Below are 243,358 nucleotides of genomic sequence, written 5' to 3'. Positions count from 1 at the left end.
TGCTTGAGTGTGCACACACGTGTAGGTGTGTGGGCAGATGTATTTGTTGTTCATGTGGAGGTTCATGTGCAGACCTCAGGTGCCTTTTTATTTTCTACTTTGTTTGTTTTGAGACAGGGTTTCTCTGTGCAGCCCTGGCTGTCCTGGAACTCACGCTGTAGACCAGGTAGTCCTCAAACCCAGAGATCTGCCTGTCTCTGCCGTGCTGGGATTAAAGGTGTGCACCACCACCAGCAGCACCTCTTCTCCATGGTCTCTCACTGAACCCAGAACTTGTGGATTCCTGCAAGTCTAGTTACTTGCTTCCCCTGGGGACCCCCTGCATGCCTCCTGAATACAGAGATGACAAGTGGGCAGCCAAGCCTGCTGGGTCGTTATGTGGATACTGGACATCCAAACTCAGGTCTTCAAGCTTTCATAGGATTTTACCTGCTGAACTATCTCCTCAGCCCTTTTATTTCTTGTTAAGGCTCAATAGTAATCCATCTCTAGGCATTTAACATCTCTTTCCATTCATTGGCTGGTGGGCACTTGGGTGGCTTTCAGTTTGGGCTGTTGTGAATGTCATTGCAACAGACACAGATTACAGACACTGGCTGGAGGCTTTGCTTTCTATAAAACTGTTTTTAGCTGGGTGGTGGCAGCGCACAACTTTAGTCCCAGCACTTGGGAGGCAAAGGCAGTCTGATCTCTGTGAGTTCGAGGCCAACCTGATCTATAGAGCTAGTTCCAGGATAGCTAGAGCTGTTTGTTACACAGAGAAACCCTGTCTTGAAAAACAAAAAACAAACAAACAAAAACAAACTTCATTTGATTCTGTTCTCTCAAGGAATGCTAATCTCCAGAAATATGAGCCATGCTTAAAATCCCATCGCTGGGGAAGCTAAGGCAGGAGGATTGCTGTGAATTCCAGGTCACCCTGGGCCACAGTGTGAGACCCTGTCTCAAGAGACCCCCTAAGCCACAACTCCTAGTGCACCTATATTCTTTTCTGACTCCACACCGACCCACTGAACCACTCTCTAAATGGGACACCACAGCTGCTATGCTCAGCTGGGAACCACATCACTGCTTTGCTCAGCCCACATCAGAGAAGCTTCTCCTTGCAGTAGATGGGAATTAACACAGAGACCACAACTGGACAGTGTACAGAGAGTGAGAGACTTTGGAGCACTCACCACTAAATGGAGCGTCAAACCCCTCTCCCCAAGGCTTGGGGAGTCTATGTGGAAGGGGATAGAAAGACTGGAAGAGCCAGAGGTGGAGGATGACTCCAAGGAAACAGCAGCATCCAGACACCACAGGACTGATGCACACATAAACTCACGGAGAGTGGCAGCAAGCACAAGACCTGCGCAGGTTCAAACCATTAACCAAGAAGCTATCTGCAATGAATAGCCGGGAAAGTGAAAATTGGTTTTCTCTAGGAGTGTCACTGGATCTATCAGCCACACCTCAGGGCAGGCTCCATACCCAGGAGCAACAGGCCAACACAAAACAGACTCAACGTGTGTGTGTGTGTGTGTGTGTGTGTGTGTGTGTGTGTGTGTGTGTGTGTGTGTGTGTGTGTGTAGCCCTGGCTGTCCTGGAACTTGCTCTGTAGACTAGGATGGCCTCAAACTCACAGAGATCCATCCACCTTTGCCTCCCAAGTGCTGGGATAAAAGGTGTGCACCACTACCGCCTGCAGATTCAATGTTTCCTGTGTGCTTTTTGTTGTCATTGTTATGGTTTGGTGGTTTTGTATTTTTTGTTTTTCTTTTCTTTTCTTTTTTTTTTTTTTTGAGACAGGGTTTCCCTGTAGTTTTGGAACCTGTCCTGAAACTAGCAGGCTGGTCTTGAACTCACGGGGATCCTCCTGCCTCTGCCTTGGGAGTGCTGGGATTAAAGGCGTGCACCACCACCTCCCAGCTGTAGTTTTTGTTTTTCTTTTGTAGTTGTGTAATTAGACTTTCTTGTCAGACTTCTCTGGGCTGCCAGCCCTCAAATAATGTCACAGAACCTTTTTATTAATTACAAAAGCTTGGCCTTTAGCTTAGGCTTATTCCCAACTAGTTTTTATAACTTAAATTAACCTGTTTCTATTAATCTACATTCCGCCACATGACTTACCTCTCCGCTATTCTGTATGTCCAACTTGCTTCATGTTTTGCTGGCATCTCCTAGCTCACCTAGATTCATCCCCTGTTCCTCCCTCCACCTGACAGTCCCACATAACCTCTCCTGCCTAACTAGTGGCCCATTCAGATTTTATTAAGCCACTTACATCTTCACACATCTTTGTGTAAACAAATATCCCATAACATGATTGTTTGGGGATTTTGGTTGTTTGTTTATAATTTATTTATTCTTATTTTATGCACATTGGTGTTTTGCCTGCTTGTATGTCTGTGTGAGAGTGTCAGATCTTGGCCTTACAGATAGCTGTGAGCTTCCATGTGAGTGCTGGGAATCGAACCCAGATCTTCTGGAAGAGCATTCAGTACTCTTAATTGCTGAGCCATCTCTTCAGTACTTGTTTGTTTTTTGAGAGAGAAAGAATATGAAGTTCAGTGGGTAGGGAGGAGGTACCCAGCGCTCACCTAAGAGCCAGGCATGATGAAAGGCCATGCCTGCCATCCCAGTGCTGAGGAGATGGAGACAGGAGGATGCCAAGTGTAGCAAAAAACCTTGCATCAAAAGACAAGATGGACCAGGCAGTGGTGGTGCATGCATTTATTCCCAGCACTTGGAAGGTAGAGAGGCAGGTGGATATCTATGAGTTGCCTGGTCGACAGAAAGAGTTCCAGTTCAGCCAGGGCAGCACAGTGAAACCCTGCCTCATAAAACAAAACCAAACAAAACCCCAGAAAAACAATCAAAGGGAAAAATGCGGAAGAAAGATTTAGGGGTGGGGAGCAAGGCCTTAATTCAACTTGGAGTGGATCTGGTCCTTTCCTCCTCCTCTTTCCTGCAGTCACAGAGTTAGAATTTTCTTTGGAAGCTTTACATTTTTCCTGTTTCATGGCAGCCTTGTTCTGGTGAAGCATTCATTGTTCTTCTCCCTGACAACAGGGCCAGGAGCAAGCCAAGCACAACAGTCAGGCTGCAGCACAGAAAACAGTGTTCCCAGGAGGCCCCTGGCCAGGCCTAGAACCCCTGTGACCGCCTCACTCACTGCAGATACACTCACTCACAGTATAGCACACACATTGGGCCAGAGAGATGGCTCAGTGAGTAAAAACACTTACCATGTGAAGCTGGTGCCTTGGCTTTAATCCCTAAAGCCCACAGTGGAAGGAGAGAACTGACTCCCAGACAGTCCTCTAAACCCCCCACACACTGTGGCACCAGTGTGCCTGAATTCAGACTCATGTGTGCCACCACACCAGGCCTTCTTTGGATTTGAGCTGGGTCTCACGTCATATGTCTGGTGGCCTGGAGTTCACTGTATAGCTCAACCTCTGCACGCTCCCCCCCCCCCAAGTGTGGACACTGCAGATGCATGACACAATAGCCCTGCGTGCCATTTATTCATCTTCTGCACAAGTCAGTGGCTTAGATGCCCCAAGAATAAAACCCCTGAGGTCTAGGTCTATGCTGACCCTGTGGCTCCTAAAATATTGCCAGACTGCAGGATATAATCATAGATGACCTTTATCATGCCCGGGTTGTTGCTTTTCTGGTTTTTCTTGTTCGCCACTTTTTCCAAAACGCTCAGGGCTCAAGGCCTGGGCTGAGGAGGTTTCCTGAGCCATCTTCCAAAGTCTAAAGGAAAAATAGATGGCCTGCTAGAGAGGCCTCTCAGCAGACCAGGCTAGATAGGTGGAAGAGAAGTGCAAATTCCTCTTTCAGACCCTGAGGCTGGGGGTGTTCAGACCGCGGCTTGTTTGCAAAGACAGAGTAAAAAAGGCACTAGGAGAACAAGGATGAACCTCCAGACGTCACAAGTCCCAGCAGACCAACACAGGAAGTTAGCTGCAAGCAATCTCCTAAAAACAAAAAGATTTGTTTTTATTTTATGTATGAATGTCTGTATTCATGTATGCGGACCATGTACATGCTTGGTGTCCAAGTAGGTGAGAAGAGGACCTTAGATCCCCCCCCCAACTGAAATTTGGAACACACATGGGTGCTGGGAATGGGGGAGGGGCTGCAGGTCACTGGAAGAGCAGCGGGAGCTCTTAACCAATGAGCTACCTTGCCAGTCCCCCCTCTGAAACCCCACCTCTTTTTTGCAGGTCTCATGTAGCCTAGCTTTGCCCTAACTGCATATGCAGCCAAGGATGACCTCAAACTCATCCACCTGCCTCCATTTTTCAAGTACTTCCATCATAGGTGTGTGACACCATGCTGGGCATAAGGGATATTCTGACTTGGCTTGTATCTGCCAACCACTTGGTCCAGAGGAATGCCCCCTCCTTCTTTTGGCTTTGGCATGTGTCAATTAAAAGATTTTCTATTTTAAACCCAGAAGTGGTGGTGCACGCCTTTAACCCCAGCACTCGGGAGGCAGAGGCAGGTGGAGCCCTCAGTTTGAGGCCAGCCTGGTCTACAGAGCAAGTTCCAGGATAGCCAGAGCTACACAGAGAAACCCTGTTTACTTTTGTTTTGTTGAGGAAGGAACTTGCCCTGGCTAGTCTACTTGCTGCATAGAGTAGGCCAGACTTTAGCTTGTGCTAACCCTCATGCCTTTGCCTCCTGGGGTCTGGAGTTATAGACATGCATTTTGTGTCTGGGAAAGGATGTTTTACTGAGTATTTTCTGTTTGACCCCTTTATATGCAACAAGCCAAGGGTACATACACCAACCACAGGACTCATTTCATGGGACAGTTGGGTGGACATTAAAAGGAGTAGGAAACTCCATAACCAGTTAATCAAAATGAGAGCAGGGGAACTGGTAAGATGGTTCAGTGGCTAAAGACACTTGCCTCCAAGCTTGAAACCTGAATTTGATACTGGACCTCACACGGTGGAAGGAAGAACAGAATCAAGCAAGTTATTTTCTAATCTCGCTACACAAGGCGTGATAAATGTTGGCACACACACACACACACACACACAGAGAGAGAGAGAGAGAGAGAGAGAGAGAGAGAGAGAGAGATTTGGTTTTCTGAGACAAGGCTTCTCTATATAACGAACAGTCCTGGCTGTCCTGGAACTCACTTTGTGGACCAGGCTGTCCTCAAACTCACAGAAATCCATCTTCCTCTGCCTCCTGAGTGCTTGAATTAAAGGCAAATGTAATTCAAAAAATTATTCAAAGCTGGATGTGGTGGTGTTCTGGAACCTTAGTACTTCAGAATGTTGGGAGGTGGAGACAGGAGATGTGAAATACTCCTTTACACGGTGTGAAGATGTCACTGTGGTTGGTTTAATAAAGAGCTAAATGACTAATAGCTACGTAGGATTTTCAGGGCAGAGAGAATGCTGAGAAGAAGTCAAAGTTGCCAGCTGGATGTGGAGGAAGCATGACATGTAGGAGACAAGGTGACAAACCATGAGCCATGTGGCAGCACATGAGTTAATAGAAGCGGGTTAATTTAAGTTATAAGAGCTGGTAAGAAACAAGCCTAAGCTATTGGCTGAGATCTTATAATTAATAAGAAATTTCCATGTCCTTTATTTGGGAGATGGCTGGTGGGACAAAGACTCAATACAAGGAGGATATACTTGAAGCACCAGGGCCAGCTAGCCTAGAGTATGTATGCAGTGTGTCAGAAACATAAGGGAGAGGCTGCCTCTAAAGGTAAAAAGAGCTGACTCCAAAAAGTTGTCCTCTGATCCCCACATGTGTGCCTTAGCACAAGTATGACCCCTCTCCCAGTAATAAAACTGAAATAAAATAAAGAAAACCAGGTTCAAGAGTTTATTGAACATAACAAATTGAGAAAAGGATATGATGGTGTTACCTGCCCTCATAAGGAGGAGGACACTAGCCATCTAGTGCTTTGGTGACATTCAAGTTTGCTTTCCTGTTACTGTGATAGCACACTAGGACCAAAAACAACATGAGTAGAAAAGGGTCCATTTGGTTTACACTTTGGGACCATAATCCAATATTGAGGAATGTCAGGGCAGGAACCGAAGCAGACAACAGGGAGGACTGTTGCTTACTGTCTGCATCACTAGCTTTCTTGTATAACTAGACCCATCTGCCCAAGGGACGGTGCCACTCCCAGTGGGTGGGGCCCTCCCACATCAATCAGAACACTTTCTTCAGACATGGCCACAGACCAATCTGATCTGGGCAGTTTTTCAAATGAGGTTCTCTCCTCCCAGATGACTCTAGGTTGTGTCAATTGAGAATAAAAATTAACCAGTATAGTTGACAACCCATCAGCTGACCATTGTCAAGGGTTCCATAGGCAGAGAGCTCCCTACTTTTCCAAGGGCTTCGGTTTTAATTAGTCCCCATTGTTGATGGGCTATCAATCTGATATCTCATTTATCCATCTGGATCCATCTGGACAAGGTCTAGACTGTTGCAGAAAGTTTTCTTGCCCTGCCAGGTCCTGCCACCCTTTTCAACCCCAAATAAACACATGGAGACTATATTAGTTATTAAACTGTTGGCCAGTGACTAGTGCTTCTTATTGGCTAGCTCTGTCTTAATTATTAATCCATTTTTATTAATCTATGTATTTCCACATGGTCTTGGCTTACCAGAGAATGCCTGGACCTTCTACTGCTTTGTCAACTACATGGCAACTGCCTCTGGTGGGCTCTTTCTGCCTACCTTGTCCAGAATTCCCCTCGCCCTAGTTCCACTATCTTCTTGCCTCATTGGCCAGACAGTGTATTATTCATCATCCAATAAGAGAAACATACATACAGAAGGGCATTCCCCCATCATCTCCTCTTTTTTGTCTAAATAAAATTATATATAACTAAACAGCTATGAAGCAAGATCTATAGTTAACAATATTTAGTCCACTAACATTTGGCAAAATTTTTAGAAAATATCCTATCATCTGTTCTATCTTTGTGAGTTTACAGTTTTATGTGTAACTTACCTGTTATGGTAACTAAGAAAAACAGTAACTGTAACTATCTGTCATCAACTGCATCAAAGACCTCAGAAGGATAGTATAAAAACACTAAACCTGAAGTTCTTCTGTAAAGTTGGAGCATCCATCTTCAGCCCATAGGCCATAATGTGTATGGCAGATTTCTTAGTGAAGCAAGAAATTTTAAACTGTCCACCTGAATTGGCAGTTTGTCAGTCATTTTTCTCTGTGTCCTGCAGGATGTTTGGCAGATTCTACATGATGTAGGAACCTTGTAGGACTGTTGCATTTTGTTTTGTAAGTTCAGCAGTCACTTTCCTGTGGGTCCTGCATGTCCAGTTTATACAGCATACAGTCAAACAGTAGAGGCAAGAGCTGTTTCTTGCCCAAATGGCTAGTCTTGCTATTTCAGAAACAAACTCCATAATGAGATTCTTTGATAGATATCCATCTTCCTCTCTGAAGTAATTGGTGTTGCTAGGAGCAGTTGTATGTCACTGTTATGAAGACCCTAAACCATTTTAAATGCCATATCCTGTAGGTCTTTGAAAGGTTTGAAGAATATCTACCCATTTGAAATACATCTCTATATATATAGAAACTCTACTCTCATAACTATAAGTTTTGACTATTACAGTGACTATAATCTATATTTAATTATACATCACATTTTTAAAGAGCTGTATAAACACAATACCTAAACCAGAGTAGAATTATACATATAACAAGATTGACTTTAAATTTGTATTAATAGGAGTGGAAGAGGTAGGAACCGAATTCCAGAAGCAGCTGGGTGGGCACCATGGCCGGGATCACCATCATCGAGGCGGTGAAGGGCAAGATCCAGGTTCTGCAGCAGCAGGTGGATGATGCCAAGGAGAGGGCCGAGCACCTCCAGCGGGATGTGGAGGGAGAATGGCAGGCCGGGAGCAGGCCGAAGCTGAGGTGGCCTGTTTGAACCGTAGGATCCAGCTGATTGAAGAGGATCTGGACGGTGCTCAGGAGCGCCTTGCCATTGCCCTGCAGAAGCTAGAGGAAGCAGAAAAGGCTGCTGATGAGAGTGAAAGAGGTATGAAGGTGATTGAAAACCGAACTCTAAAAGATGAAGGAAAGATGGAACCCCAGGAAATCCAGCTAAAGGAAGCCAAGCACATCGCAGAAGAGGCAGATAGAAGTATGAAGAGGTGGCTCGTAAGTTGGTGATTATTGAAGGAGACCTGGAACGCACAGAGGAACGAGCCAAGCTGTCAGAGTTCCGTTGCCGAGAGATGGATGAGCAGATCAGACTGATGGACCAGAACCTGAAGTGTCTGAGTGCTGCTGAAGAAAAGTATTCTCAAAAAGAAGACAAGTATGAAGAGGAGATAAAGATTCTTACTGACAAACTCAAGGAGGCAAAGACTCGTGCCGAGTTTGCCAAAAGATCGGTAGCCAAACTGGAAAAGATCATTGGTGACTTGGAAGATAAGCTGACGTGCACCAAAGAGGAGCACCTCTGTACACAAAGGATGCTGGATCAGACTCTGCTGGACCAGACTGAGATGCAGAGCACCCCCAGCCCCTGCCCTGCGACTGCTCCTCCCTCGGACCCTGACTCCGCCTGAGGTCAGCCTGCCTGAAGCTGACCTTGAAACCGAGGGCTGATCTTTTTAACTGAAGGCTGCTTTCCCCTTCATGCCCCCCCACCCCCTCATGTCTTTTTCTTTTTTTTTTTTTTTAAACTTTATTCATTTAATTCTAACAGTATTTGACCTTCATGGATGTCTGTGTGAGGGAGTTAGATCCATTGGAATTAGAATTATAGGCAGATATTAGCTGCCATGTGGGTGCTGGGAATTGAACCTGGGTTCTTTGGAAGAGCAGCCAATGCTCTTAACCACTGAGCCATCTTTCCAGCCCCCCTCATGTCTTTTTCATAAAACTGTGTCAGCCTCTTCCCTGAGTTCCAGCTGGAGGGGCTGAGCACGTTTGGGAACAATTTTTAAGGGAATGTGAGCACAATGCAGTGTCTTCAGTGCACTTGTGATATGCACATTGTGATTACTTTTTGTAATCCAAGCACTTCCACAGCTTGGAGCAGCAACCCAACTCCTTTTCACCGATGAAAGGTGACATTTCAGCCTAATGGACTCCACTCTCTCCATAGAGGAGGAGTACAGGACTGGGCCTGCCTCGCTGACTGCCAGCAGAGCCCAGGCAGGCTCCCCTGTTCTCAGTTCTCCTCACCAAGTCCTAGCCAAACAACAGGGGATCTAGAAGTTCGCCAAAATCAAAAAACTCTGCTGGTCTGTGAAGGTTTTCAGCTTTGATATCTTTGAATAACTTTAACCTTGTTTTTATTTTTATTTTTTTTTTTACTTTTTTCCATCAGAAGTGACCAAATAAGATGGTGAGCTGTCTGAGACATCCCCACTTCCCAGGGCCATGTGCATGCTAGGCGAGCACACTACTGTGCTGCCCAGCCCCGAGACCAAGCTTGTCTCATTTCTACCCCTTTCCTAATTGCTCACAGAATGGACCATGTTGTCCCTTGATGTTGAGGTGACCACTTATTGTTTCCATGTCCTCCCCCCGCAAAAGGAAAATTATGTTTGTGCCACTGATTTAGTCACATGGGAGTCATCTCATCACCGTTCCCGAAGCTGCTGTCTCTAAAGTGCCATCTCATTGTGCTTTGTATCAGCCCTTGATGGAGGAAACTTGAATAGCTTATGTAAAGAAAACTTTTTAAATTTTATATTACTTTGAAATTTTGCTTTTGGAGATTGGGTTGTCTTGATCAACCCAAGAATTCTTTGCAGTCTATGGGCTGGTGGTGTGCTGATTCTCAAATTGTCCCCACCCAATTGCCATGTTCAAGCGGTCTCTTCGAGGCCTGTTAGGTGAGCACGCTGCAGCTTGCTGGCTTATTTGTACTCCCCTCTGTGGGGAGAAAGAACCCCATAGTGCAACTGTTTTGATACTGAATATCAACAAGCAACATTTTGAAATAAAGAACCAGTCCCTCAAAAAAATTTTTTTTGTATCAATAAACCAAAATCCATATCAAGGAATGCATTCATTTCTATATCATATTCCCTTTTTTTTTCTTTAGAAAGAGATTGGCTGTGATCATTAACCATTATAACCAGCCCCATTTAAATGAAAACGAACATTTATAAACAATATTTGGGAATTTGGGATTGTTCTCTCCCAACTGCTTCCTGCTGTTTGGGGGTGCTGTCAAAACCATGGGGATCATAAGAAAACCCAGAAACCTTTCCAAATCCTGGCTGTAGTAATCTGCAAGGGTGCATTATCCAGCTGTCTTAGATGTTGGATCAACTGGGTCACTGCTTCAGGGAGTCTTGCTTGATCAAACCATGTTAGTCTGGAAGGAATTTACACCCTTTTGTCTTCTGTGGAAGTTCTGCAGACCCGAGGATGGCTCAAACCTGTGACCCCTAGGCTTGACTCCACAGCAGCATCTCTAACGGGACTCTGCCTTAGCTGACAGCCACCTCAACATCTCTATCGCTCCTTCCTTTTGCCTCCTTTTAATCCTTTGAACTCTGTTGTGCCCTTTTTGACTCTCTGCAGTCATTCCGTGTGATGCGTCACCTGAGTTGATATTAGTAACTAAGGTCAGAAAAAAAGGCTGTAGTCAGCTGTGAAGGGAGTCAGGACCTATAAGCAAACCACTGCCAAGAAAGCCACAGTTCCTTGTGCTTTATCATTCCAACATTGTGTAGGATGATTGGCTTTCATGTCAGCTTGTCACAAATTAGAGTCACCTGAGTTGGGTGCATCCAAGCAATTGTCCCAATTGCCTTAATTTATGTGGGAAGACCCACCCCAATGTGTGGGTAGCACCTTCTGCTCACAGGCCAGGTAAAAAGTGTGCCAAGGTAGGCATGGTGGTGCTCACCTTTAATCCCACCACTTAGGAGGCAGGGGCAGGCAGATCTCTGTGAGTTAGAGACCAGTCTGCTCTACAGAGTGAGTTCCAGGTCAGCCAGGGCTACACAGAGAAGCTGTCTTGAAAAAGAAAGAAAGAAAGAAAGAAAGAAAGAAAGAAAGAAAGAAAGAAAGAAAGAAAGGAAGGAAGAAAGAAGTGTGTGACAATGGCTATTCTTTGACTTTTGCTCTATCGGCCTTCTCACTTGCCACCACTTCAGTGTTAGGTTGGGATCTCTGATACGCCTAGTCTTGTAGACTGATAAACTATGGTGTTGTCAGCCTGTTCAGTGAGGCTTTGTAGCCATTGAAGGATTCCTCCAACTGCTGAGGCATCCTCTGTCAAGCACCAAGTGTCTATCAGTTCTCAGCCTCTCAGCTGGGATGAAGTTGCCGTTGCTTTGTTTTGTTTTTTTTTTTAATATTTATTATTTTAATTGTATGTATATGAATATTTTGTCTGCATGTATGTATGTGTGTCGTGTGCTGGTGGAGGTCTGCAGGAGATATTGAATCTCCTAAAACTGGAGTTACTGGTGGCTGTGAGCTATCGTGTGAGTGCTGGGAACCTAATCCAGGTCCTCTGCAAGAGCAGTAGTGCTGTTAACTGCCAAGCCATACCTCTAGCCCCTGATGTATTTTAACACAAGCTGACTTAATGCATTCTGAACATGACACTGAACGTGGTAAGAGGGTGGGTTCTCTGGCAGCCTGTTAGCATAGGCATCACCAGCAGTGCCAAGGGCTGGGCTCCAAACTGAGAGAGTGGGTCTGATTGCTTTTCTTATGTGGCCTCAGTCTGACTCCAAAAAGCTTCATTCAGCGAAGCTCCCACAAAACTCCCACAAAGGAAGGAGGTCCTTCTGTCCTGGCTTCTGTCCAGCTTCATCCTCTGCAGCTAGAGAGTTGGAAGTGAGAGTAGATGTGCTCCAAAGAAGATCTGGTGGGAGTGAGGCCCAGGCAAGTAACAGCCTGCAAGAGAGGAAAGGAAGCTGGCAGCGGCGGCTTACACTTTGAAGACAGCACTCATGAGGCAGAGGCAGGTGGATCTCTATGAGTATAAGGCCAGCCTAGTCTATAGAGTGAGTTTTTAAAAACAGGAGGTCAAGACAAAACACTCTTATAAAGGTACTTAGGAGGCTGGCTCAAGATCACAAGTTCAAAGTTGGCCTGGACTGCAGAGTAAGTTCAAGTCCAGCCTTAATGACTTAGTAAGACCCCTCTTTCAAAATAAAGTTAAAAAAAAAGAAAAAGAAATGTGGGGTGGGGTTATACTTCAATGATAGCGCACTAGCCATTGTATGCAAGTGTACAGTCTATGCCTGATACTGGGAAATGTGTATAAAGTATAGTTTTCAGAAACAAAACAAAACACAAACCAGCCACACTTGTGTTAAAGACTCATTAGGCTGATTAACTGATTAGAATATCATGGTTATGGGGAGTTGAAGTATTGCAGGTCCAAGGCCACATTTGGAGGGGGTCTCTATAGACCCTTAGTAGTGATTCCTTGGCCAACCCGATGCACAGCTGTGATTCTGGTGTAAATCCTTTTCGGATGTCTTAACTAAGAGCTTCCTATCTCAAGAGCTTCCTATCTCCACCCGCCTCAAAGCTGGGAATACGGTCAGATCACATCTGAATGCTGCACCGGGGACTTGCCTGATTGGCACTAACTAACCCACCTACTGGTGTTTCCACTGATACATTGTGGTTGCTTTTATTTGGCTATTTTGGCTATCTTGTATGTTCTTCTGTGAGAGCTGTGTTTTTTTTGAGGAGGTGATGATGTGTGGGAGTGCACAGAGGCCCTGGAAGAGGACCATTTATACCAACACTTTATTGGGCGGGGGGAGTGAGGCTTGGGAGACATTAGGGAGCTTACATGGCTGGTGAGTGACCGAGACTCCCTCAGGAGGACACATGAGATCCTGGTTCTACCAGGTGGGCACATTCAAAAAGCATCCACAAATTCCCATGAAGGTTCTGTGTGCTTGAATCTGGGTGGCTTGTGTCTGCTTCTGCCAACACAGCAGATAGGATGTGACCTTTGTCAAAAATGAGGATATAAAGACTGCAGTGTTCCAGGGAGCCTTCCACATCTTTGTCCTTGGTGAGTGGCTAGGCCAGGCCACATGAAGAAGCCACAGAGAGATTTCAGTGAACTACCTAGCTAAGATGACCCTTAGCTCCGTCTCAGCTCATTCTAGAAGCCTCCATGTGATTCCTGTCCCCTAGGTACTGGAGCTGGCCCTGACCTTTGGCATATTGCCAGGTGGATATGTAGACGCCAAGGATGAGACAAGCCTTTCCCTGTGGGCTCCATCAGAATTTCTTTTCCTACAATTTTTTTTTAATCTAATAGCTGGGCAGCTTTTTGGAGGCAGTGACAACATTTTGTTTTGTTTTTTTGAGACAGGGTTTCTCCATGAAACCCTGGCTGTCCCAGAATTCAGTCTGTAGACCACACTGGCCTTGAACTCAGAGATCCTCCTGCCTCTGACTCCCAAGTGCTGGGATTAAAAGCATAAGCCACCATGTCCAGTTTTTAAAAATATATATATTTTATTTATTTTTATATGTGGGTATCCGTGTCCCTGTCTGTATGCACACCCCATGTATACATTGCCTATGGAACCCAGAAGAGGTCCCCTGGAACTGGAGTTACAAGTGGCTATAAGCCACCATGTGGGTGCTGGGAATCAAACCCCAATTCTTAGGAAGAGCAGCCTGTGCTCTTAATCACTGAGCCATGTTTCCAGCCCCACTTTTTAAAAATTGAGTCAAATAAATGAATGGGATTGCTTATCTTTCTATGAAGAATTTCTTTTTGTGGATGAAATTATATGATTCTTTGTGAGCAGTGTTATTTGGGTTTAGAGATGAGGGCTCACTCAGTTAAACTGGAGGCCATCAACCCTTCCAGCTGACAGTAAGCATGGCTGGTTGTGAACACCCTGACAATGATGCCTTTAGGGACATTAGCATTAGCCTTGTAGTAAATTTTGGTATTACTGTATATGTAGGAAGCTTTTTTGACTCTCAGTCCCCTTAGATACCCCCATATATCAGCCTGGCCATGCAACACCCTTTAAACTTTTTTACCTTGATGCATTATTCTGTCTGTCTGTCTGTCTGTCTGTCTGTCTGTCTCTCTCTGTGTATTTAAGAGTTGGTTCTCTCCTTTCACCATACATGTTTCTAGATTGAATCCGGCAAGATCTTTGTGGCAAGATCTGAATCAGGTGTCTACAACCTTTCTGACCATTCATGGAATCTCTTAGGGGTGGGAACCTACAGTGTGTCTGTCTGTCTGTCTATCTATCTACACATAGACATTCACACCACACACACTCATACATACACAACACACACATACCATACACATCACATACTCACACCCCCACAATATACCCACAAGCACACCACACACATACTACATACAACACACACACACCATACACACCACATACACTCCACACACACAATTCACACATCATACTCACACACCCCACATACATACCACACACATACATTACATATCCCCTCTCCCCACACACAGACTGTCAGTCTTTGGAGCCTCTGACCTTTACCAACACACAAACCCCCACCACCACCACCACACACACACACACACACACACACACACACACACACACACAATCTTGCTCTATAGCCTAGGGTAGACAAACTTGTTATTCTCTTGTCTCCCTTCTCAAGTGCCAAAATTTCAGAGGTGATGCTTTGGAGGCTGTCCTGGAACTAGGTCTGTAGATCAGGCTGGCCTCGAACTCACAGAGATCTGCCTGCCTCTGCCTCCCAAGTGCTGGAATCAAACACATGTACCACCAACACCAGGCCCATTTTTACCTTTCATGTTTCACTTGCCATCAAGTCTTCGTGAACCAGCTGTCATTAGAACACCTCTCCTTCTGTAAATTATGTATTGACTTTATTTTGCAGGAATATTGGTGTATCATGTGCATGCAAGTGCTCACAGAGGCCGGAAGAGAGCACCAGACACCCCACCCCCCAGAACTGCAGTTACAGACAGTTGTGAGCAACCATGTGGGTGCTGGGACCCCAATCTGCATCCTTGGGGAGAGAATCCGCGTTCACAACCATCTCTCTAGTCCTGTCCTTCCCCCATCGGTGCTGAATGTAATCCAGGAGTGGTTGTATCCATCCCTGCAATCCCAGCAGTCAGGGCTGAGGCATGAGGACCATCATTCCAGGCAAGCCTAGGCTATATGGTGAGAGCCTGTCTGAAAACACAAAAACATTTCAACACAATGATAATTGCCAGGGTTTCATTTATGCTGGCCAGTTTCACATTTGGTTACTGTGAACTATGCTGCTGTGGACATGGGTGTGTGGACTTACAGAAGCCATTGTTATGGGGGGGAACACAAACCATAACTTCCTCCAACTGCCCCCATTGGCTTCCTTTTCCCTTCCTTCTTTCCTCTCTTATTCCCTTGTCTCTTTCCTTCACTACACACACACACACACACACACACACACACACACACACACTATTTGCCTGCATGTATGAGTGTACATCACATGCGTGCAGTGCCCACTGAGGCCAGAAGAGGGCACCAGGTTCCCTGGGACTGGAGAAACAGATGGCTGTGAGCCATGTGGGTGCTGGGAACTGAACCCAGGTCCTCTGCTAGAGCAGCCAGTGTTCTTAAGCACTGAGCCCACCTCTCCAGTCTCCTCTTTCATGTTTTTGAGACAGGGTCTCCTGTAGGGCAGGCTGGCCTGGAACTCCCAGTCCTCCTCATGCTTGAATGTTGAGATCACAAATGTGAGCCATCAGGCCTGGCTGTCAATGGCTTCTTGTTGGTTTGGAGAGTCTCTGGTTAGTAAAAATCTTATCACGTCCCAGCTTATAGATGAGGAAGTAAAGCTCAGAGAGGCTGAGCAGTGTACCTGAAGTCACGCAGCTTGGAAGAGGAGCAGTTAAGATTGGATCCCAGAGCGAGCTGCTTCATGGAGCTCTGGGGTCCAGCTAGCCCAAGCCCTCTCCTCAGGTACACAGTACACAACTGCAACCCACATTGGGGCCCACTCAGCGACAGGCCTGACAGTGACCGAAGCCATCCTGGAGACTTCAGCTCCTTAGCGTTGTGTGGCTGGCTGGCTGGGGAAATCCAAGGCCTACTTCATTCTTTGCAAATGAACAGCAGAGATATGATTGCTTTGGCTACCAAGGTTGGGTGGAGCAGGGCCACATGGAGCAGTCACACCAAATATAACTTAGTATTTAGGAGTGATTGGAGGCAGACAGGCTGAAACATTGTGCAGGGAAGGGCTCCTGCAATCTGCCTGAGAGCGCAAAATCACTTTCCGCAGCTCAGCGGCAGATTCACATTTAGGGCAATTTCCCTCACGGTAGCTCGCCTCTGCAACTAGGCTGAGCTTGTGCACTGGCTGTTTCCAAGATGAACAAATTCTGGATGCAGAGCAGAACTCAGGGTTCTGTGGGGGACTGGCATCCTCTGCCCCTGTGCTGGCCACTGAGGTATTTTCCTTAAAGTGGCTCCTGGGCATTGGAGACAGCATCCCAGGACCCAGGCTCAGAGAGGTTCTGTTTGTACTCAGAGTCACACAGCTTTTACCCTGCTAGGGGCCCATAGGTGTTAGGAAGGTATGGCTGGGGGGGGGGTGCAGTGCTGTGTGACACTGAGGCTCTGCACAGAGATCTACAAGAAGGAAGTAGTGGAGTGATCCAGGGGTCTCTGTGGCAGGTGTCTCATGTCCTTCTGCCTTATGACTGAGGCCAGGCTAAGAAGGAACTTGGCTGAGAGGCTGAGTGTCCCCAACAGGAGGCTGACAAGAACCCTGGCCCCCAGAGCCTGGAGATTGGCGTGGGAACCCTGAACAAAGGCAGGCAAAGGTGGACAGGGCTCCACTGACATGTATGTGTGTATATGTGTGTGTGTACGTGTGTACAGGTCTACATATGCAGGTGTATATGCATGTAAGTGGAGGCCAGAGGACAACCTTAAATATGATTCTTCAGCCATCTTTTTTTTTTGACAGTGTTTCCCATTAACATGGAACTGAATAAGTAGGCAAGGTCAGGCTGGCCAGCAGGACTCAAGGATCCCCCTGTTTCCATCTCCTATGTTGGAATTTGCCACCATGATCAGCTTTAAAATAAAAATTGGGGGAAGGGTATTGTTTTGAGACAGGGTTTCTCTGTGTGGCCATAACTATCTTGTAGACCAAACTGGCTTTGAACTCACAGAGATCCACCTGCCTCTGTCTTCTAAGTGCTGGGATTAAAGGCGTGTGCCATCACCACCCCCATAATTTGTTTTTAATGTGGGTTCTCGGGATCCAACTAAGGTTTGTAAGTCTGCAAGGCACACTTTTTTTTTTTTTTTTTTTACTAATATAGCTATCTTCCTACTTCTCAACCAGACATTTCTTGAGCAACCCATAGGTGCAAGATGATCTAGAGTCACCAAAAAGGCAAGCTTCTGGGTATCTCTGTGAGAGATTATGTAGATTCGGTCAACCACCATGGGAAGACTCGCACTATTTATTCCAAGGGCTGCAGTCTCAGACCACATACAAAGAGAAAGGTGACCAAACACCAGCACTCATCTCTCTCTGCTTCCTGGCTGTGGGTCCAGTGTGAGCAGCTACCTCACACTCCTCCCATGGTGGCTTCCCTACCATGATGGACACCCTTAAACCATGAGCCAGAATGAACCTTGTCTTCTTCAGGTTGCTTTTGCCGGTATTTTTGCTGCAGCCATAAGAAAAGCAGGACTGTGAAGCAGGGCTGTTACTGTGTAAATCTGACAGTGTAGTTTGAAGGTCTTTGGAGCTGATTTGCAGATAAAATGTGAAAGACTTTGGAGCCAGAGCTTCTGGACCATTCTGGTGGAAGTTGGGAAGATAAGAATGCTGAGAGCAATGTGCACAGTGATGTGCCCAACCGACTTTGGAGCTTCAGAGGGAAAGCAAGACTGTATTGAAAACCAGGCTAGAGGTCATTCCTGTGATGATGGCAAATAACCTGGCTGCATTCCATCTGCATCCTCAGAACACGAGTGAGGCTGAATTGAAAAGCAATGGACTAATTTGTTTGGCAGAGGAAAATTCAAGACAAGAGTGCATTCAGGCTGAGGCATGGCTGCTACTCTTTGCCAGGACTATGTGAAAAACAGCAAAAAGTTGGGCAGAAAGAAAATGTGCAGTTTGGGCTGGGTGGTGGCGGCACACACCCTTAATCCCAGTGCCCGAGAAGCAGAGTTTGAGGCCAGCCTGGTCTATAGAATGAGTTCCAGGACAGCTAGGGCTACACAGAGAAACCCTGTCTTGAAAAACCAAAATAAAGAGGGACGGTGCTAGAGATTTGGCTCAGTGGTTAAGAGCACTGACTGCTATTCTAGGGGATCCAAGTTTAATTCCCAGCATCTACATGGCAGTTCACAACTGTCTGTAATTCCAGTTCCAGGGGACCTGGTAGCCTCACACAGATGTACACACAGGCAAAAAATACCAATGCACATAAAAACAATTTTTTTTCATATGTACAGTTTGACACATAAGCAGTTGAAAGCTGTTAACAAGATGGGTGCTGAAAAAGACAGGAGGTTTGTTTGTATTTTTGTTGTTTTGAGTCGAGGAAGGTCTTACTCTGCAGCCCTGGCTGTCCTGGAACTCACTATATAGAACAGGCTGGCCTCAAACTTACAAGAGATCCACTTGGCTCTGCTTCCTAGGTGCTGGGATTAAAGGTGTGAGCCACCACACCTTGTGAGACAGTAGTTTGTTTGTTTTTAAATAGACTTTGAAAGAAAATAGTCTAGGAGATGTGGCCTTGTTGGAGGAAGTGTGTCACTGTGGAGGTGGGCTTTGAAGTCTCATATGCTCAAGCTAAGCCCAGTGTCATAGACTCCTTCTGCTGACTGGAGATCAAGATGTAGAACTGTCAGCTACCTCTCCAGCATCATGTCTGCCTGCACGTTGCCATATTCTGGACTAAATCTCTGAAACTATAAGCTAGCCCCAATTAAATGTTTCCCTTATAAGAGTTGTTGTGGCTGGGCAGTGGTGGTGCATGCCTTCAATCCCAGCACTCAGGAGGCAGAGACAGTTGGATCTCTGTGAGTTCGAGGCTAGCCTGGTCTACAGAGCAAGTTCCAGGACAGCCAAGGCTACATAGAGAAATCCTGTCTTTAAAAAAACAGAGTTGCTATGATCATGGTATTTCTTCATAATAATAGAAACCCTCAAGTAAGACACTTAATTTTTCTTATTTTTTAAAATATACTTGTTTATTTTTATTTTATGTGCATTGGTGTTTTACCTGCTTGTACATCTATGTGAGTGTGTCAGATCCCCTGGATCTGGAGTTATAGACAGTTGTGAGCTGCCATGTGGGTGCTGGGAATTGAACCCAGGATCTCTGGAAGAGCAGCCAGTGCCTTAAGTGGGGAGCTATGTCAGCTATCCCTCCAGGTAGAGACAGTAGTTTTGTTTTTGTTTTTTGTTTTTGAGACAGGGTTTCTCTGTAGTCCTGGGACTCACTCTGAAGATCAAACTGTCCTCAAACTCACAGAGATCCACCTGCCTCTGCCTCCCGAGTGCTGGGATCAAAGGTGTGGGCCACCACTGCTGGGCCGAGACAGTAGTTTTTAAAGCAGTAACTTCTCACACAATATCTGGAGTTAAAGTTCTTGAGAAGGATATCCTCAAATTCCTTGCTTCAGGAACCCATGTAGGTAGCACCACCCTTGACCTCCAGACAGAACAACACATCTACAAAAGGCACAGAGATAGGTTCCAGATCTGACAGCATCATCTCCAGAGACACTGACCTGAACTGTCTTTTGTTTATTTTGTTTTTGTTTTTCAAGACAGGGTTTCTCTGTGTAGCCCTGGCTGTCCTGGAACTCACTCTGTAGACCAGGCTGGCCTCGAACTCACAGAGATCCACTTGCCTCTGTCTCCCAAGTGCTGAGATTAAAGGCATGTGCTACCATGGCCATCCCAGAGCTATGTCTTCAACCCAATTTAGGAGGCAGTCACTGGCTAGATCTCAGGTGCACCCAAATAAAGCTTATTTCAAATTTGTCTCAAAGATTGTGGTAGTGGTCTTATTCTTGCCTGGTGGAATCAGCACTGTCTTCCCACTGGCCTGAAAGTAATGTCTCTAGCTGACCCTGGACCTCTCCTCTTAGGTTCTTTCATCAGGTGTCTTGTCATAGTGAAGAAAAGCTACTGGACACACAGTATTGCTCATCTAGTATTCAGCCCACAGTGTGTGGGAGGGAATCTTCCAGGTAAGGATCTGCTCTAGAGTGCAAAGACTGAGGTCTAGGGGCAGGAAGTTTTAGGAGGCAAGACTAGAGTTGGTGACTGTTGAAAAATTTAAGTGCTTGTCCCTTACAGCTCTCTTCCTCCCCACCCAGATGTAGAACTTCCGTGCAAACAAGGTTGAACAAACAAGGTTGTTTTCAGAACTTTCGGGTGCACAGTGCCGGTACCTTGACCCCAGGTGTGGGTGGTGCATGACTTCTTCCTATGCTTAACCCATCCCCTGTCTTGGGTATATTAGCTCTTTACTCTCTGTAATAAACGGTGGTGGCAGCAGCTTCTTCTTAACCTCTGGTGGTTGTCTGTTAAGTGTTTCAATCCCGACACCCTCCACCAAGCTGGCTGTGCAGGCGCGGCAGGTGACACCACTTCCTCTTTGTATTCTATTGATCAATACATAGGAATAGGATGTTCATTGTTGTTTGGGAGTACAGGAAAAATGTTGGATAACATACATTGTCACTAATGGGGAAAGTTAGCGTTTAGGTTTCTCAGGTGAGGAACAGGTATGAAGCAGTCAAGTTGGAAGCAGGGAGAGCTGAGGCTCAGGCTTGCAGTTACACCTTAAACAGCAGGCCATGCTGCCTCTCAGGATGCTGAGTGTTACATTGGACACATAGGGGCAGAAATAGGTGGGAGAGTGAACATTCTGGTCCACGCTTCCTGGGTTTAGCTCCTGAGTCTGCCTCTTACTAGCAGTGTGACTTAGGGTAGATCATGTGACTGCTCTGTGCCTCAGTTTCCCCTTCTGACAAGTAGGGACAATCAGTGCCTGTCACCTAAGACCCCTATGAGAGCCTTGTCAGTTCATGTAGAACACTAGAGTAGGAGGCTAGCAGATGGCAAGGAAGTCATTCTCTGTAAGATGTCATGCAGGAGGCTGGGGAGACCTTAGTCACCCAGTCTACCCCAGCCTGGGTTGGAGGGAGCTGCTGGCTCTGAGACCCCAGTTCTCCAGTTTGCCACACTGTAGCATCGCTGTACAGGTTCCATGGAGATGACCCTGTCCCCTCCTGGGATCTTTGGGAAGGAAGACAGGACAACCCAGACAACCAAACAGTTCTCTGAGAGCTAGGATGGGCTTTGGAAGAAGAGGGACCCAGCCCTGGCTCATCTAGGAGAGTCCTTGTTTAGTGATATGTCACTTGTCCAGCAACCTCTGGTCCAGTGTGATCTCATTATCACATGATAACCCATCTCCCAACACCTTCTTGAGGTGCAGGCGTGCTTGACTACTCCAACCAGCCCTGGGCAGGTGTTCTGTATTCTAGAGTGCTCTATGATGGCAGTTACCCACAGACATTACAGGGAGAAGGGAGAAGCTGGGGGCAAGTCAGGTGTGTGTGTGTGTGTGTGTGTGTGTGCGTGTGTGTGTATTGGCTAGTTTTAGGTCAACCTGACACTAGCTAAAATTGTGTTGAAAGAGGGAACCTCCACTGAGAAAAATGTCTTCAACTGGTTGGACTGTGGACAATTGCACTTGTGGTACATATTTTTGATTGATGATTGATGTAGCAGGGCCCAGCTCACTGTGGGTGGTGCTATCCCGAGCAAGTGGTCCTGGGTGCTATAAGAAAAAAGGCTGAAGCCAGGTGCCTTGAAGCCAGCACTAGGGAGGAAGAGACAGGCAGATCTCCGTGAGTTCCAGGCTAGCCTAGTCTACAGAATTAGTTCTAGGACAGCTAAGGCTACACAAAGAAACAAAACATAAAACAAACAAAAAAGTAGTCTGAGAAAGCCATAAGGAACAAGTCAGTAAGCAGCATTCATCTGTGGCCTCTGCATCAGTCCCTGCCTTGAGTTCCTGCCCTGATTTCCCTAATGAACTACAGACTATGAGATGAAATAAATCCTTTCCTCCCCAAACTTCTTTTAGTCACTGTGCTTTATTGTAACAGAAACTCTAAGTAAGTCAGTACACGATGTGTGTGCATGTGGGGGTGGGTGTTTGTGCCGTGGCATGCCTGTGGCGCTCAGAGGACAACTTGCAGGAGTCAGTTCTCTCCTTCCACCACGGGGATCCTCAGGATCAATCTCAAGCCATCAGACTTGGTGGCAAACCCACTGAGCTGCCTCTCTGGCCTTTCCCATTTTCCTATTCTAACAAAGCATCAGGGACCAGGCACTAAACTAATTAACCAGTCTCTCACTTACTGATTTTGGTGCTGGGGATTGATCTAGGACCTTGGGCATTCGGTACACTGTGTGAGCACTCTAGCACTGATCTCCATCTCTGACTCATTTTGTTGTTGTTGTTTGTTTGTTTGTTTTGGGGACAGGGTTTCTCTGTATAACAATTCTGGCTGTCCTGGAACCCACTCTTGTAGACCAGAGATCTGCCTGCCTCTGCCTCCTGAGTGCTGGGTTTAAAGGCATACACCACCACCACCCAGCTCCAACTCATTTTTTTAAAAAAAAAACTTTATTTTGAGACAGGGTCTCATTAAATTGCCCAGGTAGTTCCTAAACGTATGATCCTCCTGCCTCAACCTTCCTAGTACTGGGATTACAGGCCTTTGTCACCAGTGCCACTCAGGTAACTTATAAAGAAGAGTTTAGGAATAACACAGCAGCTCAGCTGCTAAAGTACTTGCCTAACACACACAGATCCCTAGGCTCTATCCTCAGCACCACATACCACCAGTCATCCCAACACTTCGGAGGCAGAGGCAGGGTTCATAGTCCAGCCTTGGAAACTGGAAGCTAACTTTGATTTGGGAATCAGAGAGAATGAGAAGGAGCTAGGGAGGGGGGAGGGGGAGGGAGGGAAGATTTTAGGAAGCTAAAGATAGAAATGATAGCAGATGGGAAAGGTGACTCCAGGTGAGGTGCAGCTTGTCCCCTCTGGCCTTCCTCACACATGGACCAGGTCTCTGAGGAACCTCACACTCCATGTTCTGTTTGGCTGTGAATTTTCCTCTGTGTGTGGCCAGTGCAGGAGGATGGTGGGAATCGGAGCCTGGGGTGGTGTGGGGGGAGGGGGAGAGACATAAGGACCTGGCCCTCCAGCCTTCCACAGAAGCTAACCCAGTCCTTAAACACTCCCACCAACACACTGACGATGTAAATTTGGTTTTGAAATAATAGCAATAATGAGAAATAAAAAGAGTGAGTGGGTGCCTGTGGGAAGGGTAGGGGTTCAACCAGGTCCCTTCTCAGTATACTGAGGGGGAAGCGCAGGGGGAAAATGAAATTAGTTGTGACAGCTGAAATCCTCTACAGAGGACATTTGACAGGGTACTTAAAAAATAATAAGAAAAGGGAAAGTGGTTTGGGTCGCACAGAGAGGGGGGGACGGGGGATTTCAAGTGACACAAGACGCATAATCAAGCTTCTTAGCCTGCAAGCTCTTCTTACCTAAGGGGCCCGCTGCCTTTATTTTTATCCAAATGGCTCAATTACCGCAAAGCCCCACAGAGAAAATTACGGATGTTTGCCTCTATTTTTCTTCTCTTGTCTCGACAACTGTAGATATTTTGTTTTCCTTCTTTCTCTCTCGCTCTCTCTTGATCTCCTTTTTTTTTTTTTTTTTTTTTTTTTTGATGGGATGGGGGGTAGAGAGAAAGGGTTGTTCAGATGGATTGAGGGACTTGAGTCCTTGAAATTACTCCTCAAAGCTCATATCATGCAGACCCACATGGACAGCACAAACATACACAGACACACAGACTTATACAGTCATACAAACATAAACACAAACACATAGACACTTAGAAACACATACAAGTATACACAGACACACACAAACACCCACAGACTTGGTCATACATGAAAACACAGACACATACAAACATATAGACATACAGACATACATGAACATACACAGATATACAGACATATACAGATACACAGACACAAATACATATAGACACAGACACACATAGGCACAGGTATACACAGACAGACAGCAGACACACACAGACAGACCCCCAGGCCTTGGACCATGACCGGCTTCCTTGTAGGTGTCCATTTTGACATTTGCAAGTCCAATCTCCCAGACATGTTCCTGTGGACCCTCTCCTCTCCTGGGGTACCCCTCCCCTGGCTTTTTGCAGTAGCAGATCCCAGTACTCCCATGGGCCTTCATTTGCCCGGTGGGCACCCCTCCCAGAGGCTCTCCCCTGAGCTCAGCTATTTCCAAACCCTGCAATAGACGCAGGGAGGCTCAGAGGTACCCATTTTCCAACCTTTTTCTCTTGTCTCCGTTTGTCATTTTCGGAATTGGCGCTCCAGGGAGCCAGGGCTGGCGGTGGCTGCTCTCAGCACTTGCCCATCCTGCCAGGCATGTGACGTGCTGTGCAGTCAGTGGCAAGCTCCATAAAATGTGTCTGTGTGACTCTGTGGAGTGGCCTGTGCCTGGGACCCTGTGGGAGAAAGCCTCTATCCCTCCCCATGGCATCTACTTCCCTCTGTTGCTCTCCCCGCTGTCTCTGTCCATTTGAGCAATTTCAAAATCCTGAGCGTCCCATGGAAAGGGAACAGCCATCAGTACAGATTTTGGCTCAGTCTAGGACCTGAAGACCACAGCAAAATGCATACTTGATGATGGGAATGCTTACAGAAACATTTTGTCCACTATGGCTGCTAGTGAGTGGGCCTTTGCCACTAGCTGTTTGTGTTGTGTTGACCATCACCTCCACTAGTCTGTAGACCCCCTCCCTACTCCACCATAGAGGACACCATATCATGGGAGACAGAGCACAAGACCCTTGGGATCAGTCCCTTTGAGGAGACCACTGAATTTGTATGTACAGTGTGTGTGCACATGTGTGTTTGGATATGTTCAGAGGTCAAAGGTCAATGCTAAGTGTTTCCTGTTGCTTTCCACTCTACTTTTTAAAGACTGTCTTACCAGACTCAGGGCTTACCAATTCTTGGCTAATTATCTAGCTATCGAGCTCCAGGGAGTCTCCAGTGTCTGCTTTCCCGTCCTTCCGTGTGGAGGTTACAGGCTCATGCTGTTGTGCCCAGCTCTTTACCCCCGTGTAAGCACTTTACCTCCTGAGCTATCGCCCCAGCTCCATAAACTGTTGTGCTCTCTGGCCTGCCCCCCCCACCCCACCCCATGCCTGTACCTTTGGGCACCTTACTGTATTAAGCTGTAAATTGACCCAAGTGCATCTGGTAGGGCATGTGCCATCATGGTTGATCCCAGAGGCTTCAGACTCAAATGCTGTGGATGTTAATTTAAGGCTCAGAACTCATGCCGTGGGTGGACAACTGACTGGGCCTCAGTGTCCTTGTCTGTTAGTGTGAGAACAAGGGAGACTTGATGGGACTAATGCATGGAAATTGCTAGCCCACTGTGATTAGCAGCTGAGTGCTTGCGATCACCCTCTTCCCACCATCCACTCAGTAAGGGACACTTATTTGAATCTCAGTGGAAGACGCTGGGTTCAGCTTCATTCCACAACTGGAGAACCTATACTCAGAGAAGTTGAGCAACTTGCTCAAACCCTTAAGCCATGGATAGATCTAGAACTAGAACTTTTGGATCCCAGCTCCTGAACTTTTCACAGCTCATCAGTAATGCTTTTCTGAAAAGGATGTGTGTGTGCTTCTGTGGCATGTGCGCCGATGTGTAGTGTGTATGTGCACATTCATGTGTGTGTTTCTGTAGCCTCCATGTTAAATGTGTCCCCCAGGGTCTCCTCCCCAGAGCCCATGTCAGACCACAAGGCTGCTCTCACTAGTGCTGCGGCTGCCCTGGAGAGCAATGGCTCCTGGCTGCTCTGAGAGGTGCAGGATAGAGATCCCAGTGCCTGCTAAGGATCTCAGGATGGGTGAGGTGGAGGCAGAGCTGAGGAGAGAGGGTGGAGTCTTTGGGTATGGGGAAGAGCACTGGGTGGGGTTCTCAACTCAAAGCCCAGTGTGCAATGTGAGCACCAGGTGAGGCAAGAGCGGAATCCCCTTTGGAAGTGCTAGTGTGAAGCAAGGGGGAGTCACACCCTGGCACAAATCATGAGTGAAAGTCCCGGAGTCAGTCTCCCCTCCTCTTCAGTTCCGGCATTCTGGCAGTTTCTAGTGTCAGGTCCAGGGAGGGGAGTGACCAGTCACAGTACAGGAACTCGGCTGTGGATACCATCAGGTGAGACAGAGAGCTGGGGTGGAGGGAAAGAGGGTCTCAGTGTGGAGCCCTAGTCCTGTGGCAACCAGAGCAGTGCCGTCCATCTGAGCATCTCTCCTTGCAGACCCCAGCTTCCTTCCCAACACAGCTGAACCAGGAGAGTGGGAAGCAGGATTGATAGCACCTCAGTCCCTACACAATCCTCAGGCTGGCAGCACAACCTCTCCCCTTCCCTTAGAAACATCTCCAGGTTGGGGGCTGGGGGTGTATTTCCACTGGTAGAGTTTACTGGGCAACATTGCCATCAGTTTGGCATGGGAAGTGGGCACAGGAGGATCAGTAGTTTAATGACATCTTTGGCTACACATTCAAGTTCAAGGACTGCCTTAGCTAAATGAGACCCTGTCTCAAAATCTAAAAGGGGGCAGGGAAGATGCTCAGCAGGTAAAGGTGTTTGCTGCCAAGCCTGCTGACCTGAGTTTGATCCTCAGGGCCGATATGGTGGAAAAAAAGAACTGATCTCCACAAGTTTTCTCTGATCATATGCACACTATGGCATGTCTGTGCATGCATATGCAATAAATAAATTAATTAATTAATCAATTACGTGCCTCTATTTCTCAATGGTGGGTGGCACTCACAGCCATTTCCCCTTCTCTAGAGCATGAAGACAGAAGGCCTCAGACATGAGAAGGGAGGACCTTGTATAGCTAGCAGGGGTGGCTGTTGTGGTCGCTTTGTTGATACTTGAAAAGGCTCTGCTCTAGCCACTCATAGCCCTCCAGGAGCTAGAGTCCATCTTGAACAGAACAAACTGACATTAAGATTGTATCCTGTCTAGGGCCACCACCTGGATCGTATTGAAGATCAAGGCCCAGAATTCCAAAATGCAGCAACAGGGAGCTCTGTGCAGTTATCCAGATAGGACTGTCACAGATAGGGCTGGGGCTAGGATGCAAGAGTCTGGAGCTTAGGCCTAGAGAACAGGGAAGGCCTGAGGCAGAATAGGCTGAACACGCTGTCCCCAGAACTCAGGGCAGGGAGGGTGGCAGATAGGGCTCACCCAAAGCCTTAAAAGAAAGGAATCTCACTATGCCTCTCCTGGCTCTGGGCTTCCTCAGCCTGCAGGGGCAATTTCAGACATGCTTGCTTTGAATCCCTTCCAGTGAGATTGCAGGAACTATGACCAAACTGCCAACAAGGAGCAGCTAGCTCCTGCTTCTACCCCTGACTGAGGCTGGGGCGGGGCAGCACAGCACAGCAGCTGGCCCACAGCCACCCTTGATTTGGCCCTCCTTTGGGTTTCCCTGTTGTCGACATAGGGACAGAAGCTCAAACCCAAGTGCCCGATAAGGTATACAAGGCTCACCGTGTTGCAGCCAGCTGGCCACTCACTGTTCTCTCCTCCCAGCCATGTCCCATGTGTTCCTCCCACCTAGAGCAGCCTGGAGTGCCCCACCCAGGGTGGTTCACAGCTGGGGCCCCAGCGCACAGGTTGCTTGATCCTTTGCTGGCACTGTCCACCTCTTTACAGTGGACTGATTCTTACCTATCCCTAGATAACATTGTCTCCTCCAGGGAGCCTTCCCAAGTCCCTGCAGTGATGCCACGTGTGTCCAGGTGGCTGGATCTCCACGTTGGCCTAAAGTAAAAGTTTGATAATGCTTGTCAGAATGAAAAAAAAATTGTCTTTTCATTCCATCACTATGGAGACAGGACCTTGAAGATAACTGTAAGTTTGAGGTCAACCACTATAGTGAGTTTGAAGCCAAACTGGGCTACACATTGTTCCATAAATAAATACTAAATTAAAAACAGGGTGAGTTAATAAGGGGTTGTTAACACTGGGTTAGCTTGGCGAAATGTCTTGGAAAGACTGTTAATTGACAGAGGAAGACACAGACCACTGAGTGTGGCATTATTCTCTAGGCAGATGGTCCAGAATGGCATAAGAGAAGAGAAAACCAGCTCAGAGCAAGCAAACAGGTAAGAATGTATGTATTCATTTTTCTCTGCACTTGACTATGGATGTCATATGACCTGCTTCATCTCCGTGCCTTGACTTCCCCTCAGTGGTGGACAGTGATCTGGAACTGTGAGTTTTTGTTGTTGTTGTTGTCGTCAGAGTATTTGTCACAGTACCAGAAATGAAAGTAGAACCTCAGGGATGTCACTCTGTTGGTAGAGCACACGCCTAGTGTGCATGGAGCCCTGTTTCCTATCCCAGCACCATATCAAACTGGAAGTGGTGGCATAAGCCTGCAATCCTAGTGCTCAGTGGATGCAGAGGCATCAGAACTTCAAGGTTATCTTTTCAAGTGTGGTGTTAGCCCGGGCTACATGAGACTCTGTCTCCCAGAGGAGAGGAAATTGCCAGTCTGGTGGCAGGTAGAAAGCATCCCGGTCTTCCAAGAGGGACCCCCTCATCCGAACTCTCTGTAAAGAGCAAAGCAATTAAGCTATTCTCATTTGCAAGATTTTGTTTTTGTTTTGTTTTTAAGACAGGGTTTCACTGAAAAGTTTTGGTTGTCCTGTAGACCAGGCTGTCCTTGAACTCACAGAGATTTGCCTGCGTCTGCGTCCTGAGTGCTGGTATTAAAGACTTGTATCACTACTGCTTGGCTCATTTGCAAGATTAAAAAAAAAAAAAAAAATAGGGGCTGGAGAGATGGCTCAGCATTTAAGAGCACAGGCTGTTCTTCCAGAGGACCTGGTTCAATTCCTAGCGTGTGTGTGTGTGTACACGCACGCGCATGCACACATGTGTATGTTTGAGCACACATGTGCATGTGCATATGAGTGTCTTCCTCTCTGTATATGTGTGTTTGTGTGTGCCTCTCTTTCTGTGTTGTGTGTATGTGTCTTTATGTGTATGGTGTGTGTATGTGTGTGTGTGATGGAGGTCACAAGTTGATGTCAGATGTCTTTCTCAATTGTTCTCCACTCTATATTAAAACAAGGTCTTTCCCTCACCCTCCCTGGGGAGTAGATGGGGGATGGGATGGGGGTGGTGTGGTGGGGCATGGGAGAATGGAAGGGTGAGGGAACTGGGATCGATATGTAAAATAAGAAAAAATAGTAAAAATAAAAATAAAAACAACAAAAAACAAAAACCCAGGGTCTTTCTCTTAAACCTAGAGGTCACCAGTTTGGCTACTCTAGCTAGTCACAGAGTGCCCTGTTTCAGCCTGAGTGCTGGGGTTCTGGGTCAGCCTGCTGGGCGCTAATGTGTGTGCTGGGAATCCAAACTCAGGTGGTCCTGCTTGCTTAGAGAGCTCTTTAAGGCATCTCCCCAGCAGCCTCTTGGGCTTTTCTTGCCTGTGTCTGATGTCTGGAAATGGGAAGTGGCAGTTATCCAGGTTTCACACCTGGATAACTCAGACTCCTGAACCCACAAGTATCATCATTGACCAAGCCCACAGCTATATCATCCCATAGAAGGGCAGCTTGTCCTCTGAGGCCCTGGCTGGTGGCAGAGCCATCCCCAAGTGCAGTTGCAGGGGTGAGAGCTTGCTTTCGCGAAGGCTGCCAGCTTGACAGCTGCAAGCCACCATGAGGGCTTCTCTAATGGAGTCCTGAGACAGTACGTAGCAGTGACAGTTGAGCCCGGAGATAGCAGGGTGCGTGACAGAAGGGACAAGCCACTACAAACCTGTAATCCTCTGATTCCTTTGCAGCTGTAGCATTTAACTCTTGCTTCTCCAAGGAAGGGGACAGCCTCCCTTCCTCAAGGGAGGGAACAGCCACTCACCTTAAACTATTCATCTGCTTCTGCTTTAAAAACAGAACAAAAACTCTGCATTTATTTACTTACTCAGTATACCATGTGGGTGTTTGTGTTATGGGTTTTCACCAGTGACGAAAGGTCAGCCTGAGGTGGGTTCTCCCCTCTGCCATGTTGGTCCTCGGGCTGGAGCTTGGCAGCAAACACATATCTCCATTGAGCCATCTCTGCAGGTCCCTGCTCCTGCTTTCAGCACCAAACCCACCTCGACTTCTTCCCCTAGAGACTAAGGAGGGATTGTTGTGACAATGACAACAACAAAGATGGTGATGGTGATTGACATAGAGTCTTACGTAGCTCAGGCTAGCCTTAAATTCAAGATGACCCTCAATTCTTGAAATGCTTGCTGCCACCTCTCCAGCTGCTAGGACCCCTGGTGTACACAGCCATGTCTTGCCAGGAAGGGCTTTGACAGAGATCTAGTAAGGTGTCTTGTTGGTGTCTGTCCCTTTTGGCTCCCTGGTGACCTCAGGATAAAGAAGGAAATGACCTCAGCCTTCAGGAGCATTCTAGCAATGCCTTTAGAATGTCTCCAGTCCTCCTGTATGTGTTTGCCACACTGACATCCTCTTTTGGCCCTCTAGCTAGCCTAACCTCAGGACCTTTGCATAGTTTTTAGTCTATCTAGCCCCAGATTCTGCCCATACCCTAGGCTGGCCAGTTTATCTTTCAGACCTCAGCTTCACCCACCCTAGTCTGCAAAGTGGAGTCAAGGTGACCTGCTTTAAGCCCCAGCAACCTTCTACTCTTCAGACATGCGCTTTCCGAAGCAGGGGGAAGACATGTGCCTAGTGTCAGTCAGATACCTACAGACCCCAGGCATTCTCATAACCCCTGCAGGTAGGTGCAGACACTGACCTCATTCTAGAGACAAGGAGGCTGTGGCTCTTCAAGTCCCAAGGGCAGTTTGTAGCAGAATCAGGATTTGAACCAGGTCTGTCCAAATCTCATGGTACTCACTACCAGACAGCCTCTGGGGGACAGAAGAGACCCTAGCAACCTCATGAGGCAGAGGGGAAACTGAGGAAACTGGGCATGGGGCAGAAACTCCTCAAGGTCCTGTAGGCCTGAGTTCGTCCTTGCCTCCCTCCCGTAGGCACAGCTGCTCTCCCCAACAAAAGCTTTGCTGGCACAGAGGCCTGGGAGGGAGGCCATGCTGCAGCTGGGATAAGCAACTTTTGGGGCTGGGTTGTGGCTAGGGACAGAAGGCTCCTTCCAGAAGGCTCTGGAATGATTTGAGGCCTCCTCCCAACCCACTCTGTCCCCAGCCCCAAACAGCTGCTGACCACAATTAGCCAACAAGTGGCTGTCTTGTGGAGTTACTGCTGATGTGCTCTGAGTGGCTCTCTGAGTGGGAAATGGGGTAGGAGAGGCCAGCAGACAAAACAGGGTGAGTGCATTAGGCTGACATCACTGTTTTAAGTAAGTTCTGTTAGGCCCTGGAGGAGGATAAAGACACAAGAGGGAGAGAGTGCAGGCTGCCAGACACATGCTCTCTCACTCGCGCTGGCTTGTACACACACGCACGCACGCACACACACACACACACACACACACACACACACACCATCTAGTCTAGAGTGGAGGCATAATGGCCAGAGACACTGGAGCAAACTGTCCGACAGATGGGGCCCGCCCTGCTTCAACAGGAGGCTCGAGCTACAGATGAAGGTCTTCAGGTGAAATAGAATGTCTGAATTAGCCAACTATTGTGTGGTGAGAGGGTAATGCGTCTGCCTCCTCCTAATGGCTGCCCAGTTACCAGAGAATGAAACCACTTCCACATCGCAGACATCCAAGGACAAAAGTCATCTGGAGAAATGGCAGAGGGGGCCCTCAACCCTGGGCTTGGACAAAGAGCCCTCTCCTCATCTCTTCACTCTCAGGGCTCCTGCTGCAGATTTGGCAGAAAGAGTAATGGGGAAGGTAGCTGTCAATGGAGGGGTGCCCCAGAGGAGGGAGGCAGCGGCTGAGAGGCTGCAGTATGAGGTGGATGGTCACAGCGGGAGGGACGCTTGGCCAGGGGCCTCAGGTCAGTCCAGCCCTCCCTTTCAGTTCCCTCACCCCTTCCACCCTTCTCCACAGGCTGTTTCTGCTCCTTTAAAAAGAGATTAAATTCAAGGGTGTGGTGGTATATACCCGTGATTCCAGCACACAGGAGGCAGAGGCAGAGGCAGAGGCAGAAGGATTGCCACAAGTTGGAAGGTCAGCCTGGGCTACATAGAGAGCTCCATGCCACCTTGTCTCAAAGAAAAGTCACAACTGCATGTGTGGCTCACACCTTTAATCCTAGCACTTGGGAGGCCAAGACAGGCAGATCTCTGTGAGTTTGAGGCCAGCCTGGTCTACATAGTGAACTCCAGGCCAGACAAGGCTATATGGGGACTAATTAATTATGTGAGTTTGGCCTTATCTTAGGCTTTCCCCCAATTAGCTCTTATAACTTAATTAACCCATATTTTTAAGCCCACATTCTGCCTCATGGCTCAATTACCTCTGATCTATACTGTATGTCTGACTTCTTTAGAGTCTCATTGGCGTCTCTCTGCCTCTCTTCTTCCCAGAGTCCTCTCTGTCCCCGGAAATTCCCCCTAACCTCTTCCTGCCTAGCTATTGTCCATTCAGCTCTTTATTAAACCAACCACAGCAATATATCTTCACACAGTGTAAAGATATTCTGTCCCTTCTCCCTTGAAAACAGATGCATGAACCAAGGAGCTCACTGTGAGAAAACCAGAGACTCCCGACCTTTCTCCATGACCTGAGCAGCCTACCAGCCTTGATTTCCCCTTCTGAACCCCAGTTTTTCTAGATCTGTGCCTGAGATATTTCTGGGCAGCAATGGGCAAGCCTGGTGGCATCTGAGGCTGCTCATACAGGAGGCTCTCAGTTTATGGCTGTGAGGATTTCTGATGGAGGAGGGGGTCCCGTTGCTGTCCCACCCTGCCCACATGGGGCTCTTTTCATGCCACCATCGATTCGGCTGAACCCAGGGAGATGTGTTACATCTCTGAGGTCAGGGGTCCTGAAGTCCAGCTGGTAAACTGCCTGGGGGCTGTGTTTGAGAGCAGAGCCCCATGTTTTGGCTTCTTGAGGCTGGGGAGAACTTGCTGAAGTTTGATATGGCTCTGGGGGCTGCTGGGAGGCAAAAGGCTCCTGTCCAGGGAGGGACAAATAGATCGATAGGAAACTGCCTGACCTTCAAGATGGTTTCAAACCACATGGTTAATGTGGCCTAGTAAATCTGGGATGGATCTCCCTCCCCTGGGACATTGGTGACAGTAAAGACAGACTGGGGAGCTAGGCAAGATCTTCTCTATCCTGGCCCTTTCCTAGGGTGGGACAAAGTCAGAGTAGGAACAATTCTCCTCTTTCCTGGGATCCACTGTCCTCCCAGGACCTGGGTGGGCCCTGGGGTGAGGCGCATGAAGAGGGAGGTGGCCCTACGTCCAGCCCAGGTTTGCCTTTTCTCTAAGCCTTGGTTTCCCATGTACACCAGGCCAGCATGCACTGGGCACACCCAGCAGATGGAGTAGAAGTAGTGGGTGTGCCCTGCTCTGATAAATGGATGCTTCGAATCCTCGGTCTCGTCTCGCTGTGTTAAGGAAACACGGACATGTGTGAAACCCTTGGTTCCATCCCCAAGCTGCATCAAAAACTGAGTGGTGGCTCATGACTGTGATCTCAGCACCTGGAGGTGGAGGCAAAAACTTCAGAAGTTCAAGGTCAGGCCCTGTGGTGAGATGGTTTGACAGATAAATGTGTTTATCTTGCAAGCCTGAGAACTGGAGTTTGATCCTCAGAACCCAGGGTGAAAGTGGGAACCAGCTCCCTAAAATTACCCTCTGACCTGCACATGCATGCACTCTACTCTCTCACACACAACAGCATGAATAAAACACAAAATTTAAAGCAGTGCGAGGTCAGCCTAGTAAATTCTGTTGATATAAAATTTAGCATCATTACCAAAACAAATCTACAAATCTTTTTTTGTTTGTTTGTTTGTTTGTTTGTTTGTTTTTTTGATAGAGGGTCTCATGTATTCCAGGCTGGCCTCGAACTTGATAATGAGCTGAAGCTGACATTGAACCTCTTGCTACACCCTCCCAAATCCTGAGATGACAGATACATTTTAAAATAATTTTGTTTTATGTGTATGGGTGTTTTTCCTGCATGTATTTGTGTGCATCACATGCAGAGGTCAGAAGAGGGCATCGGAGCCTCTGGAACTGAAAATATAGATGGTTGTGAGTGGCCATGTGTCTGCCGGGTCCTCTGGAAGAGCAACTTGTCATTCTTAACCCCTGAGCCATCTCCAGCTCCAAGGGACTGCAGGTAACCACTGCATGTCTTACTCTCCTAACTCCCATCTGGACTTACAATGGGACAGTCGTGGGTTTTCTGAGCATACAAGCTTCTGGCAGACAAGAAGACCTGACTGAGCCAGAAGGCCCAGAGTTCAGAGCCTAGGTTTGGCCAACAGGCATTCTGGGCTGATTCTGGTTTTGCCTCATAGCTGGGCAGCATCCAGGAAGGTTGTTTAACTTCTCTGTGCCTCTATGACTACCTGTGTATGAGACCGGTACTCTCTGCTCCATAGGATCCCCATGGACTTCAGATAATCCATCAGGGACATCATTGTGGCCATTGTCCACATTAATGGGGTTAAGCAGGGTGACCAGGAGGCCCAGCTTCCCACGACCCCAGAAAGATGTGGCTGTGGTGTCATGAACCCTTGGGACATTTCTTCTTGCTTTTCTTTCCCTCTGCTGCCTTCAGAGCATCTCTTCCACTGGCAAAGTGAGCCCTCTTCCACAAACACCCCCCCTCCTGATGCTTCCCAGGACAGAGACAGAAAGTAGCTCAGGAGATCCCATTACAGGAATCCCAGCCGTACCTGCTTGCTGCTCCCTCGGGACAGAGGCTGTACAAAGGGGCATGTTACTGACCACTGCGATCGAGTGACTAGATTGTGGGGGTGGGATTGCAGGGCACCTGTGTAGTTCTCTTGTCTCCCTCCGGAGGGGGCTTGGACTGCCCACCCCCATGGCTTTGTCCTTACTTTTCTCTGTCTGTTGCCCCAGGAGTCAGGGCCTTGCCTGCTGCCTGTCCTGTGGGCCAGCCCCAGCCACTGGCTTCCCAGCCATCAGGCCTGAGACACACATAAAGCCTCTTTTCAGAGTCCTGTGCAGGCTGCCCCAGGGGAGGGGGGGCTGAGGAGGAGCACCGGGGTCCTCAGAACTGCCAGACAAAGCTGCCTTGTTGGGAGGGCCTGGAGAAGCAGGAACCCCATTCCCCAGGCGACCTTTCCCTTAGGGGCTCACCAGGGTGCATGGGGCCAGCTGCTCCAGGAGCAAGGCCATTAGCCTCACTGAGCTCCCCTGATCCCTGGGCACATGAGGGCAGAGGGGGTGGGCTAAGGAGCCTGGGATCCTGAGTGGCAGGACTCCCGGGTGTGTGTTTGGGGGATGACTTTCCTCAAACACCAGAGGTATCCCTGGCTTCTTTCACTGTGGAGTAAACCTAGAGCCTCGCCTTCTAGGCCTGTGGTCTCTTTCCTAAGCCATTGTTCAGTTTAGTTCCTGGGGCTCCCAGCCTCTGTACATGCTGCCCCCCCCCCTTTAAACAGGGCCTCACTATGTAGCCTTGCTGGCCTGGAGCTCAATCTATAGACAACAAAGTCAGTAGAGCCCTCAGGAGACGTATCCCAGAAGTTCCCAGACCTCGGCATCTCTTGTCCACAGCTCTAGCATGACACCCTCGGGCCACTTCCAGGCAGTAAAGGGGACCCTGTGCCCCACCTCTGGTCTCTTCCCATTGTCACAGTCTTTGTTGGGACTGCTCATGTACAGTTCTGTCTCAGGATGTCTGTCTTTTTGAGCAGAGCCTTGGCAGGGTGTAGTGGGACAGAAGTGAAAATGAACAGAATGTGAGAGAGACCCTCAAGTGGTGACAGGGACACAACTGAATCTCACCAGGGAAGGACTCCTGCAGCTCAGGCAGGGAGGGGCCAGAGGCCAGTTGCAAAGGCCTCATAGTCACCGCTTCCTTATTCTTTACCCAGGTGGCCTATGGGTTTCTGTGAGCCCTCTCGAGGGCTCAGAGGGACACTAATGTCACAATTAGTCACAGTTCATGCTTGATCTCTTCCCAGGATCTGGGTGCGAGGGAGAAGACATGTGTATGGAGTGCTGACAGGGAGAAGATAGCCAACATAGCTTGTCAGTAGTTCTCATAGGGCAGGTTCATGTGTTTACTCCATTGAAAGCCTTTGTTACACACTTTCCTACTAAGCAAGCCGGTAAAATCAGCATTGTATTAGGTCCATTTTACAGATGGGAAGAGTGAGTTTAGACCAGAAAGCATTCAGTTGCTCCAATTCTGCCTGGATTCTAACTAGGAACTCCTCACTCGTGATTCCATGGCTCGTCTGTGGCTCCTCAGAGAGTTCTCAGGCTCTGATCCCAGGAGACTGGTGAACAGACTTACTGGCTGTCGTGGGGGTGTAGGCAGGTGTAGGGGACTCTACCAACTTCCCTCTGGATTCTAGTTACACCTGCAGGCTGTGAGCCTGCCTTGAAATCACTCTGGACCTTGCCTACCAGGCCTCTACCTCCCCAAGGCTCATTGGCATCCTGCTCACCAGTCCTGTGGCCCTAGAGCCACATACAAACTGGTGGCTTAGCCTCGCTGATCCTTACAGCATCTCATTCTGCAGCAGTTACTTATAAACTGCCAGGATTTGCAAAAAAAAAAAAAAAAAAAAAAAAAAAAGGCTGTTTTACTTGTTTCAGGGCAAATTGAATCCCAGTCCTTTGTTTCATATTTTGGTAAACTGAGACCCAGAATGGTTAAGGGTCCTGCCTGGGGTCATATAGTGTCTTAGTCAGGGTTTGTATTGCTGTGATGAAAAACCATGACCAAAAAGCAAGTTGTGGGGGAAAGGGTTTATTTGGCTTCTACTTCAGCATTGCTGTTCATCTCTGAAGGAAATCAGGACAGGAGTTCAAACAGGGCAGGATCCCAGAGGCAGGAGATGATGCAGAGGCCATGGAGGGAAGCTGCTTTCTGGCTTGCTCCTTATGGCTTGCTTAGCCCACCTACTTATAGAACCCAAGACTAGCAGCTCAGAGATGGCCCCACCCACCATGAACTGGGCCCTCCTCCAAAGACCACTAAATGAGAAAATGCCTTCCGGCTGGATCTCATGAAGGCATTTCCTCAGCTGAGGCTCCTTCCTCTCTGACTCTAGTTGTGTCCCATTGACACACAAAACCAGCCAGCACATGTAGTAAGTCTGTGACAGCTCTGTTCAACAACTTCTGTGTGATATCATGCTGCAGGAACAGGTGTCTGGGAGCTTTACAGCCAAAAGCTGAGGTCCTCCAGGCTCTGAAAAGAAGCCATAAGGGCATTGGAAAAAAGCACTATGTGCTGGTAGGGCCCAGGGCCAGCTGTTCAGACTGCATCTGTGCAGTGGACCCATTACAGCAAGAGAGGATGGGTCAGCTTTCCCCAGCCCTGGCTCTGCAGAGGAGGCAAGCACACTTCCTCCAGGCCCCCCACACAGAAGGGTCAGGCAGGTGACCAGAGGGGTGACACTGGCTGAGCCAGACATTAGGAAGTGGTTAACGACTGTGGCAGTGTTGATGAGGATGTTTGAACCCTATTTATTTATTGTTTGTTCAAGCCAATACTAGCTCCTGGGTCACAAGTAAGGGTCAGGTTTAACCTAGGGTGGAGATGTTCTTAGAGTCATGTTCTGGATGGGACTCCGGAGTTGGGCTATTCTCTCTTTCTTTCTCTCCTTTTTGGAGACAGGATCTCTCTACATAGCCCTGGCTGTTCTGGGTCTCGCTATGTAGACCAGGCTGGATTGAAATTCACAAAGACCCGCCTGCCTCTGCCTCCCAAGTGTTGGGACTAAAAGTGTGTACTTCGATCCTGCTGAGTGCTGAGCTCTGGGAGAAAGCTGGCCTCAGTTTCCCTGATTGTGCTTGGGAGGGTGAGTCAGGTTTTGTACCTGGAGGCCTGGGTGGATGCCAGCATGCACAGAGGCCGCTGTGGCTTTAAAAGTGCTGGGACCACCCCAGTAACAGCAGTGAGGCACTGAGCTGAGTCTGCTGGTGTGTTGGCCACCTGCAGAGCCCTCCACAGCTGGGAAGATTAGTCTCTTCCACTAGACAACACCCATTACCCTGTTCCAATAGCCATCACTTCCGCTAGGAGAGCTGCAGATGAGATATCGATTGCACTGACCCCAGGCGAGCCCTTTCCCCAGCCTGAGAGGCCTGCAGATCAGCTCTGTGCCTGGCCACCCCAGCCTCAAGGCCCTGGGCCTGCTGCCCTCAGCTGTGTGGAGTCTGGGGCCCTGAATGAAGCTGACTGGCTGTGCAGGTGGCCTGCCCTGGGCTGGGCAGGCTCTATGCTGTTTTCAATTCACTGTCCTTTCTTCTCTCTCCTCCCTCTGCTCCTTTATCTCTTTCCTCCCTCTTTCCTACTTTCTCATCTTTCTTCCTTCTCTGTCTTCTGTTCAATCGGTTCCTCCATCCCTCCTTTTCTCCTTCTCTCTCTTGTTCTACAACTTATTTTTTCTTCTCCCACCCTTCCTCATTTCTCTCCTCCCTCTCTCCCTCCCTCTCCCTCCCTCTCTTCCTCCCTTCCACCCTCCCTCCCTCCTTCCATCCTTCCCTTCCCTCCCTTCCCTTTCAGTCTCAAGCAGGCTTCAAATTTGCTGTGTAGCCAAAATGGCCTTAAACTCCTGATCCCTCTGCCTCCACCTTCTCAGTGCTGGAGTTATGGATGTGTGCCTGCACCCGTCTGTGCAATGCCAGTGTGGAACCCAGAACGCTACATGCCAGGCAAATGCTGTAGCAGAGAGCCACAGTCCAGCCCCCCATGTTCACTCTAGTTTCAGAAGGGAGGTAGGGTGAGCTTTAGGTGAGGTAGGACAGGACAGATCTGCCGTGGAAAGCTGTGGTCAGTGGGGAGGGAGAACAGCCTGGTGCTAGAACTTGGGTGGTGGGGCCTTGTCCTTTGGGGTGTCCCCCCAGGCCTGTGTAGCCTACTGGGTCCTGGGCAGAGGTGAGTTCACAAGTCATGTCTATTGTGCTCCCTGCCATCATCCAGAAGGTAGTGTCTTTGCTTCAACCAGTGGAAAAGACAAGAATATATTTTCCTTTCGTGCTTGCCTGGTTTCAATTACATGGCTTCTGTTCAACATCCAGGCACTGACCCTGAGGACAGGATGCTCTGGGAGCCTGCTCTACTAGCAGGTACATGAGAACAAGACTGTCTGTATCTCCTTGCTTGCCTGCTCTACCCCAGTGAGTCGCCACACAAGTTCACTCTCTAGTACAGTTGAGGAGAGCAGAGGTGGGCACAGTTGCCTTCCTTTATTCATTCACCAAGCACCGCACATTCATTCATGCATTCGCCGAGCCCTGTAACCTCTATCTGATAGGCAAGAGGTCCTGCCACAGGCATGCTGGGCTCTGTCCACTGTCCCACCTACTTTGTGTGCCTTTCTGCATCTCTGAAAGGAGGAAGTGTTTTCATTTTCTCTTTCTTTGATCAGTTGGTGTCAAAAATACTCCATGACACCAGGGAACTCATGGGGCACTGGAGAGGTCCTGGGTGCTGATTCCACCAGCTGGACCAAGTCCTATGCATGCTGCTGTACATGTGAATATGTGTATATGTGCATATATTATACATGTGCAGGTATGTCTGTGCTTGTGTGCACACAGATTTACATGTGTGCTATGTATGTGGAAATGTGTGCTTATGTACATGTTTGCACATGTATTTTGGGTACATATAGGTGAATAAAACTAAGCCTATTTTCTGGCTGACATAGGGATGTTGTTGATTCCCAGGAGTAACAGGGGCTGGAGGAGGAATCTGATTGTTGGCTTGGACACAGATGCCTAGACAGATCCAGAGTGTGACTCTTTCTCTCCCTGTGTGATTCCTCCTCTTCCTGTGTGACTCCTCCTCTTCCTGAGTGACTCCCCTCTTCCTGTGTGACTGCTCCTCTTCCACTTTGTGATCCTTCAGCCAATGCTTTATCTTTCAGAATTTCAATTCTTTGTGGGGAAAACTGAGCTGGGTATAGTGGTGCACACCTTTAATCTTAGCATTCAGGAGGCAGAGGCAGGTGGATCTCTGTGAATTTTAGGTCAGCCTTGTCCACAAAGCAAGTTTTAGGACAGCTAGAGCTACACAGAGAAACCCTGACTTGAAAAACAAAAGCAATCAATCAATCAAACAAAAAACCCAACCCAAAACCAAGCCAACAACAACAACAACAACAAAAATAATCAAAACAAACAAAGCCAGGTTTGGTAGTGCTTGGCTTTAATTCTAGCAATAAGGGAGCTGAAGGGGGGGTCCTTGAGAGTCTGAGGCTGGTGAGGCAGCTACATAGTGAAACCCTGTCTCAAAAGCAAATTAATAACTTAATTAAAATTATGAACTGGAGAGATGGCTCAGTGTTTAAGGGCATATATTGCTCTTAAAGAGGACCAAGTTTACTTCCTAGCGTTCTTGTCTAGTGACTCGCAAAAGCATGTAACTCTAGTTCCAGGTGATCTGGGACCTCTGATTTCAGGTTCCTGCAGTCATGTACACACACACACACACACACACACACACACACACACACACACACACACACACACAAAATTTAAAATAAGAAGGTAGATTTTAAAAATAAAGCAAAATCAGGAAAAAATTTAACAGAATATATGTGAGACTTGCACTTTGAAAATTATGTAGTATTGCCAAGTGATAGTGGCACGTGCCACTCAGGAGGCAGAGGTGGATAGACCTCTGTGAGTTCAAGGCTGAGTCCCAGGACAGCCAGAGCTGTTGTAAAGAGAAACCTTGCCTTGAAAAAAGAGAAAGAAAAGAAAAAGAAAGTCATGTAGTATAAAAGAGAGTTTCTAATGAAGTATACCATGTTCATGGATTGGGAAACTAACAAAGATGGCAAATGTCCTCAAATTGAACATTATTTGAATGCAATGCCAAAAAAAATACCAGTAGAAATTTTGATAAAATTGGCAGTATATTTTTAACATTTACATGGAAAAACTAAGAATCTGTAATAATAAAAATTTCTTGACAAAAAATAAGGTTGGAGCTGTATATGACCTAACTTCAGTATTTACCATAAAACTACAATAACCCAGTCAGAGTGCTTTTTGTCAAGGATTGCAATATAAATCAATGAAGGGAATCCAAAAGTGGACCTGTTACTTTTCTGTATATGCACTCTGTATGTGTTAGTGGGTAGGGCTGGGCATGTAGCTCAGTGCTTGAGTTTAGATGTGTAAGAGATTCTGAATTCAATGTCCAGCAACCCTAGAAATGTGTTTATCTTTTAACTGGGTGATGTAAGCTAGTGTCTAAATTTTACAAGATGGAGGAGTGAGCCAGGCTCTGGTGTACAACTGAGCAGTCTTTGGCAAATCATTTTCTCTGCCTTGTAGTTCCTTCCCTGCAGAGCAGAGATGAGAGCGCCTAGTTCACGATGCCACAAGGCAGTGCAGTGAGGTCATGTTGAGTGGCTTGCCTCTGTCTCCCGAGCAATTGAGCACCTGGATTGCCGGCATGCACCACCACACCTAGCCATGTGCGCGCGCGTGGGTGGGGGTGGGGGTGCAAAAGCGGTGCATCATAGTGATGGGATCGTTCATTATTAACATGGACATTTGCAATAAGAGGCAAGGCGGCAGTGTGGAGAATCCCAAGGCCCAGAACCAGGCTGGCTTCAGAGCAGCTGGTGTTTGAGTCTTCCCAATGAAGATGCTTTGGGAGCTGATGAGATGGCTCAGTGGGTAAAGGTACCTGCTGCCAAGCCTCACAGGTTGAGTTTGATTGACTCCTGTAAACTGTCTTCTGGTTTCCGCTTGCACACTGTGATGTGAGTGCATCTCCTCATAATAAATCAATGTAAACTTTTGAGAGAACTCAGGAATGACTAATATCTGGTGCAGGAAGTCCCACCAGTTTACTTAGAAGATGAACCAGCAAGCCCCATGGGTCCTCCTTTCTCCACCTCCCCAGTGCTGGATGCAGGCAGGCTCTCAGGCTGCCAGGCTTTTTACCTGGCCTCTGGGGATTCAAACTACATGCCAAGCACTGTATGCACTAAGCCATCTCCCCAGGCCTCTCTCTCCATGCTTTTTCTGGCACCCATTGTACCTCCTGTCTTCACTTTTGACAGACTGTGCAGGCTAACTCCAGTGGCTAAGATTCAGCCCAGGTGTCTAGCCACTTTGGGATGTGGCTCATGGGCTAGCTCTCTAGAGAACCACATAACCTGGATTCTGAACCTTCGTCTCTTTCCAGGCTTATTTGAAGCCACTCCTCTGTGCTGGGGATGTTCGATGTGGTGTCACCACCATACACAGGGTTACAAGTGAAAGGGGTGGCAACATGCTCTCATATATATCAACTAAAGTAAATGTGACAGAACCTCAGGTGGCTTGGGTAGTCTGCCCCGGGTGGGGGGGGCACTGTGTGCTCCTGATTTTTGCTGGAGGAAAGAGGGGACCCATCCTCATCCCACAGATAAGCAGACTCTCTGGCAAAGGTGAACTTCCACCACACTTAGAAAATAGAAAAATTGGGGGGTGTATGGACAGAGATCTGATGCTTGTGCAAAGGACCAAGTCTGGTCCCACATCTGATGGCTCACAATGTCCCGAAACTCCAGCACCAGGAGATTCAATGCTCCAGAGATCTCTGGGTACCGGCACTCATGTGTGTCCCCCCCACCCCAGCATGTGTGTGTGAGAGTGTATGTGTTCATTCATGTGTGGCATAAAACATTGTTTAAAGGAAAACACAAAAGTTGGGCTAGGCGTGAGCACACATGCACACAGGCAGAGACAAATAAAAGACTAATGTAACTTCTTTTAATTGTCATTCTATGTTCTCCGCAGCTGCCCCCACCCTCCCCTTCTCTTGGATGACCACTTTTGTAGGCTACAGGGGACTAGGGAACAAAGCCTGGGGGGGGGCATGCAGCAGCCCCAGTCAGGTGGTAGGGGAACAAGCCACAATTACAAATTCATCACAACAATTAACGCTGAAGCCTGGGAGAGCTGCAGAGAGGGGAGGCTCCTCTTTGTCAGGGTCTATTTGCCGGTGACCTTGCTCTGAAGGCGATGGTATTCCTTCAGCCTGTAAACCAGATGGAAAACAAAGAAAAATGTAATTTCACAATAACAACATGAGCTCTGTTCAATTAATTCAGGCAGGATGGGGGTGGTGGGGGCAGCTGTTTGTTAAGATGTGTGTGAAGTTGTCTTTCTTCAGTCCCCTCTCCTGCCCTAGCCTCCCATGGCTCCTCCAATCAGGATAATGTAATTAATTTATCAGAAAGGGAAAACATTGTTTGTCATTGTTGAAGATAAAGCATTTAACAGGCAATAGGAGAAGAAGAGGCCATTATGTTCTGGGCCATTTCAAAAGGTTTATGAGGTTATAAACCACAGACAGCAGGAGGCAGAAGGTGGAGAGGCTGCAGAGAGGAGGTCTCTGCAGATCTGGGGTGGCTCCAGGGAACCCAAGACATGCTGTCAGAGCAAGGAGAGGCCACCTCTGTCTTCCTGACACAGCCCCGAGAGTCAGGAGTTAGCAATGGAAAACCCAGAGTTGGTCTTCCCAGCTCGGCACCACTGACTCTGTGACTCCAGCTAAGCTACTTAACCATTCTGGGCCTGTTTCTGGGGAATTCAGAATCTCTGTAAGAATTAAGATAAGCTAGGGTCTGGCAAGATGGCTCAGTAGGTAAAGGTGTTTGCTGCCAAGCCTGAAGGCCCGAGTTTGATCCTCAGGGCCCACATGGTAGTAGGGGAGAACTCACCTTAGAAAGTGCTCTCTGACTTCCACATACAAAAACATACACACAAACATAACAAAAATCTAAAAATTAAAACGAACTAGAAAAGAACCTAGGAGCTGCCATAATGGTGACCTTGCTTGTGTCTTTGAGCATACTGGCCCTGGCCAGAGGACTAGCTGCTGGGCACTGCTGTATAGCAGAACCTTTAGCTGTGAGCTTGATCCCCATAGGCTCCTACGGTAGCTTCACTGAACCTGTGCAGCGGGGCACCTCACCCTCCCTTGATCCACCTGGAGAGTGGGGAGGTGTTGCATATAACCCCCAGGCCTCAGTGACTTGCTGCCTTGATCTCCAGCTAAGGGACAGCCGCATAAAGATTCTTTTGCCCTTCAGGCCATTCCCCCATCTGGTCTGTCCAGTCTAGGAGCTCACAGTGTCCTTGTAGCTAGAGGCAGTAGGGCAATTGTTAGAGGCCAGGGCAGAATGCAGGTATCAAATGTCCAGGCCCCTCAGATTCTGTTGGCTATCAGGCCCTGCTGAGCAAGGGAGCTGGCCGGTGGAGGAGCTACAAGTGGATGGACAGGAACATGGTGTGTGAAGGGTCAACATCACGTCAGACCCTGCTGCCCAAAGCTGGAGAGTTCTGATGATCAGCATGGCCCAGAGTTTCTCACCTGAGAGAGTTGATATTGATGAAGCCAGTAGCATCAATGGGCTCATAATCGCCCTGCACGTTCATGCTGCAAGGAGAGAGCAGAGCTTAGCAACACAGGCCACTCCCCCCTGCCAAGTCCCTCCTCCAGTCAGACTAATTCCTGAAGCTCTGTACTGGGTCAGGTACCATGCCAGCAGCTGCTGGCCAGGTAGCACCCAGAAGCCTCTATCCTAAGTGCAAAGAGGTATCAGGTTGGGTCCCGGCTTGGCTGACTCTGGTCCTGTGAATTCCTCCTGACATTTGAAAACAGGTCCTCCACAGAGCCAGGGTCTGAAATGGCCTATGACATCCAATGCTTACAAACTGGAGCAAATGATATAGGCTTCCTGGAGCTGAGGGAGGCTGGGAAGCATGGCAGCATGGAGTCCCACAGAGTCACCTCCACCCTACTTGTCCAACCACACAGGCCTTACAGTACCATCCTGATACTCAGACATCAATGGTCTCAGTAAAGCTGCCCTCCCCTCTGCAGCTTCCTTCCCAGCAGCTAGAAGGCAGCCATCCAGGTCTGGCGACTACGCCTGCAGCCATCTCAGAGAACCTAGGGAAGCATGCAGGTTCCCGGGGCTGAATATGCACCTTGGGAATGTACGTGACATCCCATTCATTCATTCATTCACTCTTTTGTAGGCAGATTTTTCAGTTGTTCTGCTGATCAGCTCTGTCCTGCCAGCCATTCCCAAATAACTCATTCATTCATTCAGGCATTTATTAGGCACTTTTGGACAATCTGGGCCAGGGCAGAGGAAGCAAGAATAAGAGTTATCACGTGTGCCAGGTGGTGGTGGTGCTGGTGGTGGCAGCAGCGGCACACACCTTTAATCCCAGCACTGAGGAGCTGAGGCAGGAGGATCTCTTTGAATTCCAGGTCAGCCTGGTCTACAGAGTGAGTTCCAGGACAGCCAGGGCTACACAGAGAAACCCTGTCTCAGAAAAACAAAACAAAACAAAAACAAAAACACAAAAACCAAAGCAAAACAGAAAGAGTGAGACATGCCACAGGTGCCAACATCACTGTCGCCCAGCACCTGGACAAGTTCAGCTTTGGGTCCCTGCAGTCTCAACCACCCCCAACTTCCAAGCTGCTCTTAATCAGGCCCTTGTCTTTAGTCTCACAACAAAGCAATCTCAAGGCTCTTGAGGACAAGGAGGTGGCCTGTCCCCTCAGGAGCCCTCTCCATGAGGTAAGAGTGGGAAGCAGGTGAGAAGTTCCCGTCACCATGCCACTGAGGCCATGCCTCTGGCTCTCTTGAGCACCTACCCCCCTATTTCTGATGGCCCTGGGGGGGTGAACCCAAGACTTTGCACACTCGAGGCAAGTGTTAATCACCAAGCTACACCTCAGCTCAGCTGTGGGCCTTTTCTAAGAATGAATAGGAGCCAGGAATGGTGGCACTCACCTATAACCCTAGCACCACAGTGGAGAGGTGAAAGCTAGCCTGGGCTACATGCATAGTAAAGCCCTGTTTCTCTACCTTCATCTCCCCCTGAAAAACAGTGTCTACACAAGCCCCACTGTGGGTGGGGGTGAGTGGGGTACGGGTGGGGGGGTTAAGTTTGACCTTGATGTTTTCCAGGTACCAAAGTCGCTCCATGCTCTGCCTTTCAGGACCTCCTGGTTATCCCCTTTTTCTCCAGAGTTCCCTGTGGGGTTTGGGACCTGATGACAAGTGACCAGTGACGGGTGTGCTCCCTCAGTGGGAGAGATGCCAGGCTTGCACTGGGCTGCTGTCATTGTGTCTATATAGTCAGGAATGGCTGGTCTAAACTACCAACTTGTGCAATATTCAACAAACCTTGCTTGCCTGGGTGCATGTGAGGGTTCTGGAGACACAAGCTTTACCATCTCTTGCTCTCTATCTCTTTCTGTAAAGCAGGCTTTGGAAACACGCCTCGCCTCTGCCGCAAGCCCTCACCTTTAGAAGCACCCTGTACACAGTTGTGGGAGCAGGCTGATGGCTGAGCCCTTTCCTCACCTAGGCCATAGGGTCTTCCTTTCCTTCACCTACAGGTCTCCCAAGTCAAAACAAACTCTACATCACAATCCTAGCACTTTGCGGAGGGACAGGAGTTCAAGGTTACCCTTTTATACTGAATCAGTGGGGACCTCATCTTAAAAACAAACAAAAACAACAAAACCCTCCCTCATGCCTGTTTCCAAGACAAGCTGGACAAACAGCTCCAGGAGTCCAGCAGAGAGGGCCCCTTCAAGGACAGACCTGCCCCATGAGGCTGCCTGGAGTCCTGATCGAGAGAGTGGTGCTTGTTTGGGAAGGAAAAACCTCTTTTTCAAATAGTGCTTTGGTGTGGGGGGGTGGGGTGTAGAAACAGAGTTTACAATGGTTTTTTTTACTGCCTCTGACGGTCTACAGAAAAACCTCTGTGCTTTTATTTTTGCTCATTCGAGTGGCTCTGACCTGCTCTATAATTACATTACTTTCTACCTACTGCGCCCGGCATTTCCAGCTCTGCTACCTCTTGCAGCTTCCTCGCTGGTCCCTGTGACGCTGTCACTCAAGGGCTTTCAAGTCAGCGATGTAGAAATCAAAAAGAAAAGGGAAATGGTCGGAGACGCAGTGAGAATAACTGCTTCTGCTTTTCTCTTTTTTCCCCCCTTTCCCTTTTTACTTTATTCATTTAATCTCCCTGAGTGAGACTGTAAGGTTTAATGAAGGGTTGGGCAGATTATTAGAGGCTGTTCATTTGGAGGGGGAGGGGAGAAAGAGCCAGAGAGAGAAAGAGAGAAGATAATTTGACATTTACCCCGACTGATCTAAACTGATTCGGTTATATTTATGGCTTATAAAGTGTTTAGAAAGATTGAAGTGGGGGGAAGGAACTCAACATGGCAGAGAGAGGGGAAGGAGAAAAATAATATTGACTGCCAAACAAAACTCGTACTTTAATTCCAAGTGGTCCCCGGGAGGGCAGGGCAGGGCAGGCCTTGCCTGAGCCAGCTGGGGCTGGGGATGGTCCTCCTCAGGTAGTTCTGCCTGTCCCTGTGGGTTTATTCCCATCCACAGCCTGGCCAAGTGATGTTCAGGGGAGATGGCTGGGCTTCTCAGGGCAGGCTACCATCTGACACAAGAAAATCTTGTGTCTCCCTTGTCTCCCAAGTCAAAACAAACTCTAGACATGGATATGAAGGATGTTTAGAACACACCAGCTTAGCTAGCTCACTGTCACAGGTTCCCCTCTGCTTGGTTCTCCCAGAAGGAAGCTCCTGGAAACTCCATCTGAGTTTCCTGCTCATCTCCCTGGTGGTCCCTTCTGTCCAGGACCTCAGAAAACAACAGGCTTGAGAGATCCTCCATTCTGTACTCATTGCCCCAAAGCAGACAAGATGGTTCTCCTGGGCTATCTCAGACAAGATTTGTACTAAAGGTACTTACACTTAAATCTGAGCCTCCCTCAGCATTTACTGTCTTACAGCTGGGATGTGGATCAGTGGCTGAGCACTTGCCTAGTGAGTGTGAAGCCTCATGTTCTATTGGCACCACTGAAGGAAAATGCAGCCTCCCCCTCTCTCATGCCCCTTCATCCCCAGGGTGTTCCTGCACCCTGGCATCCCCCTCCACATCCAGTGTGACTCCTAAAGATGGGTTGACTCAATCTGTTTTTCTGAGATTACCAACCCAGGGCAGCCTGCCAGCATTTCTCATGGGCACCCTTATGACCACCTCTGCCGGTGTCTACCCTCGCTAGAGTGCCCGGCATGAAAACCCATTCTGCATCCTGCTTCTCCTTACTGTCTGGCTCAGTCTCACAGCTTGGTTCTTAGTTTCCTCTCTCCCAGATGTCCTTGTATGTCTGAATTCTTACAAGCCTTTCCTGGGCTGAGAACCAGAGGTGCTGCCCCTGGAATCCACCAAACCCTCCAGGCAACTATCAAGGAAGCGATTCCACAGCCTAACTTTTATACCCAGCCAGACTATCGCCCTCTTTTCTAATTCTGCAATTTTTTTCTAATTCCACATTTCAGTGTGCCTGCTTCCTTTTTTTTTTTTTTTTTTTTTTTTTTTTGTTTTGTTTTGTTTTTTGAGACTGTATCTTGTGGCCCAGGATGACTTTACCATGCATCAGAAATTCTCCTGCTTCTACCTCCGGCTTCAATCTACCTAGTTTGTAGAGTGCTGGGACTGGGACCCAGGACTCCATGCATGGTAGGCAGGTACTCTACCAACTGAGCCACATCCCTAGCTCACATTTGGTACCTTTCTTCCCAAATGGCCTGTTGTAGGATCCAAGATGTTACAGATGTGTGTTCATCCTAACTATCTCCCAGGTCCCCCACATAAGAGTTTGACATGATAGTAACAAAAATGAGCAGGAAAAGCTGCCCAGACAAGACCAGATAGGCTGAGGCACCAGAAACCTACCTCACCAGCTCTTCATTGTACAGTGAGAGTGGAGACTCCCGGCCAAGGATGTACACCTGGCCCTTGAAGACAGACACCTGCACCTTCCCTTCTACCCGCTCCTGGGACTTGTCAATGCAGTGGCGGACAAATTCACACTCGGGGCTGTGCCAGAAACCTGTGGGGAGGAAACAATGAAGGTGTTGTGGAGGGCTCCTGCTGGGCCTCAGGCCAGTGCACAGGGATGGTGGGAATACAGAAGGGGAACCCCAGGCCTTGTCCTGTGATGGCCTGGGGCTCATGTCTGCCTCACTCACTTGTGAGCACTGGTATGTGACACTTAAAGGATTGAGGAACCCACTCTTAAGTCCCCATCCCTTAATCCTGTAGGAGATACGTGGGTCAAGAAGTGACCTCCTTGTCCCCCAAAGGCAATTGCTGCTAAGGAGGAGGAAACTCCTGATTCCTGCACAGACAAGCATAGGGATCACAGAAAGACTGTTGTCCATGAGTACTCCACTTTTGCTGAGGAAGATAGGAGTCCTCAGATAGGGCTCAGAGGCACATATCATGGAGCTAAGCAATGAGGGTATCTAGGACTTGTCACCCTGTTTTGTGGTCAGACAGACCATGAGGCTCTGTGGTCTTCAGCTGTTCCCCTTCCTGCAAAGTAGGAATAACAGAGCAGTACTGAATGTGGAGCCCTTCCACCTAGCAAGCACAGGTTTGAGTGGTGTCCTGGGAAGGCCCCTGGACTGTCCTCTCTGCTCTGTGAAGATTTACATCAAGTTGGTTCACAGACAACCTTACAGCCTGAGAACAACAACTCAGAGGCCCCCCTATTCCCACAGAAGGAGAGGAAGAGGCTCAAGACAGCAAGCAGCTTGTCCAAGCTGACAGAGGCAGTGAGTGGGAACTGGATTTGGCTAGGGGGTACTGACTGTTTCCTGTGATGATAGGTGTTTTCCTCTCTGACTAGAGTGTCCACTATTTGCACATGGTGTTAAGGGTACCCGAGAAATACACTTCCTCCCCTTAGAACCCACTGTCCTTAGATAGCCATTCCTTTAGGAGAGAGCAGGGGGCCCAGAACCAAGAGACAGCAGGTGGCTGTAGTCAGGGTTGGGGGAGGGGCAGGCTAGTCACAAGGTTTTCTGAAAGAGCCAGGAAGGTGAACCCACCTGGGCAGCTGTAGGACCAGATGGCCTGTGATCTCCTGCCCTGATAAGACAATAGGTCAGCAGGGCCCAGCTACTGTTAGAGGTCTAGAGGGGCACCACGGGGAAGATGGGAAGAGGTATGTGTATGTATCAGAGAGAGAGAGAGAATGAATGTGTGTGTGTGTGTGTGTGTGTGTGTGTGCGCGCGCTAACTTGCAGAAGTTGAGGAGAGCCAGGCAGGGAGATAAGGTGTTAGTTAGATCTTTAGTCTCCACCATCTGGCCATGTTCACATTCCACTTCTACCCCCACCCAGGATACACCTCCTCAGGACTGTTTCCCCTGGTATATAGCAAGACATGATTACTTAACTGCTCTTCATGGATGTGTGGATTCAGTGAGAACTTAACTCTGCTATTTAAACACTCTCTGTACATAGGGAGACAGGCTCAGAGAAGGAAAGGACCTATCTAAAGTCACACAGCAGGATCATGGCAGATTCCAGGTCTGATGGAGAACTTCTGAACCAGGGACTTTTAAAGCACATCACTGGATTCTTTGGGAGGGAACATCCCTCCCACCCCTCATCTCTGTATCCTGCCTGCTGTCTGTTTTTCTCAGTTGGGATAATTAGCCCATTATGCTCCCAGGCTGGAGGCAAGTGGAGATGGAGCTGTAGATAGAAAGGGCAGAGAGCCGGTAGGAGCCAGTGGCCCTGCTTTATCTTGGGATCTATGTCTATAGCCCACAGGAGTCTTTGGCTCAAGTTTCTTTTTCTGGGCCACTGAGCAAGGGGGATCCTGCATGCCCAGGCTTGTGATGTACAGTGGGAGGGGCTTGGGGCTGAGCTGCAAAAAGCTCCCCTCTCCTTAGGCCTAGTATACAGGGTCTTTTCTGATGGGAACAAGTGTCTCTTAAAGTTGTACATTATACCCGTTTTCATGTTGAGGATAGGCGAGGGGGCCCCATGTCTGCTAAGTGAACAACAGCCACTAAATAAGATGCTCCACCAGGTTGACCTGGAAGAAGAAAGCATCTCTGTAACCCATGTAGCCAGTAGGGAAATCTGGAAATGGAGAATATAGAGGGAAATGGCCAGGCAGACCCAGGCACTCAGATGGGGACAGTGGTCCTGGAATCCTGTGAATGCAGTAGCAGGATTTCCTATGTCTGTCCTAGCCTCCCCACTTGTGCCCTGAGGCCACAGAAAGTGAAGTGTGTGTGTGTGTGTGTGTGTGTGTGTGTGTGTGTGTGTGTGTGTGTGTGGTGGTGCTGTGAACCAGGGATGATTGGTGGGAGGGGAAGAGATCCCAGCAAGTCTTAGACCTGGAATCTTTGAAATTTATAGGAAGGGAAACTGAGGCTCAGGGAATAAGACCATAAGACCAACTTAAGGCAAAGCCTCTCAGCTCCCACACTAAAAATCCTTAGTTATGTAGCACTTGCTGGCACTATTCCAGATGCATGCATGCCCTTGGCCCTTGGAGTGGCTATTCTTACCCTTCAGATAAGAAAGTTGAAGAGCAGAGAGGGTGAGCGACAGCATTCAGCTGAGCTGGGTCTACAGCATATCTCCCTCCAGGGAGGGACCAATCAAGCAGCACTCAGGGCTGCCAGAGGGCTGGCTTTGACCTCTGTGGACACCTGGACATCACAGAACTCAGGCAGAGTTAATATTAGCAGTAAGGACCTGGTCTAAGCCCTGCTCCCTGCCTTGCTCCTCTTTCCACTCCAAGATTTGTTTCCTTTGAAAGCTCCTAATCGCTCAGCCTCATTTTGGGATTTACAGGACTCATTGCTGGCTGGCAGAGAAGGGACTCAGCCAAGGCACTGTGCCTGCAATCAGGGCTTCCTGTGCGTGTCACAGTACTCGACTCATTCCTTGCTAACAGCTTCCTAGGTCTTATGGGAGCAACCCTGAACCTGGCTTTTGAAGCCAGCCTATCTCAGGCTCAACCATTGTAAATTATCAGCTATAAAACCTTTGATCAAATATCTTTGTCTGCCTGGGCCTCAGTTTCCCCACCTCTTGCAGCCAAGATTAGGTAATATTCATCAGGTGCCTAGCCCAGTGCTAGCAGGACAGAACAGATGCTGACACAGTGGGACCCGGAAGCTCTCTCTCTCTCTCTCTCTCTCTCTCTCATGCCTGCCCCAGCCCTCAGGGATGCCTCCCGGGTACTCAGGCCAGGTGTTCTCTGTTCTCCCTCACACCCTGCCACGTCTTAATGTCAATCCCACTTTGTAACCAAAATCCACATCTAAGCACTGAAATCCTGCCGAGCCAGTAGGAAACAATGATATTTAAACACCTGTCTGTACCTGGAGAGCGGGAGACTGAACTCCAGAGCCGCAGAGAACAATGACAGCAAGAAGGAATGCCAGCCAATCAAGCTAGTGTGCTCTCCTGAGACCCTGGTATGAATTCCAGCAGGCCTGGGAAGATGGGGATGGGGACAGGCCAGAGGTAGCTATGACTGACACACACTATCCAGACACCCAGACTTCTGGTCTTCAGAGCTGCCAAGGTTGGATGTAGGTAGCAGCCTGTCTTCTAAAACTAGCCTGATAGGAACCCCCAAGCTAGAGGGGTGCAAATGTTATAGACAAGATCAGAAAATGTCTCCTATAAATGAGTGTGTGTGTGTGTGTGCAAGCGCGCACAAGCGCGCATAAGCTTGGAGTATAGGTGTACAACAGCACACTCAGCCCTGTTTTGGTCTTTTTAAAGACAGGATCTCACTGTGTAGCCCAGGCTTGCCTCAAACTTGTAAATTAGGAGTGCTGGGATGACAGGCTTGTGTCACCATGCCCAGTACCAATGTCATTATTATAGTTGCATGTGCCTTCAGGCCTCTGCTGAATGAATTCAACTCTGCCACTGCAGCTCAAATAGCTGTCATAGACCACAGGGACATGAACCCTATTTATGGTTGACTTTCATATGATTTCTATATGTCATGAAAGTTTTTCCATTCTGACCACTTAAAAGTTTAAAAAAACAATCTTAAAATGGCCCCTAGTTTACAAGTTGCAGAAAAGTGGGCAGCAGGCTGGGGCTGACAGGGACTATGGCTTAGGACCCCTCAGTTTCTGTTATAAAGACTGGAGTCTGGAGGTGTGGGTTCCACAGCGCACTGCTTGTCTGGAAGATATGGCCATCCATGCTGGGTAGTCACGTCACCCTCTGCTTGTCCCACATTGGAGGTTTAGTAAGGAGCATCTCCCTGTATCCCCTACCAGCTCACTCTCTGCAGACTATCTGGGAGACTTGTTCGAACAATGTAGGTTGTCCATACATCTTGCCAATACCTGGTACCTGTTGGATTCAGGCTGGCTAACATTGGGAATGATGCATAGTCCTTCTCTGATACTGTAATGGATACAATGCATGTCTCCCTTGGCACCCATGAAAAGACCAATCCCTCACCCTGGGTCCAACTTGACACCCTTCCATTTGTACTTCTGAAGATGGTGGTGGGTGGGGCTAGATGGGAGGTAGGTATGGTTGATGAGAAAGAAAGTCTGAGTCTGAGGGGGAGTTGGGGTGGGGCTCCAGGGATAGCTGTGATTTGTACATACCCGTGTACACAAGCTCTGCGAATTTGAGGCCCAGGCCCTGCTTGATTTTGCGCACTTCTCGATCCATGGTGAAGGCTTCTATGTCTAAATGAGCATGGTAAAGGATGGTCCCTGCTGGGGTCTCGTAGATACCTAGCCATTTTTCCAGGCAGGGGGAAAGAGAGAAAAAAAGAATGAAACACATGAAACCCAAACTGTCAGCAAATGACAAAAAAAAAAAAAAAAAAAAAAAAAAAAAAAAAAAAATAATGACTCGTCTGACAGGAGACAAGCCAGTCGGACCCATTCACTCCCAGCTTGCTGCAAAATGCGTCTGTCATTATGTTCATGCTGGGGCCACGACAGTCCACTCTGCAGCTTGTGGAGAAAATGTCTAGATGCCCCCCTTTGAAGAGGCCCTCAGACTCGGGAAAATGACAGGGTTTCTGAGCAGCGCACCCCCTCCCCAATGCATGCCCACCGGCCTGCAGTTGAAAACCTGTAATTAAACCAACTACGGTGGAGCCCAGGGCCCCAAATATCCCTTCCTCTTTTCTACCAGGGAGTCAGGGGAGGGAGGACTGCTACATGCGCGTGCGTGTGCACACACACACATACACACACATAAACATGTAAGTTCACACATGTTGTGGGCAGCTCTATCACTCCAGAGATCACTGAGGTTGCTTAGAACCTGAGCAGTGACTCCACTGTACAGATGGAGACACTGAGCCACTGGAAATGGACTTGAGGGAAAGGGAATGGGACCCAGACCCCTGGATCCCTGTTCGGTGCAGCCTGTTGTCTTGTGGGTCAGCTGGCCACAGAAAACAAATCCCAGGTCAGGGGAGAGGAGGCTGCTCAAATCCCCTCCTATCATCTCACCTAGTTGGCCTATTTGCAAAGCCATCTGATGGTTTCCAATGTCACAGGGAGATCCTAGCTGAGCTGTGAGCTAGAAGAAGGTCCCCTCAGTGGCACCATGCTGTATCTGAAGCGCAGAGGCACCAAGAGGCAGGACTGTACGTGTGCTGGTGCCGGGCCCTGTCCTAGTATGGCCTTGAACAAAACCTATGCCCACTGTCCTGATGGAGGAGGGACAGGAGCAGTACCATCCCCATGAATTTGATCCAGAAGCTCCTTTTTTTCTCACCACAGGATGCTGAAGAGGCAGCTTTCCAGTTGTCCTGGCAACTCGCCACCATCTTTCCACACTGAGACTCTGTGCACACGGGTGTACCAGCACCGTTCACAAAAGCCCAAAGTGACTCAGGCTGTCTCCTGCCTGGCCTGTGTACCCAGCCATGTTCCACCAGGAACACTGAACTCAAGACTAGCTTGGGCTCCATAATGAGACCCTAATTCACAGACAATAACCAGAGCTGGGGCTGGGGCTCCATGTACAGTGTTTGCCTAACACACCTAAGGCTCTGATCCTGGATTCCACCCCAGCACCGTATAAACCTGTATATATAATAGAACAAGATTGTAATCCAAGTACTTGGGAGGTAGAGGCAGGAGGATCAGAAGTTCAAGGTCATCCGCAGGTACTGAGCAAACTCTTGATGTCCTCACGTTAGTGCACAACACCCCAGCATCATCATTCCCATAGCAAAGTCCACAGAGTCAGAAAGGCAGATGGAGGCAGCAACAGGTGGGATGACCAAGAAAAGCCAGCCTAAGAGCAGGGAGCCCACGGCCTTAGCAGGGAAGAGCAGGTCCTGGTGGCACTAGCTGATAAATCCAGCACCAGGAAGGTAGAGTCAGGTGTTGGGGGCTGTTAGTTGGAGACCTGCCTGGGCTACAGAGCATGACAGTGTCTAAAAACAGCAATGACTACTGAACTGAACAACAGAGAAAACCAACAACAAAGTGGTAGGCGATTGCCTGGCACACACTTCTCAGTACTGTAACACCCTCCCCAACAATTCCTGTAACTTTTTGAACTGAGGTGCTATTTCCACCCCTGTAATCCCAACACTCAGAAGGCCTGGAGGTAGAGGCCAGAGGACTAGGAGTTCAAGGCTGCCTGGGTTACCTGAGATTCTGTTTCAAAAAAACAAGACCCAACCCAACCAAAACCCAACAACACAATCTTCAGCACAAAGGCTGAAGCCACTCTCCGGGGCAGGGTGGCTCTGCCTATCAGTGCCTTGGATGCTCCAAGTCACCAGGAAAGGCCCAGGGGTCCAGCAGCTGTTTAGAAAGACAGATAGATGCAGGAAGTACCTACCTCCAAACAGCAGGGATAAAGATAAGGTTCAAGGCAGATTTTGCCACTCTGGAACACCAACAACATGACAAAGCCATTTCCTGCGGGTCACCTCTGGACACAGAGCAGGTGCTAACACTAAGTCAGTAGGGGCCTTGTGTTGGTCCATTTCTGTGTAGCTTGGAGAACCCTGTCCTCACACTGGCTATAGATAGTAAAGGTGGCAGCCTCCCAGGCCTTGCATTTCTCTCCTTCCCAAGCCACAAGGGACACAGCCAAACTGTCTGTCCAGAGCTGGAGTTGGAACCAGAAGTCTTAGCCACTTGACACTGCATTTGGCTTCATTGTGTGGCCTTGGTCCTTCTCAGCACCCTGAGTCCCAGACAGGGACAACAGGAAGTTACTAAGTAACTGTGGTTTTACACACTGCCCTCTGACACACATCCCAAGAGCAAGCATCTAGATTTACAACCTGTCCTGGCATCTGGAGAGAAACACCAATGTGTCTCTACAGCTCCCACAACAGTTCAGGGGGAAGAACACAGGTGGTGTCTAGGGTTCCAGAAAGAGCCACTAATTGCCCAAGGTACAACAAGTACTGCCCATTGCAGGTGTCCCCTGGGAAAATGAGGCCAGGGGCACCAGCAGCAAAGAGTGGACGGAAGGGCGGGCAGAACCCATCACCCCTAGAGCTCTCAGCACCAGCTTCATGGTTGTCAGCCGGTAGCCGGAGGGTCACAGGCCTACAGCAAAGTCCCAGTCAAGAGATATCAGAATAATTAATATTCCTGATCCCATCTCAGGCGGTGTTAAAGTTAACTGTGAATGATCAAAAGGCTTGGTTTTAGCTACGTGTGTGTGTGTGTGTGTGTGTGTGTGTGTGTGTGTGTCCATGTCTTTTAAAGCTCTTCCCTCTCTTGGCAGGGGTAGGGGGTACAGATGCTTTCTGTGTATTTCTTCAGAAAAAAAAAAAAATCAGTGACAGAAACCTGATTCTAAAAGACCATGGATTTGGGGCTTTTGACAGTCGGCATACAAACCGCCTTGCAAAGAGGAGGAAATGACAGCTGAGCCGGCGCTGCTGTGGACTAGACAACAGACATCTTCAGAATGACATGCACTGCAGCTCCAAGTGTCTATTTCCATCTCCCTGTGTTTACGGGAAAGACAGAGGTGTCAGCAGCCCTCTGTGGAGCAGCTTCAATCACACCCTAATTACTGCTAGGAGAGGGCGGGTGGCTAGGGAGGCCAAGAAGCTGGGGTGGTGGGAGGCAGAGAGTGGACCAAGAGGAGAAGGTGGGGACCACAGCTGCAGCAGCTCGAATTCCTATCGGTTCTCAAGACTGCTGCTTGGCCAGGACTTAGAAAGGTGGTGGAAATGAACCTGCAGGAGCCAGGCTGAGGGCTAGGGTTCCTGGACCTGAGGCTCTGGCACTCAGTGGAAGGGGTTTGAGGAGGTGGATGGGATAGAAGGACGATAGAGGATAGATTGACTGGAGCCCCAGGGCTTTCTTAGGTACCAGGGCCAAAGCTGGAGGTGGTTGCCATGGTGATGAGAGGCAAGTCAGGGTGGGAGTGTAGCTATTCTCTAGGCTCTTGTGCCCAGGTGGCCCATCCTGTGGATCAGATTGGGTCTCTGAGACTAGCCATTCCTTCCCTGCTGGGCTGATTCCCCTGCTTCACAAGTCTCCTCTTGCTGTCCATCTGTAATGTTCCATAGGAGCACAGCTCTGGGAGGGCTGGACCAACAGGCAGGGAGGCTGGATAAAAGAGCAAGTGTGCTACTTTCTTGGAAATGAAGTTCAGGGGGTGAGTGGGAGAGAGAATAGGAAGATGAAAGAAAGAAGCGTGCAAAAAGAAGAAAGCTGACCAGGTCCAGTGGGGAATTGGGGGCCCACAGTGAGGGAAGGAAAAGCCAGCATGGTGATGGGGGAGGGGGTTGAGCAGCCATGAAGTGAAGGTCAGGCCAGGTGGGACAAGGCAGAAGGGGAGAGGGCACTTGAGAGCCAGGCCAGAGAGGCTGAGGTAAAGGACACACAGAGGCAGGCAAGAGGGACAGACACAGCCAGGATCCTGGGATCCCTCCTCCTTCTCCTCCCACTGATTTCATTTACTTCACTTAATTAGCCCCCTCTAGAGTTAAAAAGATAATGTGATATCAAGACATGAATAGCCACAATAAAGCCAAGCCACTCATTCTGAGGCTACCCCAGCCCTCACTCCCTGACCCTGTGGTTGCCCACAAAGGCCTTCCAGCCAGAGCACCCAGACCCAGGGTGCTGATGCTGCTTGATTCCCTGTGCTCCTGTCCCCTAAGAAAAAATCAGGCTCTTAATTAATGTCAGTTACCAGCTTTGTAAAATCAATACAAATGACATTTCCCCCACATACACCAAGATCCGGAAAACTCCAGCTCTGCTCTGGGCATAATCAATGATTAACGGCATCGCTGTCACTGTACACCTAATAAACTCCTCAAGGGGAGTCCATAGTACCCTCATTAATTGTCTGTTTGGAGTGCAGAAATAAAAACAGGATACCCTAAAATTATCAAGCATAAAACTGGCAAGGGAGGACTCCTGGAGAGCTCTCCTAGGCTGGCCCCTTCCTTTTGAAGATCCGAGTTTCAGAGACAGAAGCAACTTGCCTAAGGTTACACAGCAATTTCCCTCCCTGAGACTGTAAAATCCTGTGCTTTCAGGGATAACTGCTCAGAGGCACACACACAATGTCTAGGCAGAGCTGAGGGCTGAGCTCCAGGCTTTTCTGTGGGTGACAAGGAGTCTACCAGGTTGGGACACACTTGACTTCTTCTGTAGCTCTTTGAGGCTAAGCTGATTCTCACTGGAGAGAATCAGGGTCAGGACTCAGGCTGGGTACCAAAGCCTTGTCCTTCAACATCAGACCTTCAGAGATGCACCCGTAATTGGGAGCTATTCTACTGGCATCTTCAGGTTGTCTGCCCTGATTGTTGCAGTCTAGGCCTTTATTACCTTCCACTCATTTTCACATCTCCACCCAGAAGGATGGCACTTCAGAGTCGGGTGTGGCCAACCCTTATCTCCCCAGGAAAGGACATCAGGATCTACTCGTTAAAGTAGCGGTACCCACCAGTAGCACTGAGCCTGCATCTGGAGTCAATTGGACAATGCCACAAACCATTAATGATATCCACCATGGGTATAGGAAGGGTATGATTGGTATCTGACATATCTGAGTTGCACTGGGCCCCAGAAGGCCTATGGCTGCCTTTGTGCTCCCCCAGAATTCCCCTGGGGAATGGAAGTCATTCATGAAATACTTCCACAGAAGCTGCTCATACTATTGTGGGTGGGTTTGAACCTGGATATGTCCATCTCCACTGCCCAGACTTAGACCTCCTCCCTATGCCTCCCTGGGCAGATGCCCCTGTGAGTCCTGCCTGTGACTTGCAATGAGCCCTTGCCCCTTTACTTAGGGCCTTGGTTTCCCCATATGTAAAACTAGGTGCTAGTTTCTCCCAAGGCCCCTTGAGCTGCCTGGGAGGAATTGCTTTGTGTGGCTCCCAAGGGCAGGTGGAGACAAAGGGACATTTCATCAGATGTTAAATAGGTAAGAGACAAAGGTAGACCGGAATGAAGGGAGACACTCATTAGTGCATTGTTCTTTACAAGGCCTCAAGAGAGCTGCAGTTGTGCACATTCTCATGGGGTGTTCTCACGGTGATCAATCTGGGAAGAGGCAACTCCAGCTCTGCCAGCCCCAACTATCAGAGGCAGGACACACTAGGGGAAACTGAGGCCCAGAAATCACCAGTCCAAGCCAGGTCCTGGGATCTTCATCTCCTCTAACAGCTGACATCTGCCCACTTAGGACTTAGAATCTTAATTTTAAAATGTCTCCAAGGACCAAGGCTGGGATTGAACCTTAGTCTGGTTTTATTTGGCTATTATCATCTCCAATCAACACCAAAGCACCCTACCAGTGTGTCACTGGTATTTAAACATTCAGGTGCCCAGTTCAGGGGCCCTAAGTGCCAAAATAATGAGAGTCCCTTCAAAACACGGCAGCATCGGTCTCACACGCATGCATGACCAGGCATGTGCATTCGCGTGTGTGCGCGTGCGCACACACACACCACACCCTCACACACACCACACACACGCGCACACAGGACTGCCAGGGATCTAGGATGGAGATGCTCAATTGATGGGGAAACTAAGGAGGAAGAGGGTAGACAGTAAAATCACACATGAATGACAGGGAGTCATGAAAAAACAGAGCCACCTATGTGGGGACCAGCCCCACTAACCCTGGGATCAACTCTCCATCCCCCAGCCAAGAAGGGGATCTGATGGCCCCACGGTGGCAGCCTACACCAGCCAAAGCAGCAGGCATGCCACAAAAAAGTAGGGCCTATCTGTCCCTGGCAAAAAGGCCTTGGAGACATGCCAGAACTGGTCTGGCCTGTCAGAGTCCCTGTGTGCAGCTCACAGCGCCCTCCCTGGCAGTAGTCCCACTCTGCTGCCTGCCTGGTGTTGGAGAAATGCCTTAATGACCACGAAATTGGCCCTGCATGGTCTGCCTCTTAACCTGGCTGGCCCGCCTGTGACACAAGACAGCCTGACCTGTAGGCCGACCTCTCTCCTACATCCCTCCCAGCCCTAGAGGCAGCTCCTCTCACAGCACACTAGGAAGTCAGGGGCAAAGGCCACAGTCCCGACTTCATCACAGCCCTCACTTCATCAGGGTATAAGAAAAAGAAGAGGAAGCTATGGTGCCATGGGGTGAATGGTGACATCCAAATGGTACAGGTGTTTTGGGAGGTGCCAAAACAGGCCCCAGGGGGTGCTGAGCACACTCACCCCGGGACTTCATTCCAATGAAGCGGTTCTCCACGATGTCAATGCGACCCACTCCGTGCTTGCCCCTGGGAAGGAACAGATCACGTGGACTCAGGTGCTGCCACAAGGCTCCAGGACAGAGGCACCCACTGAGCAAGTGGCTTTGGCTCGTCTAAAGCGCATACCAGCTCTGTCTAAGGCTCTAAAACTCAACTTAGAGAATACCTGAGCCAGGAAAAAGGCCCAAGTGAACAGGTGGGGTAAACTAAGGCCCCGAAAGAAAAGGGAATATCTGGTTCAGGCTGGGTACCACCTGATTCACCTGTTACCTCTGAACTGGGACTTGCTTGGCCCTAGCCATCACTAAGATTTATCTTTCTTTGTGTCCTGATAGCTGGCTCAGCCAAAGGCCTGGAGCCCCAGCTGAGCAGACCATAGGAGGTAGTGGTAGACTTAGAGCTTTTATCTTCATGGGTTGTGGGTTTAAATAGACTACCAGGATTCACCTGCCAAACCAACATGGTCCAGGAGACTCTCTGTCTACAGGGCCAAAATAGCCAGACCTTCAGGTCGTGAACCTCAGCTGTGACATTAGTCACACCAATCCAAGCCAGCTCTTGCTGGAGGTGGCAGCCCTGGGAGACTAGACAGTCTGTGGACACTCACGCAACTTCGTTCAGGTACAGGAAGAGCTCCAAGGAAGTGCGATGGGTAGTGCCATCTTTGATGTTGGTCACCTTCACAGGGACCCCTGGGGCAGAAAGGGAGAGCATTAGGTCTCCAGGCTGGGGCTCAGCAGAGCAGCCTGTGCCCACCACCCCGCCCTCTCCCTCCACCCACATCGCCTTAAATGGATGTGACAGATATGGAGTCCCAATGACTCCTTCAAAGCCCTGTGCTGGGGGGAGAGAAGGGGCGAGAAAGCCCCCCAGAATGAAAGGGAAAATGCAATAAAACGCTCGCCCCCTCCCTCCCATTCTCTCTGCCCCTTTAGCATTTAGGGGCTGTGAAATTGGAACCAGGCCCTGAACTAATTGAATTTCACGCTTCGCCATTGTCTTACCAGTGAGCACCTTCTGTCCCCACCAGCTACCCGGGGGCCGCCTGGCCGAGGTGCAGCCCAACCCTATGAGTACGCACAGGCGTGTGTGTGCACACGCGCGCACACACACATGCATCTAAGCAGTGCTCTGCCACACTTGCCAGGTGGACAGGGACCTCTCGGCACCAGCCTTGCACCCCAGACCTTCAGAAAGCCACCTGATGGATGTAATGGGGTGGTGCCCATTCCAGCAGACACCCATGAATTCTGAAATGTGTTGTCTGGGGTGGCAGGAGGGAGACAGCCGAGGCTCAGCCAAGGAAGGGCCATGTTGAGGGGGATGGTGGGGAGGGGGCAGTGGGTGGGTTTGGGGTTGACTTTGAATAGCAAGGGGCACTTTCTCGAGCGGTGTGAAATGGGTAATAAATGTATTAGGGGGCTAACAAGAGAGCCGTAACAGTGACAAAGAAAAGCTGTTCAAAGTTGGCGGCTAATCCCCCACCCATCTGCCTGGCTCATTACCATGTAGCGAGCCATCGGGTGCCAATCAGGGCTCAATAGCGGCTTTGGAGTCTTTATTAGCCAGGCGCCGTTTGGAGGGGCTCTGCTCAGAGCGCTGACAGCCTCACCATTCTTAACCCCCATTTCCAGGGGTTTTATAACTTGGTTGTAAATTGCTATTAAATGTAAGTCTGCCCAATAATGAACCTTAAGCCCCCTCACCACCCCCTACCCCTCGCCTCCCTCTTTCTCTCCATCCCTGGCCCTATTATCACCCAGCGCTGGGGCCTTGGATGGGGCCTGCCTTGGAGAGGTTGACATTGTTGGTGCTGCCGCCAGAGAAAGCCTCTTAGCTTTTAAAATAGTTAATAATTAGATTAAAACTTCAAATAAATTAACTAGAGAGTGAATGAGGTCTAGGCAAGGGAGGGTGCCTCCCTCTTTTTCTCAGATAGCCATCTCTTCTTCAACTCCGCCTGGGGCTGCCCTGCTCCTCCAGGATGGGCTGTAGGAGGCTTGTGCCTGGGACCCTCTGCCTCTCCTGCTTACCTCCCACCCTTCACTCTCCCAGATCCCAGGGGTTGGAGGGCCCTGTGAGAGAAGCCCGCAGTGTGGCGTGGCACATCCTACCATCTGCTCAGAGCAAAGCTCCAGGGAGGCCCCTTGCTTCCAACACAAGGCTTTAAAGGGAGCTGAGGGTTCCACTGTGCTTAGGAGTCCAACCAAGGTCTCTTTGGTCTCTGGGTAGTGTGAGATTCAAGTGACATTGTTGAAGAGTCACAGAGAAGGTGCCCACAGGAAGGTCAGGCAGCTCCCTGGGAGGGGCTGGAGGGAGTAGCTGGCCCATCACGCCCTTGCTCTACTGTATCCACATGTTCTCCTGGATACCTGCAAGGAGCCTTACCACAGCCTGTTTTACAGGCATGTACAACTCAGCCCCAGAGAGGTGAAGTCACAGCAGTCAGGGGACACCTGGAGCTGATCTCCAGCCTCCCCCATCACCCTGTCCCCCGATTCTGAGGTACCTTGGAGAGAGTCTGAGCATCAGAGACATCTTGTTTGTGCTCCAGCCTGGGGGACACTGTGGATGGCTAGCTTCCTTTCTTAAACTGTGTTGCCTCCTACCTCCCTAACTCCTGCTAGGCACCATCTCCTTCAGAAAGCCTTTCTAGAAATGTCTTCTCCTTGTATCCCTATACCCTCTCTCAGCTGGACTCTTTTCCAATCATGTCTATGCTCAATTCCTTCCCCCAGGGCAAGAGGGGAACCAGAGGGGCAGTAACTGGAGAACCCAGACAGCTAAGCTAAGATGAGCCAAGCTTTCTGAGCCTCAGTGGCATCTTCAGGGTCCCTGAGGCCAGCTCTGTGTCTTACTTGCTACTACTAAGTCTGGTGGCAGCACCTGGCTGGATGCCCTCCTTATAGACCTCCTTCCACACTAGAAAAATAGTAGGTACTCCCACCCCCATTTATAGATGGGGAAACTGAGGCTCAAGGACATAGAGAGTGACTTGCCCAAAGCCAGCTACTTTGGGACAGAAAGTTCTCTGACAGGATCTGATGTCAGAGCACTGGACTACAGCCAGGGGACCTTCCTCCTAAGCTTGGAGGAACCTTCAGATCCCTTACTTGTGATCTAGTTTCCAGGAATGCAGGGAGTTAGAGGGCCTGGGCCCCAGGCAGCCGTGAAAGCAGCTGGGTCAGTTAAAGTTCACCCCCTTTCATTCGTGATGGGTGGACACATACCTTTCTTGAATTCTATCTCAAGAACATCTGGGGTGTTGGGTGCTTTGGCAGGATCCTGGGTCTTTGTGTAGAGACCTGGAGGGGCTTGGTTCTAAAAGAGAGAGGGAGGAAGCTGGAACATCGAGAGCCATACCAAGCACACACATCTGCTCTCCACTTCCTGCAGGCACCTGTACCTCCTTGTCCTTGTCTGGGACTGCTGGCCCTGGGCACTCCCCCACCAGCCAGTGAGTCCAGTGGACTCCCAGCTCCCAGCCAGCCCCGCCTGCCAGGGGCCTGAGAAACAAAGGGCTCAAGAAATCAGACAATTTTTCCCCTCAACTTGATCTCATCTTTTTCTTTGACGCCCCCACAGCTGGAGGCAGAATAGCAGGAGAGAAACAAGTCAGGCAGGAAAGAACGGGACTTCACAGGGCTGGAGCATACAGGCTTCCTGGGAGCCTCATGCACGCTCAGCTCACTCGCTTTCCCTCGCTCACGTCAGCTCCTGGAATTGGGGTTTATTCTGCACTGACCGCAAAGCTAATGACTGCACATGACCCCAGCAGGTGCTCTAGCGGGCCAAGCCGTCCCTGGGGTCCCCGAGGTTAATACTCACGGGGAGAAAAGAGAAGAACAAAGCAAAAACGATTTGAAAACACATCAACCTTTATGTATATTTTTTCTTGGGTGCGTTAGAAAATGGGCCCCTCTTCCTTAGGAGGAGGCGGAGGGGCTGCTTGCTGCCCAGGACTATCTTGAAATTCCCTCTTGCCTCTAGAGGCTCCAGGCCCCCTACAACCTAAGCCTGAAGCCTGGATACTTGAAGCCTGGATACTTGCCACCACGAGGCCAGTGGGCCTGACTGCTCAAGTTTGTCCCGGGGGGCATCCTGTGCCCAGCTGTTCTGTCCACCTGCTGATGTCTGGGAATCACAGCCGTCAGCTTTTCCTTTCACAACCTTGAGCTCATTCACACACCATTGCTCATTTTGGAGTTCTGAACAGCCTTGCCTGGCAGAAACAAATGCTGTCCCATCTACAGGGGCAGAAATGGAGGCTGCAGGGAGCACTGTCAACTGCTATGTTTTTTGTGCAAACCATGCTTATGTAACCACGAACAGTTTAAGTTTTGGCCACCTAGCATGTGGGAAGGGAAGCCATTCTAGACATTAGGATGGTGGCAATGTCAGGTTATGGTGTCTTCAGAAGATGGTTGTAATTCTTTGAACCTCAGTTTCCATATGCAGAAAGGATACATGCCCTTGACTGTCTTCAAGTTCAGATGAAACACATGAAGTGTTGAGCAAGGGCTGGTGGATACTAACTCTGAAGGTGGATGTCAGCTTGGAACGGCACCCTGGGACACCTACGGTGGATCCCTTACCCATCAGCTCTGTGCTGAAGGACCAATAACCTTATTTCCCTGAGCCACCCTAGATTTAATATCTCAAGTGTCATACTTCAAGACTCCTTGGTGCCACACAGTGGCAAGGCTTATCTTTCCCACTTTACTACTGAGCTCCAAGGGACCCTGGGCTGGTAGCCAGAGCCTCCCTAAAGTGCTATCTGTATGGTTGGACACAGGATGGCCTTAAAGTAGACCCAGGGAGGTATGCAGGGTCTACAAGACCCCACCACCACCACCACTGCAGTAAGAGACCTCCAGAAATCAGAGGGAAAAGTAAGGCCTGGAGAAGTTGCTGGTCCAAATCACACCTTAGGGCTCTTCAGCATCTCATGCTGCTTCCCAGCTGCTATGGCAACCTGGGCTGAGAAACAGTTTGATGCCTGTGGTTGAGTGTCACACCATTTATCATGGAGCAGAGAAATGCCATGTTCCCAGACTTGCTTTCGGCAGTGCAAAGACCACGATTCCTTGGGCATACAAAAGGCCTGGAGCTCAGCTCAGAGGTTAAGGGAACTGAGGGTGATTGGCACAGCAGTCACCTTCCTACATCCAGAGCTCTAAGCCCTGGCTTAACTCAAACCTTTCCACCCACCCCTGTCTGTAGTGACTGCAGCCACTTCAGTTTTGAACCTGTCCTTTCTCTGGCCACACAGCCTAGCAGTAGAGGACAGATGCCTTAGGAAAGACAAGAGACAGGCAGGTCCTTGCAACGGGACAAGTTCACATCCTCTACTACAGCAGTCAGGGTAAGGATGGGCAGCTGACAACCCAGTTCTATCAAATAACTAAATAGAAATAAACTGATGTTTACTTTGCATTCTGAGCTCATAGGCCGCTGCCTTCTTTTTAAGTCTCCTTCCTAAAAGCCCAGTTCAAATGACAAATAGTTCATTGCTGAGTATGTGGCGCCATTTATCCACCCCAGCGGGAGGGCTCACTTCCAATGTCATCTGGGTCAGGTGGGGGGAAGAGGAGAGAGAGAGAGAGAGAGAGAGAGAGAGAGAGAGAGAGAGAGAGAGAGAGAAAGGGAGAGAGAGAGGAGTTGGGGTGGGGATGGAAAGAAAGCATGAAACAGGGCCTGCGAAGGAGGGATTGCAGCAAATGGCCCATGAACTAACCCATGATGTAGAGGCATGATGGATGTGGGGGTGGCTTATTCACCCATCAGATATGGCGGCCGGTGGCTGAATGAACTCTTTCACTGTGGGCCGTATGAAGTTAAAGCAAGTAAATTTCTATCTTTCTTCGTATTAGCTGCCTCATTGCCCTTCAATCAGCCCTGGCGGAGGCAGAAAATGGCTCAGCCATCTGCCTCAAACCCTCCCTTCCGCAGGCGCAGATCTCAGGTCTTTTTTGGGGAGGGGGAGGGGCCCCTTGAAGCTCTCAGTGGTCCTTCCCGAGGGTGGGGGTCGGCTGGGGGGGGATGCTGCATGGAGTAGGGGGACACAGAAGCAAAAGCATCTGGGTGCTGTAGGGTGGGGGGGAGCCTCCATGGCCAAGACAACACAGAGGACAATGTCAGGCCAGAGTGGGGGGAGTGTGAGCAGCCATGCTGTCACCTCTGCCCTCTACTGGGCCCAGCCCATTCCTATTGCTTCATGAGGGGACAGTGGTTGGAGACCGCAGCAGTGAGATGCAGAGATCTGGGTTCTGATGCAGGGTTCTTACTTATCCCTGGGACCTGACAGTGACAGTACCTTTGATGGGGACATGTCAGCCCTGGGACCTAGATCTATTCCTAGTGACATGATAACCACACTAAATCTCAGGCTCCACGCTGCTCACAAGGCTTTCAGCTCGGCTTCCCCAGTTCTGAGGTGACCAATTCAGGGGTTCTGCTTCTCTATGAGGTTAGGTTGATCACAGGCTGCTGAGAGAAGGCTTGGAGTTTCCCCCAGTGTACCTGGGCCCACAGGAGCTAGTCTGGAAGTACCTAGGAATGCCTGCTCAGTTCTGGGCCCCCCTTGGTGTGACTGACTGGCTAATGAGCAGTGGTTGGCCTGAATATCATGGGGTCAGCAGAGCATGAACTGGAAAAACCTGTGGCCAGCAGGCAGCAGCCCCATGGGCCCATCAGTCCCCAGGGTGAGTGGGGTGGGGGCAAGGGCAGCAGCTTTCCCTAGTGACAAGTGTGGGCTCAGCCATGCCATTGCCTCTGCCCAGCCTGTCCTCACTGTTGATGAGGGGCACTCTGAGCAGACCTAGGACACTTAGTCTTAACTGTGGCCTGAAGAGAGGGCAAGACCCTCATGTTCCTGTCTCAGACCTTGTCCCATGCCATGCTAAGCACTTTCTATTTCTGCTTTGTGTAAGAGGAATTGGAGGTTCAGACAGAGTGGGTACCTGTGGGGAGGTGTGGGGAGAGCAGCTCTGGGCCTCAGTTCCCCCCCATAAAACGAGACTGAACAGTCAAAATCCAAGGGAATCAAAGCAGGAAAGTGTGAGAGCCAGGGCTGGGCCCATATATCTTAGGTTGGCCATCACAGCCTGGTGCTGCCAGGGTAGGGAACACAGGAATGGGGTCAGTGGAGTGTAGACCTGGGCAAGGTGGTACCCTGAGACCTAGACATGGGGCTCCTGACCCAAACCACATGGCTGATTCTCCTCCAGCCAGTTCGGATCCCTTAGGCCCAGCTGCCCAAATTCTCCAATGTCTTCCAAGCAGACCAACCCCCCAAAGCAGCCAGCCAGGGTGTGGGGCCGGGCTAGGAACTGGAATCATTCCCTTGTGGACAAAGAGATTTTTTTCTTCTTCCCATGATAGGTTTCACCCTGCCTCCCCCACTTCCCACAGTGGGCAGGAGGAAACAACCAAGCCCCTAGGGACAGAAATCTTACATTTAAAATGGGTTTACAGGCCCACCCTGGTCAACCCAGGAGGACAAGCCAGGATGGGTGTGAACAGAGACCCAGACAAATGGCTCTTTGGGCTCCAGCCCTCACGCCCCAATCCAGTCAGTGGCCCAGCGCCTGCCCATAGCTGGTGGGCACAAGCTGCATCCTCCCCCGAGTGTCATCTGCTTAATCACCTCTGTATTGTCTTTGAATCACATTCTCTCTCTGCTCCCCTGAAATGGTTCCTACCACTATTCATCTCTACAGCAATTAGGAGAAGAATACCAGGAAAGTGGGGTGTGTGAGGCCCGCAGGGGCGGGGAACGGGACTCAAAGCACAGCATGGAGAGGACAGGCAGATTGGCCCATGGGGAGAGTTTGGGACATTGGCATGCATAGCTACACTGGCCCCTCATGAAATTTCCAGTTAGGCCTCACATACAAGAGTGTCGAGGACTACCACCACGGGCAGCCAGCTCCCAGGCAAAGGGGCTTACCTTGGGGTTTTCCAGGATTCCAGCCTCGTAGCTGTAGGGGAGAGGTGAGTTGAGTATACATAGTAATGTCATGTACACTGCCACCATCCTGTGAATTACCCACAAGTCCAGTGTGCCTTTTCTCTCCATCAATGCATATGCTCCTAACCCTACCCAGGACATTCTGAGCCACCCCAGGCTGCAAGGAAGGATTGGGGTTTTCCCCATTCCATCTTGTGGGTGCAGCCTGGGACGCCACTCATAGGGACCTCTGCCTTCAATACTACTCCTTTTTTATCCTTGAGGTTTTAACCTTAGAGACCACTTCCCAATACCCTAGGAAACCAGGCCTGCCAGGTCAATATAGGGCTTACCTGCACAGAGTGGAAGAGAACTTGGCAAAGTCAACCCTGGGAACAGAGGGGCCATGCTTTCTCATTCTCTCTGATTTATTTATATATTATGTGTATGAGTATTTGCCTGCATGTAGGTATGTGTACCACATGTGTGCAGTGTCCATGAATGCCAGAGAGGGCGCTGGATTCCCTGGAGTTACAGGGAACCAAACCCAGGTCTTCTGCGAGAGCAGCCAGTGCTCTTAACCACTGGGCCATCTCCTCAGTACCAGGAGGGGCTGAACTTACCTGATGTGCATAAGGTTCTCATCCATACTCCAGGGGCTCTTGGGTGTAACGGGGATGGGGATTCCATGTTGCTACATATGAAGACAAAATGGTCATGATGAGGCTCCTGGAAGGGCACGTGAAGGTCATGCTCCACTGCCTGGGATCCCTCAAGGTGCCAGTTAGCCCCCAACTCATGTCCCTTTCTCCTCCCCAGGCTACCTAGGGAGGTGGGGAGAGTCTTAACCACTTGAGTGCTCTCATTAATCAGAAGACAGCAGACCTTGGAGTCCTTTCCAGAAGAAATCATGAGCCCTTACTCCCAAGACCCCTAGAAGCGCTTAGTGGCAAGTACTGGCTTAGCATTTCTTGGCACCTGCTACTGATACCTTCCATATCCTAAGAGCTGGAGGCTATAATAGCCTAAGTATCTACCATGCAGCCTCAAGTGGACCACACAGGCATCCATCCTGAGCCGGCTTCATGTGGACCTCAGGAAAGGAGGAGCACCTAGAGCAGCCTCCATTGCAAGGCATGCCCTGGGAGCCATCCATCCAAGCCACACAATCACTCTGCAGACCCTAAAGTAGAGCCACCCAGCTTTGGCCTCCATTATTTGTGGTTGGATGCTATTTGATTTCCAAATGAGCCTCACCATTGCTGAAGGACATCTAACCAGACCCCAGGCTAGGCAGTGGCTGGCCACCCTTGGAGGTTACCTTGCTCAGTTTCCAGAGGAAAGAGGAGGTGGCTGCCCTAGTCACCTTGTGCACAGACACCTGACTGTGACCCCGCATGCACTCTCAACTTCAGCTCAGGAATCACTGTACCTTTCAGCTCTAGTGGACATGGAGTTCAGGATAGATGGCCAGGTCAATGGCCCCTGAAGCGTATGAGGCCAGACAGGCCCCTCAGCCCGATGGTCACAGTGGAAACAGTTTCCACTGGCACTGCTCAGGGCCTGTCATCCAGCTCACAGGCTGGTACCTAGGATTCTAGAGCCCTCTGACAGGCGTGGGCTGCTGGCAGTCCTTCACTGTAGTCCTAAGCTTTAAGTGATGCTAAAAGAAAAGAGAGGAAGCCCCTTGGGTTGCTCATTTAGTAAACTTGAAAAAGAAAGGCATTGCAGGGCTGCTCATGGGGGAATCTCAGCACTCGGGAGGCTGAAGCAGGAAGATGGCTTGGAATCTGGTGGCAGCCCAGAGAGTCCTAGGCCCAAGCCGCAGGGTGAGACCAACACAAACAAAACAGCAAGCCCCAAACACAAAGCCACACCGCCCCTGGAATCTTTGTCCTTTGATTTAAACAGTACAGGCAACCCGAATACTTCACTTCTCAGCTGCTCAGTGCAGATCCAGTGCACACACTTGTACTATGCTCTCTCCAGGTGGAGCTGTCAGGCTGGGGACCTGGACTTTGCAGATAGTGCTAGTGACATCTGAGGGCACATTGCTGGGTAGCTGAGAAAAGCAGCTGGCCAGGTTCCCTGGGGTCTTTGGGGGAAGGGCTCCCCTGGGCTCCATCACAGAACAAGGGGAGCACTGTGGGAAGGACAGCAGGGAGGAGCAGGGCAGGTGGCTATGCTCAGCAGAGCCACAGATGCTGACTAGGGCAGCGCTCAGGAATGGTAGGTTCTAGCCTCGACTCTTGTGTGCCCTCACTCCAACCCTAAAGATGTGCAGGTTGACTAAGGATAGAGAATAACCTCAGCAAGGGGCAGGTGGGGGGCACAGGAGGCAGGTGGGGGGGCAGGAGGCAGGTGGGGGCACAGGAGGCAGGTGGGGGGCAGGCAGGAGGCAGGTGGGGGGCAGGCAGGAGGCAGGTGGGGGGCAGGCAGGAGGCAGGTGGGGGGCAGGAGGCAGGTGGGGGCAGGCAGGAGGCAGGTGGGGGCACAGGAGGCAGGTGGGGGGGCAGGAGGCAGGTGGGGCACAGGAGGCAGGTGGGGGGCACAGGAGGCAGGGGGGGCACAGGAGGCAGGTGGGGGGCAGGAGGCAGGTGGGGGCGCAGGAGGCAGGTGGGGGCGCAGGAGGCAGGTGGGGGCGCAGGAGGCAGGGGGGGCACAGGAGGCAGGTGGCAGAGATGGGGCCAAGGGGCAGGTGCTGTTTTTTGAGGTTCTGGAGCTCAAACCCAGGTACTCCCCCATGCTGAATGAGCACCTACTCCAGCCCTTCTTCTGTCACTAACTTACTCAGGCTGATCCCGAACCTGAGATCCTCCTGTCTCAGTGTTCTCAGTCCTGGCATTGTAGGCCTGCACCCTCAGGTTGTTATTATTTCTAATCAGCTTTGATAACGACGATGATGGGGTGGTTTTGAGCCTTGGGAAGTGGTCTGGGGAGGGGCAGAAGCCAAGCAGAGGCTTCCCTGCATCTCCTTCCAAGCACCCTTTGACCCTGGCTACTTAAGAGTTTTGAAAGCAGAGATTTTCAAGGCCCCATTGATTTTCCCCCACCTCATCTGTCTCAGATCCTGCCTGACTGTGAATCTCACACAAAGCCACCGGCTTCTTGGCACTCCTGCTCATTTCCTGGGTGCCGTCTCCTTTTCTGGCTGGATGTGCTAAAGCTTTTCCATAACCCCATCCTGAACCTAGTACCCAGGAAGGGGACGGTGTGCAGTTCTTCCTAGACAAACTTTTCCTATTCTAAAGGTTATTGGAGATGGAAGCTAAGTGCCTGCTCCCCAGAGTCCAGAAAAAAGGGACCACAAATTCAGCTATGCTAGGCTGTGATTGCCGTCCAGTGGGGCTGGAGGGAGAGTGCATGCAGCTGCAGGTTGGCCTGGCTCTTGCTTCTGACTGGACTAGGGGAGGGAGTGAGGCCAAGCACAGGGCTTGTAATTCATTATCCCTAAAGACGGGGCCTGCTTCATATTCTTCTTCATCAAGGAGACAAGGGGGGGAGGAAAAAAGACGCCTCGCCAACCTCCACTCCCTTAATAGCACCACTATTTGACGATTTGTTTGGCAACATATGGGTTTGCTCTTGTAAACTCCACTCTTAATAATAAAACAACAGATGGTGGAGGACGCCTTTCCTCCCAGCCCTCGGGGGCCTAATGGGATGCTGGCTGCTGGGGCAGGGCTGCGTTCCCTGCAGCCCTGTGTTTCCCGCAGCGTCCCCTACCAAGCCGCACCTTGACTGCAGCGAGCTCGCACAGCCAGCCCCAGCGACTGCTATTTAAAAACCTGAGCAATTTTCTGGTGTGTGCACCGACTAGCTTTTCCCCCTGTCTGATTGATTGAGGCTGTTTGTCAAGTGCTGCCATCGAGTCGCTAAAAAGAAAGGTGCCCTGGGGCGCAGCTAAGGATCGTGATGCAAAACTTCTAATATGTTTTATTGCAACTTGTATTTCAAAAAAAGGCTGGCGCCACAAAAGGCTTTGTCTGACACTGGCCTGGGAGTGTCTACTTGTGCCAGGGAAAGCACTGGGGACAATTAGTGACCAGGTAATTGAGGTGCAGAGAACAGCTTCTCTGCTCTCCCTTCCTGGCAGCCCCCTGGGGACCTACACCTACACACTGTAGAAGGGGCTCACAGGACTCAGCAGACAACCAACCCAATGCCTCGACACTCAGAGATATCCACCTGGGAAATGGACTATGCTTATACCAGGCTGAAATGGGAGATGGATGCTACAGGAGGGGTCCCCTTTTATGTGTGGGGATCAGGTTGGCCTGAAGCTACTGGCTTCCACAGACCAGCAGCTTAGCTGAGGCAGAGAGACCTACCTTTGCATACTCCATCAAATCATTTCGACCCTTGAAACGGTTGTAAAACTCAGGCATCCTCCAGGGGGCGATGACCTAGAGGCAGGACAAAGGGGTCAGAACGTGGGTAAGGAGTTTCCTGCTGTGTCCCTCAGAAGTCTTAATCCCTGGGGAGTGTGCAGGGAGACTAGGGAAGGAATACTGAGGGTGGTGAGGCCTGGGTTCGGTGGCCAAAGGACTGTGCATCCCTCTGGACTTTGGTTTTTCCAGCTGAGACCTGAGTGTCTGAGGTAGGCGAGCTTCATGGTTCCGTGGCCCCTGGTGAACTGAACTGGGGTGGGAGGGAGATAGCATCAGCATACTTTGCCCCCCCCCAATAAAACTGTGGTGGGTCAGAGAGGGAGGGGATCATGGAAGAGTCCCAGCTACACTTATTCACTTGGGCCCTGCTGTACTTCAGGGTTAAGGATGGGTCCCAAAGAAGTAGAATTTGGTACATAACCCAGTGCGATGTCACTGGTGTTGAACACACTGAGCTGTGGCAGTACCAGGGTATGCTCCTCAACCCCCAGCCCTAGGCACAGTAGCCCTTAATCAGGCTCAACCCTGAGAAACTCCATGATCAGCTGGGCTCCACCACAGCCCCTGGGCTTCACCTCTGTAAATAAAGTTACTCCAGCCCCCCAGTGGTTGTGGGAACTAGAGGCAGAGGTTGCAGGATGGGCTCTGGCGTCAGAGGCCCTGCAGCACAGCTACTATGCTGGGCGCCTTTGGAGGCCTGGCCTGCAGAGGTCAAATGTATCAGAACTCATTACCGCTCACTTCCAGGCCAGCTCAGTCCTCAGGCTGGAGACAGCTGGCAGTCCATGCAAGGAACAGGGAAAGACATGCCATAGAGAGGAAGAAGCCCAGGGGGATGGAGAAGGATTAGGTCCCCTGGGGCTACCAAGGAGCTCAAATGGAGGTTGTATAATGCAGAATACAGCCACAGTCCAAAGACTGGGTCTGGAGGCACAGCACCAGAAAGGATATAAAACCCTCTTTGACAATTTGGGAAATGCTGATTCCATAACTTTTGGATAAATGGAGTTCAATAAAATATTAAATGATTATATCACCTTTTAAAGACTGAAGCAACTAGAAAAAAATTGGCAACGTTCCCTTGGGTCTGCGTATGAGGCCTGCATCATATTACCACCCAGCAAATACTGAAAGAATGAGTGAGTGAAGAAATGAATGGATGGAAGGATGAGTAGACAGAGGCCCAGGTCAGTCAGGCTGGAGGGGCACAGGTGACTGAACGGCACAGTCAGGTCCATACTCATGCATACATCCCAGGTGACAATCACTGAGACCCTGGGGAAGGGTCTGAGACATGGAGGGGGTCAGCCACAAACATCCAGAAACAGGTTGGAATGTAGCAACAAGAGACTGCTCTGATCTGTGACCAGATACATTAATGCCTGGACTACCCCTCCAGGAAGAGAGGGTGGCTATGAAGATTGCCACCTCCCGTCTACTGGTGTACTTTACAGGCGCCAGGAGCACCATGGAGTGACAGAGAAGAGATCAACAGCACAAGGACTCTGCCCTTGTCATTTCCTGGACCTCCGAGTCTTGCCCTCCTTCTCCACTCTGTAGGGGGAGCAGCAACATCTTACCTTAATCTGGGGTGCCAGTGAATAGCAGGTGAGCTCAAAGCGGACCTGGTCATTGCCCTGGAACAGAGAGCAGGGTTCATGAGCCACAGTATGGCATCTGGGGATGGGAGGCAAAATGGCAGAGGGCTCCCTTCTCACCCATGTGCCAGCCTGTGACACGTGCAGCCTGTTTTAAGGGCAGGACCAAAGATGCAGATGCTGTTCCAGGGGAGGGGCCAGGCCTGGACCTCGGGTCTTTCCCCAGGATGTGTAAGATGCAGGGCTTACGTAAGATGTGTGTGGTTGAAGGGGGGTACATAAAGAGACAAGTCTGTGATTATGTGCACTGTTGGGGACATAGTGGGGGCCCAGAGGAAGACATGTGTGTGCACGTGTGCACAGTCTAGGGTGTACGTGTAGGACTGTGCTGCTCTTCTGGGGCTGCAGACCTGAATCACAGACTCCAACAGGAAAACATGGGCCCCCAAGTTGCCCCAGGCTCATGTTTCCATCTTTCACACTCCCAAAGTGGTGATTCCTGTCACCCTCTAAGCCTCAATTTCCCCGACTCTTCGTGGTTATCTTGAGTGGGTCGGAGAACAAAGTGGCCTGGGAGGGCCTCCTTTCAGCCTCTTTCTACACAAACAGGGAGACTGAGGCCCAGAGGGGCATGGTACTATAAGGCGAACAGATGAGTGTCCTCCTGGGATAGGGACAGACCCCCAACCACAGGTCTCCAACACCCTGGCACGTGTCCCACCGCCTGTAGATGGTCATCCTGATTATTCCATGAGACAAGAGAAAGGGGTAGAGTGAGCACAGGCTACCAGGGATGCTGTCTCCGCGTTGCCTGCTCTGCCACTCACAGAGAGGGAGGCTCAGGCACTGTGAAATAATAGAGGCCCCTTTCGCCTACTGTGAAAACTGCACGGACGCAGCCGGCAGCAGTGGGAATAACATGTTATTTTCCAGAGTCTTGTCAGGTGGTGTGGAAAGCCTGGCTCCAGCCCCTCCCCACAGAGCCGGGAGCTGCAGGGAGCTGCTGAGCCTCTCGGACACTGGGCTCCACAGCCAGCCTCAGTCTCCGTTCAGTCCCCACACTGTACACTAGGACAGCCACAGGGGCCAGTGGGCCTTCGACTGTGCTTGATAGATGAGCACATTGACGGCCAGAGATGGGGAACCAGGGTCACAAAGGCAACACATCCATCTTGAGAGCTCTCAGCTGGGGAGGTGCAGTGAGCCCGTTGGCTCCACACCCATGGGATGGGGCCGTACTCCCCGTTAGGGTGGAGACACCGAGACAAGGCGAGGAGGGCAGCATTTTTCCCTGGGACCTACACGGAGCACCCTTAGGAAGCCAGGACATTCTAACACAGAGCTGACACAGCTTAGCTTTGCACTGTGCATGGCCAAGCGCTACCTAGCCCGGCCACTCTTTCCCCAAGGCTTCATGTTTCACCACACAAAAGGCAGCCTGTGCTTTCCGAGCCAGGCCCAGACATGGCAGGGGACGGACACCCATCTGTTCAGAAGCTCAGAGTCTTGGAAAAGCTGGACAAACAGGCTTTCCTGGTCCCAAGTCTGTCCTGGGCAAGAGTCGAGGGCCCTGCACTCCCTTCACTGATCTGGGACTTCCAGTGCTGGGACACTGTTAGTAGCATCCCTAAGGGGAGTGGGGGCGGAGGAGGCAGACAGTGTCACATCACACACATGTCCACATACTGGTGCATGTGCACATGCGTGTACCATGCTGAGTGCCCATGGGAATGGGAGGGCAGGGAAGGGGAATGCCTCCCATCTGTCCTGGGATAGCCCTGCAGATGGTGCCATTTACAAAACTACCTCCCTGCACCCCCAGAGTCTTAGGCTCATATTTCCTGGCTTTTCTTTCAAATCCAGGGGCTCGAGCTCTGTGCATTTCTCTGCATAGACAGGATCCCTCTCAGTGCAGCAACCAAGGATAAGAAATGTTGCCTTTCTAAGCAGTGCTCTTCCATTTGGGCTGCTGGCGGGAGAGCCACCTTGTCCTGGGCCTTTGCGCAGGCCCTGTCTGCAGCCTGGGCTGCACTTCTTTCAATGTCCCTGGCTAACTCCTGCTCTTCTGGGCTATTTGGACTCATCCTGCCAGTGCTCCTGCTGGCTTAGTGTCTCTCAGTCCCACAGCGCCTCCATATGGCTGTACAGCTGCTATCTGCAGAGGTGAAGAGCAATGTAGTACTTGTAAAATCTCAGTGCTGGGGTGGGGTGGGGGGAGCAACTCCGCAGCTAAGAGCACTTGCTGCTCTTACAGAAGACAAAGGTTAGGTTCCCAGCACCTACGGGGGGGGGGGGGTTACGACTACCCGTAACTCCAGTTCCAAGGGATCCAGTACCTTCTTCTGACCTCTGTAGGTTAATTCACACATGTGCTGCATATATATGCACCCATGCACACACATGACCACACAAATAAAAAAAAAATGTACAAACTCTCAGTGGTGGGGGCTGAGTCAGAAAGATGGCAAGTTCAAGACCAGCCTGGATCTATAGTGAGACTACTAAAACAACAAGGAGCTTGGAACGCCTTTAAGCCCCAGCACTCAGGAGACAGAGACATGGGTATCTGGACTCAAGGCCAGGCTAGTCTACACAGCAAGTGCCAGGCTAGAACAGTGACCTCAGGCCATGGCTCCCAGAACCACCCAGATCAAGATGAGACAGCAATAGGCTTGAAACACTGCAGCCAAGTGCTAAGCGCCAGCCTGGTCCCAGGACCTTCCCAGGCCTCCTCTCCATTCTCTAGTTCTTAGAAATTGTCTCCGAAGGCTATGGGCTGGGGGAGGAGGTGAGGTGTGTGTCCCTAGGTATATGTGTGGAGACAGGCATAGGAGTAAACCTGTGAACACTCAGACAGGGACAGCAGAGCCAAAGTGGCACTGGCTCCCCAGAAGTCTCCCTGGCCTTCTGGTTGCTGGTCTCAGGGGCCCTGAGATGTTTCAGATCGGACCATCTCCCCTGTGAACAGTGGAGACAACCCAAGCTCAATCAAAGCAGCTGTAGAAGCCCCAAAAAACCACAGCGGTGAACTCAAGCCCTGGGTCACAGTCCCCACTATCTCTGCACCCTGTGCCCATAGTATCCTCAAACCTAAGCCTCAGGTGCCCTCTGGTGGCCACATGCATGTAGTACAGCATGTGGTCACTCCCCAGCAGCTAGCTGTCTGCCTTACTCAAGACAGAACCAAAAGGAGATGCAGCCCTTGTTCTACCAGTCTGAATGATACCTGGCTGATTCTGCATGGGATGGATGGACCGAGAGTCCTGATCCCAGCTTCAGCCTGAGAGCCTCCCTAGGAGTTCACTGCCTGCTCACTTCATGTGGAAGATGCCCAAGATGCTGTGGCTTGGGGCTTCATGGGGCCTTTGCCTGTGCTCACTCATCTCTCCAAATGGCCCCGACAGGCAGGAAAGCAGAGACCCACAGGGAAAGTGTACAATGTGGAAACTATGGTGCTTGATCTGAATTGAGTGTGCAGTTCTGAGCCCCACCTTTGCTAAGATGGCTCTCAGGGAAGATGGCATGCATGGGCTGCCCAGGTAGCCTCCATCACCTCCCTCTCCTCATGTGGTTCCCTAATGTCCAGCTAAACAGACTAGGTGCCAGTGAAAACTAGGACCCTCTGGGGTGCTCGCCACTTCATGGCTACTACCCAGGAGGGTTGTTCTCCATGTCTTTTGTGGAGAATTGTCTGAGTTGGGCTCAGACCCTGTAGCCTCTTCTCTAACTACTCTGTGTCCCCAGACACAGGCCATTTGTTATCACAGCCTCTCATCCCTGGTTCTACAATGTGTCTACCTGTGTGAATAGCCTGAGTACAAACGTCATGAAGACAGGAAGTAATCTTCCTCCTGACTTCTGACCATCAACAGCCTTATCAGCATCGTTCTCCTCTCTCTAAGTTTCCTAAGGACAGGCAATAAACTTGAAGGACTGAACTATGCCTGTACCCACCAGGTACCCTATCCTTGACATGCCAGACACAAGCCAGCTCAACCGGTATCCAAGGCAACAAAGGAGCATCTAAACTTTCACAAACACCCAGTGCTACCCTGGTGGTCAGCTGTTTCCAGAGCCTTAGCTGCCTGTCTCCTGTACCCTTAGCATCACCAGCCCCATGTCAGCAAGGTGGCAAGCCTCGGGAATTATGGACAGCAGAGTGCTTTGGCAGCTGTGTCCTGTCCTAGGCTATTGTCATGGCATACACTGTTTAAGAGCTGTCTTTTTGTTTGATTTTTATTTTTTTGAGACATGGTTTCTCTGTATAGCCTTGGCTGTCCTAGAATTTGCTTTATGGACTAGGCTGGCCTCTGCCTCCTGAGTGTTAGACCACCACCCAACAGGAACGCTGGTCTTAGGAGTCATCCATGCTGTTAAGAGCCCTGACTCTTGAGTGCCACCATCTGGGGACAGAACTGGGAACTCTTTAGTCTGTGCTGCACCTGCAGGCGAATGTGCTCCTCAAAGCCAGGGGACACGACACATCCTTTTACCTCCAGCTCTGGGAGGAGGCAGAGGCAGGCAGGTCTCTGTGAGTTCAAGGCCAGCCTGGTCTACACAGAGAGTTCCAGGACAGCCAGGAGAAACCATGTCTCAGAAAAAAGAAAGGAGGAGGAGAAGCCAGGTGCCAGGTCTAAATCCCCAGATCTCTGATGTGACCTCATTTGGTCTTCACAGAGGAGCTGAGTTTCAATAAGGCCATTAGGGTGTCTGTTATTCAGGAAGACCAGTTCCCCAGAGAAAGGGTACAGAAACAGACACCTCACAGGCACAGGAACACCACTGAGGCCTCTGTGAGGCAAGGAATGAATGCCTGGGGTGCTGGGCAGGGGCAGTCTCGAACACAGTTCCCTGGGCCTTAGGAAGGAACATGTCTTTATATTGCATCCTTGAAGTTCTGGCCTTCAGAACCCACCCTGCTCTCCAATTCTTCCTACCCTTTCTATTACATCAATGGTGACTGTGATGTATACTGTGATTTTTGTCTGGGGCTGATGTGTGAAACCTTGTGTGAGGTCCACCAAGTAGGTGAAAATGCTCCCATTGGAAAGCTGAGCACACACAGACTGAAGGGATGGACACTGCAGGTCAGGGACCCCAGCCCTTCACCTGACCAGCTCTGTATTCCTCAGCAGCCTGCCTTCCCTTCCTCCTTCCAGTCACCAGCTCCATCTGCCCATCCCTAGCCTTACCTTTCCCGTGGCGCCATGAGACACATACTTGGCTCCCTCACGCTGAGCAATTTCCACCTGTTTTCGAGCTATGCAGGGCCTGGCCAGAGAGGTACCCAGGAGATAACGGTCTTCATAGAGCGCACTGGACTGGATAGCTGGCCAGATGAATTCCTCCACAAACTCCTTGCTCACATCTTCAATGAACACCTAAAGGGAGAGGGAGCGGCTGTGAGAGGGAGCCTAGCAAGGATTGGTGTCCAATATAAACACAGGGCCCTGGGAGCCCATGGCTATGCCAGTAGCCACGCGAGATCAGAGCGGACCACATCCTGCTTTTCCTTTTGCCCTGTAGCATGTATCACTAATCAGTTCCAGCCGACCATCCTGTCAGTCTCCCTTCTGCACTCATGGCAGACATTACTAATTGATCCCAATATACCATGTAACATCCTTCACAACAGACTGGAACTCTGTTGTGCCCTAGGATCTGGAACAGAAATTATCAACTGGAGGTGAGCCTCCCTAGAAGGAACTGGGCAATCCCAGGAGATGTTGTCAGTCGTCACAATTGCTGGATTAGGTGAGGGAACAGACCTCGGAACAGCTAGTGAAAGCCAGGGATCTGCTGAACATTCCTAATGGCCAAGCAGCCATGTGTGAACTATTGAGATCCCAGTCCTGAGGAATGAAGACCTTTCCAGAGAGACCAGTGAAAACAAATTGTATTGAGGGCTGAAGAGATGGCTCAGTTGCTAAGAGCACCAACTGATCTTGTAGAGGACCTGGGTTTGATTCCCAGCACCCACATGATGGCTCACAACCATCTGTAACTACAGTTCTAGGGGATCCAACATCGTCTTCTGATATCTGCAGGCATTAGGTATACACATGGTGCACAGACATACATGCACCCACACACGATAAAATTTAAAATATATAACAGTTGCATCATGTACTAAAATGCTATTGGCTGTTTTGTTACGGCAGCTATTATATTGGTAACACCAATTAGCGATGGGTGAACCTAAATGTTCCAAGCAAGCAAACTCAATAGAGGAACACAAAGGGTTCTGAAGAGTGCGGGCACTGCACACCAGTCCCTGTGCAGACACTGGCTGAGGGTCACGCTCCTCCCGAGTGCTTTCCCTTCTGCCTAGATAAGGGTGAAGCAGCCCCACCCTCTTGTTCCCCCCTCTCCCTCCTCTGGGTAGCCCTGAACAGAGGGAAATTCTCATGCCAGGCTTTGGTCAGATGTGAGTCTTGATCCCTGAGTGTTCTTTCTGACCTGCTTGTGGAGCTCTGCAGTGCCAAGCAACTGACAAAGAATCCTATAGAGGGATCAGTTCTGACCAGACAGGAGGCTGGAATGTCTCCTCTTCAATCCCCAAGGAAAAAGGTTCAAGGGCAAGGTCACCCACTAGGAGCAGCTCATAGATGGCACGGAGTGGACTATCCACATTGCCTACATCCAACACAGGCACATCTGTCAAAGGTTAGAGGCGCAGCCAACACTGAGCCCAGCTGTTGTTTCCTGACTCTGTGGAAAGGGTGGAAGGATAGGTAGATGGACAGATAGTTGAGAGAGAGACGGGCAGATAGATGATGGAGGAGTAGATGGAAAAGAGGACAGAGAGAGAGAGAGAGAGAGAGAGAGAGAGAGAGAGAAGAGGGGTGGATAAACCAACATATAAGTGGGGAGTTGAATGGATGGACCGATGGATGGCCCCATGGATGGAAAGGTTAGTAGGTAAGTAGGTGGATGGATGGATAAGTAGATGGACAGATGGCAGGTGGTGTCCATATACTGAAAGTGGCACATTTGCTCTCAGCCTCCTGGAAGCAAGAGGGCAAACTGGAAGGGACAGATGTAGGGGACAAGGGTCCTGCTGTCCCTCCTGCCACAAACCCACTCCGGCCCCGAACCTTGCCTCTCACGTGTACCTTTTTGGCTCCAAGCTTCAGTGCCTTCTTCCTGGCTTCCTCAAAGTCTTCCTTCTGGCCAATGTTGGCCTGTGGAGCAGACAGAGGCCAGTAAGCCGAGGGACAAGCATATTGTGAACCCGGCCAGCCACCACCCACACGCAGCTGTCCTCAGCCATCACCGAAGGGGTGTCTCAGGATGGTCAGGTGGCAGAGGAAAGGAAAGGGCCGGCAGCGGGACTTGAGAGGCTGGGGCCCCCCAGCAGCTCATACTTGACCCTGTGTGACTGGGTGTGCGCGGCACTGGTTTCCTCAGGCTGAGAAGGCTAGCAAAGTTCTCGGGACACCCAAATAGTTGGGACACAGATGTGTTTTGTAATCACCCATACAAGCTGAGGCTTCCTCTGAGCCCAGGCAATACTTCCCTGGCCCACCTCCCTGGCCAGACAGGGACCAGCTTATCCAAATGCCCTAGTGGGCAGCAGGCCTGCGTTCAGAGGCATTCAGTTTGCATATGGGAAGGTCTGCCTGTGCACTTGGGCCCACGGCCTGTCCCCACCAGAATCCACAGACTCTGCTCTCTCTCAAGGCCCAGCTGTAAGTCCCTGTCTGGGATTACCCAGCTTTCAATCTGCCAGGTGCCAAGTCTGGGGTCTGTAAGGCTAGGACCGCCCTGCCGGACATGCATACACCTACCACTCACAGGGTGGCTTTGAGCACAGGGCTTTCCCATACACACCCTTACCCTCAAAGCCCTGTGTAGCGGGTCAGTGGGCCGAGGCCAACTGTTCAAAGCAGCAGTCTCACTTCCTCAGAGGGTCTCTCATCTGCTTGTTTCACTGGGAGGACCCTTCCCCAGGGATGGCAGGAGGCATTATCTTCCCCCACCCCCCAGACCTACGTCCCAAAGGTGCAGCACAGAGCAGAATTCCTGGAAAGCCTGAATCCAGCCAATGGGAGGAGCCTTGGGCTCTACTACCGGGGTGTGAGCCTGAAACAGCTGGGTTATCATTGTTTTGCTTGTTTCGGAGAGGCCAAATGAAGTCAAGACAGCTCAGGACAGTGCCCAGATCTAGTTCTGCTCGAAGCCTTCCTACTCTATGAGAGGCCAGAACTGCTTTTCCATTTTTGCTCTGTTCTTTTGCTTTCAGCCGCTGTGGGCTGAGTTCCAGGGATTCTAACCCAGAGTCTTAACTAGCACAGCTGTGGAGTGGGTTCCAAGACTGCTGAGGATCCTGAGTGCAGCTGACTCAATTAGTGATGCCTGTGCTAGGTCCTGGGCGGGGAAGTAGCATCAGGCACCAACTCCTCTCTGATGGTCCATTTGCCATCCTAGAACTAAAGGCCACTTGGAGGGAGGCCACATGAAGAGGCTAGGACTGTGTGCCATGTGGAAGCCCAAGGACCCTCTCCAGTAAGAACAGAGGCATAAAGGTATGCTGTGCTCCTGCCATTTTGTCACCTTCCTGAGAGCCAGCCTTCTCTGGCTTTGAGGGGCATCTCAAGGCCAAAGAAATGGAGGCAGCTCAGCAAGTGAGAGCTCGTTTTCCTTCTGGCTCAGGACGGTTGCAGAGAGAAAGGCAAGGCTTGGAGGAGGGATGGATGACATGTGGGCAGCAGGGAAAGAAAGCAGCAAAGGGCAGGCTGGAAGGGTGGAGGGACCCACAGGTATGCCAGGCACCTCCTCACCAGGTAAGCGATGACATCATAGCCTTGTTCCTTCAGCCACACAAGGATGCAGGAGGTATCCAGGCCGCCACTGTAGGCCAGAACCACAGAGCCCTTGCTGGACATCTTGTCTGGAGGAGCATGAAGGAATGTGAGTGTAATGTGGCAGGTCAACCCTGCAAAGTCCCTACTGGCTCTGGTCCCACCCGGGGGAGGTGGGGAGGCCTTGGGCAGCTTATCCCTTGGACAATAAACCACTGGGAACATAATGTCCACCTTCCTGCATACACCCCTCCTGGGAGACCCTGACCTGACTTCTGCACATGTCCCACATTGGATCCAAGAATGCTGTTGGCAGGGGTTGGGGCCAGTGATAAGGAGGCAGATCTGGGAGCCAGTCCCTACCAGCTAGAGAGAGGCTGAGTGGCTGGACCAAAGCCAACATCTGAGGGATGTGTGTGTCAGGAGGCAGCGAAGGGGCTTGAGCTGGATCCACAGGCAGCTGACATGCCCCCTTTAGAACTATTCCTTGCCAAGCAAGATGTGTCAGACAGGGCCCTGGGAGACTTCACAAGGACCCCAGAAGTAGGTGGACACTGGGGCTTCAGGGACGTCAATGGTCAAGGCCATAGAACAACAGTTCGAGGTCAAAGAGGAAGCCTGGCTTTGGAACTTGGCTTTTTGCCTCTTAAGTGATGCTGCCTCCCACATTTGGGTGGAAAAGAAGTCACAGGATAGGCCATCTGAGCCCAGGCTCCTCTCCTTTCTTCACTCATTGGAATTCAAGGTGGCCTGTCACCCTGTCTGTTTTCAAGGGCTGATAACTCTGAGGGACCTGAGAGACCCCCCAGTATCTGATCTGTCAAATTAAATCCACAGGGGCTCAAAGTCTCCTGTGTGCAGACAGAGAAATAGGCCCAGAGAGTGGAAAGGCAGAGTACCTGTCTATAGCCTACCACAATACAACCTATTCTTAACTAACAGAACCTTCCAGAAAGTACTATGATTGTCTTGCCTCCTGACCATCACAGCTGTTTCCTCTGTCTAGAAGGCTCTTCAAGAGCCCTTGGGCTACATTCCAGTATGCCAGTAGGCAGCAGGACCAGATTTGGACCCAGGGCCTCAGTGGCTCACATTTCCAAGAGGGCAGTTGTTCTCAACTGGGAGTTACATCTCAGGTATCCTACACATCAGGTATTTATATTATGAGTCATAATAGTAGCAAAGTCGGCTAAGGTCCTTATTAGATGTCAGCTGGGAAGGGTGACAGATGACAGCCCTGCACAAGCCTAGGGAATTCAGCAGGCTCACCTGGTTGCCACCACTACCATGAAGACTGCTGAGTGCTGCCTCTTGGGCTCCAGTGCTGCATGTGGACTTTGGATCTTGAGCCAAGACTATACAGTTCCCCATACATCCCCCAGGCCCAATCTGTAGTCAGCCCCAGGTCTCCTGAAAGCCCTAATGCGCTTTGGACTTAAGGAAGCAAACTCCTCAGGAACAACATGGTTGGTTCAGGAGTCAATTCTCCTTGCTGCCTACAGTCTCCAGTAGACAGCGCCTGCCTGCCCATGCACAGCCAGCTGTCCTGGGCCTGGGCTGCCGGTGACTCAGCAGGCCCTGACCATGGGACTAGAAGATGGTGCCCATGGCAACTGCAGCTAGGCAACTGGCCATAACGGATGGAAGAAGGGAGGGAGAAGGGAGGCAGGAAGGGTCAAGTTGGGAAATACCTAGGATTGCAGGTACAGGTTCCTGGAGTCCGTAGTCTGTCTTTCTGGTCTGGTGAATGACTCTGTAAAAGCAAATGTGATGTTGAGACCCTGAATCTAGCCCCCGTGGCCACTTGATGCTGTGAGTGGTCTGCTTGAGTCAAGACACATGGTGCCAAGGATGGAATCTACAGTCTTGTGTCTACTAAGCATGCCCTCTACCACTGAGCTGTACCCCAGCCCCAAGATGCATGTATGTAAATCATCCAGTTTGTCAAGTTTTGTATGCATCACCTGGGAAGCCATTGTCACAATCCAGATAATAAACACACGAAAAGAGGTAATTTAGCTGACAATGTACCTGCTGCACAAGCCTGAGACCTGAGTTCAGATCCCTGGCAACCATTTCAAAATATGGATATGGCTATAACCCCAGAGGTAGAGACAGGCAGATGCCTGGTCTAGCCAAATCTGTAAGCTCTGGGTTTAGTGGGAGATTATGTCTCAAAAAACAAGGTAGAGAAGGCCAGAGAGCACACACACACACACACACACACACACACACACACACACAGAGTGAGAGAGAGAGAGAGAGAGAGAGAGAGAGAGAGAGAGAGAGAGTCTACAACTCCAGTTGCAGGGGATTTGGCGTCCTCTTTTGGCCTCTGTGAGCGCTACACACACTGGCTATTCAGGCATACAGGCAGTCAAAACACCACACCCATAACACATGGACAGCCTTCTGGGGAGTGCCAGAGGGAAGAGCTAGGCAAAGGGTGGTAAGGGAGGACTCACACGTCTTAGGGTATCACAGGGAATGGATGCTGCCCAAGCTCCAACTAAATCTTTAATGGTGATTTTTTTTTTTCCCTTCCCTTCCATGAGCACCTGGGTCCAAGAAGGGTGAAAGGGGGGTAGGGCTCCATAGGGACAGATCAAACATCTGCACTGCCCTTCCCTGCCTCAGTGGTCCCACGGAGCATTTCCTCCCATCAGGGCACACACCCACTGAATTCTATTCTGCTTCCGCCATGAGCTGCATGGAACAGATAGGCACTGAGCACTTCAATGCAGATATACTCTTTGCAGTCAGCTCCTTGTTGGGGGAAAAAGGACTAGGATGTCCTGAAATGTGGCTTCTATATCCACCTCTACCTGCCAGGCTGTGTGGGTCCAGACTCTGGGAGCCTAACCTGGGGCTGCATAGTGTGAAGGGCTGTGCCCAGCAAGGACTGTGTTCTTCAAAGCACACATGCAGGCTTGTCATGTGTGTATCACACTTGTGTGTATCTTTGGCTACCTGACGTTGGGAACCTGAGAAATTGTCCCTATGTACATTAGGGGTATGTACCTGAGTGTGTGTGTGTGTGTGTGTGTGTGTGTGTGTGTGTGTGTGTGTGTACGCCTGTCTGCGTGCCTTCCTGCCTAGGAATTAGTTAGCACCTTGGTTAAGGAACTTACAGCCTTAAAAGCTAAATGAAGCTATGACATTGACTTGGGGAGGAGACAAGATGAGGCATAGGGCAACCATGTGTACTCTGGACATGGGTTTGAGTTGCTTTAGTGCCCCAATCATGGTCACTCATCTGCTAGGCAGGGGTGACAGCATCTTATCCCTCACATTTGATCTGAGGGGTTAAAGGGCATGTTGGAGATGGAATTCAAGTGTGGGGCTTCCCAAATACTCCACACCACTTCTGAAGATAACCTCAGCTTACCCTGACTCTCTGAGACTCAGTTCCCCATCTGCACAATCTAAAAAGCCCTTTGTGCAGGACTCTGAGCTTCCTTCCCAGGAAAGGCATGGGGCGAGGCTGGCTGGACAGAGAAAAAGTACAGAACCCACATTTCCAACTCCCAAGCTCTCAAAGCCAGGATAGGCAGTCCTCACTGTGACAGACACTGGCAAGAGGATGAGTGACCACACGTCACATTGGCTGCTAGCTTGTGTAAGTTGGCAAGGTAGGTGACGTTTTCTGTGGCTTCAGCCAGAGTCAAGTGGCCAGTGTCCAGGAAACACATATCAGGCCAGTCAGGGTATTCAACAAAAAGGAAACTTGTGCGGCTTTAAAATACCAGAGCTAGAGTGACAAGAGCAAACACATAATTCACATGTATGTCGTCTTCAGTTACAGATCTGGCATTGTCACCTATTCAGATGGGGACCCAAGACGGGATGCATGCAGCTCACAGGCTTGTGGCTTCAAGCCCAGGCTAACTGCAGGCTGCCCTCCACTCCCTGGATGCTAGGATGTTTTCCCCTTCGCTTCCTGTCCTGACAGCTTGTCACAAGACTGCAGCTACCTGGACTGTTTCTCCACCCTCTGTTCAACTGATGACATCCTTATTCATTTCAAATTGGTTTGTCATTCCTTTCCTTTTAAAAGCTTCCCGAGATGAGTCTAAGTTCACCTCTCCCTCTTTGTGTTTGAGAAAGCTAGTCTGCAATCCCAGTAATAATTAGCAGGAGGCGCACTGTCCTCCTATGGCAGTGGTACTCACCCTGGGGGTCATGACCCATTTTGGGGGGTGTCCAATGACCCTTTCATAGAAGGCTAATATCAGATATCTTGCATATCAGACATTTACATTACAATCCATAACTAGGAAAATTACAGTTATAAAGTAGCAATGAAAATAATGTTAGGATTGGGGTCACCATAACACAAGGAATTGTATTTAAAGGGTCTCAGCATTAGGAAAGTTTACTGTCTTATAGGATCCAGCCTAAGTTTTCATTTGATAGACTTAGGTTTCTGATCTTCATGCTCCAAGCAAGCAAATAGGGAGACTAAGAAGGTTTTTACCAATCTCTGGTGAGAGGCACTCAAACCTTATTATCTAGTCTAACTGTCCTCGCAGGCATGAAGACACTAATATCCATCCCTTTGACTTCCGGACTACTGAAACAATGGACCCCAAGGAATTAGAATTTCCCAGGAATCTCAAGCTACAGGAATAGAAAAGCTGAAGCACTTCTGAGAGCCAGAGGAGAAACTTTTCTCCCAAGAGGCCAGGCATGGTGGTGCGTGCACACCTTTAATCTCAGTACTTGAAGGCAGAGGCAGGGGGATCTCTGTACGATTTCGACCAGCCTGATTCCAGAACAGCCAGGGCCACATAGTGACACTGTCTCAAAAATAAACACACAGAGAGAAAATATCACACAGTTCTGACCACTTATCTAGAGCTCAGGTAATGATGGCCAGGCCACACCCTGAACAGAATTGCTCAGTATGCAATGCCTCTTGCCTGCAATGCTTCTTGCCCTGTTTAAAACTAAACCTGTGTCAGGATGGCAAAGACAGACTGGGGGGGGGGGTCACTGGATCTCTTTATTTCTCTTCCTAGTGTGGCTACATTGAGTAGACCTCCATCATTTGCCTTTTACTAATTTATTTTTGGCAGGAGGAGGGTTTTTTTTTCATTTTCTTTTTTGAGACAGGGTTTCTCTGGCTGTCCTGGAACTCACTCTGTAGACTGGACTGGCCTCTACCTCAGAGATCCACCTGCCTCTGCTTCCTGAGTGCAGAGACCAAGGGCATGCACCACCACTGCCCAGCTTGCCTTTTACTATTAACTGTCTCTTTAATTGGCTTATGGGGAAAAGCTGGCAAAGCTTAGGTTTTCAGGGGCAGGCAGGGCCCATGTTCTGACCCTGATAGCTCCAGTTACACTTGAAGAGCACATTGATCCATTCATTAATGCTATCAACAAAGTGTCTCTGGGCGCTCCAGGTCTAGCAAGGAACCAGCCTCGAAGGAGGCAGGGAGCCTGGTCCTGGGAAATCCACTCTGCCTAAACCCTTCAGCAAAAGTTGGTGCTTCAGACCCAGAGTTCAGCAAGGCATCTCTTTCTACATGGGTGCCCACAAGCAAGCCACTCACTCCAGGAGCTGTGTGTTCACAGCTGGACAAAGGCATCTGGCTGGTGGAGGGGCATCCAAGGTAAAGATGAGATGGGCCGTGAGAAAATGCTGATGCAGCAGGTGGGCCGGATTTGCTCGAGAGTGCTGGGGTGGGGGTGGGGCATATATAACCCAGGGCTAAGACTGAAGGCTTCCAGTCCTGATCTACCTGTGCTTGGCCCCTGCATAGAGGTTGGGGGGGCGGGTGGAAGACACCCTCTATTCTGATGCTTCCTAACCTTGGCTGGAATGTGATGGGAGACTTTGGGGGAGAGCGTGGGGGGGGGGAGTTTGAAAAGTAGACTATTCCTGTCTCTACCCAGCTCAACTCTTGGTTCCCTCTGCTGTCTCCCTCCTTCAGAAGGCCTTGTTCCAGAGGACAGGGAACCTGTCTTTTCAGGTCTACATCCCAGACCCAGCAAGGGAGTGAGCAGACCCAGGACACAGGTTTCAGCAGTTTTACTGAACTCTTGGACAGCATGAGTCCCAGCACAAGGCTGGCAGCTCCTGGCGGGAGGATGACGTCAGGCATCACCTGCCAGGTCACTGGCCAGGTGGAGGAGATGCAAGGGGAGGGATCAAAGGAAGGATTTTTCTGGTCTACCCCTGGGGAAAAGGCAAGTCTGCTCCTGCCACTGCACTGGCAGACTGCCTGAAAACCCCATTTCACAGAGGAGAATACTGAGAACACAGATAGCTCTCCTGGAGATTTCCCTACATATGAGAGTGATTCTGCCTCCCTGGAGAGGGCCCAAGGCAGTAACAGCCCTGAAGCAGACATTTCCTGTGGAGGGGCTCCTCCCAAAGAGCCAGCCAGCCAGCCATCAGGAAATCTCACCAGGAGAAGCCCCACCCAGACTGAGCCTTGCATTGCACCCCCACCGGGAAGGGACACCAGTCAAAGCCTAGGACCGGGCCAGACTTGGGAGAAAGTCACACACTCAAGCCCCTAAGGGAAAGGAGGGACTGGACCTCTTGCGTCACTCTGAGAAACAGGCCTGGGGATAGACGGAGAGTCCGATCCAAGGAGAGGGACTCAGAAGCCCCCAACCCTCTGGACTCCCCAGGTCTTTACTTGGAGCCTTCGCAGCACACAGGATCCAAGAGGAAGATCCAGAAGGGACTCCATACTCCATCTGTCTCCTCAGACCCTGTGACTTGTGCCCTTCGCTGGGTTCCCTAGGCAAGAGGAACGTGTGCGTCACAGAAACCCGGGCATCAGCCTCCTTCTTTCCACCGACTGCGCGGTCACTCCGGGGCCGCCCTGTGCCCACCCCTTGCAGCTGCTCGCTCCCTTTGGGATTCCTCGGACGTGACCCATGACAGCGAGTGGGGCTCGGAATTTCTTACCAGTAAGCCCAGGAAGCTGTGGCAGACGACGGAGCAGGGCCGGGGCAGGCGCGCATCTCGGGTTATAAGCACAGGGCCTGGGGGGGCAGGAACCTGGGACACGTGGGGACAGGCGCGCGACAGGCCCCGCCCTCGGGCCCGGCCCCCGCCGGGAGCCTCTCAGAGGTCGTGGCCACCTGTGGGTGGGCGTGGCCCGCCGTTCTCGCCCTTCTGGCCCCTCCCTCTTCCCTTGGCGCCAGCACAGCCTCCCGGGGGCGCACGGGCGTGGGCGTTTGCAGCTTGGGTCCCCAGATCCTGGCCGGCGAGTGGCGCCTCGGAGGACGGCAGAGGTTGGAACCCGCGTGACTAGCAGGCTGCTAGCAGCCTTCTTGCAAGAACCCTTGAAAGCGCTTCAAGTGAACCTGCTTAGGCTCAGAGGCTGTGTACACACTTCATTTAGTGACTGAAGCATCTGCCTCCAGAGACCCTCGCTTCCCCTAACGACAGCTCCGGAAGCCAGAGCCAAGGGTACGCAGGAGAAAACCCAAAGGAGTAGGCTGAGGAAGACTGGGGATTCCATTTTAAGGTCCTGACTGTCTCCCCTAAGCCTGGCACCTGACCAGATTGCCCTGAGCTCGCAGTAAATGGTGAATCAAAGCCTGGCTGTCTGCTGACCCATCAGAAGATGGGGAAGGTTCACAGAGGTGAAGCTGCTGGCTTGTAAAATAAAACTGGGGGTTGTAGCAGTTGACCTGGGGGCACTCACTGGACCAGCTCTGGGCCTTCCACACTGACAGCAGACCAGTGAGGGTCACCAAAGAGAACACACCAGCAGCTTTTGAGCTACTTTGAGGCTATTCTTTCCCACTTGCAGACTCAGTTTCTTCTCTGTAGAGGCGACCCAGGGCAGGACAAACGTCTATGTTAACCTCCTGTTTCTATCTTCACCTCTACCCTTTATTAAATAAATAATTTTTATCTGAATTCTACAGTCAGGAACTGCAGCACAGAGAGGGGTTGTGTCTTTCCCAAGGCCACACAGCATGCTGCGGCAAGCACAGCAGAATTAGAATCCAGTGGCGGAAGCTCTGGTCCAAACCCTTAGCTCTAAGGTTGAGCTGATGGTAGAGGGAGGAGCTGTGATCCCCTAGTCACAGGCATCAGGGACCTTACTCCTTGTTACCGAAATGACTGCAGCCCAGGGGACTGACACATAGGTACTGGGGACGTGAGGGGCAGTGAGAAGAAAATAGGAGGCCACAGGGCCAGCATTCGATGTATGAGCGCCAGGAGGCAGAGGTCAAGTGCAGGGGCCTGGCTGGCTCCCGGGACAGCCATGTTCTCTTCACTCAGTACAGCCCACCTTCACTCTGCAAACTAGCCAGTACAGCCCACCTTCACTCTGCAAACTAGCTCTGGAATTTGGGTGTGGCATGACCTAAAGAATTCACCCCTGGAAATGAGTTGCCATGAGCTTTGTTTGACCTTCAACTTTCTCCCTTCCCACACCAACATCATGACTCCTCAAGGATCTAGATAAGAAAGAAAGAAAAAAAGAAAGAAAGAAAGAAAGAGAGGAAGGGAGGGAGGGAGGGAGGGAGGAAAGGAAGGAAGGAGGGAAGGAAGGAAGGAAGGAGGAAAGCAAAGAAACAAAGAAAGACAGACAGGATCTTACTATGTATCCCTGGCTGGCCTAGAACTTGCTGTGTAGCTCCTCCTGGCCTTGAACTCGAGGAGACTCACCAGCTTCTGCCTCCTATGTATCTCCACCTCCTCCACACAGACCACCGGATCTTTCTTGCTCCAATCTCCATGCTCAGCTCCCTGCTTGACTAGATGGTCCCCTAGCCCTTCCTCTACCCAGCAGCCAGAGGCTTCCTGAAAACATGCTCTTCTTAGAACTCTTTGATGGGCCAGCAAGATGGTTCAACAGGGACTGGTTACCAAGCCTAATGACCTGAATTTGACCCAAGGGATCCACATAGTGAAGGGACAGAACCACCTATTCCTTTGTCCTTCAGCATCCACATGTACGTCAAGGCACACACGCAAGCCCCAAAAGAAAAGTAAATAAAAAAGAAAAGAACAGATTCTTTGATGATCAGCCACTCCCTCCTTCGTGTTCCTTTACCACTGTTCTTAAGCGATTGTGTAAGTGTGGGTCTGTTTCTTGCATCCATGTTCTGTTGTGTTGGTTTATTTATTTGTTGTCATGAGTCTATGCTGTCTTGATTCTTGTAGCTTTACAGTGAGTCTTGGAGTATAGGAAATGACCTTTTGGCTATTTTCATGTTCTTGACATTTCCATATGATAACTGAAACAGCCTACCACTGTCTGTAAAAAAGCGTTTTGGTGTTGGGGCTGGAGCTGGGGCTGGAGCTGGAGTTGGTGCTGGGCTTAGTTGGTAGAGCGGTCACCTAGCTTGTACAAAACCCTGGGTGCCAGCCTCAGCACCACACATGTCATCTAGTACTTGGGAGGCAAAGGCAGGCAGATCAGAAGTTCAAGGTCATCCTTGGTTACATAGTGACTTTGAGGCCAGCCTGAGCTACATGAGAACCTGATTCCTACCTGTTGGGATTTGTGTGTGGTTCTGGCAAACACATCCAGGGCTACCCCACAAACCTATACACATAAATCTATATACCCACCTAGGAAGGCAGACAATACTGCATTTCCCAGGACATGAACATAGTACATCTCTATATCTCTTTGTAACTTCTTAGTTCTTTTTAACATAAAGAAGCCCTGGAAATATTAACAAAATGTTAATTGCTGTATGAATAACAAGGAAGGTATAAAAACACGAGTTAGGTCAATCTGTGGGAGGTGACATCCTGATGTGACCTTCACTATGGGGGAATTCAGGTCTCTAGTTTAAACTAGAGATGTATCCAAGAAACCATGGGCGTACACACTCTTTTGGGAGATGAGGTTGAGATGTGGTCTATTATGCAGCTGTGGGCTAGCCTGGCACTCTCCATGGAGTGCAGGCTGGTCTCAAATTTGCACTGATCCTCTTCCCTTTGTTGTGAGTGTTGGGGTGCAGCCTGGGTCACTGCATCCAGATACACTTCTTTTGTTTATTATTTATTTGTTAGCGACAGGGATTGAACTCAAGGCTTTGTACATGCTGGACAAGCACATTATAGCCTGAGCTATAGCTCAGGCCTTGGCGTATTCATTCAGGGCTCTGTTGAGAGTCAGGGCTCTGTCCCTTGTGGGATGTGGACTCCTGGGCAAGAATATTTTAAATGTATAGACTACGGTGGGATCAGTGGCACAGTCTATAATCCCCATTTTTTGGGAAGTGGAGACTAGAGAATGTTGAGTTTGGGCCCAGCCAGACTACAGTGAAACCTCATTTCAAAACACAAAGAGAAATGCTGTCTAGATAGCAAAACCCAGTGCTGGAAGAGATGGGATTCCTCAAGAAGCCTTCAGCTGCAGGCCTGAGGATGTACCTCAGGTAGCGTGCTCAACTAGTGTGCAAGGAGCCCTGGGTTCAGTTCCCAGCACTGCATAAACCAAGCATGGTGGCTCATACTTGTAATCTTGGCTCTCGGAAGATGGAGGCGAGAGGATTAGGAGTTCAAAGTCATCCTCAGTTTTATAATGTGCTATCTATCTATATATATATATATACACTTGTGAGTGCTGATGCAGAGTCCAGAAGAGAGTGGTGGGTGTCCTCTATCATTGGGTGTCCTCTGTCACCCTTCACCCCTGCCTTGGAGCTGGGGCTACAGTCAGGGGACCCTTGGCTTGTTATGTGGGTGCTGGGATCCAAACTTTGATCCTTGTGACTGCACTGTAACAGGTGCAGAGTCATCTCTCCATCCGCTGAATGGATAGAAAGATTTCCTAAAAAGACTGACAGCCACCGTCTCTCCTAGGATCAGCATGAGATCCTTTACTCCTCTTGGCCATTGTCTGTTGTACTCCTGTGGATCCCTGGGTTTGTTTTCATGTGTGAGGCCCTTTTCTGCAATGTGTTCTTTGCACACGACAGAGGGCCTTTGGTACTTTCTGATTCCTCCCCTCTAACCATATACTGTCAAGTTAGCACGTGGCAGAGGCCTGATGTCTCTACCATCGTGATTCAAAGAACATGAGGCTCTGGTCCCTTCCCCTTATCCCTCTGCTGTGATCTTAACCTCTACTACCATCAGCTCTTCCCCTCTGCCTCACCTCTGGCCCCAACCTGTGCTCACCATGCCCTCCAAGGCATGCTCTGCATTGCAGCCAGGTGGTCTCTTGAGGTGCAGGCCTGGACTGTTGTGACCACTTGCTCTGAAGAACAATCTCAGTATGTGATCTCACAGACTCTCCTATATACACCTATATACACTTAGCTTATGCACATAGCTGTGGAGAGACCTTCTCTCTTCTGTCCTCTGTCACCCAAGGGCTCTGTAGCTGCTGGTGTCAGAGGAGCCTGAGAGTGTATTCAAGGTCCTTGCTCTGTAGTTCCTTATGATTGGCACCAGAAGCCACTGTGTCACTGCCCCAATTTGGGCAGAATGGCCACAACAGAGAATGACCTCCAGGCCAGACCTCGGTTTGCCCCTCCCATCCAGAGGAACACAGCGTCCAGTTGTTGGCTTCTTGGAAACCCTGCATCAGGAAGTTTAATGAGTGACCTACCAGGCAGAGCTGTTTTCCACCACAGATGGTGGGAAGAGCCTCCAAGGTCAGGTGTTCCAGGGGCTGGGTGGCTAGATGGGGCTGTGACCAATGACAGCTGGTAGTGACAGGGCAGAAGTTGAAAACACCTCTTGTGGGTTTGGGTTTAGCTACAGCTCCATCAGAGACACCTCTGGAGGCCTCTATATGAGCCAACAGCCCCTAGGGGTGCGCTGGGACAAGCTAAGCCCCACTCACTGGCTGAAGGATGCTCTGGGAGACTCACTTTTCTCACTAGCTTGCTTCGCAGCCTCAGACAAGAGGAGAAAGAGCAGGGAGGGTTCCTGGGGAAGGGACACTCCTCACTCCCTTCCTCTCCATCTAACTCTGGCCTCTCTCCTCAATCTCACTATTCATATAGCATGGAGACCGACAGAAGCCAAGAGCCTTGTAGGAAGGGCTGGAAGGGCATGTGGGTTTAGGCATAGTGCTCTCCTCTGAGCCTCCATTCCCGCGTCTGTGAAAAGCGGAGATTCCTTCTTGCCTTCAGAGCCTCAGGGAAAGTAAACAGGTTCAGGAAGGGGTGGCTGAAGATTCACCAGACAGTAGCTTTACAATCCAGGGCATTTGGGTGAGATTTCAGAAGGATGGGCAAGAGAGCATGGTGGGGAGGGCTGTACCCAGCTTGCAAGAATGACCCTGCTGGTCCTCAGCCCCAGAGTGAGGCCCTGTCCTCCTTAGAGCTACAAAGTCCATAAAAAATTAACAGCCCAGCAGAAAGACAGCTCAGGCTCTGATTCCTGACCTGTGTTTGCAGCAGGAGGATTATTCATCCCAAGTAGACTCTTATGGGTGGGCCTAAGATAAATGGAATGTGGGAGGCTTGGGACGCCCCTTCCTTGGTGTGTCTTCTCCCACGCTTTTCCTCCTCCAGCCAGGACTTCCAGGGGTCAGGCTTTTTACAACTTTCATGTCCTAAGTGTCTGAAAGAAGAAAATGTCATGGTGTGGAAATAAACTTGAAATGTAAGTATCGGGAAGTGCGTCCCCACCCCTGAGGGGGCGGGCTGGGGACCCAGCCCAGGGCCTTGGACTTGCTGGGGTTCTACCACTGAGCTAACTCAGCCCCCACCAGTGAAGTTTGTTTGGAGTGGCACACACATAGATGCCTGTGTTGTCTCTGGCAGCTTTGGCACTTCAAAAGGCACAGGGAGTGAACTGCAACAGAAATGAGATGTCCTGAAAAGCCAAAAAATATTTACTCTTCCACACTTTAGAGAAGTGTGCAGAATCCTTGCTTAGCTGTTTGAAAAGTAGGCTAAATAGGACATGGAGACATGTACCTGTAACCCCAGCGCTGAGGGCTATCCTATCATCAGCTACATAGTGAGTTTGGGGTCATGCTGACTACATGAGACTGTTTCAAAAAACAACAACAACAAAACCCCCAAAATCCAACAAAATAAACAAATAAAAATAAAAAAGAAAGTAGATGTGCCCTGAAGAAATTCTGTTGGCTCTCATGATAGCTTCTGGTCTAGAGGTTGGAGAGCTGCTCAGGGTTGAGAACACTGGCTGCTCTTGCAGATGACCTGAGTTCGATTCCTGGCATTCATACAGTGGCTCACAGTTACCTATACCTCCAGTTATGGCCTAGATATCTGGGGGGGGGGCACCTCTGTAGCCCACTAGGAAGGCTGAGGGAGGATTGTGGTGAGTTCAAGGTCAGCCTGGGCTACAGAATAATGTCCTGCATAACTGCTTTCTTTGGGTCCTAGATGGGAAAAAAAAAAAGAAAATGCGGGGAGAGATAGCTGTGGAGTTAAGCCAGGGAGGCAGGGAGAAGTGAATCATCCCTAAAACCTGCACAAAAGATAAGTTTTGCACAGCTATGTCTGGGGGCAGCTGGTAAAAAGGCAGGCCACTGAGGCAGGGGCTTGCCCACCTAGAAAGAAGAGCGGGGCTGTGGGGAAAGCAGGGCCTGGGCCAGCACACAGGAGTAAACACCTCCGGCCCTCCAGGGCACAAAGGCACATTCCTGACCCAGCCCAAAGAACCCACTTCCCAAGCACACCCACTTTTCTGATGGACTCTGTTCCCTTACCCCCTCTCCTCAGCAATCCCTACTGCTAGACCCTCCCCTCTCAGGACCTGAACCCCCTGCTGCTCCCTGGGCAGTACACCCCTCCCTATAGTTCCCTCCCTTTATCACATAGCTGCTCAAAGGTCAGTGCTCAGTGAGGTCTGCCCCATCAGGCTATTAGGAACTGCCTCAGAGAGGCTGGGCTGTAGCTCAACCAGTCAGATATGGAGGCTGACTCTGCTTACACATAGTGAAATATCTATCTATCTATCTATCTATCTATCTATCTGTCCCTCTCCTGGGGGGGGATGCAAGAGCATCTGGAATCTATTCAGTCTCAATCCTGTTATATATTACATTAGCTCTGCAGGCATTTATGTACGACCATATCTCTACAGCCTCTACCTTATGTCTCCCCATTTCTTGCCTCTCCTCTTCTCTGTTTCCATGCATTGCCTTGCATGTGTATGTACATGTTTGTATGTGTGCACATACTCAGGCACACTGACTACTTTTAAAAGTAATTTGTTATTTGTGTGTGTGGTGTTTGGGTGCCTCAGCCCAGGTGTAGCATTCAGGGGATAATTCTTGGGGGGTGGGGTGGGTTCTCCCCTTCTACCATGGGATATAGACACCAAACTCAGGCTATCAGGTGTGCATAACACACACTTTCACCCGCTGAGCCATCTACCTTGTCTTGAAACAAAGCCTTCCTTGGCTTTGAGGGCCCATCTGGCTGGCAGGGAGCCACTTGTCTCTGCCTTCTCAGTACTGGGATTACAAAGTTGGGCCGCCATGCCAGTACGGGAATCAAACTTCTCCTTGCCAGAAAACTTTACCAATGCTGCCATCCCCTCATCCTGTTTCCCCCAAAACTTTCCACATACACAAAATCTCTCGGTCTTTTTTTTTTTTTCTTTATGTAGCTGATTTGTTAATTACTTAACATTTGAACAGATTTGTTTTAAGTAAGCTAATTTATTCGCTCATTTAGGTGAGCCAGAAGTGATTGTAAAACCTACCCTGTGCTCAAGGTCTCATGTTCCAGTGACAAGATTCACAAACAACAGAGGAAGGGAGCCAAGTGTGTGCCTGCCAAATAGGCAAGGGTACTAGGGAGAAAAGAGTCAAGATGGCTGTGGTTGCTAGGAGCAGGTTTTCCTGCTGTCATTGATTTGAGGCAGGGTTTCTCTTATAGTCCAGGCTAATCTGGAGCTCACAATACAGATGAGGATAACCTTAAGCTCTCCATCCTTCTGCCTCTACCGCCCTAGTACTGGGGCTAAGGGTGTGTGCCATCATCTCTAGAGATTTAAAATTGTTGTTGAGAATTAGTATAAGATAGTTTTTTTGTTTTGTTTTGTTTTGAGACAAGGTTTCTTGTATTGCTTTGGAGCCTGTACTTTGGAGCTCTATAGACCAGGCTGTCCTCTAACTCACAGAGATCCACCTGCCTCTGCCTCCCGAATGCTGGGACTAAAGGCGTGCCCCACCAACAGCTACGATGTTTTTGCTACCACAGATTGGTGTCTATGGAGAACATTTAAGTCTCATTAATTTCCCTGTAGCTCTCCTACAGAACTGCTCTATTTTACAGCATACATTCTAGCTAGCGATCGGGGTCTTGTGATTCCTAAGGACACAGACCTGCTGGACCCAGCAACCAGGATCACAGCAGCGGCTGGTCACCTCCCTCCCAATACCCTCCTCAGCAAGGTAAAATAACTTGACAAAGATATCAAGTCAATAAAAAAATGTTTTTATAGTATGCACCCTTCCCGTGGCCACATCAGTGCCAGTTGCTGCCACCCCGACTGGGTCCTGGACCCCTGAGATCTTGCTGAGCTCCCCCCCCCCCATTGAGGTTTGAGGCAGGATTCAGACCTGCCCAAAAAGCTCTGCCACCGAGGGATAGTCGTCCCTGCCCTGGGGTCAAGGTCCTGCGCGCAGCAGTGTTTACTGAAGGTCTCGCTGACGCACGGGTCGGGAGAAGAGGATGTTCCTCTTGTCACTGCAGGTGTCATGGACAGGGGCCGCCCTGTTCCTCCCTGTGATGTCACCGTGGACCTGCAACTCTGGCCTTGCTTGCTCAGTACGGATAGGGGGACACTGCGATTAGCAGGATGTAGACGCTCTGGTGTTGAGGTGCTGCTGCGCGCACTGTCATGCGGTAGAGCCCTGCACGTGTGAGCGCTCGGCGGGTGTAGACTGCGCCTTGTCCGGCTCGCAGCTGGCGCAGAGCAAAGGGGCTGCGCGGGTCGGCCTCCAGCACAGTGAGCTCCGTACGGTTGGCAGGGACACCGGCCTCAGAGAAGGCGGCCAGGCGCGCCACATCGTGGTGGGCGCGCACACCAAGGGGCAGCGGCAGCAGGCGGTACTGCAGTGTGGACGGTCCGCTGACACTGCAGTCCTGCGAGCAGCGTCGGAAGCAGGTCCTATGGATGGCAGACATGCCCGCTCATTGGATTGCTATCCAGCACAACACAGCCCATCCCCAAGTGTGCCCCTAATACCTTGCCTACAGATGCCACAGTTAGCCCATTTCAGAGATTAGCAAACTGAGGCCCAGATAAACCAGATAGGGGCCTTCTCCCCTCTAGCATATCCTCCCTCTTCTCCTTCCTGGCCCAAAGCCCAGAGCAGCTCAGTGAGCATACAGCAGTGGTAAAACTCAGCTACTCAGGTTCACTCAGAGACACCCAAGCCAAGGAGCCTGGGGGTTGAATCACCGTCTGGACTTTAGAGGTAGTAGGGGCTCAAAGACACGTGGTTAGCCTTATGGCAGCCTCCTCCACAGCCTGCCTCATTTCCCCTTTGGAGGGTCCAAAACAAGTCACATGCCCCAGGGGTTCAAGCCACCTGACCCATGAACATAATGAGCTGAGTCCTGGAGATCTTGAGATTTCTCTAATTTCTATGTTTGGGGGTACTTTCTGTCTGAGGCTATGTATGTAAAAGGGGAGGGTGCATCTCTGTTCCAGAGAGCGTACTATGTAGGGCTTTCTGGATCACCATGCAGGGAGCACAACATGGAGGCAAACTTGTCTCTGCCTGGGTACGGGTTCACCAGGAGCGCCAGCATTTACACCAGCCGTAGCCCTGCTCAGATTTCTGGCAGGGCACTAACCCTAGCCTCAGAAAGCCTTCCTGGAGGCGGGGGTCCAAGCATAGGCAAGCTGTAGAAGCCCTGTGATCACGTGTGTCCCTTGCCTCCTGTACCTCTGCCAGCTAGGCCCTTCCTTACCCGGGGCTGGAGCCCTGCCGGTAGGCTGTAGGACAGGGTGTGTCCACACACTGGTAGCTGCCTCGGGTGTTGAAGCACATCTGGCCAGGCCCGCACTCGATACCATCTTCCTCACACTCGTTGATGTCTAGGAGAAGGGTGTGGTGGGAGATAAATTGATAGAACCTGGGAGGGGGATGAGAGCAGGGGAGGCAGGGAGACCAGCCTTCTGTGGGTGGGCTCCCGAGGGCAGACCCGTCCCCACACCTCTCATCTCCCCATCCGCGTCTGTACAGGGCGTGGCTTGTGGGGACGCCCATCATGCTGGAGGACCTGGAGGGCTTGTGGCACTGGCTTCCCCTCTGTGTCTTTACCAGTGGCTGCCTCACCTGCCTGCTCTCTGCGCGGCAGAGAGCAAGGGTGAACAGGGAGGACCACCTTCCACAGGTTTGAGAGGCAGTGGGGCCAACCCCAGGCCCTGTGCATCCTGGAAGGTGTGCTCCACTTGAGCTAACTTTAGAGGCCATCGTAACACCCACCAGTGGCTATACCACCCTCTTTCTGTCCCATTCCAGCCATCACAAGGGTGAGGTTCAGAGATGTGAAGAAAGTAGCCCAGGGACACACAGCACAGCTTCTGGAGGGGTTTGGACTGGCCCTGACCAGCTCACCCTGGCAGTTCTTCCCGCTGGGGAGGAGGCGGTAGCCCGATGGGCAGAGGCAATAGTAGCTGCCCTCCGTGTTTTGGCAGGCGTGCTGGCACAGGCTCCTTACACGGCACTCATCAAGGTCTGGTCCAGGTGGGGACAAAGAGAACAGAGATGCTGAGTCAGATTGCCAGGTGGCCCTATGCTCTGAGACCAGTCAGGGAAGCTCCCTGCTCCAGGCAACTCCTCCCCTGCCTGCCCCACCCAGGCCTGCTGCAGGAAGCCTCACTCTGTCTCCATCAATGAGGCAAGGAGGGGGGCCATTCCATTGAGAGTCCTGTCCTAGGCAGAGGCACACAGCCCCTCTGTGCAGCCAGGGCCCCTTGCACAGTGTACATGGACTACAGGCTGTGGTCTCTGCTCCCACAGTCCCTCTTTATAGCTTCATATCTAAGAGGAGTGTTTCTCAAAGTGGATTTTTTTCAGGCGTCTTTTTAGGAGAGACCTCCTTCTGGACAAAGACCACCCTAGTACCCCCTTGGAATCAATCACTTTTGCCCATCAGTGTAGTCACAGCTCTGTCCCCCACAGAATCTCCCCCATCCCCATCTTACTCTATCTATGAATGCTGGGTTTCTGAGTTTGCCCAGCCCCGTGCCCAGCCTAGGAACCCAGGCCCACCTTACCTGTACACATGCCATTCTGCCTTATGAAGCCAGGTGGGCACCAGGCCCGCCCCACACTACTCAGAGCTCCAGAACCAGGCTGGAGGGAGACCCAAGCATGGTAGGAACCTCTGGGCCTTGGTATCCGAGACCGAAGCCAGGGCACAAATGGGTTCCGAAGGCTGACAGTGGTAATGCTTTGATTGTTTTGTTCCAGAGGGGTACAGGTCCTGCCATCCCGTAGGAGGGTCTGGCCAGGCGGGCACAAGCATTGGTAGCTACCCTGGAGGTTGTGACACTGGTAGACACAGGGTGTGGGCAGCTGTAGACACTCATTGATATCTGTGGAAGAGGCCAGGTGGGATGTGAGGAGGCATAGTGCTCTGTGGCCTGCCTTTGCTTCAGCTGCTGTGTGTGTGTGTGCTTGTGTGTGTGTGTGTGTGTGTGTGTGTGTGTGTGTGTGTGTGTGTTTTGAGACAGAGTCTTGCTCAGTGCTCCTGAACCCATGATCCTCCTGCCTCTGTCTCCTGAGTCTTGAGATGAGAGACATGTACCTCCATGCTTGGCTCCAGCTGTCTCTTCCTATTATCTTCCCAGAATTCAATGCCTTACACACTCCACAGGGCTGGCTTCCCGAGGATCCCACTACCAGCATACCCTCTGACCCTAGGGCTGTAGTCATGGGCCACCTCTCAGCTCTAAGCACCACCCCAGGCTATAGAGTTCCATAGCTCTTAGTGACAATTATGCATGCAGCCCCCTATGCCTCTCTGGCCCTGCCCTGGTCTGCACCTCCTCCCTTCTGTAGTCCACTGGCTCTGGTGAGTGACCTCAGCTGCTTCTGTTATTTCCAGACTCACCAGACCATAAACACTCCTTGTCCTGAGCCAGGGCTGAGTGAGACATAGGGCCCAGACAGGGGCTGGCTGTCCCCTTACCTAGGCAAGGAAGGCCTTGGCCTTGTTGGCGGTACCCTCTGGGGCAGCTGCAGTGGTGGCCACCAGGAGTGTTCTTACAGAGTTGATTGTAGTGACACTCATCCAGCTGCTCTAGACATTCATCCACATCTGGAGCGGCAGGGGTGTGGTCATAGGCATGGCCATGGAAGTGGTTTGGCTCCGAGGCCTCCTCCAAGGCTGTACCCTCCCACTCCACAGCAAGGCCTCGTCTGTCCCTTTTTCTGATCGGGACTACACAAGGCTGCACGCTGGCACTTTACATTCTGCCTGCAGCACAGGTTAGAAGGCAACGGAGCCCAGGCGCCAAAGGAAGGAAGGGGCTTAGAACTGGGTTCCAGCTGAACTGTGACACATTCTAGGGCCTGGGTGGGCAGCACTCCTTCCCTGAGTCTCAAGTGCCTCATGTGTGAGGGGTAAGAAGAAGCCCTCTTCCTGTCGTGTTGGGAGGGAGTCATGTGTGTAGAAGGACCATATGTATAGGAAGACATGAAGGAAGGAAGGAAGGAAGGAGGGAGGGAGGAGGAAGGGAGGGAGATGGGAAGAAGGGGAGGAGGGAGGGAGGGGAAAGGACTCTCTTAAGACCCAGAAAGTTACTGAAACTTAAAGATTCACAAATCTCTCCCTCAGGAATATATACACAATAACGGTCACCAAGGAAGAGGAGGCCCTGCAAGTGACACTCAGGCTGGGGTGGGCTTCTCTGTGATGCAGCTGCCTTTGACTCCCTGTGTTCTTGCAAGTAGCCCCTCATCCTTACTCTGTAAGTAGCTCCTAAACTCCCTGGTTCACTATGCTAGATTTGATGGGATTGTTCCCAGTCTCTGGTGTCTGATCTGGGATGAATAGATGTTTGTTCCAGTCTGCCCAGGGAAACGTCACATGATATAGATGGACCCCGTGCCATGGAACCGTAGAATGCATAGGGTCCCCCATCCAGGGACGGCACTTTGGAGTCAATGCAGAGGCCATTTGCCACTGATGCACAGTGGCTGCCTGGAGGCTGTGTTGAGGCCTCAGGGGCTGTGTGGGGTTAGGGGTGGAGGGAAATGGTCTATTTGCTGTCTCTGGCTTACTCCCTCCTTCATCCAGCATAGGTGGGCAGAGGTCAAGAATGGAAAAGGCAGGAAACTCCATATCTTGGCTTCTGCCAAGAGATTTCCAGATGCCCCGAATCCCAGTGATACACTCTAGGCTCCTGGGAGAATGGTCAGCCCCCCCCCGCCCCCCCCCCCGTGCCCGTGCCCTATCACCTTCACAGCTGTTTCCGTCAGCAGACACCCGGAAGCCAGGCCTACAATCAGGGAGGCAGTTATAGGTTCCGAGCAGGTTCACACAGCGCTGTCCCTCCTGGCAGAGGTGGGTGTCTCCCACACACTCATCCACATCTGGGGACAGAGCATGCAGGGTGTTATGTGAACATGTGCCCTCCCTGAAGCCATCCTTACACCCTGGTCCAGCCTACTCACACAGCCTAGAAGTCCCTGGCATGACGGTTCCCTCAACCTGTAGTTGCAATGGAAGGTTGTAGACCATGTCCCCTTGGAGCCCAACTAGAAAACCAAGGGAGACCTGCTAGGGCCGGGCCTCACTACTGGGAGTGACAGGTGAAGACACAGGTTAGTGTCAGGGTGTGACCCGTTATTCAATTACTACTCAGAAAATTAGGAGAATGGGGCTACAAGACTTGAAGCTGCTGTAGGGAGACCGGGGCTGGATTGTCCCAAATACACAGGGACCACATGTTTGTCTCTGGGGTTCCTCACCACTCCACCACCTGAGCCTCAATATCTTCTGGAAAGACAATGCTCCCTCTATAGTATCTGCTTCCCTCTGGGGTTCAGGCCCTGAGGAGCTTACTGTGCACTGTCCCTGGGGCTGCTCACCTCGACAATTCCTGCGATCCCAGGCCAGGGTAAAGCCAGTGGGGCAGGAGCAGGAGAAATGGCCAGGAGCATTGCGGCAGGTGTGGGAGCAGGGGCTGGGGCCTGCTGAGCATTCGTTCTTGTCTGGGTTGGGAGACATGAGAGTATGTCCACAGGCTCTCCTGACAGCTGGCTGGGGTGGGCTGTCCGCCTCAGGAGAGGTCACCTTTGTTCATACCAGGGGGTGGAAGGACTCACCCACACAAAATGCTCCCTGGGTGTCCATCTCAAAGCCCTCAGGACAGCCAACCTCATTTTCTTCTGTAAGACAAAAGGGAGAGCCCTCAGGAAGCCAGTTCCTGTGGGGGGTGGGGGGTGGGGGGTGAGGGGGTGGGGAGATGGGGGGGCTTGCTCCTTGGGCTGGTATAGGCAGTGGGCCCCTGGCTGGCAGCTCAGCCCCAGCCTTGAACCAGACATGTGACAGTGACACAGCAAGCTGGCTCCAGGCCCAGGTTTGTTGGAGGTGGTGGCTGTGGGACATGCCTGGTCTTGCAGATGTGCCCTGGGGGCTCTCAAGGGAGGCTAGGCAGAGATCCAGGCAAACTCAAGAGAAACTATTAGAGAAAAATAGACTGTTCAAGGTCACATATCCAAAACTGTGCAGGAGAAGCCAGCAGCCATGTGCAGAGAGAGGGTCATCATAGCCATCAACAGTCAGCAAGAGATGAGGGAGACGATGGGACTGCCTTGGCAACTGTAGGGATAGCCACCCTTAGTAAGGAGGTCACTGGGGCCTGTTAGGGACGGAGCCTTTACTGCTTGTCTAGCGCCCCTGGAAAGCCAGCAGTACCTTGCTCACAGTGTAGCTGGGCATTTCCCTCAGGTCCAGGGCTGGAAAGTAGTGCTGATAGGATCTAAATCAGAGGGTGTAGCCTCACAGCCCTGTTTTTCCCAGCATTCCTTGTTCAGTGGTAAACCCCTCGTGAACTTAAGCAATGATAAGGTACTTTTGGCATGCTCAGGTAGGTTACCGTGGGGCCTTTGGTGCAGGCACCTTGGGAGAAGGGAGTGGGGTGTGGTCTAGGATTGGAGTGTGGAGAGCATCTTGGGTCTAGGGAAAGGCTTCAAAGGTCTGGGTGGGAGTGGCCTGAGGGGGGCAATAGTCTCTGCTAGAGTGGGAGGGGCCAGGCTGGAAAGGGCAGAGGAGGAAGTAAGGTGTTGCTCAAGCACACCCCTGTCCCCAGCCCGTGCTTAGTGCAAACAACCATTTGAATTCGGGGCCCTGGCAGGTCTTAGCTGATGCAGTAGAGTAGGACAGTGGGGCCTCACCAGCTTGCAGGGCTGTGGTGAGCTGGAAGCGCAGGGCCTCTGCCTCAGGGTCGAAGGTAGAGCTGATAGATGAGGCCCGAAGGTGTTGCACCAGCTGGGGCTGGGGGCCCCGGGCCTCATCATACTGGATGCTGTGATTGCAACGCAGAGAGGCTGGGAGACTGTCATGGAGGAAGCGCTGTGTGGAGCCCACAAACAGCTGGCCAGGCCCTGTCTGCACATAGTGCTCCTGGAAATCCTGGAGGAGGGAGTGGGGAGGGTTCCACTTTAGAGCAGCCAAGAGGTAGCTAGGGTGCTGCATGGAGAACACTGGGCAAGCCTCCTCTGCCTCTTCTGCCAAGCAGCTGGCAGCCAGGGGCAGCACCGTGCCTGGGATGCTTTTGTCAAGGGAGTGGGAGGAGCGCTGGCACATGAGTGACAGCGCCTACTTGAGGCTCTGAGGAAGGAAAGTGGGCCTGTCTGCTCAGGGCAGGAGGGTGGAGCAGCCCAGAGCTAGTACCTGCATGTGCAGATCTGCATCGGCCAGGCTCTCCGGGATCATGCCATTGATTGTCACCTCCAGGAGTAGAAGTCCATCAGGATCCAGGCCCCGAGCCACCTGGGTCATTGTGAGCAGCTCCCCTGCAAACCATCCCCACCCAGCCTGGAGTCATCTCAGAAGCAGTCCTGGGCTCTCTCAGGCCCTGCCTCCAGCCACCTTCAGGGAGACCATGCTCACCTGTAGAAAATTCCATGTGTGACTCCTGCTGGAAGCTGCCACCCGTCAGGGAATAGCCATTTAAGGCCCCTCCACTCTCTCTAGCCAGGGCCCAGTAGATGGGGGCAATGGTGACCACCAGCACCCGCATTAGAGGCCCTGGATACAGCAGAATGCAAAGGCTATGTTATGACTGGAGCCTTGGGACAGCCACTCTCATGATCAAGATCCCTCTGTGGCTCCCCTATGCTTCAGAAGGCACAGTCTCTCCTTCTCTGCTCATACTCACTCTAGTGACACCCAGGGTATTTAGCAGACCCTGGGAGATAGCAAAATCAAACATACACTTTATGGTGCAGGCACAAAAGCAAATAAGGAAATGCATGGGGTGTGATATTTAACCAGGTTCAGCACAGGTCCTATAGTGACAGCTATAGGCTGTCACTACACCTGGTTGGGACAAGCAGGTGATCAACCAAGTTTCCTGTGTTGTAGACAACTTCTGTAAGAGCTCAGGAGAAGAAGGAGTGTTCTGAGCTACTGACTGCCCTGGGTGTGGCTTGTTAGAAGCTCATGTGACATCTGGACCTCTTTGGGCTAGCAGAGGCCACAGGCTGGGCCAGGGGAAGATTGCCCACTCAATCTTCCTCAGGGCCAGGGACAGTGGCAGCAGGTGATGGGCTGACAGGATGGGGCTAGATTCCTTCCAACTACTTTCCACTGATCTCAAGCTCACAGGGCCTGGGCATAGATGTTTCTCCCTAGCTTCTGCAGCTGGAAGCAATGGTCATACCTAGGCAGCCATCTGGCTTAATTTGGTTTCTGCTGACAGTGGCTCAGAGTCTGGTCACTAAAGGGCTGGAGAGATGTCTCCAATTAAGAACAGAGAATCTGGGTTCAATTTCCAGCACCCACATGGTGGCTCACAACCACCTGTAGTTTCAGCTCCAGGGGATCTGACGCCTTTTCTGGCCTCTGCAGGCACTATCAGCAAGCACATGATTGTACACTCATATATACAGCAAAACATTCATATACATAAAATGAAACAAATGATTCTAAAAATGAATAAATAATTTAGAAAGAAAGAGCCAAACCAAAACCAACAACTGAGCCACAGGTGGCTTCTGAACAGCTGCTCCTACTGAGAACTTAGCTCGACCTTTCCCTGTACTGGGTTCCCAGAAGGGGCCTCAGGTCCCCTGTGTGAGCCTCCTGGACTTTCTCTGGTCAGAACACACTGCTTGCTGGATCTGTGAGCAAGTGCATGCCTTCTGTTTCTTTAGACGATGGAATGCTCCATCTTCCCTTCTGTCTGTCCCCTCCAGCTCATGTCTGTTAATCATTGCTGGTGATTCTTCACTTTTCTGCCAGCTTTCATGGGGGAACCAAAAAATGTCCCCAAGAATAAGTGGCGTCACCCACCCATCCTTCTCTGAGCTCCTGAGGCAGTACTCTGCTCCGATCACTCTCTCCCTGTGCGATTTCACATGCAGTGGCTTTGTTTCCTGACTGTGGGAAGGGGTGGGAACCTGTGAGCAGGAGAGGGACCTGGCTCTCAGAGGCAGTCCTATCTCCCGGTATCAGGCCTGGAACAAGCCTCAGAATAGCCATTCCTGGTCTGTGGCTCCAGCATGTGTCCCAGGGCCCCCACATACCCACACTTGCTGGGACGTGGCTGATGCTGCTCCAGATGGTTGGGACCCCAGAACTGCTCTCCTGTTGCACACTGGTGTTGAGAGTAGCCATACCAAATTCCTGGCCATTGATGACCCCGATCATGCTTCCCCAGCTGCCCCGGGGCTCCCCTGTGAGGCAGGAGACAAATAACAGTGACACATACTATCTATTCTGAATCCTCCATGCAAAGTGCCCGTTCCCATCTCATTAAAGAGGAAACTGAGGTTCATAGAGGTACTGTAACTTATCCAAAGACACACAGCTAATAAGTAATACAAGGCAAAGAAGATTTTGGCTCTAAAATAAAGGAGACTGAGTCTGGGGAGATGACTCAGCTGGTAAATAAAGCTGCAACCTTGATGACTTGAGTTTGATCCCCAGAACCCACGTTCAAATGTCAGCCATCATGGTATATACTCATAATCCCGGTGCTTGGGGGTGGCAGAGATGGCAGGGGTGGCTCCCTGGGGCTCACTGGCTGGCTGGCATAGCCGAAGGGGTTCAGTGAAATATGCTGTCTCAAAAATAAGGTGGACAGTTCCCGGGATGTGACACAAGTTGTCATCTGGCCCACATATGCACCTACATACACATGTACCCCCTACACAATGCACCTGCACGCATGTTTGCACACATGCACACAAAGCCAGGCAAGTTAGGTCCCTAGGTTGCATCAAATTGGTTTGTCTATAAAATGAGGAGGTGGGTCCACAGTCCCCCAGAAGGCCTACTGGTCTCAAAATTGCCAGGAGTTCTGATGACAGGGATTGGCACACTTGCTGTAGGGACAGGGCACCATGCCAAGACCTGAGTGCCATCATCAGTGTATCTTCATTCCATCAGTGGCCCTGGTTCCAGCTGGAGTGGGCCAGCTGCCCAGAGGCTGCCAGGCAGTCCTAGCAGATGCTCTCCTGCACAAATTCAATGGATGACACAGGCCCATGGGGCTCTGCTTCCTCTGCTTAATGAACCAGCTGCCTCCTTTGGGCAGATGGCCTTCCAGGGGGCACAAGACAGAGGGAGCCTGGCTCTCCACTCATCAGCCCTCAGGGGAAATTAACAACAAATTGCAGATGAGCTGTAAAAAAAAAAAACAAAACACACACACACACACACACACACACACACACACACACACACACACAGACCATTCCATGGCCAGGATCTTGAATGGCCAATTAGGACTGGCTAATGCTGGTTCTAGGAAGTGCAGCCCTCAGGCTGGGGTCTGGTGATGCCTGCCTGGAATGTTTCTCATCAGTATCTGTTTCATAATGGGCAGTGGGGTTGGGGGAGCTGGCACCTGCAGGAGGAAGATGGGAGCATGACCCAGGTCCCTGAGGCCAGGAAGCCTGGAGCCCTGGAAGGAAAGGCCACTTTTCAGACCTGAGGAGTCTCAGCCGCCTCTTGTCATCAGGTCAATTCTCTCCCCCACCCCCACCAGCCAGGGCTAGGACACACACCCATGCTGAAAGCAGCAGGGAGGAGAGGCAGATTTGTAGTCAGGGGCCTCAAACCCTTGAACTGTAGTTAGTGCAGGGACAACTCAGTGCTTGCCTGGCTGGTTCCACCCCCAGGACTCCAAAACTAAAACCAATCAAACAAATGAAACCACAACAAACAAACAAACAAAGCAGGGGCTGGAGAGATGGCTCAGTGGATAAAGTACCTGATGGGCAAGGATGAAAACCTAAGCCAGGACACACTGACATAAAACCCCAGCATAGTAACACACACCTGTAACCCTATACTGTGGGGAGAAAGAGGAGCAAGAAGGGCAGACACAGTCTCTGGTGAACCGAGTCAGTGAGAGACCCTGCCTCAAACAAAAAATAAGGAGGAAGCCTGGAGAGATGACTATGTAGAGCACGTCATTCTTTTCCTGAGGATCCAGGTTCAGTTCCCAGAACCCACATCAGGCAACTCACTATCATCTGTAACTCCAGTCCCAAGGAATCTAACACTCTCTTTGGGCTCCTGCAGGCACCTGTGCTCACATGGGGCACATCCACTCACACAGGCATACAGGCGCATGCGCGCACACACACACACACACACACACACACACACACACACACACGTAAAAACAGCTAAAATCTTAAAGGGTTGGAGAGCACTAGAGGAAGACACTCAGAGTCATCCTCTGTTTCTTCACCTGTGTGCATGTACACACACACACACACACACACACACACACACACACACACAACCAAATAAAAGAACTTCAAAATCCTTTGCACAGCAAACTCCTTGAAGGAACTTCAATCAGAGAAACCCTAAAGTCCCCACACGGAGAAGGTGGGAGGGAGGCTGAAACAGGAATCTATAGTTTGTCTCTCACATCTGGAAGGGTGGATGGAAACACCTTGTGCAATGAGATGAAGCCAATAAAGATGTGTCTCTAGGCGGATTATCACAGAATGTCCTCTGAGACAGTCAAAGGGGCAACTTTAAAGCCAGCCTATACATGTTACAGGAAGAGCACAGCCATTTACAATTGGAGAGAAACTGACAAAACATTGGAGCCAGACATGGTGGCTTGTGCCTGTAATACCAGCACTGGGGAGGCTGAGGCAGGGGGATTGTTGTGAGTTCCAGGGCCAGCCTGGGCTCCAGAGTGAGAGTCACAAAGCTAAGCTAAAATAAATCACCAAGAGTTACCTAAGAATGATCAAAGAGCCAACTGAACAAAATTGTCCTGTGACTTCTGTTCATGTGCTGACATTCATACCACCCCCTACACAAATACATAAAAAAATGTAAAAAGAATCATGTAAGCACTTTCTGATAAATGAATTATGGTCAATAACTACTTATCTGATTTCAGATTCTGTATTATCTGGCCTTTCTGTAATTAGCATATATGAAGGAAACCAGTTGTTTCCACTAAATAAAGAACTCCACCTCCCTTTTAACCTCTTGGTCTAACCCTGGGATCTCACTCAGAAATGGGGTCTTCACAGAGGACGTGGGAATGAGGACATCAGGGTGAGCCCTGGTCCAGGTTGCCTGGTGGTTTTATAAAAACCAGGAAAATAGAGGCTCTCTTCAGTCACTGTTCTATTGTTGTGAAGAGACACCATGACCAAGGCAATTCTAACAAAAGAAAGCATTTACTTGGGGGCCTCACTTACAGTTTTAGAGGCTTAGTTCATGATTATCATGGCAGGACACACACAGGCATGGCCCTGGAGCAGTAGCTGAGAGCTTTACATCATGATCCACAGGCAGCAGGAAGAGAGAGGGAGGGAGGAAAGGAGAGAGAGAGAGAGAGAGAGAGAGAGAGAGAGAGAGAGAGAGAGAGAGAGAGACTAGGCCTGGTGTGGGCTTTTGAAACCTCAAAGCCTGCCCTTCAGTGAAGCACCTCCTCCAACAAGGCCACACCTCTTAATCCTTCCCAAACAGTTCATCAACTGGGGATGAGCCTGTGGGGCCCACTCTCATTCAAAGTACCACATACACAGACCCAGGGAGACTGCCACATGCTAATAAAGGCAGAGAGAGACTGGGCAATTCTTCTAGCAGCCAAGGAATGCCAATGATAGCCAGAAGCCTCCAGAAGCTAGGGGCAGTCTCCTGCATAGGCTCAGGATGAAGCAGCCCTCCCAAGGCCCCAGTCAGACTAGCAACCTCTAGAATTGTGACAGTGTCTGTTAGTTACGCCCCAGTCTGCGGAACTTTATATGTCCACCTCAGAAACCAACACAGAGAATATACACAGAGCTTTGTAGTTTGAACTGGGAGCTTGTCACCAGGAGACAGGAGGAGCTGGGACCAAGCTCTGAAATAGAGGGAAGTTCTTCAGACCATTGAGCCAGCAACTTCCTCTGGGTGTCCAAGAACTACTGAGATATCTGGACACATTTGTGAGCATCTTGCTTCTGTTTACAGATGAGGAAACTAGAGACCAGAAAGGTTCCCATGTTTGCTTGAAAAATGTCAAATCCCCATTTCTTAAGAGGTCCTAGCTAGAAAAGGGATCTATGGAGAGAAATTGTGACACTGGGTGGAGATTAATTGATTGGTGATGTCTACCATGGACAGGGTTAAAAAAGGGTCCTGCGGAAAGAGATTCTGGTGTGTGTGTGTGGATAGATCAATGATGTGTCATTGACAGAGAAGAGATATAAACCCATATACCTTGGGTATTTGGTACAGAGAAAGACAACCCAGAAACAACATCCTGTGACTTTTCTTTTTGTTGGTCTGAATTGTTTTACTGTGGTTTCTCAGGACACCCCTTTTCAATGTTTTGTTTTGTTTGTTTGTTTTTTGTTTTGTTTTGATTTGGTTTTGGTTTTTGTTTTTTTGAGACATGGTTTTTCTGTGTAGCCTTGGCTGTCCTGGAACTCTCTCTATAGATCAGGCTGGCCTCAAACTCACAGAGATCCACCTGCCTCCGCCTCGTAAGTGCTGGGATTAAAGGTGTGTGCCACCACTGCCCAGCCACCCCTTTTCAATATTCAAGTTTAGTCTGACCCTAAGGGGAAGGGGCTGAATTGTGGATCTCTAGATGGCAGTAACGTCCAGTTGATGACCTACTGTGGCTGTGTGTGAGCTTTGAGATGAACACTGGCTCACAGACATTCACAGCAAACTCTCTGAGAACATCATGCCCTTTTCATGGTGCTGTGGGGGTATCTAAATGAAGCATGTGGAACAATGCCAGATGGCCTAGAACAGCCAGATTCCCTGGCAAAGGTGTATGACAAATGCTTAGCCCTTCTGAGATCCGTTTCCTCAGACAAGATGGTCTCTGCAGTCTCCCAGCTGGCCCGTGCTAAGTCTTAGTGAAGAACTGGGAAGCTGCAGAGAGTGCTGCAGGACTCTGCTAAGCAGGCACACCCACCAGGCTCAGTCTGGAGGCCTAGGCAGGGACACTCCTCACCTCTCACAGCCAGCAACGCCTGGGCTGTGGCAGAGCCCAGGAGGTTGTGTGCAACACACTCATATGCCCCAGCGTCTCCAGCTTCTACATGGGCCAGCTGTAGGCTCCCATCTGGCAGGGTCCTGAGCCTCCCATCAGGCTGGAGTGGTCGACCTGCCCGTAGCCACTCAATTGTGGGCACAGGCTCTCCAGAGGCCCGGCACTGCAGCCCCACATCCTCTCCCAATCTCACTGTCAGGTCCCGAGGCTTCACCACGAAAACCGGGGCACCTGTGAAAGAGTCAGGGCAGATTTTAGGATCTGGTGATCCATGCTTATTTAGATAGAAAACACTAGAAGGTGGGAAGCATATGAGAGGCTCACACGTTCCTGCTCCTCAGCCTCTGGCTCACACATGCCCTTTCCTATGAAAACACTTTCCTGTGTGCACACTGCTGCTTTTGCTCCGTGATGCCATCACACATTTCATAGCCCCCCCCCAAGACTATATCACTAAGAGCTTGGGGTGTGGTTCAATGGGTAAGAATATTCACTGTGCAAGCATGAGGTCCTGAGTTCAAATCCTCAGCATCCATGTTTAAAAAGCCGAGTGTGCACTCCCCTGGTACTTATTCTCTACACTTTGATCAGTGCAATGCTCAGTCACAAATGAGACATCCATATTGTCTCCCCACACACGCCAAGGTTCAGGGACCATCATGAAAGGTGGGCAGAGAGTCTGAAAGAGCCAGAGCCATGAGCTCTCAGCAGCTGTGCTTGCTTGAGCAGGATCACAGCAGTCAATATTCTAACATAGACCCAGGATGGGCTTATGAGCCCAGCCCCTGAGGAGCTATGGATGGCTGGTGGCTTCTGGAGAGTAGGTTTTCTTTAAGGATGTGGCCCTAGGAGGTTGACCTCAATCCATCTGATGGCTAAATGCAGTGGGAGTTTATTTTCTCATTGTTGTACAGGCCAGAATTCCAAAATCAGTCTCACAAGACTGAAGCCAATGTGTAGCGCTACTTCCAGAGGCTCTGGAGAGACTGGCGCCATCCAGCCTTTGGGATGTGGCTCTCCTGGCTGGTGACTGACTGTACCATGCCCTCCTGTGCCTCAGCTGGCCTTCGACTGTGTCTCTGCGGCTATTTAATGCCTCTCTTTTATAAGAAGCCATGACTCCTCTGGAGCCTGCTGAGATAGCCTAGGATGGCTTCTAGCTCCCTTTTAGCCTGATCACACTGTGCTCACCACAGGTAGATCTGTCTGGAGGAGCCGCATCTCAGCTCACCATGGCCTGTTCTATAAAAGCTGAACTGGTGTGTGCTGCATGACCTCATGACTCAGATCTGGCACTTATCCCAGCAGCAATGTAGGTGTGTCCCAATGCCCGGATGGGAATCTCCTTACTGAGTTGCTGAAAGTCCCCCAAACTGGAAAAAATCCTCTGTGGGATACAGAAACAATGGTGGCCACATGGTGGAAAGCATATAGCCGCAAAAAGGAAGGGAGAGATTATTCCAACAGTATAGACTGCAGGGAAGCAGGGAGTTGGTTTGGCCTAGTTGCCTTGAGAGGCACGTGTCATAGGTTTTTCAGACCAGAGGCATGGCTCCTGGGCACAATGTGCCTTCCAGTTCTTAAGAGATGGCTGCACCCCCACCCCCACCCCCGTCCCAGGCAGCGAAACATTCAGGCCACTTTGTGTTTCTCTGTATGTTCCCTTAGTAGTCAAAGAAGCATGAAGGTTTGACAGGACAATTGGTCTTAGACATTAATCTTGTGTACTCTGTATGACTTGCAAACTTCATTGTACCCTGGCAACTACAACTGTATTGATCTTGGCAATTGCCATTATATTCTGCTTCTAATTAAGGTATACAAAGTCTGATTGCTCTCAATAGCATTGTCAGAGCCTCAGTTGTGCTGTGGGCCTTCCAACCTGGCTGATTTAATTGCTGTGGCCATATCAGGTGACTCTGGCCCATTGAGTAAACAAGGGCACTTACAAAGGATGGTGTCACAGTGCTGTATGAAGGTCGGACTGTGACACGATCTCAGTTAGGGCTTCTCTCTGACTTTGGTGGAGCTGGAGGTGGAACCCTGGGCCACACACACTAGACAAGTGCTCTACAACCAAGCCTGCCCCAGCACCGGGATTCTATTCCATTGAATATCAAGGGCTGGGGAGATGGTTCATACACATAAAATAAGTTTTAAGTCTTAAAAATGAAAACAAAACAGCAAGGTGGGGAATCCCTCAGCCATGGCTAATCTAAGTGGTCCTCCCCCAAAAGTGTAAAACTTCAACAAAAAAATGGTGTAAGGGCCTAAGAAAGCAAAGACCCACAATACACAAAGAGCTTCTGGAACAGTGGCAGGCTGCAGCCTTTCGCCTAGGAGCCTGCTCACCACACTCAATATGGCATCCTCGCTGTCTACCATGAAAAACAGGAGCTTTCTGTCACCAGGGCCTGGATGGGGAAACATACCCAGAGATGGAAGTGTGTAGGGGAAAACAAACTGGAGGAGATAACAGCCTCGCTGAGGAGACCGTAAAACCTGCCAGAACTTTAACAAGGGAAGTGAGTGGTCTGGGCTGGTCGCCTCGCCACATCCCAGGAGGAGGTGGAGGTGGGGGTGGAGAAGGACCATGGTCACACGGTTGTGCTGGCTGAAGCAGTTTTGTGATGGTCACCTTTGGATCTCTGGCATTTGAGTCACACATCTGCGCTTTCCCCTGTGTGGGCCAGCTGTCAGTGCCCCTTCAGGCTGAGCATTTCCTGGTTCCTGATGGAGCCTGGGGATTTCCAAATGTTGCAAGCAGTGTGATAAAGGATGGGGCCTCAAGCTCACCTCCCTCCTCCACAGGGAAGGAAGATCACACAGGATCACTGCTAGGCCTGCTCCTCCGTGGCCTCTGCTGGCACCGCAGAACACTGAGGGCTCAGCACTGTGGGGAGAAGGCTCCTCACGAGGAAAGTGGGACATTAGGCCTGACATGGGGAAGGAGGATGGCCCCTTTTCAGGGCATGGGGGAAGTGTGGGCTGCACTCTGTCTATGATGGCACAGGGTGTGCATAGTGACTCCTGCAGTAATTAGAGCAGGCTGGCTGTCCTAGCAATTATCTTCCTGCCTCATTCGTTTCTTCTATTTTTAAATTTTAATTTAAATTACATTTTATTATTTAGGGGCTGGAGAGATGACTCAGTGGTCAGAACTGTATACTGTCCTTGCAGAGAACTGAATTTAGTTTCCAGAATCCATGTCAGATGTCTCATAACTGCCTGCAGCTCTGACTCTGTGGGCCGCTGTACTCATGGGCGCGCGCACACACACGCACACACACGCACCCCCACACACAAAGAGTTAAAATGTTATGTCTATTTTTTGTGTGTGATGTATGTTGTATAGTGTGTGTGCATATGTTGTGTGTGTGTGTGTGTGTGTGTGTGTGTGTGTGTGTGTGTATCTAGGGAGATAAGAGGATAACTTCTGGGAGTTGGTTTTCTCTTCCACCACATGGGTCCCAGGGACTGAACTCAGGCTGTCATTCTTGGTGGTAAACTACCCCTTGAGCCATCTCATTGGCCCCAGCATTCTTTCATTTAGCCAGAGAGAAGGGGCATTTGTTGGGCTTCCTATCATTTTTTTGCAGAGGGGGGGAACTAACTATATTTCCAGATGTTGGCTTAGCCTCACCCAGCAAGTTAGAGGAGATTCATGCCTGCTGACGCTTGGGCCTGGGAGCCTTGTTCTCCCTTACCTTCTCCTTCGGTTTCTTCCTGCTGTCTTCTGGCTGTTCTTAGCAAGCATTGGATGCACACAGCTTATAGGCTTTGTCTGTGACCTGGCCAACCTCACCCATGACAAAAGCCAGAAGGACAGACAGCTGTCCTCACACCCGACAGAGAGAGAATGAGTCAGGTAGCGCTGGTGAGGAAGGGTGCGTCTCTAGGGTGACTGATCAGTGCTGAAGGCAAGGTGAAGAGACCAAAGTGTGGACAAAAAAGGAAGAAATGGACTGTATTCATCCAGGACACACAGAAGATCCCTACAGAATCAGTGTGAAATTCACCAGAGTTAAAAACCAAGCTAGTGAGGCCACAGGGCATAAGATCAAGATACAAAACCCTAGGGTGGGCTAAAAGGTGATGCTGCAAGTAAAAGCACTGCCACGTAAGCCTGAAAATCTGAGTGCAGAGACTTGGAGAGCCTGAATCTGCAGTTCCAGTACTCCTGTGGGGAGATCAGCATGAAGGCCAGTCAGCCTGGAGCTTATAGCATCATACAAGTAAGATGGAAAGAGAACCAACTCTCCAAAGCTGTCCTCAGACTTGCACCTGTGTGGTGGTGGTGATGATGATGGTAATGGTGATGATGGTGGTGGTGATGATGGTGGCAGTGATAATGGTGATGATGGTGGTGGTGATGATGGTGATAGTAATGATGGTGATGATGGCAATAGTGATGTTGGTGATGGTAGCGATGGTGATGGTGGTGGTGATGATGGTGATGATGATGGTAATGGCGATGATGGTGGTGATGGTGATGATGATGGTGATAGTGATGATGATGATGGTAGTGGTGATGATGGTGGTGGTGATGATAGTGAAGATGATGGGCTGGGGATATAGTTCAGTTGGTAGAGGGTTTGCTTAGGATGGATGAAGCCCTGAGTTCAATCCCTAAGAATGAATAAATCGTGGTGGGGCATGCCTGTAACTCTTCACTCTGAGGCGGAGGCTGGAGGATCGTGTTTAAGGCCCTGTGACCCACCACCAGTCAAATGATCTGCACTTCTTCTATCAACTAGCAACAAAAACTCCAAAATCAGGCAATTTTAGGCAAAATAAAAAAATAATTAGTGATCAGTTTAGCAAAACAAGTGTAGTGGCTTGCTCTGAAGTGTGCTATGATGTGTTCTGAGAGAAACTTGGGATCTACAGGAACAGCTGGACTCCAGATGAAAAAGAAAATAAAAATTAGACCCTTACTTCACTTAAAAATTAACTCAGAATGGATCATAGACCCCGTGTAAGAACCATAGCTATGAAAATTACAAGTGTGTGTGTGGGGTATGTATGCATGTGTGTATGCACATGTATGGTGAAGTCAGAGGTCAACCTCAGGTACTGTCCACCTTTTTTACTGAGATAGGCTTTCTTCCTTGGCCTGGAGCTTATCAGTTAAGCAGACTGGTTGTCCAGAAAACCCTAGGGATCTACTTCCTGCCACTGCCTAGTACTGGGATTCCAAATACATGCCACTACACAGAGCTTTAACTTTCTGCTTTTACATTTATTTATTCATTTACTCATATGTATTAATGTCTGCCATGGTGGTGTGGAAGTCAGTTCTCAACATGCACCATGTAGATTCCATAAACTGGATCTAAGTGGTTGGGCTCGGTGGCAAGCACTCTTACATGCCAATCATCTTACCAGCTCCACACTGGGCTCTCTAAGTGTGAGTTCTGGGAACTGAACTTGGGTCTTCATGTTTGCAGGACAAGCAATGCACCATTTCCCCAGCCCCAAGGACTTCAAAAACATAACACTACATATGTAAACCAAAAAGTACAAAATTGGTTAAGTTTGGGTGTCCTTAGATTTTATATTTTAGCCTTAGTTGAGAAAAGTCACAGACAGGCTGTAGACTGGTAGAAAGAGAATTCACAGCTCAAAGGAGCCAGAACCAAGAAGACTATCTGGGATCCTATCTGTGCGAAAGTTCCAGAATAGGAACATCTGGAGAAACATGAAGCACATCACTGGTGGGGCCTGGGGCTGGCCTGGGAACAGGGTGACAAGAGGGGACACAGGGAATTCCTGCTGATAGAAATCTGCCAGGTATGGCTGTGGCTACAATTGCACAGTTCTATGATTTTATAAACAACTAACCAGATAAGTACTTTTTCTTTTTAAAAGATTTATTTTAAATTATGTGTATGTGTGTGAATCTATGTGTGAGTATGTACACATGAGTGTAAGTACTCACAGAGGTCGGAAGAGGGTGCTGGGTATCCCTGGAGCTGGAGTTAAAGGAAGCTGCAAGCTTTCTGGTGTGGGTGTGGGTGTGGATGTGGTGCTGAGAACTGAACTCCATCTTCTGGAAGAGCATTGAGCCATCTGTCTAGTCTACCCTCACCCACACCCCACCGTTTCAAAAATTTCTTTTTTAGATTAGAGTCTCACAGTGTAGGATTGGCTGGCTTGAAACTCAGTATACTACTTAGGTTGCCCATGCTCTCTCAATAATCCTCCTGCTTCAGCCTTCTAAGGACTGGGATTATGGATTTGTGTGGCCACACTCACTCAATGTGAATTATAGTCCAGCAGAGTTGGGGGTCTTTTGTTATAAAAACTCAGAGCAGCAATTAGCAGGTTAAGGGAGAGTGACTAGGGTTGTATGGGTTGCTGGGAGTTGGTATTGATGGGTGGGTTCCCTTTATGGAATCTCATTGTGCTAGACATCAGGTGGAATGCTGTACTTATTATGTGGGCTCATCTTTACCACAATATTTTCTGTAGGGCTGGGGAAATGGCTCAGTGAGCAGAGTGCTTGCTGCACAAACATGGCGACATGTGTGTTTGGCTGAGAGCTAGCCAGTGTACATTTGTAACTCCAGTGCTAGGAAGGCAGAAACAGGAGGATCTGGGGCCTCCTTGGCCAGTCAATCTAGTTAGAACAGTGAGCTCCTGATTCACTGGGGGACCTATCTCGGAACAGTAAGGTGGACAGCAACAGAGGAAGACTCGTGACATCAACCTCTGGCCTCCACACACTGAGTGCCTCCACCCGAACACCCCTCCAACACACACACTTTCTGTTAAACTCCCAAGACTCCTTCACAGGTTTTCCTGAGGCTCAGACAGTGCCATGAAAGCTCTGAGCTACATGTCCAATGCAAGAGTAGTCACTTTAACCTCAAAGGCAGTTTTGAGTCTTGAATAGAAGCAACAATAAAAGTAACAGCAGCATTTTTTTTCACCCCGACTCTGAGTTTCATCCTACATTTGGGAAATGTTCCATGGGCTTCAACGACACCTTCCTCATAATTAACCATATCCAATCACAGCTGCCCATGTCACCTGGTCTCCACCTGCTAGGGACTGCTGAAACTCACTCTGAAGCACAAGTGTCACCTCTTTCTTCACAGCACCCATCTCATTTGTGGCCAGGCACTGGTACCGTCCTGCGTCGTCCATCTGCAGATGGCAAGGAGAGGGGACAGGTGCTCAGGTGAGAACAGGTGGCAGCTGAACTCAGATGGGTGACTGTACTGAGACTCATCTAGCCAGGAGGGGTGTAGGGTGGGTGGTGCACAGGGAAACGGGAATCCTGGAAGCAATGAGGGAACCCAAGGCCATTCATCAGCTATGCAGAGAATCCCGCCCCTCTGCACTCAGAACCGGAGGTGAGGAATGTGGGCCTTGTTGCCCTGGGCAATCTTGTGCTGGGGAAAGCATGGTTCTGATTCTTCCAGAAGTCTATGTGAGCTACTAATGCTCTGCTGTGCACTGTATGTGGGATTTGTATACGCTGGGAATATGTTTCCTAAATACTATCAAGCACACCTTAAATTATTTATGTATTTACTGTTTAGTGTGTGTATGTGTGTGTGTGTGCATGTGCGCACACACACTCATACACACATGTGGAGGCAGGAGGTCAACTTTGGGCGTTACTCCTCAGATATGGCTCCTATCTATTCACTATGTTCTCTCTGGCCTGGAACTTACCAAGTATGCTAGGCTTGGCTGCCCAGTGAGGCCAAGGGTCAGCCTGTGTGTTTGCCTGGGATCATTTGAGCTACCAGGCCCAGCTTTTACAATGTGGGTTCCGGGGATCGAACCCCAGTCTTCACGCATCATGATGAACACTTTGTCGACTGAGCCATCTTCCCAGCCTGGCCTGGTCAATTCTAAAGCCTAAGGCTTCTCGGGACATTTGCACTAGAGTGTGAAACACATAGGGTCTCCAGCCTACTCACCCGGTGGGTAAGGACATTGTTCAGAGGGTGTCATATCCACGACTCAAGTCTGTGGTGATGCAGGGAGACACTTTCATTCTTTTTTCTTCATGCTGTTGCTACTAGATCTTTTTAATCTTATTTTTAAAAGCAGAGCATGGTAGTGCATGCCTTTAACCCCAGCACCCAGAAAGCAGATCTCTATGAGTTAAAGGCCAGCTTGGTCTACATAGTGAGTTCCAGGCCAGCTGAAGTTACACAGTGAGACCTTGTCTCGAAACAAAACAAAACAAAACAAAACCATCAACAAAATACCATTCCCAAATAAACCAAACAAAATTAAAACCAAACAAAAAGAAATATTTTAAAAATTCAAAAAGCAACCCTCTCAACTATCCAGGATGTGGTTCACAGGGGCCTGCATGATGCAGAGCTGAGGGTGGGGATCTGGAGGCCAGCTGTGGCCGGAGTCCCATAGCTACCACAGTACTATGTCTCTGAAGACTCAGTTTCCAGTCTCTAAAAGAAGAGCTGCTGGAACTGGTGCAGGTGTCCCCAGGACTGTCCCAGGTGTCCCTAGAACTATCGTAGGTGTCCCCAGGACTACTGCAGGTGCCCTCAGGACCTACTGCAAGTGTCCCCAGAACTATTACAAATGTCCCTAGAATGGTTGCTGGTGTCCCCACGACTGTTATAGATGCCCTCAGGACTGTCACAGGTTATAAACCTCAGGACACTCATGCTGGGTCAGGCACGGTGGCTGTCACTGCAGCTGCTGTTGTACTGGGCCTGTTTTTAATCACTTTCAGCATGGTTCCCAAGTGGGGCAAGTTCAAAGCCCATGATGATATGGTTCCTGGACAGACTGATGAGTTTCAGTGTCACTGGCCGCTGGAATGTGGGGTGCAGCTGAAAGCTGGGGTAGGGAGCTGACCGTAGGGAGCAGGCAGTGGAGACTGAGCAGTCAGCTTCATGCTTGCACTGTGGCCCTGATCTCCTGTCTTCAGTATACAGTGCTCAGAGTCACTTATCACCTACTAGCCTACCCATATTAAAAATAATATTAAAGTGGCTTTTCTCACAGGCCACCACCACCCCTGCCCCCGGAGACAGTGTTTCTCTGTGTGGCTTTGTAGACCAGGCTGGCCTCGAGCTCACAGAGATTGGCCTGCCTCTGCCTCCCAGTGCTGGGGTTAAAGGCGTGTGCCACCACCGCCCGGCTAACACAGGCCACTTTTAAATATCTGGCATAAGTCCTCTACTGATGATTCCCCACTGTTAGCCTGTGAGGCAGATAAAAGCTGGACAGTGGTAAGGCACAGACACAGTGAGTGGGGGTGGGCGACACCTAGAGAATAAGCAGGCAGGTGTTGTACAGACAGACTATAGAGGGTAGGGCTAACCCAAAGAGCCCCCTAAACAGTTGGAAAAAGCATAGGACTGGGCCCCGCCTTGCCTTGGTCCGGAGGATGGTCAGGGAGCCATTCTGTAGCTGGAGGTAGAGGCGGCCCACAGGCAGTGGAAGGCTGTCTTTGGTCCAGCGGATGTCTGGAGTTGGATCTCCACGAACCACACAGTCTAGCTGGATGCTGCCCCCTACAGGTTCTACCAGGTAGGAGAAGGCTTCCCCTTGTAGGACTGGAGCCTCTGTAAGACCCAACACAAAAGAAGTAACTAAGCACTGAGCCATACTCCTGGAATCCAGTTGTACAGAGGGAGGAGGGATGAGCAAAGAAGTCAACACCATGCTGGAGAAACTCACAGAAACAGCTGGCCTGACCTAATCAGAGCACAGGGACCCAGTCATAGAACTGGGGAGCCAGCATTGGACTGAACCACGCCTTCTGAGTGTAGGTGCCAGTTAGAAGGCCTGGGCAGTCTACGGGACCTCTAACAGTGGAACCAGTATTTATCCCTAGTGCACAAATGGACTTAGGGAGCCCATTCCCAATGGAGGGTTACTTTCTCAGCCCAGATACATGGACAGGGCCTAGGCCCTCCCTCAAATGATGTGACAGACTTTGATGATACTCCATGGAAGGTCTTACTATCCTTGGGGAGTGGATGGGGGTGGGTTGGGGGGGTTGGTGGGGAGGCATGGAAGGATGGGAGAGGGAATGGGGGATTGATATGTAAAATAAGATTGCTTCTAAATAATAAAATAAAATAAAAAGTAGCCAGGAGGGAGGCCCCCTTGATGCCCAGCATTTCATTAACCCACCACCAAATGCTGCTCAGCCCTTGCCTTTCTCCTGAGGCCTAAAGAAGCTCCTGCTGGCCTAGCATAGTAGGTATAGTCAATGTACTGGGAAGGCAACTGGCAGTGACCACCAGGAACTGTGCTGAAAGGGAGTTGCTGCTGAATGGTTGATTAGTGATGTCTGAGTGGACGTAGGAAGGAATCAGTCTACAGTACTGGTCTCTGTGCAGATGGATTACCCCAGCTGCAGATCACACTGCCAGACACTTTGGAAAAGAACCGTAGTAGCCAGGAGTGCCCCACTGTCCAGCTACAGGAGGGAGCATCAGGAGAGGGACTGTAAAATATGGTTTTCAGTACCGCTGCCTGGGGATGAGTTTAGAGAGGCCACAGTAGAACCCAGCTTCACTAGTTAGAAGACAGGAGCTTCTTAAACAGCAGAAAATGGGTTACAGGAGGTCTACGGGAAAAAGAGGCACGGGCTCCCATCCTACCCTTCACATGGACGAAGCTGATAGCCTGCACACGGCCAACTCTGTTCTCAGCCCAGCACACATACGTCCCGCTGTCTTCTCTGGCAACGGCTGCCCGCTGCAGAGTGCTGCCTCCATCCTGCTCAGACACCCCCTCTGTGGTGGAAGAAGAGACAGCCATGACTCTCAGTCCAGGGGTCAGGGCCTCCAACCCTGGGCACTCTGCTGAGGCCTGGGTATCCAGAAGGTGCTCAACAGGGATGCAAAGCCTGATGGGAGTGTCCCTTCTCCATGGGCGGCAGGCTGCCTGGGCCAGGTCTTTTGTGGAGGCCACAAGCCACAGGGGATGTGGCCAGAGAATGTGCCTGTTTTATAATTTCCAGGTGACAGTCAAGGGCGGGCCTTTGGGACCTATTAACACCAAAAGCTAGACAAAGAATTGCAGGCCTGTAATCCAAGTGTTCAGGAATGAAGAGAGTAGGTTCGGGAGCTACACAAAGTCATGTGAGCTCTCTGATTGGCTAGCCTGTGGTTTTCAATTTTGCCAATGCAGTAACTCTTCCATGCCATTCCTCATATTGTGGTGATCCCCACCCATAAAATTATTTCTGTTGTTACTTCATAACTATAACTTTGATACTGTTATGAGTTTTAATGTAAACACCTGATATGCAGGATACCTGATGTGTGACCCCTATGAAATGGTCATGACCCACAGGTTGAGAACCACCAGCTTGGCTGGCCAGTGAGGTCCAGCAATTAGCCTGTCTCTGCCTTCTCAGTGCTGGGCTTACAGGCACACAGCACTATATCCAGCTTTTTCCATGGGCCTCAGCACATGCTGCCTTTCCTTGCTGTGGATCAGACATGGTCTCTTGGTCAGGAAAGGGACAGACGCTGCCATCATGGGGGGATTTATTTGGGATGCCATGTGTATTTCTGTCTTGAGTCATCCTGTCCTTGGTAGCCCTGCTTGGTGTCACTGAAGACATGGCTGGGGCATCTACTGCAACTCCCTTGGAAAGGGTGGGACCCAGCCAAGCTTTGTCTGCAGGTGCACACAGGTGCTCAGCAGGCCTGGTCTTAGACTTGGGAGGAGTGATGCACTCCACAGCAGGAAATGCCTTTTTCAGGGGATGTACCCAGTGAGTCACTAGAGAAGCTAGTCAAGTACCTACTGTGTACTCTGAAACCCTATGTTCCCCTGGGTCTCAGAAGGGAGGACAGAGTTATATTTAATGGGAGATGCATCTCAGGGCCAGAACACAGGCAGCCCCTCCTGACCTGAGGTCTCTGGGCCAAGTCTCCTGTTCAGATGGCTTGTTGCCAGCCCTGGCATATGGCTCAGAATGTATACCCACAGGCAGGCCTCTGTTTCCTTGTGTAGCCTGGGCATCCAGAGTCTTAAGGACCCACTGCCACCCTCTTCCAACTCCCAGGTCCCAGCTTTCATCACCCAACTCTAGGAGACCCAAACCTGTCACAGGCTGGTCGTTAATGGTCCAGCCAATGCGAGGTGTTGGGCTGCCCCGGGCTGCACAGCGAAGCCATAGCCTGTCCCCAAGGCGCAGGCTGCGGTCCCCAGGCAAGGTGGTGAGAACAGGCAGCGTCAGGATAGTGAGATGCACACGGCGGCGGGCACGGCCCACAGCGTTCTCTGCGGTGCAGATGTATGTGCCCGCATCCTGGCCCTGTGGGCAGAGGGGCATTGAGGATGGAGACTGCCTCTGCACCTAGCTTGGGCCAAAAACACCCTTGGAGTCCCATTCTCCACAGAGTGTCCCTCTCCTTGTTTAACCACCCAAGCTTTGACCCAGGCCTGTTTCCTGTGATTTACTGAGTGGCCAGATCATGTGCTCAAACTGACCCATGCCAGCTTATCCATGTTTGAAACATCCAAGAAGTGGCTCCTACCTTGGGGGCCTTTGTGGAGAAAACCTAGTAAGATTCTGAGGGGAGACATTCTCCAGAGCACTGGGACAGAGCTAGTGTGTTCCTCACTGTTGTGGGGCAGGGTCACGTTTGTATGTCACCATACAGCTGCCATGACATTGAAAACGTGGCTCCTTTTGCAGTACTGATAATCAAGGATGCTGGCACCCTATAGTCCTGTCCCAGCACCTACTCCTGAACTTGGAGGACTTTCAACATCATGGAGGTTGACTGAGAACAACTGATGTACTTTGGAGACAAAGTTATCACTTCGTTGCTACCCTGGGAGGTGATGGTGGAGGTCCAATTTTAAACCTGGGTTCTGATCATGGACAGGAGCTGTCTTGGGATATCTAGCTGTTCTCCGAGCCTTGGTTTATCCTTTTGGGTGGGATGCCAACACTGCCCTCCCAGATTCCCAGGGGCTAAAGCGCCTAGTCAGGCTCAGGGATAATCTTGGCAAACAGATGCTACTCCATAGATATCTGCCACCTTAGAGCCACACTCACCTCAGAGTTCTTCACCAAGAGCTCCCCAGAAGGCTGCAGGGTGAATTTGCCATCAGCTCCAGACACCAGCTGGCCATCCTTTTCCCAGGTGATGGCTGGCTCAGGGCTGCCCTTGGCTGTGCAGGGCAGGAGGGCATTGGAGCCCTCAGTGGTGGACAAATCTGGGAGGCCATTCTCAATCACAGGTGGGACTGTGGGGAGATGGGTACTCATTCGGGGCTGGGTTAAACTATGGTAGGGTGGGCTGTTCTGTGACACTGCCCTTTGTGGTCCCCATATCTCCCATCAGCTTCTACCAACTGGCTATGGTCAGAATGATAGGAGGATTCTGTTTGTTGATGTCATATCAGTGTGATATGGTTGCACCCATGTGCCCACATGTGTACACACATGTGTACACACACACACAGTGACTTAAAGCACTGCAGTGGGGGCAGAGACTGTGTAGATCCCCATTAGCCAGGCCCCCTATGTGTGACAACCTCAGAGACCATGTGCAGCAAAGCTTGTACACCTCGCTCCCACAGGGACTATGCTAGGGATAGATGAAGGTCACAGGTGGGTGTATTTGATGTCATTCATTAAGTGTCATGCATGGGGAAGCAGGCTCAGCAGAGGTATGGACCCAGGAGCCACTGGGGTCATGGCAAAGCCTGACCCTAGCTATACAGCCATTGCCATCCAGACAACAACCACAGGGCCAGAGGATCCTGAGCCCCACTGAACGCTCTCTGCATGATGAGCTAAGGCGGAGCCAAACAGAAGCCTTTGAGGAGGAGCTACCATCACCAAGTAACAATGAAAGAAGGAAGGCCAGGCTTGTATCCCAGGAGGGGCTGGAGAAGGCAGAGAGCAAGTATTTATGCCTGGAGACAGACTGTGGATAGAGGAAAGCAAGGGTTCTCCCTTTCCTTCAGCAGTGCTGGGTAGGGAAGAGGTGGGCATGTGTCAGTCAGGGTTAAAATGGACTATGGAGAGATAGAGAGCCTCAGAGTCCTGGGTAACCATGTCTCCTGCAGGTCCTTCTGGCCCACCTTGCACTACCAGCCTGGTCTTTGCCATGGCACTGCCCACACTGTTCTGGGCAATGCAGAAGTAGTTTCCGGTGTCCTCTGGGCTGGTGTGTGTGATCCACAGCTGGCCGCTGTCGAGGACCTGTATACGTGTTCCTAGATTTGGATGGATAAAATTAAGGCTAGTATGTGAGATGTTGGGAGTTAGGCACTCAACCTGCGGGTCAGGACTCCTTTGGGGGGGTCACATATAGATATCCTGCATATCAGATATTTACTTACGATTCATAACAGTAGCAAAATCACAGTTACAAAGTAGCAATGAAATAATGTTGTGGTTGGGGGTCACCACAACATGAGGAACTGTGTTAAGGGGTTGCAGCATTAGGAAGTTTGGGGACCGCTGGCCTAGAGAAACCAGATGTGACTTGAGATGATTTCTCTGATTTAATGGTGTCCCAGAGGGATGAAGCAGACAGGGCACTCCCAGAAAGGAGGGCAGTAGGGGGTCACCAGAGCAGAAGGTGGGACTGTGTGTCAGGCCCAGGCTGGGCTATGTGGGACCTCTCCCAGGGGTGGTGATGGGAGGGGGTCTCCTGGGCAGGAAGGGGGACCACCTTCCCTTTCCCGCTGGCCACTATGAGGTCTCACCTTCAGAGATTCTGGTCTCACCTTCAGGGATGCTGAGCCCCTCCTTCTGCCATATGATCAGCGGCTGGGGGATGCCAGAGGCCTCACAGGGTAGCAGCATCTCATCCGATGCCACAGCCTGAACTACACTGGGCAGTGGCTTCACCACAGGGGAGGCTGCAGGCACAGAAGACAGAGGTTCTTCCCACAGGAGTCCCTCAACCAGGATGTATATCAAAGAGGGGGGCTTCTCAAGGAAGACCGGTTCTGAAGCCTCAGACCAGCAACAAGGTTATTCTTTCCCAAAGATTCCAAACTAGGAATTGATTTCAGGTAGGCTGGTGTGTGTGTGTGTGTGTGTGTGTGTGTGGCGGGGCTGAGGCCTCCCCTATACTCCCAGCTCCACCTGCCTCCAGTCCCTTTCCCAGGGGCCTCAGGTGGCCCAGTGGGGAACTTACCTTGCACCGTGAGGACCATGTGTTTGCGGGCCACCCCAGCAGAGTTGCGAGCTGTGCAGATGTATCGGCCAGCATGGACAGGAAGGGCCTGCTCAATCTCCAGAGCACCTGTCGGGGAGCCAGGCATGGTGGGAAAGGGAGGGGATGGGGACGGGAATCCCTAGTGATGGAGCAGGCACGCCTGTTACCAACACCCTTTCAAACCGCCTTTGCTGCCCATGGGTAAACCTCACAGGGAGCAGAGGGCTTGGGGACCAGGTTTCAAGTCCATCATGCTCCCTGCCCAAGGTGTGGCTATGACAGCTTCTTTCTACTCTCTGGGCCTCAGTTTCTCAACGTGCACAATGAGAGTCAGACAAGATGGGCTGCAGGGCCTCCAGCTGTGGGAACCCAGGGTCAGCTGCTCTGCACTGGGAACCCCAGTCTTCTCCATGTGCTCCTCCCAGAAGACTCCAGGGTTCCCTCTACTCCCATCTTTCCTCTCACAGCCTGCAGCAGCAGTGAGACTTAGCTCCACCTCACAGCAAAGTGCTTTGGGGATGTTACCTGGGGTCTGCTGGGCGGGCGAGGAGAGTGAGGTCGCTGTCCTGTAACCCAGGGTGGAAGGAGGGACCCATCCCACCACCACCCTGCACAGTGGTCTCAGGACAGGGTTTCCTAACTAACAAGAGCACTCAAGTGAGAAATTGCCCTAATCATTTTGATAAGTAAATGCAATTTTTTTCACTTTTTTGTTTTTTGTTTGTTTGAGACAGGGTTTCTCTGTGTAGCTCTGGCCGTCCTAAGAACTTGCTCTGTAGACCAGGCTGGCCTCAAACTCACCTGTCTCTGCCTCCGGAGTATTGGGATTGAAGATGTGCACTGCCACCACCCAGCTCCATTTTTTTTTTTTTTTTGATACATAGTTTCATGTAGCCCAAGCTAGCCTTGAACCTACTATAGAGCTAAGGATGACCCTGAACTTTTAATCTTCCTGCCTCCACCTCTCAAGTACTGGAATTACAGTTGTGGACCACCAAGCTGGCTTTATGTGGCTCAGGGGATGGAACCCAGGTCTTTGCCTATCTACCAAGTGAGCCATATTCTCAGCACAGCATTTACAAATCTCCAACCCTGTTATCCAAACCCCATCAAATATAGGCACCCTCAAACACTAAAGTCATGAGCATGGTTTTAAAATGAAGGCTGGCACCCTTGGGAGAAACTAGCTTTTCCAACACTCCCAGGGGCTTTTCTCCTTTCTCCAGAAAAGCCTTGATTTTTTCCAGGATCCCAAAATTCCTCTGATGGGCCTCAAACAGCAGCACGGTGCACAGGAAGGGGTACTGAGGCTCAGAGAGGGCGAGGGTCTCCCTTCAGGCCACACAGCAAAGTGGGGGAATCTTTTCTTCCCTGCTGTCCGGGGCTCTTCCACTTCTTAGGTGCAGCCTCCTCCCTCCCCAGCGGCTTCTCTGCTGTTCACCCTTACTCACCAGAGGGCAAGACTCGATAGCCGCTGCCCCTGGCTCCCAGCTGGGCGCCTGCTTTGCTCCAGGACACGGCTGGGGTAGGTGACCCTGTGCTGTGGCATGTGAGGACAACAGGTGCCATCCTGGTTACTGTGAAATGTGTCTGGTCGTCCGCAATGGTGGGTGGCACTGAAACACAAGGTAAGTTGCTGCTGAGGTGCAGAGGGGCAGGTGGCTATAGGACAGGATTGTCACAAAGGGAGGCTAAGAGGAGGTGGCCCGAGGGGCTGGAGCTGTGGGCATGGCAGAGGAATTCTGGTGTACTCAACATGTATTTTGGGGCACAGAGATATAGTCATGAATAGCTTTTTGGTGAGGAGTCTGGTGACTTTGGAGAAGACCTCTGGAGAGGATGGCACTCAGTTGAAATCTGGAGGAAAAGCAGGTTTTGGCTGGGTGAAGGAAGTATGTTCCTGGCAGAGGGGACAGCATGTGAAGAATTCCTGAGCTTAAGGAACAGCACAGCTGGTCCCAGAGCAAGCCAGGGAGCAAGCTGAACCCGGGGGGCATCAGTGGGGCTGCACCACACAGGACCTTGCAGGTCCGGCTGAAACTTTAGTGTGCCTTGAGGGCCCAGGCAGCTGAAGAAGGGACAGTTTAAACCTGGGTGATGACAAGTCAGATTAGATTCTCAGGAACTGTGCCACAACCCGAGTTACATCAAATTGATGGGATGTAAGACCCAGGAGGGCTTCCTGTAGGAGACGTCCCAAGATACACAGAAGTCTTGGGTGAAGCCAGCACAGGTCCCGCTGGCAGGAGAGCTCCCAAGAGGGAGGGTGTTGAACCCACATTTCCACCTCTGCTAGGACTCACCGTGGACGGTCACCTGGTAGCGTCTGCGGGACTCGCCCACCTCATTGCTCACCACACACTCAAACTGGGCTGAGTCCTGAGGGCTGGGAGCTGCCAGGAGCAGGGCATTGGAAGGCAGGAGCCTGGGATGGACAGATGGATGGCTGAAGTGAGTGGCCTGGGGTGAGCTAAATCGGTCTCCCCTGCTTCTATCCCTAGATATGACGCTTGAAGTATCTTCTGGGCACTGGGGAGATGGCTCAGAGGCTGAGAGCATCACCTACTTTTCCAGAGAACTCAAGTTCTGTTCCCATCATCCATGTCAGGTGACTGACAACTGCCTATAACTCCAGCCTCAGGGGATCTGAGACCCTTTTCAGGCTTCATGGGCTACTGTACATACATGGGATCCATATATTCAACACAGACAAACATCATGCACATTGAAAACAAAAGTATCATCTAGAAATTTCTACTCTTACAAAGTCTCGCTATTGGGTTTGTGATTCACTTTTATCCCCATCCATGTTTCTCTATCTCCTGCACGTTTGGGACAATGATTCAGATCGTGACAACTGATCTCCAACCAGAGGTGACAAGACACATAAAAACCGCTTCTGATGGACATTAACTGTCGATTGTGCATGAGACGTGAGCAATACCCAACAAATCAAACGCTCGGCCCTACCATTAAGCCTCCCCTGCACCCCCAACAATCCCAGTACCCCCATGTCCTGTTTTCCATGTGCTGAATACATCACACATGCTTTTCTGTGGGGGCCATGTGTTCAAGCACGTTATCTTTGGCCAGGTGACCCTATCTGCCTCAGTGTCACAATTGCCCCTGGAACCCTGAGGGGCTCTTCTCACTGACCCTGACACACTCTGTGCGATGAGGCCCACCCAACCTCCCATATCTTGCCACTACAGATAGCCTGTTTATTACCGGTAGGTGTCTTGCTGCAGGCGGAAGTCCAGCTTCTGTCCATCCTTCCACCAGCTCACCAGGGGCTTGGGAGAACCTTTGGCCTCACAGGGCAGTGAGGCTGGGCTGTGAGCAGTCAGGGTCAGGTTGGAGGGACCGGGGGCAATGGTTGGGGGCTCTGGGGAGAGGTTTGTTATTAGGAGATAGGCATGGGATGGGCGCATGGGGGCTTGCTGTGACTGTGCCCAGAGAAGGATCTCAGGCTTGGGACACTCACTGCCACACTCAACCTATTCCTTGGAGCTAGGGTAGGGAGGGCTTTCCAGAGAGGACTGACAATAGGCCTTTATGTTAGATTGTTCGTTTGGGCTTTTTGAGTCCCTAAACTTGGTGCCTTCCTGATACCCCATCCTTGAAGGAAGCTGCCAGGGCTTCTCTCCATCAGCCCTGCCTGGATCAGAGTCCTGTAAGGTGGTAAAACTGCCATGGGAGGGAAAGCTTGACCACAGGACCTAGTTCACTGACTTTGAGTCAGCTCCTCTGGAACCTTTGACACTCTGTGATTTGCCATTTACTTAAGGAAGGGTATATGACACATGTGTCTTTTGGGTACACAGGGGTAAGACCGTTCACTCCTGGGTTTCATGGCCAAAAACTCTTGAGGATCATTGCTTTTGAACCCTGACATCTGGAACAACTCAGAAACCAAGCAGGACTAGTAGTGGATGCTGAAGGCAGGAAGAATACCTTTCCCCATCCACCTACCAAAGACTCTCAGGTCTAGGCCTTGCCGGTCAGAGCCAGCCGAGTTGGATGCTATGCAGAGGTAGTGTCCAGCATCCTGTGCCAGGACTGGATGGATCCTCAGTGAGCCCTCAGGCAGTAGCTGTAGCCTGGAACAGAGAGGGGGTGGCCATGGAGATAGGCAGATGGGGCTCTGAGAGGGGCTGGACCCCTGACTCTGTCTCCAGCAAGATGTTCCCTCTGCCCCCGCTTCTCCCTACAAAAGGATTAAAACTCATTCCTGCACACAAAAGATCCATATAAGGCTACTGCTCACTACCTGGCATCAGGTCAAGAGGGGCTGCTCCAGGTGGCAGCATGCTCACTATTTTGAGTATGGCCGCAATGGCCAGGCAGTATTATGTAATCCTACCCTTAGACACCGTAGATTGGATAGTGGATGGTCTATCACACAGCCTGGGCCAAACGTATTGCATGGCTTGGGAATTTGGGTTTGATATTCACAGAGGGTTTGCTGGCTCCACAGATTGTGTGAGCTGGGAAAGCTGTACATTTGGGGTAGAGAGAGGGTATCTGCCATGCTCACAGAGGTAGGAGAGAAAGAGAGAGTGGTCGAGGAGAAAGAGAGTATAGAGGTATGGACAACATATCTAGAGAGAAACAGAAGTTAACAAAGTCAATGATGTGCCTGTCCTGTTGATCTGAAAGCCCCCTATATCCTGTGTAAAGTCACTTTTCTGCTCCAACTGCCCAAGAGAGTTCCTTTTTGTGACTGGCAAAGAGGACCCTACACCCAAGATCCTCCTGAAGCCCTCCCCTTCTGGCTCCCACCTGGGGCTCCCAGGATCCAGAGGGATCCCATCCTTCCGCCAGCTCATGAGGGGCGTGGGCACACCGTGGGCCTGGCAGGGCAGCAGGGCTGTGCGGTTCACTGGGATGTCCACAGCATTCGGTCCTGGCTGGATGGTGGGTGCGGCTGGGGAGGGGCAGAGGGCAGGGCTGGGAGCCTGTGGCTCTGAGGGGATGGTGGGTAGGGAGGGGAACACTCACTGAGGATCTCCACGTGAAAAGCCATGCTGGTGCTGCCTGCAGTGTTGCGGGCGGTGCAGCTGTAGTCTCCGCCATCGGCTGTGCTCAGCGCCTGCAGCTTGAGGAATCTGCCCTGCTCTGGGAACTGAGTATGGGCATCAGCCTGCAGAGCCCCCCAGAGTAGGGGGAAGAGGGATTTTTATTGGCACTTGACTATGACCCTGACCTTGATCTCATGGATTCAGAACTGAGTTGGCATCCACTTGCTGGGAAAGTAAGTGGGGGACGAGCAGAAGAGAAGATCTTGTTGCAGATTCAGGCAAGGGTCTATCTAGCCCCTCTCAGAGACCCACCTGCAGGTCTGTACCACAATCCCTCCCCTAGCTTCTGCTTGATGGATCCCTATGGGACAAACCAGTCTTGGCCCAAACAAGCACCAGGTCAGGAGGTCTGAGGAACCTGTGAGGCTTGGCAGCAATGACCTCTGCTCCATCTTAGGCTAGCAACAGACCTGAATCAGAGGGCCACTCTGCTGAGCACTGTCATTGAACCCCCACCCAAAGACCTGCTACCCCATAGTCCATAACTACAAGCTGCTTGACCCTAGGGAAAGATGGGCACAGACAGCTTGTCATAGATTTGGGTCACAGAGCCCTCAGTGTAACCTGAAGGTACCATGGAAAGAACACCAGGTATGATCCTGGTCTTGCTGCGGTGCCCAGGCACCATATGGAGTGACAATAATAATCAAGCCAGATGTGCCCAATGCAGATGTGAAGAGTGATGCCCAGGACAAACCCTCAGCACCCTTCGAAGGCCTCAGAGCAGGTCATGAAGGGGCCCACCTGAAGCAGGACGCCGCCTCGATGCCACTCAATCTCTGGTGCTGGCTCCGCCTCCACCGAGCACTCCAGGATCAGCTGTCCTGGAGCCAAGCCAACCACAGAGCGGGGACCCCGGGGCCCAACAACATTTGGAGGGGCTGGGGAAATGAGAGAATATGAAAGATGGACCCACCCCTGCCTGCAGGGAGCCCATTGTGCTCCTTCTTCCCCTGTTCCCATGGCCCCTACCTTGAACCCTGACCCGGAAGCTCTTCTCAACTTCACCTGCAGGGCTCTCGGCCAGGCAGGTGTATAGTCCAGCATTGTCAACCTGGAAGCAGAGCAAGGAGATCAGCTGCTTCTGACCCCATGTGTCCACCCCTTTTGCCACCCTCCCACTTCCAGCCAGCTTATCCCTCCCTGGAATTCTCTTCTCCATCTTGCTCTTGAGTTGCAACCAGGGCAGGCCTGAAACTTTTGGAAAATCCCTCTTGCCCAGCTATCTGCTCTTTCTATCACTCTTGGCTCTGGTCTGCCTAGGAAGCCGTAGGACACAGGCCAGGGATCATGTCCCTAGCCACAGGGCAGATAAAAGAGGCTTGGCAGCTGCCCATAAGGCAGTTCCAGTTTCTTATCCAGTCCTAATTCAGCCCCTAGTGGGCGGGTGCCAGTACCTGCACATTCCTTACACGGAGCACGCGGCCAGCTTGGCTGTCATTCTCTACTCTCCTCAGGGCCTGACCATCTTTATGCCAAGTGATGTTGGGTGGGGGGATGCCCTGGGCCTCGCACAGAAGTTCCAGGTGGGCACCAGGTGTCAGTGACAGCTCTGAAGTCTGGTCAGATTCCTCAATGTGAGGGGGATCTGCAAGATGTCCACCTTGGGTCAGACATTTCTGCCCTCCCTCACCACCCAGTGGTTCACAGTTGAGGGGCCAAGAAACATCTGAATATGGCAGGGGAGGTTGTTGGGTGGTCACTTAAACACAGAAACCCCAAGTCTATGTCCCCAGGACAACTATTTGTACTTTGACACCAATAAGACTCAGTACATGGGGAGGAGACAGAATTAGGTAAATGTCTCTAACGGGGCCCGACATTGCACATTCTTGTGCTATGTCTTGAGGCTGTGTCCCTAGATGCTGGTGGCTGTAGCTTTTGCTTTGATATCAATGTTTGGCTGTAAAATAAAAAGTTGGGATAGAGCTGAGGAGGGCTGCATTTCTCAGTCACAGTAGCTTGGCAGACGAGGCCGGTGAGGCCTCTCCCAGGGACTTGCCTTCCCTCACCCCTTTTTGTCATCCCTAGAGTTCCCCTCATCCCAGCCACTGCAGCTGCTGAGGACGGGCACCCACCCATCACTGTGAGCCGGAAGCTCCTCCTGGCCTCCCCTGCCTCGCTTGCTGCCATGCAGGAGTAGGTCCCCGAGTCGCCAACGCTTACAGCTTCCAGCTTCAGGCCAGGCCCCTGCTCAAGGCTCTGGGGCAACAAGGGTTCCCCATCTTTCATCCATGATACAAGGGGCAGGGGGCTTCCCCGGGCCTCACATGGAAGGACCACTTGAGAACCTTGGACAGCCATCACATCATTCCGAAACTCTACCGGTTCCAGGATGGGGGGTACTGAGGGGAACAGAAGTGAGGGCAGGGTCCATTTTAATCCACAGCAGGTGGTCCTCACTCTGGATCTTTACACCAGCTATGGCTTCATGATAAGTCATTTGGAACTGCCCCACAACCCGCCCCCTCCCGATGGAGCTCACTACCATACTCTATACCTTGGCACGTTAGAGTGCCCGCTCACTACTCAGGGGACAAATGAACAGGCAACAGAAGAAATTAGATTAGAACACCCCCGATGAGCAGCAGAGGGGGACTTTATTCTCATCTGTCATAGCTAATGGTACCGCCTACATCACCCTGACCCATACCGAGTACCAGCACGGTGAAGTTCCTGTCAGCCACACCAGCTGGGCTCGCAGCCACACAGGTGAAGATGCCTGAATCTGCCAGCTGCACCTGGGAAATCCTGAACCCGCTCCCCAAAGTGGGAGAAGGTGGGAGGGGGAGGGGCGGGGAAGAGGGTGAGAGGGGAAGAGGGTGAGTGGATCTACTACCCTTCCTTTTCTTATCTCTCAATGGCTAATTCTGAGGTGGGAACCCTCTAGCCCTGTCCCACCCTTCTCCTGGCCTCCTAATGCTCCCTGGGTAGAGTCCCAAACTGTTCCTTCCTGAGTCCCACTCCCACTGCCTAGTGCCACAGCCAAACTCTGCCTCCCAAATTCTGGAAGCTCACAGTCCCACCATGGGGTCAGACATCCTTCCTACAGACAATCACGCTTTGTCCTCAGGATTTCCTTGGGTTGTATCCATCTACTGGTCCCACTCTCAGTCCCCGCTTTCCTGATCCCCCAGCTTCTCCTAGGCTGCTCTTGCTATGGCCCAGAGAGGATCATGATGCCAAAGCCAGGTCTCTCACTCTCCCCTCCAGGACAGAGGCTTCCTACTACCCTGTCCCTGCCAAGTCCAAATCAGCCAGGACATGGTGCACACATGTTATGGATAGCTGCATCTAGCTGGCTTCCAGAATCTTCCATGTGCTGGCAATCCCCAAAAGTCTATCTCCCCAAGCTGTGAGTCCCCCTGCCTGGTGGTGAGTGGTCTATGCAGCTTTGGGCAAGGGCCTCTTGCTAGGAACTTGAGGTTAAGGACCCTGGTTTCAGAGTATCTTGTGTTGTTTTGTCTTTAAAAATTTTCCTTTCTGGGCTGACAAGGTGACTCAGTGTATTACATTCTTGCTGTGCACCCCTGGTGATCTGATTTCCAGAATCCTTTCATGACAGGAGCCCCAAGGCCTTACCCATAGCATCTGTCTGTTCCTGTTGTCTTCCTGTCCTGCAATCACTTTGGGGCCCTGGCCTTGCTCTCCCCTCTGTCTGGATGCTGTTCTCATGGAACCCAGGTCTGTTTCCACTTTCTTCCACCCGAGATCCAATGTTACCTCACAGACTGACCAGCTAGCCCGACTCTCTGTTGTCACCATCCATTGCCTGACAAGCTTCAATTGTCTTCAGAGCTCGTGGTTTGGGCTCTTGCTTTCTATCCCCCTACACCTGGCTCCTGTAGCTGCAAGACTCTTGCTTGGCGGGGTCTAGAACCACCAGCTTTGCTCAGGCCCCATCCAGGCAGCCCTCTCTTGCCAGGCCAAGTCAATGCACTCAGATTTCCTCTTGGGCTACGCCTTCTTCACCAGGCCACAGGATAAGGTGTCTGTTATTTCTGGGGTTCCATTGGGTGGTGGGGCCTTCTTGGTTCCCCAAGTACCATAAACCTCTTTATGCCTGTACTATTTATATTTTAATACCCATATGGCAGCATTTGAAGCCTGAGCTGCTTGGAGAATGTCAGCAGCTGCCATCAGAGACCAGAGGCAGGGCCGCTCACCTACCTGAGGGTGCGACCAGAGCTGTGGAGGAGGGTGCGCTGGGAGAGTGGAAGGGGCAGGCCGTCCTTGAGCCAGCTCACATGGATGGGTGGGGATCCCCGGACAGGGCACATCATGGTCACCAGCTCTCCTGTCTTGCTCACCAGGGTCCCCGTGTCGCCAGCTCGCTGCTCGATGGTGGGGGGAACTGGGGTGGTCGATGAAACAGTGATGAGGGTTTTAGAGGGAGGGCAGCACCCAGCCCTGAACTTCTGCCACTGCCAGCCACTGTAGTTAGGTTCTTAGAATCTGGGCCATACCCTGGAGAGATGAGGTCCACTGTCTGGGGCCCAGCTTCACCCACTCTTTTTATGGCCCCCTGTCCGGACACATGGCTGAGCCTTGGGTTGGGAAGCTTGTGACTCTTACTTGAGAACATGGCCTGGAGGCCCAGGGAGCCCGCAGAGTGGACATCACCAGGTCTTGAGTGGGGGTTCCTGACTCTACCTGCTCAACCCCATGGAGGCATCCCCACGGAGGCTACCTGCCTCTCCTCAGCCTCAGTTCCTCACCCAGTACGTTCACTGTGTGCAGCCGGGCATCCTCTCCAGCCGGGTTATGGGCCACACAGGTATAGGCACCTGAGTCTGCTGCTTTTAGGCCCTTCAGCACCAGGGAGCTGCCATCCAGATAGAACCTGCATGGGGAGGAGTCACTGAGGGCAGGTCAACACAAGCTGACAGCTCTGGTGCCTCAGAAGGCGCTACCCAGCCTTACCGGAGGTGAGGCCCCACATGCTGGTCCAATGGGCTACCGTCCTTCAGCCAGGCTACATCTGGTGGCGGCTGCCCTTCAGCCTCACAGTCCAGCCGTATCTCCTGCCTCTCTAGCACATTGTGTTCTTGTGCCATGCCTGAGTTCTGGATCTGGGGAGGCACTGTAACATGGGCTATGGTGAGATCCTGGCAGCAGCAGGGGCTGCTGGGATATGGCAAACACAGGGTATAGGGTTCAAGATATACCTAATACAGACACCACAAAGTCTTTGCGGGCCTCAGCTTGGGCATTCTCAGCCACACAAGTGTAAATACCAGCCTGGGCTGGCTGCAGGCGACTCAACTGGAGGCGGCCACCTCGGGAAACCACACCGTGTACCAGGCTGCTCTCTGTGGAATGGAGGGAAGCCCTTGAGTCCTGTACTGATAGGAAAACTGAGGCACAGTGGATCTGTAGATTCCCACTGGCCTAGTTTCATTTCTGCCACTGTGATAAATCACCCTACCAAAGGCAGCATAGAGGAAAAAGGGGTTTATTAGGCCCATGGTTCCAGGCGCCAGTCAGGCCACAGTTCCAGGTGACAGCCATTGAGAGGAGATCAAGGTGGCAGGAATTAGAAGAAGCTGGTGATATCCACACATAGAAAGAAATGACTGCATGCACATCTGTGTTTGGCTGTCTTTCTCTACCTGTATATGATTTGGGATCCAAACCCAGGGATTGGTTTGTATTCTCTGGCTGGGTTTTCCCACACCAGTAGACATGGGGCAGTTCCCAACAGACATGCCTATAGTCAACATGATCTAGATAACCCCACACTGAAACTTTCAGTGGTGATCCTAGGTTATGTCAAGTTGGTAATTAAATTAACTGTCACAGCCACCTTCCTCAGCCTACCTCTGGTGTCTTCTTACAACCCCTCACCTCCCATGCAGGCCACCCTCCCCAGGGTCCCACACTTTCTAGGTTCAGGGCCTGCTCTGAGACCCAGCTCTCCTCATATACATCTCTTCTACATGTATCAAGGTTGCTGACCCAGGGGAACCAGCCATTCAGTGGCCCTACACATGTCACCCCTGAGGCTCCTGGGCCTGTCACCAGCTTGGAATCTTCCCTTGCAGGTCTGTCCTGAAGGAGTTTCTAATTGTACTTACCCTACCTTTATCCCACCCTGCCCCATGTCCAGCCAGCCTTTCGGCTACGGGGACCTCGGCTGGACCCTATGTCCCACCTGCAGCTTGGGAGGCAAAGGTGAGCACCACAGTCCCTGTCCCCAAGAAGCATGAAATGTGTCACAAAGACCCAGTGCAGCTAAGGGTTGACAGCTATAAAGCTCTCAGTCAGGGAGCAGGGGAGGATGGGAGGGGCAGCAGGGGCCAGGAAGGGCTCCTCAACAGGGGCTGCTTAGACAAAGCTTAAGTAGAAACAAGACCACAGGCTATCCAGACAGGGAATAGCATGTGCAAAAACAGGAGGCAGGACAGACAGGGCTTGCTGCCAGGGTAACCCAAGGGTCCACTTAGGAGGGACAAAAACATACAACACCCACAGACAATGCACACCAAGCTCACAGCAGCCTCACCTTCACAGCCCAAAGGCTGGCTCCAAATCATGGTGCTACATGTTCATGCTTTTAATGCCAGCCCTTGGAGGGCAGAGGCAGCCCGGCCTCTGTGAGTTTAAGGCCTGCCTCATCCTACACAGCAAGTTCCAAACCAGCCAGGGCTACATAGCCTTATGAAGTATTATATAAAGGAACAATGAAAAATTATTAAATGAGTTTCTGAGGAAATGACCCTCATCCAGGCTCTCCAGTGAGCTAAAGGGCAAGGCAGATGCAGAAGGTGACATGTGACATGATGCCATCAGAAAGAAATGTCCGGAGCAGAGGCTGACAGCTGTGGCCAGCAGTGGGGTGCGAAGGTGCAGGGCATGAGGATGGCTAACGGCTATGGGTTCCTTATTAGGCAATTAATACATTCTAAAATTCCACTCTGAGGATTTACTGGAAAGCCTTGCGATACTCTTTAAATGGGAGAACTGTATAGGATGTAAATTGTAGCCCAATAAAGCTGTTGAGGAGTAGGGAGAGAATATACATATAAACAGGGGAGACATGTTGCCTAGCTACACCACCTGTGGTCCCCACAGCTGTCACTAACCCCTCAGAGCTCCTCTGCCAGAACCTTCTCCTTGTGGAGCCTGTACTAGAGGGATCCACGGGCCTGAGGTAAGTCTGGGCACTGGCAGGGGCAGTGGTGCCCAGCATGGGGAGAACCTGCGGACCTTAGGGGACAGCACCATAGGAGTTACCAGCTGACAGGATTAGTATCCACAGACTGACCAGGCAAGTGAGGTCAAGGATAAGGAAGGGGGCTGAGATGGGATGACCCACGGCCAGGCAGGGGCAGAGCTGATTGGCAGGAGGAGCAGCTCAGGGGTCAAGGCCAGACCCAAACCTGGGATAGCCAGGCCCCAATAGCCTCTTGTTTTCCAGGTGGAGGGTACAGGCACCAGAGGACTCCACATTAGAGTGTATTCTAATGGCCACAAGAAGCATTGGAAGGCAAATGGGTGGGTTTCTACTGCACTACTAGCCTTTGCTAGAGAGAGGAGAGGCAGAGAGAAAGGGAGGGAGAGGGGGAGGGGAGGGATGGGAAAGGGAGGGGGAGGGAGAGAGGGAGAGGAAGAGTCTCATTATATAGCCTAGGCTAGCAGAGAACTTGGGATCTGTGGTGGTTTGGATGAGAAATGTCCCTGACAGAATCAGGTATTAGAAGCCCTGCTCCCCAGTTGGTGGTGGTTTGGGGAAGGTTACCGGCAGCTATCGCTGGGTATGGTCTTTGAGAGTTGCCTAGCCTCACCCCACTTCCAGGGCACTCTCTCTGCTTCTTGCTCCTAGCACCGAGCCTGCAGCTTGCTTCCTTCCTCTCTGCTCTGATTGGCTAAAGTTAATCTCTCTTCCTTAAGCTGCTTTAATCACAGCAACAGCAAAGTCACTGCAGCCCCTTCTGGCTCCATCCCCAGTGCTGGGATTTCCAGTGTGAACCACCACAGTCCATGAGCCCCTGAACATTAAAAACTGGCATTTTCCTGGCCTTTCATTGCTGCTGTGTTGAATGAAGATATGCTTTGCATTAAAATGGCAAGCATGACATACATACTCACCCACGGGCATTCTGTCCTTCAGCCAAGTGACAGTGGGGGCTGGGATCCCTGACACATCACAGGCCAGGACTAGAGGCTGCCCAGCTACTTGGTTCACTGTCTCAGTCTCAGGTTTCTCAAATGTTGGGGGCACTGCGGGTGAAAGAAGGCAGATTTTTGCACTCTTTCCTGCTCCCCAGTTTCTTCCTCTCAGGAAGATTAGGGGTTTCTGTTTTACATTATGATTATGCTATTGATGGAGGCAAGATGGGACTAGAAGCCACAGCTGACTATTTCAAAGTATCTACAAAGCAGAGCTCCAGATATCCACTTAGCCTGAAGACAGTAAACACATGCTCACAGAACAACAAGCCTTTGGGGGCATCGGTTCTCTTAGATTTCCCTCACCCCAACACCTAGCTGCCAGGCACGTGCAGATTAGGGCCTACAGTGTGCCCAGTGAGAAGGCTCCTCTTCTGTATGAAACCGGGCAGGCAGAGCAACAGAAATGACCCACCAAGTCCTTCAAAGCATGCCACAGGAAGAGTACTGTGTTTGCTGTTGTCTGTTTTGGTTTTCAGAGACAAGGTTCCATGTAGCCCAGACTGGTCTACCTAAGGATGTAGTTTACATGCCTTTAACTCCTGACTCCCACAGAGCGGGATTACAGGCATGCACCAGGCCCTGGTTCTGTACTACGTCCCCATCTGCCTCTTAGTTTTTAAAATTCCAGATCTTGTACATTTAGCCCTTGTCAACAGGGCCTCCTTCCAGCGTTGATCTTATCCCTGGCAGCCCTGGGAGCTGCTTGGGGGTGACTGACAGAGGGTAGGAATTGACAAGGTGAGACAGGGACCTCACAGCAGTGATTCCAAGAATGTCCCTGCTGGAGGCCAGGGATGCCAGAAGAGAGTCCTGGCTCCCCATGATTGCTCACCTTTACCTGGAAGCTATACATGATGAAATAACCAAAACAGAAAGGACCCGACTGACCTGCTAGCTCACCCCTCCCTGTGCCTCACTCAGTTTTTGCCATGTTAGTGGTACCCTACTTCCTGGGATGAACTCTTAGTGCACGGGAGCTTGCCTCCTCTGTCTGTCTGTCTGTTTCTCCCACCTGTGAATGTAAAATAAACCCTAAAACTCACCCTCTAGAGTCTGTGAAGTTTTTTTCTCTGAATTCATGAGACAAGATCCCTAAAGCTATTCTTTTGAGCTATTGTTTTGAAACTTTGGTGGCTGTTAGGTGTTCCAGGACTCTAGCTCCCCCAAGATAAATTCCTGAGAGCCAAGAAAGGCTCTATTCTTACAATATTGGGATCCAGGCTTGTGCCTTACCTTGGATGGTGAGGACAAAGGTCTGGGTAGCCTCTCCAGCTGGGTTGCTGACTTTACAGCTGTATACTCCCTTATCTGATACCTGGGACAGAAGAGCACACCGGGTTGATGTGTAGAGCAGAGATTACCCAGATAGAATGGCTGTGTCTGGAAAGCTATAGAAGACAGGCCCCGCTGGCCTCTCTCAGAGCCTTAGGAAGCAGAGATTCTGGAGGTCAGGAGTGTAGACTTGGCCAAGTAGGCCCTAGTCTGTCCTTTGCTGTGGGACTAGAGCTAGGTCAGAAGGTAAGAGCCCAAGAGAGAACATCCAGGGGAGAGACACATACTCATTCAACTAACACTTGACCTGTGCCAGTAAGGAAAGGCTCTGTTCAAGGCCACTGCAAAGCAGACCTGAGCTGGGGCTGGAGTCTAGCTCTCAGTCTAGGTCTTTGCCAGGCCACTTTCAGGGGGCTGTGCATCTAATTGGGTTAAGGAGATGATACCCCCACATTTTACTACACACCTCCCACCTCCTTCCCCCCAGGCCTCTGGGATCAGGAAGCACTGTGTCCATGGTCACTGACCTGTGAATCCATGATTTCCAGTTTTTGTCCACCTTGTAGACCCTGAATCCGCTGCCCCAGGACTAGGGGCTGCTGGTCCTTGAACCAAGTCACCTCTGGCTCTGGGAGTGAGTCTGTCTCACAGCTCAGGATAGCTTTGTCTCCTGCTCTGACCACAGTGGTCTCCTGGGGGCTTCCAGGAACCCCTTTAAAGCTGGGAGGAACTAAGAGAAGAGTTCAATAAGGCACCATAGCCTTACCCACATAGCCCAATACCAGCATGGGCAAATGGCCCAGGGAGGCCCATGGATGGAATGGGGGACCTGACCCTGACGAGACAATGCCCCTCCATGGTGGTCCCTCAGCCCCTGGCACTCATGCTGTGAGCCCTCATGGCCTAGCACATTTATGCATTCACAAATGAATGAACCTGCCCCAGAACTAAAAAGAACCTTCCAGAGAGCCCCAGCTGCTGGTAATGCAGACCAGCTTTCCCCCAGGGAGTTCCAAAGACCCAGAGTGCCATCATCATAGGCTACAAGCAAGAATCTTGGACCTTCCCGGCCTAGCTCTTGGGGTTTGCCACTGCCCCTCCCCTCAACTTGACCATCACTAAAGCTGACTGTGAGCCATACAGTGGGCCAAGGGCTGGCTGCATTTCCCTCCATCCCATCTTCATATGGGTTGTCACCTTACCGATGGGACACCTGGGGCTCAGAGACGGGGAGACACTTAGCCCAAGGTCACACAGCAAGCCCACGCACGGTTGCATCAAGCCCTGGTATATCCAACTCTCAAGACTATAATTTAACCTCCATGCAACTGTGCTTCTTAAACAGGACTCCTTGAGCGGGGGATAAGGGCTTCCCCGGGGGGCTCATGGGAAGATGGCACATACCCAGAACATTGAGCTGTATAGTCTTCTGGTCTCGGCCTGCAGCATTGAGGGCCTCACATAGGTATGTTCCGGAGTCAGCTGGCTGTACTCGTGCCAGCCGCAGTGTGTGGGTGCCTGTGGGACAAGAAGCCTTGCGCCAGCAGCCACAGGACCCCAGGCTGCTCTCAATTCCCAATATTCCCACATGCACAGCCCCGTCCTAGGTTTAGGGCACATCTTGAACTCCCCACCATAGCCTTAAGCTGGGCATAAAGCCTCAGTTTACCAACCAGGAAGGAAGAACACCTCTTGTCCCAGGGAGAGGGGCTGGCCATCCTTGTACCATGTGACCTCAGGGCTTGGGTGAGCGTGGACTTCGCAGGTGAGGGAGACACTGCTGTTGAGGGTGGTGGTGAGTTTGTCAGCATGCCAGCTTGAGATTTGTGGTGGGACTGGATGAAGGCAGAAATGAGAGGTTATACTGGGGAGTACAGACCAAGGGTGTCTGTGTGTGGGAAACATACAAAGGAACTAGCCTAAGCTCTCAGGGCCACCTCTGGAGTATCTCCACACAGCCCTCAGAGGGCAAGCTTTACAAGTCAGCTACTTTGCACAAGAGCACAGCGGGGCTTGATCAGGGCAGTACAGCCATTCTCCCAAAGCCACACAGCTATTGGCGGCAGAACCCAGATAGCTATTTGGGCTTCAGTTTGTGACTTTGAGGACTCAGCACTGTCCCATCCATACTCAGGGATACAGCTGTCCCCACATCTGGGCTCATGGTGATATAGAGGTCAGCAGCAGACTTGGGGTGTAAGACCCTCTCAACTGTGTTATCCCTTGGAGTAATTTTACAGTTGTAAAGCCAGGCCAATTCCTTCTGGAAGGAGTTCTTTAGACACATGTCAGGTACAGAGTGAGTGCTCATTAATGACACTGTGAGGTCTCAGAAGAGCATCCCCCACAGCTGAGGCCTCCTCGGAAGGGCATCCCCCAAAGCTGAGGTCTTGGAAGAGCATCCCCCCAAGGTTACTCCCAGCCACTTGAGGTTGGTCCAAACATGACTAAAGTCTCCCAAACATTCTCTGTCCTAGGATGTGGCTGGGCCAAGCTGGGATGCCTGAACTCTGAGTGTAGGTGCTTAGATACACTCCAGGAGAGGCAAGGAACACACAGAGGCCCCTCCCAGCCACCTCACCTTGGACCCTGAGGGTAAAGAGTTTCTCTGCAGAACCTGCCTGGTTCTCTGCCACACACATGTAGCTGGCAGCATCAGCCACCTCTGCAGTGGAAACCTGAGGATACAGAAAGCAGTGCCGAGGGCCAGGCTGACAGCTTGAATGGATCCAGAGGCTCCATGCTCATTCCCACACTGCCACAAGCACCCACGTGGATCACAGGTGCTTGCAGTTTCTCTGAGGCCCGTCCAGGGCTCTGTGTGGTGTTTGGGGAGACAGACTGGTGTTGGTTGATTGTAGCTAAGTGGAAAAGAAGACCATGTGGGAGCTGATCTCAGGAGGGGCCTGTACAGCTATGGTGTATGTTTAGCTCCTGGTGGTCAGGAATGGCATGAGGCTGCCACCCCAGGCCTGGGCTAGCTCTGGGCGTGGCACATGTGCTCGGCAGGAGTGACTGACACTTGTGAACACGAGGCAGGCCTACGTGACCAGCTGGGTCTGTTCCTACCTGCAAGACTTGTCCCTCCTCCAGGATCTGCAGTTGTGAGCTGGGAGACACAGGCAGCCCATTCCGGAGCCATGAAAGAGTGGGTGTTGGGTTCCCCAAAGCTGGGCACTGCAGGCTGACGACACTGCTTGCATTCACTGTTACCTCCTCTACCAGCTCCTGTGTGTCCCCCAGGATCACTGGCGGTGCTGTGTGGGAGAGGAGAGTGAGACATGGTTTAGGTATTGGGCTTTGGGGGAGGTCATGTTGGAAATGAGGAAAGCTTTTGGTACCAAATGCTTGCCGGGGTCCTTGTGCCCTCCTCACTAAACCTCTCAGACCTGGAAGCAGCTAAGAATTCTGGGCTTTGGAGAGGTTACAGTTTGTTCAAAGTCACACAGGAAGAAAGTGACCATCAGGGACTTTAAAGCTATGTTTGCCTGGCTTCAGAGACCAGGCTTGCAATTCTATTGCAGAATGCTAAGGAGCAAAGAGGAACTGAACTCCCCACTCCCCAGAAGGCCTCTCTGGGACCAGAGCCTCCCTGTCTTCTGGCCAGAGCCACTTACTCAGGACCAGTAGTTCGTAGTGCAGCCAGTCCTCGCCCACCTCATTGGAAGCCTTGCACGAGTACTTGCCCGCATCCTCTGCCTGCACCAGGGATAGCTGCAAGATTCGGCCTCCTGCAAGGACACGGAACAGGGACTTGAGCTCAGGGACAAAAGCCCTGAATCTAGAGCAAGGGAGCTGTTTCTCCTCTGGAGCCCAAGTCACCATCACCCTGCCTCATCTAGGAAGTGAAGAGATTCAGTCCACCCAGATCAGAGATCAAGGGAGGATCCAATCCACGCAGTTAATGGCCTGCTGTATGCCAGGTCTCAGGCGCAGGTCCTGTATAGTGTGGGTACTGTTGGTGGTCCATCTCACAGATGGGGGAAAAAAAATGAAGCTTCTAGCAGGGTTAGCAAGAGGGTATAGTTGTCTGGATGGGCAAATGCAAGAGGAGGTATTCTCAGATGCAGGGGTAGCTTCTAGGGCAATGGCAGCTGGGGGCAGGGGAAATTACCTGGGACTCTTTGTGACCAGAGGCAACCAAAAGCAGAACCTGGTCCCTACCTAGGGTCACTGGATGCTAAGGATTCCAAGTGGGGAGTCATCAGTCAAAGTTGTGGATGACTTGACCATGTCAGAAACAAAGTCTGCTTTGTTGAGGTCGGGGTGAGGCCAAGGCCACAGTGGGACTCAGGTGAGATCCGAGATTAATTTGTGATCAGGATCCATGTCCGGCTTAACTTGTATCTTTAGCATGCTTGGGGCTGGTGGCCAGGGTTAGAGGTCAGCAGTGGGGTTGGAGGTCAGTGCTGACATGTGGGCTGGGGTCAGGGATTAAATGGTAGCTGGGATCAGCTGGTGTTTGGGGTCTACATTAGGGATCTCCCCATGTCTGAGTCACAGGAGGTGAGTTTAGAGTCTCAGTCTGAGGTCAGCAGCAGGTCAGGGGTCAGTCCAGGGATTTTCAACATCCAGCCTCTACATGTGTGGCATCTCCCAGGGACCAAAGGGTTCCTTTTTCTGCAAGGGCCAAGTACTCATCAGAGATGGTCATAGCTGACCTCCTGCCCCCCACCCAGCCCCAGTGCTGTTTTGGACCTGGCAAAGCCAGGAGACCACCCACCCCCTTTGGTGCGGTCAGTGGGGCCTGAACAGCAACAGCAGTGGTCTGCGGTGGGGGCAGGGCAGGCCAAGGCAAGCCAGGCATCTCTAAGCTGCCTCCCTCTCCAGTGCTGGGGTCGCAGGCATGCACCACCACTCCTAGCTATTCTGTGAGTTCTGAGGACTGAACTTGGGGTCTCTGCTTGGCTTGCCTGTGCCTTCCTGCCTAGATCTTCACACAAAGAGACTCACCTCTCCCTAGAGGCTCATGCCATTTTCCTGAGTGTTCCAGGCCAGATCCCAAGCAGGTACAGGCTCTGGCCTGAGCTGGGAAGCTTGTTTTAAAAACTAGGCACAAAAGGTAACCCCACTCAACCTTTATCCTGTTTGCAAATTCCAATGAAGGTCTGGAGTTGTCACACATGCCACCTGAGGTCACATTGCAGGCAGCATCTGGCCTACCTTGCAGCACCGAGACCCCATCTGTAGCTGATAGGGGCCGACCCTCCTTGTACCAGGTAAGCTCTGGAGGTGGGACAGCATTGGTGTCACAATACAGGTAGGCTGGGTTGTTCTCCACGATCTCCCGGTATTCTGTTACCCTGCCCTGGGCTTCCTCTTCGTGGGGCAGGAGTTCAAAGCCTGAATCAACATCACCCACTTTCTGGAACATGGGGGGCACTGCATGGAGGGAGACCAAGCCATTAGGAATATAATAAAGGCTAAAAGCTGGTCCCTACTGGGAGGCCCTGCCACACAAGCTACACTCTGCAGGCAAGTCAAGGCATTTCTTACCTTTACTCCCCAGCAATTGCCTATGAAGCTGCCATGTAAGCCATGTAAGCCATGTAAGCATTAGGAGACACCCCTGCCCTGAGGAGCTCGCCTCTAACTGGCCTCAGAGAATCCTGGTGGCTGGCTGTGGCGGTCACACCTGTCCCCCTAGCACTTAGGAGGCCGAGGCAAGAGGACCACAAATGCCAGGCCAGCCTGGGCCACAGTAAGATTGGCTCAAAAGAACCGAGTGAGGGAAGACAAGATGACTGACATGGAAAGCTTTCTGAAGGGTGCTAGGCAGTTGCCAAGCCGAAACCCATATTTGTTTGCTGATAAACAGAGGCACAACACCCTCAGCAGTTAGGGCCCGAAAGGGCGGAGGTCACCTGCTTTAGTCGGATATCCTGCTTCTTATTTTTCTTTCTTTGAGACAGGGTCACATTAGTAGACCAGACTGAGCTAAAAGTCATGGAGATCCACCTGCCTCTGCCCCCGAGGTGCTGGGACTAAAGGTGTGCACCACCCTGGCTTAGAACACCTGTAATTTGCAAAGGATGAAACCGAGGCCCAGAGGGGACCAGTGACATCTCCAGGTCATACAGTGACAGGGCCAGGGTGAGGCAGCCGAGGGCCAGAGGTGGCAGAAGAAAAAGAGGGCTTTCTTATCAGGCCACTACAGAGCACTGTGTAGTCTAACCCTGTCCTTCCTTCGATTGACTTGTCCTCCAGACCCCCCCAGTCTCCCTCCCTGCCTCTCCCCAGTCCCTTTGGCCCCTTTCTAGCTTCTCCTTTCCCCTGCTTCCTTCCCTCCCTGCTTCCTGGCCACCTACTCCTGATTTGGTCAGAGGCCCCACAGATAGTCTATAGGAATGCCCATGTGGGTCTCCTTCCCAAAAGCTGGTGCAACCCTCCTGATGTCCAGCCTATGTTAATGTTGTTGTAATTTAAGAAAAATGGTTTTTGAGAGAAAGATGCCATGTGACAGGGTTCAAGCAAAGGGTTCTTGGTTTTTTTTTTTTTTTTTTTATTAAATTAGGGAAAGCGATCATAAAAAGGGAGGAGGGAAGGGGGAGACCAGCCTCCAGAGACAGGAGCAGCAGGAGAGAGGAGAGAGAGGGAGAGGGAGAGGGGGGAAATGGAGGGAGGGGAACAGACAGAGAGAAAGAAAGGAGAGAAAAATGGGAGGTGGGCAGGGCCATTTTAAAAGGGAACATAGTGAATATGCACAGGGGTGCTCTTAGTGGCTGCAGCTGAGGGTGTATCCTGTCAGAACCCCAAGGACAGGCCAGTACAGATGCTAACAAATGCCATGGGTCACACCCTTCTTCCTAGAGCCAGCATCCTGTCTAGGGTCCACTGGTTGTTGTCACCCTGCCCACCCTACAGTGGCACATACCTTGGATGAGAACATTGAAGTCTTGGTCATCTTCACCCACCACATTGGTGGCCACACACAGGTATCGGCCAGAGTCAGAGACCTGTGTGGGCTGGATCTGGAGCAGCCGCCCCTCCCCCAAGACATGAAGCCGCTGGCTGGGGGTAACAGGCTAGGGGAGAATAGAGATTGTTTATTTGTTTTGAGATAGGGTCTCATATAGCCCAAGCTGACCTCCAACTCACTATGTAGCCAAGGATGACCTTGAACTCCTGACCCTCCTGCCTCAGTTTCCTAAGTGCTGGAATTACAAGGATGTGCCATTGCAACCCTACTCTCTCTCTCTTAAAAAAAAAATATATATATATATATATATATATATATATATATATATATATAATGTTTATACACACACACACACACATAGTGTTTGTCTTTCTTTTTCTCTCTCTCCCTCTCTTTGAGATAGGGTTTCTCTGTGTAACCCTGGCTGTCCTGGAAAACTCACTCTGTAGACCCAGAGATTCACTTGCCTCTGCCTCCCAAGTGCTGGGATTAAAGGCATGTGCTACCACTGCCTGGCCACCTACTCCATATTTTAATGAATAAAAATCAGACAATAATATAATAACGTGATGGGGCCACTCAGTGACTTTGTCAAGCCAAACCTAGGTACCTCCAGGGCAGATCTGAGCAGGGCGAGTGAGACCCAAAGGCGAGAGTCTAAGGCTGTTTGAGGTCCTGCACTCACCCTTCCGTCCTTGTACCAGCTGATGGAGGGCGGGGGCACAGCCCAGCATTCACATTCCAGGGTCAGGGTGCTGTTGACCTTAGTCTTCACTTCCTTCACACTGACCTCTCCCAAAGGGTCATCTTTGGAGATGGAAGGGGGAACTGAAAGCCACAGGATGTGTGAGGAGCTGGCCTGGGGAGGGTCCTGAGACCCTGACCCACAAGGCTGGTAGAGCAGGATTCCAGAAGGGAACCCATCTGTACCCACTTAGGGTTAGAGAGAGCTAAGAGCCAGGGGCTATGAAGCAGAGGCTTCCTGGGGTTGCCTCTAGAGGATCCAGGTGTCAAACTGAGGGGTCCCAGGTTGCATCTCCACAACAGAAGTGGCAGTAGGAAGCCAGGGCTGGGGTGTGTGGGGTCAACATGAACAAAGTCTCAACATTATCACCAAGGCAAGAATGGGAAATGACAGAGTCTCCCTACCCCCACCCCCAGCTGCCTATGACTCTCAGGGAAAATAGCCACAGGACGGTGCCCTAGGTCTCAAATATGGCCAGGACTTTTCTGCCTGCCCAGCCACTGTCCCAAAGATGGAAGGGGGCTCACTGAGGACTTCCACATGGTAGTTCTTTGTGGCCTCCCCCAGCTCGTTAGTGACCATACAGGTGTACTGGCCAGCATCTTCCTTCTGAGCATTCAGGATCTGAAGTCCGTGGGTACCTGCTTGGAGAGTCGTGGCCAGAGTTACCCCAAAACAGAGCTTCAGCATAGACATGAGCTCAGACTGACCCAGCCTGGGGACAGGTCAAGGGGCATCACCTGGGAGAAGCTGAATGTTCTTAGAGGCCTTGAAGGGCACCCCATCCTTCATCCAGGTAATATTGGGAGATGGGAAGGCCAGTGCCTCGCAGATCAGGGAAATAGGATTGTTGATGGTCACGGTCACTTCCTCATTGGCATTCTCAGGTGCTCCCAGGATGGTGGGAACCACTGTGAGGGGGCGACAGGAAGGCCATGGTTAACAGTCTAGCCCTGGGCCCAAGGACTCCAAAGACCAGGACAGCTAGGACCCCAGGCTTATCCTTGTGCTGCAGTTATGTGATGAAGATGGGAAATAGAAGCTCAGGGAGGCCACGCCCTCCTCCACCCAGAGCCACACTACAGAACAAGAAGAATAGCCAGTCTCTGGGGTGCCTTTCAGTGTTGACTCAACATGCGGGGCCTCATATGTATTCAACCTAAACCTTCTTGGTTCTGCTGAGGAGGAGGGGGACCTTTTGGCTAACTGCTTGCTGCGTTTGAAACTTCCTTTTCCTGCTCCTGCAGTGGGTACTGTTACAGTTTGGTCATGAATTGTCACAGGAAGAGCTGTGCTGAAAGCCTGGTGCCCAGCTGGGGTTAGTTACTATGGAGATCTGACACCTGGTTGCCCTCCTATTTAATTTTGCTGTCACCCTTGGAGTAGCAAAATGAATGACAGTGGAAACTTAGGAGGCTGGGGGAGCCCAGCACTCACCCAGGACGTTAAGCTGTGCATGTTTGGTTTTCTCCCCCACGGCATTGGTTGCGACACAAGAGTAGTGGCCAGCACTGGACAGATTGGCCTGGGAGACCCACAGGAAGGTCCCATCTGGGGACATCTCATAAGGGTCTCCAGCAGCCAGGGACTGGCCATCTTTGAACCATGTAATCTTTGGTGGTGGGTAGCCTATATGAAGAAGAGACAGATCATTCAGCAAGCTCAGACAAGATGGGCTCAGGGATTAGAGGTGACTCTAGCCAGCACAAATGTGGAACTTTCCCATTCAGGATGCACAACAGAACAGCCTGGGCCTTTCTTCTGGAATTCAGCTGCTTCCTGAAACTGGGCAAGGATGGCTTGGTACAGACAGGCAAGACCCATTCATCCATCTACCCTTTCTTTCATCTATCCACCCTTCCATCCACCATCTGCCTTCCTACCTTACTGCTCACTCACATATGGATCCTTCTGTCCATCTACCCATAATCCATCTACCTATCCATCTATCTTCCTACCCATGCAAAGCACACTTATTAATTCACCTATCCATTCATTTACCCATCTATCTCCTCATTCATCCACTCTTTCATCCACCCACCTGACCATCCATCCATTCTTCTACCCACATGCTAGCCACTCATCTATCCTACCACCCATCCTTCCATTCACCCACCATCTTTACTCAGAAAGCCATCTATCTCTGTCACCACCCATTCATTCACCACCCTTCTTTTTTATCCATATACATCCACCCACCCTCCAACCCTCAAGCATCGGAGGCAGCCTCAGCAGTGGGGGAGCCATGGACTCAAGGGTCTAGTCTTGGAGGAGCTTGGACATCACAGACCATTATGGTCCTGCATGGTCAGTGCAGGGGCAGGGAAGTCCTAGTGTAATGGGGCCCAGGAAGCAGACAAAGAGGCCCCATGGAAGGTTCTGGCAGGTGACTGAGCTCAGCTAGGAGCAGAGCAAACGGCAAGTGCCCATCAGTTGGGTTTGATGTAGAGAGTAAAACCGTAGAGATCCTTGGTGGGTAGCCTTGGGGTTGGGGATTGCCTAAACTAGGATTGCCATCCTATGTAGTCCTCACCTGTGGCATTGCAAACCAGCTGTGCAGTCTGTCCCTCAGGCACCTTTATCACCTCTTCCAAGTCTTCATTTTCAATATGGGGAGGAACTAGAAGGAGGAGGAGGAAGGCAAACAGTTTCCAACTGGATAGACCACTCAGGCGCTCCATCCATAGAGCAGAAAGCTCAGTTTCCCCATTTCCCCCATGCCTGCTCCTACCCAGAAGTCAGTTTAATGGATTTCTCTGGGAAGACTCTGGACAGACAAATGAGTGTGGGGTTGAAAATATTTGCTCTCCCCACTTTGGGTTAATCCTTACTGTTTCTGGAAAATATCAGGGCAGGTTGAGTATAGAGTGCGTGTGTGTGTGTGTGTGTGGTATGTATGTGTGTATATGTGTATGTTGTTTGTATATGTGTGTGGTATGTGTATGTATGTATGTGGTGTGTGTGGTGTGTGTATTGTGTGGTATGTATGTGTGTGGTATGTGGTGTGTGTATATGTGTGTGTGGTATATGTATATATGGTATGTCTATGCATGATATATTGGTATATGTGTGTGTGGTATGTGTATATGTGTGTGTGGTGCATGTGATTTGTGGTATGTGTGGTGTGTGTAAACATTGTGTGAGTGTGGTGTGTTTACATGTACACATGGAGGCCAAAGATAACCCTCAAGTGTCATTCTTCAGGAACCATTAACCTTTAACAAAACCAAAAAATTTTGGGTCTCTGGCCCAGGGTTTGCTAAGCAGGCTAGGCGGGGCAACCAGTGAACATGAGTGACCCTCCCATTTCCATCCCTAAGTGCTGGGATTCTGAGTGAGTGCCAGCACACCCAGATCATTTTCTCCTTTGCTTCGGATCTGTGGGTCAAACTCAGGTCCTCACGCTTCCACAGCAAGTGTTTGATTGACACAGGTTCTGATGATGCAAGGAAAACAGAGCCTCCTCCATCTCTGCACACCCTAGAAGCACCCCAGCAGAAAGAGGCTCCTGATGCTCCTACGAACATAGACAAGTATCCTACCAAGGACTTCTACACTGAAGTTCCTCTGTGCCTCCCCAGCCTCATTGCTGGCCAGGCATGAGTAGAGGCCTCTGTCCTGCTCCCGGGCTGGGGTCATCTTCAGCATCCAGCCACCTGGGGAAAGAAGAGACGGTATAAGCTCAGCAGCCTCTCCCAGCTGATGTCAAACATTAATATGCAAGTGTCTGCCTCCCAGAGTTCCATTCTCTAGTAGGACACCTGAGGTGGACAGAGTAGACAGAAGGACAGAGCACAAGGACCTGCTATAGCAAGAAGGAACTGACTGCTGACTCTCAGTGTCTCTGCGCTAGGGCTAAGAGACAACAGTGAGCTACATAATCCTGGTTTATTTCAGATGTTCATTTTGTTCCAAGAGCTGCCCCCACCCTCCCACCCCCACCCCCCACACACGATGCTTCTTCTCCCAGGATCTTTGAAGCATAGCTAGTTCCTCAAAGAGAAACCACAGATCTTGTAAGACCCACCTGGAGCAGATAACAAACACACATATCATAACCACTATTTCTATACTCATGGCAGACATTGCTAATTGATTGACAGTCCCCTTTGTGCTCAGCCTAGTCCAGTCTCTGTGTTCCTGTCTATGCAATGCATCTGGTGACCTCTACTAAGTGGGTAGGAAATGTGTTTGCACCTTCACAACTAATGGGTCACTCAGGCTTGGCAGCTCAGGGTCAGAGGTCATAGATATCTAACAGATAGACTGATCCTGAAACAAACCCTTGCTTAGCGCCTTACCTGCCAAGAGGTAGGTGTCCTCTCCAGGGCTGACTGGCTTTCCCTCCCGAAACCACTGGACTGTGGGGGGTGGGACCCCTACAGCTTCACAGAGCAGCGTCAAGGAGCCGTGCAAGGTAGCAGTGACATTGGTCAGTGAGTCTGAGTGTCCAGTGAAGTGAGGAGGGTCTAGATGAGAGAACTGCATTCAGGGTGTAGACAGGTACTCCTTTCTACTCCACTCTGTCTGCCCAAGGGCTCCTTTCAGGAACTGCGAGGGATAAAGGACTGGGGGGGGGTCTCAGCTGCTTCCATCAAAGGTGTGATATCTGCATGGGGATTCATTGTGGCCTCAGTGCTTTGGGATCAGAATCCCAGGCCTCAGTTTCCCCACTCTTTCAGAGGGATATGGACAGGATTCTTTTTTTTTTTCAAGACAGGGTCTTATGTATCCCAGACTGGCCTCCAACTTTCTATGTTATAGTTAGTTGTTTCTTTATTCTTTGACTCTTTTGGAGGCCCATCATCTAGCTCGCAAATAATCACACACAGTAACTTAATTCTTACTTATAAGTGCCCAGGCTTAGATTGATTTACTTCTAGCCAGCTTTTCTTAACTTAAATGATCCCATCTATTTTTTTTTGCCTCTGGGCTTTTACCTTTCTCTTATTTCTGTATATCTTTTCTTTCCTTCTTACTCAGTGGCTGGCTGTGTTGCTGGCACCTTCTTTTCTCTCTCCTTTATCTTTTCTTACTTCTAGCTCTCTTTTCTTTCTCTCTTTTCCCCTTCTATTTATCCTGTCTGCCTGCCAGTCCTGCCATCCTTTCTCATGCCTTGCTATTGTCCATTCAGCTCTTTATTAGAACAAACAGGTGTTTTAGACAGGCAAAGTAACGTAGCTTCACAGAATTAAACAAATGCAATGTAAAAGAATGCAACATATCTTTTGCATCATTAAAACAAATGTTCCACAGCATAAACAAATGTAACACATCTTAAAATAATATTCTACAACAATATATAGCCAAGGATGATCTTGAATTCCTCATCTTCCTGCTTCTACCTCTTGAATGCTTGGGTGACAGTGGTATGCCACAATGCCTGGTTTATTTAGTTCTGGTCATGGAACCCAGTATCCAACTGAGATATACCTGGCCAAATGCACAAAATCCCCTAGTCCAGTATCCATTGTGGGGCAGGAGCTGAGCAGGGTGTAATGCCTACAAAAATGAGCTCACATCCACCCTCCAATCTGTGCTATGGATGAAGAGGCAATACTGCCTTTCTGGAAAGATCTACCACCTTCTACCACTGGGGTGATGAGACACAGACAGTTTAAAACCCCAGGGAAGTGGGGCCTTCCCAACTCACCACGCTTACCCCTTCCCAAGACATCTCCAGGGCTACATGCCCTCCACCTGAAATAGATCCAGGTATACAGCAGGAGAGATAATGTACTCCAGCTCCTTTCTCTTCCTATAAGCCCAGCAGCCACTCAACTCCTATTTCAGCTGCTGCCCCAAGGCCACTTCCCCCAGGCAGGCATCTTGGTCCTTCTATAATGTGTATGGCCTCCCTGGCTTTTCTACCCCATAACCACCAAGAACGTCACATCAGCCACACAGAACATGGGCTGCCAGAGACAGGGTGGAGGAAAGCCAACATGGGAGGGAAGGAAGGGCATGCTGTGTTTTGAGAGAAGCCCTCATCAGAGCCTGGAATGAAGAAGCACCAAGATGTCTGTAGCATGGCTTTAGGAGACTGCCCAACCTTACTCTTGCCCAGCCCAGCAGTTCCACCCTCCCCACAGGCCACCAGTCCTCACCCAGCACAGACAGTGTGAACCTTCTCTCGGCTCGCCCAGCTTTGTTCTCAGCCACGCAGCTGTAGCCACCAGCCTGGGAGACCTGTGCCTGTTCCACGTGTAGGCTGCGGTTCTGATTCTGAAGCCACAGGCCAGGTTCCATGTGGACAGGCTGACCATCCCTCTCCCATGTCACCACTGGCAGGGGCTTCCCTGTGGCATGACAGTCTAGCGTGGTGTTTCCACCCCGGACCACAGAGACTGTTGTGAGTGGCTCCCGAGGGCCAGTGACCTGAGGAGGAACTGAGGTGGGAGGAAGGCTCTCAGTGGAAGTAGTTAGGCCACCTGATAGCAGGTATGACTGGTGCTAGGGTCTCAGTGGACACAGCCATTTAGGCCTGTGTTCTTCCTTGTGCTACAAGCTGGCCTTTCCATCTCTGTGGCAGAGTGACAGCTGTATCCACCAATAACCTCTTGGACACACTGGGGACCTGGGTGGGCTGCTCCCTGGTCTGTGTGGTTTCAGTCTCATAGGCTGGAGAGTCCCTAGTTACCCGTGCTGGCTTTGAACTTGTATTCCTACTACCTTGGCCTTGCAAATAGGGACTACAGTGCCCAGTACCTTTCTGAAATTCATTTTCCAGGTGTGTCATGTAGCTTAGGGATGGCCTTGAATTCACTATGTGACTGAAGATGACACTGAACGCCTGATCTTCCTGCTTCCTTTCCCAAGTGTTGGGATTACATGTTAGATAAGTGGTCTGCCAACTAGGCAATGTCCCTAGTCCTTCTAGCATGGTTTTTACAAGGCCAGGATAGTCCATTCCCTCCTCTCATGTTCTGTGTGTGTGTGTATGTGTGTGTGTGTGTGTGTGTGTGTGTGTGTGTGTGTGTGTATGGTGTGTGTGGTGTGCATGTAGCATGTTTGCTTATGTATGTCCACATGTGTGTGCATGTGGAAGCCTGAGGTCTGCATACAGAATCATCCTTACTTGTTCTTCCACTTTATTCATTGAAGCAGGGTCTCTCAATCAAAGCCAGAGCTCACCAATATAGCTAGTCTTACCAGCCAGCCCACTCTGGGGATCTCCTGTCTCTGTCTTCCAAGGCTAGGACCCAAGTGGACTGCCATGCCTACCTGCCATTTACATGGGCTCTGGGATTCAAACTACGATTCTCGAGCTTGCATGGCAGGCACTATAACTACCAAACCATCTCTCCAGCAGGATTCATGTCACCAGCTCTATAGGAACTTTGTGCACACTAATTCCCAACCATGTCAAGGCATGTTTTCTTCTGCTAGGCCATGGAGGCACACAGGGTCTGCTGCTTCCTCCCGTGTGTACAAGCTGGGAGTTGAGAATCTGAACTGGAAAGGCAGGCAAGTACCCAGCCTTGCTGTTTCTGCCCTTGTGTGACTACAGCTCTATCCATTCATCATGTACACACTCCCCAGTCCTGGCAGGGCTCACCCAGAACCCCCAGTCCTGGCAGGGCTCACCCAGTTCCCTCCAGTCCTGGCAGGGCTCACCCAGTTCCCTCCAGTCCTGTCAGGGCTCACCCAGTGCCCCCAGTCCTGGCAGGGCTCACCCAGTGCCCCCAGTCCTGGCAGGGCTCACCCAGTGCTCCCCAGTCCTGGCAGGGCTCACCCAGTGCCCCCAGTCCTGGCAGGGCTCACCCAGTGCCCCCAGTCCTGGCAGGGCTCACCCAGTGCCCCCAGTCCTGGCAGGGCTCACCCAGTACCCCTCAGTCCTGGCAGGGCTCACCCAGTGCTCCCCAGTCCTGGCAGGGCTCACCCAGTGCCCCCAGTCCTGGCAGGGCTCACCCAGTGCTCCCCAGTCCTGTCAGGGCTCACCCAGTTCCCCCCAGTCCTGTCAGGGCTCACCCAGTTCCCCCCAGTCCTGGCAGGGCTCACCCAGTGCTCCCCAGTCCTGGCAGGGCTCACCCAGAACTTCCAGCCGCTGCTCCTGGCTGCTGGTCCCAGCTGCGTTGCTGCATTCACAGGTATACGTCCCCTCCTGGGATTCCTGGGCCTGTCCCAGGTACAGCAGCCTCCCTACTGCCAACACCTGTTCCAAAGCATCCCTCTCCCCAGGCAGGGGCTGACCTGGGGCAGCAAGAAAAGGGTTCTGATCCAGGGACCTGAGGTCCTTACATGAGGAACAGTGGTCCTCCCAACCACTAGCTCCGTCCTCCAGGTGCCCCATATATGCTGCCTCCTCCAGGAAGCCTTCTCTGGATCCTGGATCTCTCTGATCCACCATACTCCCAACTTTGGATTTCTGAGCGTGACCTACCCTGCAATCACTCTAAGGACCATTTCCCACTATGCCCCACGGAACCCTTCTGTTGTCCCAAAAGTATGCTTGGCTTGTTCCTGCCCCAGGGCCTTTGCACCTACCTAGGCCTCTGCTTCCCCTTGCTCTGTTCTCAGTGTTATCCCTCATCTTGGGTCAAGCATCCCAGCCACACACCTTAAAATTCCAGATCCTGGCCACACAGGCCTTTTCCCTTTGTAACTCACTCCCTAAGGTCCAGAGTCACTCCTCACTCTCAGTTTGTCACCTGACCACCCAGGTGAGGGTAGGGCTTGCTTCATTTTGCAGTCTTCCCAGGTTCCAGGAAAAACCCTGTCCAACCTGCTTTCTGTATGTGGGTTAAGGGAAACCCTCACAGTACTCTGCACTAGGCTCTGGACTTTGAATGCAGCAGTGGCCAAAATTACCTCATATGGCACACAGACTGACGGAACTGGACAGACAGATATCCATGCAGGGAAGCCCTGACCAGCCAGGGCTTGGGGAAGGGTGGTCTGGCAGAAGTCACAGGGATTTGGGGCCTGAAGAGCAACCTGCTGTCACAGGCTAGAAGGGGTCTGCAGATGGGGACAGAGCAGAGGGGCTGCAGAAAGCAGCCCTCTGTAGCCAGCGGGTCCCCATTTAAGGTCTGGGAACCCATGACCTCACTGAGGTACTAGGGTGCTGGGTAAGGGGGTGCGGGGTGAGAGGCGCTGGGTGAGGGGCACTGGGTGAGGGCAGCTATCCTACCGTCTTTCCTCCATGAGATCTTGGGGAATGGAACACCCTGGCAGTCGCACGACAGTCTGGCAGTCTGTCCCTCACTCACCGTCAGAGTGTACGGCTCCTTTGAGGGGAACTCTGGAGGAACTGGTTCAGAGCAGACAGGACTTGAGGGGGGCTGGGATGGGAGTGAGGGGTAGGGAGGGTTGCATTCTGGGGCCCAGATGGGTATCCCTTCTTCCTGGGATCTGAAAGCCAGCCCTGGGGGAGGGGACCTGGAGGCCCTCACCCCAGACATTCAAGTTGAAGTGCTTCTCAGAGCGGCCCGCCTGGTTCAGAGCCTCACAGGTGTAGTGGCCTGCATCCCACATCTGTGCTCGGTCCACCTGGCCAAGAGCAAAGACAGCTGTCAGTGATGGACTGTGTCACTGCCATCATGTCGTGTGACCTCAATGAGCCCCAGTCTCCCCTGTGGATTATGAAGCGGTGATAGTAGCTCCCTGCCTGCGGCACCAAGAGGTCCCTAGAAGTCACCTCTTGGCTCCTCTAAATCAGCCCAGATCTGCCAGGAGGCTGGGCACATGGCTAGCCAGCCCCACCCCAGCCCTTCGTCCATTCCCATAGTCCTCAGAAGCCCAACAGAATCCACCAGAAGAGAAGGTGGAGAGTGAAGGATGATGGGTAAGGGGTCTAGCATCTTGGGGTCAGACCTAGGGGCAGGGAGGCTGCACTGTGGCTTTGAAAAAATGATGGGAAAGGAGAGGAGCTCAAAGGGTGGTTCTTGGAGATGGGAATGGTCCTATCACAAGGTGGAGAAGGTAGGGCAAGGAAGGGCAGCCAGCGCATGCTGGGGTCCTGAGGGAGACTCGAGAGCTTTGTCTCCTGGTGGGTGAGCATTGGTCACACTGAGCTGAGCACTGCTCACAGGGACCTGGGGCACCCATGAGCCCTGCTTTGCTCAGCCAGAGCCTTCAGACAGACAGCTGCACAGCTGCACACCTCCAACAAGGCCTTGTCTGCAGAGAGGTGGATGCCAGGGTGAGGCTCCAGGGGTCGCCCGTCCTTCTGCCATCTAAGCACGGGGCGCGGCAAAGCATGGCTCTGGCACTCCAGTGTCACTGACTCATTGACCACAACAGACACGTTCAGCTCTTCTCCAAGGATGCTGGGGGGCACTGTGGGTGCAGACAGAAAAGGGACCCCTAAGGTGAGTGACGGGACACCAGGAAAGGCCACAATTGAGGTGGCCTAGCCAATTCCCGCAACCAGGGACTTCCTCCTGGCAGTGCATGGCCACCTGCCTGCCACTTGCTCACCCACAGGGATGCTCATGCCCCAGGACAGGTCTCTAGTATCTAATAGTATCTAATGGTGACCCAAGGTCAGGTGGTAACTCCATTTCTTCCATCTGCTCCCCTACCCTGGTCAGGCACGTGACTGGGGACATCCCCACAAGTCCAGCTTCTTGGAATGGCTGGCTTATAGTAATGCCCTCCCCCACGTTTCCAGGCTAGAGACTCACTGTGAACTTGCAGAACAATGTCCCGACGATCCTCGCCCACAGCACTCACTGCTACACAGGAGTAGCTACCCGCATCAGAAGCGTGGGCATTGGTCACAGTGAGGACTTGGCCTCCAGGAAAGATCTGGACCCACAGAGGGAAGTTCACATCAAACACAGCTCCTACTACAGGGACAGTACCTGCCCTGACAAACAAGTCCTGGTACCACACCCACTTGAATCCTGTTCCAGACCCCTGGGGATCCTCCAAGGCAGGAGAGCCATAAGCTGCATCCCTGAACCTCAAGACCCCGCTGGTTGATGACAGTTTTATCTGTCTCTAGAGGAGCCACTTGGATCCATTCTGTCCAGCCCAGTGGCTGCTTGCCATGTGAAGCCACGAGACCTCAGGAGGCTATCAAACACATAATCAGAATTAGTGTGAAGAGTCTCGTGGGTGATTTTACTTTACACTGGTCACATGACACAATGAATCTTTTTTGATATTGGATTTGATAATATAAAATTTGGGTTGCCTTTGTCATGCATTAGTTATGGCACACTTTTAATACCAGCATTAGGGGAGTAGAGTTCAAGGCTAGTCTGGCCTACATCTACATAATGGGTACCAGGACACCCAGGGTTAGTGAGACACTGTTTCAGAAATGAGACAAAAATTGGTTTGCCTTTTTTTCCCCCTAAGGGAATATCACAGATAGTCCAGGCTGATCTTGAACTTTTCAGCTATCAGAGAATAACCTTGATCCTCCTATTTCTACCTCCTGAGTGCTGTGACTCCAGGTGTATGCTGGTATGCCTAATTTATACAATGCTAGGGAAGGGAGCCAGAGCTTCTAGCATGCTGGGCAAGGGCTCTGCCAACTGCTACATTCCCAGCCTTTTTCACTACTTCTTTTTGAGGGAGGATTGAGACTGATGTATAGCCCACACTGTGTTGGTTGGCCTGCCCTTGAAGTCATGGTGATTTTCCTGCCTCAGCCTCTTGAGTGCTGGGTATTTGGGCATGCACCATCATAGCTAGCTCCATTTTTCCTCATTTCAGTGTGGCTACAAAACACTCTAGCCTGAATATTTGGCTGGCATTGGTGGCATGTAGCATATCTCAGTGAGTAGGGACTCTGCCTCTCACGCTAGGCTCCTAGGGCCTGACCTTAGCTGCCTGCAGGAGGTTGTTCAGGAGCCACCCAGTGCTACTGACCTTGAGGCCAGGGGTTCCTTCAGGGGACACAGGGTTTCCATCCTTCAGCCATATCAGTGTAGGACTGGGGGTGCCAGTGGCATTGCAGGTTAGACGGAAGGGTGTACCAAGTAGTACTGGGCCCGGCAGGCTAGGTGGCAGCATGATTCGGGGTGGCACTGCAAGGATGGGTGGCAGGAAAGCAAGGGACAGAGTTGAGCCCCACTTCGGGTGACACAGGGTGGTGTACCTTCAGGAACACAGGTCACAAACAAAAGCATGGGTGTAGCATCCCAACCCAGGCAGCTGTGCCTTAGACATTGTGTCAACACGCCAAGGGCTTCTACTGATGAGGAACTGATGCTCAGAGGGGAGGTCGCCTGCCCAAGCAAGGCTAATCGGCTAGAATGTGGCAATCACCACACTTGAACTCAGGCCTTGGGTTCACGGGGATTGTATGGGAAGCAAGAGCTGAGGGACCTCCTGACTCAGATCTCAGATGGAAGACTGTCACCCTGGAAAACCACGGTTAAAGTTCCCACTGTCACCAGGAGGCTTTCAGGATAAAAACTATTCTCTTTCATGGCCCATGAGACCCAAGCGGTCCAGCCCGAGCTGGCTGCCAACATCACCCCAATCCTCCTCTTAGTTTGTATGCTCCATGTATGCCCAGGGTTGGGCAATGTTGGCCTACATGCATGTCATGACCATTACCATCTTCGCCAGAGCAGCTACAACTTCCTGTGAGATGATTGGGCCTTGTGGGGCTCCCTCACTGAAGGAGAAGGTGGGAAAGGCTGCTCTATCTACCCCTTCCAGCTGCACATGGTCTCTGGGGGTGGGAGGCTGGCATAAAGGAGACCATATGCAACTTTTGAGATGCTGATATGGGGCTTTTTAAAAATACCCTTGCTTGGGATTCATCCATACGCCTATGAGAAACCCTCACCCATGCTCATTAAGCAAGCCCAATAAACTCATTGGTTCCCAAACCTGGACTTGGGTGGAAGCTTTCCTTTGGTCTGCTGTTGGGGCTCTATGTGGGATGTATTAATATTTGTTCACATGGACCCAGGGAAATTCACTCAAAACCTAGCCTCCTCCAGTTTCTCACATTTCCTACCTCTCTGTAGCTTAGATGGAGGAATAGATCAATGATCTATTGGGCACAGGATTGGATGGATAGATATTGCATCAATAATGGATGGACAGATATTTATACACACAGATAGAAGACTGGATGGCTGGGTAAATAAATAAACCAAAGTTTGGAATGCATGGCTGGCTGGATCAATGAATGGGCAGTTAATTTTTTATATGAATTGGTAGGTAGATGGATGCATGTATGGATGGATAGATGGGTGAATGGTGGTTCTAAGGGCAGATGGATGGTGGATGGGTAAATGGAAGGATTAATTGGTGGGTAGATGGGTGGGTAGATAGGTGCAGGTATGGGTAAATAGATGGATACATAAGTAGGTGGATGGTGGGTGGGTAGATAGTAAATAGATGAATAGATGGCAAAGTATATGGTAGATGGGTAGATAGATGGGTGAATGGATGGAAACACAGGTGAGTGGATGGGTGAATGTAAAGAAAAGTGTGTGAATGAATGGATGTAGAGATGCGGGATAGTGATGTGGGATAATGTTCTTATACACTGTAAAGGCTTGTCACTTGTATTGGTTTAATAAAACACTGATCGGCCAGTAGCCAGGCAGGAAGTTTAGGTGGGGCTACCAGACTAGAAAAGTTCTGGGAAGAAGAAGGCAAAGAGGAGTTGCCAGCCAGACACAGAGGAAGCAAGATGAGAATGCCTTACTGAGGAAAGGTACCAAGCCACATGGCTAAACATTGTTGTAAGAGCTTATTAGTAATAAGCCTGAGCAATAGGCTAAAGAGTTTATAATTAATATAAGCTTTTGTGAGTTTATTTGGACTGAATGGCTGTAGGACCTAGAAGAACTGTTACACAGAGAAACCCTGTCTTGAAAAACCAACATGAATGAATGGGTAGATAATCTGAAATACAAGTGGACAAGAGACAGCAGACTAGACAAATGGAAAGAAAACAAGCATTTTGGAAGGCTACATTCCTGGCCACTCACCATTGACCCGTAGACTATACTGAAGTCCTGCACTGCCCACCACATTGGTTGCTACACAGCGGTAGTTCCCTGCATCAGAAACCTGGGCTCGCTCAATATGAAGAACTTTCCCATCAGCTGATACTGTTGCCCCTCTCTGGGTAGAGATAGGCTGGCGGCCCTTGAACCAGGAGACATCTGGGAGAGAAAAGACATACGTAAGCATTCTATCAGCTGTTGACTGCTGGCTGTGGGGACATTGAGAGAAACTTCCAGACTGAGCATACACTTAATTCAATGTTAGAGACAATCAGTGTTCTTAGGAAGGGAAGCAAAGATAGAACAGAGCAACACCACAGGAGACAAGACCAGGGCCTAAGAGGAAGCACCAGGATGGGGGCTAGTCAGCCAGAGTAAGGAAGAGACAAAGCCAGCCAAGCCCTCTCCTCTTTCCCCATAGCCAATACCCTTTACCCAGGAGAGCATAAAGCAGTGGTTCTCAACCTCCTAATGCCGAGACCCTTTAATACAGTTCCTTATGTTGTGATGACCCCAACCTTAAGTTTATTTTCATTGCTACCTCATAATTTTGCTACTGTTATGAATCATGATGTAAATATCTGATATACAGGATATCAGGATATCTGATATGTGACCCTGTGAAAGGTTGAGAACCACTGGCACAGAAGGCAAGCACCCTGGACAGAAGCCTCAAAGGCAAGGATGGAGTGCTCCACCCTGGGATTCTTTACCTCTATCCTGGGCCCACCATACCAAACCAGGGACTCCATAGAGGGTAACTACTTCCTGGGCTCACCCACACAATGCAAGTGACTGTCCCTGACTCATAAGGACAGGAAACAGGCCTCCTGCCTAGAATATGGATAAGTTCCACCCTAGCCTGAATGTGGGCACTCATATGGGTCACCCAAGTGCCTGGTTCTCTTCCTCCTTGCTGACCTGGGAGGACCAGCCACAGGGGATCCTATTCTTCATCTGCAGCCTGGGCCAGCCCAGGATGCTAGAACCTCTGAACAGAACTTTGACAGGTTTCTTCCTGAACAAAGCTCCACAGGGAACCGGGACTGGCTAGAGGCAACTTCTGGCAAAGGGGAGGGGTCTTACCTGGAGGGGGCACACCTGAAGCCAGACACTCCAAGGTCACTGAGGCATTCTCCAGAACCGCCCTGCTGACTGGGCCTGGCTCAATGTTGGGGGGAACTAGGAGGTTAGAAGGAGAAACCGCTCTTGGAGGGCCTGGGCTCTGGGCAGCTCAGTCCCAGATATTCTTCTCTCTTCCCTCCCTTCTCCTGAAGGGCTCTGGTGACAAGGCTCATATCCATGGACTAGGGAGCTTGTCCTTAGAGAAGGCCAAACCGGAGGAGGAGGTACGAGGTCTTCACTAAGGTCACACAGGGCTCCTAGGCCCCAGAACCCAAACCCATGAAGAGGCCAGAGCTGACACGGTAGAAGCTGGAACCTTAGACAACCCTGGAGCAGCCAGGCAGGGCTTGTCCACACTGCCAGGGACACATATGAACCCCAAAACATGAATCCAGCCAGCAAGGGGCAAAGTGACCACCAGTTACTGCTACTGCTTTGTCCCCACACTGTCCTCCCTTTGCAAGGTTAAGCACACAGCTGTGACTCTGAAACTTCCACTGACAATACCAAGGTCCCTTAAAAGTGCCACCAGTCACCCTAGGCTTTGGACCCCAACCAAGCTGCGGTCCTCACCCAGAACCCTTAGTGTTACATTCTTCTTGCTCTCCCCTGCCAGGTTGGTGGCTGCACACGTATAGACACCTTCATCTCTCAGGTCTGCCTTCTCGATCTGGGAGAGAAAGGTCTGGGATTAGAGGAAGCCACAGAGTCCAGGACCAGGCCACAGTCAGAGAGGGCAGGATGTGGGAATGGCCCCACAGGCAGGTGCAAGCATTGCATGTGATCCATGGGCCCAGCACCCATATTCCTGGGCTCCTCTCTTCTCCAAGATACCATCTCTGTCTTTTTCTTCAGGTAGTTAAGCTTCCAGGGCATGGACTGGGCTAAGGGACCCCCCATCCCCCAGGCGTAGCACCCAAGGGCCTGTTCAGTGTGCACATGCAGAGGGGGCTCTGTTGTTCTACCCATTTGCAAAGACTCTGCTCACGGTCTCAGGACCTCTACAGAGTGCTGTCTGACAGCCAGCCATGGGTCTCTAATGGTACCTGAAGTCTGCCCCCAGAGGTTGCCATGGCCACACCATCCTTCCACCAGCGGAGGCTTGGGGTAGGCACTCCAGTACCCACACACTGAAGAGTTATAGGCTGCAGGAAAGGGGCTGTGAGGTTCTCACCCCCCATGATGTACACTGATGGGAGCTCTGGGCAGGAGAGATGGAGAGAGCCTGAGTCAACCTCAAGAGGTATGCGGTGGTCACCCAGTAATTCCCTAAATGGCTATAAGCGGAAGTGTGACTTTGAAGGGCTGGCCAAAGGAGTGGCTTCTAGAACCCCTGCTCCTCAAACACCTGATTAAGAGAAGAGGCTCCCCACAGAGAGCTAACAGAACAGTGCTGTCCCTTCTTCAAAAGTTCTCCCAATCCATGCATCCACAGATTTGTCTATCCATCCATCCATCTCTGCATCCACCCACCCATCCACCCAACCACACATTCACCCATCCACACATCCATCCATTGACATATCCCCACCCTTCCATCCATTCATTTACCCATTCACATATCCATCCATCCATCCATCCATCCATCCATATACCCATTATCTACCCATCCATTCACCTAACTGTCCATCCATCCATCCATCTACCTACTCACCCACTCATCCACCTCCCCATCCATTTAGCCCATGTATTCACCAACTAAACTACCCATCCATCTGGTTACCCACCTAACTGACTATCCATAATCCAATCATCCATCCATCCAGTTATCCATTCTGTCCAACAAACCATCTAACCATATGTGTCCATAAGAGTGTTTAGTGTCCATTCTACGATCAAAACTGCTTTAGGTCCCACATAAATGCTGCCATTTTGAAAGTCACAGAGCTAGTATAGAGAAGGACAGTTATACAAGACACTCCAAAGAAGTGGGGTGGCAGGCAGTGGCCCTGAGAGACTCAACAGTGAGGATGAAATATATGGTAGAATCAAGAAGGCTTCCAGGAGGAAAGGGCAGGCCTGAAAAGCAAAGAGGGACTAAGCAAACTTGGAGGCAATAAGGTAGCGCTTATGAAAGATGTAAATGAAGTTAGCTGTGCTCCTCAGGATGAGAATGAGTGGAGGCAGGAGGCTGGGAAGTCCCCAGGCAGTTGGGCAGGATAGATGACAAGTGTGATAAACTGCTGAGACAAGCATCTCCCATGTGTCTTTGGGAATTCCAGTCTAGAAGTCTACACAAAAGAGGCAGGCCCACGTTATTCCCAGGCCTGCCATGGCTTCCAGCTGCACTACCCATCATTTCATGTTGCCCACTGCTCCAGAGACCCCACTCTGGGGACCCACTCACCATGCACAGAGACCTCCACCTCAGCCCCGGATGTCCCTGCCTCATTGGTGGCCTGGCAGGCAAAGAGGCCCGAGTGGTCCAATTCCACATGGGAAATATGCAATATTGTCCCCTGTGAGGCCAGCTGAACTCCATCCAGCTCCTCGGCTGGGCGGCCATTCTGCAGCCACCTGGTAGGTAGAGAGGGGGTCAAGTCACCTTGAAGCCTCCCTTCCATGGCTTCATGAGCATATTTACATCCCTAGCAGTAGGAGTGGCTTCCCTGTCACCCTCCCTTCACTGCAACCCACATTCTGCCTGTCCCCACCCTGGCCAATTCTATACATACTGGATGGTAGGAGTCGGAGAGCCTGATGCCTGGCATGGAAGATCTAGAGACTGTCCCACGATGGCAGTCACCTGGCCCATCCCTTCAGCCACCAGCAGCTGTGGGGGTACTGTGGGCAGGACATGCTGTTAGATGGTTGGCGCTCATCCCATCATTAAGTGCTTCCAAGACCCCGTCTCACCACAGCCTTCTAATCTCCCCTCAAATGCTCCCCTAGGAGGCCTCCCAGGGCCACTAAAGGCCACAAGAGAGCTCTCTATGGCCTCCCCAGAGACCATTTATTTCATGTCTGTCCTCAGATAGATTAAGGGCTGGAGGTCCTATCTGCCTTGTAGTCTGCTCTCTGTCTTATGTCACAGAGGGCCACAGAGAGTCACGCCTGGGAAGGTAGGAAATGAGTGTCAGGTGAGCAGAACCAGCACCTGCTCCCAGTTTTGGGTCTCAGATAGGCCCTGGGACATGCCCATTCTGTGGACAGAAGATGTAGCATCATCCTTCCTAGATGAGTAAGCCCAGGGCCATGGGCAAGAGTGAGGATTAGAGTCCCATGACTCAACCAGGCCTCTTCCATCATGTGCTCCCAACCCAGGTCTCACTGTTCACCTGTGGCATAAAGGTAGAGGGCATGCATGGCTTCCTCGCCACCCTCCACCTCCTCTGGGGCTAAGCATGGAGTGGGCATGGGAGGAGATCTATCCACGGCTGGCTCACCCTGCACCTCCACCGAGTACTGTAGCACAGCCTCTCCAGCAGGGCTGCTGGCCACGCAGCTGTAGAGACCACCAGATGCCTCTCCTGGGTTCTCCAGCTGCAGGGTACCACCTGCCTCCAGCCATGTCCCATTGCTGTCCACCACCGGCAGCCCTTCATGCTGCCAGGAGATGGTAGGGAGTGGATAGCCTCTGGCCACACACTCCAGTGCCACAGGCCTCCCCACCACAGCCTGCACCAGGTATGGCCCTCCATCAGCGCCCTCGATTGTAGGTGAAACTAAGGAAGAGACAGGGCCATCTTAGGGATCGGCAGCTGCAGCTCTGCCCCCAGCCTCACTGTTAGTTGGGCCTTGTTCAGACCCAGTCTCTTCCAGCCCGCCTCTCTTTCAGTTCCTGGAGGCTCTTCCCGAGCCCCTGTTTATATCTCTTCTGCTCCCACTACCACACAGAAAGCTTGTCACCAGGAGAACACCAGCCTGTCTATTAACAGAGATGGGTCTCCAGGACTCTGGACTAGGACACTACCTCTGGAAGCCTCCTCACCCCTAGAGAGAGACAGCAGATGGCTAAGGCAGAGCTGAGGCAAGGCAGTATGATCTGGGGACTGGTGACACTCAGAACTCATTGCTGCCAAGCCCGAGGGGTGTGTGTGTTGGGGGTGGGGTGTACCTCAGGCCCTGAGTTGTAGAGCTTACAGGATCACCACCAGGTAACCCCATGCCATCAGGAACTGGGACCCAAGATGCTTCAAACCTTATCAGGGCCCGGAGGCTCTTGGAGAAGGTACTGGACATGCAGTTTTCATCCTACTCCAGAGGAGTCAGAGCCTCTGGTGGCAGGTGCTGCCAGGGCCCAGTCACTCCTCAACTCACCGCCTCCTCCAGCACCCAAGCCCTTTGTACCTATGTGGTCAGAGCTTCCTTGCAGACTCGTCACCAGGGGACAAATGTCTCCTGCTGACTGTCCCTCAGGCTATTCCCCGACTCCCCAGAGTACCCTGCTCTGCCTGACCTAGGCCCACCCTCATCCTTTCTCAAGAGTATTCCCTTCTTTCTTTTCTTTTTCTTTCCTTTTCTCCTCCCCAACACCACCCCAAAGACAGGGCTTCTCTGTTTAACAGCCCTGGCTGTCCTGGAACTCACTCTGGCTGGCTTTGAACTCATGGAAAGCCACCTGCCTCTGCCTCCCAAGTACTAGGATTAAAGATGTGTGCCACCACTGTCCAGCCTACTTTTCAGGAGTGCCCATTCATAGATGTGACATCAGACCCTCCCAGGGAGGGACAGGGACCATGAGTCCCTGAGGCAAGCTTCTTCATCCCATGGGAACACAAGGGGCCAAATGCTTTTGGAAGCTTGTTCTACTGTGCATCAGCCACAGGCCCTGGGCCTCACTCTAAGTCCTAAGCTACATAGAGTTAAAGCAGGATCTTCATGCCACCCTGGGAAGTTTGATGGGGAGAGGGTTCCCACAGTCCTCTAGGGGGAGCTAGACTCTGAACAGACTCCCACCTGGGCTCTGCCTCTAGTCTCGGTTTCCCCATCTGCGTAGGAAAGAAAAGGCAGCAGGCTGAAATGAACCCTGTCCCTGAATCATTTCATTTGCCTTTGAACACTCAAAGTGGCCGCCCCTCACTGACCTTCAGAGACAAGAGGAGGTCACTTCACACTGCCTACACCAACTGTCCACTGCTACAAGCCCCCTGGCTGCTCACCATAAACCTCCAGCCTGGTGGACTTCGTGGTGACCCCTGCAGGGTTGCTGGCCTGGCATGTATAGAGGCCGGCATTGGAGAGCTGGGCCTTCGCCAGCTGTAGCTGCCGGCCACCCTTGCTGTAAACCACTTCTGAGCTGGGGGCCAGCAGAGTCCCGTCCTTGTGCCAGACGACTTCAGGGGCTGGAATTCCTCGGGCCTCACATAGGAGCTGTGCTGTGTGGCCCTCCAGGACGGTCACCTCTCCTGTCTCATTAGAGCCCCAGATAGTGGGAGGTGCTGGGGACAGAGAACATGAGGGTGATCACAGCCTGATTTAGTCAGTCCCTGGTGTCCCTTGAACAGCATGCACACATCACAGGCTTCTACTGTAAGGATTGGCAGGCATGAGGAATAGGGGAAGGGTTTAGGACACAAACAGAAGAGGCCAGCTCAGGGACATGCCAGTGTGGGAAGCAAGCCCGGTCACTTTGGGTAGGGATGGTGCAGGTGGGGAGAGGGGCCACAGGCTTGGGCCCTGGAGCCCACAGTGCCTCTAACTCACTGTATGACCTGGGGTAGGTCCTGTTCCCTCTTTGGGCCTCGGGGTCCCCATCTGTGGAGGAACTTGATCAGGGCTTTCCCTAGGGCAGGACACTCACAACTGGCACCCAGGATGATGGCTGAGGCACATGGATACAGTGTGACATCACCCTGCCTCCCAGAACCCCTCCTGACTCTGTCTCCTGATGGCAGTGAGAAGTCTCCATCTGATTTTATTTGTTTATTTGGGTACGGGGATGTGGAGATGTAGTGTACACACACACACACACACACACTCAAATGGGTGTGAACATATGCACGTGGGTGCACACACATGAAATTCAGAGGTTGATAGCTGGTGTCTTCCTTTATTAGACTCTGCCCCTTACTTTTTGTGAATCTGGACCTCATCAGTTCAGCTAGACTAGCTGGCCAGAGAGCCCCAAGAGTCTCAGCCTCCTTAATGCTCCACAGTTCTCCCTAGTGACAGTCCGAGTGAGGTGACCAGCCTGGACAGCACAACCATGTCCAGATTTTTACATGAGTGCTGGGGATTTACCAAGTGAACTTTCTCCCCAAGTCCTCAACTCCTGTTGTTAGCACAAAGTATGGATGCAGGCTAAGTGCCCACTGCTTAGCTACCTGGAAGGGTAGCTCTTTGGATGTGTTTGTTGGTGCAGTTCTGTAGTACTCAGGGCTTCCTATGTGCCAGGCAAAGATCTCTCAGGCCCTGGGTGTACCAGTTTTTCCTGTTCCTTCCATTAAATGCAGCTGACACTGGCTTCCCACTTATACTTGAAATACTTAATTGCCTTATTATCATTCCCACGTAAGCAAGAGTAACTGATATAAAGGGAAAACCAAACAAATCATCATCCAACACACATTAGAAGTAGTGTATGAAATGGTAGTTTGGGGAATATGGGGCCATGTGCCCAAAGCAGGGAAGATGGCTCCTGGAGCAGCTGGGGCCCCGGGAGGGACTGAACTCACAGTGGATGCTGAGCTGAAAGTCTTTGGCCTGCTGGCCTGCTGGGCTGAAGGCCACACACTGGTACCGTCCTTGGTCACCCAGGTGACTGCTGATAATTCTGAGGACCTGGCCATCCTCCTGGAGCAGGGTGTGAGGGTCCCCTGGAAGGATGGGCCTGGAGAAAAGCCATTGATCAGGCCAGGGTATATGCAGGGCAGCTGCTCCAAGGGACTACATGATAAGAATGGCACTCCCCGGATGACTGTGAGAGGATGGATAGTATGTGGCCCTTCCATTCTGTGGATTATTATTCAGCCCTAGAAAGAAGCAAGTTTCTGACACTGGCTGCAAAGAGAACACATCTCCAAAATGCTCTGCTAAATGAAGGAGCCAGACTGCAAGGCCATGCTTCAGCTGACTTTGCTCAGGAATTTTCAGGTTTGGAATGATAGAATGTTCTGGAATTAGATGGTGGCCACAGCAACATAGTGCTGTGGAGTTAATAGCTGCATTTAAGTAGTTAATTGTACACTATGCAGTTTTTCCACGGACCTCTGATCCCTAGAATGAGAAAAATTGAAGAGTTGACAGAGCCAAGGCAAGATGTTACCTGAATGAGAACAGGGTTTCCTGGGAAATTACCCATGGGCGAGAAACACAGACGCTGCCCTCCACCCAGTGCTAGGTTACACACCCATTGGGCATTTTCAGGCTTCCCAGCTCCTGTCCCCAGCCCCACACAATCCATTGAGAGGGTCACTCACTGGCCATCCTTGGTCCACTCCACTTGGGGTATGGGGACCCCTGAGGTCTGACATTCCAATTCCACATCAGCACCAGCCAGGCCCAGCACCTCCTGAGCCGTCCCAGCTCCCAGCAAGGAAGGAGGGACTGGGGTTGGGAGGAAGGTAAAGGGGGGAAGGCTCAGACTCCACACTGATGGGGGCTGTCCTTCTTTATATATGTTTCTCTTATTGCTTAATGAATAAAACACTGTTCAGCCAATGATGCAGGAAGAGAAGGAGAATTCTGGGAAAGGTAGGGAGAGTGAGCCCACCAGACAAAGTCGCCATGCTGCCGAAGGCTGGGGCATTACCGGGTAAGCCACAGCCTCGTGGCAATACATAGATTGATAGAAATGGGTTATAATTAAGACAGAGCTAGCCAATAAGAAGCCCTAGCAGTTTATTATTAATATAGCATCTCTGTGTGTTCATATGAGGTGGCTGCGGGTCTAGGCTGGTGGGAAAGAACCTCTTGTTACACCACATTCCCAGCTAACCGCAGGACCTTTCCCCAAGTCCCCTGGCCTGCACAGCCTACTATCCTGAGAAGCTCCCCAGACATTGCTGGATGAGCCCTTCCCCCAAGACAGCAGCAGCCTGAACTGCCACTGTGTAGCACCATCTGTGAGGACACTTAGAACACAGGGATCTGGAAACAAGTCTCTGAATGTGTCTGTGAGGGATTTTCTGGACTGTGCTAACTGAGGTAGGAGACACATCCTAAGTGTGGATGCCACCTCCCACAGACTAAAGTCCCGGACTGCATAAAAAGGACAAAGCAAACCCTGCACCAACAGTCATCTTTCTCTGCTCCCCGACTGTGGATGTGACAGACCCCACCCCAAGCTCCCACTGCTGTGACACGCCCATCATCATACCTTTGAACTGTGGGCCCAGGTTAACCCTTCACCCCTTAAATTGCTTTTGTCAGATTTTTCAGCGGCTAAGACTACCCAGAAATCACTGTCCCCTGTGTGGCATGCTTCGTAGGCTCCCGAGGATAGGCCCCTCTGTGACCCTTGCTTCCTGATGACCCATGTTTGGGAGTTTGGGACAGAGTCCTCACTCACTGAACACAGCAAGATTGAAGTCCCTCTGGGCACTCCCGGCCTGGTTCTCAGCCCGGCAAGTATAGAGACCAGAATCACTCTCCTGGATCCTGGGGAAGTGAAGGGACCGGGTACCATCCAGGAGCTGATGGTCACCTGCCTCTGGGATCTGGGGACAAGAGGCCAGAGGGAGTAAGTATGAGCAATGAGAGAACAAGAAGCTGCTGGAGCTGGCTGGTGACCAGAGCCCAGAGAGTTCCCAGTGCACCAAGAGGACTCTCAGGAGGTCCTCTCAGGACCACAGTTCCATTGCCCCCGAACCCAGGCACCCCCAAAGACATGTCACATCCCCATGCCACCTCAGCACACACAGAAACACCCCCATCCCAACCTCCCACAGAGACACCCACCAGCTGCCCATCCTTGAGCCACACCATCTCGGGGGCTGGAAAGCCGTTTGTGTCACACTCCAGCGTCAGAGGCTGCCCAGCCAGTCCCGACACGTTGGTCATGCTCCCCTCTTCCCGGATGCTGGGGGGCACTTGGGGAGCAAGGGGAAGCAGAAGAGAGGTTCTCATTGTGTCCAAGCTTGTCAGCTAGGACAGGCCACCCACGTCCTGCTCCATCCCTGGTCCCCAGGCTGTCATCAGCCTGTCACGTCACTGAGACCCCAGAAGACCCACCTTCTTTTGTCTATGTTGCTCCCTGATTTGACAATGAGGGCCCTACATATCTCATGTGGTCACAGCAGCTTTGCCCAGGGACCAGCACAGCCCCTCCTGACACCTCCTGGGCACACCTGTGAGGCCTGAGTGAGACTCGGCTCAGATGTGTCTATAGCCATCCTCTCAGGGAAGTCATTCTATGGCAAACCGGGGGCACAAGGTAGCCGCGAATGCTGTTCAGACTGAGAGATCCAGTTCATCCCAGCAGCAGCAGGTCCTGCTCACCCCAGCCTGTCCTGACCTTGTGGAGACCCAGCTAATGGGAAGCCCCCAACTCTGCACTGGGCTCCCTGGCTGCAGGGTAGGAGTTCTTGTTGCTGGTGATGGATGGTACACAAGTCTCAGCTCAATGGGTAGAGGCAGACTAGAGCCCTGCGCTATCATGAAGGTATATTTTATTTATTAACTTTGTGTGTGTGTGTGTGTGTGTGTGTGTGTGTGGTGGGACAATCGGGTAGGGGTGAGGAGGTGGGATGATGAAATGAGGTGTCCTCTGCAGTGCCCTCAAGACCTAACCCTGGCCACTGGGAGGTAGAGATCAGGTGTTCATAGTCTCCTTTGTAGGAATCTTTTTGGGCTCTGGGTTCCATGAGGGAGGTGGATACAAACCTGTCCCCAGCCTCCATCTCTAAGGCCTCAGCTTACCATAGACCACAAGCTTCGCCCTCCTGGATGCAGAGCCCACCTCATTGGTGGCCTGACACTCGTACTCTCCACTGTCTGCAAGAGAGACTGAGGACAGGAACAGTGACCCTTCATTCAGCACTGCAACATCTGCCCGGCCATTCAGGGGCTCCGAGGATGGGCCTCTCCGCCATGTGATTTGCGGCTTTGGTGTCCCTGGCAAGGTTTGTGAAATCATCAGTCCCTCCATGCCAGCACCAGCCCCTCATGTGGCCCCTCTACACATGCTATTGACCTTCGTGGTGGGTGGTCTCAGGCTCTGTGTCACCCCCAGGTCAGGAGGAGGAGCACTTGTCCAGCATTTGTCCCCTATCCCTACTCAATATTGAGCATCCACAGGTACATGGACAAACCCATTTTCTGATTCTCAGGAGGCCCAGGTATCCTTCCCACACATCTACTGCCAGCCCTGAGCTCTCCTTTCCCCGCCAGTTGACTTTCAAATATTTCACAGAACACTCCTGTCACTTAGCTTTTATTGCTCAGTGTCTTCTCCCTTGAGGATCAGGGTCTTCACTGTTCCCTGCTGTGCCCAAGCCACCAGCACGGCTCACACATACTAGGTACTATGTGAATGAACAAGCCTGCTGTGCCTCTGGAGCTGACTCAGGCAGTGGGAGATGTTGACTCTGTCTGTCCCGTCCCTCCCTTCACAGTATGATCAAACTTGGGACAGCCACACTCTGGCCAAACCCCAGCCATGAAGGAGAGGTGATGATGTCCCTGAGTATCCCAAGGGCTTCCTTGTGCCAGGTTCTGGTGTTCTGCCCTTTAGCACTCAGACCCAGCGCCCACTGCTGTCCACCCTTGGGGAAAGGGCCAAATACAGCCTGGGGTGGACCAGCCCATGGAGGATGCATTCCAGAAGGGCTTTGAGTGAGGATGCTGATGGGTCAAGGATGAATTCGGGAGAGATATGAGTGAATCACACTATGGGACAGCTTTAAAGTAGCAAGCAGGCCAGATTTGGTGGCTTGCCCATGATGTGTTCCTGCCTGCTGTTTCTAGAGTGCAACACTAGGTGGCACTATGATCAAGGCTTCCAGCTCCAGAGTGTCCTCTCCTGCCTGCCTCTTTATGCTGTTCAGAGACCACCCAGATACCCTGCTGCTGAAGTCTGGGGATGCTGTGTAGGCTCCTGCTGGCTTTTTTTTTTTAAAACCCATTTCTTGTTCCTCATATTCTCAGCCTGTGGGAACACTGACCAGCCAGCCACAGACAAGCTCAAGAAGGCGGTCACTGCGGCAGTGAGGTCTTTGGAGTTACAATTCACACCTCCTGCCTTGAGACCTAACAGCAGTGACACTATGAAGAACTGATGCGCCCCCACCATGCAAATGAGGAGACTGTGGCTCCAGGAAGGGCCAAAGCTAGGCTCTGTCTGGACACCTGACCCTGAGGTGGCAAGCTAGACCCTCAACCTTATTACCATCCCAAAGCAAACCCAGAAAAGGCTTGCTTGCTTGCTTGCAACCACTATGGGAAACTTTGGGGAAATATGATAACCCCCATTATAATTCAAAAGGGCCCAAGAGCTGCCCTTAGCCCTAGCTGTCACTTTCTTAGACACTGAGGACTATGGGGATTCATAGGCAGGCTGACTGGGGGTCAAACCAGACCATACTGAGTCACACATTGGCTGTGGGTCCTTATGCAAATTGCTAACCTCTCTGGGACTGGATAACCCTAATAGAAAGAAACTAATGGCAAAATCTTTCCTACAGAATTGTCAGTGTGATTCCATAGCCATTATAACCCGAGGAAGTCACTATATAGTCAAGTTTCTGGAATCCAGGCCAGTCCTTGCTTTCCTAGCCCCACCCTGGGCTCAGCCTCACCTTGGGCAGGACATGGCAGACTGGCATTCTCTCCAGCCACTCGTTCCAGCAGGCCTTTGGTCTCGTCGACCCCCCAGTGTGGTGGCTCTGTGGGGGGTAGCAAGGCATGTCCATAACCCTCAGGTCTTATGTTCCCTTCTAGTACGAGCTAGGGGGAGGGGCAGTCTCCTCCCAGAACCCCAACCCCCAGCCTAGGCCAGCATCAGAGGCTGGGCCTGTGTCTCACGGGTCATGTGGGTATCCTTTCAACAGCATCTTGCTTCCAGTTCCCAACAGTGAAAATGCTAGTATTGATCCAGAATATTCTGTGGCCTTGCCTATTACTGGATCACCTTGCAGGTGAGAAACTGAGTTGCCCATGTGGTAAATGAGAGAGTCAGACAGCTGATCCCTGACCATGCAGAAAGGCCCTAGGATCACAGGCCATAGGTCACCTGTGCAAATCAGGGAGCCTGTATGGTGTTTCTAAGGACCTACTGCTCAGGACCGGACAAGCAAAGCACCTCAGAGGTGTGGGCCGTGGGGTGGAGGTGAGGTGTGGTGGACCCTTGCTGGGGCTTGGGGACTCACCCAACACACGGAGTTCCAGGTCCCAGGTATCAGTGCCAGCGCTGTTGGAAGCCTCACAGCGATACAGCCCAGCATCAGAGGTCTGGACAGCAGCAAAGTGGACAGAGCCCTGGGGATCCTCACCCCTCAGGGCCACCCCATCCTTGAACCAGCTCAGCTGGGGTTCTGGGTTGCCCTCAGCCACACAGTTCAAATCAAGGGCTTCTCCGGCCAGCACCTTCAGGACCCGAGGGCCAGGCTGTACCTGTGGGGGAACTGGCGGGGTTCCAAGGATAGGCATCAAGGTAGGTTACCTAGGGAGGGGCCCCAGCCCATGCTACAACCCCAATGCCAGCAAGCAGCAAAATCATCACGGGGAGCACGGTGACCTAAGGCAGATCCTCCTCATTGCACAAGGAAGAGCTGTGGACCATGGGGCCTTCTTTCCCCACACCCCCAAAGAGTGGGCTCTAGCTTCCACCTGGACACCTGAATGCACTCAATGCATTTATCCCATACCCCCACCAATGTGCCCTGTGCCACTTGAGAGGTGCTATCTGGTCTACCCCAGTGTAGCAGGCATATGGGGAATCAGGCACTGGAGGTGGACTGACTCAGAATGGCCCAGCCAGGTTGGAGCAGTACACCTGAGATAGCACTCTGTTCTCTGTGGCACCAGCTGGGCCTCAGTTTCCCCTTGTTGCTGAAAGAGAGGTGAGACAGCATCCACTCCCAGTGTCCCCTAGCTGCATCTATGAGCTGTGTTTGTATTTCCCCACACTACACTCTGTGAGTCCTCCTGCAGGATGGAGAATGCTACACCCAGCTTGAAGATGGAGAAACTGAGGCTTATAAAGAGTCCCTTCTTCTTCCGGATGAAAGGAGTTGGAGACTACAGCCCTGGGTCTGGGAGTCTGCGAGTCTAGCCTGCAGAAGGCCCAGCCTGTGTGGGCCAGGAGCATCTGTAGAGCCCAGGTCACACTGCTCCTCTGGGCCATCAGGGAAGCTGAGGAACCCTGACATTGGCACAATTTCTAATACACAGTCAAAGATAAGCCCCAGCATGGGAACCTAGTCCACGGCCTGCTTCCTGGCAGTGCTTGGAAAGGAGAACAGAAGCATGGAGATGCCCCTGCTGCAACCACTACCCCATGCCCACCATCCTTGCCGTACCTCAGTCTACACCATTCTGAGCACTTGACTATTACCTATCCCTTCTGATGACTACAGGTTGGGCATTAGCATGGCCTCACTTTTACAAGGTTCAGAGAGATCAATGAGTAGCCTAAGGTCACACAGAAAGCTTGTAGCAATGTTGATCCAGGCTCAAATTCAGCTATGCCATTTCCAGATCTGCTATCACCTGCATCCCCCACGTTCCTTTCATTCTTTGCTTTCTGCCACCAGCCCAGGCCTCAGCATGTTTGTCTGTAAAATGGGATGCTGATTTGGACAGGGCTGGCATGCATTTGTGAAGGGTTGGGGTGCTTGGCTGTGAGGGCAGATGATGTGTCTAGCCACCCAGCTGGAGTGTGGAGGACACAGATGAATGAACACTTGCAGCTGTTCCCCATTACCCACAGGCTTTGAGCATGGATTTCAAGTCATTGTCAACAATGTGGAACATTCATTATCTTCCCATCCTTCCCTCGTGGGCCCCATGAGAGTAGCAGGTGGCCTGGGCCATTCTTAGTCCTGTCTTAGGGTCTCCCCAGGGCTCTGGTGTGTGACTGGCATGGGATGACTTCTTTGGAATGGGACTGTCCCAGGGAGCCCTAATGGGGCTGTGCTGGGGACCAGTACTACAATCGGTGTAAATTCAGAACTTGGTCACAAAGTGGGGGCGGCAGCGATGCCTGGGAAACAGAAGCCCACACAAACATCAGCAGGCCTGTTGCTGAAGCAAAGCGGGTTGGAAAGGATCTCTTTAAGGAGCCTCGGGTGCTCTTGGCAGGAAGAGCCTTAAACCCCATGAGCCTTTGCAAAACTGGAGCTGGGCCCACAGGTTGTTTGACTCCATCTGGACAGAGAGGTCCTTAGAACCACTGCTCCTTGTTTATCCCTACTCTTGATCCCCACTGGGCCCTGTTCTGGGTGAGCCTCTTCAACAGCCTCCCCAGGCCCAGAGCCAGGAAGAGGGACAACTGGTGTGTCACTGAGGAGTCTGAGCGAAGGTGGAGGGAGAGGCAAGGCATGGATCATGGATGGAGTGGGAGACAGCCGCTGATGGGCCCTACCTTGAACCCTGAGGGTGTAGTGGCGAGATGTGGCCCCTGCAGGGTTGCTGGCTGTACACTCATAGTGGCCGTCGTCACCCACCTGGGTGTGTGCCAGGCGCAGGGAGCCTGACGGGAGGAGGTCATACCTGTGGCAGAGAGGAACCCCAGTGAGCTCTCATTCCACCCCACCAGAGAAAGGCTTGGAGATCCACCTCCAATGAACCAGCTGCCTCCCCCAGGCAGCCCTCCTAGACTGAGGCAGGCATCTACCTTCAGGCCTTGACTCCAGCCCCTCCCCTGCCTCCAAAAGCCAAGGTCAGGCCCTCTGAGTCTAGCACCTGTAGAGAGGCAGTCCCAATTCACACTCCCAACCCACTTAGCGGTGTGACCCAGGACACAAATGTTACTTCTCTGGGTTTCCATTTCCTCATCTATAAAATGGGCCTGCATCCCTGGGACTCTGGCACAACACCCCCCACCCTCCATGCCACACTACAGCTGGTGGCAATGTCCCTTGTCCTCAGCATATCTGGTTGTCAGGAGGTTAGAGTCCCTCTGCTTCCAGAGAAAAGTCCACCAGCCCTAAGCCCTCAGTGTATGAGTCCCAAGACTCTCCCAACCCCGGGCCTCTTGGGGAGTTGCTGTCTGGAGGCTTCTTGAGGACCCATGAGAAGAAACTTTGCAGACCCTCTCCTAGACCTGGCCCACCTTACCAGTCCCTCCCCAAAAGGTTACAGGACCCTAGCCAGGCTCAAACAGCTGGGATGGACCCCAAGGGGCCCTGCAGACATGATGTCAACTCCATATGTGTTGGCTCCAAGGGATGGCGGCTGCAGCCTGTGGTCCTGACTAGCCTAGGAACAAGTGTCCAGAATAGGGGTGGAGGAACCCAGGGTCAATTGTCAACCTAGAGCTGGCCTGAGATCTTCAGCCTGGTCCCCCATCCCCTCACTGCTGAGACCAAGCATCCACCTCTGCAGAATGGCATCACAGGGGCCCTGGTGGGATCCTTAGGAGCCAGCCCTGAGCCCCCACCTCACTCCATGCAGCTGCCAGGGTGCATGGTTTCCAACCACACCCAGGGCTGTCAGCACTGACTTTGACTATCCACCCATTGGCAAATCGAGGCGATAGCCCCTCTACCCAGAACTATTCTAGCTGGTCTGCAGCAGGCATCTTACACAGCTTTGGGTGACATGTAAGGCAACAGCAAGCACTCTACCATCTGACCTGTGTTCCAGGCCCCCTGGCATCCTGTCTTCCTTATAACCAATTACAAGTCATTTCCTGCAAAAGTTGGTGTGTGTGTGTGCTGGGGGGGGGTGTGGAGGTGGGAGCTGAGGGTGCTCACTGTATCATAAGGAATGAAGAGCTGTGGATCCACGGGTCAGATAAGCAAGCCGGGCTTATCTGAAGGGACCTGAACCTGCCCAGAAGGGTGGGTTTTTGCTTCAGTGCTGAGGTAGCCATATCAAGCTTCAGGGACAAAACTCAAGCACACTGCTAAGGCCTGGAATGATCTATGCAGAGCATCCCCCCCCTCACCATCCACATCCCAGGCCCTGTCAAACCCCTCAAAGTGCAGGCTCGACCCACTCTGCTCTGCGCCTGCCGGGATGCACTTGCTTTCCCTCCATTATGCAGGTACCACTTCCTCCAAGAAGGCTGCCTTCATGCCCTAGACTGGTAAGCCCATTCTGTGGTCTCCCATGGTCTACCCAGCTTGTGATACAAGGAGCCTGCCTGCCAGGGGCTCCAACAAGGCCCTTTATCACCAGACCCAATCTAGACTCCTACACTGAGAATGTCTTTACAGTAACCCAGTTTGAGCTTCCAACAAGGCTAGGAGAAAAGGTAAAGCCACTGTCCTGGGTCTGCTTCTGGCTGAACATGACTGAGGTTAAGGAAGGGAGTTCTAGGCAGCTTCCACCTGCCCTTCCCCACTCAGCTCCGCCCCCCCCCATACAGGATGCCAGACTCTTCAAGGCACGAGCTGCTGGGGATGGGGCTCCATCAATAGGAGGGCTTCTTCAGGGCTCTGCTGCCAGATGGCTCCTCACAGCACCCAAGGGAGCACTTGGACTCAAGGGGAGTTTCCTGTTTATTATGTCTATCTGGCTGGGGCCTTGCAGTCCGGGGCCAGGCACACACACACATATGTCAGAATGCTGGGCAGGGGGACCTGCAAAGGGCCCACTGACCCTCCACTCCCTCAAGCAGAGGGCTGGCCAATAGCCTCCTGATCTACCCAGTTGGACTAAGACGCACCTGATGGGAAGCATACACACAGCTCACACCTGCCTGCCTTGTCCCCCTGCACCTCTGTTCAGCCGGCTCGCAAAAACCACTAGAGTATTTAACATATATACAGTCGATGACAGTGTCTGGGAGGAATCAGGTATGCCCAGGTCTCTACTGTATCCCAACCTTTGGCACACAGTAGATGCACATGAACATTTGGCAGCAAGTTACAGCTGCCCCCTGCCCAGCACACACTCCCTCCCCACGTTCACTTACACAATCCCCTGTCCCATAATCTCAATACAGTTGTGTTGCCCCTGGGTAGCGCGGGTTCCAGCTCCTCTGTGAAGCTTCCCCAGACACTCCCAGACAGGCTAAAGCTTCAGAACCTAGGCTTGCTCATTTGTTATTTATTCGTTCAGTGGGAGTGTCCCTGGGTTCCTGGTGACTGGACTGTCTGTGTTCCTCTTCTTGGGCTACTGAGTCTTGGCGCTTGTCTGCTCTGGTCCCTGCCATTGTGGAATGAAAGGTCACTTTCTACCTTATCAAAGGGGCACACAGAAGGGCTGGAGGCTGGAAAGGCTACCCTGTCCACAGTCCACACTTCCCAGCATATACCTACTATGTGCTGGTGTGTGTAGCCATGTCCGTTGGGCCAGGACATCTCTAAGCCAAGGATGAGGAACCCTTTTAGCCTAGTGGCAATCCCTCATCAGGAAGTCACAGGTGGAAAAGCTAAGATGGAGAAACTGAGGAAAGGGGCATGAATGGAGTTGGGGGAAGGGGAGCAACATGAGAAGGGGGCTGCCCAATGGCCACTAGATAATGAAAACTTAGGCTGCTCATGGTGATAACAGGGATGGTGTTGATGCCAGCGATGGCTGCCAACTGTTGTGTGTTTCCTGTATATGTCTACACAGTTGAGCACTTGCTAGGTGCCTTCTTATTTGATGCTCCCTAGCCAGGCCTGAGGACAGAGTTCCCATAGGCACCACCACCATGTTTAGCAAGGCAGAGGTCAAAGTGACAAGCTCTGTTGCCCATGCCACTCAGCTGGCCAGGAACAGTAGCACCTGCCCTCAGATCCTGACACTGTGTGTCCCCATCACTGCATGGTGACCACAAGTTTTGGGTCTGAAGTTTGGTTAACAAAGGGAGCCACTGGTCATGGTAAGTTGACTGCCAGACTTTGGAGCCAGCAGACTAGCCACCAACACTAGATCTCAGGTTCCACCAAGGCAGAGACCCCACAGCAGGCCCCTAGGCAGTCTGTACTCAACCACTGGTTCTCATTAGTCTGCCCCCATAAGGAGACTGGTGGGTGGGCTGGCTGTCCTGTAGGGTCCTAGGGAGTGGGCAGAGAACTCAAAGAGATCGTGACAACTGGAAGCTTGGAGCTGCTGTGTCCCCTCACTACCACTCCCCTTTTGGAATTGGGGATCTGGCCCTGTGTGGGTCCCTGGCTTGATGCCTCAGGAGCAGGAATAGAAGCCAGGAGCACTTCCAGCTGCCCCCACTCCACAGCAGAATCCCAAAACAAACATTAAACATTGTTGCTTAGCAACACGCCCCAACCCAGCATCCCAGCCGAGGAGAAAGATGCTCTCTGGCCACCATCACCCGCTGGACCCTTTCACATCTCAGATGGGAAGACTGAGGCCTAAGGAAGAGATGGATCTTGTTTGAGTTCACCAAAAAGTTGGGTAACTCTGGGCAGGGTCCTCCAGGCCCTTCAGTGTCAAATCTGAGCTGTCCCAGAGCTGGTATGAGCTGTTCCCAATCCACACAGCCCGTTTTAGTTTTGCATTGGTGACGAGGAAGCTTCTGCGAAAACAACAGTTCCAGGACTGTGAGATCAGACAGCCAAAGACCATTCCCTAATCCTGTCCTTAGCTGCTTGCCCTGGGGCCCCAGTTCCCCAAGGAGGTGACCCAGGAGACAGAGAGGAGCATGTGAACAGAGACACCCAGCAGCCCCATTTATAACAGTGAAACTGGTGGAGAAGTGTATGCCCCAAACAGAGGAATGGCGCTTAGTAACTCCAGGCAGGCTGGATGCAGTCTCGCCCTCTGAGATAGCATATAGACACATTAGCAGGAGTGGACCAGAAGCACCAGGCATTCGGCCATGCAAGAAAGAACCCAATGTCCAGGGAAGAAGACAAACCACCAAATTCATATAGGAGCATGGTGTGTGCATGAAGCCCTCAAAAAGGAGGGGGAGTCGGGGTCTCTTGGTCTCTCCAATCTCTGGAGCTCACTTCCTCCAGGAATCTCTCTGACTTGGAAGGTGTTGAAGACACCCCCAAGTTCAGAATATTATTTTCCAGGTGCTTGGGAGAAGCAGTGGCCTGGCCTGGACCCAGGGGCCTGATGCACACGTGTGTGCGTGTGCATGTGTCTCATCTCTCTGTGTGCATCTGAGTGTGTTTATCTGAGTGTGCTGTCCCTGTATGTCCAGCCCTGAGAGGAGGAAGATCTCGTTTAGTCCCCCCTCCCCCAGCCCCTGGTTCCCTCTCCTCCTCTGTGGCCCTTGCATGACACCATACACCGCGCCCAGCTCTGGGGTGGCCTGCTGGCTGGGCCTACCACTCTTGGCCAAACTGGGATAGAAGAGGCCATTCAGGCTCAGCATATCCTAACTCCAACTCCAATCAGCCTCTTTCATAGGTTTACCAGGGATGCTGAGGCAAGGCAAAACCACTCTGGAGCTGAGACCTGTAGGCCAGGCTTGGCACAGGGGAGGGAGAACACTGGAGAACAGAGGAGGAGCCACCTGAGGCAGCCAGACACCTTCAGCTCATGGTAGGAAGTGAATGAACTCTTTGGTTCCTACATAGGGTCTGGAACCTGAGCCTTGGGGCTCCTCCGAGAAGGAGCAGGAGGCCAAAGAGAAGGAGTAGACAGAACTGAGTGGGGAGATCTGGAGTAGGCCACAGACAGCAGGTTCTTGACTCTGGGACCTTCAGTTGCTGTGTGTCCCGTGAGGCTTACCAATCTCTATTTTGTGGCTGAATGCCTGTGGGGGTGGAGCAGGGGGGCTGTGCTCTGTGTCTGCGAGTGGCTGCACTTTGGACTCACACTCAGCTTTGGGCTCCAAGAAAGCCCGAAGAACTCCAAACACACATGTCTTGTTTGTTTAAGATGTAATTAAAAGAACGGAGGCACTAAATGATTGCCCAGAGACATACAAACAACACCTGTATGGCATTAGCTAGTGGAGAGAGTAGCAGAAATGCTCTAGAACTGAGTGTGGTGATCACTACACGATTGTGAGTTTACTAAAAACAAAACCCACTGAATTGGACAAGTGGAAGACATGAGTTGTCCTGTATTAGAAGGGAGCTCCCAAAAGCTAGCCAGGGGCCAATTCAAAAGACAATGGACACGGTCAGATGAGAGATGTGCAGTCCAGAGGCCAGTCTTTGTCTGCTACTCTCCACCTTATGTTTTGAACTGACTGTCACTGAGCCTGGCCCACTGATTCAGCTTGAGTGGCTAGTGAGTCCCAGGGATCTTCCTGTCTCTGCCTCAGCCCAAGCACTGGGACCAGTCTCCAGCCACCATGTCTGGCTTGGTGCTGAGGATCAATTCAGGCCCTCATGCAGACATTTTACCCACTGGCCCATCTCTGTAGGTTCAGGATAGTCTAACTTAAAACAACTTTTAAATGAATTTTATTTATTTATTGACCGTGTGTGTGTGTGTGTGTGTGTGTGTGTGTGTGTGTGTGTGTGTGCACGCACATGCATGTGTATTTCTGTAAGTACATGTCATGGTGCATGTATGTAGGTCAGAGAGAGTTGGTTCCCTGCTTCCACCACATGGGTCCCAGGGATTAAACTTTGGCATGAGACCTGGCAGCAAGCTCCTTTAGTCAATGAGCCATCTCTTTGGACCCAGGATGGTAACTTTCTAGAGGATTAATTTTACTACTTTCAATTGTGTGTGTGTCCATGTGTCCAAGTGCAGTGCCTAAAAAGGCCAGCAGGGGGCATTGATCCTCAACAGGAGCTTGCAAATTACCTAATCTGGGTGCTGGGAACTGAACTTGGATCCTCTGAAAGAGCAGTGTGTGCTCTAGACTGCTGTGCTGTCTTTCTGGCCTCAGTGTGACAACTGTTTGAAAGCTGCTGGTGCTGCTCAGGGTGCCTGTGACCAGTGGCAGCAGGAAAGAGGTATAAAGTGAATGGCTTTCACCACCTACAACACCCAAGCATCCCACATCCATCCCATCACACAAGAGAGCAGGATCTACAGAATGCCCACTTTACAGATGTCAAAGACAGCAGAGAGCAGCCGGTGGTCACCTGTGTTCCCCCAGTCAGTACAGGACCAGGAACATCTATAGTTTCTTCCCAGGCCTAAGCTCTCCTCACCCCAATCCTGGGCACACTGAGGACCCCTGGAGATAAACCCCCAGAACCCCAAATCCACAGAGAAGCAGTGGGAACCTTCTAGAAGGATGCCAGTAAAAGCAAAGGAAGAGAAACATGCTCTATGATCACTATTGCTCAGAAGACTCTGGGAAATTTACGGCTCCCTGTTGATCCATTAGCGCATCAGGGTGGAGGAGTGAACAACTGGAATGTGCTTCCCACTTCAGTAACAAGCCATAAACAAACAGGCCACGGCCACCACCCCGAAAGGAGCAAACACTAGCCTTTCTGTGGGAGAGATGTAGGCTCTCCAATTCCGCCCTCCCGCCATGGCGCTCTCATCCCATTAGGGTTCAAACCCGGGGACACTGCAGAGTCCACCCAGGGCCAGCTCTCTATGTTCCATATGTATTCAGGCACACACGGCTGCAAGCTTTGGAAGGAGTCAGCAAGCAGATGTTCTGAGGGACACATGGGGGCGGCGGGGGTGGAGCCGGCTGCTGGAGGCCTTCTCAGTCTGAACTGTCTCAAAGATTTTTGCCAGGACTGATGTCACAGCCTCAGCTGTGGTGCCCCTCCTCCACCCCAGGTCAGGGACTCCAGGAATTTGAGGGGCACTTACTCTCTGGAACTAGTGCCCCACAGCCCCTTCTGCACCAGCATTCTGTGCCACCAGCAGTCCCTTACAAGGTCCCCAGTGAGAAGTGGAGGCAAGCCACCAGAGTAGCTCCAAGTCTAGCTCCAAGAATAGCTGTGGAGGCAACTGTCTTGGTCAGGCTGTATCTCCCACCCTAGTTCTGGCTTTCCTAGTCCAGTAACCCTGAGAGTATCACCCTACCCCAGGGACCGTCAGCAGCTTGGTGGAGCTCAGAAAGCAACGGTCACTGGGAAAATGAGAAGCAAGGTGACCCTGGGGACCTGGGACACACAAGCTCAAGCCTGCAGTTCACGAGCCACATTTGCAGAAGCCCTCAAGGCTTCCCTGAATGTCCTTAAGGTCACATGCACCTGCTTGGGTCATAACCACTTTAAGATCAGTCTCCCTCCGAACCAGGCTTGGCCCCTTCCTAGCCCCACATGCTAAGGCTGGGTACCTGTTGGCGGCAGACAGCAGAGGGCGGGTGTCCTTGGTCCAGGTGACCAGTGGGGTTGGAGAGCCTTGGGCCTCACAGTCCAGGGTCACCTCTTCACCAGCCTTGACTGTGACTCTCAGGGGGGCATCCATAGCCTGGGGCTCATTCATCTTGATCCTGGGCTGGGCTGTGGGGAGAAGTAAACAGAGAGGGAGAACACAGAGAGAGGCTAGCAGAGGGTGAAGTCACCTTGACCTTTGGGAGGTCCAAAGGGCGAGTGAGGCCAAAGTTCACTACAATTGAAACCACAGGTTTATCACCTGCTAGACCATCCATCATCCCATGGGTCAACCTTTTCATTCCCAGGACATGAGTCACAGAATGGAGCATGAACTCTCCCTGGCTCCTCACCAGAGGGAGATTTAGGATGATCTGTGCACATCATTTCTCTATTAGGCCAAAACTCCTGATGGAAGAGGCTACCCCAGTACCCACCCCACCCCACCCCACCCCACAGCTTGCCCAGAACACATACACTACAGGAATTTGGTAGGAAAAATGTCATACCGTGGGACATTTGAATACCACCATGGCCTCCTGTGTATGTGACATCAATAGTTCTGACAGTAAATCCCCCTTATTATTCTTTTTGAGGTAGGGTCCAATGGAGGCTGGAATTAAGATGACCTTAAACTCCTGATCCTCCAGCCTCTTCCTCCTGAAGACTGGGATTACAGGTGTGTACTGTCACACTCAGTTTTGTTTTGTTTTTAAGACAGCTCAGGCTGTCCTAGAACTCATTATGTAGACCAGGCTGGCCTTGAACTTGCAGAGATCACCTGCCTCTTCCTCCCAAGTTCTAGGTCTAAAACCTGGCAGATTGGTTTTTAATGTTTTGCTGGAGGTGGGACCAAGGCCTCATGCATGGTAGACAAGCATTCTACCAAGTGAGCTACACCCCCAAATCCCTATTTTTTGACATAAAAAACTACATCTAAAAGTATATAACAAAAACCAATCAGCCTGTGCATCATCTCTCTGCTGCAGACTCAGTCCCTGAAGGCCCAGATCTGAGGGGAATGGTGGGGGAAGGGCCACGCCCCTGTCCTAGCAGCATTTAGAGTCTGAAAGAAACACTAGGACCCAACTGAGCAGTCTGCAACTGATTAATCCCAGTCATGGATGCTACTAAGGGGACGGTCCACCCAGGGTTTACAACAAGGTGGTTTGATCCACCGTGGGCTCTGATACATGAAAGAAGCTGGTTGGTCCAAGAGGAAGAAGTTCACTAGCAGGAACTCACATTTAAAGGCCCTGAGGCAGGTTAGAACTTCAAAAGAAAAAAGGAGGCAGAGGGTCTGGGGGCATAGAAGGGTGGGGAGAGAGGCAGATGAGGGGGCTACCAGGATGGATGGGGCCTGTGTCTTTTGAGGGCTTGACACTGTGCCTCAGATGGTCGTAGAAGGCTGAATGAACCCGCTCTCACATCAGGTCTTATTACTCACTATTAACAGACAGCCACATCTCCTGGCTGGAGAAGCCCACACTATTGGTGGCTGTGCACACATAGGCGCCTGCATCGTGGGGAGATGGCTGGATGATGATCAGGGTACCATCCCTGCTCACATTGTAGTGACCTCTGGTAGTCAGGGTGTTGGTTTCCTAAGGCAGAATCGTGGTGACAACATCAGGGTTCATACTATGTACCAGGTTGACCTCTCTGGCTTCCCCTCAAGTTTACAGGTTCTGCCTACCTTGGTCCAGGTGATGGTGGGGGTGGGAACACCTGAGGCCGTGCAGGGGAGGGAGGCTGGTACCCCTTCCGTGGTGACATAGTGAGTGGCAGTTGGATGGATCCTAGGTGGCACTTTTATAAACAGACCAATTTTTAAACTATTATAAATCAGGAATACATGGGATGTTTTTGCATATCTGTTCAATTTTCCTGTGAAATCCATAAAAAAAATCAAACAAAACAGTACCCTAGTCTGATCCCAGCTACCTTGGAGAGGCTGAGGCAGAAGGATCCTAAGTCCCAGGCCTGCCTGGGCAATAAGGTGAGACCCTGTCTCAAAGTAAAATTAAAACAAGTAAGAGGTTAGGGATATAGCTTGGTACCAAAGTGCTTTTCAGACAGACACATCCATGGGGTTCCATCCTTACCACTAGAAAGAAGGGAAGAAAGGGGGAGGGGGAGGATGGAGAGAGGGAGAGAAGGAGAAGAAAGAAAGGGACCGGGGAGATGTTCAGTCTGTGCAGGGCTTGGTGTATAGGCACAAGGACCCCAGCTCAGTCCCCAGCACCCATGATGTGCTTGGGAGGAGCTAGGAGTTTCTGGGCAGCTGGGAAGAGATGGAGGGAGATAGTCAGAGTTAGCCTCTGACTTCTAAGTGCACACACACAAGTGTACATGCATAGTCCACACAATAAAAAAATAAAAGAGAAAGCTCTAAGCCAAGCATGGTGGTGCACATCTTTAATTCCAGCATTTGGGAGTCAGAAGCAGGTGAGTCTCTGTGGTCTACATAGGTCATCAGGGATACATAGTAAGACTCTGTCTCAAAAATAGAAGGCAGGGGAGGGGGCACAAAAAAATTTTAGAATGGGTTCTGTCCATGAATGTGTTTTCCACCATTGTATTCAATACTAGAAAACGTTGGGGTTAACCAACCTTCTGTTGGTCTAATATCGAAATGAAATTCAGCAGGAGAAGAAAATTGGCTCAGTATCTGTGGCCACATGGCTGCTGGTCATTGAATCCATCCAGACACAGGCTGCCTGTGCTGGGAACAGCTGTGCAGTCTCTCTGCTCAGAACTTTGTGTAAATCACTTAATCTTCCAGTCCCCGGATTCCTGGATGTGCCAGAAAGCTTAACTGACTCTGATTCCCTGCTCATGGTGTTGGGGACAGGCTGATGAGAAACAGCAGAAAACAACATTCACAGGACAAGGGAGAACTTAGAAACAGGTGCCAAAGGCATCCTGGGAGCCCTCTGGATTCACAAAGAGGTCATGAGGGAACCAGAAGCCAAGAGCCGGGAGGTTCAGGGAGTACGTCAGAAGGCCTTCCCTGCACTCCAGCAGATGAGTGGTATGTGTGGAATGAACACGATGAAGCCAAGAGACCAGGCTAGACCACACCAGTGTCACAGCTACCGCCTCTAGGCACTCTGTGTGTGTGTGTGTTTGTGTGTGTGTGTGTGTATGTGTGTAGTGGAAACACACGAGTCTAGTGTGTTTCCTAACTGAGGCCTGTCATGGGCTCCAGTTCCAGCTTCAGCAGGATTTTGATCTGCAGACTCTGACTGCAGAGACACCATGCTGAGACTTCCCCACCCCACCTCCTGATGGGTTTGGCTCTCTTCTCTCACCTGAGGAGGCCTGTTTCTTCCTGCTCACCTCCCCCGCCCCCAGTTTCACACAAGAAGTGTCATGGAAAGAGAATATCCCAGGCAGACCACAAATACACCCCTATTTATCTCCTCATCTTAGAGCCAGTGGTGCTTGGTTGGGTGAGCTGATGTGCCACCATCTGAGACTTGAAACACAGAATGCATTGATTGGTCATGTCCATGCTGTACAGGGACACATGCCCACAGGTGAGATGGGGACACTGAAAGACCATCACAGCTCATCCAAATAGGGATTAACAGGTTCTACACTGATTCCTCTGAAGCCAGGAGTGAAGGGGCACAGCCATGACGTATTGTCCCAGGAGCATGTGACAACAGTAGACATGACCACGGGTTTGTTTATTCTATTAGGTTTGTGGGGGCAATGGCTTGGTCATTAAAGACCTCCTGAGGTAGGATCTTAGCCCCCACATAAAAGCTGGCCATAGCTGGGCACATGTATAATTCATGGGGCAGGAGGTGGTGGAGTGGGGGTGGGGGTGGTGGAGGAGGTAGAGCCTAGAGCTGGCTGGCTAGTCTAGGCAATCAGTGAACTCTGGGATCAGTTAGAGGCCCTGTCTCAAAAAACAATGTGATGAGTGGGCTGTGCAATGGCTCAGTGCATAAAGGTGCCTGCTACCACAACAGATGGCCTGAACCGTATTCCCGGTACCCACATGGTAGAATGACAGAACCTATTTCCTCAAGTTGTCCTCTGACCTCCACACACATGCTGCGGTGTGCATGTGCATGCACGCACAAACACAAATACATAAACAAATGTGATAGTGAGATAGTGATATGAAGATCAGTTTTGGCCTCTACACACATGGTCACACAGATGCACACACACACACACAAGTAAATACATGGATTTGCAAGAAAATGATAGGTAGGAGATAGCTACAAAGAGAATGTATATATAATACTCATAAAGAACTGTTGTGGGAATTCATTCTGCCAATAGACTTGGGGTAACGGCCTTAGGGTGGAGCTTCTTGTCTGCCAACATGATCCCTTTAAAGGAGGGGGGTGTTGCTCACTCTCTTGTGTGGTGGTTGCAGATCTTACTGCTGGTCCACCCCCACCCCCCGGGGCAGAACAGATGACCACGGAGACTGCCCACCATGTTGTGCATTCGTGAGTGCTTTCTAATAAATCCTAAATCCCCTCTTTAACAAGCTCTTGTGGATTTGCCTATATTTGCCTACAAAGAACAAATGAAGAGACAGGTATGGTTGGTTCACTAATCTCTGCACTCTGGAGGCAGGGACAAGTGGATGTCTTTTCGTTTGAAGCTTGCCTGGTCTATATAGCAAGTTCAAGGCTATCCAGGGCTACATAGAGAGACCCAGTTACAAGCAAACAATAACAAAACATATGAAAATGTTCATGTGCTATGCATAATGTATATATATTCTCTGGTTGTATATGACTGTTCTAAACATAAATTATCTATGTGAAGTTAGTTCTGTATTCCTACACACATTCAACTAATCTTAGAAGGAAAATATTCAGAAAAATACTTTAACTGAAAACCATATTTTTCCCTTGTAAATAAAGTATAATGATCATTTGCAATGTCTCCATTCTATTATGCATTAGAAGTCTACAGGCACCTAGAGTCTATAGGGAATGTGTGCAGTTCCTATGCAAATCCTACCTAAGTTTTCCCGTAGCCTAGGCTAGCCTCTAACTTACTATGTAGCTGAATATGACTTTGAGTCTCTGACCCTCTTGCCCCCATCTTCAAGAGCTGGGGTTACTGGTGCACATCATCACCACACCAGCTTTATGTGGTACTTTATGTGAAATGGAACCCAGGACCTTGTGCGTGCCAGACGAGCACTCTACCAACTGAGCCACATGCCTGGCTCAGATACCATTCATTCCAATGTGGGACTTGAGTGTGTCCAGATTTATTAAGCACAGGGTATTTGGAAACCATTTCACCATGGATACCAAGGGATAGCTGCAGACAGGGAACACATGAAGTATGAAAAGATATAACTGGTATTTTATCTACTGACAACATGGGAATATGTCAACACTAATCTCTCTACAGTAAAGACATGCTATTTTCACAAAATTTCCAAACAAAAGTGTTCAAGATCAAGTTGTCTCAAGTGCCTTCCCTCAGCCTGTTGCCACCATCTTGGGATCCAGGACTCACCCTGGACCACCAACTCCACGTCTCGGTGCTGAGAGCCGGCCACATTGGTGGCCTCACAGCTGTATCTCCCAGCATCCTCTTGTAGGGCCCGGTCAAGGTGAAGGCTACCATCAGCACGAATAACATGCCGGCTTCCTGGAGGGAGCTGGTGAAGACAGAGACAGGAGCGTGGATGAGGTCGGCACTTAGATGAGCAGGAGCCACCCCCGGGCGCTTTTCTGCCCCCCCCCCAGGCCTATGGGGTACACGAGACCAAAAGGCCAGGGACCAGGGCTGGTAGGAGAGCCTGGTGGGGCGAAAGTGTAGCCTCCCAGTCCTCCCTTCTCTGAGACTCATCATCTCCTGAGATCAACAGGGTAAGGTGGGCCCCACCCGTGTGGTCACTCCTCTCCCTCAGCATCTGGTCAGGTAGGTATGAGGGCCAGGGCCACTGGCCTAACCCAAAGCCGTCCTGTGAGAGTTAGTAAGGACAATGAAGAGTTGGGGCAGAGATCTCAGGCTGTGGGGCAGTAGCAGCCCTTCCATGCCACCAAGGCCCCAAGAGAGAGAAGACATGAATTTCAAGCAGAGACTGCAGCGATGCAAACATTCAGAGTGCACAGAGGCCCACCTTGTCCCATACTCCTGGCAGCTGCACAGCCATATTTGACTGCATAGGTAGCAGAGGAGGTAGTGGGGCTAAAGGTTGTCTGGGTCAAGCCCATATGTCTCTAGAGCTCTCTGTGTGCCACCTGGATCCACAGAGCTGCAACTGCTAAGAGCCCAGTAGGGGAAGGAAGGAAGGACAGAGGGAGGGAGGGAGGGAGGGAGGGAGGGAGGGAGGGAGGGAGGGAGGGAGGGAGGGAGGGAGGGAGGGAGGGAGGAAACAAGAAGGGGGAAAGGAGGGAGGGAGCTAGGGAGGTTCAAGTTAGCCGAGGAAGCCTTTAATGCCACTCTGCAGTGTGGCTCACAAATGTGCCTGCACACTGAAAACTGTGGGGAGTTTTTAAAGTACGCATAGAGTAGCATGATCACTGTCCTCAGAGGCTCTGATTTCACTGGTGAAGTTGAGGCCAGGATAAACAACAAACCCCCAAAGAGACTCCAAAATACATCCACAGTAGAGGGACACCATGGGAGACCGTCTTAAGTTGGGGAGCCAGGGCATGGGAGGGGTGATGCTCTACCTGGGACTTGAAATGGGACTGGCAAAGTTTCTGTGTCAAGCATCAGAAGTGGACTATTTTGGGCTATGTGATCTCTGTGTCAACTGCCCAATTTAGTGCATATAGACTATTGTGAGGGGCTGTGTTTCAACGAAACTTTATTTAGAACTAAACAGAACTTGGACCACATGTGGCCCACAGGCTCATGCCTCTGAAGTTTTGAAGTGTGGCCACAGAGTTCAAGTCTGGCTTGGCCACCTACTAGTTATTTGATTTTAGCATGAGGCTTAATGTCTCTAAGCCTCAGTTTTCCTAGCTGTAAAATGGGGAACTGACAGTCATTTCTCCCCAGCAAGGTGTGATGGGGTAGAAGATGAGAGCCATAGGCAGCAGCCACTTTTGTACCACATGCTCTGCCATTAGCCCAGCACAGGGAAGAGGATAAGCAGCGTGGCTGGACTGGTGTTTGGATGGCAGGGACAGCACGAGCTAGCGTACACATACGATCATCTAGCCTGGATGGGAGATAGTTAAGATGAGATGGGGTGGCGGGGTGGTGAGATGCTTAGAAATGCTTGAGGCTGCAGGGGGCAGGTAGTCCTGGCAGTGTTGTTGGAGGTGTCCCTGCAGCCTGGTGGCTGGGTCAGGCCAGGAGCAAGGCAAGAGGAACAGAAAGTGCAAACAAACACCGGCATCTCTCGGAAGCTTCCCATCTGCTGGTTTTAGATGAACATGGAGTGAGGAGAATCACTTATAGTCCCAAGGGCACAGAGGCTCCAAGAGTGAGGACAGAGGCAAGGCTGAGCAAAGGCACGAGGGGACGGTGTAGACAGCCCTGTGCCATGAACTGAAGAAATGGCCCCACATGTTGTGCTGTGAGCTAAACCACACAGGGCACAGCTCTTCCTGAGAACACAGCAGATCCTCTCTCCCCATCCTCTCTCCTCAGAAACACCGTCTTTTCTCTTCTCAGACCCATCCCTGAATCTGCTCTCCTCAGACCCTCTCGCTGGGCAGCAAGTAGGGAGATGGCAGAACATTAGAGGACCACAGATACCAGCCATGCAGGACACAAGCCCAGCACTCACAGGCCGGCCAGTCTTGAGCCAGCGTCTCTCAGGGAGGGGCCTCCCGGCCAGGATGACACAGGTCAGGGACACAGGCTGTCCCTCCAAGACACGAATGACGGAGGCACTGCTGGCGATCTGTGGGGGGGCTGTCGGAAAAGGAGAACTGCGGGTCACACAGGCCTGGCAGACACAGACCCACCCCTTGCCTCTTCCCAACAAAGCCCTTGACTGCATCCAGACTACAGAGCCTAGAAGGTCAGGTCCCCTAGGATACAGTCCAAGAGGCAGGGATACAATTCCAGAAATACACTGGTCCAATGTGGTAGCTACAAGGAGCCCCCTGGAGTACCCACAGCCTGGCTGGAATACCTGCCTCCCGCTTCCCACAGCTTCCAGATTACCCACAGACCGTGTCCAGTGACCACCAGCAGGGCCTCAGCCTGGGCCTTTCCAAACACATTGCGAGCTTCACACACATACAGGGCTTGGTCTTCGGGGGCTACTCCTGAGGATAGGAATGAGGCTGGCTGTTGGGAACCCACAGACTCTAACACTGCAGGTACACAGCCAGGTCCTACACACATGCAAGGGAGGACAAGGGCATCAGAGGAGAGGAGGAGGAAGCTACTGGACCGCAACTTGCTCATCTGTGGAATGGGGACAGGGATGGATATGTGGCTGACTGCTCATGTGTGCAACCCACATGACAGTGAGGGGCGGCTGACTTGCTACTGAGGAGGCCCCTGATATCATCAGGATGGTGGCCCAGCTCATAATGGAATAACTCATCCAGAGCCACCAGCCCATATGAGCCAGCATCATCTTGCCCATGGCCAAGTGAGAATGGGCCCCATAGGCTCATATGTTTGAATACTTGGTCCTGAGTTGGTGGAACTGTTTAGGAAGGATTAGGAGGTGTGGTCTTGTTGGAGGAGGTGTGTCACTGGGGTCAGGCTTTGAGGTTTCAAGGCTTGTGCCATTCCCAGTGTGCCTCTTTCTATCTCCTGTTTGTGGATGAAGATACGAACTCTCAGCTGCTACTCCAGCACTATTGCCTGCCTGTTGCCATGTTCTCCACCATGATAGTGACTTAGAGGGTATGTCCCCCCCCCCTAAGAAACCCTTCCTTCTGTAAGTTACCTTGGTCTTGATGTTATAGCACAGCAATAGAAAAGAATGAATACAGTTAGCACCTCCTCAACCCTGTCCCCCAGCCCCGCCCACCCTGGCTCCCTTCTCTTACTTTCAAAGACCAAGACTCCTGAATCCCGTTGTCCAGTTCTGCTACCCCTCCTAGGCTCCAGGGCCTGGCCGTCTCCACGCCGCCAGGTGACAGTGGGGGGCGGGCGCCCTGTGGCCTTGCAGGTGAGGAAGACACTCTTGCCCAGCTCCACAGTGACATCCTGGGGAGGATCCGTCAGCCTGGGTGCATCTGTGGAAGACGATTGATCTGATCTGTGAGGAGCCTGGTGAGCTCAACCCGTCTGGGCTAACCCCACAAACTCAAAGGCACTCCTGTTTGCAGCTCCGTGGCTAACCTAAGGCTAGCTCAGTCCACCTCTAGAGAGTTCCAGAAATGAAGCAAAGCAAGGCAGTTTTGAAGAAGTGGTGACCACAGATGCATCTCGCATTCTCCCATGGGAGCTTTGAGGGGGAGGGGCTTGCTCTATGATAGCCACCAGGGAAAACACTGATTCCTAGCTGCACTACCTCCTTAGGAGCCTATCACCTGCAAGGAGCTGTACAGCCACAGAACCCTGTGTGGCTGAAGATAATGGAGACGGGCCAGCGAAGGGTCAAGGTTCACACAGGGGCTGGGGGCCGTGAGCCCCACTGCCTCCCAGCCTCCTCCTGCCTCGCTGGGTAGAGAGGGTCTGCGTTTGCCTGTGCCGTGCAGAGCCTGAAGCCCACATCCACTATTTCCATGGCCTTGCCGGTCTGAAGCCATCCCACAGCAGCACCCTCAGGTCTGTGTTGCTCTCTGCATTGTCCTGTGCCAGCAACTGCTGGGAATAAGCACCTGAAACATCACTCATCAAGACTCTCCCTTTAGATGTGACCTTGTCCTGGATGGTCCATAGTAGGATGCCAGCTGGTTGAATATGTATTAACAAGGCCCACAGGCTCACACAGGATATGCCTGTCATACAAGACACAAAAACGTGAACAGAGCACAAAGGGTAAGGAACCCTGGACTCTATTCGCCCAGGAAATTGATGGAGTAGGCTTCCCCTGTAAGCACAGCTCTGTCCTCATTGGGAGGGGAAGAAGAATCAAGCTGTCTGTGCCCCCCAACACACACACACACACACACACACACACACACACACACTCCAGCTCCTGTCCTCCAAGAGACCCAGATCTGGCTTCAGCCCAGACAGTCCAGCAGCCCTGGTATTCTCCCACGTCCTGAAGCCATCCACCCGGGAGGTACGGGGGAGAGCAGCGTCCTCTTTCTTCTTCCATCTCTCCAGAAACTGCCAGCCATCTTCACATAACACAGAACTTCCTTCCTGGCCTTGGGATTAGGGACATTAAAGCGGGGATACTTTCACGTCTTGGAAAATTATCACAAGGCTGTGAGTCAGTTTCAGAGAGGGCCCCTCTCACTGGGTATGAGAGGCCACCCAAGTGCAGAACCTAGCTCAGAGCTCTGGCTCCCAGGGAGGGAGCCCCCCTCCCTACCTCCCTGTGTAGCCCCTGGCCTGAGTCCCCTGAAACCTCTGTAGGGTTGACCATGGTGGGGACCAACTACAACCTCCTCCAAGCAGGCCTCAGTCCACAGCTGCTCTGTCTGTCCACCCACTTTCCTCCTCAGCTCTGCCTTTGATTCCTCGTGAGTGACTCTTCCTACCTCACTCCAGGCCTGCTGAGGGAGGGCTCACTCCTGGCGGAAGCTGTCTTTGCAGGGGTGGGGGGTGGGGGTGTGCTTCAATCAGAACCAGCCTGGCGGCTCTAGGTTCTCACCTGAGTGGGGGGTGGGGGTGGATGAGGGAAAGAAGTTCGTACCTGAGTGGGGGAGTGTGGTTGAGGGAAAGGCTAGCTATAGATAACAAAGACAGAGACATAGAATAAATGTCAGGAGGGCAGATGAGTCAATACCGAAATGCCACGAGTTTATTTTTCACCACTTATATATATACCTTAACCAAAAAGGGGAAGCATGGTATCATGTATACGGAACAAACAGACTGTTCTTCCTCACTTATTCTAAGGGTTCAGTAACCACACCTCAGATTCAACCTTTCATCCCCTAGTCTTGAGGGTCAGGAGTAGCCACACCTCAGATTCAGGTCTGTTATTTAGAATAAGACAACCAAACATCCTTCTGTAGTCACACCTTGAACTGTCTTATGACAGTTTTGAACTCTGTCCTTGTGCCAAGATGGAATGCAGCCATCTTTATGGGCACCAACAAACTCCTGAATGTGAGGGTCATGGTGGACACCCTCTAAGTGACTGCCAGGAAAAATGCTTTCACTAACATTTTCACTAACCATTTTCACTAACAGTCCATGAAGTCCAACCGGTGGCATCACAGACGAAACTGAGGGTCAGGGAGATAAGGAAGTCACCCAAGGTCAACGGCAGACTGGGCTCAGAACTCAGGTCTGGCAGGGGCCAAGGCCCAGGCCCCTCAGTGGTTGTCTGAGTATCAGACGCCTCTTCTGCCTTCTTGCAGGGTCAGTTAGAGAGATGCCCGATACAGATCTTACACAGAAAACTGCCACATGATGGCCAGCTGCCTTTCCCTTCCCTTCCTTACCCAGACCTCAGTGAGTCCCCAGGACCCAATGTTGTGTCACTGCTGAAGTTTTCCTAGTTGGATCTCTCACTGGGAAAATGGAGGCTGAGTCAAACATGGTGGGTCAGCATGGGTCCCCACATTCAGCTAGGGCCTTTCTGGGGCCTGGTCAGTGGGCTCAGCTTTCTGGATTCAGGCCTCACTTCCACACTGACTACCATGACCCTTTGCAAGGGCTCAGGCGGGGACCCTGTGATCACGCCACCTCCATCTTGCTTCCTTAAGAGTGTCTACTTTGGCCTTGAGCATGAGCTGGGGCAAAAGGGTCAGAAGTGAGGGAGGCAAGTACAGATAATAGGTAACTCAGGACCCTAATCAGTTTGGTTATGCACTTGGGGGGCACTGGCTGCTATTCTAGAGGACCCAGGCTCAATTACCAGCACCCACAATGTGACTTACAACTATCCATTACTTCCAGATCCAGGGCATCCAATCCCCCCTTCTGGCCTACACACATACATGCAGGCAAAATACCCACACATACATAAAATAAATATACGCATCATTTAAAACACAGCAACCTAGCACCCTTACCTACATGCATTATTGCATTACACACACACACCTCTGCAAACCAAGCACCTCTACAGCAGGCTACATGTGCACCCCTCTCTCCCCTTTCAACCATCATCAACGGTTTCTATCCAAACACATTCACGACTGTGTCTGGGTATGGGGGGGGTGTAGAGGGCCAGTCCAACCTGGACCAGTTCTGGGCACATATTCAGTAAAGCAAAACTGAGCCCTCAGGTAGACTTTTAAGGAGAAAACCCTATTTATCATCTTATGCATAATTAGACATGCCTATGACTAAAACCAGATACATTGTGGGAAGGGACACACACAGTAGAAAAACAATTACATGACCTAACCTGTCAATCAAAACAAAACTACACTCTCTCCTTTAGTAGCCAAGCTCCTTTTCTTGAACCCCATGAAAGGAAGCCTCAAATAATCATGGGGCTCCCTGAGCACCCTCCTCTAACTCTCTTGTAGGATATTCCGGTCATTTCTATTGCTTTGCCCTTTATAAAATTTCCTTGATAGTTCTGCAAATCTGTGTGAACTTATATTTCAATTCCTTGAAGAAGAAGCCAAGAACCTGGAGATACTCCATCCTGGCCCTGGCCAGTGATAAGAGAAATTCAAGGGCATCCTCAGCTACATCGTGAGTTTGAGGTCAACCTGGACCACATGAGATCCAGTCTCAAACTACAAACAACAGTGGCATGGACAGCTTAGCTCAGGACACAAAACTTGGGACTGGGATGCTGGTCTAAAGGGGCACACTAGCCCTCTGGGGAGTCATCCACCTTCTAGAACCCTTGTCAGCCTGCCAAGTCCGGGCATAGGAGACAGCCCCCCCCCCAGCATGTCCATGAGTCAAGCACACAGACTCATTCGGTCTGTCAAGGCCCCGATGACAAGGCCCTGTTACAGTCACCCTGCCACATAGAGGGCAAAGCAGGGCTCTTGGGGGCAAGCCACTTAGCCAAACAAGTGGTCCAGAACTCTTAATTGACAAGTATCATGGCTTCCAGGGCAGAGCACTTGCCTAGCACCAAGATCTGGGTTCCTCCACCCCAGTCACAAAGAAGAAAGTGTCAGGGTGGCTTACAGGTTACTGTACCACTGCAGGCTCTGGCTGGAAAGACGGGCAGGCTGCCTTCCTTCCTGTGTCCTACTTGCTACAAGAACCATAGCAGGAAGCAGGCACAGCACCCACCTGTTTCCAGTGCCTGCCAGCCTGGCCAGGACAACTGCACCACAGCTGCTGTCAGGATGAACAGGAAATCTGATTTCCAACTCTACTGCCAGGCTGGCTTGCCCAAGACCCACAGCTGTCCTGTCCTGCCCCCAGAGCCATGTCCACATTGCCTCCCCCCCCCCCCAGAGCTGGGAGGCCGCTTCAAGGTTAACAACATGTTGTCAAAGGAACTGGGGATCTCAATCTCCACCCCGACAATATAAGGCTCTGCTGAAAGCAATCAGATATGGAGCCATGGCTAATGCCCACAGCAATGCCACACGCAATCTTCTAGAACCTTCTGTGTGAGAAAATGACAGTGTTTCATGTCTTGAGCCTCCCTCATGTCATGCACACATATCAGGCATTTTGCCAAGGAGGAGCTTGGGGCTCAGAGAGAGGAAAGATGTCCACACGCATCCTATAGGTCACTGTCCAATACTAACCCTGACACCAGGTCAAGGGCTCAGAGCCACAGCTCAGCTCTCAACTGTGTCGTGCCTAGGACTCTGTGTGGCCTTGGACAAGCCATGTGCTTTCTTTGTGTCTCAATTCTCCATCTATAAATGGGATATTGGTGACTGTCACACCACTCAGGGTTGTGAAGATTATATGAGTGTGATCCTAGAGCATGCTAGCATAGCCAAATACCACAGATATGACAACTTTTGTTTTTATTACTGGACTAAGAAAGCCCTTGGTCTATCTCACACTACTGAAGGCCAGCCATGGTGCTGGTGACCTAAGCATGAAAGATCTCCTTTCTGTATCCTCTCATTGGACTTCCAGGACAAAGCCAGGGAGCTCCCCCAGGCTGGGGTAACCGGTAACTGGTAACGGGTGGTAGTTATCATGGTCTCCTATTTCCCATCATGCTTCATTTGGCTTGCCTTGAGAAATTCCACACCAGCCTGGGATATTGGAGATCTTTTCTAAAAATAAAACTCTCATTACTTAGCCACAGCCACACAGCTTTGAGACCCAGTAAGAACTTACACCTGCCCCAGGCTCTCCAAAGTGCCACAGTTACAGTCTGTGCTACAGAGAGAAACCAGCTTCTTTGCAGGGAAGGGGAGGGAGAAAGCAAGGGGTATGTGGAGCGAGGTACACACTCACGTCCAACCACCAGCTGTATTTCAGCAGAGGCATCTCCCAGCTCGTTAACAGCCCGGCAGGTGTACAGGCCAGCATCTCTCTCCTGAGCCGCAGGGATCCGCAGTGTTCCAGACTTGGAGCCTTCAGGAGCCAAAATCACTTCCAGACCCCCTAAACCAAAGATGAAAAGGTTTTAGTTGGGGCCCTCGGTTGCCCCAGAGCTGGAACTGGGTCTCAGGCTTCCTGACCCAAGGCTCCTATGCCAGTACAGGTCATGATTGGGTGGCTGGAGATAGTCTTCCACAAAGTCATGGCTCCTGGGCTCAGCCCTAGGATGTCCTAGGCCCCTTTGTGGGGCAGGCCTGGGGTTCACTCAGACTCTGACAAGCTCTTCCCCCAAGGTCTCCACATCTGGGCCTCCTTACTGCCTCACATCTCTCAAACCCACATTCTACGGAGGCTGCGATCTGCTTTCAGGGCACAGGAAAATGTGGAAGGTGCCTGATGAAGATAGCTCTCTTAAGCCTGCCTTCCTGACATTCCTCTAGGTGCTGTCAGGTCTCCCCCATCCTCCACCTTGACAGCTCTTCTTTGATTACATTAAAAGGCACACAGTACTTCCACACCAGACATGGGAAGCAGCCACATCCATCAATTAAGTTCCCCCAGGAATCAGCCCAGGCTTGCTCTAAACACATGTACACACGTGTGCTTGTGCTTAATTCTCACACAACCCATTTCCAGATAAAGAAACTGAGGCTTAGGGTCCCTGCAGGGGAAAACTTGACCCATATCTGACTGGGTACTGGGGGGGGTCTATGAGGTTGACAGATTAGGGAACGCTGGAACCAACTGGCTCTTCTGAAACAATCCCCGTTCCCCACTACCACCTCCCCTGCCTGCAGTGACCTTTCTAGAAACTGTAAGTCCAGAGCCCTGGTGGCTTCTTTCCATCAAACATACCTCGATACCAGATAATTCGGGGTGGGGGGACCCCAGACGCCACACACATTAGCACAGCCTCTTCCCCCACAGCTGTGAGAACCACGGCGTTGACAGCAGAAACAGAGGGTGGGTCTGTGTGAGCCAAAGGAGGGCACATGGGACTGGCTACTCTGAGGCCAGACCTTCCCTAGCTTTGATAGGGAGAGATTCCATTCCCCTCTCCACCCGCCCCACACACCCCTGGTATCCATGTTTATTTCCCTGGCCCTACTACCTGGAATACCAATCCCTTACATGGGTGTTTTGTGTCTCCCCACCAGACTACAAGTCCCATGTCAGGTACTGTGTGCTCACAACTATGCCCACAGGGCCTGGTGTATCACACACACTGGGTGTCCTTGAGCAGGAGAGAGGGATAGTGTGCCCTGAGATAGTGTGGCACAAGTACCTGTATAGTACAGCGTGACTGTTCCCTCATCTGTGCCAACTTCATTAGCAGCCTGGCAGCTGTAGTTTCCAGCATGCTCTGGGGCTACTCCCTGAATGATGAGTGTTCCTTGGGCATCCACATGGATTCTGGAGTTGTGCCAGTAAAACATGTGACATATGGTGGCTCCATAGACATCATTAATATCAAGTTAATGTCACTAGTCAATGACATTCAGACAGTGGCAGGTTTCTCTGGGTCAGTCATTTTTAACTCACAAGGCTCTTCTTTGAGGTCTGAGTACCCAGGCCACACTGCAGTCAGCCGACTCCCCCCCCACCCCCACCCTGCAGAAGTGAGACAGACGCCACATCCCTTCTTGAGAAGACCCAGGCTGGGATTTCCCCCCAGCACTCTGTCCAACTACTACCAGGCCCAGAGCTCTCGTCCCACCCAGCTCACCTGCTGTCCTCTGGCAGGCTGAAGCCCTCACGGCTCCAGGAGATGTGGGGTGTGGGATACCCTGACGCTGAGCAGCTGACCCTCACCTCCACACCCTGGGAGAAGCGCTGGGACCTGGCATTGATGCTGACTTGAGGGGCCTCTGTGGATGAGAAGATTCCATCTGACCAGCCTGGGTTCCTCACGCTGGCTCTGACTGACCTCAGCCACAGTAGGGGTGACAGTGGAGATGAAACACAGGTCCCAGAGCCAGAGCCCTGGATAGAACCCCTGGAGGTGGGGACACTAGGCATTGACCCAGGACCCTCTAGAGCCTCCCAGTCTGAAACTCTCATGCCCTGGAGAGTTGCTTTGAGCTGGGTACCCTTGGAATTCTTGGGTGCCCAGCAGGCTGGGGACAAATTATCTCTGAGACTGTGATGTGAACCCCATGCCCCACCCTAAAACTGACCCCAAAATGAGGTTCCTTTAATTGAGCACTCTCAGCCCAGTGAGGCTCAAGCCAGCTCCCAGCAAATGTACCTATTTCCATGCCAAGGAAGATGTAACTAATCAATCTCTGTCCTGTAGAGCCCAGACAGGTCCTCTCAACACACTCCCAGTACCACCAGGAGTTTCTGGCTCAATAACCAGAACTTGCTAAGTTACTGGGTTTTTACCTTTGGTGGACCAGCACTCCAGACAGGAGAGTTTTGGGGAGATTGAAGCCATACCCCATCCTGAAACTCCTACACAGATGCCCTTTTCTCTGCCCCCTCTGTCATCATCCAGCCACTACCTCCCCCGCCAATCTGTGCCCAGGCACATGGGATCTCTGGCCTCTCACACTGCCCCAGCCCTACCTAACATGATGAACTTCCAATAGAAAACATAACTTAGCTAGAAGGAGACAGAATCTCCAAAGGTTCCAAGGTTAAGCAGAGGGAAGGGCTTATGCTGTTCTCAGGGAACACAAGATAGAATGCTGGGCTAGGGGACCAGCAAGAGTGGGAGGTGCCTCACCTCGAACCAGGAGCCAGGTGGATGCCCTTGTGACCCCATTCACGTTGCTGGCCACACACTGGTACTGCCCACCATCACTGGGGATGATGTTGCTGACCTCCAAAGACAGGTCATGCAGCTGGGTGACTCTGCCTGCTGTGGCTGATAAGGCTCTCCAGTCCCGGACCCACGTGAGGTTGTAAGGAACATCACCTAGGACTTGGCAGGATAGGATGGCAGTCTCCCCTGGGGACACAGTCACATTGGGGCCAGGGACCAGCTGTGGTGGTGGGTCTGCAAGAACAGTGGTATGTGAGGGGTTGAAGCTGGGGTAGAGAACAGCTGTCCCCTGTGACTCAGGACACGTCAGCTAGCAGAGCACTCAGCCTGCATCTGCTCTCCATTCGGGGTTGTCTGGCCCCTGGGGAGATTGCGTGTCCCCCATCACACTCTCCCTAGGGTGCTATCAAACCCTGGAGCTCTCCACAGCGTGGATGTGTTCACAAGCCACAGCCAATGCACATTTAATAAGCCCTACTCAGATCTTCACACCCTCCCAGCCAAACATCTCAGCCAGAAAGAAACTGGCCAGGAGAGGGAGAAACTGTGGGAACATCTCTGTCCTTCAGCAGGGTGGCCTACGAGCAGCCCGAGACAGACATAAGGCCACGAAGGAAATATTTCTAAGTCTGCTCTCCAGGAGCACAAGCCACCAAAATGACAAGATCAGAGACCACCCACCAGAAGAGCAGGACCAACAAGCCACATGCCTACAAGAGATGAAAATGTTCCAGTGTGCATGGTGGCACTGGCCTGTGACCCCCAGGGGCAGCAGGGAAGCGACCAGCCTATTTCACATGGCCAGTTCCACCATAGCCAGGGTTACCTAGTGAGACTCTGTCTCAATTACAAAAGGAAAGAAAAATACAATGCCTTTGAAAATACTTAGAAGTGACATTTGGGGACAAACAGGGAAATTGGACAATAGATAAAATTAAGCAGTACTGAAATATTCATACATTGGTGGGTGTGTGTACATGCACATTTGTGTGTGTGTGTGTGTGGTGTGTGTATGCATGTGTATTGAAACTATGTCTCTCTCTGTAGCCCTGATGAATATGGAACTCATTATGTAGCCCAGGCTAACCTCAAACTTGTAGCAACCCTCCTACCTCAGCCTCTTGTGCCTGGATTACAGGTGCAGCCATTATACCCATGTCTGGCCAGGGGAACTCATTTTTGCAGGGTGATGCCCTGTTTTCAGGGATATGTATTAAAATATCAAGGTGGTTGTAACTTAGTTTAATGTAGCTTGGCAGGAATGAAAAATGCTAGTGTGGCCAGCTATCAGTATATGGCAGACCAGCTCCTTGGTCCCGCCCTCCTTCCTGCTCGTCATTTACAGAAGTCGACTTTCCCCGGTGCTGTGGGGCTCCAGCTGACTCACAGTCTGGATATGGAGTCAGGTTGCTGAAATCTCTAGTCTCACTCCCCTCAACAATGTCTGAAAAGATATTCCTCAGAGGGGCAGGGGAGAGACTCCGTAGGTAAAATGTTTGCAGTGCAAGCCTTAGGATCCAGGTTTAGATTTCCAGCTGTCCTATAAAATCCAGGTATAATCCCAGCACCGGGGGTGGAGATGGGTTCATTGCCTCCCACCAGCCTTGCTGAAATTAGCAAGCTTTCCCAGGTTCCAAAAGAGACCCTGTCTCAAAACCAGAACAGGTGGGGCTCAATAGAGGGAGGACCTGCTGTCAACCTCTGACCCCTGAACACAAGCGCACAGGACAGTGCCCCTGCACACACATGCATATACCGCACACAAAAGACGCCATCAAATGCTAAATTGGTAGGACTGCAGATGGCTTTGGTGTCCTGGCTGATGTTTTCCCATCTTTCTGCCAGGGGCCATTAAATCGCATTTCCTTTTTTCTCTACAAGATTATTTGGGTCTCTAACTTTAACGAGTAAATCGAATCTCATTCTGGAACTGCTTACAGCGCCTCTAGTGTTCTAGAGCTCAGTGGTGACATCGTGGCAGGGAGTACAGTCACCCTGAAGGAACACCAGGTATGGGACAGACATCTAGCAGGGCTACTAACAACCTACAAGCCCCAGGTGGGGTCAGTGAGCAGGTAGTAACATGGGTAGCCATACTCCAAGTGACAGGCTGGATGGAGAGTGTCCGGGAGGGAACCCACAGGGAGGGAAGGAGTATAGTGAGCACACAGAGAGAAGGGGTGGACCTGTGATGACAATCTGGGCGTTGGCTTGTCCTGTCCCGGCTCTGCTGGCTGCTATGCACTGGTACATGCCTTCCTCAGCCTTGGAGGCCCGTGGGATCTCCCAGCTGCTGTTCCCTGACCCCCTGCAAAAGCAGCAGGCAGTGTGATTACTCTGTCCCCATCCAGGGTTTCCCAGCCTTGGGGAGGCTCAGGCCCCAAATCCCACACAGAGGGAACCCCAAATCTTCATGAGGCTCAGTAAGAATATCCAGGAAAATTCCACGGCAGACTTGTGAGCTGAGCCCACGCCTTGACCTCTCTGAACTCTGAACTCCCATCCTAAGGGGTTTAGGGGGTCCCTCCATTCCTGATTCCTACTTCTGGGCCCATCGTGGATAGGACCCACTCTCCCCATTCCAAACCAGGATGGCCAGGATGACAAACGGAGCCCAAATCTCTCTCCTGCTGCCCACTCTTTGACATCTGTCCAGGGCACAGGAGCCCCAGGGCCAGGGACAATTGCTGGCCATCAGTCACTCACTGAAAGTGCCGCTCCTCTCCCAGCCTCACTCCATCTCGTTGCAGCTGCAGGCGGAAGGGGAGGGTGCTATAGACAGAACAGGACACCAGCAGGGGCTGCTGCAGATAACCGTGGATCCTGGGGGCCATACTGACCAGCGGCACACCTGTAGGCAAACACAGGCTCAGGGCTCTGCCCTACCATCACTGAGCCTGCCCCTGGTGCATTAGTCACACAGAGGCCCTTAGGAATAAGCAAGAGGCAGAGGCCAGCCCAGAGGCAATGTGTGCTCCCATTCAGTGTCAGCCAAGGTAGGTCACGTTCACCTCTGTAAAATGGGAGTGATCCCTCCGAAGTTCAGGGAACATCAGAGAAAAGAGCGTAAGAGCCAGAAGAAAAGGGGGAAAGATGTGTAATGCTGCCAGGCACGTCATGATCACTGCACTCAAACACACAAGATCTGACTAGACTGGGCCTATCAGCATCCTGTGACAGAGTGGGGACTTACACTCAGTCAAGGGTCAGTGGATGGGGAGGAAACTTTTCTTGGGCTGTGAAGACATTGGTAAAGTACCCATGTCCCTGTAAACAAACCCTCATTCATCTCCCCATAAGCAACCCAAGGAAACTCATCAGGTTCTCCAAAAAAGACCTGAAGCCACAGAGGAAGTAGTTGGGAGGGGCCAGTGGAAGTGGGGAGAGGGCAAGAGATTGAAATGTTGGGGTGATCAAACAACATGTATGAAATGACATAATGAAACCCAGAAATATGCACTACTAATAAATACATGCCAAGAAAACACTTTAAAGTATTGAGCAAAGGTTAGGAGATTGTAAACCAAATTAGTTTCAAGATGGACTCTATTTGGTAACATCAATCAGATGATGTAAAGTGGGTTGATGATGCCCTGTTATGAGGAGCTAGCTAGCATCAGCTGTCAGTGGAGAGTATCCCTCAACCTCACCATGGCTTCTGAGGAAGCCAGGCCTGCCTGGAACCAGCTCGGGGGTCTGGTCAGACTCCACCCACTGTGTGGGCGGGGCTGTGCAATGGGTTCTTCTTTGGAGTGAGAGTTCAGTTCACAGTGTTTGTCCAGAGGGAACCCTTTCCAGTGAAAAACCAAGCACAGTGGGAAGATGGCTGTAACTGTGAGATTTGTGGCATTTTTTTTTAGATAAAGCAAAAAGCTTCAAGGAAACTCCCACAGCTTGTGATGAGCCCCTCAGGGCCCCTGTTGGACACTACTGGCCTCCTCACCTGACCCTCATCTCCAGGGAGCAACAGTCTCTTTCCCTGTTTGAGTTGTTTTTAGGAGGCCTCTGAGAAAGTCCCCTGCAGGGTCAGCTGCAGCCCACGGGGCTGACAAGAACTCAGTCCATGCGGCTGCCTTCTTTGCAATCCAGCCAGAGAGGACAGGAGCCCAGTAAGATGCTCCAGGGGTGAGACAATTCACCAGACTGCCTCAGAGGCCAGGCTGGGGGGTGGGGAGCATGGTGGGTGACATCATGCCCTGGGCTGCCTGCCACATCCCCAGGGAGAGGGGTGTCAGACTCCCAGCCACGTCCTCAGCTGTGTGTGCAGCCTCTACTCCCTCCCCACAAGCCGGGAGCCTCTCCCAGACAGCGGTTACCCTTCTTTGGGGCAGAAAAAAGGCCTAAGCATCCCAGACCTACCACACACCTTCCAACCCAGAGCCAACGTGCTCTGAGGCAGATCCCAGCCTCCTCAGCCCTGAAAAGTGGGGAGGCAAAATATGCCCTGGCCCATCCCTCTCTATTTTCATTGGAGTGATGATAAAGGACAAAGCCCACAGCTTCATTCCAAGATCCTGGCTCCATCTGAGAGGACAGAAGGGACAAGACATGTCTCCACTGATGAAATCTCTCGAGAAAGCCTCCCCTCAGGCTGCAAAGGCAACAAAGAGAGGACCAGAAATAATAGCAGCATGGTGGAGAGGCCCAGATGCCAGAGGCTGGGAGTCAGGAGGAAAGCAGAGGGGGAGGAGGGGGGTCTTCAGGGATTATCCTTGTGGGACACTGTGGGTAGCCTCAACAGCCAGCCCTCTCTCCTGCCCTCCCTGAACTTTATTGAAAGGATGGGGACCGCTTCACAAGAATGCATGTGAGATTTATCTCTCCTTCAGGCACTTCTAGGGGAAGGGGGGCAGTGGGCCTGGGGAGGACAACAGTGTCCAGCAATGAGGTCAGGTGTCCTATGAACCCAGGTGCCCCTGCCAGCATCAGAGGTGGAGCTGGGAAACTCAAGACTTTGTCCTGTCCTAGGGGCTTCCTGCCTGTAGGGCACAGGAACCAGAAAAGGCTACACATGTGGAAGCCAGTAGGGTGACATAATAGCATCAGCAGCTGCTGAGTGTGGTCTCAGGTACCCCTGCACAGCTCTCTGAACACTGGATTCTGGAACCCTTTGGAAAACTCCAGCAGATGGGTGAACTCTATCTCCTATGACTCCCCAGAACTTCCCTGTGGGGTGCTCAGTGAGGGGCAGTCCCTCTGTCCACTTGTAAGTGGGACACACCTCAGTACTGCTGAAAGTGGACAATGGGCCAGTGTTGGCAAGTACTTTCGTACACAATGGTTTGCTCTTAGCTTTGTGGGCCTCAGAATAAATGGATGGTGGATGGATGATGGGCAGCTAGGTGATTGGATGAATAGATGGGTGAGAAGATGAAAGGGTAAAATGGTGGATGAGTGGGTGGATAAAATAATGGATAGATAAGGAGTTAAATGAGGGATGGGTAAATCAGTGGATAGACAGCCTGTTGGTTGAATGAAGCAAATGAATGGATAGATGCTCGGATAAATGCATGTGGTAGATACATGGATGAGTAGACAGATGGATAGATGAATAGATGTGAGTATATGGAGGAGTGAGCTGCTGATGAATATATAGATGGGTAGATTGATAAGTGGATGGATGGGTAGGAGGATAGGCAGAAGGGTGTGCAGATGGGGAGGCAGGTAAGTGAGGAGGTAGATGTATGGCTTTGTTCTAAATCTTCAAGCTGAAGGTGATGTCTGAATAATGCCAGGATTCCCCATGATAGATAACCAGGAATAGCTGTCCACAGAAGTTTTCCCAAACTAATCTAGCCATGAAAGGTCTCTAGGAAGAAATGGACTTACCTGGGGCCACCCCACTGTAGGAAACTCCAGAGACACGGAGGAGGGGATTTCCCTCATGGTCTTGGCCCTTCACCTTGAGAAAAAAGCGCTCCTTTGGTATGTGGAAGGGTGGTCCAGCCCACAGCTGATGGGTGGACCCATTGGAGAGAAGCTGTGTAGGCAGAGTGAGAAGGGACTTCCCTGAGCTGTGTGAAAGCTCCACAGAGTCAAGGTGACCAGGTGCCTGAAGGCCCGTAGAGTTGATCACCACAGAGATGGGTACACCTGCAAAGAGAACGGGGGGATGAGCACTGGGCTCTGGGACTGTTTGTGGGACCCAGCAGCTTGGCCCTCCTTCTCCCCCTCTGCTTCTTCCCTACCTCTCTCTCCCTGTGCTAGCTAAGGTTGGAGGTGGGATAGACAAGCCCTGTAACGCTGTCCATGGTCCTGAAACACTGCTGCCTCTCCACCCTGTCTGGATTAGCTGTATCCCTGCTTCTGCAAACCCAGACCGTGGTGAGATGGGACACATCATATGCCCCCAGCTTGGGAACTCTCTCCCAACCTCTCCTGGAAGCACAGAGATGGACTGAGCTTTCACTATGTCCTTAGTTTAAGTCAGATCTCTTCCCCTTTCAGGTAGTTACAATGGCTTTTAAAGAAATACTGAGTCTGCACATGGCATGGAGGAATCTAAATGTGAGTTCCCAGGATGGCCGAGCCTGTAATGCTGCAGCATTCAGCCAATCGTATGTAGAAGCTCTCCAAGGTCAGCCACTAGTATGTAGGGATGGTCTCCTGTAGACAGTTAATGGCATGTGGTAGATGCTTGCCCTGGTCCAGGCAGCCAATGTTCAGTTAGCCACAGACTCCCCAAGCCCTAATATCCTCAGCATAAAGGCTAAGTACCAAGCACTCATTAATATTTCCAGTTTCTTCCTTCATCCTCTTCTTCATTCTACTCATCCTCCTTGCAGTGATTAAACCAAAGCCTTGCAGACACATTGCAAGCATTCTACCGCTAAACTATATTCCTAGCCTGATTTTTTTTAACTTTGCATGTGTCTCTTCCTTTTTCAGACAGTTACAATGGCTTTCAAAGAAACACGGAGTGTGCATATGGCACAGAACTCTGGAAATATGAATTCCAGAGAAAGCCAAGCCTGGGAGTATCTGCACCCATGTGCATATGCACATACACACTATAGCACATGTGGTCAGAGAACAACTTGTGGGGATTGGTTCTCTCCTTCCACGATGTGGGTCCCAGGGTCTGAACTCAGCCAGTGAGGCCTTTTATCCACTGAGCCATCTCACCAGTCCACTTCTTTACTTTTGATTTTAAGTCATGGTCTTGCCAAGTTACCCGGTAAGCCTTGAGCTTGCAATCCTCCTGCCCCTGGCTCTTGGGTAGCTGGGATATAAGCCTGTGCCACCAGGCCTTGCTTAGATTATCTTTTCTCAATTAGCTCTTTAGATGGGCCTCGGTTTCTCCACTTTCCTCACCTTATTTCTGCAAAGTAAATGCCAAATGGACCCTACAGGCTCCTCACATTCCAGTGAGGAACCTTCACCTCCAATTTCAACCCCTCCCATTCCAGTCTCTACCACTTGATCACCAAGACACTTTTGGTAAGCCAGCTAACCTAGCCTACTTAGTGAGCTCGAGGCAGTGAAAGACCTGTTTCCAAAAATAATTGATAGTTGGGGAACTGGAGAGATGGCTCAGCAATTAAGAGCTCAGGTTTCTCTTCCAGAGGACCCAGGTTCAATTCTCAGCACCCACATAGCAGCTTGCAACTGCTTATAACTTCAGTTCCAGAGGAACGGATGCCCTGTTTTGGCTTCTGTGGGCACTGCATGCATGTGGTGCACATATATGCAGGCAAAACACCCACACATAAAATTTAAAAATGAAACAAACAAAAACAATCGGCAGCCAGTGCCTGAGGAATGACCCCAGAGAAAGTGCTCTGACCTCCACACGCTTGTGCGCACGTGCACACACATACCCAAACATACTTGGATACATATACATACAGGAAAATAAAAAGGCAGGAGAAACAGTGACTAAGAAAGAAAAGGGACCCTCAGGACCCCTTTGGTGGCTGGAAGGGTGCTCTGAGTGGATGAAGAGGAAACTGGCTCAGAGTTTGCTTTTCACCCAGTGGTCTGGAACAATAACACAGAAGGACCCATTCCACAGTCACAAAGTCTCACACAGCCAGGCCTGCCCTGGACCGCCCATCACCTCCCATTATCATCCTCAGGGCCCAGGACAGGTACCTTGCAAAGGCCACTCGATGGTGTGGTTGAGGTCCAGAGAGGGCTGCATGGAGAAGCCGGCTCGGAAGTTGATGTTACTGATGCCTGATATTCTCACCGAGTGGCGTCCACTGCTGTACACCTAGGGCAGGTCCCCACCCACATCACCAGAGCATCAGGTCTCAGGACTCCAGCGACAGCCCAGAAGCCACTGGCCACAGCTGGTAAAGCCCCACACTTGCAGCAATAGCTCTCTCACCTCTGCAAACACATGAGCAATGTATCTGCTCTGTGAACACACAGAAGCCCAGTTTACCCACTCTGCTGGAAGCTTCTCTTTCTGCTCTCTCCAAACTCTTGCAGGCCCTGCCTGCATACTTGTCTACCATCCTACCCACCTGGAGGCATTGTGGCTCTGGTCTCAAAGACATGCAGATCTGGAACATCAGGTAGTCAACAGGGCCCCTTCACCGGCAGCAGCTGCCACATGCCCTGCACCTCATGGGTGCCCAGTAAGTTGTTCAATCACAGGAGCTACCACCCTTCCAACAGGCCATGCCTGTCCTCTTGCCTGGCTTCCAGCATCTTCCAGATACTGCAGTCTCCTGCCAGCCTTGTCTTTCTTAGCTCTGTCTCCCAAAGTCACCCTTGCTCTGTTTAAACTCCCTACCCAAGACAGGAGTCTGAGCCACATGCCAATTTAGCTAGACACTGAAGTTTCTGTCTTAGCCTTTCTGAACATCCTCCCAAACCACCCCACTCTCTCATAATTGCAAAGCCAGTTGCTCCTTAGCTTTTGACCCTGCTCTCCTGTTGTTAGACCCACATCACTGCCCACACATCCCAAGCTCTCCATATGAAAACCCAGTGTCCCTACCTTGATGGACCACAGCCCAGGGCGCTCAGGCTTAAAGGCTACGACCTTGGCTGAGTCTGGAATGTTGAGGAGCACGTTGAGACCTTCATCTGTCTGCAGGACCCTTCCTGTGGAAGTGCCAGGTACCACTCAGTCTTCTATCTTTTCCCAGGGTTCCCAGTTTCCCCATCCTGTCTCCAGGAACCCAAGGCCCACCAACATTAGCCTCAGGTGTCCTTGGGACTGACAAGACCGGCATCATTTTAAGTCCCCACTGGTCAGTTGTCACCAGCCTCCCAGCTTCCTCACCTGCAGGGACACCTCTCTGCTCCACTTGGTGTCCCCTCCCTCCCCCTAGTTTCTGTACCCTTGAGTGTGAACCCTCTTTGCAGGGTGTGGGAGGGTATGTGGCATATATCCGAGGAGGGTGTGTGCATGTGAGCGTGTATACACATGTGAGCGTGTACATATGTCAGTTTCCTCCTCTCATCAAGAGGGACCCAGGGATGGAACTCAGCTCTTTAGACTTGGCAGCAAGCACTTTTGCCCACTGGGCCATCTCACTGGCCCATTGTTTTCTTTCTTTCTTTTTCTTTTTTTTTTTTTTTTTTTTTTTTTTTTTCTTGAGACAGGGTATCTTGCTGCACTTGGAGCTCATCCATTTTGCTGGCCAGGGATCTCAGGGACCCACTTGCCTCCACCCTGCCCCCCACACCCCAGTGCTGAGGTTACAGGATGGTTTTTACGTGGGTGGGCCTCATGTGTGTGAGTCGAATACTTTATTATTGACTGAGCATCCCCAAACACCCTTCTCCCATAGCCCCTTTCTGTCTCATCCTGGGCTGCCAGCTCCTTGGAGCACATACCCAGTGGGTCTCGGACTTCAATCTCAGGCCCAGGTCCACTCAGTGAGATGGTGACCTCCTTCAGGCTGGGGTCGAAAGGGATTTTCCAGGTGTGCTCCCCTTCCTCCTCATGGTCTGCAGACAGCAGATGTACTTTGGAGGCCTGGATCGCTGACTCCACCCACTTTAGTACCTAAGAAAGGTACAGAAGTTGAACTAGTGGGTGTGTCTGGACTTTGACATGTCTGACCACCTGTTACAGCTCTAACAAGCTCCCACTGTGTGCAGAACCCACACACTCCCTCTGGATTTTGGAGTAGCAAACGATCTGTTCAGTCCCCCAAGGCCACAGACTTGCCACTGTCCTATACCAGGCCTGATTGGTGCTTCTACCTCTTGACTTCCAAACGGTGACTGTGTGTTGACACCAGGTGACTCAGCATGGAAAGGAACAAGCACAGGCTTCTCTGCAGGCCATGTTTCCACCTCTCATCTGTCTCTGGCACCCATGAGGAAGCCCCTGGTGCATACTGGGCGCCTAGGAGATCTGGAGGCTCCGTCCGGTGTGGTTCCTGGAGCCACAGGCTTCTCACAGGGTATTGATCATTTAACCAGGACTGTGGGGACCCACAGCCAATCAAATATGCTATAAATCTGCAACATGTGGCTGGGGGTCACTGTGTGGAGCGCTTGCCTAGAGTGAAGGAGACTGGATTTGATCCCCAGCACTGGAGTAGACTTCCGTGTATTACAACAATCAGAGGGAAAACACAGGATGCTTCTTCTGCTTTCAATAGGAATGGGGCTCAGAGGCCAGAGTGTCCCTCTGGAGGACCCAGAGCCTTTTTGGAAAAACGCCCTCTGCTAAATGTGGGAGGAATGACACAATTAGGAAACCAGCATCTTGAAACTACTGATGAAATAATTGTTTCGGGCAAGGATCCTCTTCAGATGTTAAAAGCACAGGGTGTAAGATTGATGGAGACTAAATATCCACACAGAGCCAGGGTGAACACAACAGGCAGTGAAGTCAGTGTGGGGTGGGGAGATATGGCCTTGCCATACACGGCTGCCTGTCACCACTGTACCCAGAGACACAATTTGTCATCAGCTACAGTAAAACTGTAGCTGTTTGTCTCTTGATGTCATCCATTAGAAAGAAATCACAGCACCAACCCCAAGACACCCCTCCACACACACCACCTACCCTGGAGCAAACTCAGGTTAGAAGTAGACTATATATGGCTTCCTGAAATGCTCCCTGAAGAAGAAAAAGCTCTGTGATTGATTAGCAATGTCTGCCACAGATAAGAGACTAGAAAATAGTGGCTTGTGTGCTACCTGCAGGTCATGTCATTCTGGCCCTGATTGGCAGTTCTTCTGCTCTGCCTACTGTGTGACCTTTCCCAGAAGGGAAGGGAATTGAAGATCTGCCCGAGATTTCAAGAATGCACATGTTTTACTGAGACTGAATTCAACATTTCCCTTCTCCCTGTGTTTGGAGCTACTTCATTCTCCTATCTTTGCCTGGTGTTCTGGGAAACATGTCTCTTGAAAAGGCTCCGACTGCCTGGGCTGATGCAGGGCAGGGGTCCTTGCTACACGGGGAGGATGGAAGGAAGACAGCACCAAGCAATTGGTGATGCCCGGACAGCACTGCCAGGTGGTGAAGGAGCAGCTCTGCCCGTTGCCTGTTCCTCAGGTCACACAGTGGCGGCAGAGGACAGTGAACCAGAAACGCTGCCCCCAGTGACAATCTCCCAGACAAGTTACACCGTACCACCAGGGCTACTGCAAACTGTTCTAGAATGTTCTGGTGGAGAAAGGGTACCCAGCAATTTTGGGTACCAAGCCACAAATGGCTGAGACATGACAGCACCCTAATGACCCCAGCATGAGGCAGCCTGTGTAGGGTTTATGGGGAGTGTGACTCTCGTGCTCACAGCAAATTCAGACCACCTTGTAGTGCTAGGCCAAGGGTCAAGGCCTTCTGGACCCAGCTCTGCCCCCAGGGCTCCAGAGCGGAATCGGGGAGCCTTCTGAGCAGAGTGCCTTCATTAAGCAAGCACAGTGTTTATTTGGCGAGTGTGATGGCTTCCAGATGTCTATGGGGTGGGGCCTGGGAGTCAGCCATGTGCTGGCCTGAGCTCTGGCAGCTGATGGAGAAGGAAGGAAAGAATCTGGCCTTGTTACTCTCTGCCAGATGACTGCTTGTGGGCCTTCATGGCTGATAAATCATCCCCAGAGGCACTGCCAGGATGCTTGACAGCCAGGGCAGCTGAAGAAGCTGAGGGGACCAGGAAGAGGAATGGGGCTCACAGTTACAGACGAGGAAACTGAGGGTTCAGCCAGAGTCACAGAGGGAGCACCACCCAGTCCCAAGGCCAGCTGTGTACCCCAGATTCTCTTCCTAGTTCTGCCTGAGAGTGTACCCCTATTCTTCGGGGGGCTTCAGTGGAGTGGCAGAGAGGGTTAGCCCCTCCAGCAGCCTGGGGGAGTTCAGCTGTGGTCAGGTCTCACTACGCCCAATGCCATGCCCAGCACTCTTCCTTCACCTTGGCCACCACCTCAAAAGGCAGAGGGCCCATCAGCACAACGGTGCACAAGGGAGAGAGCAGGCAGCAGCCTGTTGCATGGGACTAAGTATAGGGCATAAGGTCCCCCTGAAGGCGACAGAGCTATGATCTGCTGCAACCCCTGCCTTGCCCCAGCAGCCCAGGTCTCACCCTCTCCACTCCCCTGAATGCTGCTGGGAAGGGTCCAGGATGAGGTAATCTCGGGCCCCTCCTGATCCATTCATCTGAACCGCCCAGTGAGGAGCTTTCTTACCCCTAAGAGTGGAGGAAGCAAGTCACCTCTCTTCAGAGGGGTTTGCAGAATCTGGGTCACTTGTCAAGTGTACCTGCTGCTGCTGAACAAGAGATGTGTCTCAGCCCCCAAAACAGGCTAAGCTGAAGAGTGGTCTGTGGAGTAGCAGGCAGGAAGCCAGGCCAGGGAAAGAAGCTTAGGGCTCTCCTGGGAAATTACAGGGTGATTCCCAGGCAAAACAATGGGTATATCAACTTTTCTGTCCCTTCATCACACACACACACATCATCATCATCATCATCATCATTATCATCATCATCATCGTCGTCATCTGTAGCTGAGTGTGAACTGGGCAAAGTCTGTGGGTGTCAAAGCTTGATTTTTTAAAAAATGCCCACCTTGAGCCAGGGACCAAGGCTTAGTAGATAAATGTTCATGCTTTGCATGAGTTCAGATTTTCAGGCTCACATAGAGACCAGGAGTACGGGCATGAGCCTGTAACCCAGCTCTGTATGGGAGGTACACAGACACACAGACAGGCAGTCCCAGAGCACACTGACTAGGCAATCCAGTTGCCCTGCTTAGTTTCAGGTTTAGTGAAATACCATGACTCAAAAAGTAAAGTGGAGAGCAACTAGAGAAAATGTCCAACGCTGCCCAACCTCCAAATGCACTTACACTTGAATACATATCGTCATATACACCCATACACCCCAGGACAAACCCAAGGCCACACTGCCTGCCTCCATACAGTCTCCTACTGTGCTAGGGTGATCACAGTTCAAAATTGCCTTGCTAGGGAGAGAGGTTCTTCAATCCTCCCCCCCATCCCGGTATACTCTGGAATAAAGTACAAAAGGGGGCTCCTTCAGCCTGCGAGGCCAAGTTTACAAGCAGAACAAGCTAAGTGTCAGGACAGAGGGCCCGAAGTTCTTCAGATTGTCTGTGTCATCCTCCATGGTACATACAGCAGGTACTTAATAAATAGCCACAGTGGTGTGTGCAGAGTATGTCAATCCTGCTGCATGGAGCATACTCTGTGAAGGTTAAAGTGTTGGCTTCACATGCCTCCTCAGAAGTCTGAAGACTTCTCCCAGCTACAGCCCCACTGGTCTGGCTTCGCTGGGGAATAATCATGGCCTTGGCCGTCCCAGCCACTTTCCCAGGCTTACTGAGTGTCTGGGAGCATCTAGAAAGAGCCAGATCCAAGGCGTGCGGCTCTCCACACCCAGGAGCATCCATGCCACCATTTGGAGGAGCCCAACCCAGCCATCAGTGGTCCACAGCAAAAAGCCGATGGGCTTGCCTGGGGTGCCTGGAGACAGGAGTCCTGGCACACTGTCCTCAGCAACTTGCCTTGCCTCTGTCTGAGTTGTCTTTGGAAGGAAGCAAGCGTCTCCCCCAAAAGCAAGGACAAAGCTGTCCCTCCACTCTAAAGTGCTTCCCGCCCTCATGTGGGGCTCAGTGCCAGGAGAGGCTGAAGAGCCAAAAATGAAAGCCTGCTGTGTCACAGAGACACATAAACGCCATCTGTCATCAGGGAGCCGAGGCACGCTAATCTAAACATGGCCCCAGAGACCAATCCTCTCAGCTCATAAATACACAGCTCACAAAACCCATCCTGGAGGCCACTGCCTGCCTCTGAGACACCTTCTTTCCCAGAGCAGCAGGCACGGGGATCCCAAGCACTCTATCCCCTAGCTACTTTCGGGCAGCACCCATTACTACTCTTGGTTGTCTGCTTGAAGTGCCCTACACAGCCCAGCCCTGAGGGCACTCAATCTAGTAGCATTAAATAATCATACAAATGCAAAATGACAATTATGTAAAGCAGTACAGGGAGCTGGGAAGGGATGGGGAAAGAGATTTGACCTTGGCATGGAGTTGAGGATGGCCTCCTGGGAAGGCTTACGTATCAGGGGCTGAGGAGCTGAGAGAAGGAGGCCTGAGCAAAGGCCCTGGGGCCAGAAGAGCAGGAGAGAGGCTGGCTGGGCTACGAGAGGTGAGCAAGAGGAAACACAGGCAGACGTTCTGATGAGAGTCTGGATATGTACACAGCAGGGCACAAGAGAAGGTACATTCTGGTCAGATTGATGGAGTGTCCTCTGGTACTCAGGGGTCATTCTATACAAGCTCAAGGAAGCTGCATGCCAGTATTGGGCGACATTTCCAGCTCTGCTGAGTGATTCCATGGCCACGGCTTGCACTCAGCTAACACCGGAGGATCTGCAACACTGAGCTAGGCCTCTTGGCTTAGCTAGAGATGGCAGTTAGGCCCTGTGTTGCTGAGAAGAATGGACACAGTGGAGGGAAGAGAGGTTCTGAAGAAAAACAGCTGTCATTGGCCAGGGAGCAGGACATGGACACAGATACCTGGTATGCTCTGGGCTTAGTGAATCTGGAAGCTGGACCTTGATGGAGTTAAAGCAAATCCTTCCTTTGCTAAATCCCCAGGATCCTGGCCCCAGTCTGTGGTTCTTCTGCCCCAACTATGGGACAGAGCCTGAAACAACCTCACAGTCATATCCCAGGGTGCTCTCCAAATCTCAGACCATTTACTTTCAGAGTGTTTGCCAGGTGCTTGCCTGGGGATTCAGAGACTCGATGAGACAATGCAGAGACTGGAGGTGGGCACTCAGTGACAATTGCCAGGCAAAGCTCCCGTGTACATCACCAAACAAGGCCCAATACCCTCACCTCAGGGGCAGTGGACTCGAAAGAAACATTCTGTGGTGTCTCACCTCTGTCACCTGCTGCTTGTCCAGCTGGAACACCTGTCCAGAGCTGGTGGATGCAATCTCCTCGTAGGCCAAGTAGCCAGGATGGGTGCGGTCACCACAGTCCCCAGTTAGCACAAAGACCACCTGGAAGATGCGCAAATGAGCCTGTGCTTCCTACTATACAGGAGAGTAGGAGCCCAACCATGGGAGGCTCAGGAATAATGACAGTGTCCTGTGGATGGCGACCAGGAGCTGATGCAAGGCAAATGTCCCACAGCCAGGAACACAGCAGGTGTTTCATGAGTAGAGTGACATCTACCACAAAGAAGGGTGCCAAACTGGACTCCTCTTAGGGTGGCCCCTGGAGGCCACTGTGAGAAAAACCCTGAAGAACTCCGGAATATTCTAGATAAAAGAGCAGCGATGTCATCCTAAATCTTGAGGTTTTCCCCAAGAGTAGTCTGGCCCTTCTCCCCGCCCCAGCCATCGGTACAAAAGCAAGAGGCAGAAGTCCCAACCTGTCTTCTGAGCCATGACACAGGACAAAGGGACATGAGCTGCAAAGACTAAGGCCTGAGGATGAGGGTGGACAAGTACTGCACAGGCTTTGATGGGATGTGAAAGGAGGAAGGGGTGGGGCCTACACCAAGGGCGAGCCTATAGAGAGGCATGACTGTGACTGGCAGGGCTGGGCTCCACTCTCCAGAGGGCCTCTCGCATGGCTGCCATCCCATCCCTAAAGCTGGCCTCGCACCTGTGACTGCTTCAGCTGCAGGAGCTGCAGGAGCTCATTCTTCTTGTGGTAGTCCTTGGCACGGGCATCAGAGAAGACATAGATGAAGGACCCAGGGTTGGCAACCTCCACAGCAGCCTTGATGGCACCCACGCTCATCTCTGGGCAGTCACCACCTCCCTGGAGGGTTGGAGTGTGTCAGTAGCTGCCACCCACCTCATCTACAAGGGAGTAGCCTGGACAAACCTCTAAAACCAGTGGGAGGTGGGAGTCACCTCAGACCAGCTCAGTCTGGCTCACGGGGTCAGGCTGTGGTCCCTCCCAGCAGCTGCCCTAGGTCTGACTGTAGACAAGCATCACTCATTCTCTAACTTGGATGAGTGACAGTTCCACCCTGTAGAAGGTATGGAATGGGGGAGCTGAGGCTGAGCAACCCTTACACAAGTGAGTGTGTAAATGTGTGGTGTTTGTATATGTATGTTTGTGTGTGTGCACAGGTGTGTGAGGAGGCCAGAGGTCAATGCTGCCTCTCCTCCCCTAACACCCTTCACCTTATGTTCTCAGACACATCTCTGGATGAATATGGAGCTCGTTCATTCTGTTAGGCACACTGGCCAAGCAACCCCAGCAATCCTCCTGTCTCTGCCTCCTCCTGCTGGGATTACAAGCATGGCCAAACACAGCTGGCTCTTCACATGACACTGGGGATCTGAACTCAGATTTTCATGTTTGTGTGGCAGGCACTTTACAGAAAGAGCTGAATGGGAGCCACTGTGACAGGCTTGACAGCCCCGTGACAACCAAGGCTTAAGGGGTAAAGACTGGAGTAGAGTTGGGCAGCAAGTAGAAAGACCCACTCTGTCACCTGCCCTGGCATCAGGCCCTCAAGGAGACACACTCACACCCCCCCTGCTTGGCAGCACCCGCAGCTTTTGTGGGGTGAGCGCACACATTGTCTGCAAGCCCAGCCTGCTGCAGCAGTGAACCCCACAACAACTTCCTTAGTTCACTTCCACCCCAGAAGGACTTCCTAAGCCTCTGGCATTCTAGACCCTGCTCCAGATGCTAGGGGACTTAGATAAGAAGCAGACACCACCTATGAAGTTCCTGCTCTCAAGAAGCTGGTGGCCTCAGTGGTCAGGAAAAGGACAGATGCTGGACACGGGTGTTGTGTAAGGTCGCTCAGACCTGGCTTAGGGGTCTGAACTGAGCTGTCCCTTCAGCCTCCACACACACCCTCATTGGAGCAGCATCTTCCCCTCACTCTTTCATTAAAGTAGCACACACTACACCCAGAGCTCTGTGAGGTACTTGTTCCATGCACCAGGGCTCTGGGAGGCATTTGTTACATGGCTGAGGGAGAGGGAGGCAGGGAGGGAAGAGGACACCATCTTGACTCTGTCAAGGAAGAGGACAAACAATAAAGATGGCGGACAGCCCACCTGAACGTAGAGTTCTCTCAGTTCTCTCTGGAACACCACTGGATCTGCTGTGAGGGTCACTGGGCCAATATCTGTGGGGAGAAAGAGACACAGGTGCATTTCACAGAGCACAGAAGAGCCAAGAGCAAATCCATTCCCCATTCCAAAAGTGGTCTCAAGCCCCCTCTAAGAAATCCCCACCCCGCCATTCCACCCATTCCTACTCCTGAAGGGAAAAGGATGCTGGGAAAATAAATGGGACAGGAAATAGTTGCTCCATTCTGGAACACACAGCAAGCAGCCAACCCCAAGCCAATCAGTAAGCTCGAAGCATCTTTCTGGGAAAAGCTACAGAACCACACACTAGATATGGACAGGGATGTGAGGCAGGGGGATGCCCCTCCAAGGCTGACAGAACTTGAAGTCACTGCACTTTAGAAGAGAGCACACATTTCTGAAAGCTATTTAAGTTTCTGCTCATAGCTATTTAAGCAAGTGAACTGAAAATAGGTTGTGCTCACAGAGCTCCAGTACCTAACAGTCTTGTTCACAATGGCTCCAAGCTGGAGGCAGAGTTCTTGAACCCTAGTAACTGCTAGACAAATAGAGTCCATCTTGGTTGAGTACAGAGTCTAATGGCTATAAAGCAACTTACAAGCAGGCAGCATATACAATGTGGATACTATGCAAACTGCATTACTCACTTCCTGGGGAGGACAAAGAAAGGTAATGTTAGGCTCCATCCTTCTGCTTAGGTTGGTATGATGTCTAAAACTAGGGAGTAGTTTCTAGAATTTTCTTGGCTCTTGGTGGATTATTGGGCACTGAAGTATGGAAAGTGAAGTTGTAGATATTGGGGAACTACTGTGATCAGTTCCCAAAGTCAGCAATAAAACAGATGAAACCATTAGGAAAGAGTGTGGGAGGGTCTCACATGAAGAAAGCATGAGAAAGCAGCCAGACTTGGGAGTGCATCATGGAGAGAAGTTGCCTGTGGAATAGAGAGCTTGAAAAAGGCAGCGGGATCAGCTTGGGGGACAGCTGTGGCCTAGACCCTGAAAGCAGTGTGTGTTTCATGGTGTGTCGTCTGTTGAGAACACACAGCTGAGAGTCACACATTCTGTTATCTGTGCATTTAGTATTTTTTAACAGCCTCAATGGTTATGCTTGTATGGTGACATTTTGTCCCCTGAACCATTGTCCAGACCCTGGTTGTTTCTATGCCAGATAATAGCCCATGCTATTTAAAATACAGATAGACAGACAGACAGACGAAAGATAGGTAGGTAAATAGATAATAGATAGATAAATGATAGAAAGATGGAAAAATGGATAGGTAACATATTAGATTTGAATAGATGCATGGGTGCATGGATGGATATAAGATGGACGCATGGATGGACAGACAGATGACAGATGAAGGGAAAGATAGATAATGGATGGGTGAATACATAAAGATGATAGGCCTTAGATAATCACCCTCCCTCCCTTGGGAGGACAGTAATAGCTAAAAGGTTTGGTTTCTTTAATTGCTCTACAAGGCAAGATTGAATGTCAGTCACCAAGCACTCAAGCTCTTCTCTTTTGCTTTTCTTTTTCTTAGACTGTTTTATGTCATTGGGTTTTAAAAATAATGTTCTCTCTTTGCCTATATTTGTGTATATGGTATGCATGCATGTGTAAGCATGTTCATATGTGTGTGGGTATTCATATGTATACATATGACTGCAGGTGGGCTGCCACTCACCTGGCATTTACCTGGGTGCTGGGAACCTAAATTCCATCTCTCACACTGCATAGCAAGCACTTTCATCTACTGAGCCATCTTCTCGGTCCATTTAAAGACACTATTATTTATATGTATGTATGCCCCTGTATGTGTATGCCACATGTGTACAATTGCCTGCAGAAGCCAGAAGAGGGTGTCAGATCCCTTAGAACTGCAGTTACAGGCAGCTGTGAGCCACTTTGTGGTGCTTGGAGGCAAGCTTGGTCCCTTCTGCAAGAGGATCAAGTGCTCTTAACTACTGACCTGTCACCCCAAACCCGGCTGTTTTTAACCACATCGCTGGAACAAAATGCTGACAAGCTGGGCAAACCCTGGTTGGGGGGGGGTGAACTTTCTGGACCCAACATCTAAGGCTCAGCCTCCCAGCACCCAGGTTCTGGGAAAGTCCATCCTTGAAGAGAGGGTATCTGGTGGTTTGAAAGAAACTAGCCCTCAAAGGAAGTGGCACTTTTAGGAGATATAGCCTTGTGGAATGGGTATGGCTTTGTTGGAGGAAGTACATCACTATGGAGGCGGACTCTGAGCTATTATATATGCTCAAGACACTGCCCAGTGAGACGGCCCTCTTCCTGTCACCCAACTCCTTCTCCAGCACCCTGGTCTGCCTCTACATCACCATGTCCCACCATGGACTGGACTTTGGAACTATCAGTGAGCCATCCCATTAAATGTTTGCCTTTATAAGAGTTGCCATGGTCATGGTGTCTCTTCACAGAGGAAAAATCCTAAGACAGTCTCCCCTGGGAGAACATGTCACCCCAAAGCAGCTGCCTCTTGTCTGGCTTCCTCCTGCCCCAGTGAACACATGTATGGATCAGTAGATCACACTTCCTTCCCTCGTTCTCAGTCCCAAGGCAAGATCAGCTAAGACATCAGGAAGGGGCTGAAGACTCAGAGATCACCCGCCAGCTGCTCAGAAGAGCAGAGATGCATGGCAACCCATCATCAGTGAAGGCTGCCTGTGCCTCACAGGCTGGCCACTCCCATACCCAGCTTCCAATAGGACACTGAGTACAGAGCCAGACAGAGCAAGACATCAGGTTTTTCACACAGAGTTCCATACATACGTGCGTGCATGCATTAGTGCGTTAGTGTCCCTCCTTTCCCTAGTTTACCCTACCTGGAAAAGCTGGCTCTGCACAAACAAACAAAAACTCCCAGTGGTGACCCTTCCTAACACCTGGGCCTCCAGGTGAGGCTGCACTTACTGCCTTGTGTCAGTTCATTTTCCTGTTGCTGTTACTAGCTGGTTTATCAAGAAGAAAGGTTTGTTTCTGCTCACAGTTCTGGAGGGTAATGGGTCCAAGGCTGTAATGCAGCATCTGCAGGGGGCTCTGGGAATGTCATATGGCAGAAGGGGAAGCAAGCAATCTGCAAAGCAGGAGGCCAGGCTCATCGCAGGAGAACTAACTCAATCCGGGAAAGAACACTACCAACCCCTTCCTGAGGGTGCTGCCTCATGACCTAAGCCCCTCCCTTGGGCTCCACATTACCACATGGAAGAATTAAACTTTCCATAAATCAGCTCTGGGGTGGGACAGGCATGAATCTATTGTTGTCAGAGATGGGATTTTTTTTTTAAACAAATTCTCATGTAGCCCAGGTTACCCTAGAACTCTTTATATAGCCAATAATGACCTTGAATTCTTGATCCTGCTATTTCCACCTCCTGACCTGCTGAGACACAGGTGTGTACCATCTCACTCAGTTTTTTCAGTGTTGGGTAGAACTCATGGCTTTGTGAATGCTGGGTAAGCACCCTACCCACTGAGCCACATCCCTAGCACAATAAAATCTACTATTGAGGCCAGCGAGTGACCTGACCAAGGAATTATGAGCGGGCATCGGTAGAGATGGGGCTGGAATCTGGATCATTCTGACCCAGCTCCAAGCTGTCAACCAAGATAGAGGCTGCAGATGTTCTCTGCTCATTTCCTGGGCCTCATTGCTCCTGGAGGGGAGGGAGGTTCGTGACTGAAGAACGATGTTTGCCAAACAGCTGGGCAGATGTAGCGTGCAGTCCCTTAAAGCTGGCATGCTGGGCACACTGGCCGTGGGAATGATTAAGCCCGTGACGGTGACTCCCCTCACCCACCCTCCTGCATACAGTCCCAGAAGCCTGAGCCAGGCTCATGCGTCTGCAGGATGGGCTTCTTCTCTACATGAAAATGAAGAACAGCGAACTCAGAACTCTCTGAGGCATGTGTAGAGCATGCAAGGTTGGAAAAGTCCAGATGTTTTGCCAGCCCTTGTCTGATCCTGCAGCTGGGACTCCAGAGTTCATCTATAACAATCTCTCATCCTCTTATCAAGGACTGTCCCAGATCCTTCCTTCCCCATAGTCAAGTAGCACTTGAGTCCCATAGCCAGATCTCTCTCTCTCACACACACACACACACACATACACACACACACTCACCATCAGAATTCCCTACCCTGCCATCATCATGCCCATCCACTCCAGGTCTCAGCTGTCCCATCTCTAGGAGGCAGAGGCTGGGGAAAGTGGCACGGAAGCTGCTGGGATTCCGACATTTCCTGAGCCTGAGCCAAGTTGACACCTTTGAAGATACCAACGACAGACACAATGAAACAAAACCCACTAAACTGGTGGCCCTATCCAAAGAGCAGAAATGGTCCCAGAGCCTGCCCCACCCCCTCCTCAGAGGCCACACAGGGCTTCTTTTCTTGAATGCTCAGTGGATCTCAGCTTACTCGCTGCTGTTCATTCAGAGTGTGCTGGACCACCGTCCTGCTGGCCTCAGAGCTTCTATTTCTGCTATCCCCTCTACCCAGGATGCAATTCCCAGTCTGTCTGATCCTTCTCCACCCAGCTGGCACCTCAACTCAGCCATACCATACAACTGCCACCATGACTAGACACCAGGAATGTGAGACTCTAGCCTTTCTGACTTCATTAAGGATCATGGCAAGCTGGCACCTGGCTGGCCTAAGGTGATCCTTCTAGCCTCACCTATTGAGTAAGGTTGACTCTAGGAGGCTGACCTGATCCCACACTCCACCTCTCTGGGGACCTCCACTGTCAGACCCATCATCCCTTCCCACTGACACCCCCAGGCACCCAGCACTCACCTCTCCTTTTCCCTCCACCTTCTCCCAACCTCCCTCCTCTGAAAAGACTCAGGCCGGAAAACCCCTTGACAAGGAACTGTCTGGCCCAGTCACGCCACTCCTGGCTGCTGATATGATGTGAGCCAGCCTGGTCCCCAGGGTACATTAGGGATCCGCTTCCCCAGTATATATATGACTGATGGGAAACAGCCTGGTGTAGCTGACGCCTCACAGGTACCTGGTCTCCGGTCTTCTTGGAGAGGCACCAAGGGAGTGAGGACCCTCTGACTAAGGGCAGGGGGACCTATGGGCTAAAGGAGAGGCCTCTCCTGCTATAGGAACAAGAACCGAAAGCTAAGGGAATGAGGACCCCTGTGCTAAGCAGGGAAAAACTCCAGGCTAAGTGGGTGAAGCCCTCCAGCCTAAGGGAAGGAAACCCCAAGGTTGAGGGAGGGGGATTCCTGGGCTAAGGGGGTAAAAGCCTTTAGGTTAAATGAGGGAGAGCTGTCAGAATGAGGGACTGAAGCTCCTCGGGCTGAGGAGGTAATCACAAATCAGGGTGGAGGGAGGCAGTCAAAATCTACACACACACACACACACACACACACGTACACCGGTAGCTCCCATGCATGCTAAAAAGCTGCCAGTGAGCAGTTCTGAGGACTGCAGTGTGAGTCCAGTGCAGCCAACACAAACCTCTTCCTTCAGGACGGTAGCATACCTAGAGACCTAAAGGCAAGGGAGACTCTGGAAGATTCTAAATTGGCCAACAGTCAGACATATGCAAATTAACACAAGGCACTCCATGTGTTAACTTAGCATAAGGTCCTTATAGCACACTGAACAGAGAGAGATGCAGGTCAGAATGTGATAAACATAGTCTCCCAATGTGTCCCGGGCAGGGCAGTATTCGGGGAAGTTTTCCATACTGAGCAAAATGTAAAAGGCAGGAACTGCTTCCACAGAGCAATTTCATTTCCAGGAATGCATCCTGCAGACACATCCCAGTGCATGCAAGTCTGCTACAGAGAAACAGAAAGGAACCAGCTTTGCACAGTAGGGGATGTGCAAAGAATTAAGATAATGTGTCCTGGGGGGTCTTCTATAGCCATCAAAAATACTGTAGAGAAAGTGATGTCCCAACATGGACAGGTGGCCACAATATAGCACTCACTGGGGTGGGGTATTTTAATTACTCCGTTTACTGTGAGTTTAAAAGTTAAGATTATAGAGGCTGGAGAGATGGCTCAGCAGTAAGAACCCTTGTTGCTTTTACAGAGCACCTAGATTCTGTTCCTATTACCCACATGGTGGCTCACAACCACTGAGAACTCCAGTTCAGGGGGATCTGACACCCTCTTCTGGCCTCTGTGGCCACTGCATGTATGTGTTGTACATACAAATAAGCAGACACACACACATAAAATAAAAATGAATATAGGTATATTTTAAAGTGAGCACTTTGAAAAACTTAAGGTTGTGTATGTGTATGAAAGCAGCTGAGACGATTCAGTGGGCAAAGGTGTTTATCACCAAGCCTGGCAATCTGAACTTAACTCCCAGGACCCACATGGTGAAGGAGGAAATGAACTCCCAAAAATTTTCCTCTGACTTCCACATTCATAGAATCATGCACACAAATGAATGTTTTAAAAGAGGGTATTTGTGTGTAAGTTGGCTATGTATGTGTTACACACATACATGCACACATAAGCACATGCACACATGGGTGCTGTAGTGGAGCCCAGGGCCTGCACTCCAACCCCAGTCCCAGTCTGGCAGTGTTTGAAGGAAACAGAGTATTAACTGGAAGAGTTGAACCCTGAGCCAAAGCTTGAGAAAGAGCAGAAAGGAAGAGCTTCCTGGACGGTTTAAACAGATTAACCCAAATGCAAAACTCCTGCACATGTACTGGAGTGAGAAGCCAGCTTAGCATTAAAGAGAACAGCCACCGTGACCACAGGACTAAAGCAAGGAATGTGGGAACCAGCCACAAGGAAGGGATTGCATATGTGGGTCACCAGGAAACAGAACCTAGCAACATCACAACAAAAGCTGGGAATTTACCTGGAAATAAGTACCCATTCCCAAACTCCACGGAAGATTTTTGTTTTGTATGGGTGTTTTATTGTGTGTTAAGACAGAGTCTCGTGTAGCCCAGGCTGGCCTCAAACTCCATGTGTAGTAGAGGATGACCTTGAGTCTCTGATCCTACCTTACAGAGCTGGATCTCCACTCCCAGCTTTTTGTGGCGCTAAGGACCAAACCACTTCGTGCATGTTAGGCAAGCATCCTAAACTCTAGAATTGGATTTTTTCTTTCTGTTTGTTTTTGCTTCTTATTTATTTAGGCTTTTCTTCTGGTTAAGTTTTTGTGCTTTTTGGTTTGGGGTGTTAGAAATAAAACTGTCATCCTTCACCTAATGGTTTAAAAATAAACAAATAGCAACAACAACAAAACACAACAAACAAGAACTTCAAATCAAGAGCCAGCATCCTAGAGCTCAGGCTGCAGCTCGGTGGTTGAGTATGTGTTTAGCACACAAAGCCCTGTATTTGATCCCCAGCACCAAGAAACAACCAAGCAACTACTAAAAATCCTACCTGTAAATGACAAAACCAGAAACAAGACAAGGTGCCTTCAGCCACTGCATTCCTTTGACATCATTCTGCATGGCCAGGCTTACAAGGTAGACACTGGAGAAAGGTGGTCGCCGAGGAGGAAAGAGATTTCAGCCCAGGAACCCAGGGAAGACACCACCAAAGGCTAGAGCCTGTGCAGCTTGTGGGTCAGTCCAGGAAGAGAGACACCTCCAAAGCTTAGTTTAAAGGAAACTCTTGAAGGCCTAGGCTCAGAAGTAAAGTGCTGGCTGCACAAGTGAGGATCTGAGTTCAGATGCGGCACACATGTAAACGCCAGCTGCGCTGGTGTGTGTCCAGAACTCAGCTCTGAAGGCGAAGACAGGAGGACTGCTAGGGCTCTCTGGCCAGCTGGGCTAGCCCACTCGGGAGCTCCAGGTCCAGGGAGAGACTTTGTGCCCAAAAACAGGGTGGAGGGAGACCAAGGAACATACTCAGCATCAACTTCTGACCTACACATACATCATACATACATACATGCATGCATGCATACATACATACATCACACACACATACAAATTCACACACACATGCATACATATGCACATATTCAAACACAGGCATAAACACATGCTCACACATACACGCACACATGTACATGAATGCATGTATGTGCACACATGCCTTCAGTAAAAAAGTTTGAAAGGCAATAAATGTATGAAAATAAATTGCTCACCAACACCCCAGAAATACAGACTTTCAAAATGAATTATGAAGCATAGAAACATCCCAGCCAGAATGGTAACATGTGGGAAAGGATGCAGTTAGGAACAACCTTACTAACTGAGCAGTGGTGCCCTTTAATCCCAGCACGCAACAGGCAGAGAAAGGAGGATCTCTGTGACTTCAAGGCTAGCCTGGCCTACAGAGTGAATTCCAGGATAGGCTTCAAAGCTACAGAAAAACCCAGTCTCAAAAATCAAACAAACAAAAAAGGTCTTAACTGAATTGGAGGACTTTGTAGGAAAAAACATAGAGCCTGGTAAATGGAAGGGTATTATTAGCAAGGGGACAAGCAGGACTTAAATGATAATTATAGCTAAATTCAAGAATTAATGAAAATTTAAGCAAAATCACAGTCAATGTTTAGAAGATTTTTATTTTAATTTTATTTATTTATTTATTCATTCATTCATTTATGTGGAAGGATCTCACTATGTAGGCTTGGCTGGCCTGGAATTTGCTTTGTAGACCAGGTTGGCCTCAAACTCGTAGATGTCCACTTGCCTCTGCCTCCTGAGCACTGGGATTAAAAGTGTGTATCACCACACCTGACTTGTAGTTTTATTTGTGTGTGTGTGTATGTGTGTGTGTGTGTGTGTGTGTGTTTGTGTGTGTGTGGTGTGTGTCTGTGTGTGATGTGTGTGTGGTGTGTGTCTGTGTGTGATGTGTGTGTGTGGTGTATGTGTGGTGTGTGTGTGTGTATGGTGTGTGTGTCTGTGTGTGTGGTATGTGTGTATGTGTGGTGTGTGTGTGTGTGGTGTGTACGTATTGTATGTGTCTGTGTGTGATGTGTGTGATGTGTGTGTGGTGTATGTGTGTGGAGGGGATGTGGGGTGTGTAGTGTGTGCATATTGTATGTGTCTGTGTGTGATGTGTATGTGTGGTGTGTGTGTATGGTGTGTGTGGTGTGTGGGGTGTGTGTATATGGTGTGTGTGGTGTGTATGTAGTGGGGGGTATGTGTGTGTGGTGTGTGTGTATGTGTATGTGTGTATATGTGTGTGGTATGTGTGTGGTGTGTGTATGTGTAGTGTGTATGGTGAGTGTATATATGTGTGTGGTGTGTGTGTGTATGTGTGGTATGTGTGTGTGTGTGGTGTGTGTGTGGTGTAGTGTGTGGTGTGTATGTAGTGTGGGGGGTATGTGTGGAGTATGTGTGGGTATGTGTGTGTGTTATATGTGTGGTGTGTGTGTGTGGTGTGTGTATGTATGTGTGGTGTGTGTGTATGTGTGGTATGTGTGTGTATGTGTGGTATGTGTGTGTGTGTGGTGTGTGTATGTATGTGTGGTGTGTGTGTGTATGTGTGGTATGTGTGTGTGTGTGGTGTGTGTGTGGTGTGTGTGTGGTGTGTATATAGTGTGGGGGGTATGTGTGGAGTGTGTGTGTGTGTGGTGTGTGTATGTGTGGTGTGTGTGTGGTGTGTATGTGTGCATGTGTGTGGTGCCTGTGTGTGTATGTGTATAGTGTGTATGTGTGCGTGTGGTGTGTGTGTGTGTGTGTGTGTGTATGTGTGGTGTGTGTGTGTGTGTGTGTGTGTCTGTGTAGTGCATACCCATGTGCAGTGGGAACTTGAATGTATAGCTGTGTGCACCTGAGTGTAGGTGGCCCAGAGTCCACAAGAGGGCGTTAGGTCCCCTAGAACTGAATTTACAGGCAGTTGTCAGTTACCCAGGGTAGATACTGGAACCAAACTTGGGCTATAAGAGAAGCCTATGTTCTTAACTGCTGAGCCGTCTCTCCAGCCCACAGCTGAATTTTTTAAAGAAGTTAACAGAGGTTTTCTGTTACCTAATATTTCATCTGAAAGAATAAATACTTCAGCATAGTTTGAAAATGAAGACTACGAAAGGATGGGATGTTGCTAAGCAATGGAATACATCCTTTAAAATGCATGAGGAAGGTGGAGGCAGAGGAATCAGAAGTTCAAGATCATCCTCAGGAACATAGGGAGCCTGGGCTACATGTTTCAAAACAATAAGAAGCGAGAGATTGGGTCTGGGTTCTATCTCTAGCGCCACAGAAACAAATGAAGTTTAAAATTAGGGGAAGAAATTGGTTTAAGTCACTTTAGGAAAGGGGTCTATAGGACAGAGGAGAATAAATCAGACTTTAGTTAATAAGGCCATTTCCCACAGGGTTAGGAGTTAACGATTCTGAACCCATGCCTGTCCATGCTGGAACAGAACACTGAAGTAAATGGATGGTGGACAGATGCGGGAAGCCAGGTTTGTCAGCGTTGGAATGGGAGGTTAGAGATAAGCCACATGTGTTCAGCCTGGCTCTACATGGGAAGAGGTTACAACGATGCATGTGGTAGTGATTTAGTCCTGGAGACATCCATATGAAGGCATGCTCTGCTTGGAGGAGCATGGCTGTGAGTTGGGCATCCTTCCTGTTGCTGTAATAAGATACAGAGCAGAAGCAAGGAAGGGGATGCATTTAGACCTATGGTTAATAGGCTGTGGTCCATAGTTCTGGGAAGAAATGGTAAAGTTTATGGTGTGGGAAGCGTGTATAGGACACCTTGGATCTATAGGTCAAGAAATAGCAGACATGGAACACTCATGTTCCACCAGCTTCCACTGGCTTCCTACTCCTCCCCTTTTTATTCAGCTGGGACCCTCCACTGAAAGGGTTTGATGCCTGCATTTAGGGTGGTCCTCCCCCTCAGTCTATCCTCTGGAAACCCCTCATAAGCATAGCCAAGAGTGTGCCTCATTAATGCCTGAGGTGTTTCTTCATCCAGTCAAACTGACAATCAAAATTAAGTATCACAAGATGGTTATATCTAAAAACACTGTGGCCAGCAAGATGGCTCAGGGGGTAGGAGTGCTTGCTGCCAAGGCTTAGAATCTGAGTTAGGTCCATGGGACCCACATGACAGAACTGACTTCTGACCTCCATGTGCATACATGGCACATGTCTGCTGGCCAAAAAAAATATTAATTAGAAATACTGATGCTCAGATCTTCCCGCTCTCTCATGAAGGGAGTTCAGAAGTGGTGACCTCTAAGCATTTAGCACTGGAGTCTGGTTGCTGCCACTATTCCCCAACAAAAATGACCAAGAATCCTTGGGGAAATGGCCAGTTCTATACAACATGTGCCAGCAGCATCTTTCAGTGCCCAGGAGTGTTCAAAAGTTAACAGTGTAGGGTTTGGGGCTGTGGCTCGGTTAGCAGTGCACTTGCCCAGCACACACTGAGCCCTGGCATAAGGGGATGTGGTACACACCTGTGATCCCAGCACTCAGGGAGGAGAGGCAGGAGAATCAGATGTTCAAGGACATGCTCAGCTATACAGCAAATTCAAGGCCAGCCTGGACTACATGAGACTTTGTATCAAAGGCATAAATGTATCAGTAAATAAGAACAATGTTTTTAAACCTCTCTTGTGCAGCACTGGGAATATAACTGAAAATACAGAAGCCAAACAAATGAGCTTCCAAGGACGAAAGCCTGAAGGGTCTAAGCCAGGAAATAAACAAAGTAGTCTTGGAGTAGAACCAAGATAGAAAAAACAAAACAAAATCCTGCATGTCCATGATAACATGCATAGCTTCTTCATAAATAGGTAAATAAGGGGCTGCAGAGATGGCTCAGTGGTTAAGTCACTGGCTGTTCTTCCAGGGGACCTGTGTTCAATTCCCAGCACTCACATGGCAGCTTACAACTGTCTGTAATTCCATTTCCAGGGTACCTGATGCCCTCACACACACATGCATGCAGGCAAAACACCAATGCACATAAAATAAAAATAAAAAATAAATGTATCATTAAAAAAAAAAAGAAGAAGAGGAGGGTATAAAACCAGGTAAGAGAGCACACATACACATGATCTCAGCAATCAGGAAGCTGAGCAGATGGATCATGAGTTCAAGGTCGGCCTCGGCTGCATAACAAAACTAGCTCAAAAACAAAAACATGAAAAAGTGGTGGAGCACAATGGCAAATGTCTGGGAGGTGGAGACAGGAGTATCAGCAGTTAAAGGCCAAGTCCTAGGCCAGCCTGGCCTAGATAGCAAGTTGCAGGCCAGCTTGGGCTACATAAGGCCCATCTCAAAAAACAAAACAAGCAAAAGATAGACATAATGGTACATACCTTTAATCCCAGCACTCTGGTGGCAGAGGCAGGTCAATCACTATAAGTTTCAGGCTAGCCTGAGCTACATAATGAGGCCCTGTCTCAGAAAACAGAAATCATTGTCATAATAACAGAGAACAGGGGTGGCTCTCTTAACATTTGTTACTAAGACTAATAATTAAAATAGTGTGTTCTTGGCACAAGAATCACAGTATGGCAGAAAAAAAGGAAAACCAGACATATTCCTACTCTGTTAGGTAATCTGGGAACAATGCAAGAGCCAAGTGAGATGGCTCAGTCAGCAATGTTCCTGCCTCCCAAGCAAGAGGACTGGAGTTCAGACCTCCATGGGTACGCGTGCACAGAGCAAGGATAGTTTTATAAGATGAGCCAAAACAAGTGATTATTTTTAATAATTGTATTTAGTTATAATATAAAATTGTATTTTGTTTTTTTGTTTGTTTTTTGAGATAGGGTTTCTCTGTATAATAGCTCTGGCTGTCCTTGAACTCAGAGAGATCTGCCTGACTCTGCGTCCTGAGTGCTGGAATTAAAGGCATGTGTTATTACTGCCTGGCTCTATATTAGCTTTTTTCACACTGTGGGTCAATTCATTTTTAATTACAGGTAAAGGGATTTAATGCCAAGAAAAAAAAACAATTAAATCTACATCTTATTTTATGATGGAAAAATAAAAAGCATCTTTGTAAGCCTGCAAGTAGAAAAAAAAAACAACACAAAGAAGAAAAACGTCAGTAGATTTCTCTATACAAATATTGAAGACCTTCAGACCCCAGGAATCACAAACAATACAGAAAGGTAACTGACCAGGAAATACACTAACCAGTGGGCAGGGACACAGCTCAGTGGACGCACACTTTACTGGCATGGGCTCCATCCATTGCCCCCCTCAGGGGGGTTGAGTACTAAACAAGTTGTTGATACCACCAACATAATGTCCTCAAGTGAATTAGGAAGAAAACCATTGCTCCCCCAAACCTCAAAGAGAACCAAGAGTGAAATAACTCATAGAAGAAAATCACAGGGGGAGGGAGGGATGGGTCACGCTAAAGAACACTTCAAACTGTCCTGAGCCTCATGAGCAATGCAAACAAAAGCTGCTCTCCCTGCGCACACCCCCCCCAAGGAAGCAGCTGTGCTACAAATGGCCCCTCAAATGCCCAGAACATTCCATAGATTTCAAGAGCCACCACCCACCTCCAATGTAAAAAAAGTGACCTAGGAATTCCAGTGCAGCAAAGCTAGTCAAAGCCACAGACAATGTCACCCTGGAAATAGGGGGTTTGTAGCATCTACTGGAGGGAATCAGAAAAACTATCTACCTTTCCAGTCAAATGCAACAAAAATTCTGTTACTATTCTCTCTGGAAATTGTCCAGTTTTGTTTGTTTGTTACTTAAGTAGGGTTTGCTGTGTAGCTTGGCTGTTCTCTAATACGATTCTCCTGCCTCTGCCTTGCTGCCTTCCAGGTCCTAGGGACTACCGGCTTTTGAAACCACACCCGGTTATCATTTCTAAAACCTACGATTTCAGATCCTCTGGAGATACAGACTCCAGTTGTGAGCTCCCACATGAGTGCTAAGAATTACACCTGGACCCGCTCCTAACTACTGAGCCATTGCTCAGCCCCTCTTTCATTTATTTATTCTGGAGAGGGAGGGCCCACAGGCATGGAGGTCAGAGGACAACTTTTGGGAGTCAGTTCTCTCCTTCCACCGTCTTGGTTCTGTGGATCAAACTTAGGCTGTCAGGCTTGGCAGCAAGCACATTTACCCACTGAGCCATCTCAATGACCCTGCCTTTTTCAATGAAAGACATACTAAAGCTATTTCCAAAGCTTAAGTCCTTCTTTGTTTCCAAGGCTGTGCATCCCTAGAAGCACCAGTGAGGCCCTGCACACCCCCTGCACACCCTTCCATACCCTTTTCAACCCCCTCTACATCCCTCCACACCATCTCCACACTTCCTCCCGTGGCTCCCTTTAATAAACACTGCCAAGACGGAGCTGGGGGCAGATCAGAAGCCCCTGTGTCTCAAGTTCATCCCCTACTGAAGGGCACACCATTTGCTGATTCAGCAGATACAATAGGAACCCAGCTGCAATGCCTGCTCAGGACACAGCGCTCCAAGCCCATACAAGGAAATCCAGGGCCTCCCAGGCTTGGCAGCTTCAGGCTACAGGCAGCAAGCAGGCAAGGCAACAGGGTTGACTACATCCAGACCCACCCTGTCCCATTTCCACCAGGAGAGCTACAGAATCCCCACACACACCTGTGCCCACATGTCACACTGCCCTCCAGCCCTCACCCAGCCAGCCATTCACCCCAGGAAGTCATTTGTTCCCAGGTGTCCCCAGCAGGCGCATCCAATGTTTCTTCCTGTAACACTGCTTCCTCAGTCTTCTGATGAACCCTGGTGTCCTCTCCCATGACACTGAGGGATGGCCAGGTGCTATACCTAAGTGACTCTCCCTCCACTTTGAGACAGTATCTTGAAGTTGGGCTTGAGCTTTCACTCCTCCTGCCTCAGCCACCATGCCCAGCAGCACATGTCATGTCTGCACCGCAAACAGCAGGCTCCTCAGTATAACTCCTAGCTCCCTGTGATCCTCCCCAAATGGAACCTGGGGTAGCTTTAGGGAGGGTGGTTTGGGTATTCTGGGAGGAGGTTGGGTTTTTTTTTTTTTTTTTAAGTGGGGGAGGTGTTTGATTGATTGATTGATTTTTGTTGTTGTTTTGGTTTTTGGTTTGGGGGGGTTGTTTCCTTTTTCTTCTTCTTTTTTTTTTTTTTTTTTTTTATTTAAAAAAAAGAAGGAGTGAGGGGCCAGAGAGGTGACTCAACAGGTAAAAGTGCTTGCATCAACCCTGCGGACCCCATGGTGGAAGAGAATGTTGATTCCAGCCAGTTCTCCTCTGACCTGCATACATTTGTAATGGCACATCCACACATATGCATACAAATAATAAATAAATACAAGTAATTTAATTTTTTAAAGTGAGGTGCCCAGATGAGGGCACATGCTCAGTAGATTCAAGCAAAGCCAGCCCCCTTCTTCACCTCCTGAGGTCAGTCTTTCCTAAAATTCTTTCCGTGTTATGAAATTGAACATAAAAATTGTTAGAATAAATGTTTGTACATTTAATGCATGGTAGAAACCTGAACTCCAGAGAAACACAAGGTTGCATGAAGAAAAGTACATTATAGCTACACATCCGAATTTGAAGTCCAACTTTCTTTCCAATTACACTCTTGTCTACCCCAGTGTTTACAGATGCCTCTCCCCTCTGCAGCAGAAATGGAGTGGTTATGGCAAAGCTTCCAGGGTGTTAAGCAAACAAAACATCCATATGTCCTTTCAAAATCAGCTAGATGTCTCTACAGCATCCCTGGTCCTCTCTAGAACATCCAGGTCCTTTCTACAGGAGCATCTAGATACTATCTAGACCATGTAAGTCTTCACTAGAGTATTTCTGGTCTTCTTTAGAGCATTCCTGGTCCTCTCTAGAGCAGCTAGATCCTTTCTAGAGCATCTAGATCCTTTCAAGAGCATCTAGGTCCTCACTAGAATATTCCTGTTCCTCTCTAGGCATCCCTGGTCCTCACTGAGCATTCCTGGTTCTCTCTGGAGCATCTAGGTCCTCTCTAGAGCATTACTGGTCCTCTCTAGAACATCCCAGTCCCTTCAAAGCTGGGGAACAGGACAAACAGGGCTGTGGAGCTTTGTATGTGTGTTTGCTTTTAATGATGACTACTACTCTTTTTTAAGCAAGTTGCATTGCAAGTTTTCATTTCCTAGGAGATGGAAGGCCATTTTCAATTGGGAAAGTTCCTTTACATCTGAGGTAAACTTCATTTTGATAAGAAGTTGGACTTGTATTTTATTGCCATTTTTTCTAAAGATGAATGTCATTTGAAAATTAATGGATTTAAAGTGAAGTATAGTGGTCTGGTGAGATAACTTTGTGAGTAAAGGTGCTTGCCACCGAGCCAATCAACCTAAGCCGCAACTCTGGAACTCACAGACTAAAAGAAGAAAACTGTCTCCTGTAAATTGTCCTCTGAACTCCACATACATGTCATGGCATGTGTATAGGCACACACAAATAACTATTTAAAAATTAGAAATAAAGAAATACAAGAAAGCACAAGAAAAACATGGGAAGAAAGGGGGAAGGAAAGAGATCAAGAACAAAGAAGGGGAGGAAAGGAGGAGAGAAGGGTTGAAGGTTGGTGGGCCACATACCCAGTACCCAGAGATCTGAAGTTAGTGGCCAGGAAGGTGCAGCAAGGGTAGCCTTTAGAAGCCCCATTCTGGGCTCAAGACACTATCTGTCTCAAAATAAAACAAAACAGGAACAAAATCAAACAAACAAAAAAACCTGCTACCCCATCCTGCAATGGGAGCCAAGTATTTTAGAGACAAACACAGTAATAGCATCATCCATCCAGCAGGTGGCTTCAGGAAAGCTTGATTCCCTGGGACTTAGTCACTCCATCTAGAAGATAAGTGGGTGGACTGGATCATATCTAAGTCCCCCCCCCTCCCCACAGTGGGGAGAAAGAAGCTGGCCTGCGTTCTCACCATCCCTTATGGGGTCCCAGGAGTCTTTTCCTTGAGCCCTGGTTCCTGGGCTTGTAGCTGGGGAGCCCCACAGAGCAGAGGGCAAAGCTTCAGACACCAGAGCCTGAAGACAGGGGGGGGGGGGAGTGGGGAGTCAAGCCCCTGGAAGATTCTGTGATTGACAAATGTGCCCCTGAAAGGTTTGACATGTCATCACCACAGCTTGGTGTGCCCCCTCAAGCACTCCACTGTCAGCACTGCATAGAATCTTTGTGGTAAAGGGTCTTTAGAGTTAGCCTCGATAGACATGTGGACAGACAACCGGCTTTAAAGATAACAATGAAATATAACTCTCAGGAGCAAGACAGGAGTATAGAGGAGTTCAAATCCCTACTTCTGTGTAAGTTTTTCATTAAAAAAAAAAAAAATGCTGGGGCTGGGGAGATGGCTCAGCAGTTAGAAGCATTGGCTGTCTTTCCAAAGGACCTGGGTTCAATTCCCAGCACCCACAGAGTGCTTGCTTAGTGTGCATGGATAAGGGTATGTGTTGGTGCAGGTCTGTGATCCCAGCACCCTAGAAGCAGGAGGATCGGAAGTTCAGGGTCTTCCTCCACTACATAGCAAATTTGAGACCAGCTTGGGCTCTATGAGATCCTGCCTCAAAAAGTGAAAGGAAAGGAGAAGAGGAAAGAAAGAAGGGGGATGGATGAATGAAGGGAGGGAGGGAGGGAAGGAGGGAAAGAGGGAAGGAGGGAAGGAGGGAGAGAAGGAAGGAAGGGAGGGAGGGAGGGAGGAAGGAAGGAAGGAAGGAAGGAAGGAAGGAAGGAAGGAAGGAAGGAAGGAAATTCCAGAAACGAAATCCACACAGGCTCCTGGCGCATGCTGCCAACATCTCAGCAAGTTTTCTCATTTCACAGATGGAGAGGATGATGCTCAGAAGGGTGAAGTCGCCTGCTAGAAACTCAGCCTGTACAATGCCAACCTAGGAATGTAGGAGAGGGCGTGGCCAGGCAGTGGGAATGTGCAAGAAGGCGCTCAAGCTCAAGCTCTGCCTGGCCCACAGAGGGCCAGGTGCACCGGGAAGCCAGGGCGCTCAGGGTGGGGGATGGGGGTCGACCTCGAAGACTGCAAAGGGAGCTACCTGGATCGTGGAAAGGCACCAGCGCATAGTTGGCGATGACCCGGCTGCGGCTGCTCAGGCTGCGCTCCAGAATGCGCGAGGCGCCGTCGATCACTTGCATCAGATCATCCCACATGGAGCCGGTGACATCGAAGACGAAGGCCAGGGTGGCGCCTCCTGTGTCAGGGGACAGCGCCGTTGTGGGAGAGTTAGACGCGACCACCACCACTACCGTGGAGACCGCCACTAGCAGCGGCAGAAGCCGCGCGTCGGGCGTCATGCTGAGCCGGAGGCTACAGCAGCTATGGGACGCGCAGGTCGCAATGAGAGGTAGCAGTGCTGTCTCGCTCCAGTGGGTTCACCGGACAGGGGCGCGGCGGGGTCCCCCTGGTGGGAGCCCGAGGCGGTTCCTAACCCCCACCCCGCCTCCTCGCCCCTCCCCCCCAGCCGCCCCGCGGCGTGACTCAAACTTTCCCAGCCCAGTGGCTGGCTGGTCCAGCCCGGAGGTTAGCGGAGGACGCAGGGCAGACGACAGGAGGGAGGTGGGGCCGCAGCCAAACGCGAGGGATGAGGGTGCGGGAAGCCACCGACACCTGCAGGCCCTTGTGCGGGGGCGGAGAGGACACACGAGCAGTTCAAGCCTGGCTCAGGCAGGCCTTGCATTCACTGCAACTTCCCCCCACTCGGGCCATTCTTGGGAACAAAGGCTATGAGTCTCCAAGACGTTGTAATCATTCTTGTCAAAGTCGGCAAGCCTAAGCCTAGCATCCACCAAGGGCACAGCATCCCACAGTTATTTTCTAGAAGCTTGCTGCAATCCAAAATACATACTAAGACCAAACCTACTTGATACAGGCCGTCAGAGACTCGGAGTGAGAAGAGCTCATTTTACTAAGTGGTGTGGGCAGCATCAGAAGCCAAATATAGAAGGACCCCAAATTCCTTGGGCTCTGCTGCCTCCCTCTGAATATTCTAAGACATTGTTGCAGGTCATATGGGGACACCAGGGGACTGAGCACACACTCCTCTCGTCACCTGTCTAATCAGACTCATGGATTGCATATAAAGGGGCCGGGGCACTAGGAAGTGGCTGTCTGGGTTATGTTCAGCCATTGTCTACCTGACAGTGCTTGTCTACCAATGGGGTGAGTCAGGGTGCTGCATCCACCACTGAGCTAAGTGGGGATGTCCTCTCCACATTCAGGCTGAGTTGGGGGTATTCTCTGTGTGGCTAGACTTGGCTGGGCAGATTGCTCCCTCCACCATCAGGCAGGGCAGAGATAGCTCCCTCCATTCGGTTGAAGTCCTCCACTCTCCCAGACTGTACCCTCCTGGTGAATTTTGCTCTTACAGACCAAAATCCCTTGGAGTGGACACTGTGCCTTGTGTCTCACCACCTCACTCTAACCCTACTCTAGTCCCCCGCACAAAGAAGGGACTCAGTAAATGTTGCTTAATTGAAAGAGAGAAGCAGCCCGGTGGTGGCGCAAGGCTTTATTTAATCCCAGAATTTGGGAGGCAGAAGCAGGTGGATCTCTGTGAGGTCGAGGCTAGCCTGGCCTACAGAGTGAGTTCCAGGACAGCCAGGGCTACACAGAGAAACCCCGTCTCAAAAAAACAAAAAAGCAGGGTAGGGGGAAGCTTTGGCAAGCATGCTTGTTTCCTTAGGGTCCTCTCTGAGCACAGTGCCCTAAGTGAGGCCAGCTAGACCCTGGACATAGCCGAGAGGCACTCTCCAGACCCTCCCTCTGAAGATGCCAGGAGGATGACCACTCCACACCATGTCTTTTGGGCCTACCTCAGCTCCTACATCTCTGAGCTGCAGGGATCACTTTGTCCCACACCCACAGCCCACGTGTCCTTGTCCTGGCTCCGAATAAACTGTAGCACTGGGATTGTGCCTAGGTATGTGCCATTGCACTGCAACTGAGTTCTGTGACAAGGGAGACCCAGAGCCTGGCACATAACAGGAACCCAGGAAGAGTCTGTCTGCTCCCCAGAAGGGAAGTGGGTCTCAGAGATGCTGGCTTACTGAACCCTGCCCACAGGCCCAAGTCTAGATAAGGGCCAAAGACCTAGGGGCAAAAGTTTCTTGAAGAGCTGTCTGTCTCATGGGCTGTGGCAGAAGCCAGGACTCCAGGACCCAAGAATGGAGTTTGCTCCAAGTTCAATGGGAAGTTGAGTCTCCTGCACTTGTGCAACTGACTTCTTAAATGTCTCTGGGTGAAGCCTGCAATTACCCCCCCAGAGCCTGAGCAGGGCTGGATCAGCTGTTGAAGTGAGAAACGAGGCCCCAGCTGTGGGAAGGCAGTAGCAAGCAGGACCAAGAACCAAATGGTGACATTTGAGGCACAGGAGAAGACTTGGTCATTTAGTCTGCGAACTTTAGCTGAGCCTCAGCTGAATGCCAGGTACTCAAGGAGGTGCTGTTGGGACCAGGGTTAGGAAGATAGAGGATTGTGATTCCTGTCCTGGGGGAGGAGAGACATGTAAACAAATAATTCTAAGTCAGTGAGCTAAGTGCTAACAGCAGAATTACCCAGAGCTCTGGGAGCTCAGAGGAAGGAGGAGCTGAGCCTAAGAGGTCAGAGGAGGCCATGGAGAGATCTGAGAAGCCAGCAAAAATGAGAGGATGGGCATTGAAGAGCTGGCACAGCATTGCAAAGGCAAGAACAGCAGAGGGGCTGCCACTGGGTTACCTGGGGGCACCAAAGAGATGATGGCAGAGGAGGGGGCAAAGGCTAGACCTAGGGGACCTTACATACTTCTCCCAGCCCTTCCGAGGTCATGTTTGATTTAACTTCCGTCACTAGTTTGTCATCCAGAGTGGTATGAGTTTT

At 50.9% G+C, this 243,358-nt stretch overlaps 2 protein-coding genes and 1 pseudogene across 2 annotated transcripts; 1 reads left to right on the top strand and 2 right to left on the bottom strand.

The window, feature by feature from the left end:
• The first annotated feature begins 7,751 nt into the window (after nt 1–7,751).
• On the top strand, nt 7,752–8,639 carry LOC127222743 (tropomyosin alpha-3 chain-like; annotated as a pseudogene).
• A 34,396-nt stretch (nt 8,640–43,035) lies between these two features.
• Nucleotides 43,036–85,454, bottom strand: Ass1 (argininosuccinate synthase 1). Its single transcript, XM_051185120.1, has 15 exons — nt 85,304–85,454; nt 83,592–83,701; nt 81,924–81,992; nt 80,001–80,189; nt 74,791–74,847; nt 73,151–73,225; nt 69,443–69,513; nt 68,820–68,850; nt 64,099–64,189; nt 61,476–61,560; nt 60,831–60,895; nt 53,796–53,927; nt 49,076–49,232; nt 44,656–44,721; nt 43,036–43,317 (listed from the first exon to the last, which is right to left on the bottom strand). Exons 2-15 carry the CDS (start codon nt 83,694–83,696, stop codon nt 43,272–43,274), a joined length of 1,239 nt encoding a protein of 412 aa, XP_051041077.1. The 5' UTR covers nt 83,697–83,701; nt 85,304–85,454; the 3' UTR covers nt 43,036–43,271.
• Nucleotides 85,455–99,087: 13,633 nt separating this feature from the next.
• Hmcn2 (hemicentin 2) lies at nt 99,088–240,908 on the bottom strand. The gene is made up of 98 exons (XM_051185128.1): nt 240,540–240,908; nt 222,535–222,605; nt 221,114–221,272; nt 220,381–220,503; nt 214,853–215,024; nt 214,008–214,114; nt 213,152–213,272; nt 210,887–211,150; nt 207,764–207,908; nt 207,244–207,365; nt 205,019–205,291; nt 204,017–204,158; nt 203,576–203,703; nt 203,146–203,259; nt 202,204–202,353; nt 196,779–196,967; nt 195,945–196,040; nt 195,554–195,681; nt 193,321–193,465; nt 189,509–189,621; nt 189,260–189,416; nt 187,776–187,941; nt 180,081–180,208; nt 177,865–178,119; nt 177,295–177,381; nt 175,418–175,612; nt 174,458–174,588; nt 174,069–174,216; nt 172,978–173,104; nt 172,234–172,388; nt 170,719–170,997; nt 169,003–169,281; nt 168,292–168,400; nt 167,964–168,133; nt 166,663–166,817; nt 166,190–166,286; nt 165,578–165,673; nt 164,474–164,650; nt 162,387–162,544; nt 161,189–161,312; nt 160,666–160,841; nt 159,956–160,052; nt 159,694–159,813; nt 158,592–158,753; nt 156,668–156,949; nt 154,862–155,029; nt 154,103–154,216; nt 153,094–153,180; nt 151,998–152,189; nt 151,301–151,471; nt 151,088–151,201; nt 150,501–150,643; nt 149,771–149,921; nt 148,060–148,278; nt 146,514–146,627; nt 145,966–146,153; nt 145,478–145,574; nt 144,570–144,731; nt 144,301–144,414; nt 143,424–143,626; nt 142,858–142,939; nt 141,541–141,672; nt 138,618–138,761; nt 138,373–138,532; nt 138,168–138,292; nt 137,620–137,803; nt 136,103–136,200; nt 135,528–135,794; nt 134,847–135,037; nt 134,422–134,503; nt 134,194–134,330; nt 133,370–133,511; nt 133,151–133,295; nt 132,341–132,468; nt 131,597–131,753; nt 130,672–130,793; nt 129,820–129,984; nt 128,348–128,455; nt 127,932–128,066; nt 127,281–127,415; nt 126,247–126,437; nt 125,283–125,496; nt 123,827–123,961; nt 122,589–122,779; nt 120,287–120,368; nt 113,178–113,447; nt 108,268–108,417; nt 106,631–106,768; nt 106,412–106,533; nt 105,913–106,150; nt 104,842–104,904; nt 104,605–104,727; nt 103,972–104,106; nt 102,701–102,829; nt 101,784–102,104; nt 101,122–101,241; nt 100,472–100,598; nt 99,088–99,662 (listed from the first exon to the last, which is right to left on the bottom strand). The coding sequence occupies exons 1-98, from the start codon at nt 240,796–240,798 to the stop codon at nt 99,317–99,319; spliced, it is 15,222 nt and encodes a 5,073-aa protein (XP_051041085.1). The 5' UTR covers nt 240,799–240,908; the 3' UTR covers nt 99,088–99,316.
• Between the last annotated feature and the right edge of the window lie 2,450 nt (nt 240,909–243,358).

The sequence above is a fragment of the Phodopus roborovskii genome, unplaced genomic scaffold, assembly GCF_943737965.1.
Source record: "Phodopus roborovskii unplaced genomic scaffold, PHOROB, whole genome shotgun sequence".
In the NCBI taxonomy this organism is placed as follows: domain Eukaryota; kingdom Metazoa; phylum Chordata; class Mammalia; order Rodentia; family Cricetidae; genus Phodopus; species Phodopus roborovskii.
This window is presented reverse-complemented; position numbering and strand designations above follow the sequence as displayed.

Bases quoted from the DNA above. Each gene is read 5' to 3' on its own strand.
- Hmcn2 (XM_051185128.1), bottom strand. From the start codon at position 240,798: ATGACGCCCGACGCGCGGCTTCTGCCGCTGCTAGTGGCGGTCTCCACG. The intron at 152,190-153,093 runs GTGAGGACTACA...TTCTTCATATAG, and splicing joins GCTGGTTTGCAATGCCACAG to GCTACCCACCACCAAAGATT. The intron at 104,107-104,604 runs GTGAGCAGCCCC...CTCTGTCCCCAG, and splicing joins GGATCGCAGGAATTGTCGAG to ATGTGGATGAGTGTGTGGGA.
- Ass1 (XM_051185120.1), bottom strand. From the start codon at position 83,696: ATGTCCAGCAAGGGCTCTGTGGTTCTGGCCTACAGTGGCGGCCTGGAT. The intron at 74,848-80,000 runs GTAAGGCTAGGG...TCTCTGTTCCAG, and splicing joins CTCATGGCGCCACGGGAAAG to GGCAATGACCAGGTCCGCTT. The intron at 49,233-53,795 runs GTATGTACAAAT...TCCTCCCCACAG, and splicing joins CGCAGAGCTTGTGTACACGG to GTTTCTGGCACAGCCCCGAG.